The following is a 288,358-nucleotide window of genomic DNA, read 5'->3' on the forward strand; positions in this document are numbered from 1 at the left end:
GGGCACACCCCATATCCTGTATCCATCTGTCCTTTTGTTCTTCACCTTATTGTCTTCATCATTTTTTCCTTATCCAGACCTTCTTTTCTCCCTTTATAAATTGTAAACCTGTTTAAACCTTTTATATTAGTTGATCATGATTGGAGAACTGTAGTAATTACCTGTTCCTTAGAAACTATTACTTGCATTGGATAGATGATCATTTTCAGCTTTAAGAGCAGACAAACAATATTTGTCTGGACCTTCATATTTTGTTGTACTCAATGGATTTTCATTTTGAGAATACCATCCTTCATAAATTATGCATACAAGCCTGAATATTTTGCCCACCAGGCCATCTATGGTTGCCTCCATATAACTTTTCAAGTTAGTTAACAACCACCCCTCCAAGATTTACCGTATGCCAGACACTGTGACAGATGCCTCCGATTAAATAAGACTTGGTTCCCTCCCTCAAGGAACACGTAGTGCATCTGAAGAAGCAGCCCATAAAACTCACAAGATACAATGGAAATAATGGTCCAAAACATATATAAATTCCCTGTGGCTTTTTCTCTTAAAGGGTTTGAAAGGTACATGCTCAGGCACAGGTAAGCATATAAGTAAATTGCCCCTGATTTCTGAGTAGCTGTCTAAATTCTAGTGAAAGACATCTCATAATGCTTTTCAGAAGAAAGGCAGCAGTAAAATCATTGGTGATACTTCTCTGAATCCCATTAAAAAGCAATATTTTCTATGTTTTGAAGATTATTATAGTGCATTTTTGTCCCATATTCTAGATTCACTATATGACACTTATTCAAAATAGAGTAGTATCACTTTGAAGCAAAGCACTCCTTCCCTGATAATGATGACTAATGTTTCATTTAAAATGTCATTTCAGATGTAAGAGTCAAATTCCTGGACTCAAAGAGGCAAAGGTAACAGGACTTTCTGTAAAAGCACATGAGTGCAGAAAAATGAGAATTCCCTGTTTTTTTGTTTTTCCTATGAAGGAGGAGACAATTTCTTGGGTTTCTCACTGGTAGCCTGGCAAGATAAATAGATTATATGGCCTTGAGAGGTCCTTAGTCCTTCCCCAGAAGAATAAAGCACCCTTTGTTATTGTAACCTTGGAAATGTGTGAAAGAAGGTGACCTCCTTTGCCCTCAAGAATATCTATCCCTATACTTGAAATATTCACATATCCTGTAACCTCAGCTAAGATCACATGTTAGTGTGGAGAAAGCACGTAAGGATTGAAAAAGGTTTCATATTATTTTTATATCTATTTGCATTTTAACTTATTCAGAAATATCAATTTCCTTCTACGTGGAAAAGCAGATGCAAGAGCAGAATATAGGGGGAAAGTCATTGTTCGTATATGACCTGCAGGGTCTCTGAAACTGTGCTTCTCTGACTTGTTGACAAAAGCAGCTTCCCAGAGCCTGTGAACAACTTTGAGGATAAGACAAGAGGAGGTAAAGTGGGGATGTGATGTGTAGCAAGCAGAGGACTACGAGCATTTGCCATGTTGATAATAATGGGGGTGCTGAGGGGGAATGACCTGTAGAAGAGAATACTGACTTGACAGGATGGGAAATGACTGAGAAATTGGAGACCCATGTCATAGAAGAGAGTTAGGTCAATGAAAATGCTTGAAATTAATAGACCTCTTAGGTTTTTTTTTAAAACAAATTTCTAGTCTTTAATGTATGTGTTTAAATAAAAAATATATTTGTGTTTCAAGTGTTTAAAAGGCTCATAAAGACACAGCATGAAAATGTTCCTTCCATCACTGTTCTCAACCACTTAACCACAATCCCAGGAACAGCTGATGTCACAAGTTCTTGAGTATTCTTCCAGATATATTTTAAGCATATAATATGTCTATATGCTCTCTTTCTTTAACTATATGGAGGAGTTCTCAAGCCTGTGTTAACATGTTATCATTAAGCCAACTGACAATGCCACACTTTCCCAGTGCAGGTAGCTCAGACCATGAGAGTTGGTCAAAATGTCAATGTCCTTTTCTGAAAGATGGAAAGGAAAATAGATCAATGCATGCAGTTGCTCAGATAAAGGTCATTACTGTTATTTGTATTGTATAAATGTTCCACAATTGCCCCCATCTCAAATTACTGGTCATACATTAAAATAATGGAGGCATACTGAATAAGAGGGTAAAAATTCAGTAGCAATATGATCTCAGTAAAGAATATCCCTTAGAGATACATTAGTTTTACACTTTATTACATAGAGTTGTTGCATTATTGGATGATATTCAATTTTGAACTTTCAGGAAATTATTTTCAAAGTTGATTTCTTATTACTAAGTCTATGGCATAGCCTGTCCCTCATTTACATTATAATGTGTCAAGGTGAAAAACTGCTTATTTATCTGTTTAATGCTTAGAATATAATACTCTATAGATATGTGCTGAACAAATGAATTCTCTTATAAATAAATCACCCAGCTCATCAATTATTGGTTTAATTCTCCTATCTCACAACAGTAACTATTTCCATTTGAGCTCTGATTAAAATAAAGAGCTGGCATAATAATTCAGGTCCTAGAATTGTTGTCTCAACAGTGCATGACTCTGAGGTGGCAGTCTTAGGTGGGTTTCGTTAGGCTAAAGTTTAATGCAAACAAGTCATGAGTTAAAGTTTTTTTCTACATTTAATTGCCCTACCTTCATTTTACAGAACAAACATCTACATATCCAGAAAAGAAAAAAAAATGAAACAAGAGATTCACCAATTTAAGCCATTTTAAGACACAATGCTTTAACTCCATAGAGGTGGCATCTCCAATGTGCTTGTATTACAGGGTTTGAGATGTATTAATTGACCTTAAACGATGAGTCAATAAGCATAGCTCACATACTAAGCAAACAATGTGAGCATTTACAAATTAAAACAAGCTTCCGAAGAATTGTTCCTTAAGCACTATGGTTTCTGGGTTATGGAAAAGAGAACAACATGCCTTGCTTTGTTATCAGGAGACTTTTATATTTGACATTATGAAGCAAGAGAAGCAAATGGCTTAAAAGGGTGAAAAGCCAATTTACCATGATGGATGACATTTGGAAGCTGATGTTATCATTTGCAATTTAAAATTCAGAAATGATAAAGCACAATCAAAGGGTCTTATTGAAATGTATGCATTTATCTGGGAAAACTAGACAGAGGGCTTTGAATTTGTAAGATTATTCCGGCCCATTTCCACTCGTATTTTATAAAATGTTTCTACATTCTGCACACACAAAATGTATGTCCACTTTAAGAATATAAACAAGATTGCACACCTCTAGCCCACCCAAACAAAAGAGAGGGGGGGGCAAATTAACAGAATCAGAAGCAAACAGGAAACATTACAAAAGATACCAAAAAAAATCAGAATACTGTAATGAATTCTCTAAAAACATGTATTCCATTAAGGTGGAAAATCTGAAAGAAGTAGATGACTTTCTAGATTCAGCCAAGCCACCAAAATTAAACCAAAAAAATATTAATACCTAAAGAGACCCATAATAAATTGAAATAGTAATAGAAAGTCTTCTAGTTAAAAAAGAATTTAGGACCAAATGGATTGACAGCAGAATTTTACCACTTTCAAAGAAGATCTACAGCCAGTCCTTCTTTAACTATTCAAAAGAAAGAAAGGAAGGAAGAAGGAAGGAAGGAAGGGGGAGGGAGGGGAGGAGGGGGAGGGGAAAAGGAGGGAGGGAAGGAGAGAAGCACTCCAAAGCTCTTTCTATGAAGCCAGTATCCCTGTAATACCAAAACAAGGTAAAGATACACAGAAAAGAAAACTACAAGCTAATATCCTTGATGAATATAGATTTTAAAATGCTCAAGAAAATACTTGCAAACAGAATACAGACATACATAAAAAAAGATTTACACCATGACCAAGTTGGCTTTATCCCTAAAATGCAGGGATGGTTCAACATACACCAGTCAACAAACTCAATAAACCACAAAATGGACTTAAAAACAAAAATCACATGATCATTTCAATAGATATCAAAAAAGCCTTTGGGGGAAAAAAAACCAATGTCTTCATGATAACTGTTCTAGAGAAAGTGAGACTAGAGGGAACATGCTTCAACATAATAAAAGCTATAAATGAGAAACCCACAGCTAACATCATCCTATAGAAGAACTTAAAGCAATTCCCCCGAAGTCAGGAATGAGACAGAAAAATCTATTAATCTCACTCATTTCCAATACTGCACTCAAAGCACTAGCTAGAGCAATAAAGCAAGAGAAGATTAAAAGGATACAAAGAAGGAGGAAGAAATCACACTATCCTTCTTTTCAGATGACATAACTATACATTAGAGATCCCCAAAATTCTACCAGAAAGCATCTAGAAATGATGAACAATTTTAGCACCATAGAAGGATAAAATATCAGCTATCAAAAATCGATAGGTTTTCTACACACCAACAAAAACATATAGAGAAGGAGGACATGGATACACTTTCTTTATTCAGTGTCCTCAAAGAAAATAAAATCTCTAGGAATAAAGTTAAGCAAGGAAGTGAATGACCTCTACAATGAAACTTTAAACTTCTAAGGAAATGGAGAAAGATGTTAGAAAATGGAATGGCATCCCATGCTTAATGTTGATGGAATTAATACTGTGAAAATAATTATTTTACTGAAAGCTATTTATAGATTCAATGCAATCCCGATAAAATCCCCATCTCATTCTTCACAAAATAGAAGAAAAAAACCTATTCTAGTATTCGTGTAGAAACACAAAAGGTTCCGGATACAACAAACAATCCTGGGAGAAAGAAACAATGTTGGAGGGCTTGCCATTCTAGACCTTAAGCTATATTGGGTAGAGTAACAACAAAGTGAGTAAGATAACAAGGATGTCTGAAACAGTTCTAAGGAGTCACACTATTAACTAAGTACCTAAAAACACCTATAATGTATGTACATCTATTAATATACATATTATATGCATACATGCTATAAAGTATACATATAGTAAATGAAATATGTATATTAATATACATATATTAAATGATAGTTTTCTAACAGGGTGACAGTGTTCTCACTAAGAGTCAAAGACCATCTAATAAGAACCCAAACAGCAGGCATGAGAATTCTTTTGAGTCGTTGGTCAGGATGGTTCAAGAAAGTATCAAAGCCATTTTCTGACCTTTCTACCATGGTTGAGATTTCTTGAGCATGTGTCATGTGATTCTCTCTGTTGGTCATTTGGTTGCTCTCTTTCTAATTAAAAATTGAGAAAAGTGAAAGAGGGGAGAAGTTGACGAATGGACACTAAGTGCTAATGTGCTATTGCCTAGTAGAATAACTTTTTAATAAGTATTGTACTTAAAAAAGCTAGACAAAAGTATATTTGATATTGTCACCATGAAATAGTGATAGATATGGCTATTTACTCTGATGTGACTATTACACAACATGTACACTTATTTAAATACAAGATGCTGCCCATTAATATACATAATTTTGTTTTAACCCATCAGCTAAAAATCAAAATAACATCAAAAATTAAATAAAAAGCAGAACATCAGAAGGCCTTGTTCTCCTGGTGTCCTCCATTCCTTCTGGCTCTTATAATGTGTCTGCCTCCTTTTCTTATGGGCTCCATGAGCTCTGAAGGGAGGGATTTTATGGAGACATCATGTCTGGCTGTGGGTCTCTGCAGGAGGAAGCTGCCTGATGATGGCTGAGCAAGGTACTGATCAATGAGTATAGCAGATTGTCATTAGAAATCCTTTTATTGCTGTATTGTTTTTGGTTTTGATTTTTAGAACAATAGTGTTTGGGTTTACCCTAGGTCCCTGGGATACACAGTCTCAGGTTCTTGGTCACCTAAGCAGTATTGGTTATGAGTTCCATTTCATGGAGTGGGCCTTAACTCAAATTAGATATTGGTTGATTACTCCCACAAATTTCGTGCCACCTTTGTCCTAGCATATCTTGCAGGCAGAACACCAGTGTAAATTAAAGGTTCTGTAGCTGGATTGATGTTTATGTTTCTCTTATTGTAGCCTTCAGAGTATTTTTCAAAACCAAAGAGACTAGAATATAGAGGTGAATGTTCTATGTAGGCAGAAGCTCTGCCTACCCATGTTCAATGAATTGTGTAGATGTTGTCTTCAGCCATGGGGCACCACTGTCAATTTTTAGAGAGCAATGTATTGTCTTGGCAACATCCTGGGTTGTTTGTGAATTTCCATGGGACCCCTTTTGTCAACAGCTCAATTGGATATAACCCAGTACCAGTACTGGAAACTTTGTTTGGTGACAAGAGATGGCCACTTGGGACTCCAAATCCCCCATTATTTGGTGACTTCATTAGGATCATTTTTATATATTTTTTTTAAAGTAGGACTCATCTTTATTCCATTTCGACATTATCTTGAAAACATTTTCTCTGTATAGAATGACAGAAATTCTGTGTACCTTTTTGAAGACTTTAGCTGTAATTTTATTTACTTACAGATTTTTATTCCTAGTTGTCACTTAGAAGATACATTGTTTCTATACCAATTGAATTTTCTAAGAATAAAAGTTAAGAGAAAACAATAAGACAATAATAAAAACATATGAAAACTTCTGAATGATTTTTTATAGTATAATTCTAGAAAATATTTTAAGGGTTATTTTGCCTTCAAAATGAAGAAAATACTTATATAAAATAGTAAATGTAACTGCTGTTGGGAAACCTACACATAAAATTCCCTCCTAAAATGTTAACGTCAGTTGTTTGTTAGCATATATTCATTACACAAAAAAAGTTCATTACATCAGTTGTTAAAGATAGATTCCGTATTTTATGTTGATAGCAATATTTCATTAGATTTTAAATTATAGACTATTTGCAGAAGATTTGCCTTCACCAAAATGTTAATGGTGTTACTTGGGAATTCTTGTTCAGTTGAGACTCATTAATTTCTTTGGTTTATTGAAAAGTTAATTTTTTTTTAATTTTTTTTTTAATTTTTATTTTGCAATACAATTCAGTTCTACATATCAGCCACGGATTCCCTTGTTCTCCCCCCTCCCGCCCCCCTCACCTTCCCCCCAGCCTACCCCCCATTCCCACCTCTTCCAGGGCAAAGCCTCCCCCACGGTCTGAGATCAACTGGTAGACTCAGTCCAGGTAGGTCCAGTCCCCTCCTCCCAGGCCAAGCCAAGTGATCCTGCATAGGCCCCAGGTTTTAAACAGCCAACTCATGCAATGAGCACAGGACCTGGTCCCACTGCCTGGATGCCTTCCAAACAGATCAAGCCAATCAACTGTCTCACCCATTCAGAGGGCCTGATTCAGTTGGGGACCCCTCAGCCATTGGTTCATAGTTCATGTGTTTCCATTCGTTTGGCTATTTGTCCCTGTGCTTTATCCAACCTTGGTCTCAACAATTCTCGCTCATATAAACCCTCCTCATTCTCGCTAATTGGACTCCCAGAGATCCACCCGGGGCCTAGCCATGGATCTCTGCATCCAGATCCCTCAGTAGTTGGATGGGGTTTCTAGCACGACAATTAGGGTGTTTGGCCATCCCATCACCAGAGTAGGTCAGTTCGGGCTGTATCTCGACCATTGCCAGCAGTATATTGTGGGGGTATCTTTGTGGATTTCTGTGGGCCTCTCTAGCACTTTGCTTCTTCCTATTCTCATGTGGTCTTCATTTACCATGGTCTCCTATTCCTTGTTCTCCCTCTCTGTTGTTGATCCAGCTGGGATCTCCCGCTCCCCCAAGCTCTCTTTCCCTCGACCCTCGCCCTTCACTACCCCCACTCATGTCCAGGCTGTTCATATAGATCTCATTCCATTTCTCTGTCATTGGGCAATCCCCGTGTCTTTCTTAGGGTCCTGTTTTCCAGGTAGCCTCCCTGGTGATGTGAGTAGCAGTCCAGTCATCCTTGTTTCATGTCTAGTATCCTGCTATGAGTGAGTACATACCATGTTTGTCTTTCTGAGTCTGGGTTACCTCACTCAGGATGATTTTTTCTAGGTCCATCCATTTGTCTGCAAACCTCATGATGTCATTGTTTTTCTCTGCTGAGTAGTATTCCATTGTGTATATGTACCACATTTTGTTTATCCATTCTTCAGTTGAAGGGCATCTAGGTTGTTTCCATGTTCTGGCTATTACAAACAATGCTGATATGAACATAGCTGAACAAGTGCTCTTGTGGTGTGGTTGAGCATTCCTTGGGTATATGCCCAAGAGTGGTATAGCTGGATCTTGGGGGAGATGGTTCCCAATTTTCTAAGAAAGCGCCATATTGATTTCCAAAGTGGTTGTACAAGCTTGCATTCCCACCAGCAGTGGAGGAGAGTTCCCCTAGCTCCACATCCTCTCCAGCATAAAGTGTCTTCAGTGTTTTTGATCTTAGTCATTCTGACAGGCATAAGGTGGTATCTCAGAGTTGTTTTGATTTGCATTTCCCTGATGATTAGGGATGTTGAGCAATTCCTTAAATGTCTTTCAGCCATTTGAGTTTCCTCTGTTGAGAATTCTCTGTTTAGTTCTATAGCCCATTTCTTAATTGGACTGTTGGGCATTTTGATGTCTAATTTCTTGTGTTCCTTATATATTCTGGATATCAGTCCTCTGTCAGATGTGGGGTTGGTGAAGATCTTTTCCCATTCTGTTGGCTGTCGCTTTGCCTTGTTGACTGTATCCTTTGCTCTACAAACCCTTCTCAGTTTCAAGAGGTCCCATTGATTGATTGTTTCTCTCAGTGTCTGTGCTACTGGTGTTCTATTTAGGAAGTGATCTCCTATGCCAATGCGTTCAAGACTACTTCCTACTTTCTCTTCTAGCAGGTTCAGAGTAGCTGGATTTATGTTGAGGTCCTTGATCCACTTGGACTTAAGTTTTGTGCACGGTGATAGATATGGATCTATTTACAGCCTTCTACATGTTGATATCCAGTTATGCCAGCACCATTTGTGGAAGATGCTTTCTTTTTTCCATTGTGCACTTTTGGCTTCTTTGTCAAAAATTATATGTTCATAGGTGTGTGGATTAATGTCAGGGTCTTCAATTTGATTCCATTGGTCCACATGTCAGTTTTTATGCCAGTACCAAGCTGTTTTTATTACTGTAGCTCTATAGTAGAGCTTGAAGTCAGGGATCGTGATGTCTCCAGAGGTTGTGTTATTGTACAGGATTCTTTTGGCTATCCTGGGTTTTTTGTTTTTCCATATGAAGTTGAGTATTATTCTTTCCAGGTCTGTGAAGAACTGTGTTGGTATTTTGATGGGGATTGCATTGAATCTGTAGATTGCTTTTGGTAAGATTGCCATTTTTACTATGTTAGTCCTGCCTATCCATGAGCATGGGAGATCTTTCCACTTTCTGACATCTTCTTCAATTTCTTTTTTCAGGGACTTAAGGTTCTTGTCATATAGGTCCTTCACTTGCTTGGTTAGTGTTACCCCAAGGTATTTTATGTCATTTGTGGCTATAGTAAAGGGTGATGTATCTCTGATTTCCTTCTCCACTTCTTTGTCCATTGTATATAGGAGGGCTACTGATTTTTTTGAGTTGATCTTGTATCCTGCTATGCTGCTGAAGGTGTTTATAAGCTGTATCAGTTCCTTGGTGGAATCTTTGGGGTCACTCAAGTATACTATCATGTCATCTGCAGATAGGGAAAACTTGACTTCTTCCTTTCCAATTTGCATCCCCTTAATCTCCTTATGTTGTCTTATTGCTCTGGCTAGAACTTCAAGTATTATATTGAATAAGTATGGGGAGAGCGGACAGCCTTGCCTCGTTCCTGATTTTAGTGGAATTGCTTTGAGTTTCTCTCCATTTAATTTGATGTTGGCTGTTGGCTTGCTGCAAATTGCCTTTATTATGTTTAGGTATGTTCCCTGTATTCCTGATTGCTCCAAGACCTTTATCATGAAGGGGTGTTGGAGTTTGTCAAATTCCTTTTCTGTGTCTAGTGAGATGATCATGTGGTTTTTTTTCTTTGAGTTTGTTTATATGGTGTATTACATTGATGGACTTTCATATGTTGAACCACCCTTGCATCCCTGGAATGAAGCCTACTTGATCATGGTGGATAATTGTTTTGATGTGTTCTTGGAGTCTGTTTGCCAGTATTTTATTGAGTATTTTTGCATCAATGTTCATGAGGGAGATCGGTCTGTAGTTCTCTTTCTTTGTTGTATCCTTGTTTGGTTTAGGAATCAGGGTAATTGTAGCCTCATAGTAGGAGTTTGGTAATGTTCCTTCTGTTTCTGTTGTGTGGAACAATTTAGAGAGTATTGGTATTAACTCTTCTTTGAAGATCTGGTAGAATTCTGTGCTGAAACCATCTGGTCCTGGGCTTTTTTTGGTTGGGAGACTTTTAATGACTGTTTCTATTTCATTAGGGGTTATTGGACTATTTAAATAGTTCATCTGGTCTTGATTTAACTTAGGTATGTGGTACCTATCCAGAAAGTTATCCATTTCTTTTAGGTTTTCCAGTTTTGTGGAATAGAGGTTTTTGAAGTATGACCTGATGATTCTCTGGATTTCCTCAATGTCTGTTGTTATGTCCCCCTTTTCATTTCTGATTTTGTTGATTTGGATGCTCTGTCTCTGTCTTTTGGTTAGTTTGGATAAGGGCTTGTCTATCTTGTTGATTTTCTCAAAGAACCAACTCTTGGTTTCATTAATTTTTTTGTATTGTTCTCTTTGTTTCTATTTTATTGATTTCAGCTCTCACTTTGATAATTTCCTGGCGTCTATTTTTCCTGGGAGACTTTGCTTCTTCTTGTTCTAGAGCTTTCAGGTGTGCTGTTAAGTCACTAGTGTGAGATTTCTCCAACTTATTTATGTGGGCATTTAGTGCTATGAATTTCCCTCTTAGTACTGCTTTCATAGTGTCCCATAGGTTTGGATATGTGGTGTCTTCATTTTCGTTGATCTCTAGGAAGTCTTTAATTTCTTTCTTTATTTCTTCCTTAACCCATTGGTGATTCAGTTGAGTATTATTCAGTTTCCATGAGATTGCAGGTTTTCTGTAGTTTTTGTTGTTGTTGAAATCCAACTTTAGACCATGGTGGTCTGATAGAACACAGGAGGTTATTCCAATTGTTTTGTATCTATTGAGATTTGTTTTGTGGCCAAGTATGTGGTCGATTTTAGAGGAGGTTCCATGGGGTGCTGAGAAGAAGGTATATTCTTTTTTGTTAGGATGGAATGTTCTGTAGATATCGATTAAGTCCATTTGAGTCATGACATCAGTTAAGTCCTTTATTTCTCTGTTAAGTTTCGATTTGGGAGATCTGTCCAGTGGTGAAAGTGGGGTGTTGAGGTCTCCCACTATTAATGTGTGGGGTTTTATATGTGATTTAAGCTTTAGTAATGTTTCTTTTACATATGTGGGTGCCCTTGTGTTTGGGGCATAAATGTTCAGAATTGAGACTTCGTCTTGGTGGATCTTTCCTGTGATGAGTATGTAATGCCCTTCTTGATCTCTTTGGATTGATTTTAGTTTGAAGTCTATTTTGCTGAATATCAGGATGGCTACACCTGCTTGTTTCTTAAGACCGTTTGATTGGAAAGTCTTTTCCCAGCCTTTTATTTTTAGGTAGTGTCTATCTTTGAGTTTGAGATGTGTTTCTTGTATGCAGCAGAATGATGGGTCCTGCTTTCGTATCCATTCTGTAAGCCTATGACTTTTTATAGGTGAATTAAGTCCGTTGATATTGAGGGATATTAATGACCAGTGATTGTTCATTCCTGTTATTTTTTGGTGGTGATGTGTGTGTACTTCTCTTCGTTGGGGTTTACTGCTGTGGCTTTATCTATTGCCTGTGTTTTTGAGGGTGTATCTGACTTCCTTAGGTTGGAATTTTCCTTCTAGTGCTTTCTGTAGGGCTGGGTTTGTGGATAAGTATTGTTTAAATCTGGCTTTGTCATGGAATGTCTTGTTCACTCCATCTATGATGATTGAAAGTTTTGCTGGGTATATTAGTCTAGGCTGGCATCCATGGTCTCTTAGTGTCTGCATTACATCTGTCCAGGTCCTTCTGGCTTTCAAAGTCTCCATTGAGAAATCTGGTGTTATTCTGATGGGTTTGCCTTTATACGTCACTTGGCCTTTTTCCTTTGCTGCTCTTAATATTCTTTCTTTATTCTGTACGTTTAGTTGTTTATTATGTGGCAAGGGGACTTTTTTGGGGGTTCTAGTCTGTTTGGTGTTCTATAGGCTTCTTGTATCTTCATAGGCATTTCCTTCTTTAAGTTGGGAAAGTTTTCTTCTATGATCTTGTTGAATATATTTTCTGTGCCCTTGAGTTGGTATTCTTCTCCTTCTTCTACCCCTATTATTCATAGGTTTGGTCTTTTCATGGTGTCCCAAATTTCTTGGACATTTTGGTTCATGACTTTGTTGGCTTTAGTGTTTTCTTTGACTGATGAATCTATTTCTTCTACTGTATCTCCAACGCCAGAGATCCTGTCTTCCATCTCTTGCATTCTGTTGATTATACTTGCATCTGAAGTTCCCGATTGTTTACTCAGATTTTCTATTTCCAGCATTCCCTCTGTTTGTGTCTTCTTCATTTTTTCTATTTCCCTTTTCAGGTCTTGGACTGTTTCCTTCATTTGTTTCATTGATTTTTCTTGATTTTCTTTCAATACTTTATTGTTTGCTTCCAGGACTTAATTGATTTCTTCTAATTTGTTTGCCCTTTCCTCTAGTTGTTTTTTTTTGTCTTTTCCTCTACACAAGCCTCTAGCTTCTTCAGGATGTCATTCATAAGGCTGTTTTCTTCTGCTTCTTCCAATTTCTGATGTTCAGGTCTAGGTGTTGGAGGAGGGCTAGGTCCTGGTGATGCTATATTGCTATTCATTTTGTTGTATGTGTTTCTGCCTTGACGTCTGCCCATCTCCTTGTGGTTCGTTCTTGGCCTTATCCTCACTCTTGGTTCAGACAGAGCTGACAGATTCAGGAAGTCTCTCTCTCTTGTCCAGATGGGAGCTCTCTTGTCCAAATTGGAAGTCCGGACCAAGATGGGAGCTCTTGTCCAGAAAGGAAGTCCGGGGCAGGATGGGAGCTCTTCTCTCTTTCCCCTCTCCCCCATCTCCCCCCTCTCCCCCTCTCCCCCCTCTCCCCCCTCTCCCCCCTCTCTCCCTCTCCCCCTTCTCCGCCTTTCCCCCCCTTCCTCCAGAAGGGAAGTCCAGGGCCAGATGGGAGCTGGGGGCCGGCTTCTAAGTCTCAGGAAGAGGCTTGGGGCTCGGGCGGATGGGCGTGGAGGCAGGGCATGGAGATTGCAGGGTCCGCCAGGGGTCTTGGAGAAGGGGATCCTTCCTGGTGGGGCTAGAAGGGAACCTGCCCGGTGGCCAGAACCTGGCAGGTCCATTTTTATATTTTTTAAGAAGGTTTCACTGCACTAGATTTCCATACCACCTCTCAAATGCCCCTCTATTCTAGCTGTCTCTACCCACATTCCAGTCCCCTCCACTCCAATCCACCTATAAAATCTATTTTCCCCTTTCACAGAGATCCGTGTGACCCACTAGTCCAGTGTTTCTCAACCTTCCTAATACTGAGGCCTTTTAATACAGTTCTCATGTTACGGTGATTCCCCAACCATAAAATTATTTTTGTTGCTCCTTCATAACTGCAATTTTGCTCTTGTTAATGTGGTGGTCTTAAAAGGTATGGCTCCATTAGATTCATATGCTTGAATGCTTGGCCCATAGGGAATGGTACTATAAGGTATGGCCTTGTTGGAGTAGGTGTGGCCTTATTGGAGGAAGCCTGTCACTGTAGGGGTGGGCTTTGAGTTCTTATATGTTCAACCTAGGCCTAGTGTTTCAGTCTCTTGCTGCCTGTGGTTCACGATGTAGCACTCTCAGCTCCTTCTCCAGCATCCTGCCTGTCTGCATGCTGTCGTGCTTCTTGCCATGATGAAAACGGGCTAAACTTCTGACATTGTAAGCCAGCCCTAATGAAATGTTTTCCCCTATAAGAGTTGCCATGGTCATAATGTCTCTTCATAGCAATAAAATCCTAACTAAGACAATTATGAATAACAACGTAAATATTTTTGGAGATAGAAGTTTGACAAAGGGATAGGAATGCACAGCTTGAGAACCACTGCCTTATTTCCTTCCTCTGTACCTAACCTCTCGAGGTCTATGAATTATTGTTTGGTTGTCCTTTGCTTAATGACTAATGTCCACCTATGAGAGAATACACATGGTATTTATCTTCATGGTTTTGGGTTACCTCATTCAGGATGATTTTTTTCCTAGTCCCATCCATTTGACTGCAAATTTCATGATGTCATCTGAATAGTTGAGTAATACTCCATTGTGTAAATGGACCACACTTTCTTTATTCATTCTTTTGTTGAGGGACATCTAAGTTGTTCCGATTTCTGGCTATTGTGAATAGAGCAGCATGAACTCTCAGAGACTGAAGCAGCAAGGACAGGGCCTGCACACTGCACCAGGTCTTCTGTGTGTATATTATGGCATTCGGCTTAGTGTTTTTTTTTTTTTTTTTTTTTTTTTTTTTGGTTTTGTTTTGTTTTTTTTTTTTTTTTTTTGGTTTTTCGAGACAGGGTTTCTCTGTGTAGCTTTGCGCCTTTCCTGGGACTCACTTGGTAGCTCAGGCTGGCCTCGAACTCACAGAGATCCGCCTGGCTCTGCCTCCCGAGTGCTGGGATTAAAGGCTTAGTGTTTTTAATGGGGCTCCTGAGTGTGTGAACGAGTTGGTCTCTGATTCTTAGTCTTTCTCTTAGGCTCTTTTCCTTCTGTTTGTTTGCCTTGTCTAACATCAATGTGATGGTTTTTGTTTTACATTATTACACTTGTTTTGTTTTGTTGTCATCTAGTAGAAGCCTGTTCTTTTCTAACAGAGGATAGAAAGAGCAGATCTGGATGGGAAGGAAGGTGGAAAAGAACTGAGAGGAGCAGAAAGAGATAAAACTAATCAGTATATATTATGAGAGAAGACTCTATTTTCAATAAAAGGGGAAAATAAAAATTTAAAAGTATAACATTAATCACATGAAAGTAAATGAAAATATGCTCAGTGTATACTGGGGATTCTGCTGTGGGTCAGTAAGTATCTCATGCTATGTGGTTATACATAAGTCTTCTGGAAAGGGACCCTATCTGGTGATGCCAAGAGATATTTCAGTAAAATTTTATCAGAATATACCCAGTTTTATTTCTTCATAAATAAACTCTTTGCCTACTTCTGATCATTCTCTTCACTTTTTGTGAAGGAATCCAGGATTGTTCAGGGAAACAGAATAGGCATCAGTTATTGGGGGATTTAAAAGACAACTCCATGTAGTTAAAAGGGAGGTTTATTTTGGGGTAACTTACAAGTAAGGGGATAGAATACAGGATATGGGAGAGGTGAAGTGCAGTCCAGAGGTGTTCTCTGGATAACTCTGCTCCGTTTACCATCTAGCATCCAGGATTACCAGGAACCAAGAGAGCCGGCACATCCAGATCTCAGGTTTTAAGGGCTCCTGTCTCTGCCCCGCCTCAGGGGAGGTCATAGGCATGACAGTTACCAGAAGCCTCACTGTGGGTAGTACTTCCAGGTCAAAGCTGGAACAGCTACCCACTACAATCAGCAGTGTTGGGTTTATGTCTTTCCTGGTCTGGATTTGACAAATTGAAAATTCTAGTCTTTTGTGAAAGATTGGATTGCACTGTGCTCTTTGTTCAGCTTTCTTGTAGTTACTCTCAGATGAACAGAGCAAAATATTCTTTTTCTTCCTTCTTTACAAATGCTGCAAGAAAAAGTACCCAGTGATTTGTACGATTGGCAACTGCAACCATTGCTCTGGGCAGATTGAAAAAAAATATGAACAAAGAAAAAAAATCCTCTTGTTCTCCTTAACATAATCCAGAAGTGGTTGTTCACCTGTCTTACGGTCAGGGCATGGATTTCTCTGCTACTCTGTGATCTAATTCAGAACAGAAACAGCTGCTGTATTTCAATTGATTTATAAAAAATAACTGATTGCAGTAGATACCATCTGACATCAGTGGAATCATCAATAAGCAGTGACCAGTCTACTCAGTTAAAGACATTTCACCTCAATGTACAGATACATAAATCCTTAATTCCTTCCTCCTTCCTTCTTTCCTCCTTCCTTCTTTCCTTCTTTCCTTCCTTCCTTCTTTCCTTCCTTCCTTCCTTTTCAGAAACTGCCATCATTCCCTATTGGGCAGTAATTGTCAACAGTCATTTAGCAAACACATGGATGTGGCCAATGTTTAAATTCTTCTGACTAATCCCTGATAAATAATCCTGTGCAAGAGACTAGCTATCTTTTAAAAAAGGTTCCTATTCTGTGGCTATGGTAGACAAGAACTTTTGAAGACCTCATGAACATTCTCAGGAGAATCTTGTAGAATTTCCCAACCCACAGACTAGCTCTTACTCTATTGGTTTCCAATGACAGGCTTTTGCTTTGAAATTTCTAGAAATGATTGATGCAGGAAGCTACAAGTCTGAATAGTAAGCAACATGAGGCTGAATCTTCTTTAAAATTTGTTCAAGAAATTGGAGCTCATTTATAGAGGCAGATATGAACATTAAACTATCAGATGGGGGACTTGAGGGTATAGTTCAGTTGACAGAATGTTTACACAGTGTCCTACTTAGGATTTCTATTGCTAGGAAGAGACACTATGACCACAGCAGCTCTCATAGAGAAAAACATCTAAATGTGGTGGCTTGCTTACAATTCAGAGCTTTAGTCCATTACTGTCATGGCGGGAAGCAAGGCAGCATGTAGGCAAACATGGTGCTGGAGCTGAAAGTCCTTACATCTTGATCTTAAGGCAACAAGAAGTGAACTGTCTCACTGAGCATGGCTTGAGAATATATGAGACATCAAAGCCCACCTCCACAGTGGAACACTTTCTCCAACAAGACCACACCTACTCCAACAAGGCCACACTTTCTAATAGTGCTACTCCCTTGTGGGCCATTATCTCTCAAACCACCACACCTAGCATGTGCAAAATCCTGGATTCAATCCCTAGGACCACATAAAACAGAGCATAGTGGTAAATACCAGTAATTCTAGCATTGGTGAGGCAGAGACAGGATGATCAAGAAACTCAAGGTAATCCTTAGCACATGACAAGTTACAGCTCAGGTTGGACTATATGAAACATGGTCATCTATCTTTCATCTATCTATCTATTTATCTATCTATCTTTCTATCTATCTATTCTCTATAATCAATCAATCAATCTATCTTCTATTTCTCTATAATCTATCAATCTATCTTTCATCTATCTTCTATTTCTCTATACTCTATCTATCTATCTATCTATCTATCTATCTATCTATCTATCTATCTATCTATCACCTATCTGCTTATCTATCTACCTATCATTTATCTATCTATCATTTATCTATATATCTATCTGTATTTTAGAAGTCATTCAAGGCCTGAATTGCAAGTCTTCAAAGTCTACTATCACATTCTTATAAAATGTTCCTGGCCCTTTCCTCCAGATAGAGTATCATTTCCATTCCTCAGGATCATACTGAGCTTTGCCATTCTGCCCATAACTTTGAAGGAATCTTACTGCATCACTTTGGTATCAGACTCCTTTCCTTTCTATTCAGACTATAGGTTTTTTCACCTTAACAAAAGAATGCCTTCTTGACTGTTGTTCACAAGTGTCCACTCCATATTTCATTATACCTGGTTTTAATCCTAATAAAATAAAAATCTGGTTGTGTGAGCCTCTTGCCTGACAATCACCAATGTCTTGCTATGCAAGAAGTCTCCCATCCCATGTTCCTTAACCAAGTTAGCTCATCTATATCCTAGCAAGAGGCCAATTGACAAGTATGCATATCTTGTTTATATCTGCATTTACAGGATACAGTACAGAATCTGATAAATAGTGGCACTAAATCAAATATTAATTCAACAAATGAATAATAGTCTAGTTATTAATTGAGACTTATTTTTTTTTTTAGGCACGAGTGAATAATGAAAATCTTCATGCCTAATGCTGACAGCAAGTGAAGCATTGAGCAGCACATCACTCTTTTTAGTATAATTTCTTTTTTTTTTTTAAACTTCTCTTCACAGTAGGAAGCCATGTGTATACGGCAAGATAAACTCTGCTGCTGGCCACTTAAGATAAGAGGAGATCTTGTGATGCTGAACTTGTGTTAGTTAATTGCCCAGGAGAAGTTGGACTTTGTTCTTTTGTTTAAGTGAGTCAATAGATTTGTGTATACTGTGGTGAAGATACACATTTGTAGTTAATCACTGAAAGCTATCATCAAGCAACTGCCAATGGAAAACAGAGCAATCAGATTAAATCAATAAAGGATGACTAAGAGCAATTGCAGGAAGAGGCGACATTGACTTCATGTTGCGTGACCTGTTTCAGGCCACTGTATCTTTGGTTTAAATATATTTGCTGTAACCATGCTGTGATTGGTACTTTGGGACTCCTATAAATAGAATAGCTTTCCATGCTCCATCCATCCTTTCCCTCCTTATTTCGTTCCTCCCTTTAACTTTTTCTTTTAATGCAAAGACCATGAGCTTTGAAGTCACGTGGTTGGTCCTGGGTTTTAGTCTTACATACAATGAATTGATAAAACTAGGCTTTCATCACGTCTTGGCAGGGCTTGCTCAGTCTCCTGCAATGCTGTCAAGTTGGATGAGTATTAGTATCTTTCTTATGTGTCATACCATCATTTTCCTTTTACCTACCTCCTGGATTCTTTTGTCCTGGTTTTCTGATCTATAAGACCTGTAGAGGCTTACTTTAATTTCTAGTTTATCAAACAGATAGAATATTAAATTGCATGTTATCCAGAATTATATCATTCAGGGAAATGTAAATATTTCTTAAATATCTCAGTGATTAGTAAAATACCAATGTTTCTAATTTTATTATGAAGAGTCTATTTCCATTGACTGGAGTATAGAATCTTTCTTTACTATGTCACATGTGTACAGCTAATTATTTTCTAGTTAGATATTGTGTTCTTAAATTAGCAGAGTTCATCTAGAATTATGCTGAGCCAAAATAGAGATGTAATTGTGGTTGGAAAGGAGGCAAAAGGCAAAGATAATAAAGCCATTGATAATGTAATCTAATGAGAAGATGTGTACTCAAAGATCCTGGGTGAATAACACTTTTCTGATTAGTTATATGTAAGGTTTATAACTTATAATTCCTGATCCTCAATTTTTCGACTTATACTATTGGATACATGTCAAGCCAGATATTTTTATTCAAATGAGGTAATGCATGTGTAAAGTTTCTTCTAAGAGAGAAAAGCATTCTAGATAAATAAATAAAATTTCATTTTTGTAATTTACTTTATTGATCTGGCTCACTAAGTCTTAATGGAAGTAATTACAAGGACTGTCAACAAGCTCACACTTGGTTCTGATCTCTTCCAGATGTTGACAGTAGAGCTCCTGTGAGTTAGACAGTGACAAGAGAAAAAGCTCCTGACACAAGGTTCACAGTGAAATGGAATGCGGAAACAGTCAGGTGTAGGGAAAAATAATTGTATAAATAAATAAAAACTTTTATATATAAATATTTGACAAATGACTATGACATAAAGAAAACAGAAGAACATGAAAGGTATTCACTATAGGTTAGATTCTTCTTGTCTTATTATTTATCAGAAACAGAAGACATAAAAATAAATGGCAAACAAGCGTATGATTAGAGAAAGATAATTTAAGTAAACATATTATGAATAAGGTTTTGATTAAAATAATTTTATATAGCGATGTTTTCAATCCTATTTAAAGATTAAAAAACTTTTAAGTAGGATAAACACTGAAGATCATTATTATTGCTCAGGTGGGTCAATGAGACACAAAAAGTGGTTCTGTCTAGGTGTATTGTAACACAGAGCTCATCTTTTGTTTCTCTTAAAGTATAACATTTGAGAAAGTGGCAAAAAAGAGAAAGGGATATCAATTGCGTGCCCATTCTAGTCGAGAAGTCTATACAGAAGCATAATAAAGCAGTTGCAAAGAAAAGGCTGTTTGAGAAGAGTAAGCTAATCACATTGTCTAATAGTTGCACAAAACTGTGAATGTTTTTTTATGTTGTTCAGTTCTTGTATTTGTTACATTGTCAGCATTATGAGAGCAGTATGCTCCAAATGGGTGCTTGCACAGTAGTAATTTGAAATACAGTTTTCATTGTCCTAGCTTTAAGTCATAGAACAACTAGCACACTGAATGGTAGATGTACTCATCAAAAGGATGAATGAGGATATATTATTATTTTGATTTTGTATACTTTCGTCTCTCCTAATCCATGTCTACCTTGAGTCCCAGAGTGTGACCTAGTGTGCAAGCAGGGTCTTTGCAGGTGTAGTTAGTTAAGATGAAGTCACCCTCCATAAGAATAGACCAATGATGTCTACGAAAGAGAGAGGACACAGATATAAATATGGAGAAAGATGAGTTAAAGATGCAACAGAGGACCACTGTTACGTCAAGAAGCCATGGGATGCTGGGAATTGCATGGGACAGGTTCTTCTTCAGAGCCTACTCAGGGAATCAACCCTGCCAAAACCTTACATATTCATCATATTTTATCATGGGACAAACACCTACGAGAATCAATTTAGAAGGGAGAGGCTTGTTTTGGATAACTGGTTCAGAAGTTAGTCAGTCCACAGTCAGACAGTTCATTGGGCACTTGTGATAAGGGAGAGAATCATGGAGGAGGGAGTTGCACAACATAACTACTTACCTCATGGAGGTCTGATGGAGAAAGGGGAAAGTTAGGAGTGAGGGAGAGGGAAGAGAGGAAAGGGAGGGAGGGAGGAGGGGAGAGAGAAAGAGAGACAGACACACAGAGAGACAGGCATAAGATTTATCCTTCCATGATATTTTTTAATGACATATTTCCTCCAAATAGGCTCAGATTCTAAATTTCACATTTCTCTCCCTCAAATTGTGCTAATAACTCAGAAACAAGACTTTTGCACATGAACCCATGGAGGACACTTCTGCACAAGCTATAAGATCTGGATTTCAGACTTACAGTATCCAGATCTGTGAGATGGTAGATGGATGGCTTTCAGCTGCTGAGCTACTTGCAGAAGCACAGGAAGTCAATGAGCAGTTGCTAAACCACATCCAGGAATCTCATGGTTAATAGGACACAAATCACTCCTATGTTCATTATCTACTGTTACATCTTATGTTTTTTAGGGTTAGTTTTAAAACTCACATTTGGGTGCTACAATCTCATTTGGAAGACCCTTTCTGTATTATTTCATAAATTGCACTTGCTGAAGTGGAAGCCAAAATGGAAATGTAGTCAGGGGTGGACCTTTTAAATTGATAACACCTAACCTATGTTTAAAAAAATATTTTAAAGAAGATATCCTACCGAATATCTTAGAGCATACCTGAGCATAAATACTCACACCCCACTTTATCCACCTTGTAAGTTAGATACGCTTCATATCAGGTAACAACTATATTTGGCTCAGTTAATGATTTCAACAGTGACCTAAGAAGTTGGCCAGTGACGTTGGGATGTTTTGCTATTACCATTAATGAAGGAGACATGATTTGTTGCTATCATAGCTTTACTATTTTCTTTTTTTTTTTTTTTTTTTTTTTTTTTTTTTTGGTTTTTCGAGACAGGGTTTCTCTGTGTAGCTTTGCGCCTTTCCTGGTACTCGCTTTGGAGACCAGGCTGGCCTCGAACTCACAGAGATCCACCTGGCTCTGCCTCCCGAGTGCTGGGATTAAAGGCGTGCGCCACCACCGCCCGGCGCTTTACTATTTTCTTTGTGTAAAACCATTAATTTGGCATTATTAGCCTCTTCTGGAAATAGTTTTTCTGAATTGTCTATCCCTTCCAGCAGATCCAGTGCAGTGGAGGCTGGAGGAAGTACCTGCCTCTCTGCAAGCTCAGTTTTTAAAGGCAAAAATCACAAGGTTGCATCATTTAGGGGTGCTAGTATGGGTACAATTCTGATTGGCTCGCTTCTAGGGACTTTCTAGAAATCATGGCTTAATCTTACTTTTAAGGGGGTGGTTACCCACCACCATTTTTCATTGGCTGCCCCCAGGTGGGGACATTTCTATGGTCAGTTACCCTGGAAACCAGGGTTGGAACATTCTTTGGTCAAATAGTTACCTAGGGAACCAGGGAGAGGACATTCCATAGTCCGGCAGTCATTACCTTGTGACTACCTTGTGACTCTGTACTTTTACACTCTCTGGTTTCTGGAATCTGGACTGACTGGTTTCAGTAACTCACGGCCTGTTTCAGTAACTCATGGCCTGTATCTAAAAGGAGAAATCTTAGGCCTTAGTTTTAGGGTGAAAGCATTTTGGTCTTATTTCTTTTTTTTTTTTTTTTTTTTTTTTTTGGTTTTTCGAGACAGGGTTTCTCTGTGTAGCTTTGCGCCTTTCCTGGAACTCGCTTTGGAGACCAGGCTGGCCTCGAACTCACAGAGATCCGCCTGGCTCTGCCTCCCGAGTGCTGGGATTAAAGGCGTGCGCCACCACCGCCCGGCTTTGGTCTTATTTCTAAGATGGCTCATTTTCGTCTCACACTGAGAATTTGGTATCTGAATACATCCTGTACCAACTCCTGGGGGACTGCTCTCCCTTACGCTGTCTCTGCCCTGTACCTAATACAATGTAAAATCTACACCAATAAGTATTACATAATCCTGTCTAGAGAATTACGACAAGAGAAAAAAGGTCTGCCTAGATGTATTTTTTTTTTTTTAATATTTTTATTCTGCGGGTGTTTTAACCCAAGAATGCCTGAATGCCTGAACCCACTGATGGCAGAACTACAGGTACTGGAACTAGCAGCTGTGGCAGGCTGGCTGTTCTTATACGCTGTACAAGTTTGGAAAATTAGATTTGGGCCCCAATGAGACCAATGATACTCCATTCTGTTTTTAAGATGAAACCATCAGAGGGAAATTTCGTCATTCATGATGACTCTGTATGAAAAGATTTTCTATCCGTACAGCCGGGGTTGAGGGAAAAACGGACAGGAAAAAAAAAAATCAAGTCTCCATGATACCATCCGAGGCTTCAGCTGCAGGTACAGCCAAAACGGCCTCTCTTTTTAGTTCCAATTAGCTTGAAAAGCAACCCCTCACTCTCTCTAGCCTAAATTAGTCTGAGTTGAGTTGTCTCACTTGGAAACAGAACAGGTTAAAATCAGCCCAGACTGAGAAAATAAAATCTTAATGGCCATTCATGGGGCTGGAATAGCAAACAGATGCGGATAAAGCCGGCTCTGGAAAGTCGGGAGAATATAATCACAGGGCACACTAGGGCATCAGTGTGTCATAGTAACCCCTTCTTTTGTGAGAGTGGCTGTCTGAAATCCTATCAGCATGAATAAACAGCTCCTCTTCTTACAGGAGGATTTAAGTCACTTTGACCTAGCAAAGGAGCTCAATTCACAGCCCAGGAGCCAAGCTTGCAATGTAGACATTATGCATGCAACATCCCACAGCTGCCTTCTTTGTGATGTGGCCAGAAGCAGGTATAGGCCCCCTTGACCTGGTCCTTCTTTGCTTTGATTCTACTTTGTTTCATTTATTCTGCAATCTCCTTTTATAACAGCTCCTCTTTTCATTTGACGAGATGACTCAGGCTTCACTTTCTGTGTTCTCTCTCTCTACAGAATGGGTGCATTTGATTTCACCCAAGTTCAAGTTGTTACTAGTTGTATCTGGTTGACTAGCATGGGAAACCAAAGGGGTATAATGATTATATTCCTCTTCCCCATTTTAATTTCTCCATTCAAATTCATTTCATAATTAGTGGTCTGGCCATTTATTCATCTCAAAGTTTATCTGATGGGGAATTTGAACTTTAAAGCAAGTGTAAAGCTAGGCTCCATAGCATAGTTACCCAGAGATGGATGTCTGGAAAAATTGGTTGCCACAGCTGGTATCTTCTGTATCGGTGGGAGCTTTTTAGAATTGGAGTCTAAGAATGAATTACTAGCTTGGCTAATTGAAATTTACATTTAATTAAGATCACTAGGGAAGCACATGTACAACAAAATTTGAGCTGCATTTTCTGGCTCATCCCCGAGGTTTCCATGGGGCTTCTTGGAGAACTTAGAGGGCAGGCCCATTAGCCCTTCCCTTGTGAAAGCCAGCCTTCAGTATACTGTGTTTTATTCCACTTTCCTGTAATTCTCCCTTTAAAGTAAAATATACCACGTGAATAACTGCTACATTAAATAAAATAATACTTCATTGTGAATGAGCTTATCAAACTTTGCATAGGATATTGAGTTGTTTTTGAGTGAGACTGAACAAAGAAGAATCTCACTAAGGAAAAGATAGGAAGTGGAACAGAGTTCCCTACTCAATGTTGTCTTTTGCTCATCTTTGCTGAGAAAGGTTCTGTCAGGAGCCATTGCTTGGTGACACACATCTAGAGTCCTAAAATACGTCTAAACATTAGAATCAAGAAGTAGGCTTCTTGGAGGTCAGCTTGTATAAGAACCAAGGGGCTCAACAAAATAATGCCTTGAGAGGAGGAAAAGCCAAGCTGATAATTTTCATGAAGAAAAGAATGTTTTCACACACACAAAAATAGTGTTTTGGTGCACAAAGGGTGATGGCAATAGAACAGCATGGTGGCTGCTATTAGAATTCATTTTTTACTACATTGGCATGTGTGTGTGTGTGTGTGTGTGTGTGTGTGTGTGTGTGTGTGTGTGTGTGTGTGTATGTGGGCACAGGGGTGCCATGATGTATATGTGGAAATCAGAGGATGACTTGGGGGAGCTGTCTTTCTCTTTTCCCTCTCCCATTTGGGTCCTGGAGATCAAATGCATGTCCTCCACTTTGGTGACATTCACCTTTGTTAGCCATCTCGCTTGCCCATGTCCTGTAGAGAGAAAGACAAAAACATAAAGAAATAACTATCTAAAAACAAAATGTGCTGTCTCTCTAGTCTTGGATAATTATTAAGATGTAAGGGTCCTGAAGCCCCTTCATTATGGTATCATATAAAAGGGGTAGAGTCTCATCTGGCCACAGACTACCCACCCACGTGACAAATGTTCTCCTGTACTTTCCTGTTGATGCCTCGCTGGGTATAGGTAATGTCCACTAACAAGTTTCTGGGCCTTGGTGTGAAGGTGTGGAGATAGGAGGCTTGAGAGGTCATCAAGACATAAAAATCACCAGCAGCCAGTAGTCTACAGTGGCCATGAGGCTTCTATTAAATACAAAGGAAATACCATGAACTCCTAGGGTAAGAACAGGGAGTTTTGTGTAGAAGCAGGTGTTGGTAGGATTGTAGTTTACATATCAATGCAGCCTCATTTGTATCCACAGGAAAGTGAGGGACAGAGAATTTTTAACAAGAAATTTTCTTGTAATTCAAAATTATGATCTCCTCCCCATCCTTTCTTACTGTTTCCAATATAGATGCATTGTAAGTCAAGTAAACTTGGATAGGTAATCTTCACAAAGGTTTATAATGAATGTCACAGTTAAGAAATGGGGTTTTTGTACACTTCGAACAGTACCATTCAATAAATATATTTCATCTGAAATTACCCCTAAATTCTCAGTATTCCTAAAAAGGAACAAGACAAGAAGGCAACTGCCTTCCTCTTTTTCAATCCCCACTGCCACCCAAGAGCTCTTAGCTCATGTGTGGTCTTTATATGGCACTTGTCTGGGTTTGATTAAGTCACAACTAAACAATTTCATTTTAATTGTTATCAAAGGTATTTAATGCCTTTGTGTCCTGGGAATATAAACATAGTGAAGTTGTGATTTTAATTTGCAATGCTTACATCAAAGAAATTTTTTTGTTGTTCTTGCTTAACATGAAAGATCATTATTTAATAATATTTAAACAGTTACGTTGAAGCAAAGGTTTTGTAAATTGTTTCTTAATGAAACTCCAGGTGCTCAGACTCCATGTTCCAATGAGGAAAATTTCCTTATTTTATAGAGTCCAAAAATTCTACAAGGGTTCATAAAAAAATTCAACATCAGGTTTCTTAACCACCTCTCTCTGCCTCTTACTTAGAGCACTAAGTCATACTTTCTGGAATTCAATCATTTTATTGTGAGCCACTTTTGCCTAATAAATCCATATATCACCAGGAAAACTTTTAACCATGGGATTGAAAACCAGAAGTGATAGCAGATATCCCATTGCACTAGGCATGTCTTGTTATCTAATTCTCCTGTGGCTATTATTAGAGATCCTTCAAAGGGCATACTTGAACTTCAAGTTCAAAGCTAATGTTAAAATCTGCTACCGTTCTATAACACATCTTTCCATCTAAAAGAAAGTACCAGCCCTGACTCCAGATGATGTTTTTATTGCTTTGACCCCAGTCAGCACCTTATTTTGAGCCTTGAGAAGAAGTAGGTACGGTTCTTATTTGATGGGTATGCCGACAAAAGTATAGAAGTCCAATTGGTATCATATTGGTAATGGACCAGGTCCTGTGCATTGAAAGAAGCTTCACTTGAAGTTGAAAAGTGAGGAGGAAGGAAGGGCCAAGTGCAGAGGGAGGACAGGGGTAAAGGAGTGTAAGGGGAAGAGGAGGACAAGGGTAGAGGAGGACAAGGTAGAGGAGGACAAGGGTAGAGGAGGACAAGGTGGAGGAGTGTAAGGGGTAGAGGAAGACAAGGTAGAGGAGGACAAGGTAGAGGAGCACAAGGTAGATGAGGGGAATGATAGAGAAAGGAAAGTTGTAGAGGGGACCAGGGGAAGGGGATGCACTAGGCTAGGGGAAGGAAGTGGTGCAGAGGAAGAAGAAGGGATAAGGGAGAACCTGGGTTATTGGACAGAAAAGGAGTAGAGGAAGGATGATGGGCAGAGGAAGGCAAAGGCACGGGAGGGCAGAGTAGAGGACAAAGGGTCATTGAGGGCAAGGTGTGGAGCACATTCTGCTTCTCCTTTAGAGTTCCCAAGCCTGGCTGTCACAGCGGCTGAGCTTGTACCGTTGTGATCAGGAGCTGCTCTTATTTCCTGTTGCCACAACTGACTTATTCCTATTATATTTATTTTGGAAATGAATAATAAAAATTAAGAATCAAGAAAAATAGCCTCTTTCTGGGTTCTCAGGAATATAAACCTATGTTTAACATTTTACTCTTTAGAAATACTACTTAGAAAAGGTCATTGAGCATGTCTGTTTATTTGCTTCTTTAGGAAGCAAAATCATGTCACTTGTTAGATCTTGTGAGAATCTATCAAATATGCACTTTGTCAAGTTCTCTAAGGAACATTTTAGAAATGTTTTTGCTTTGCTTAGTGGGAGCCTGTCACATGGTAGGATAAATATGCACCGAACAAAGCTGTTGAAATGTTCTGCCGAGGAAGCATAGCTGTAATCATGGTCAAAGACTATTTATAGAACACTGATACTTCCTAAACACAGAGATCACTACAACTTCATAAGTAGAGATTTTCTGATGTCATGAACCTATGACATATATAACATACAGTCATGGGTGCTGCCCTGGGTGGGTTTTGTTAACTTGACATAAACCAGAGTTATCTAAGAAGAGAAACATTAATTAAGAACCTGTCTCTAGAATCTAGTGTAGTGTCGCACGCCTTTAATCTCAGCCCTCTGGGAGGCAGAGACAGGCAAACCTCTATGAGTTTGAGGCTAATCTGGTCTTCATAGTGAGTTCCAGGCCAACCAAGCCTACACAGTGAGACCTTGTCTCAAAGATAACAACCACAACAAGAAAACAAACAAACACAAGAAAATGCCTCTGTCAGATTTGTTTGTAGTCATATCTATGGGGCATTTTCTTGATTGATGATTGACATGGAAAAGCCCATCTCACTCTATGAGGTGACACCTTTGGCCAGTCTCCTAGGTGGTATAAAAAAAGCAAGCTGAGCAAGCCATAGAGAGAAAGCTAGTAAGTATCTTTTCTCCATGGTTTCAGCCTTGACGTCAATTTCTGCCTCCCGGTTCCTATCTTGAGTTCCTGCCCTGACTTCATTCAGCTGTGAATTGTGACCTGGGAGTTATAAGACGAAGGAAATTCTTTCCTCTCCAAGTTCCTTTTGGTCATGGTGCTTTTCACAGCAATAGAAATCGAACTAAAACCAGTGGATTTATAAAGTTAATTTTCAACTACATTTGTTTGTCAGATGCCTTTATAGAACTATTATAGCATTCAGATTTTTCTTAGTAAAGCATGATTTGAACCTCCCAATAATTAGGAATATTTGGTGAAACACAAAGGTAGCTCCATTTCTCAAACAAATGTCTCATGGACCATATAGAGTGGGAGCTCATACGGTTATTTCCCTCACCTTAAGTTTTTAGTTTGAGATGCTTTGTAATATCAACAAGTTACATTAATATATTATGTGTTGATATTTACTGTACAAGGGATGATATCTAAAGATAGTTACATTCAACATTAAGACCTTTAGCATAATCAAAGCGTGTGATGCTTTTCCTTTATTAGCACAGAAACAATTTTTTTGGTTAAGGAGATCCTGTTGTGATGATGCTTGGGTTGTTTTTTTTTTTCTAAGATGTTCTGAATCATATTTAACTTGAGAGATCTATTTGGTTGCTTATAATGAAGCATGGATGAATATAAATTGGAAAAAAATAAACAAAACTGGTACCAGGACTTTATTAAGCAACTTCACTAGCTACAAATAAACTTTTTTTTTTTTACATTAAGAACACAATTTTATATATAAAAATCACATCTTCTATACAGACTATAGGCATGGATTTTCATAACAACACATTTACTAAAGTATTAATGAACAGATCCTAAAAAGAGAAGGCACAGGTCTGACTCCCTCTGGTGAATTCCTGGGATCCATGAAGGAAACATCACCAGCTCTACACATTCTCTTTCTCCAAAAATGAAGCAAATCAACACAAATACATACAGGCAGCAATCATGATATGGAAACATATTATGGAATTTGGTTTTCCTATTTTTCTCATCGGAATTTCAAGAGAGGAGGTAGCTATCAGGAATTTTCCAGAACTCCATCCATGCTCAGACTATGACGGACTCTGTGTTGGAAACACTGGGTATTTATTTAGGAATACCGGAGTGGTTGTAGTCTTTGAAAGCTGATTTGGGAACCACACTTAGATCTCATAGCTCATATTCTGGGTTTTTCAGTTTCAGTTCCTGAAAACCAACTTCTCAATACAATTTGCTTCAGCAACTGTCTCTGGCAAGGGCTTTACCCCAGAGACCACTTTCTGTCCCCAGCATCATCCTCCAATATGGGAAGAAGCCCTCAGGACTAGATGGTATTTACCTTACATTCTTTTCTCCCTCACTAAAGAGTTCCTTTCATCAAATATTCTACAGTGACATAGATGGCTACTTGTAGTTCATAAAATAATTTTAAGGTGTTAATGATAGGTAGTGGGATGATGGGTTTATTTGATTCCTCTTTTAAAGGAAAACACACTGAATTTTAGAACAGCTCTGGTCTTGAGTTAGAAGGCACTCCCACTTTCCAAGATAAGTTTTTAAGGTGTGCCATGTTTTTAGTTGTCTCAATAACTGGGTGATACTATTTCCAGAAATAATCAGTAGAATCTAGTCCTCCAGCATGCTATTATAGGAAAAAATTGAATTTGGTATCATTCATCTAATGAAGATATTTGTTTGATTTTTCAAATGACCTTTGGGATGCTTCTTGAAAAGCATCTGTAGACTTAGTGTGAAACAGTATTTTCTTCATAAAGGGACCTAAACTACAGATTTTATAAGTAGTCTTAGTATAGGACAGTGATCTCAGAGCTCACAGCAGCCCAACTGAAAAAGATTGGGAAGAATTATGTATAATGTTGCCAGAATAAATGAAGCAATGTAGAACATATCCATTTAAAGTTTAAAATCCTTAGGTAAATAAGAATTTTAGTGTAAGCATTTCTGATAAACTATATAGGAAACTCAACATATTATGTATCTGAGATATGAATTTCACTGCTATTCTATATTTTACTTGGCAACTGTAATCATTAAAAAGAAATAATCAAGAATGGAAGAAATTAGGAAACAATGTTCATAAACAGAGTCTAATCCTAAAATAGATTATAGTTTTGTTTCTGATCTGACCACCTTTATAGACTGGTTGGAAGTTTCCTGTAGCACATGGGGAAGAGAGAAAGACGAGTGTTGTTACTGGTTTTGTTGAGAAGCAAACCATATTGGAATCACCTTGTGTCAATGGAGCTTCTGTGATTCTTATAGATCCAGGCAGTCCATCTTATTTCATATGATCTAAACTTCAAAAGCAGTGGGTTAGAGAAATAACTTTCCATAGAAATCTTACCATTAAAGTAGAAATGACCTACCATTACAAAATACTGTGTTGGAATTTCAGCGCTGAAAATAGTGAGTGGAAATAATAAATGTGAATTTAGTCTTCCAGTGAATAATGGAGTTGGTAAACTAGGTGATATCTGATACTTTCAAATAGTATAACCGATGAACAAGCTGGGAAGTAGAGTTGTGAGAACTCAGTGACTTTCTAAAAGCATATACTCCATAAGATTGCTTAAGTGACATTTTTAGAAGAAATATGATTTCCACTAAAAATTTAAATCCAAATTGCAGCAACTAAATCATGCTAAAACAAAACAAAGCAAAAAAAAATGACAATGAGTTAAGGCTAGTCATGATGTGCCCTTTTTCTTTAGGATAAGTTTGATGTTTAAGAAGATACGATATAATTACATGTACCACTGACAATTTTGACTCATACAGATGTATGATCAGAACTAAGAACTACAAAATTGTATCACAATTAAAATAAAAGTTACACAATTTGCAATAAACACCTGTTACAAATTCTATATAATATTTTATTATCATAATTGGGAAAACAAACAATTTGGAACGTTATTTTAAACTGTACATTACACAGGAACCACCAATAAGTTATGACAAATAGAGCATTCACACCATGGTTTCACTGAAAACTAGTGTAAAAGACTAAAATATAGCAAAATAAAATGCTTTAGAGATTTTATTTAGCGTCTCCTGAGGGACAGATACTGTGTGTTATTTTCTCTTAGCTGTTCAGGATGTGAGCACTTGACCTACTCATCTCCTCTTTGGTTGACCAACCAAAGAAAAGTTCGAAGATTGTGTTGCTAAATATTTGTAAAATGGAACTAAAAACTAACAAAAACATGCATTTCCTGAGACTTCCAATTCTCTAGTCTGTAATTCTAACAGGTAGGAACATGGACAGGTGGCATCGCCAAAAAACACCTCAGAACTTTAGAAGACTCAAACAGCTTTGAGTGAAGATGGGTATGCGTTCAAACATCTATATTCAAATTCATATTTGATCATGTCTCTTGAGGGTAACTGACAGTATAAATAGAGAGCACTAGTGCTGGGTGGTTCTAGTTTCTGCTGGTCTCACTTCTTATTGGTTTTATAATGATTTTTCTCCCCTTAAACATTCAAATACTTGATCTATATTCAAACCTAATAACAGAGGAAAGATTGATTTCAAGAGTTTAAAACTGCAATAAAACCAGTTTGGCTGATGGGTTGCAACTTCAACAGTGTGTGTGTGTGTGTGTGTGAGAGAGAGAGAGAGAGAGAGAGAGAGAGAGAGAGAGAGAGAGAGAGAGAGAGAGAGAGAGAAGAGAAGAGAAGAGAAGAGAGAGAGAGAGAGAGACTCTGTGTGTATGTGTCTTGCCACATATTTTACACTCGGATACATTCTTTGTTAGGTGGTGTTCTGTGAAATGTGAGTTTTCCCTATATGGTAACATTGAGGTTACCATATAGAATTTCCTAAGGCTTTTAAAGGATGCCTCCTCATTCTCTGTGCTCCCATGACTGTGTAGTAAGAAGGAGACATAACTGGTAATGGCAGAAGTATTTGCTGTATTGGTCCTTCAGAGTAACTTACAAGAAAACAAATGTAAAAATGATTTTATTGAGTATTTTCTCTCATTCCTCTCACTCGTTGGATTTACTGCCATGGGTTGAGTAAGACTTGGATTTTAGATTTTTTTTTTTTTTGCTTTGTGGGACTTGTAACATAAAGTTGTCTTAAAGTGCCAGTGAAACAAAAAGTACAGCAAGACATAGCTACACTGGAAGCCTGTGTGTAGCCCTTGTGCTCCCTGGTCTCTAGAAAGACAAAGCAGAACTAAAAGACTGATTGGATTGCATACCATCACTTATCTATGAAAGACCCACAGTCTGCTCCATGAATGTGCTTGATAGCAGGGCCAATGACCAGAAGACATCCAAAGGCACCTTATCTCTACTTCTCTTTCCCAGAAATCCCTTCTAGTGACCTCTCTCATGGTTTATTTCTATCTTAGTCCTTCTTTAGAAGTTAAGGCAAGCCCATTTATCTCAGTGCCTACTACCTAGGAACTAACTGTATATCTACATGGAAATCCTAAGTTCAGATTGAAAGTACCTTTTCTCTAACCAAGTTCTGTGTTGATATCATTAATGGCAAAATCCACAAAACAAACAAACAAACAAACAAAACCCTCTTTCCTAGTTAAGAAATTTCAGTCTAATGCTTCATTATGTTAATTCTTCCCAGTACCCACATAACAAATATCACAAAGTTGGCTATGTGCGTACACTGTAGGAAAGCATCCAAATTTAAGAAAATACAATACAGTTAGTTCTACATTGCATCCATTTTTTTGTTAACAGATTAAGATTCTCTTTTTGTCATATTATAAGCTAAACAATTGTGTCAACGCAACTGTGCTTGGTTATAGATGCTCACGAGGCATCAAAATTGGGGAGTCAGAGAACGAACTGACTCCAAAAGCAGTTTTATAGAGTACAATGTCAATAATCGACTAGAAAGAGTTCCTATTTATCTGCACAAGAAGATCAAGTGAAATAGATAATAGACTTGCAAAGGACAGGTAAACAAAGGGGGAAGTATACTTTGTGAATATTAAGTCCTAAGCTGTAACGTTTTTATAAAAATATTTTATATGATGAACTACTTCGTTTTCAAATGTTTTGTTACATTTCCCATACATTGCTAAAGGATGTTATTTTTATTTTATTGTTCTGATTTTTGAGATAGGATCTCACTGTGTAGCCCAGGATAACCACGAGCTCAAAGTATAGCCCAGACTACTCTTGAAGAAGTATTGATTCTCCTGCTTCTCAAGTTCTGGGATTATGGGCATGTACTACCATACCTGGCTCTTGGATTCATTTTTAAATTAAATTATTTACTAATATCAGTGCTTTTATTTGAAGACAATTATCCTATGTTTTCATATAATGTGTGTATTTGTGTATATCAGTATCAGCTTGCTTGAACCAGAGTATGTGTGACAAAATACACACACAACTGAAATTATAAACATATCTGCTGTACACATAGGCATGTTACTTATTCTAAAAAGAGACCACATTTTTCACAAACATTCTATTGAGTGTAGACTTTTTTTTCACTCTGTAGTTGTTAGAAAGTGCTGTTTTCTGATAAAGAGTAATTATTCTCTAAATCAACTCTTGGTTATTTACAATATTGAGAAATAAACTTTAAATTAACTCCTTATCTATGTCAAAGAGACTAACTCATTTGTCTTCCGTTCAAATGAATTAAAAGCCAAGGGAGTGCTTTCATTTCTCCAGGAGTTTGATATGCATGGAAATGCATTGTCCCAGGAAACTATTAAGGTTTGATTATTTCTATATGTGAAGATAATATAATTCATAATTTTAGGAACTTAAGAAATTGTATAGATTTTTGCAAATCCCTCACATTATTCCTGTGAAACAAAGAGAAGGGGGAATTGTGCCCTTTGAAGATTGTTTTTGGAGTTGTCAAATACTACTAGACACAGGAGGATACAACAAGTGTGTTAACATTGTTATTACCAAAAGTGATACCGCAGAAACTTTGTACGAGACTTCAGCCCATTGGCCTTTTTCTCACCTCAAGCAGGATGGAACTTGGACTGCTGACGGTAGATGAGTCTGTAGAGATCATACATATTGAAAGAATTTGTAAAGGAACTTTAGGGATTATGGATACAGTCTCAAAAACATTATTTGTACTCCCTCTGCATTCCTTCATTTTCTTCTAAGGTATAAACACAAATAAAGCTTCCTTAAAACTTTTTTCATAATCTGGGTTTTAGAATTATGCATTGGAATCCCAATTTTATAGGGGAGTCTCATGTTCTTTCTTTTGGTTTTTTAAGAAAAATTAAAATTATTAAGAGAAGTTTTTATAGATTTAAAGTTTTTTCAGATTAACACACAACTGTAGCTTGACATTTGCAGGGCATTATTATTACAGACTGTTGAATTAAAATAGTAGCTGTTTCTGCATACAGTCTTCTTCTTCTTTTCTTCTTCTTTTTAAAATATAGAGTTGATGCTCATAGTCCTTCCAAAAATCTTTTTGCACGATCATCCTAGCTGCCTCACACAGAAATACTCTGAAACATCATTGTTTCCATTGAACACAAAAATCACTAATGACTGCCAATATTACTGATACAGGGAAACTGATTTGATGCATATTTTCTATGACAAGAATTAGCTATGATCGCTCAATTGCAGATGACTATGGAATATTTTATCAAGTCTCACAAAACAAACACATTTCAGTACAACAATGTAATACACATTATGTCGGGCATTCAATTGCTTTGAGACCCGTATAGCATCTATTAGAAAGAGCGAGCAAGAGAGAGGGAGTGGAAAGGGTAGAGGGTATAAATAGTACAGGAGCCCGAGGTTGAAACTAGAAAATGCAATCAAGTAAACACTCATGAGTCACATATCACAAACATTAATTCTGAAAAACAAAATTCACTGTTCTTTTCTATTCCTAACACTAGTAGTAGATTTTGCTCACCAAATGGGAAATGACATATTTATAGTAATGCAGAATATGGTTACAATCACTGAAGACATGGTTTACCCTCTTTTCCCACTCACTACCAGCCCTAATTCCTTCAGAGGCTCAGCAGAATAGGAAAATCAGAGGGTGTATTTGATAATACATCTAATACAATGAGGCTTCTCTATCTTACTCATGGACACACCAAAGAGTAATATCAAGTGTTGGCTTCTCCTTCATCAAAGACATAGTTGAGTTTGATGACAGTGCTGATAAAATCACCAAGTTCTACAAAATCAGCAGTGACAATATTGATGCCACTCTCCCCTGGCTTCTGGGTGCGGACCCACTGCATCATGGCAGGAAGCGCTCTGAGAAAGGAAACAAAAAGAGAAGTTAAATAAGGCATGGCGCATCATTCACGGTTGATGGCTGTCCAATTTACTAACTTAAATATCTCAAATACTAGCACAGGTGGTAGAAAATGATCAAATCAACTACAGTGAATTCTTGAGTCCTTTAAAATTTTGTTCGTGTGTGTGTGTGTGTGTGTGTGTGTGTGTGTGTGTGTGTGTGTGTGTGCACATGCATATGCATACATCACAGTGTACTTGTGGAGGTCAGAGGATAACTTGTAGGAATTAGCTCCCTCCTTCCACAGTGGAAGTGCCAAGGATGAGACACAGGTTGCTTGATAGCAAGTGCTTTTACCTGTTGTGCCATTTTCCTGACCCTGAGTTCTTTTTTGTTGTTGTTGTTGTTGTTTTGGTTTTCGTTTTTTTCCAGACAGAGTTTCTCTGTGTAGTTTTGGTGCCTGTCCTGGATCTCGCTCTGTAGACCAGGCTGGCCTCTAATTCGCCTGGCTCTGCCTCCTGAGTGCTAAGATTCAAGGCGTGTGCCGCCACCGCCACCACCACCTGGCAACCCTGAGTTCTTAACTTGTGTATGTAATTTGAATAAGAGATCTTTACCATATTGGTCTATATTGGACTCTTTAGCTTTGGAGCTCTAAGAAACTGTTCTAGTTTACAATGGATCTTGAATTTCTCCTCCGGTTTTACACGCTATAATTTCCTACCTTACAGAGCTGTGGGATGATGAGGTGAGAAATGAACACTTGTACTTAGCAAATATTTATTATATATCCATTGTTTTTGGGAAATGCATTAAGTTGTTGTAAATATTCACAAAACAAATGTCTCTGCCTTTAAAAAGTTCATGGTGTGGTGATAAGCAGGTGAGCAAGAAGAAATTTCCAATATACAGCATATAGTATAATCAATATATAGTATAATCATTGCCCTTCCAACCCATTCACTGAGCACTTAGTACTTGCAAGTTCCCATTGTAAGCACTTGAAACATTCAAGAGAACAAAAGAGAAAAATCTTAGCTTAGATAGGGTCAACTAGTTGGCTCAGCAGTTGAGAGTGCTTGTAGCCAAGTCTGATGAGCAAGGTTTGGTCCTTGGGACCCACATGGGGGAAGGCAAGAACTGACTCCTGAATATTGTTCTCTGACATGTGCACTGTGGTGTACATATCATCTCTTGAACACATATGTAACAAATAAACAAATTAATGAAGGAAAATGTAAGCTTATATTCTAATAAACAAAGACATAAAATAAATGATAAACTTATGTAAATTATTACATCGTTTGATGAGAGGAAACAGATGCTATAAAATAAAAAAGCAATGAAGATACAGTATAAAGCTGAGAAAGGGCAATTTATTAGACCTCACTGGTGAGGGGATGGATATTTGTGAAAAGAATTTCTTTAAACAAAAGTTAGTCACATGGCTATATAGAAAAAGCATCCTAGCTACTGACCTGGCCAGAAAGGAGCAGGCTAACTAAACTTGGAAAGGAAATAGGAGAATGGTTAAAGATAAAGTGAGGATTGTGAGAGAAGAGTGGTGTTTCCTGCAAGGAATGTGTATCAGTTACTTCACATAACACTGTGACAAAAAACTTTCCCAGTAGAGAAGACAAGACAGTGGGGGAGTGGAAAGCTGGTCACGTTGGGTCCGCAGTCAGGAAGCAGAGACAGGTAAGTGCTGGTGCTCATTGGGATATCCTGCTCGTTTCATCCTTTTTGTCCCTGCTAGATACCCAGGAACATATTTTGGGTGAGTCTTTCTTCCTCAGTTAAACTTCTCCGGAAAAGTCACACAGAAATACCCAAAGGTTTGACTCCTAGGTTGTTCTAAAATCCAGTCAAATTGACAATGAGGAATGACTATCAAAAGTCCACCCTTGTCAACCTGATACCAAAATACAATAGTTTTCTTTAAATTATTTTTTTATTTTTTCGTGATTATAATATAATTACAACAACTACAACCAATCAAAATGTGACATTGTAGAGCTCAGTCCCAGTGGATACATCTACAAAACAACTCTGGTACCCAAGGCTCAGGGATCTTTGTGGAAGTAGGGGCAGGAAGAATGTAAAAGGCTGAAGATCAGTGGGTTAGCTGTGAGATTGTTCATCTTAGGACTATCAGAAACCACACCCATAAAGTCTCACCAACATGACTGCCCAAACATGAGCTGAACAATGATAATAGGCATGCTAAAGGAGATGGGAGAAAGCCCACAAGGCCTCAACACTACACTAAGAACTACATCATTTTTAAATTACTAAATTCCACCCCTCTTCTCTATGGGCTCAGAGACATTTCATAGTTTTAAACATGTTCAATCTAACTTCAAAATTCCCATATTTTTAACAGGCAGGATCAATACCACTCAAAGCCAAATGTCTCTTCTGGGATTCAAAACCATCTCTTAACTGAGCACTCTGGAAAAAAATGTAAACAAGTAAGTTATATTCTTCCAATATTCAATGTCACAAAGTAAGCATTCCTATTAAAAATGGATGGACAGGAGAATAACAAAGAAAGACCTGCCCAAAGCAAACCCAAAATCCAGCAGAGCAAACACCAAATCTAGCTACTCTGTCAAACATCTGAAGTGTGCGGTGTCACCAAAGGTCTTGCAGACTAACCTGTCTGGCACCTGGAATACATGTAGCCTTCCCTGGACCCTGTTCCACTCCGTGATTTCCTTGGCAGATATCCTACAGTCCTGGCATCTCCAACATCAGGAGTTATCCATTGTGACTTAGACTTCAAACAGCTTCTTCCAACAAACTCTCAAGACCTCTTTGTGGAAAATCTAATTTTGTCACAAACTTTTGGAGCCTTAGCAGCTTCCTGGAGCTTCCTTTCAAACCTACATTACCCGTACTTTTTGCATTTTGAATGCTTGTAAAATCATCACTCCATGCTGCCAGATTCTACTGCCGGGTCAAGATGTAGTCTGGCCCCTTTACCATAGTTGTAATGGTCTCTGGACACTTTAGTGGCTGAACTTTGGGGAAAACAAATTCCTAAATGGTTGTTTTGGAGCAGAGAATCCCTTTGTTGGTGTGGCTAATTGAGTCTCTCTCTTGCCAAATGAAGTTTGTTTTCTTTCTTACATTTGTTTGTTTGAAATCTGAGGCCTTTGTTGGTTGGTATCTTGCTCTCAAGGCAACTCTCCATTCTCCTATTCAAAACTCAAGTTTTCTCTTTAATTGCTTCCCTTCTTACTGTAAAACTAGGTAAGCTCAGTGAGCAATAGCCACACTACAGCCTGAAAGCCATGTTGTTAGGAAACATCTCCCTCGGTGGTGGTAAAATGAAAAGCACACAGATGCACATACCAGAAGTCAACTTGTGCCTCTGCAGCAACTGACCTTCAAAAAATGGCATGAAGAACATGAGTTGGAGAAAAGATGGACTTTAAAATAAGTGGTTCTAGAAACTGGGTCTTTATAAAGAGAAGAATGAAGTCAGATCTCTATCTCTCCACAGTTATATAAAAATTAGGATGAGCTAGATTAAAAATGAAACTTGTAACTATGAGACTACTAGAATAAAATATAGTTGGAGCACATCGAGACATTAGAATACAGGGCTTTCAGAAATGAGATCATATCTTTCCTTTTTTACAAGTGAAAATAGAAAAATGAGACTAAACAAAACTTAAAAGCTCTTCACAGCTAAGAAAACAGTCAACAGAGCAAAGACAACCTGCAGAACAGGAGAATATGCTTGTGCAGTGTATAATTAACGGTTGATTAATATCCAAATTACATAAAGAACTGAGACTACTCAGTAGAAAAAGCAAATAAAGTATCACTCAACAAATAATCTGATCTAAAAGTGGACATTTTCTCAAAAGAAAATGTAAACAGCTGGCTTATGTATATGAACTTTGCAGTATCATCTGCTGTTAAGAAGATGCAGATCATAACAAAAATAAAATCACTTTAGTTAGATTAGCTGTTATCAAAACGAGGGGGCTTAGGGATGACCTCTGTGGTAGTATGTTTAGAATATGTGAAACCCTGTGATCAGTGTACACACACACACACACACACACACACACACACACGAAGATAAAAAATGATTGTGAGGATACAGGTACAAGAAAATCCTTGCACATTTTGGATCATAAATTAACAGAGCCATTGTAGAAACCAATAGATACTTTCCTAAAAAATTAGAAATAGAATAAAAAAATATATGGTTGTATAGCCAAGGCAATAAAATAAGTGTGTCAAAATAACATCTGTACTTACATGTTAAAACTCCACCATTAAGAAAAGCCAACAAGTGGTAACAACCTAATGTCCATCCACAGATGAATAGATGTACTTAAAGGAATACTATCCAGCCATAAAATGAATAAAGTGCTGATATTTGCAACAACATGGATGGAACTGGAGATCACTACATTAGATGAGCCAGAAACAAAAAAAAAGAAGACAAATATCATGTGAATTCACTTACATGTGGAATCTAAAAAGGTTTGCCTCTTAGAAGTTGGGAGTAGACTGGTGGTTACAATGCCTAGGAAAAATTCAAAACTGAGGTTATGAAGAAAGGTTAGTAAACAGGTTGGCAGTGAGATAGAAGTCCTGTGTTCCTTGAACACACAGAGAAAAGAAAGACAAAAACTTGTCTTCAAACAAATGGTGATGCTAACATACTATATATTTGTAGAATAAGCTGGAATAAATTATGTTGAATGTTTTTCCCTACAAAAGAAGGATCAATGTTTGAGGAGATCAATGTATTTGCCCTGGTTTGAACATTACACACTATGCCTATAATGAAATATCAGATGGTGGTCCATAATTATGTATAAGCATGCATCAGTTAAGAAAAAAATGATGAGCTCTTAGGATAATCAAGACAGAAACAATGTATCCTGCTTTGGAATAGCAGCAATGTGTCTTTGAACTAGTGACAAATGACAGTTTGTGTGGGATTAGATGTAGACAGGAGAAAGAGGTCATGGATTATACTAGATTCCTAACAAAATTTGGATGTGTAGATGCTATTTACTATCTTGAAAGATCAGGATGATGTCTTTCTGTCACAAGAGGTAAGTTCAGAGTCAGATACCAATGTGAATGCAGAATGCCTGAATTGAGACCTCAAGTGGTCATTAACAAAAGCTCTGATAATGGGCGCAGACACCAGACTGAGCATCATTTGGTGAGGATGCCATGTGTTGATACTTCTCCAGATACTGGAAAACATATCCATACAACTGAATCCATTGGAGCAAACTTCAATGAATAGCCTTTGGCTACACTAAGGCTTTGGACCATACCTTAAAATTCTGATTCATATTCCTTATATCTCTGCATTATCCCATTAGAAACCCATCGAGATGGATACAGTTGCTTCTCAAAGGCTCTCAGAGGCTCACTGCCTCCAAAAACAGACCAGTAGGTGGGGAAATTTGCTTCTCACAACAACAGTTACAAAAGATTTTCACCTTAACCACTCTGGATCTCTGGAACAAAGACATATGAGCATTTTTGCTCATTGGAAAGGCACTGTGCTGATGTGTGTGTGGCCCCTCAGATTTGGACCCCATCAGTCTCTTTTGGATTTCTTGAAGCAGATGAAGTGTCCCTGCTGTGAATACAGCATCACCCTTGCATTTTACAAAAGGCAAACACACACACACACACACACACACACATACACACACACACACACACACACACACACACACACACACACACACACACATGTTTATGTGTATATATCTGGGGAAGGATGTCATGAGCAGAGTCTATTTCTCAGGAGAATCCTTTCTCAACAGCTAGCTCACCTACAGAGGAGAGAGGAAGAGTAAGCAACCAATGCCAAAGCCAGTGTTGACTGTATTTACCTAACCATGGAGATTGTTCCCCAGATGTCTTGGGTACCAGGTCACCAAAGGCTAATGAGCACCCAACTATCCATCTTGGAACCATGACCATTGCAGACAGCCTCAGATGCCCTCACTACTCTCTGATTAACTTCTTAGTGCCTGAATTTAGACCTAATTGTTACCCCTATGGAGAAAGGCCAGGAGAACACAAGACAGCTCTTTTCCTTTTTTGTAAATGTATAATAGATCGCTCTGTGGATTAATGGAACATTTTTTTGGAATAGCTTGTAGTCCTCAAATGAAATACAAGTATTACATTGGAAATACTATTTTGCCAAGTTATGAGCATATTTCTGTTTTCTATGCATACATACTTTCTAACAGTCAATATGATACCAAAACCAAAACAAACAATTATGCTAAGTTGACTCTCAAATAGACAGTTATGAGTAGCTATGTTAAGGCCCAGTACACTTGATTAAACTGGCAAATAGCACTGAACATTTATATGGAGTGGTGTTTCTCTTATGATTGCTCTTCTAGGTCCTAACTGATTAACTTTTCCTGTTTCCTTCCTCCTTGGTGACATTTTAATACCACAGAAAGAATGTCTATTTATTTATCTGTCTGTATTCATACTATTTATATATAAATATATAAAAGTAAAAAAAGTTGTAATTTGCTTCATCAGGAATCAATTTTTGCCCCTTGAAGGTAATATTGCCATAGAGAATGTACAATGCACAGCTAAGTGATAAGTAGACAGGTTTACTTAACATCAAAGAGGTAGTTAGAATGAACCAACAAGTCTCTTCTGGCAGAAATAAAACAGCAACAGTTGAATAGCATTGGGTTTTGTTAGTTAAGAGATGTAGTAAGAAGCCAGTCCAGGCTCTTAAACAACTGAAATTTGTTTCTCATAGTCTGGGGTCTGGAAGGGTGTGCTGGCAGTTTTGGTGGCTACCAGGGACTCACTCCTTCAGAGAACTTTCTGGCTTCTGTTTAATTTTTTTTTTTTTTTGTTACGAAAAATTCTTACATTCTTTGCCTCACTACTTAGTCAATTCACTCAACTTTTAGATGAAAGTTTAGATGACATTTCTTCAAAACAGTAGTCAGAAGTGAATGTGTTTACACATTTAATCGGCGACAAGTGCCTGCCCCCGTAACGAAACTGCAAGCAATCTGAGCCATGAGGATTGTTTTCACACTGCAGCATTCCTGGGACCTGGCATAGGGTCTGGCATGAACTGGGCAGTCAATAAGTATTTGATAAACTCGCAAACAGGTTTTAGTTTTAAGAACAAAAGATCTGCTTCTGAAGTGTAGGCAGAACACAGCCCATGAAGTCACCGTTCAGTTCTCTAGCGGCTACTGTCACGAGTACTAGTTCTGATTCATTGCTCCTTTGGGGGAATAAAAGTATTGCTGAGAAAATTATTGAATAATTTTGCAGTTTCTCTTCTTAGCAAGTCTTGCATGTGGATTTTCTAACTGACCAATCAACTTTAAGTGCCTTCCCCCATCTACAGGAGGTGCCAAGTGATTCTGGGTGACAGCGAAGGCTGTAGTCATCACCTTCCCTTTAAGAATGATGCATATTAATTGCACCTGCCAATTTTTCAAATTTATTTAACATACTCATTATACTTACTAGTTATCAGCCTTTCTGTTTAACTAGAATTTAGTTCATTAGAAATGTACTAGGAGTCCACATTGAACTCATATTCAAGGATGCATGCATGTGTGTATGGTACACTTTCACAACTGTATTTTATACATGGTACTTCCATTATTCCTCTAAACTACTGCATTTTGTGACTATGAATAAATAACGATATCATTATAGCTAATAAAGCAATTGTGCCTTTTGTAAATTTTATTTGAATGTTTCAGCAACGTTTCCTTTACTGGATGACAACAGTTCCCCAAGACAATGCATTGATTTTTATAGGAATCTTCAGTGCTCTTGAGATATGATTTGCTGAGAACACTGAACATGTCAGAGACTTGTTGCTATCTGCTGTCATCAGCCTCTCCTGATAGCTGGAGGCCTTGCCCATCAGCAGAGTTCAAAACAATGCCAGGTTTCCTTCTCTTCATTAAAATTAAGTCTAAAAAATTTTAAATGTGATTTCCTGTCAATTTGGCCAGTTCTAAAGGTTTGGCGATTTCATTTCAAACATAAAGAACAAAAAGATAAAGCAAAAGAGACTCTTGGCCTGAAGGCTGGCACTTTGTGCATGGAAGCACATGGTGGTCCCCACAGGGGCTTTATGTCTCAGGTTACACAAGGGTGGGCCTTCAAAATAACTCCAGGTAAACAGGTAAATCTGATAAATCATAAAATACACAAACTCAGCCTGATGCGCATGCGCGCGCACACACACACACACACACACACACACACACACACAGATGCACACACATGCGTACAGATGGCCAGAAGCAGCATATCTGATTAAAGCTTGATAAAAATAACTGATTTAAATTATTTCCCTAAAATTGCACGCTGAGAAAAATTGTATAGTATAAGCATGGCTCTTTCCTTCCAATCCATTCACTGAACACCTAGTACTTACATGTTCCCATGGTAAGTAAGCACATGAAACATTCACGATAACAAGTGTCAGCTAATGGACTCCACAGTTACAAGTGCTTGTGGCCATCTGATGACCTAAGTTTGATCCTTGTCCTGTTAAAGACTATCATCTCAACTGGAGAGACAGAGAAAGGAGAGATAGGGGAGAAAGCGGTGAGTACTACAATTGTATTTCTGGTCCCAACTAACCTCAGTTGTAAAATAGAAGTGATAGTACCCTGAGCTTTGCATACACTCATACCCTCAGGGGATGAGGCCCTTGACAGAGCACCTCAGATGCAGTTCAGGGTTGTTAACACTGCTTAGCCACAACAGATGTGTTCTGAGCCCTGCAAGATACAGGCAAAAAGCTGCAGCCACACTAGAGATGGGGGACACAGGAATTAACCAAGTGTCAACCTTCTCCAAAAGGTATGAGCAGCTTAAGATTTCCAAGGGGAACTCTCCAAGTATTCGGAAATTTAAGAACTATTTCTAAACTCATCCCCATGCTCAGAAAGTAGCTAGCTTAGTTCTGTGTTTGTGTTGTTTGTTTAACAGAAAGCAACGAAATCGAAGCAACGTAAGATATGCCATCCATTTCCCTTGACGATGGCAACAGCAGCCCATTTTGTTGTAGCTAGGAAGACTGTTAAAAATCCATTTTCAATTAAAATAAGATCACATAAAGTACAAGAAAAATGAGAGTTCAGAAAATGTACTGTGTCCTCAGGCTCATCGCTCGCTCCCAGGCAGCGTTTCAGAATGAGTCACAGCCCGGAGAGGAGATAGAATGTGAGCACAGCCAGCCCTCTGATGGGGCCTCCTGGTGTGCAAGAACTCTTCTGTCTGTTAATTTTTCAAGGGAATGAAGCAAGCAAGAAAGCTTTCCCAATTCTAAACAAAGAGCCCTTTCACTATATTAATAAGATTAGATGGCCAGAAGACAGACAATAGTTTTTCTTTCAATTATAGAACCTCAATATAATGAACAGTTCTGCATGGGATCAAGTGTTCTCAATTCACACCCTCTTCTTCGATACCAGCAGCCCCCAACTCAATGCCACTGCGCTGCACCAGGAATTTGAACTCTCAGTCTGTCTCTAAACACTCCAGTCCAATCTGCCCAGAGGTAGTGAGTGGAATTGATCACCTTATCACAGTGTTTTGTGCATTATACTCTGTACATCTCAATGTTGCTGGCATACCCTTTTAAAGATGAGCATGATTACTAAATCCATATCAGGTGTTCAACTGAAAAAAAGCTATACATATCCCTTAATTGTACCTATTACTAGAAACCTACCCAAGGCTACTGAAGTCATAGATCTTGAAGGAGCACCTGTAACTGCCACTTTGCTAAGCCAGCAGAATCCATAAATACACTCTGAATATTTGTCCTTATACCCATAGATGTCTGTAGTCCTCATCCCCTCATCAAGGAAACTTTTCTTTGCAAATCCACTGTAGCTAAAGTTTTCCTGCCTGGCCCACAGTCAGGACAAATCTCTCTCACCTGCCAGTCCCACAGCCGCTCAGACCCAACCAAGTAAACACAGAGACTTATATTGCTTACAAACTGTATGGCCGTGGCAGGCTTCTTGCTAACTGTTCTTACAGCTTAAATTAATCCATTTCTATAAATCTATACCTTGCCACATGGCTCGTGGCTTACCGGCATCTTCACATACTGTTTGTCATTGTGGCGGCTGGCAGTGTCTCTGACTCAGCCTTCTACTTCCCAGCTTTATTCTCCTCCTTGTCCCACCTATACTTCCTGCCTAGCCACTGGCCAATCAGTGTTTTATTTATTGACCAATCAGAGCAACACATTTGACATACAGACCATCCCACAGCAATCCACAACAAATCAAAATGGACTGTTGAGGAGCCCAGTCCCAGTGGATACATCTACGACACAACTTCTGTCCCTCAGGCTCAGGGATCATTGCAGAAGAGAGTGCAGAAAAACATGTAAGAGCCAGAGGATCAGGGGAGTTTGCTGTGAGACTGTGTTCTAGTAATCAGCTTGACTGCTAAACAGGAGGTGAACAAGTACAACAACAGTAGACACACTGATGTGGATGGAGGAAAGCCCAGGATGGCTCAGCCCTAGACAAAGAACTATGGGTAACAAAGAGATGCTGAGAGTGGGAGAAAAAAGTCTTCCTCAGGGAGGAGGGCACCAACTGCTTGTTCAATACCAAATGGACCGTCCTGAGAACACACCTACAAGTGACATTCTAGAGACTGGACAGGTAATATATAAGAATTTACAAGTATATACATCTACATACATGCATGTAACAACAAATAATGGAAAATGAGGCCATGAATTTGGAAGAGAGCAAAGAGGGACTTGTGGGAGGGTTGGGAAGGAGGCAGGGGGAGGGGAAAATGATGTAATTATATAGTCTCAAAAAATTAAAAAGTAACAAAAAAATCAACTTTCTAAAATTTCACATTCCTCAGAGAAAATGCTAACAGGCAGAAATGAACACAAGCCAAATTTAATTTGATCATAGTAACCCAGGTGCTAATGAGTTAGTGTGTCTGGGGGCCCATGCAGTCATGGAAGATCCTAAAAGTGATTTCCTTAGCCTTCTCTCTTCTAGTAAGTGACACCTGTAGATGAAAAGGATTGAATGATGTCATCTTTTCTGCAAGAAAATAATATCCACCAAGTGTTTATTTATAATTTCCTCTTGACAACAGTCTTAGAAAATTGCCCTTAGAAAACAGTCCAGGAGATAAAATTTTAACTCAGTTTAAGTTAGGAAACTGTTTTATGTTGTGTGATTTGTTGTCTATATATTAGGAAATTATGCTGCCAGACACTTCTTAAATTGACCAATTTTTTATTTTCAACAACACAGACATTCTTAAGGTCTATAATAATATGTGACAAGTATGTTAAACCATAGAGGTGCCATATTTGTACCTTATTTAGTAACACATTCCCCTTCTTCCTGTATATTACCTCATTACCACATTTGGAAATATGATAAAGACTGCCATGTTTAAAAGTGCCTTAATGCAGTTATAATCGCTGACTACAATCTCTACAAAATTTTTTCCTAAGATTACTTCAGTGGGGGAAATGCCTCATGAGAAATGAGAAGATATTCCCAAGACAAAAAGTTTCACTGGTCAAATTTTCATTAGTTTAGGAAGTGTTGAAGCCCCTTTAATATTTGAAACACACACAACAATGCATGAAGCCTATTATTATATTAGAGATATTTAGATATTATGTAGAACTTATTTTCATGTCTTAATATAGTGTTCCCCAAACTTATATGATCCAAGAGCATTCTTCCATCTTCCACTTCTAACACATCACTAACACGCTTGTACATATGTACACAGACACACAGACACACACACACACTCATAAGCCAGCACTAGGCACCTATACAATACTGTATTTTTGTATTCCTGATCAGCATTATTTTCAAGGGCTTGAGATCACCATATATTTCAGGATCTTTGGATCTGTACAGCTGATTGAGTCTGGCCTTCCTACCTTTGGATCACTCCTACTCTTGGAAGGTTCTTTTTGACAATTAAATAATTCAACATGGGTTTACACAGAACAAGTCTATTCTTCTTTAACATGGTATTCTTTTAAATTCTGAAATGTAGTATCGCTTATTTCTATCAAATATAACTTCCCTATACTGTCCTAAAACCCCCAATGTCCTTTCCATAAGTAAATCTGAGAATGTGCTCTGTCCATCCTTCTGACTATTCCACTTTATCTATAGTTCCTCAAAATGGTACATAAGCTGATGCAGTTGTCTCCCAGGGATGTAGAAAGTAGCAAGGTGTTTCCATCTTCACTCTGTCCTCTTATTACTTACAATGGGAAATTTAACTTCCAAATATATACCTAAGGCAGAAAGTTGTTTGGTGTGTACTCTGTTCAGTATAAATTAGTCTTACTCTTTTGAAACATGGCTTGTCAGACTTTTTTAACATTAAAATTGCACTTGAACAGTTCCATAGTGTACATTCTATATGATGATTACCCAAGTTTCTTATTTCTCTGTAGTGTTCATGGTTCTCAATGTCCTAAAAATAAAGATTCAAGGCCCCCATTACCTTAATTTAACTCTCAACATTTCTCAATCATTCCATCGCTATTTTTCTCCTGTCAGTATAATTTCTCATGAGCACCCAAGGCTGGTTTTAGCTGCAATGAGAGGGAAGCATAGAAAGTAAGCAACTCCACTCTTTGGAGAGTCAACATAAGCCTTCTCCCTTATGACTTCTTCTAGCTCATCCAAGCAGAACTGGAAGAAAAGCCATCAGTGGGAGCCTAAGGCTATGAGTGCTTAAAAACTGGAGAACAGTAATGGATTAGGAATACAGAAATTGTAACCCATGGACAGCATTTCCAGCTGTTAGTAGTGATGGTGTGTCAGAGGGTGACAGCCACCCAGCTAAGCATCTCTTGGCTGCTTTTGAGTGTTGATGCCAGTGAACAAAGAGAAATGGTGTAATTATCATTTTTTTCTACAAAAACTGGAATCACATGTTTATTTGAATATTTGGTTATAGAACTATCCAGTTGCTTGGTTGAGTCTATACTTATCAAATACAGAAACCGGGTTTACAAGGTGGTGTAAAGACCATAATGTTGTCTTTCTTCAGGCTGCTGCTCACTTCAGCCTTAAATTGTTAATTAAGAATCTATTGATTCCATTTTTTTCTACATAGATTATGCTATGAAATGGAAACATTTGGACAATGTGAGTGTGTTTCAGGGAAGTGTTTGACATTGTGGTCCTAAAAGAACTTTTGATTAATTAATTTCATTTAATTTTACTTCCTAAATTAAGTCTTTTCCCCTAAAACTGATGTATAATGCTATGGAAATGACTGTAAAAGGTAAAGTAAATTATGTTGCATAACAAACCATACTCAATCCTAGGTAATTTCAGAGAAGATTTTCAGGGAAAGGTCTTTAGACATTGTTGGATTGATTGTGGACAGAAGAGAAGGAAGACACTGGCTACAGATAGAACCAGAGGAATTTAGGAGGAGTCCATGGCAATTCCAGGACACACATTCCTAACAAGACTAACAATATAGTTATTTAGGTTTCTCCTGCTCTTTTTCTAAAATAATTTTTTATTTAAAAAAATATTTTCTTTCCTTTTACATACCAACCCCTGTTCCCCTCCCTCCCCTTCTTCCATTCCCCCTCTACCTCCCACTATCCCACCCCCATCTCCTCTGCATAGAGGGTGAAGTCTCCCTTGGTAGTCAACACAGGCTGGCATACCAAGTTGGGGACAGACCTACCCCCTCTCCACTGCATCAAGGCTGAGTAAGGCATAGTTCCATAGGGAATAGGCTCTAAAAAGCCAGTTTGTGTACACAGGATAAGTTGTGGTCCTATTGCCAGGGGACCCACAAACACATCAAACCACACAATCACTCATTTTCAGAGGGCTTAGTGTGGTCCCATGAAAGCTCCCCAGCTGCCAGTCCAGAGCCCATGAGCTTCCACTAGCTTGGGTCAGCTATTTCTGTGGTTTTTCCCATCATGATTCTGACCTCCTTGCTCCTATAATCCTTCTTCCCTCACTTCAACTGAACTCCAGGATCTTGGCCAAGTGTTTGGTTGTGGGTCTCTGCATCTGCTTCCATCAGTCACTGGATGGAGGTTCTATGATGGCAGTTAGGGTAGATACCAATCTCAGTGCAGGGGAAGGCTAGTTCAAGAACCCTCTCCACCATTGCTATGAGTCTTAGCTGGGGACAGTCTTGTGATTCCCTGGGGTTTTATCTAGCTGCAAATTTCTCCCCATTCCCTTAATGGTATTTTCTGTCAATATATCTCTTTTATTGCTCCCCCTCTCCATCTCTCTCCCCAACTTGGCCATCTGGAGCCCTCATGTTCCCACCTCCCATCCCCTCTCCTCTATTCCTCACTCCCAGTTTACCCAGGAGATCTTAACCCTTTCTTCTTTCTAGGACGATCCATATGTGTCCCTCTTAGTGTCCTCTTTACCTAGCTTCTCTGGGGTTGTGGATTATAGCCTGGTTATCCTTTGCTTTGCATCTAATATTCACTTATGAGTGAGTACATACCATTTTTGCCTTTCTGAGTCTGTGTTACCTCACTCAGGATGATTTTTTTCTAGTTCCGTCCATTTGCCTACAAATTTCATGATGACTATTTTTTTTTTTTACTTTTGCGTAATACTTCATTGTATAAATGTACCGCATTTTCTTTATTCATTCTTCAGTTGAAGGGCATCTAGGTTGTTCTCATGTTCTTGCTATTATGAATAATTCTGCTGTGAACATCGTTGAGCAAATGTCCTTGTGGTGTGGCTGAGCATCTTTTGAGTATATGCCCAGGAGTAGTACTGCTGGGTCTTGAGGTGGGTTGATTTTCAATTTTCTGAGATAACGCCATACTGATTTCCAGAGTGGCTGTACAAGACTGCATTCTCACCAGCAGTGGAGAAGTGCTCTCCTTTCTCCACATCCTCTCTAATATAAGCTGTCATCAATGTTTTTGATCTTAGCCATTCTGACAGGTGTAAAATGATATCTCAGAGGCCAGGCAGTGGTGGGGCACACATCTTTAATCCTAGCACTTGGGAGGCAGAGCCAGGCAGGCAGATTTCTGTGAGTTTGAGGCCAGTCTGGTTTATAGAGCGAGATCCAGGAAAGGCACCAAAACTTCAAGGAGAAACCCTGTCTCAAAAAACAAAAAACAAACAAACAAAAAGATCATATCTCAGAGTCATGATGATAAATATCAATCTATTTCCATTGTTCTACATGTAAATATCCAGTTACGCCAGCACCATTTATTGAAGATGCTTTCTTTTTTCCATTATATAATTTTGGCTTCTTTGTCAAAAATCAGGTGTCTGTAGGTATGTGGATTAATGCCAGGGTCTTTGATTTGACTGCATTGATCAACATGTCTGTTTTTATGCCAATATCAAGCTGTTTTTTATTACTATAGCTCTATAGGAGAGCTTGAAGTCAGGTATAGTGATGCATCTGGAAGTCCCTTTATTGTATAGGACTATTTTGGCTATCCTGGGTCTTTTGTTTTTCCATATTAAGTTGAGTATTGTTCTTTCAAGGTCTGTGAAGAATTGCATGGGGCTTTTGATGGGGATTGCATTGAACCTGTAGATTGCTTTTGGTAAGATTGCCATTTTTGCCATGTTGATCCTACCTATCTAAGAACATGGGGGAACTTTCCGTTTTCTGATATCTTCTTCAATTTCTTTCTTCAAAGACTTAAAATTCTTGTCATACAGGTCCTTCACTTTTACTTATTTGTGGCTATTGTAAAGGATGATGTTTCTCAGATTTTTTTTTCTCAGCCTATTTGTCACTTGTATATAGGAGGGCTACTGATTTTTTTTAGTTAATCTTGTATCATGCCACATTACTGAAAGTGTTTATTAGCTGTAGGAGTTCCTTGGTAGAATTATTGAGGTGACTTATGTATACTATCATATTGTCTGCAAATAGTGAAAGTTTGACTTTTTCCTTGCCAATTTGTATCCCTTTGATCTCCTTTTGTTGTCTTATTGCTCTAGCTAGAACTTTGAGTACTATATTGAATAGATATGGGGAGAGTGGACTTGTTCCTGATTTTAGTGGAATCGCCTTGAGTTTTTCCCCGTTTAGTTTGATGTTGGCTGTTGGCTTGCTGTATATTACCTTTATTATGTTTAGGTATCCCTGATCTCTCCAAGACCTTTATCATGAAGGGGTGCTGGATTTTGTTAAAGGCTTTTATAGCATCTAATGAGATAATGATGTTTTTTTCTTTTAGTTTATTTATATGGTGGATTACATTCAAAGATTTTCATATGTTGTTCATATGGTCAAAGAACCATCCCTGCATCTCTGGGATGAAGCCTTCTTGATCATGGTGGATGATTGTTTTTGATGTATTCTTGGATTCGGTTTGCTAGTATTTTATTGAGAATTTTTGCATCAATGTTCTTGAGGGAAATTGTTCTGTAATTCCTTTTCCTAGTTGCATATTTATGTGGTTTGGGTATCATGGTAACTATAGCCACGTAAAAAAGAGGTTGGCAATGTTCCTTCTGTTTCTATTGTTTGGAACAATTTCAGGAGTATTGATATTAGCTATTCTTTTAAATTCTGGTAGAATTCTGTGCTGAAACCATCTGGCCCTGGGCTTTTTTTTTGGTTGGGAGACTTTTGATGACTGCTTTAATTTCCTTAGGGGTTATAGGTCTATTTAAATTGTTTATCTTGTCTGGGTTTAATTTTGGCATGTGTCACCTATTCAAAAAATTGTCCATTTCTTTTACATTTTCAAATTTTGTGGAGTATAGGTTTTCAAAGTATTACCTATTGATTCTCTGAATTTCCTCAGTGTCTGTTATGTCCCCCTTTTCATTTCTGATTTTGTTAATTTGTATATCCTCTCTCTACTTTTTGGTTAGTTTGGATAAGAGTTTGTCTATCTTGTTGATTTTCTTAAAGAACCAGCTCTTTGTTTCATTGATTCTTTGTATTGTTCTCTTTGTTTCTATTTCATTGATTTCAGCCCTCAGTTTGATTATTTCCTGTCGTCTACTCCTCCTGGGTGAGTTTGCTTCTTTTTGTTCTAGAGCTTTCAGTTGTGCTGTTAAGTCACTAATGTGAGATTTCTCCAACTACTTTATGTGGGCATTTAGTGCTATGAATTTTCCTCTTAGCACTGCTTTCATAGCATCCCATAAGTTTGGGTATGTGGTGTATTCATTTGCATTGATCTCTAGGAAGTCTTTAATTTCTTTCTTTATTTCTTCTTTGACCCAGTGGTGATTCAATTGAGCATTATTCAGTTTCCACGAGTTTGTAGGCTTTCTGAATTTTGTGTTGTTGTTGAATTCTAACTTTAAGCCATGGTGGTCCAATAAGATACAGAGGGTTGTTCCTATTTTTTTTTAATCTGTTGAGATTTGTTTTGTTACTGAGTATGTGATCAATTTTGGAGAAGGTTCCATGGAGTGCTGAAAAGAATGTATATTCTTTTGTGTTTGGGTGAAATATTCTATAGATATCTGTTAGGTCCATTCGAGTCATAACATCTATTAGTTCCCTTATTTCTCTGTTAAGTTTCTGTCTGGTAGTCTTGTCCAGTGGTGAGAGAGGGGTGTTGAAGTCTCCCACTATAAATGTGTGGGTTTGATGTATGATTTGAGCTTTAGTAATGACTCTTTTACAAATGTAGGTGCCCTTGTATTTGGGGAATAAATGTTCAGAGTTGAGATTGCCTCTTGATGGATTTTTCCTGTGATGAATATGAAATGCCCTTCTTCATCTCTTTTGATTGATTTTAGTTTGAAGTCTATTTTGTTAGATATTAGGATAGCTACACCAGCTTGTTTCTTAGGTCTATTTGATTGGAAAGTTTTTCCCATCCCTTTACTCTGAGGTAGTGTCTGTCTTTGAGGTAGAGGTGTGTTTTTTGTATGTAGCAGAAGGATGGATCCTGTTTTTGTATCCATTGCGTCTTTTTATAGGCAAATCGAGTCCATTGATATTAAGGGATATTAATGACGAGTGATTGTTAATTCCTGTCATTTTTTGGTAGTAGCGTGTATGTGTGTGTGTGTGTGTGTGTGTGTGTGTGTGTGTGTGTGTGTGTGTGTGTGTGTGGTGTGGTGTGTGTGTGTGTGTGTGTGTGTGTGTGTGTGTGGTGTGGTGTGGTGTGTGGTGTGTGTGTGTGTGTGTGTGTGTGTGTGTGTGTGTGTGTGTGTATGTGTGTGTGTGTTTTCCCTTCTTTGGGGTTTGCCTGTGTTTTTGTGGATGCAGCCAACTTCCTTGGGTTGGCATTGTCTTTACAGTACTTCTGTAGGGCTGGATTTGTGGATATGTGATGTTTAAATCTAGTTTTGTCATGGAATATTTTGTTTTCTCCATCTATGGTGATTGAAAGCTTTGCTCGATGTAGTGGTCTGGGCTGGGTCTGGGCTCGATCCGTGGTCTCTTAGTATCTGCAGCACATCTGTCTAGGACCTTCTGGCTTTCAGAGTTTCCACTGAGAAGCCAGGTATAATTCTAATAAGTCTGCCTGTATATGTTACTGTACTTTTTCCTTTGCTGCTCTTAATATTCTTTCTTTATTCTGTATGTTTAGTGTTTTGACTATTATGTGGCAAGGGGACTTTTTTTGTGGTTCAGTCTATTTGGTGTTCTGTATGCTTCTTGTACCTTCATAGGCATGTCTTTCTTTAGGTTGGGAAAGTTTTCTTCTATAATTTTGTTGAATATATTTTCTGTGCCTTTGAGATGGAATTATTCTTCTTCTATCCCTACTATTCTTAGGTTTGGTTTTTTCATGGTGTCCCAGATTTCCTGGAAGTTTTGTGTTAAGAATTTGCTGGACTTAATATTTTCTTTGACTGATGAATCTATTTCCTCTATCTTATCCTCAATGCCTGAGATTCTCTCTTCCATCTCTTGTATCTGTTGGTTATGCTTGCCTCTGTGGTTTCTGTTCGTTTACTCAGATTTTTCCTTTTCCTGAATTCCCTCAGTTTGTGTTTTCTCAATTGCCTCTATTTCAATTATGAAATCTTGAACTATTTCCTTCGCCTGTTTGATTGTTTTTTTCTTGGGTTTCTTGACTTTCTTTAAGAGATTTCTTGATTTTGTCCAATTTTTTGTTTGTCCTTTCCTTCATTTCTTTAAGGGAATTTTCATTTCCTCTTTTAGGGCCTCTATCATCTTCATAAAGTTGTTTTTAAGGTCATTTTCTTCTTGGTCATCTGCTTTGGGATGCTCAGGTCTTGCTGTTGTTGGATCAATAGGTTCTGGTGGTACCACGTTGCTCTTTATGTTGTTTAATGTGTTCTTACACTGCCATCTACCCATTTCTTCCTTTAATCCGAACACATTGGCCTCCAGGTCACTCTTTCTCCAATTGGTGCAGGTGGGGCCTCTGGCTCCTGTGGTTGCTCTTCTTCCCAATCAGTCCAGGAGGGGGCAGATGGCTCCAGTGGTCGCTGTTGCCAATCAGTGCAGGGTGGGTATATGGCTCTGGTCTCCTGCTCTTTTTCAACTTTTAGTTTGAAAATACAGTAAAGTATTTCTGGTTGTGTGTTTATGCATGGTATGTGTGCATTACGGACATGGTGTACAGGTTTGGGAGCCTTAACTTCCAAAATTCTGAGAGTCACACCCTGAATTGCATCAACTGCATTCACTTTTTTAGGTTCTATTCTCAAGGTCCTGCTTCCAGCAATACCATTCTGAGACAATCAGGAGCTTTCTTACTGAAGGAATGAGGAGAAAGAATAGAATTCAACATTATTCACCTTATAACACGTAAATTTTAAACACGTGTTTACTTAGCATTGTTAGATCAGTTAACATGATATTATGAAAGGATCTAGTTAAATAACTTATGATGAAATTGCAAAACTATCTTAGGAAAAAAATCACCATATACTGGTTTCATTCATTAACATGAATTGTAAAAAATAGCTTACGTTTCCCCTGTTTTGTTTTAGACTAAAAAAACCACGCTTAAAACTCCAGTTTAGACTAGAAGATTTTCTTTCAAGAGTCGGTGTTCACGTTTGAAAAGCACTCACCAACGGAGGTGGGTAAGATAACAGTACTGGTGGCCACCACTGTCTTTGTAGGCTTCTCAGAATCAGTTGCTCATCACCTGATCAGATCTGCCCTTGGAAAGGCCAGACCAGGGGGCTCTTCTTCCAAGGCATTAGGTTTCTCTGACAGGACACTGTTTTAGAGAGATTCTGCTATTTTCAAGGGAAGGGATTAATTAATACTTTCAAAGTAAAAGTTGAAGCCAGCGTGATGGAACCTAAATAATTGTGTTGCTAATTTTATTAGGAACTCCTAACCCACTGGACACCATTAAGTAGAAATCATTTGAAAATACCCTCAAGTGTGTGGCTTTTTTAGATACTAATTATAGAATGTATTTTATAGCTGGTCTTATTCCTGGCATTCAGTTCCATTTTCGGAGATAAAAGGCTTTGAAACAATAATAAAAAGACAAGAAATCTTTATTAATGCTATGCTAAAATAAAGTGCTCTAAATAAATATAAAATATGTTGCTGACAAAACCTCTAGCTGGTTCTTACTGTTTCAGATGACAAATGATGCTTCATAATGCTGATTTACTTGTCTTAGCCACATTAATGCCTTTGGAGCTAGCTAAATTAGGAAAAAACAGAAACAAAAGCCACCATCAGTAGGATATACAAAATTGACTTAAGAATTCTGAATACTTGACTTGAAACTTGGCTGTTCATTATCAGGCTACTCAAGTAATACAAAACCACCAATATCTGAAAGGGAACATGGTTGTTCTTGACGAGGCAAAGACAGGTTTGAAACCAAGACTGTGAGTCTGCTTGAATTGTGTCTGCAGCTCATGGAAACCTTTCTGTGCAACATACAGAATGGAAATTCTTCACTCTACCCTAGTGTTACGAGGAAGTGAAGACTTAATTGTGATGGTTAACTCACTTGAAAATTGTAAAGCACCTACAAATTTGATACACATAGTTTTATTACCTGGGATTATAAAAATTGGAAAATGCTTCTGCCTGTAAACTGTCTCTTTCACTTATAAATGGGTTGGATTGCAATTGGATTTTGTTATTGATTTCACTCACTCTGTTTGATTATGCATTAAGAGGCCATGAAAGATGGTAGAGGAAATAGTCAAGGTCATAGTTAAGGTCATAGTTAGAAAGTTTTCATTATTCTTTTTGTATTTGGTGGATTCTCCCTCATGTTGTTAAAAATATAAATGAAGATAGGACCATCTAGTTCATATTTCACCTATAGGCTGTAAACTAGTTCAGTACATGCTAAGGTGCCAAATAACTACTGGGTTGCAAAGGTATTGTTAGGCATAGTCATGTTCTCTCTCTCTCTCTCTCTCTCTCTCTCTCTCTCTCTCTCTCTCTCTCTCTCTCTCATTATTTTGCTGTTTCTCTTTTGTTTGTGAACACAGGGTCTCACTATGTAGCCCTAGCTGGCCTAGAACTTGATACTGCAGGTAGACCAGGCAAACCTCAAACTTTTGGAGTTCCTCCTATGCTCCCGCCCAGGTACCCAGTGCTAAGATTACAGGCATGTGATGTGCCACTAAATCTGGCTCCACCATATGTTTTTGTTCAAGATACGGGTTCACAAATGCTCTTCAATGTGGAGTTTCCGCCATCCACAAGAACACCTTATTTCAGCTCCTGAAGTAAGTCTAGTGCACACTTGCCATTTCATCTGTCTCTTCAAACAGAAATCCAGGGGAGCTGGATAAGGATTTCCTTCTGGAGTGAGTGCATGGACAGCATGCACTATTCCACATAGTCTTCCACTGACTGAGCTAGAGTCATAATGGCTCAGGTAGATTAGCACACTTTAGAATCCTTTTAGCTCCCAATGCCACAATTTCCATTCAATCCTGGTGGGAGAAATGAGCTATGTTAGTTAGTAGGGACTCTGCTACAGGTGCTGCAGTTTGAGGCTAGAAGAGAATGTGGAATGAAATACTAAAGTTTCTAGTTTCAATTTGAAAGACTGAATGCTTCTCAGGAAAATAGTGTTGGTTACAGTATTTAAAAAGAAACTACTCTTTTAAAACTCTATTCAATAGACGTACTAAAAATGGTACAGGAAATTTGGGCCCCACAGCTGTTGGAGTGAAAAGGTAGGTTGATGGAGATGAATGTTCACAAACTATGTTTTCTTGGATTTGTAATCAGTAAATATCTTTCAAACTAAAATGAGATGTCTAGAATGCTTTGTAAATTTAATGTGGATACTCTATTGCAAGCTTCAAGATCTCATTATTTATCTTGGTTTATTATTACAATATGTTCAATCAATAAAACTATTAGAGAAAGAAATTTCAAATAGAAACAAAACCTCCAAATGCAGCATAAATATGAATGCAAGTCAATAAGATGATTCATTCCAAATACAGTCATGTAAGAATTTTTAATGTACTTTTTTATTTTGATAATCTGAAATTTTTTACTTATATTAAGAATATTAACCAATGGTATTTCCTTTTATTTTCATTTTTAAAATGATGTAGGAAGGATAATGTTTAGACAAAAGGAAAGGTAATCAATGAGTATCCTGGAAACCTATATGTTCTCAAAACTGGGAAACCAGCAACTTCAAATTTCAGTTCTTACCTGAATATAAGCATAGAATAACCACACTTTCTGTTTACTAGAAGAATGTGGTAGTTTGATGATAACTACCACACCATGCCTGTCAAAGGTGTTACAATGTCACATGAGCTACAGTATTCTCAGAACTCACTGCAGCTACCTTCATTCTTGCTTGTTTTGGGACCATACTCATTTTCTAGGCTGCTAAATATACAGTGACATGAAGAAAATTCTATATATCACAATGAGAACAGAAAGTTGGACTAGAAACATTAAAATCATGCCTCTTCCTTTAAATGAAAGCACTGTCCTTTTTCAGACAGCTTGAAGATTTTATGATTATTTGAAATCTAGTTGTTTTGCTTCAAAAATGTCTGTTACATAAACAGAAAAAAATCAATCCAAGCACAAACCAAATATCTCCATGTACCCGACAAATATTTTGAAAATGATGGCCAAAGGAAAATCAGTTGTTTATATACAAAGTAAGTGTCTCTCTTTGGGGGTAAAATAAATGGCCAACTCAATTCTAAAGTTAAGTCAAGGTTTATAGTCCCAACAGGAGGTTTCATGATGTACCATCACAAAAATTACTAAACTCAGTTTGAATCCGCATCCTAAGTTTTGGATTGAAATAATTTAAAACTGTCACATAGTGTCTAGACGGAGAACATTTTTAGTTGCAATGAAAATTCAATATGCTTTAACCTGGAGAAAATAAAACACAGTGTCAGCTAACGGTGAATGCTGACATTTTTCTGATCCTAATGAAAATGTTGTTATGTTTCTATGTCAAGACACAGCCATATTAAAACATTTCTCCCTAAAGCTCAACCATTATATTTGCTATTCACAGGGCAAATGTTTTCATGAATTGTGTGATTTACTTAAGCTAAATTCAACAATCTGTTTGTTGAAGAGACTATGTTTTCCATCTTAGGCATCTACTTCACTTTTAGATAAGCAAGCAAACTATATTACCGTGGTTATAATACATAATGTAGTTTGCCTTCTTGTATTTGCTGTAGGTTTTAAATGCAATCAGTGATTCTTCATTTGGTGTAAAACATTATCTTAAACCTAAGAAATAATCTTCGTAAACTGATCTCCAGAATTAATGGGAATGTTTTAAAGGAATGATTTCAGATGGACTTCTAAAACATGGATGATAAATTGTCTAGTAACCATAGACAGACACAAAAGGGAAAGAGGTAACCTGCCCAATATTGTATTGGCATAGTTGATCAAAAGACTAAGTGCCAAGTCAACCAGAAGAAATACAATGTATTTCTAGAAAAAAGAAAAACATGCTCAATAATTAAAGTTTCTGATTTTGTGAACTCTTATTCAAATAAAAGAAAGACATTTTACAAGTTTCTGTCACTTTTTCTACAGCAAAGCAAAAATTTAAATTCCAAATGACCAAGTCATCAATTAAAGAAATATTAGATTCCAGAATGAAAATTCATTTTCATCTATCACTTAGGGAAGCAGATATTCTACAGGTTTTATATATAGAATAATTGTTAACTTAGGATTGTAATTTTAACTCACTGCTGTGCCTAGAAATTATTTTAGATATGAAACAAGAAAAAGCAACTGATGCCTGTGACTGTCATCAATTGACAACATATCATTTATATACATGGAATTCAACAGTGATGGCTAAAAAGATAAAATTTATAAATTTCTACTGGAAAAGATATACGAAGTAAGCCATGCTTTTAAAAATCTTAATTCTCTTTTTCTTCAGATAATTAATTACTGTATCTATACTGCATTACATTAATATAGTGAATTCATTGGTTCAATACATGCAAAGTGCCCACCTGCTTTGGCACTGACTATAAGGAGTTAAAGGTGCATCCAAGTAGACTGTTGTCTGTCCTTGTATATAACCCACAATCTGGTGGCCTCTGTGTGCAGCACTCACAAAATATTCAGACACTTAAGGTAGTCATTATGAATTGCAGTTGTAGGCACAGAAGAAGGCTAAATAGCTTGGTGAGATCTTACATCAGAGTGATTTTTAAACCAGTGAGTTCAAAAAGGCTACTGATTTGGGAGTATTTTCCTTTCTATGTTTGAAGAGCAGAGGCAAGTCAACACTGGATTTTTTTTTTTTTCTCAAAATGAGATAATTTGTGTATGTGGACGCTTTCCTTGAGAGCCTCTAATTTGCATCATTGACTAGATCTGTTTATTGGTATGATGGTGGAACTTGAGAGCGAGGCTGTTTAGAGAGCATCTGTCCAGACTTTTACATGTGGAAACTGATCACAGGGTTGAATTAGAAGCTTCCCGCTGTATGGTTTTCACCCAGCCATAGAGTTACAATCCTGCCCGGAAGGCATTCTTCTTGACTGTGTCGCACGGGGGCCATTTTGCCTAATGCTAGCTACTGCAATGCAATAAAGCAGTAGCTGAAAGGGCAACATGACAGGAAGTCCTACAGAATATTCATGCAGTCACAGCTGCACTCTGAATGCAATCTCTTATTCTGCTCAAGCCACTGGCATCATTATGCGTTTGGCCAAATGAGTTTTCACTATGTTATGCAAACATACATACTTACATATATACATACACGCATAGTTTTTTTTCCAAATTAGTAAAGCTGCAAACTTTTAAAGATTTTTACTTAAATCCCACTAACACCCATATTTATTTTTTTTCTTTGTATTTATTTTACTCAATATAAACAAATGGATATTTTAATAAGCCATTTTTAAGCTAATTTTAAGTGTAAAGAAAAATTATATGGCATAGAGAGTGTCCATATATCCCTTCATTGGTTTTTCTAGAAGTACCATCTTCCATTAATATGGTACATTTCATACTTTAATAAGTCCATCACTATTCATTATCTTTAACTGAAGTCCATGATTTACATCAGATTCCATTCTGTGTTAAACAATTCTATGGGTTTTGTCAAATACACCGTGCCCTGAATCTATTATTATTTTATCATTGTTTCACTGTCCTCAAAATGCTTTGTTCTCCCCTGCTCATCTCTCATGCCTTGAACCACTGCCAACCACCAGTCTTTTGCTGTCTCTATAACTTATAATATGTGTTCTAAGTGATAGACATGTGCATAATATGAAATTTATCGTATTATTTTTAAGTGATGAGCCCAGCAGCATTAAGCATATTCAAGTTTTTCTGTGGCTAGTGCCACTGTCTATAGTAGTTGTTTTTTTTTAATATTTAAAAATTAAATTTTTTTAATTAAAAATAATACGGAGGAGATGGCTTAAGATTAAAGTGTTTATCACACAGCACGAAGATTGGAGTTTGATCCTAAATTCTGGGTGGCTGTGGTGGCACACATTTAATGCCAGCACTTGGAAGAAGGAGATATGGAAGTCTCAGAGCATGCTAACTGGTTGAACTAGCCCTAGCAGTGAGTTCTGGGTTCATTTGGGAAACCCTGCCTAATAAGTAAGGTGGAGAGTGATTGAAGACATCTCCTATTGTCAACTTCCACACATGTACACATACATGTGCATGTATGCCCCACACATTTTACCACACATGGAAAACACACACACACATGCATGCACACAAATACACAAGAACAATAAATAATAAAATTTGAATGCGATATAATGAGAAGTATATACTATGTAACCTTTTTAGCATGGCTTGCTTCACTTATAAATGTGCATTTAAAATTTCTTAGTGCCTGTTTGTAGCACATTAATGTTCATCATCAAGTAATCTTCCATTATGTGGATGTAATAGTTTATCCACAAGCCCCAGAAGGATGCCCTGTCGATCTGTTTGCTTTTATGTTTTGGCAGTTAAGAATAAACCTTCCATTAGACAAATTCACATAGATTCTGCATGGACTTATACTTTCTCTTATTTTGGTAAATATTCGAAGTGTATCTGGTAAGTCGAATATCAAAATGACTGTTCTATTTTACATCTCTGGCAGGAGAGAATAAGGGTTTTTGGTAGAACATTTAGTTTCGTCCAAGTTTTGGACTTTAGCCATTCTGACCTAGTATATCTTGTTTTAATAAATATTTTATAACTCTCCAGATTAAAATGCTGGAGAGACAGAACAACAAAAATGGCTTAGAAAAAGACACCTTTTCATCTAGTAAGATGATCTTTAGCTCATCACTGAAAATGCTTGTTGTCTGCTAGAATTGTTCTGCTCTGGAAATGGGCTAAATCAGCTCATAGTTCTGCAGAAACTTCTGGCTCCCAGGCAAAGGACGGCTTTTCTAACGTCTAAAGTCTTACAGCCTCCTACCACCTTGTGTATTCCTCTTCCCTCCTTCCCTTCCCTTCCTTTCCTTCCTTCCTTTCTCCCTTCCCTTTCTTTGTTTCATTTTTCTTCCCTGGTATCTTCACATCTTATGTCACAGAAATGACAAAAAATGTGTTTAAGTAGGAAACCATAAAGTAAATGCTTGTAGTTATGGTGATATTTTATTTGTATTAAAATGTTATTTGTATGTTAATAAATAAAGTTGCCCGGGGGTCAGAGCTATTAGCAAGCCATAGGAAACCAGGGCAGTGGTAGCGTACGCTTGTAATTCCAGCACTTGGTAGGCAGAGCTGGGTAAGTCTCTGTGTGTTCAGGGATACAGCCATTATTGGATACACATGCCTTTAATCTTAATACCAATCATGGAAAACCTGGAGGCCTATACAGACAGGCTGTGAGGAGGCGGTCATGTGGTTGGGTTTACAACCAATGAGAAGGCAGGACAGGAACTCTATATAAAGACTTTAACACAGGGGTGGTTCTGGTTCGGAGAGGTAGGACCACCGCAGGAGGAAGGGTAAGGTTTTAGCTCTTAGCTCTGACCTCTTGGCTTTCTTCTTTGCATTGGTTCTGTGTTTATTATTTAATAAGAAGGTTGGATACATCTACATGTAGTTGTTTACAGAACTTGATGTGTGGTTCTGTAGTTAATTTACAAGATAGCATGCTTTCTGCACCTATGATGACAAAGGAGTTTTCAGCTATGACAACATGTATTTTCTAGAAAATGTATCACCACCCCCAGTCGATGCAATGCGGTATATACTAGGTGACTGATAGTCTCTAAAATGCACGTGAATTGAGTAAAAAGGCACAGAGAAATCTATAGTTGACCTATGAATGGCAAAGAAGAGAGTCTTCCCTTGAAATGGATGAGAACAAGCCATGTCTTTTAGAGAAAACATGGAAATACCAAGCTACAGAAAACCTGCCAAGGGTCATGAAAAGTTAGAGGACCTAAGAATATAAGATAATGGCCATGTATCCAAAAATTAGCTCTGCTCATTCAGTATCAGGATCTGAAATACATCAAAATTACCAGCTGGCTATGATGAGACTTACTCATTTGACAAGCTCTGCCAGCCAACAGGAGGTACCAGAAGTTTACACCATTATGTTATGTTATTGTTATGTTGCAATATATTATTATCTGGATACAGCTCCCTCTTGATCAAGCTTTAAAAACCACCAACCAGGTATTGGCTCTCCTCTCCTGTCTTGATGACCCTGATTCTTTCATTTCTTTAGTCTGTGCTTTATGCTTATTCACTGAAAATTAAAGGTATGTATTTAATTTCAGCCTAGTGATTATCAGAATTAAGGTATGTATAAGAGAGCTCTGCTTATTGGAACACCCCCAACTTCTGTTTATGGAATCACCCCACTCATCCAAGGTTATGTACATTTCTGGTATTTGTTTGACCATCTTTCCTCCACCTGTGCTTCTTCCGATTTTATTTATTTATTTATTTATTTATTTATTTATTTATTTATTTATTTATTTATTTACTTATTCATTCATTAATTCATTTGTTCATTCATTCATTCATTTTTTTCATGATACAAAGATATAAAAGCAGGGAACATAATTGTAAAATATCGAACCCTAGATCCGTCTTGCTAAGGATTCTACACATTTTCATGGGATTCTTTCTTCTTAGAGCTTGAGATGAATTCTCAGAAAAAAGAAGTTTTTAAGATATAGAGGAATTAGGCAGCTTAAAATATTGTAAAACCATGCTTTAGAGAATAAAATGGGGGGTGATATAGGCATATAACATGAATTAGAGAACTCAGGTTGTTTCTATCCATAAATAGGGTTAAGGACATTTTCCTGGGGGTACTACTCATCCTGGAACAGTTGGTGTGAACAAGGGCCCAAAGAGCTCCATGAAGCAGAATATTTGTCTTCCTAGAAAACTGATCTGCATATCTTGCACAATTATAAACATGGTACCAAATCTTTCACTTTGTGAATTCCTTTATAGAGCTTTGTTGCTATTTATTTGGTTTGTTTGCATAATTTGGGACTGATAATATAATATGGTTTTTTGTCTATTTTTTTAGGTACAAAGCTCTATTAAAAATAAAAAAATTACAATGAACAAAATTCAGTAAACTATATTTTAAAATATTACTTGTGCCAAGGATTTGGAAATACATTAAATGGGCTTATGGTATGTTTTATAACTATCAAAGAAGTCCCAAATCCTTAGAACAGATTTTTTTTGGAATAAATCTTGTTCTAAACCATTAGATTTCTTTAATTTTTCTAGGAATAAATCAGTGAAAGGTACTCAACATGAGGAATCACATGACACATGCTGGAAGTTGCAAATGCAAGGAAGGTTCTGGAGATGACTTGGGGTACAGTGCCAGAGGCACAGATTTCACAACACAGGGCAGAAGCTGTAGAGCCAGTGGAAGCTGCAGAACCCAGTAGAAGCTGAAGAACTTATACCGGTTAAGGCATCCAGACGCCAGGAGTTCTACAGTACTCAGATGAAGCTGTGGACTCAAGGAAGATGTCAGTGCTAACACAGGGTAAGATGCCCAGGCATATGGTTTCTACAAGTGGCAGAAGCTGAAAACCCCCAAGCAGCGGGTGGTGGTGCTGGAGCTGACCTAGGGTAGGGTGTCCAGATACACAGAATCCCAGAACAAGGTAGGAAGGCTGTCAAAACAGGTATTGGGGTAGAGCTAAACAGTAGGGTGTTTGGATACAGATAGCCACACCAACTGTATGTAGTACAAGTAAGGAAAAGCCAGGAGTGTGCTGACCCTTGGATGGTGCATGTTACTACAGATGACAGTGAAATCTCAGAGGGGCATGATAAAACTTGCAGCATTGAACACACGTCCTACAGAACAAATGACAGTTCAGTACTACACCAACTTAATCCTCTCCTAAACACTGGAAACACCTTCACCAAAAGAAGAAAGGTGACTTAAATAGAAAGAAGGAAAGAAAGAAAGAAAGAAAGAAAGAAAGAAAGAAAGAAAGAAAGAAAGAAAGAAAGAAAAACTCAGCCAATAAACTACAAATACACAAATCCCAGCAAAGAAACAAACCAACACAGAAAACCAGGACAACATGTCTAATTCCAAAATTGCTAATCTTGTAGTAATAGATGTGGACGAGAACAACTTGGAAGAGCCTCCAAACAAATAATTCAGTATATGTTTTGTTCTAGTGGTGTTCAAACACCTCAGAGAAGTCATGGTGTACAAGAGTACAAGAGCAAAGAGTCTAATAGAATTCAAGAGATGAAATAGAATCCAATAAAGACACTGAGTTGAAAAAGAAAATCCAAACTGAAAAGATGTTGGAAATGAAAGACTCAATAAGCTAAAAACGAAGCTCAGCGGAAGTTCTCACCAATGGAATGGAGCATGTGGAGAACTGGTTTCAGGCCTCAAAGAAATTTGATCATCTGGAGAAAGAAGGTCAATGACAATTATTTTTTTTTAAAGAACAGAATAGAGGCCAACTTTGGAACACCATGACAATAAGAAGTTTGTATGTGTTTGTACACTTGGTTGCATTTTTTAAATTTTAATTATGTGTATGTGTGCATATTTATATGTTTATTTTTTAATTGTGTGTGTGTGTGTGTGTGTGTGTGTGTGTGTGTGTGTATGTTTGGGTATGTGTATGTGTGTGTGAATGCAGGTATCTGCTGAGGCCAGAGGTCAGATACCCCTCCCTGGAGCTGGAGTTTCAGGTAACTGGGTCCTCCAGAAGAGTAGTCTTAAATATGTATGTACTTAAATAGATACATATATACATTTATATGTACTTAAATAGATACATATATATATTTAAAAATATATTTTAAATGTCAGACTAAAAGGTGTTTCAGTGGTGCATATACCTTTCCTGGTTACTGCTCCCCACATGTTGCCATTCTGTAGCCATGTGATTTTATTAGCACCACACTGCCCATTCCACTGGGCAGTGTTTATTTTTTCATTGCAGGAACAAAACATCTGACAAAACCAACTTAAGGAGAGAAGGTTCAGTTTTGTCTCACAGTTACAGGGGGGTAGAGTCCATCCGGGAAGGTATGGTGACAGGGGCAGAAGGCCACTTGTCACATTGTGTCCAGTCAGAAGACAGAGAGTGAAAAGTGCAATGCTCTGCTAACTTCTTCCAAGCTCAGGCACAAGCTCAGGACCAGGCTCAGGCTCCAAACACAATGGATTTAACTGCTTTCTCACATTCCCCTGTGAGACTGTTGGCTCTTTGGCTTCTCCCTTCTACCAGTGGGTCATGGCTTTCTCTGGGCCCCTCCTCAGGCTTTTGACACATTATCATCTGAATCGTCACTGTCAGCAGATTTGGTGAGTCAATTGGGATTTCTTTTCTTTTTTTTTTTTTTCCGAGACAGGGTTTCCCTGTGTAGCTTTGCGCCTTTCCTGGAACTCACTTGGTAGCCCAGGCTGGCCTCGAACTCACAGAGATCCACCTGGCTCTGCCTCCCAAGTGCTGGGATTAAAGGCATGCGCCACCACCGCCCGGATTTCTTAAAGGGAGAAATTAGTTAAAAGAGAGTTTTTCCCCCCACATTAAAAAATAATGGGAAACATTATTACAATGGAAGGAGTTTGGTCTCTGGTTGATAATATAATTGATGGTCTGAAAATGGAACAATTAGTGAAAGGATAATTAACTTGAATAGAATTGATGTAATGTCAATTATAAACATTATTGATTTGATCATTTTTATTTTATCTCTAAAAAAAGTTGATTTGTGTGAGTGCCAAGTTGGTTGATATGAGTGCCAAGATACAAGTCTTAGAAAAACTTATTAAAACAGATCATAGAGATATTCAGACCCAGACAGAGGAATTTAAAGGAGAACCAATCTCAGCATTGTATTATAAGGTTACATAGAAACAGCCTGAGGCTTTCAAATAGTCAACCTTAACTTATCCAGTAACCTTACACAAACTTGCAAATGATAGATATCTACAAGACTGTAAGAGCTGAAAGGACTCCTGTGCAAATGTTAGATTTAAGGAAATTCAAAGAAGTAATAGTCTCATATGGTTTGCATTCACCTTTTGTGAAGAAGATGTTAAACTCATGATCAACTTGTAATAGAATTATCCCTCAAGACTGGAGAGATTTGGTTACAGCAGTCTTAGAGGCTAGAACCTAATTACAATGGAGGACCTGGTTGAAGAATGAGGCTAAGACCATTTAACAACAAAGTAGGGCTAGAGGTATGGAAATTTCCCTAGATCAACTTCTTGGAGTGGGTGATTTATGCTGATACACAAAGACAATCTTTATAAGGATGACCATACCCTAGCTTTATGCTGCAAAGCAGCATTAAATGCTTGGGACAGAATGAAGAAGTAGGAAAGAAAATTGAATCATTTACTAAAGTTATACAGGGCCCAAAAGAAACCTTCACTGATTTCTTACAAAGACTGACTTCAGCAGTAAATCAATTGATACCAAATTCTGAAGCTAGACAAGTAATAATTGAATCTTTGGCTTTTGAAAATGCTAATACACAATGCAAAAGGCCAGTTAGGCCATTAAAGGCAAGATCAGCACCCTTGGAGGAATGGATCTGAGATACAGTCAATATTGAATCTCATGACCATGATGATGCTTGGATAGGAGAGGTGATTTCCAGAGGCTTGAAGAAAAATAGTAATGTCAAATATTTCAATTTTTGTAAACAATGTCACCAAAAAGGGACTGTAAACAGGACATTCCTAGAGACAATGTTTTTTCAAAGAATGATTCCAATAGAACACCCCTCCCTTCTGGATTATGCAGAAGATGTGGCAAAGGCAAACATTGAACTAATGAATGTAGGTCAACAAGGGATAGACAAGGTAATCCCTTGCCTTTGCCTTTGGAAAAATGCTGTGAGGGACCTCTCACAGGCCCCCATGTCAAATTCCCTTCAGTCCTTTTCTGTCATCATGGAAGAAACTCCTTCCCAGAGAAATTAAAGAACATAATGCCTATTGTAAAAAACCATACTGCTCTGGATGATAAAACAGCTATAGAAGAGAATAAAAAGGAGAAACCATGAATCAAAATTGATAAAGATTAGATTTGAAAACTCCCCAAAATCAGGGTTGTGGAAGGGTTTTGTTTTTGTCTTTTCAGGAAAGTAAACCATCTTGAGGAATTTAAAGAATTTAAAGACCTTTGGACAAATAAGCATTCAAAGAAGAAGGGAGAACTACCTGGAAATAATTACCAATATAAGAAATATCTGACTTAATGCAATATCTGAAGTTTCCAAAAAGATGATGGTATCTTACAATGATGATTCCACATAGACTATGATAATGCCACTAAGCTGACAAACACTACCTAAAGATCAGCTTTGAACTACAAATTGATCAGAACAATTTCAAGATGACTAGCTGAGATGATCTAGCCTCACAGACTACTCTATCCATCACTTGAGACAAGCCCTGCACTTTCCCATTATACAGAGACTGAACAACAAATGATACAGCTCTCTCTCACAGGACTTGACAACCCAATTTTTTTTCAGGATCCTCTAAAGATGCTGTCACCCCCAGACAGTAGGAAGTAATTTTAAGAACATGACACTCACATTCCCAGAGGTGGGGTGGGTGGTTTTTGGTCATTAAATGAATTATAGACATGTCATTGTTTTGGTTGGTTGATTACAAGTTGTTATTGGTAATGGTCAGGAAAAAAAACTAAACAAAGGAGATTAGATTCAGGGCTCTTGTTTGAAAAAAAAGAAAAAGATAAAAAAAAGATAAGATATGATAAGGTAAAAGTTAGATTATTGAATCTACTCTGAAAAGAAAAAGGAAGAATATGGATATGATAAGATAAAAAGATAGATTATTGAAATTACTTTAAAAAGCAACTACTGATTTTAATTATATTATATTGGATTGGATTTTTGTATATTGTATACAAATTGTGTACACTGATACAAAGTTGAGATTATTTTTGTTGGAACACACTGTATAAACATTTCTACTCTTGTTCAAGGTATTGTACCTATACAGTTCATTTAACAATGTAATAAAAATTGCTAGTTCTTGAAAGTTATTATTACAAACTATTTAGGATAAAAAAATGCAGGTTACTAGTTAGTCATCTATTACAATCAAACTTGTAGTAATGTTAGTTATGTTTTCAAGGTAAAACAGATATATTAGATAGACAGGTTATCTTCAAACACTTCAGAGATCTACAGAATTTAATAACATAGTTTTTTTTTTTTATGACAATGAGACATGTCTGCTCTTGGCAGCACCAATCTACTTCATAGAAGATGATGGGTACTGAAGAAACTCCATATAGAGTTTACTTTCTTTGTGGCAAAAGTTAGCTACTGGGCAAGAAACCACCCTTACCTCAACAGCTGATAGCATGCTGTCCAAAGTGGACAAGCATGACACAAAAGAAAGGACCACCAAACTTTGCCATGACACAGTAGGACAGCCCTTCAGAAAATCCTGCTTCACAGATTATAGAATATGCAACAGTAGGGTTCAATGCGTTTCCAAGTCTCAGCTATGCCCTATTGTAGACTTGATAAAATAAGAGAGTTCAGACTCAGTCACAAGAGGAGTCACATAGTGAAAGGAACCATGAGCCTGAGAAGCTAAGGGCCTCAATTCTAGGTCTAGTTCTACAGAACTACTTTCTGGTTTCTGATCCTCAAATTTTATATTTCATAATGAAATTATTCTATTAGTGTGATTATGATCCTTTGCAGCTCTTAAGACCCATGGTTCTCCTAGTACTGGACTTGTAGATTGTTTCTTTTCCCACCTAATGCATGACATTTCTTATTTATTATTCTGATGAGCAAGAAATATTAAATGATAATAACAGTACCAACTATATACTTTAATGACAAATGGACTTAACTAAGATGCTAAGTAGTAGTTTGTATTATTTGTCAGTTAATTTATGCCACTCAACTTCTATGCTTTATTTTTGTGCTTTGAAATATACAATACATGTTGTGTATTCATTTTTTGAGGAAATGTTTGAAAAAAGATACAAAATTAATTACAATATTCATGGTGATCATTTAATTTAAGATCTAGGTCATTGGAGCTTACTCATGTACTGTAGCTTTAACACATGTGGTAACATGGCCTGTTGTTACCTGCTGCTTTTCATGGCTCTGAATTATCTCCTAAAACCCCATTCTCCAGCTTGGCAGCATTAGGAGGTTGAAGGTGATATAACAATTCAAAGTAAGGTTTGTAAAAGGAAGTTAAGCAAATGGGGGCATATTGAGACCCCCTGTGTGTACATGTGTGTTTATGTGTAAAGATGTGTGTGAGCATGTGTGTGCATGCATGCATGTATGCAGAGGGTGGCTATGTGTGCATGTGTGTGAGTGTGTGTGTGTGTGTGTGTGTGTGTGTGTGTGTGTGTGTGCCTGTGAGTGTGCTTCCTAACTGTCATTAAGTGAGCAGCTTTGCTTTACCATGTGCCCTATGCCATGATGTTATGTTTCAACTTCAGTCCAAGATCAATGGACCCAAACTTCCTTATATATTGATCGTCCCAGGTGTATTATTACAGTTCACAGAGAACTGACACACCAACACTGGCCAGATCCAAAAATTTTCATGAGCTTTGCTTATAATAAAACTACTCATAATATGGACAATATCTTTCCCTGTGGCCATGAATTACTGAAATTATGAAATAAAGGTTTGCATCTCCTTTCATGGGCTTCAGCATGCCAGGGATTATATTATCTGATTTTTATTAAGGCTTTTTATTTTATCTGTAAATTCCCTGCATAAATCTGGGTTTAAGATCCATTATACACCTTGGACATGCATTAAATACCCTTTTCTATGTCACATATTCTATAAATTACAGATAATATTTCTTTGACCTCAAAGCTTCTTTTCATTCAACTAGAAAATTTCTACTCACTTCAATTCTCAATTTAAGAACTACTTCTCTGTGAGATGTTCCCGAAAGTCCTAATTCACAGGAACAGGAACAGTTTCTTACTTAACCTTAATTCACTCAGCAACATGTGGCAGTTTCTGAAGGGCAGATGCTCTCACGGAGAAATGAGTGAGAGAGAATCATCCTGAATTACATCTTGGCCATTTTTCTCTATGTACTTGGAATAAAGGTAGCAACACAAGCAACTTTTCCCTATCCAGAATTCTTCATAGTAAATTCTGAATACTTTAAAGCCCAATTTCCCCCTGGGTTATCGAAGTCAAAAGAAAGCATGCATGTTGAACTACTGGCAGCTCAAGATTCTTGTTTAGAGACATTTAAATGAGACAGATGTTGAAACAATTTTTAAAACAAATCATTCTCTCTGAAGTAAAGAATTACTTTTTTATGTTTCAGGCATTTTTTAAGAAGATGGAGTTAATTAGAAGAAAGTCCTTCATCTCATCACTAGCCATAGACTGTTTCCCAAAATTGGATTTATTTGATGTCAAATCCCCAGATGAAAAACTTTGGAGTAAAAGAAAGCATGATTCAGGGACAATGCACATCACAGCTGAGGAGATATAAGAGAAGTTTAGAATAATCCTCACAATACAATGAACTTTTATTTAATTACATTTTTGCATTAAAAAACCTCTCAGACAAAATCAGTATCTTGAACACTCAGCTTTTAAGACAAACACAAGAAAATAAGAAAATTTCTATCATGATTTCTAAATAAGCTTTCCTGAGAATGGTGTAAGATCAATAGTTTTATTATTAGCATTTTTATTCATGCAACAAATAGTTAATGAATACTGACTCTATGCCAGGAATTGTTGTAGGCATTAGGAATACGTGAGTCAGCAAAAGGGATACACTGACTTCAGTGGTTTTGTTTTGTTTGTTTTTGGTAGAGTTTGAGTTTTATTTAAGGAAAACAAATAATAAACAAATTGCCAGGTGATGACATAAAGCTGTGTTATAAAAAGCGCTCTTTGGGTCAGCAGTGGCTGAATATGCTTCTACTTCTAACTTTGTTCTAGCTTTGGACTCACAAGTAGAAAGATTGATAGAGAAATCTTTCCTCTGGGCCGAAGCACTACATCATGTCTCTCTACATCTGAGTTATTACTGAATTGTCTTCCCTTGCCCCAGAACTTGAATTTCTCTAGAGACAGATTGTATTTCTTTTATCTTTGTATCTTCAGTGCCGGTGATATATGTTTCTTCTTCAAATAGCCTACGTTGGCTTGTGAAAAATCATACTCCTTCCATCTTTTCTATTTTCTTTCAAATTTGGCAGTTTCTGTTTTTTTTCTTACCACTTTCCTTCTGCGCAAACTTAAAATGACTATTGTCACAAATCCATACACTTCTTTTTGAATCCTAATTTCTCCCCTAAGCTTTTTGATGTTTCAACTCACCTTTGCAGTCTATTCCATTCTGCACTGTAGGGAACAGGACCGATATATCCAGGGGGTTTTATGATCACTCTGGCCTGAATGTCCCACTAACTTCTCAAAATCCCTATGTTTCCATTGATGTATTATTCTCTCCTTCACCAAATATTTATGATCTCAGTGAATGGTGTCATTGTGACTGAGGTAGGAACCTATATTTATTTTGACTCTTTTAACTTATCTCCCTGGACTCTGTAAAACATGAATTAAATTTCTGTATGTTCTACACCACCGATCTATTTATAGTTTCTAGCTACCTCTTCAAATCCTTATGACTAACACTCACTTCTGTTCACCATCCTGTGACTTCTCAGTGGGTACTACAGTCTTTCAGTGGTAATCATGCATGAACCACCTGCTATCTATCTACATCCTTGAGACAAAGATATAGGACGTTTTTGTTTCACTGGAGATCTGGGTCTCCAAAATCTTCTCTGGCCTCTTTGCATGTGGTATAATCCCATTTGAAATTATTCATTCTACTGCAGGGTGATGTGTCCAAATCCAAATATGATTTATTGTATTCTTAAGTTTAACCTTCCATTCATTTGCCACTCCTCTCAATAATGCTGCTGCTCTTTTAATGGGAAATACAAGGAAGAGTTTTTTTTTTTTTTTATTATATGCACTCCCTTTCTGTTTCTAGAATAAACTCTTGCTCTAATCTCAAAAGCTAAATTTCAGTAGCAGAAAGACTTACAATTTTCTGAATAAACTGTATAACTTCTTACCTCCAGGCACTTGAATTTCTCTGGAATTGAAGAAGTATCATTAAAATACATATAAACATGTGCCATGCTTCCGATATCCCAAACACGTCCGTGAAAAGTCCTAGACAAAATTCACTATACCATAATTTCTTCCCTCTTATGATGGGGGGGATGTCTTTCTGTATGCTGTGAAAATGTGTTGCTCTGATTGGTTGATAAATAAAATGCTGGTTGGCCAGTAGACAGGCAGGAAGTATAGGCAGGATAAGCAGACAAGGAGAATTCTGGGAAGAGGAAGGCTGAGTCAGGAGAGGCCAGCCAGCTGTCCAGGGAGCAACATGTAATGGCACACAGGTAAAGCCACAGAAAACATGGCAACATATTAACAGGAATGGATTGAATTTAAGATATAAGAGCTAGCTAGCAAAAAACTTGAGCCATGGCCATGCAGTTATAATTAATATAAACCTCTGTGTGTTTACTTGGGGGACACGAGTGGGAGAGATTTGTCCCGACCTCCCACGGGCCAGGACACAGGAAAACTCCAGCTACACTCTTGTAACACTGGACTGCCACCAGGCCTCATTCTACTAAGAGAGTCTCTCAGATCTATGACAGGGAGAAAAGAATGCCCATGGAGTCTTATGTATCATTTCTCCTAACCCAAAATCAGACTATGTAATGTAGATAATTCTCATGTCTTTAGGCATCAGATTTTAAAATGAACAGAGTTACAAAGAATGACATGCCACCTGGAATGACACCTTTTTTAACAGAAAGGGGATGATACATTCTAGAACACATTTGCTTTGCTTGATTATCTTTGCAACTATAGACTTTTCTGAAATGGTGAGATTATAGTTCGTATCTACTCCAAGCTTTCTGTTTAATGTTCCAACATTTACTTGAACCCTGTCTGTCTGGAGTTATCATATTCTACTCAAATCCCTTTCCAGTAGAGACTCTCAGTACTAGCTGTGGGAACTAAAAGACTGTTCTAGGGATTTTTTTTTCTCTAGTGCATTGAACTAGAACACATTCAAAGGAGAGAAGCACTGCTTCATTCATCTAATAATGTTTTGTTTTCTGTCCTATCCGAGAGGCTTAGTTACAACAGTGGGTTCCACATAAAACAAAACTGGTTCAACATGTGTGGGCACCGGAGAATGCTGCTTATGCTGAGATTTGGTACACATAACATCAGAAGAAGAAAACACTTCCCAAAAAATATCAGAGACTGCTTATTTCCATTTCATGTGTCTTTTTTGGCTTCATTTTTAATTTATATGACACTGTTACATAACCAGACCATTTGTCTTTGCTATTCAATCTCTTCTTCAAAAGAATATGGGCATCTTGGACCAGTGAAATGGCTCAGTAGGTAAACACACTTAACATCTTGAGCATGAGTCCTAGAACCTGTACTAGAAAGAGAGAAACAGGGGGCTGGAGGGATCACTCAGAGGTTAAGAGCACTGGCTGCTCTTCCAGAGGTTCTGATTTCAATACCCAGCAACCACATGGTGACTCACAACCATCTGTAATGAGATCTGCTGCCTTCTTCTGGCCTGCAGGCATACTGTATACATAATAAATAAATAAATAAATTAATTAATTAATAAATAAATAAATAAATATTTTTTTAAAAAAAAGAAAGAAAGAGAGAAACAGCACACAAATGTTGTCCACTAATCCCCACATGCCTGCTGTGACCTACAGGCACTCTAACATCCATGTGCCCTCATTTAGACACATACCGTATATGCACATACAGCATATATCCACAATGATGATGCTAAATAATGATAAATACCTGAGAAACTTGTCCCTCAGTAATTTACATCAATAATGGATGTTGCTGCTAACAGGTGGTTTTATGCCAGTGGCATAAATGGTTGTGATCCTAGGACACCTTGGTTCGAGGGAAAATTTTACAATGTGATTTTGGAATAATATTTTGCATGTGTAGATGGAGGAATATGGATACTGCTAGCTGCCAGGTGCAGTTACTATTGTCTTTGGGGGTATCTCTTTTCCTTATTATTTAATTAACACAAAAAAATAAGATTATCATCAAAAGTAATATCTCAAGTTATGTGTGTGGATTTATTTTATAAAAATGAGAACAAATGACCCTATAGAGCATCATGTTTAACATCAAAGCCTTCTTACCAGTCACTCTCAGAGACAGGAGACACAGCTCTGTCTATGTCTCTGTTGATGTGTTGAAGTGGTAAGGACTCACTAAACCATGATCCGCAGGGTCCATAGAGGGATGTGGAGAAGTCACGCATGCCAAAGCCCTCCATTAGCTGCTGTAATTAGCTACACAATTACACCAGTCACACCAAATTGTCACCCACAGTGACAGGGATCTTACTAGTGACTTAATGACATGTTTTTAGTTTTGCTATGACAACCATGCTTATTCAAACAAGCTCGCCCTAACCCTGAGATGCTGTGATGGTTGATGTAGTTAAACACTAGAAATACAATTAATGAAGAAAGTGTATTTCTCATAAAAGTTATTTGTCAGCATTATCCAGTTACAACTTCTCAACAGTTTCTTGAAGTACAAGTATCTAAACCATTTTTTAAATTGTGGTTAGTCTTTTCCTCTTAAAATACTGCAATACAGTTATCAGAAAAACACTAGAGAGTGAATTTCAGAAAAATGTTTTCAACTAAAATTATTATTATTATTTAGGGGATCACCAGCCAAATATGAATTTTGCCAGATTCTAATTTTAATTCTCACTTCTTAAGACTTGTAAGTCTTGGAGTTTGTAACTTACTAATTTTATTAGTGTCTGTAATAGATGGTCTGCACACCAAAAAAGAAAAGCCTTAATAACTCTTAGAGCCATTATAGAGGATAATAACTGAGATGCCACTCTTGTTTTCCAGTATCAGGCTATAGCCCATCCACAGTTCTCAGATCTGACCTGCCATTTAAGCTCATATTGGACTCCAGATCAACTGTAGAACCCCCACAGAGGGAGCTTGAATGTGTGTAGGTTGTAAAGTCTCCTTGACAATTCAAATATACAGAATCACTATGATAGACTTGCTTATATCTCTAAGAATAATAACAATCAAAAAAATAATAAATAAAATTGAAATCTGTAATATTGGGGTTAGAGAGAAACAAAAGCCTGAGACACCTATTATTATATCCATATAATATCTGACAGTATAATTGTTCTGTATGCTATCTATTGAAAATGTTAAATATGCTAGATTAAAGTAGGGTTCTATTCTATATAAACTTTATTATACCCAATAATAAAAACATTTTCTAGGAAAGTGTGTTTTCAAAAACCATTTTTTTCTCCTTTAATTGGTAGAGCACTGTTCAGTGTTCAACAGAAATATGTTGTTAATGGTAATAATAGTTAATATTTACCAAGTCTTAACTCTGTAGTTACAGAATGAAACACCTGTGTGAGAATTCCTTTATACCTCACAATAGTCATGTGATTAGTGTAGTTTATCTCTATGTCAAAGGGGAAGAGTTGAGAATTGGGGAGAGTAAGAAATCTTCCTAAGGTTACACTCTGTGATAGCTGAATGCTCTGGGATAGTTTATACCATACTGGAACATAAACTTATGACACAAGATGAATACAAGACAAATGGCCTCCTTTACTTACGAGAAGGTAAACAAAGGGATATTTTCCCCTCTCTTCCAGAAGCTACATTTCAGGGTTGTCAGTTAATACATACCTCTGTAGTTCACTTAAAATTTAAAATTCTGAATGTCATGTAAGTAATGACATCAATGGGCATTACACTTAATGTATTGTGTTGGTATTGAAATAACTGTCATAAATTTAGTAGGCTATTCTTGAATCACCAGAATTTTCACAGACAAAAGCTGCAAGTAGAGATGGAGATAGCTGCTGTTTGGATAAGCCACCCAAACCACACGTAGTTTTATGCCAGCGACATTTAGCAAAGATAACTGAAGGTGAGAATCTGAAAATTGAATGGTCTTTTCCCTTATCTTTGAAACACTGGACATTTTGGATAAAAATCAATGAACAGCCTCAGAGTTGTTTCACCTATTGTGGAATGCTATTCATAGGCCAGGACTTTCAAGTTTTGTTTGTTTGTTTTTCATTTAAAACATTCAAATTTGGAAGTAAGTGCAAATATGTTCCTTTCTTTCATTTTGCATTTGTTATCAAATATGTGAGACTTTCATATTCCTGCTTTGGTTGCCTTTAGGAAAGAATCATATAATTTCACATCTTTGTCATAAGCAAAACAACGCAAGAGCAAAACAAAAACAAGAGTATTCTATGGGGGATAAGAAACTACGGGCTCTAGACACTGCCAGCCGCCACTGTGAGAAACAAGGTGTGAAGGCAGAAATGGGAAAAAGTACCAAGCCACTTGGCTAAACATAAATAAGAATTATGAGTTAGTTTAAATGTAAGAGCTAGTCAGTAATAAGCTTGAACTAATGGCCATACAGTTCGTAAGTAATATAAGCCTCTGTGTGTTTACTTGGGTCTGAGTGGCTGTGGGACTGGTGGGTGAGAGAGATTTGTCCTGACCACAGGCAGACTGGGACACAGGAAAACTTCAGTTATAAATGGTGCCAGAACATGGTGCATGAATTTCAACCTAAAACCTGACTGAGAAAGAAGATTCTAAAATGGAGCTAAAAACAGCTTCCTGGTTGTCTCTCTCAAGTTAGTGGCAGCCTGTGGGCCTGAGCTACTCTATGGCGGGTTCATGGCATGCAGGCTTGACCTATGCCACGTTACACAGAGGTGTCTCCAAGCTGTGCACTATGCTGCGTAGTGGATATAGTTCTTGCTAGTTAAAAAAAAAAACAAAAAAACAAAAAAACAAAAAAACAAAACAAAAAAAAAAAAAACAAAAACAAAGGTTTCTGGGCTACACGCTGCTTTGATAGAGGCATAGACCCATTGCCTCCCAGAGTCTGGCAGTGAGCATGGTTCCCCCAAAGCTGCTGGTAAATGTTCCACCATGTTGAAAAGCTGAGGTGAGTGGAGCCAGCAGCTCATCTTAGAGTGCTGCAGTTTAAAGCAATAGATTCGCAATAAGACAGATTCAGATGGGACAAACCTCTAAATAGTTTACAATGTGTGTAAAAATGTACGTAGGCTTGGAAGAGAAAAAAAAGTAATGTATACAGTTATATAAAGAAATAGTTTAAAAAAATAAAGTCTTTAAAGAGAAAGTAAAAGTAATATAAAAAATAAGCCATGTAAAGATGGATATCACACAGAAAATCTGGATTGTGTTGTCTTTGAGATTTTTAACTGCAGAAAGACATTTGATTGTAAAGGCAGCTCAGTTAAACCAATATGTATATTTTAAAGGTACCTTGACTTCAAAATTTGGATCTAAGGGTATGTTGCTTTGGAAAGGAGGCTCTGCTTTTGTTTCCACAGGAAGCAAGAGGCTATGGATTTGTTCCAGATTAAGATACATGAGGTTTGACCAGTCAAGATCCCCTGAAAGATCTCCAATGACATTATGGCCCAGATGATCCAACATCCAGAACCGTTTCAAGGCAACTGGCTCAGAAAATATAGCCTCACAGACTACTCCATAATCTTAAAATTTTCTTTGTGTCCCCATAAAAATACAGTGCCCTCATCCAGCGGGAAGTATTATGAGAAGCTATGCCCAAATTCCTAAATATACCAAGCTGGCTTTGGAGATGGAATTGGCTCACTCCTTCTCTAAACCCAAGCATATTGCTAAAAAAAAAAAAAAAAAAAAAAAAAAAAGGTTGAGAGATTCTTCTGTCCCATATCAGAAGAGCCCTCTGGTGTGGGACAGAGAAAAAACAATATTTTTATTTAAAGCAGGTTGATTATAAATGTGATCTCTTTCTAAAGAAGAAAAGGGGATATGATACAGATATGATAGGATGAAAGAGTAGATTAATGAACCTACTTTTAAAGAGCAACAACTTGTTTAAAAATGTTTTACATTGCTATAGATTTTAGTTTATTGATACAAATTTAGAGCTGATTTTGTTATACTATATATATATATATATATATATATATATATATATATATATATATTTCTACTCTCATTTGAGGTATTATGTTTATGTAACTCATTTAGATTGTAATGGATAATTAAGAAATACAGATTAACAATTAGTCTTCTATGATAGTCAAACTTATAGTCATGTTAAGTTTTCTAGGTATACATAGATATATTTTAGATAGATAGGTAATCTTCAAACACTTCAAAGTCCTACAGAATATGGCATTTAAAATGTTCTAAAAATTGAGACTTTCTGGACAGTGAGACATGTCTGCTCCTGGCAGCACCAATTTACTTCTGAGAGAAGGATGGGCATCGAAGACACTCTATATGTAGTTTATCTTCTTCTTGGCAAAAATAGTCATTTATTTATAAATAAAATGCTGATTGGCTAGTAGCCAGGCAGGAAGTATAGTATAGACAGGCTATAGAACAGTTTCTTGCCTGGACTGCTTGATTAACTGGACATGCAGGACCCATAGGAAGGTGACCACTGAACTTTGAGAGGCAAAATGGTCCTTAGGTTCCTGCTTCACAGAGGAAACTGCCAGACATTCTACAGGACACAGAAAGAAGTGACTGAGAGACTCTAGGACTGTGGGCTGAAGACAGATGCCCCAATTTTACAGGGGCACTTTGGATGACTGTCCAGGCTGCCAGCTGTCTCTGTCTACTCTCACAAGACTCCTGAAAGTTGTTTGCATCCTTCTCCCATTTCTCAGGAAATATATCCTTCTGAGGTCTTTGATGTAGTTGAAGACTAGATAGTCATAATTTCCTTAGTTATGATAAAAGATAAATTAGACATGAAACCTTAAACTCACAAATATAGGATAGATAGGATAACTTCTTTAATTTTGCCAAATACAAATAGACTAGATATTATAACTATAATTCTTGCTTGATAATTGTTTTGTTATCTGTAATTTTACTATGTTAAAGTTAAAACCTTCCTTTTTGAAAAAAAGAAAAGGGGAAGTGCTGGGGATGTCTTTCTGTATGTTGTGAATGTGTTGCTCTGATTGATTTATAAAAAAAAATGCTGATTGGCTAGTAGCCAGGCAGGAAGTATAGTATAGACAGGCTAAGGAGAGATGAGAATTCTGGAAAGTGGAAGGCTGAGTCAGGAGACGCTGCCAGCTGCCGCCGCTGTGAGAAGCAAGATGTGAAGGCAGAACTGGGAAAAGGTACCAAGCCATGTGGCTAAACAAAAATAAAAATTATGGGTTAATTTAACTGTAAGAGCTAGTCAGTAATAATCTTGAGCTAATGGCCATACAGTTCGTAAATAAAAACAACAACAAACAATAACAACAACAACAACAACAAACTACAGGCTGTCAAGTCAGATGGGCATATGTTTGAATTCTACTTCTTCTGTCTGAGATGCTGTGTGAGATTGGGTGAGTTGGATTAATTCATTTTCCACATGTAAAATAAAAATGAAAGTATTTGAATCATGAGTTGTTTGGTGGACTATGATGGGATAATATGTAATGTATTACTTCTATTAATTCTAAATGTGTTATTTTCAATCCCAGTCATTTCATCATACAGTTAAGAATATTTTCTGAAAGCTGTACTAATTTAATCTTGGGTTTATGAATGTCATCTTTTATTTTTACAGCAATGCAGTAATTTAAATTAAGAAATATTTCTAAGTTAGGTTGTAAATGGAGGCATTTCATTTCCCCTTCTGCCTCCATTTTCCTAGAATCTGAAGTTGCTGGTCAACCAAGGCTACATGTAAATTATTATAACCATCATAGCTCAAGGAGAGAAAGAAGGAAAACTTATTTTTTGTTCATTATTAATCAGTAATGAAGTGCCAGTAACATATCCTATCTACTGAAACATTGTTGTTCATACATGTTTAATTGGTTGTATCTTCTTCTTTGGGTAAAGATTCAAAAGAGAGTAATGATTAATGTTTAGATACATGAGTAGAATTCTGTTATGAACTGTGTCATTCATATTTTCAAATAAACCACTATTTTCTAATCAAGTTATGAAATCAGCCCAGGGGCCTGCTAATGGAGGAATGGATGAAGAAAATGTTCTAAATACATACAAAGATGTGTTATTCTTCCACAGAGAAGAATGAAATTATTCCATGTACAGGAAAATGAATAGGACTAGAAACCATTGTGTTGATGGAATAAGACAGTCTTTATAAAGAAAAATATTGTTTGTTTGCTTCTCAGATATGGAATCTAGACTTAAAGAAAAATGACCTGAAAGTAGAGAACCATAGTGACCAGCAGAGAGTTGAGAGTTGGTACAAGAGCGGGGAATTAGGGGTTAGTGAATATGTTCAAAGTATTTTATATGCATGAAAAATGTAATGTTTTCATAGAGATGCATATTCCAACAATAAAATAATGAATGGACTTTATGTAAAAATGAAATTTAAAACAAAATTGCTGTTGTTACCACTGACTCTGAGTACTGATATGAAAAGAGAGGGCAACACTTGGTTGATACCTTTAAGTGCATGAATTAAGAAATCGAGAGCTCATAAAACGAGGTGCCTCTTCCAGCCTGCATAGTTAGAGGGTCTATACTAACACTGTATTGAAAACCTCAGTAACTGCCTGATTGTGCTTTACTATAGCACAAACTGTAGTAGGCTGAAAGGAACCTTCAGGAGTCTGTGCTCTCACTAGAGGGAAGGCTCTCAGATGACAGCAACTATGTCTTAGTCCTTTGCAAGCAAGGAACATTGCATTGTATAGTAAAACTCTATGCCTCTGTGAGGAGTGAATGGGGGGTGGGGTGGGGGAGGTGGGATGGAGCAGAAGGAGGGGAGGGAGGGAGAACTGCAGTTGGTATGTAAAATGAAAAAGAGTTAAATGCAAAACGGAGAAATTGATTCAAGTTATACAAATAATGTCATAAACAAAGAGAGACATTTATAAGAATCTAGACTTTTTTTCTTGTTTTTTATTCTATGAAGTATTGCTCTAAAGTAAGTATTTTTTTTAGATAGTTTATCCCACAAACTTACAAGCTGAAAGTGAGCTATCATTCAGACTGTTGCTCATGAAGACGATTGCTCATTTATCCTTTCCGTGTCAGGATGACTCAAAATCTTTCCATGACTCCTCTACTAAAATCAACATCACGGGCTGTTCATGAGTCTCACAAGAAAAAAACAAAACAAAACAAAACCTGATCTCGTTATTGTTCCCTTGGATTTTTCTCTCCCTCATCCACTTGCTCACCCACCTTATTTATTGAACTTGACTCTGAATGAGTTTAGGTTGTTTCAAAAACCAATTCTAAAGAAGGCCTCCACCCCCAGTAGAATTATTCCAGAATTGCTACAGCACCACTTATATAGATGAGTAAATTCCAAAGATGACTAATTCGAGGGTGTCAGTAGACTCTAAAAATGTGTAAGTTCTGTCATACTTGTTTAGGCAGAAAGCAAGCCATACAGATAATTCTGTTGTTTCTCTACCCCCTGAGCTGCTGGCTCCATCTACTTCACATGCAAAGGAAGTAGACTTTTGGGATAGAGTAAGTGAAGCTGACTGATCTTTTGCTCAGAGGCAATGTTCTGTGAGTCTGCCTTCCTCTGGGCAGGAGGCATTTGGAACCTCAGAAGATGTTTTCCACCATCATGATTTGGAAAGAGTCTTCTAGAATCTACTGCTTTTATGCCACAGATGCTTTAGAACTTCCTGCCATCCACAAGACACCTCCCACAAGAAATTACGATGTCCAAAATAAATCTGCTAAAGCTGAGAGACTGTTCTAGCCTGAGAATCCTGCTGCCCAATCTCGTAATACTACAGTCAATACATAAATATATATACAGATTTTTCTCTCTTATTGAAAGAGGAGCCTTTTTTTTCTTCTCGTTACTCTTTGGCCACTTAGAATGTCTCCTTGCCTTAGGCTCCTTTACCAATGAATACTAAATTATCAAAGAGGTTGCCTGGAGATGCACTTGACATCTTAAATGTCTAATTGGCAAGGAAATTAAAGCAACTTAAAATGTGTGTGTTTCTCAGAGAGAGGTGGTATTCCCACCCTGTGTTATTAGATCTCACAGACAGTCGGGGCCAGAAGGACAGGGACTTCCAGCATTACTGGTTTTGTCAAGTTTTTGTAAAATTATCCCTTCTCACCACGAAACTGGAAAACAGGGAGAGAAAACTGGTACAGAGGCCAGCCACATTTGTCAAAAGTTGTTTCTCAGCTGTTTTTCAGAGGTCCCAACAGTGACTCCCTTGTTGTCAAGTTAATTCAATAAGAGCATTTACTCCATTTGCTGTGTGCTGTTAGCCAAAGAACACATTTTAGCAGAGAAACTACGTAAAAAGACTGGCAGGTCTAAAAGTGTATTATTTTCCCATCTCAGATTACTACACCAAAATATGCACCACAATGTCATCAGATTTTCAAGGAATTTACTGAATTTTGTGGTTGAAAATCTTTTTACAGAATGGCTTTGCTTTTGCCTCCCTTACGTAGACTATCACCAATAAGCACAAGAAGTGCTGGATGGAGCTTTTAGACATTCACAGACATCCCACTTGTTGGTACAGCTTGAAACATTTTATTTGGAAATGTTTTCAAAACCAGGCTCAGTTTTTGTTGTTTTAAGTACAGGGAGAAGTGTGTGTGTGTGTGTGTGTGTGTGTGTGTGTGTGTGTGTGTGTGTGTGTGTGTGTGTGTGTGTGTATGTGTGATGCATGTTTGTGTATCTGTGCAAATGTGTGCACACATGTGTGTACATACATGAATCTATATGTGGCTAGCCAGAGGTTTACATTGGGTGTCTTTCTTTATCACCCTCCAACTTATATTTTGAGATCATGTCTGTCGTGGAGCATAGTCCTCCAGCCTGGCCTGTCAGCAAAGTTGCCAGTACCCTCCTAGGTTTGCCTGCCAAACAGTGGAGTTACAGCGGTGTGCCACCACACCATACCTGGGTTTTTATGTGAGCTCTGGGACCTGCATTTAAGAACTCTATCCTGTGAACCATTTCAATAGCCCATAAAAGGACGTTTTAAAATACCATTTCTAGTGGCCAATAATTGGATAAGAACATTTAAGAAGAGAAATACTTCATATTAAATATTGAAATATTTGAGAGCAAAACCCAAGAAGTTTTAAAGAAAGAAAAATGCAGGAAAGGTCAAAATGTAATTGTCCTAAGATATGGAGAAAATACTCTTGTCATCTGGCCTTTCAGTCCCTACAGAATATTTCATCCACAGGTTACAGTTTTAGTACTTAGCTGCAAACTATGTCTTGTACAGTTCTATAATTATGTATCTTATATAAACTCACATGTTGAAGAGATTGTCCTATAAAACAAGGACAAAGATTCCGAGGCAAAATTTTATAAGGATAATACATCATTCCTCTCTTGTCCTTACTACAAGTGCCTAGCACATCCTCAGCACTGTCCTGTTGGCTGAGTAGTCAGTTTAATACGTGAATAGATTCTCCTTTCTGTCCTTAGATATTCTGAGGCATCCAGGGGAACCTCTCTGGGCTACTCTGAAATAGAGACATCTGAATTCTCAAAGTCGTAGCTTGAATGCTATCTTAGTCACCAAGTGACTGCACCCCCTTGTCCCCCATAAATGAGTTCTGTCTAGATTTTTAACAGGAGTCATAGACAAATAAGATGCTGAAAGTATCAGAGAGATAAACTACACAGCGTCTGAAGCAAAATGTAACTTTCATAATTACTTCCTCCTATTCCCAATGAAATACCTCTGGGAAACTTACTAAAAGAAAAGTTAATATCCAGAGTAAGATAAAAGAGTATGAATGCATCTTCTAGGGCATGAATATAGTAGGAGAGAAAGTACAGGCACACTTTTAGGAGCTAGTTATCTCTGTCTTCAACTGATTAGCAGGGACACAGTTCTGGGAAATTCGTCTTCTCTTCATGAGCAGCAAGAAAAAAATGTAACTGTATATGTATTGAAAGGCCAGTTTAATGCTTATTTCCATTACTTCTCTCACCCCTTCTAGTATGCTTTCACACACACACACACACACACACACACACACACACACACACACACACACACACACTGTGTATATATATATATATATATATATATATATATATATATATATATATATATATATATATTTTTTTTTTTTCTTTTCAGTCTCCAGATGACTACCCTGTATGAGTACGAGTAGAGAATGGTATACCATTGAGACAGGTTTTTTTTTTTTCTCTCCACATACTTTGTGCAGTGGAAACATCAAAACATTACTGCCCATGGCTCATAGCATTAAAGAACCACTCATGGTTCTTCAGCTAGAAGAGATAGGAGTTCTTGGCTCTATCTTATTTGGGGGCTACTTGCCTGTGGGAATGTGGATGAAGTGTTGAAGAGTAAGTATACAACTACAGTGAATTGTGTGTGTGCCTGCATATCAAAGCTTCCTGTCAAATATAGCAAGACAGAAACGCCTGTGGCAGTCAGTTGTTCCTGAATGGCAACAGAGTCAAATTCCTTACACCAACCTTTAATGGCCAACCAGTAAGTGTGGGACAAGAAGAGAATGAATTCATCAGGCCACTGAGAAACAGTGTCATCATATCTCTTAAATATCCATATGGTTTCTACAGACAGTGAGTGTATATTGAACTATGAACTACCATCAGGTTGCTATGATTCTGTTCATTATAAGCTACATATTATAAGTGTTTTATTTGAATAAAAAAAAACAACCTGAAGAAAACACTGAGAAAACAAACCACAAAATGGAAAGGTCTGTGTTCATAAATAACACTTGATAGTATTATATGTCATTTATTTTTTTGCCTGGGTTATAGTCAAGCCTATGTTAAATAATATAGGCAATGTCTTTCCTGTTTGGCATTCGGACAAGTCGACACAGTGAACCCAGTAGCATACTGTCTGGATCTCACACTCATTTCCAAAGGGCAGCTCGTGCTTTTAGCATTTGCTAATGAAATCACACATTACAGTCTTGTTGCCGCCCACCTCTCCTCTCAGACAGGATGTCACAGCCTCTGTGACAACCTGTAAGCTGTTCTGCTTTTAACAGCCGATACCACAGGGAAGTAAGTGATGAGGGGGTAGGAGGAAAAATACTTTAAGGCAAAAATTCAAGCTCTGCTTATGATTTTTTTTAAATCAATTACAACAAGTAACTCCCCAGCTATTCTTCTCTAATTATTTTTAGTACTTTAAAGTAAGTTAATCAATAAGAGGCTATAGTCACAGACAGAACAAAAGCTAGAGAACCTGTGTTTTGATCAATAAAGCCAAATATTAAAGCCTGTAGATAACTCCTGTGGTATTTTCTTCTAAAAATCCTCCCAGCTCTGATATGTTGGAAAATTGTTCTTATTCCCAGCTTTTGATTATTGGTGTTATATTGAAGTTATTGCAGAAGATAACATGTTCTCAGCTGCATGGGTGCATTAAAAGCTGAGCTGTCCTTGCCTGGAGTGCTATTAGCAAGTTCTAGGCTTCTGTGATGCTTCGCCATGTGGGGATGCTGAGAGCAGCTCTTAATTGTCTCGTCTTTTGGCAGCAAGGATTTGGCTCACTTCACCTCACACAACTGAACACTTACATTTTAAAAAGTAGATCAGTCACTCAGAGTTGTGTGTGATAACACTCAACGTATCTGAATAGAGCAAGGCATCCATTTACCTCCTAACATTTACTCGTCTCTGGTATGAAGGATGGCAAAATAATTGGGGTTAGATTATGACAGTATGTAGGTGCCTCATTAGCATAAATCACCCCAGTCTCATAAAAACTTGATACATTTCCCTTCCACCTTCTGCCTCTTTGTGCCCTGAGAGAGTTGGAAAACCTTGAAGAAAAGTTGGAATACTCCTGAGCTCCAAAAGGTCAGAGAGGTATCTTACAAAGAGCCATGCTTTCACATTCTTCCCCTATATTCAGTTTCCAATCTCCACTACCCAAGAATCTTTATGCTTCTTCAAAATCAATTCCCACAGTTGTCCAATGAGTAGGGATAGACTTTAGATCACAGAGGAGGTGAAATTATCCTCAGTATGGCTCAAATGGAAGAGCTTTCATTTTGAGTAGGTCATCTGTAGTCCACAGTATAATTAACTCTGATTTCTCTCATTATTAGAGTGGTCTAGGCCTTTGGGATAGACATAGGCCCAGTTGCTTCAAGAAGGAAAAGTGTAGCAAAGACAAAGGTTTGCAGGAAACCTCCCTAAATGGATGGATCTAGAAAAAATCATCCTGGGTGAGGTAACCCAGACTCAGAAAGACAAACATGGTATGTACTCACTCATAGGAGGATACTAGATGTAAAACAAAGATGACTGGACTGCTACTCACAACTCCAGGGAGGCTGCCTAGAAAATAGGACCCCAAGAAAGACACAGAGATCGCCCAATGACAGAGAAATGGATGAGATCTACATGAGCAACCTGGACATGAGTGGGGGTAATGAAGGGCAAGGGTCGAGGGAAAGAGAGCTTGGGGGAGCGGGAGATCCCAGCTGGATCAACAACAGAGAGGAAGAACAAGGAATAAGAGACCATGGTAAATGAAGACCACATGAGAATAGGAAGAAGCAAAGTGCTAGAGAGGTCCACAGAAATCCACAAAGATACCCCCACAATAGACTGCTGGCAATGGTCGAGAGACTGCCCGAACTGACCTCCTCTGGTAATGGGATGGCCAAACACCCTAACTGTCATCCTAGAAACCTTATCCAATGACTGAGGGAACCAGATGCAGAAATCCATGGCCAGGCTCTAGGTGGAGCTCCAGGAGTCCAATTGGCGAGAAAGTAGGAGGGTTTGTATGAGCTAGAATTGTTGAGACCAAGGTTAAAAAAAAGCACAGGGACAAATAGCCAAACGAATGGAAACACATAAACTATGAACCAATGACTGAGGAGCCCCCAACTGCATCAGGCCCTCTGGATAAGTGAGACAGTTGATTGGCTTGATCTGTTTGGGAGGCCTCCAGGCAGTGGGACTGGGACCTGTCCTTAGTGCATGAGCTGGCTGTTTGGAACCTGGGGCTTATACAGGGACACTTGGCTCAGCCTGGGAGGAGGGGACTGGACCTGCCTGGACTGAGTCTATCAAGCTGAACTCAATCCTCAGGGGAGTCTTTGCCCTGGAGGAAATGGGAATGGGGGGTGGGCTGGAGGGAAGGTGGGAGGGGCTGAAGGGGGGAGAACAAGGAATCCGTGGCTGATATGTAAAATTAAATTAAATTATAAAATAAAATTAAAAAAAAAACCAAAATAAAATAAAACTTCCAGGCCAAATGAAAATGGCAGAAGTAACAAAGCAGCAGCCCTGGCAGCTGGATGGTGACTTGCATAGGTCCCTTTACTCTCTTCTTGTACACAAACAATCTCTCAGAATACCATCCTCAGACAAGGTCACTCTGGGGTCATGATAAAGAAAGACTTTTCAAGCCTATTTCACGTAAGAACAAAAACAAGGCCTGTGTGCCATAAGCGAATAACTAAATTATTCAGCTCTCTTGACCAAAATGAGTGACTGTGATTTTTGTTACCAATCAGTTTCATTTTATTCTGGTTTACAGATAAGGCTTATCGAGATGGCCAGCTGTGGAACTGTCCTTGCTTTCTAACAACACTGATCTAGACAGAGCCTTCCCCAGCATTGCCCACCCCATCTTGTAAGTCCTTTGTAGCATCCTCTTAGTGGACGTTTCGTGGTCCCTCTTGTGGCATGCCCCCCCCACTGCAACAGGTAATAACTCCAGCGTGCCTAGCTATACATTGAAATGGAGAAATCTTCTCTAAAGGGTAATGACAGAACCCTTTTGCTCTTTCACACTCCAGCTTAAATTTTACTTCTTGCTAGAATGAATTTGTCACACCTTGGATGAATTTTCAATTGAATGGGCTTGTGACCCACTTTAGGAGCTCTGTCTACACAAAGTAGAGAGGAAGAGATGTTCTGAAGACCTGAAGGCCTCTTCTTCATGGCTCAGAATGTGACCCGAGAGGTCCAGAGATCTGGTTCTCTTCAATCAGACGTATCTTGCTTTTCTACCAGTAATAAATCACAAATAAATAAAATAAAAGCCCAAATAAATCTCCCTAACACCATACTTTCAGAGTGAAGTGCACAACAGCTGTATTAAAACTTACTTGATGAAATATCTGTGCTCCCTTGGACACTTATCTTCTTTATTCTCTCTGTACCCCCATCAATCTACTTCCTCTCAGTCTTTTGTGATATCTATATATATCTCTATAGCCAACCTATCTATATCTATATACAGAGAGAATTATAGTTGTATACTAGGCTAGTTCTTTTTCTATGTTGAACTCAATTGCCCCCAGAAATTCCACATGAGAAAAATGGGATCTGGCAAGGGTTATTAAAGCAGGTAGCAACTCTCTATCACATGCCATATTCTCTGTTTCCACCTCCTTCTCTCATATCCACAAATACACTTAATGTAAATTGAATGGATCCGACTTCCCAATAGCTTGGAATCCCTTCCAGTCTTTGGCTTTGCTGACATGGACAATGAAAGGTGTCTATGTCTGCTTGCATATCATTGGCTGAATGGAAGAGAAAGAGATTTTATACATACTCTGCTTTCAGAATTTCTTAGGTTAAGGTTGTTAAATTGAAGAGATTTGGAGATAACTCTTCCTTCCTTCCTTCCATACCACAGCAAGATTCATGCTGAAGTCACTCTATGTCACAGAGTCTTAAGGTGAGATATTTTCCAACAACAACAACAGCAGCAGCAGCAGCAGCAACAACAACAATTTCTTTCTCCCTTTTCTCCTTCTCTTCCCACTTGCTCCTCTTCATATTGCTTGAAATCATCTTAGGGGACAAGTGGGATGCAAAGAATCATAATATTAATTGATGTGGTGGAAATATTGAGCTTGAAAATTACTAAGCTCCTGGAATGAGAATAAATGTGATTTCTAGCAGAGGGGAACAAGGATAGCTCAGAGGAATCATTTTCTTGTGCTTATATCTTCATAACAACTCTGGGATTTATGCATAAAGGTCCCACTTTTCAGTGGCATAAGAGAGCTAGTGCCGATAGGAATAGCTAAATTTTGGAGATCACTTACAGGTGTTTCATCTGAGTGACAGACCCAACAAACAGGAACTTAAATTTGGATCTTCTGAGTAAAGGGATTATGATCAGTTTATGGGAGAACTACCTGAGTCTACAGAGGAGGACCCTTGTGGATCCAGAGATTGGCTCTTTCCAGATTAGTGGCTTGCTAAAGTACAGCCATGAGCAACACTACTCAAAGTGAATACATTTTGTGGGCTCACCAGAGTCTTAAAAATGACAAACTTTGAGTCACAGACTATTGAATCGGTCTCTGAGGGAGGCATCCAGAAATTTGCATTTTAACAATGTCACTATAAACATGTTCCAGACTGCCAAGCTCTGAGCTGGGGAAGGATTGCTTTCTGGAACTTCTTTTTGATTTCTACACTAGACTCCTTTCACTGGTTCAGAAAAGCTAACATCTGAACTGAACACAGCACTGGCTTCAGTACCAACGTACATTATCTCATTTTTTCTGACCTTCAATTTCTTAACATATATTTGGGACTAGTAATTTGATACTAACCATATTTCATATGTGAAATGAATCTTTGATGCCTTTCTACAGTGCCACTAATGTTCTTGTTCCTCAGACATAAGTAACCGAAGAGACACCATTGTCCTTCTGCTAAATAGAAAATCTATTACTAGTTGCTCTACTAGTCTGCTGACCTATCTGATGGCAAGTCCGAGGGGAGGGAAGACAATAAGCTGCTTTTCATGTGGTTAATGCTGCTCATGTCACTTTGCAGCTAACTTGGAAACATTCTCAGACTCAGCCTCTTGGTAAGGCTTTTCTTGGCTCCCAAATGCTGCTATGATGTCTGATATTGGAGCTGAATAGCTTCCAGACAGTAAACTGTAAATAGAACAGCAGGAGGCTCACAAGCTTGTTTGTATTCCCACCGGACAAGAAAGATGAGTTGACTGGCTTCCTAGCACAGAACCAGAGAGCTCAGAGAAGATAAGCTCAGCAAACATTGATGCCCGGGTCATCAGGCTCCACGTTGGGTCTAACACCACAGGCATCACTGGTCCAGGACACTACATTATGTGCAGATCGACAACCAGCTTATCCATCCCTGGTGGTTTCTGCACCATGATGCTTTCTGGCCTTCCCTGGACTTCTTATTCCTCCTCTGCCTATCATACTTCCATGGGGGGCGTTGAAGGACTCTGTTCTGGAACCTAGACACTTGGGTTTTAATCTCACTGTTGCTGCCTGGTGGTTCTACGACCTTGAGCAACCACTTTAGGGTTCATTTCAGTCTCAACTTTCTTACTAGATCAGAAGAGGCCAAATTGGAAATGGATACAAGGCAAGGAGGATTGAACTAGTCATCTCTGAGTTCCCCTCCTGCTCGGTTCTTCATCAGCCCTTTCCAGTGGCCCTGTGTCAGAATCCTATGTCACTCACCTCAGGCCTCCTTTCCCCATGGCTTTGCCCATCCCATCTTTTGAATGCCCTTTCTTCCCCAGCATTTGATTCCCAGTCTAAACACATACTCTACTAACACACATCTAGTGCTAAGCTGTACAGATTTACTAGAATAAGCATGGAAATGAGGGTGAAATAGACCCACACAATAATCCTCATTTATTAATTATGGCATTTTTAAAGACTTGCTTATTTTTGTTTTATATTTATGGAGGTGGTCTGCCTGTGTATACATATATGTGTACCACATGCATGCAGTGCTCGAAGTCAGGACAGGATAGCAGGATCCTCTGGAACTGAAGTTACAGATGGTTGTGAGTTGCTGTGGAAGCTGAGTATCAAACTCAAGTGCTCCGAAAGAGCAGCTAGTTCTTTTTATAACTGAGTCCTCTCTCACATCTTAATTATGGGAAATTTGTTATGAAAATTTTTGAGTTAAGTACTAGAAATCTAGTCTCAAATTTTCATCACTAATAGATTCACTATTACCTACTTTCTATTTCCTTTATTTCCCTTCTTCTTTCTTTTGCCTTTTATTTTCTTTGTTTTTTTTTTTTTTTTTTTTTTTTTTTTTTTTTTTTTTTTTTTTTTTTTTTTTTTTTTTTTTTTTAGATTGAGCTCTCAATATTTAGCCCACATTGGCCACAGATTAATGACATCCTTCCTCTACCTTCCAATTGCTGTGGTTATGAATATGTATCACGGTATCCAGCTACTAGTACCTGGGTTGGTAGGCTGTGAAAAGTATCCACAGTCCCTGGCACATTACAAGAGCTCGGTAACTGCGGGTGCCTTCCCCGTGTTTGCCCAGTTGGGTAATATGGTACATACAACTGCAACCTGGATCTTCTACTTCACAGTCAGGGAAGTGACTGTCGACTGGGATTTGGTGAACAGAGATGCCCGCCCATGTTATGCTTCTAAGGCATACTGTTCACCTAGAATGATGCTAGAGTGTTTCTCGGGATTCCAATGGGCAGCACGGCCAGTAGAACTGAAGTCACTCTAGGCTAACATCTCTTACTCAGATTTCTCTTGCCAGCACTTGCTGTTTCCACCTTTGAATAAGTGGAGATGAGTGTAGCATCAATTTTTCCCTTTTTCAGACAACCTACATATCTGAGTTATTTTCATCCCCGAGGTTCAGTTATTATCTGACCACTCAATTTCCTTTTAATACAACATTGATTAAACTTAATTATAAAATCTTCCCTTCAGTTTCCTGAGACCCGTCTTTCATGTTCTTTGTTTTCCACCTTATTATGGGTCCATTTTTCTCATAAATTTTATTGATGTATAAAGCATAATTAACACATTTTATTTTATCTGTAAAGTTATTCCAAGACAACCTTAGTGCTCTTCTCAGTGTGACTAAATTTTGGAGAGTTTTTTTTTTTTTTTGACAATTGATCTTTGACTTCCTAACTCCTAGAGAATTAGAAAATTTGCAATTTGAAAAATATTTCTCTCCATTCTTAAGATGTATTTTTCTCTTAGTCTCCTACCAGTTGTATAATCTCAAACTTCATTTCTCAAGTACCTGAGCCATCTTCTTGAAATGCAATACTCAAGCACCCTTACCTCCTCCATCTGTATGGAGATATAAGAATCTAATTTCCCTAAGCACCAATTAGCAAATTTAGATGGCCCAATAATAGTAGGTAACCTAATTCCCTTATGTTTCACGGTCCATTGAAATCACTCTATAGTGATCAACTCTATTTTACCCAAGATGTTCTATGTCTGTGCTCTGTGCTTTCTATTTCCTCAGCTTGGGTATCCACCCCCTAAATGTCTTTGCCTGTCACAATGACATTCTGTCTTTAAAGCCAATCAAAACATTTACAGGCACTAGGCATTATTCCTGTAAATCTATAGATTTTGACTCTAATTCTCTTACTATTATGCAATTTGTATTTAGGTCATGCATATTCTTCTATTTCAAATGTATTTGATATGTGACAGCAACAATAGTATCTTACCTTACCGATTTTAATACACCTCACACTACTTAATATATTTCATTCCTCGGAGCCTTCAATAAATAAATACTAAATGGAACCTAGTCACTTGAATATACTGCCTAATTTGGTTTGGATATTACCAGTTAATGAAATCTGAACAGAATTGCAGTCGTGTTTTAGAGCTTCACAATAGCAGGGAGATAATGCAGTGTGGTTACTTTAAGACTCTCTCCTGCCACATACTTGAACTACAGTGTTCAGAGCAGAATAAGATTGCAAACAGGAACTAATAGACACAGCAGCTTGGGCTTAAGTCTTGGATACACACTTTCTTAGTTGTGCTATGAAGGGAAGTTGTCTAACACTTCTAATACTCAGTTCTTGCATTTTAAAGATGGAATAGCAATAGTGCCTACATCTGAGAGATTTTATGAATGTCAAATCAAATGATACATGTTAAACAGTTTAGTATAACACCCTATAGAGGTCTCCTTAAGATAACTGACAATAACATGGTATGATTACTATAATCATACAGTGTGTTTGACAATATGAATTTACTTACAAAGATATATTGTCTCCTAAAAATCTGACAAGTGGTATTTGCTTTTAAAAAAAGCAGGAGTTTAATAAACTTCCATATATTAGGAAAGGAATTGACTCAAATGCACACCTTCTTTTTAAGAATGTGTGAATTCCGTGGGGGTGAGGTGTAAAAGCTGGTGTTTGGGAAATAGATTAAAAATAGGTTTTTAAGAAATGAAAACCTGTGTCTTTTGGCATTGCTGAAGTGGCAGAAAACACATCTGTAGTTTTTAGAATTGATGGTCAGATTGAAAGTTGAAGTCCTTAGGTCCAGGCTGGGTTTAGTTTCCCTGAATACCAACCACAATTTCAAACACTGGCTTCTCTGGTCAGGTGCTTGGGGTTTCATTAACCAAAAATATTAGAAAGGATTACTATAGAAGAAAAAAAAGTTAGTCAAATGCAGGATTCAGTGCAAACTTCAAAATTATCAGATGTGGATTCTTAAGTCCCACCACTGATGATTGCCTGGTGAATTTTTCTTTGATCACAGAAATTTTCATTGAGTCTTTTGGTTCTAACATGGAACTTTTGGGATGAATAGTGTTGGCACAATAGAATAGTTGACAAAAATCAGTCTATTTTTATGCTTCTTCACTTGATCTGAAGAAAAGGCAACAAAGCTGTCCCTTCACTAACTCTTTTAGAGGGAGGCAAATTGCCTTTGGTAGCCCGTAGTCAAGGCCAGAAAGTCACTTTTTCCCTCTCAGTCTCTGTCCAGAAAGTTAGAATGTTGCCCTCCTACCCCAAAGGTAACAAAGCAGAAATCCAGATTTCACATTAACACCACATTCAGTCCAGCAACGCAAATGTAAAATGCAGGTGACTCTAGTATGTGGAAGATGAAGCTCTGCTGGAGAAAGCTCCTAAGACTGGTATGGTGGCCAGGTTACAAGGCAGATGGATTTGTAAACTATTGTCAAGTCGTTAGTGTGACCTTAGGGGGCAAAATTTGGTTCTACTATAGGATCCTCTTTTTTTAAATCCTTTTTTAAAAATTTCTTTCTTTTTTTTTTTTGAAGTGAAATTAGAATTCACCATGGTTATAATTTCGATTTAAGTAAGGGTGTTAGAGGTGGGGAAGGGCTTCAGCAAATGATACTCAAGGCTGGGTAAAGAGATCAAAAAGAACGAGTCACAACTCTAGGGTCTTCCTATCTAGTTTTAAAACTCGCTTCCTGCCTTTTCCCGTGCTTATATTTCTCTTTTGGGCGATCACTCTACTATTCCAGATATATAAGTCTCAAGCAAGTGAGAGGTACTGAGTTAGAACAGATGGCTGAAGACAGTTCTTCACAATCAATTTCATGGGCTTTTAACAAGTATTATCTCAAAAAAAGTATGTAGAAAACACATTAGTTAAATTTAAATAGGATTCTTCAAGATATTTGCAAATGTCTTTTATATGGTAATATACATTGTGACTCTGGGGAGAGCTGTGTAAAATATAATTTTCAGTACTTTCCTAACATTTTTTTTAACCTCCCCAAGCCCTCCTTTACAGTATCATACTAGAGCAGAAATAGCCAGAAAGCGGTTTAAATGTGACTTAGAAGCATCCAAAGTACATAAAATGCTATAAAAAGGTAAATGAAAGCCATTCACTCTGTGAGTGTGTTCTTCTTCATGGGTTTTTCAACATGGAAAACCATGGAATGGCTCCTGGCCAAAAGGCAAAACACTCTTGTAATATAGGTAAATGTTTATGTAAATAGAGCATTGTATATTGAAATGGGTATGCTCTTGTGAACTTGAAGAAATCATAGGAAGACTTGTGCCATGCCTAGAATATAAAAGTTAAAGATACAGTTTCTTCCTTTCAAGATGGAGCCAGAATGGCAAGAAATGGGATCAGTTCATGCTGGAGATTGCTATGTTTCTTCACCATTTCCAGTGGGATCCTTGGATTTCTTCAAAACATGGAGACTTTATGGGATACAATTACCAAAATAGCACATTTCTTACATGTACATAAGTCCCTTGCTTGCTAATTTGGTGAGAGGTCAAGTAGTCATTTATCAGATCACTTAGTGTTGGTGGAAAGTAGGGCTATTAGATAAAAATCTTTCTTGATTTGGTGATATTTTGATGGAACTCAGTGGGTTTAGCTTTAGTCATCTAGAGAAGAATGTGGACTTTCACGAGCAGTTAGAATGTAAGGGAAGGAAAGCGGTGAGAACAAGAGGGAGGGGAGGAAGAGTAGATCCCACCAGAGGGTGCTTGACTGAGATACAGAGTCATGTACATGTCATCAGGGGAGATATCTCAGAGGAAGACTTAAAATTAATGACAAAATATCACTTTTTCAATTATGTATACCACAGTGATTATGCGATTTCTCCTATATCCATAGATCTTCAGTAATATCCAAGAATTCTGTAGAAACTGAGCCTGGAGCAATGGGACACATGGACAGATCATGTGAGATCACTGACGTATCGAATAATGCAGCAGTAATGAGGTCTCAAGTCTTAAGAGAAGAGGAAACAATACAGGAAACAACATGAAAGGGCATGCAGTGCTGTAGGTATGAAATGGAAGTTTTGCAATTGCATTTAAATCTCAAAGTACATGGAGATCCAAGCTAGTACATGAACAACAGAAGAAAGTTATGGTTCTGTAAGGAAGACTGCTTCCACTCTGGTGATCTGTGGCTCTCACTGTCTGTAAGGGCCAAGAGCTCCAAATCAGTTGGCTTGTAATTTTAATGCTCAATTGCTGCATCTATTTGCATGCTTTAAATGGCTTTTAAACTTTAACTGCATAGTCTCCTTCTCCTACTCAAGACTTTTTAGTTTCTGCCTTGGTGAATGGTCCTCCATTCTGCTTGTCAATCAAAACCCTCATCCTTTCTTCTCTCATTCTTAGCACAGAGCTAACCAGTCGCTCTATGATCCTGTCCTTTATTGCACATCATCCTCTTCCAACTTTTCCTTACGTCCTCACTTTGTGTGGACTAGCTTACTAAAACTGGTCTAAACCACTTACCTTATCTTGCAGTCTGCATCAATTATTATCTAAATGAAATTTCTGATCACTTAACTGTCAGACACCAACAGCTAGCTCTCTCCCATTGACTTGATAAAGTTCTCTGCAGCTTACGTACAATATCTGTTTCAACTATCTCCTTGTCTTCTAAAGATTCTCCCACTGTCATTGTCCACACGACATGATATTCCACAGGGTCACCTACACTATTATTGCTTCAAAGATTTTTCTCCTCATTTTTTTTTTCCACACAAGACTTTGACTCTAACCAAATCAGCCATCCCCTGTCTCATTAGCAAAATTTGAACTATTAATTAAAAGATTAAAATACATTGTTTAAAAAGAATGTGGGTACTCTCTTCTTATGTTAACATTATTTAATATGTTAACTAAAATAAAAAAAAACATGCATGGTTCTGGATGCTGTTATTCACATTAGAGGAAGTTACAGAGATCTTTGGCGATGTCTCAAATTATACCTTACCAGTGATCATGACTGTACATTGCTAGCCAGTCTTGACCAATGGCATGTTCTCTCATGGAAGAACAATCCTTCTTAAAAAGGCAGAATATGTAATGTATAGGGCATAAGATGTGGCTTGAGAATGGGGTCTTAGTATGTGTTTCATCATTCACTGGTGAAGCCTAAGGGAAAGAATTATATTTTCCTAGACCTATTTTTTCTAATCTTTAAGATAATATCTACTTCTTGTAGTTGGCATATATCAAATGGCATTCAGTATACAAAAAGGCTGCAAACAGCAAACAAAGCAAGAGCTTTCTAATGTAGGGAATGCTATACAGATACATAAAGAAGTGTTATAATCAGGGACTAGACTTGTCGCTGGATTCAGAATATATATTGTTATACATAGATATGTAGTACAGAAAATATGTTAAAGTTCTATGGATATGACCTTCTTTGGGAAAGATGTACTTGCTGAACTTACCAAGTTAAGATGAATTAATCCAGGCAGACCCTAATTCAGTACCGTTTTATCCATATTAGAAAAGAGGCACACAGGGAAAGACCATGAAAAGAAGAAGGTGCAGTTGGTGATATTTCTATAAACCGAGGAACAAGAACTGTCAGCCATCAGCAGAATCTTGGGAAGCCTGTTGTCTTGAGTCACTCAGTTGTGGTACTGTGTTACCCTAGCAAACTAATATCATTGCTAGAATTTTAGTTCCATCACTTTGGCTTTCCATAAGTTGAGTTTAGACTACTAGATAATTCTTCTTACTTTCTAAAGGGCACTTACCTTTCTGTGATGGTTTCTCTGAGGCCACTTGCCACACCCTTGACCACAGTGCTTGCTTTGGGCGTCAGCACCACCTGAGATATAAAAAACGAACCCTTCTTTCTTCTCTCTGTGATGGATGCCTGAAGAAACTGGATCAATTTCTCAGGGTCTGTTGTGTTTGCCCAGGGTGCTGGCATCATCTGCCCAGGCCAGAGGAAGGGCACTTCCAACGCCACTGGACTGTGGTAGAAGACCAATACTTGATAGTCCTTCTCCCATAGGTACTTTAGACTCACTTCCTGGGCAAAAATAGCTGGGCACATTTTGTTTCCGTAGATGTCTTTCAGCATTTGGACCAGTTTTTCATGGTGATATTTCTGCATCCCATAAAAATGGTTGAAGTCCAAGAATATTACCTCTTTGTGGTGGTCTGTGAGAAATGCATTGATCTCTTCAAGACCCTCATTGACTTTGGCACTGAATAAGCCATGAGCAAAGTACAGTTCATTGTCTGGGTCTCTGGGCTTGGTGGAAATTCGCAGGTCAAAGTAGCGGATTCCAGCTCCTAGCTGACCAGTGAAGTTCATCGTTTGAGTGGCTAACCATTTCCTCATCAGCTTCTTGGCCACAGTTCCAAACACGGAAACAAAGTTCTGGACAGTTTCTGGCTGCTCAGGGCCTACTGGAGAAGCTTCATCAATGTAGAAGCTGAAGGAATCATGGGACCCTGGGAGAACAAGAAGGCATAATGTGGTTAATTTCCAGTCTTTAAGGTGCTTTTATACGGTGGTTTGTCATTGTAGCAAGAGAACCAATACACCAGTTCCTTTTGTTCTAAGCCTATAGGGATTGTCTCACTGAACAAAGTCCTGTGTACAGGTGGACAATCCGAGTGTGAATTCTCACCCCACACATTTGGGAGAGCAGAGGAGAGGTGATGAGATGAAGGAAGGAGAAGTAAGAAGATAGTACCATTAACTTCACTCCCGATCTTGTGCTTGGCCAGTTCTGGACTAAGATGAGAGCAAATGCTTTTTTTCATACTGAATAAACAATGGGACTTCTTGGACATCAATACAACTTACACTTACTGTGCTTAAAAATTAACCCATAGACCCATTCCTCAAAGATATTTTCTCTCAACAGAAAAGCCTTTCCGTGGAATTGATTTTCAAATTTTTAAGAATTCCTTCCATCAGAAAACAAGAGGTATTTGTTTAGTTATTTATCTGGGGAAGTTATAAGTGTCAAGCAATCATATGCAATGACATGTTTATTATTTGCTTATAAGTGCAAAGTAGTATTGGCATGTGATCAGGACCTATAAAGAAAATGACCTCAAGGTTGAGTTTTATCCTTCTCATCTTCCTTGTAGATTTTGGTCATGATTATTGAATGATTGAAATGGAATTCATGCATCCTGAATACTTCACACACCAGAAAAGGCAGATGGGCTTCCAATTGTGACACGCTTTCTTTCACCTTGTCCCTGAGCCATTGTTCCCCATCTGTCACTTAGCTTTCTCTTGATTCATTTTGTTGCCTTGATTCTGACATAGACCTCACAAAGAACTGATTGTTTTTGTAGATCTTTGAATTCTCCAACCTAAAACTTAGACACACAAACACACAGGCATGCATGCATGCATGCATGCTCTCTATGGTATCTATTCTCTCTCTCTCTAATTTAATCTAATCTAATCTAATCTAATTTTATGGAGGCAACATCTCAGGGCATTTGTCAAATAGTATACTTGGCACATTTTTCCAGGGATGCAATATTAATCCTGCCTGAATTCTATACCTGTACCTGTGTGTGCTCAGTCTCCATGCATGTGTATAACCATTAATCTTTGCAGAGCTGAAACTGTACATAGACAGAAGTCAGAGCATATCAACTTTGGATACTGTAGAACATTCTGTGATAAAATAATTTGTAAATTTACTTTAATATTCAGAAAATTGTGACCTTTAAGGTTTAGAACAGAGAACATTTCAGAGTTTTTAGACTTTTTAAACAATAAAAGGTAATTCAAACAAACTGAAATGCCGTGTTGAATTTAATCTCAAGCTGTGTGATCTATTTATCTTTAGTTGATGGTATGGGAAGAAAATGTCAGCCATTTCTGAGTAAATAATATTGGAAGTTTGGATATGTCACTAGCATATTTTAATAGGTATTTAAGTTTCAGAATATTAATTTATTAGTAGCTGTTTATCTGATTCCTGATCTAAGTGAAGAAGCTGAACAAACTGTACTATAGATCAATATATACAGAGAAATGTAAGAAGAATTATAATTGAATGATGTAAGATCAAAATAGTTAAATAATCATGTCCATCCTAGAAAAGTCAGAAAAGGTTCCTCAAGAAACAAGGTGGAAATATTGGATACTTCTCCAAGACTAGGAAAGATATTAATTAGAATCAGGCAGAATGAAAAGCCAATATAGCTAGATTTCTTATTCTATAAATGAGCTTTTTGGGTGGGTTTTTTTTTTGCTATTTTTAAATTTTCATTAGTATATATTAGTTATACATAGTAATGAGTTTCATTTTATTTTGACATTTTTGTACACATATGTAGTGTATTGATCATATCCATTTTCCCTGCTTGCCCCCCTACTCTTGCATATGTCTCCTTCTTCACTACTAGCCTTCAAATGTCATGACCTCCTTCTTTCCTCTCTTTTATATATTTTTAATATACATGTGTCCCACTGCATTTATTACAGCTGCTTATAGCATTATAAATAAATATCATTCACACCTAACTAGAGGCTACAGGATGGAAAAAATGCCTCTACATTCCCCAACAAACATTAATTGCATTTCTATCCTCAGGGAAGGGTAGCCCCATTATCTCATTCTTCTTCATGACTTTTCATTATGACTTTAGTTACACCTTTCCATCATGAACTACATAGTAAATATATTTTATATGAAAACAATCAATTTTGAAAATCATGTGAAAATTTAAAAAATGGTTTTAATATTATGTTGTTTGTTGATTTTCAAGGAAAGTATGTCATTGAGGTCAAAAGAAGAGAACATTAACAATTAAAAAACAGTTAAAATTACACTGAAAGAAACAACTGATATCCTTGCCAATGTTACTTTTAAGCTAGGTGGCTCCATGGCATATAAAGAGCAACCATTGGGGGTGGTATACTAGGACTGCTTCATTCTGCAGGTATCTTTGGGAAAAGAGTTAAATCAGTTCATACAAAGGACAGTCCATGCATTGGTGTGTAGGTAAATAACCTAAACTGGGTTTTCTCCAAAGGAAATAGCTTAATGACTTTAAATTCTATTTAGAATGATCTTTCCAATGCCAATGTTTTCACTGAGCTCTTTTCTATTGGTTTGACCTTAAAAATAGAAGCCATACTTTATGACCACTGAAAAAGAGACAGAAAAAAGTTGCTACCCTTGTCTTTTTAAAACAGGAAGAGCTCTCCTCCTTTGTCGATCATCTGTAGTCTGTGATCTAATCTTTTGTTCTGTGCTGTCTTTGTGTTCCCGGACTCCTGACATCTGTCGTACTCGACCTCAGACTAACAACCTGAACCTAAAGCAACTCTTGCTGTTTGGGGCTGGCTCTGTCCTGTCTTCTCAGCATAGGGCTGACACCCCCTCTACAAATGCAGACTTCTCCACATACCTAGGTTTGCTCTGGCCCTTAGGAATTCACCTCTAAGAGGCTGTTCTCTCACATCTTTCAAAATCGACAATTTGATTAATTTCTCCTCCATTTGACAACTTCTTTCCTCAGTCGAGCAGCATGGTCGTAACACTTCTTAGGTAGCCCTTAAGGCACTTGCCCTAATTTTTAGGCTTTGTTACCTTTGAATGTAGCCGTTTAATGTCCTATCTTTTTCTTGAAGCATTGCTTTAGCAACATTCTCCAAATTTTGCTTTGTGGTATAGTCTTTGCTATATTCTGGGTAATTTATTTTATGTTTTATTTTCTGGATACTTATATATAATCAAGTAGATATTCATTCTTATTTTTATTTTATCTTAATTTAAATCAGAGAACATTCATACCATGTATAATTATTTTATTTGAGACAGGATCATGTAACCCAGGATATCCTGGAGCTCTGTATGTCTCTCACGCTGACATCGAACTCAGCTTCCTGAGTTCTGGGATTACAGGAGTTCACCATTATACCCATATTATAATTTCCATCTTTTATTTTATTATTATTTATTTTTATTTTTATTTTTATTTGGTTTTTTTGAGACAAGGTTTCTCTGTGTAGCTTTGGAGCCTGTCCTGGAGCTCGTTTTGTAGACCAGGCTGACCTTAAACTCACAGAGATCTGCCTGCCCCAGCCTACCAAGTGCTGGGATTAAAGGCTTGTGCTACTACTGTCTGGCTCCATCTTTTAATATGTAGTCACCTTTATTTTATTTGGTGACTTTCCATGTGCAGTTGGGAAGAATGTTTATTCTGTTGCTACTGAGTGTACTCTAAATGTTTATCAGGTTGATTTGGTGGATAATTTTGCTCAAATCTTTCATATTCCTATTAATTTTCTATTTTGTTAATTACTAAGAAAAGTGTTTTAAAATCAATCATAATAATTTATTATTATTATTATTATTATTATTATTATTATTATTGTCAGTAAGAATGGTCCTCATAGGATCACATATTTGAATACTTAGACAACAGGGAGTGGCATAACTTGAGAAGGATTAGGAGGTGTGACTTCGTTGGAGTAGGTATGGCCTTGTTGGAGGTAGTATGCCGCTAGGGATGGGCTTTGCAGTTTCAGAAGCCCAAGCCAGTCCCAACGGCTCACTGTTCTTCCTGCTGTTTGTGGATGCTGATGTAGAACTCTCAGCTCCTCCAGCAGCATGTCTGCCTGTATGTTGCCATGTTCCCTACCATGACAATAATGGACTAAACCTCTGAAACTGCAAGCCAGCCCCAATTAAATGCTTTCTTTTATAAGAATTGCCACGGTCATGGCGTCTCTTCACAGCAATAGAACATTGACTAAGACAGTCTTTTTTTTTTTCTTTCTAGGTTTTGAAACTTTGTTAATAAGCATTTATAAATATTGTACCTTCTGAATGCATTAATCTTTCCAACATGCCTCCTCTCCCTTGATTATATCCTTAGTGCTAGATGTTAGGTCAGCATCACATTTTTGCTTTTTCCTTTTAGCATCCTCCTGTCTTTATATGGAAGGGGGGTTCTTGCATATAACACAATCCTTGGAGTTGGCTCTATATCTACTCCAACAGTGTCTGCTCTTGAATGGGATTGCCTCAGTGAGACAAATGAGTTATTTTGCTACAATTTTACTATTGACTCATCTGTTCCTCATCCCTGTTTTTTTATCTGTTCCTTTCTTCCTTTGAATTAATTAAGATTCCTAATATTCCATCTTATTTCCTGGCTTACTAAACTTTACTATTCGTATTTATTAAAGTTTTTAATTTCTGGTATGATAAGCAACATATCCATATGATGATTAAAAAATATCACTTAAAAAGTTCTTTTCACAGAGATCCACCAGGCTCTGCCTCCTGAGTACCAAAACTACACAGAGAAACCCTATCTCGAGAAGCCAAAAAATAAAGTTCTTTTCATATTTGAAACAAACATTAAAAGAAAAAACTAAGTAACTATTCCATAAGCCTAAGTCAAATAGCTTTCTGTAGTTTAACTGTACTGGATGATTATGAAGGTTTATATGTGGTTGTTTGACAAATAAAAGTGATGTGTAAAATCTGGCATCAAAATATACTAGTTTCTAAGCTGGATACTCTAAGAAATTCATTCATTTAAATAAGTCTTTGATTAAAATACACTAGGCAATGTAATGCACCATAGGCAACATTGAAGGAGATGTTGGAAGAGTAGGGCTAAGATTCATGGTTTAACACTGGAGAGTTATCAGGTCATTAGTCATTGGTATGGCTTTTATTTTCTATGTTAATTAAAATACTTAACACAAGATTATTATAAGGAGTGGGTTACTACCATAATAGGACTATAAATAAATACTATATAGTACCATAAAGATAACAGTAATTGAAGTTTAAATTGCTGCTTGTTTTTATACTGTTATAATTAGTGAAATATCCATCCACTTAAGACCAAGCACATGTCTGTGCAAGTGTACACAGGGTGGCTGTACAAGCTCATAGGGATGGAGGGATGGGAAATACTGAATTTTCAGAATTCAAGTTTGGCAATATTTATTGGAAATTAGAGTCCTAGACAACATGTGTCCAAGATTCACAAGTGTAAAACAAAAGAAAAAAATTACCTCATTTATTGTTGTTTTGAACATTTGACGACTCACATCCATTATATTAATAAAATTGGTGTATGATATAGACTAATTTCTAGTGCTCTTCCTTCAATATACATCCAGTATTATTTATGCAAAATCTTCCAGATGAACTTTTGGTTGCTATCTGTGTTTGACCATAGCTTCATTTCAAACAAAATTATGAGTTCAATATGCATTGAAGATGTATCAAGTCAACTTCAGCAAGTCAAAGTCTGAAAGGTGTGTAACCATTCAGTTCCAATAGTCACAGCTTTACCATTAAATCCAGGCTCTGACAGTGTCACAGTAAAAATACCATCCATCTTTACCCTTGCAGAACACTGAGCTTGTTTGCAACTGCCCAGGACATAAGACTCCATCTTCACTTCCGTTCCTCCAAGAATCCTGCTTCTGGCAGCAATTTTCCTGGGTACTTGATAACCTGATTGTTATATAATCACAGAAGCAACACTACAGTGACAGGGAAGCATGAGTGTCATCTTCCTCTATGAACCAAACATGACTCCTGGGTGAAGACATCAAAAGGTGGACTTTTGTGATCATTTTCTGGGACAGAACAAAGGTGATTGCTTCCATGCTCCATGAGAAAGGCAATCTGGAATGAAGTTTTCCCTTTTGTCTTGCCAAAATGTAAGTCGAAATCCTAACTTCATTTCTTCCTGTGTGAGGAAGCCCTTTTAGCAATCATGGTGGACTTTCCTTCCCTCAGCTTCACAGCTCATCTGTCTACAACAATTTCTAATTGTCACTGGGTGTTGGATGTCACTACTGGAACCTGATTATCACCTTTTCCTCTATCTTACTCTCCACCTTAAACTTTCCACGGATACACACTTGATTTTATACCAGGCTGAAAGCTTTGCAAAAATAAAACAAAACGTATTAAAAAGGTACCTTTTAAATCTCTGGGCTCATTCCAGCATCCAGCGATATAAGCACAAAAGTATTTTATCTGTATCAATTGGTCAAAAGGGTTTGCAAAGGAAACACTACAGAAGTGAAATAACTACATCTATTAATAATCACTTTTACATGTTAGGCCAGGCTGGGCCACTTTGCACAGCATCATCAGGACTTCTTCCTCTTACTGAATTTGACTGGACCATCTCAGGTGACCAATTGGTGAAGACTAGTGTGGCTTTCTCTTTATCAACTCTGGTCCCTTCTCTTACTGAGATAAGGATAATGAGTACTGTAGCCTATGTGAAACCTTAAGAACATTGCAGATGACTGTGAAGGATAACCTGCCTGTCACCTCTGTGACACATAGAGGTGTGTGTCACATACCTCTGGTCACAGAGCCTGATAGGCACATGGCTAATGCCACAAAAAAAAAAGATCAGCATATTCTGTTCAGCCATTCTGAGGCACTTGATGCTGGTATACATCTTAGAATAGTTAACTTTTCACTAGTATATGTAGTAAGACAGGCCCATAGGGTGGAGGAAATTGGCTCAGACCAGTTGCCAAGGCAGGCACATAACATACTTCCTTATGGCCCAACCTGGAGTCTGCCTGAGGGCCTAGCAACAGGCGCTGTCAGAGGTCCTGATCAGGCCCAGCCACTGTGGGATGACCACGTAATGTCACCAGATCTGACACAGCCTGGGTGCTGGGAGGAGGGTATATAAGGCTTTCCCCATTACTGAATAAATGAGTCTACTGTTTGCCTTTCACCTGACTCCTGGTGTCTGTGCCATTGACGCTGAGCTGCCTTCTCACCCCCTCCCCTGAAAGACCTGTTAGGACACAGAAACACCTAGTTTCTTCTTCTTTCTTTGCCGTTGTCCCCTCTCAATCTCCCTCATTTTCTCTTGTTCTTCCAGATCCAAATTAAAAGTGTATTTAAGCTATGACCTTAAGTTTCTCAATTCCTTTTGGTGATCTCATCCAAGTTTTAGTTTCTTTGTCTTTCTATGGATGAGTTAAAAATTAACACCATTTACTTTGGTCTGAAGTCCAGAGGCCCCATCTTTTTAGGAAAGTAAATTTTTATTGTTTTATTTATATCTTGAATTTAAATGTCCCAAACAGAGCTCAGTGTGCTTCTAGACCTGTCCTTTCCTGTTTCTACCAGCAATATGTAATTATCACACCAACTTCTGGTTTTTCCTTGAGTTTGTCTTCAACTTTTGTTTACTGTCTCTCAAGCCACACAGTCTTCAAGTTGCATTGTGTTGAAGTAATTACTGTTTTAAAATAAATATCCTCTCTCAGAACTGTTTCTTTCTTTTCATCCCAGTACAAGCAGCCTGGTGTCTCGTGTAGATCACTAAAACAGCTCTCAAGTACCACTTTGACCAAGATTAGCAGGTTCCCAATCATCCCTGCTGTCACAGTTCAGACTTCCTCCTCAAATGTTAGCCTGCCTCAGTCTCCAGACTGGATTTAATCTGAGAGAAAAAGGTATATGCTTCCAGCCCTTCATTCATCAGCAAGTTCCCCCTGCTTTCCATCTTTCCACTAATAGACTTTGTGACCCAGTAATTTACCTTGTATCCAGCTCCCCTAATGAAACTGTTTACTTTTATAATGCCCTGCTCCCTGAGGATTCGGACATGCCATCACTGAAGGCTAAACTGATCACTAGACCCTGGTCTGTTGAGCTACTGTTCCTCGGTGCTCCTTCAATACCAGTCTCTGGAGTGCTAAACAACTGCTTCAGTCCCTGATTCCTTCTCCTAAATCCCTAAAGACCACCCTCTCTGATGCTGCCCACCTGACTGAGAGCACAGAGGACTCTGACCTCAATGCACTGCCCTCTCAACAGGTAACATGCCTGAAAACACTATCTAATTTACTTCTTTTATCAATGTAAGGATGGGGAGAAAGTAAACATATTACAAAATAATATTCATACTCAAATTACTTTTCTTCAGTGTAGAAGGTAATTGAGACTCTCTATTTGTGACTATGTGTGTTCAACCCCACAGGAAAAAAAATTAAAATCTTTCAAAAGCAATCACTTTTTTCTCACCTGACAGTCTACAATTAATCTCATTAATTTTTGTTTATCGCACTTATTAAATCAATCAGTTGTTTGTGTTTTTGGAAGACTGTGACTAAAACCTTAAATGGGAAGGATTATTTCTCATTTCTGACACACGCTCTTAACTTAATCTTCCAGCCTATGACTGGGTCTTGGATTTTAAAAAAAGATATTTTTTTTTTGTCAACAAAGATAATGAACATGTATCACATATCAAATACTTGTAGAATCAAACAAATAATTAATAGACAGAGTTGTAATTTAATGTGCACACTTCATTTGAAAGAGCAGGTGCATGGAAAATGAATTTTTAAATATTAAACCTGACATATCTGGTAAGGCACTGAGGTGAATCCTTTTGCAATGGAAAAGCCAACATTAGCATGCTTCATCTTTAATGTTTCTTTGGGCAAGTCTGTAAGTTCATTTGTTTGAATCCTCCTTCTTTAGCCCACCTCAGAGACCATAAGTGAAAGAGGTAGATTGTCTTACTTTGGTATTTTGGCCCAGGGTTCCAGATGCTAAATTTGGAAGTCCTCTTACACTGATGCCTCCCAGGAGTAAGGATGCTCAATGTTCATTGAGAAGGCGATACACTTCCTGAATCCTTTTGCTAAGCCAATAGATGAGCTCATGGCAAATCATTTAAGAGCAATGGCTCCCAGTCAAGGGGCAGAAAACGGCTATCCTTACTGCCACCTATCAGTTCCCCCATGCATTTGAATTTCTCTTTCAAAATTTCAACAGATCTATAAGAAAAGCCATAGAAAGACTCCAAGAAATAGAACATTACTAAGTTACTTCCAACTTCCTGCAAAGCAGCCATTGCAGACCTCTCCCTTTCCAGTGCAATATGCTCCCCCCTGGCATTGCTCGGCGTTAACTCAAATGGACTCATGCCCTGAAGCTTTGCTCTGCAGTGCACTGCTAACCTGATAATAACACATCACAACCCTCTAACCCAGAATCGCAACACTGGGAAAAAGACCTTTTACAAAGGGAAGATACTGGGACTTGGAGAAAATCTATATTGAATTACTAAAACCTAATAGCACCATTTGCCAGATAGTGCAAAGTAGGAACAGACCTCCGCACTTGAGCCCCCTGCAGCAGTGATATTTAGCCAAGGGTGATTTTGATTCAGGGGTATTTGAACACCTAAGGAGACATTCTGGTTGTCACAACACAAAGGGGCTACTGTTAGCATATGATGAGTAAAGGAGGCCAATAGACATCACATAATACCTTAGGAGCCTCTATAATAAAGAATTATATGGTTTAAGACATCAGTAGTAACCAAGTAAAGACAGCTTGCCCTAGTGAAAAACCTTACAGGCAGATAATTTCCAGAGTCCACCAGTACTCTGAATTAGTCCTCTCTGCCTGCAATGCCCATCTTTCCCTCCACATAGCTTATCTCACACATGCTTTCCACCATGCTGTTCTACACTGAAGCTGTTCCATGGGCACACAGCAACAGGACTCTGACATGCGAGGGATCGCTTTTGACTCTGATTGAAAATCAGTAGAATGCATAGTTTGGGGACTTAGTTCACCCAACTACTTGTGTGTTGTTGTTGTTGTTGTTGTTTTTGCTTCTGAATGTCTTTTGATCGTTCTGGCTCATTTCCAAGTGAATAAATCTTCCAGGCTAAAAATAAAGTCATTGATCTCTCTATTTCTACTCCAGAAGCTCCTGTGTAGCACAAGTTTTGCTGGAGAATATTCATCTAACTCTTTTAAAAATCATTAAATAAATTGAGCATCTAGTGGACACATAATACTGTAGTGAGTATCGTGTCTGTGGCTATGCATAGGCAGGGATTGGGAGAAAGATTAACAAAACAAAGGTGGGTAGGAAGGGGAAGGGGCGGTAGCGCACGCCTTTAATCCCAGCACTCAGCAGGCAGAGGCAGATGGATCTCTGTGAGTTTGAGGCCAGCCTGGTCTGCAGAGCAAGATCCAGGACAGGCACCAAAACTACATGGAGAAACCCTGTCTTGAAAAAAAAAAAAAAGAAAGAAAAAGAGAAGGGGGAGGGTTGTTAATCCTATCAAGTGTTTCCAGTGACTCACTTGCTCCCTCCTCTGAAGAACTGAGCATTTGATAGGTAATTACTGAACATCTGTTATATATCACGCATTAGGAAGTAAAATAGTATACAAGCATTATCTGGATCTTTCCTTATGGCGTTTATATTACAGTGAGGAGAAACAGGCAGGGAAATCACTATTACCACAAAATATGATAAATCCTATGATAAACTGCACATGACACCTTCAGATAAAACAGTAGTTCAGTCCTGAGTGGAATGTCACCTTCTAGAGGAAATTACTAGCAAATGTGAAGGGTGAGAACAAAAATTCAAATAAATGCAACCATTTAGACAATACTTCACCAATGTTAATGCATATCTGATTCACGTGGGAGCTTGTTAAAATCTGACTAATTGGTCTTGGGTGAGGCATGAGATTCTACACTTCTAAAAGCTCCCATATATTGTGAATACCATGCCGCAGCCACCACTCTTGGAATAGTGAGCTATCAAGATATTTCTTTGCTAATCAGCTGCCTGTGAAATGGTCATTTCTCCTGAATCCTGTCTCTTGTGCATTCTAATTTTCAGTATCTATAGTGTCAGGGACAGATATATGCAAGCATACATGGACACACATCAACTCAGATAATTACATGTATACAGATACCTGCACACACACACACACACACACACACACACACACACACACACATGAATAGAAATACCAGCATGCATACACAAACATGCATACATGTTAATATACATATTTTTGCATATGTGACCTGAGTTACATCTATATGAGAGACTTCCAAGTTTGGATGGTATTATAATGTTCATGATGTGGGTTATTTATTAAATACTATATCAAAAATGAGAACTGGGCTGATTATTTTAAATTAATGAAACATTAGTATGTTTCTATAATCAACTTTTATTTTGGTAAACTTTATGAAACCATTTTTTGATACTCACAAGAGTTCTGGTAGTTGATTCTATATCTCCTAACGGAGCATCTAAACTCAGGGCCATAAACCTCAGAACAAGGTGTAGTGCATATCCCTCTCACTCTTGAGACCATCAAACTGCATTATCTTTCAAGAATTTTTATTTCCAGATTCAGAAAGATCCCCCTTCCAGATGCAGTGAGTCAGGGAGAAGGATGAGTCAATGATGACTAAATAATAAAATGCAGGGTGAAGATTTGTCTGCGAAAGAAATCTAACAAACAGAGAGGAAAATGGCACATTTTATCAATAATTGGTCTTGACAATTTTGGCATAGCTCAAAGGGGAATTCAAAAGGGACCTGACTCCAAGGGAATGATTTGGAAGAGAACCACCTGGTTCCTTGTGGCATTCTGCTCTACCTCAGCCTCCAAGGTCCTCGCAGCTTAAGAAGGGTGGAATGTCTGAACCTAAAAGAGATGCCTGCTTTATTTATAATAAAACCCATAGAAATCTGTTTGTCACAGAAGGTGTCTGGTTCTGCCCCAGAATTGTTCAATAAAATTAAAAGAAAAGGTATTTTCTGTCGTTTTTGGTAGTGATTATCCAGGGTGGACCTCTCTCCTCAGCACCAGTCACACTTGACTTCTTTCTCCATCTTGAACACACTAAGTTCATTCTCACTTAGTCTTGCCCTTGGGATCCCCATTGCCTCTTAACCTTCGTATTCAAGTCTCAACTTAGACCCTGTGTCTTTAAATAAACCACTGTCTCCAAAGCATCTAACTTATGCAGCCCTTTGTTCTTTGTCTGTAAGACATGACTGAGTCATGTTTTCTTCCCAGCATTTATAGCTAACTCAAAGCTTAATTTTTGATTGCTTGTTTTCTGTCACCCACATAGATACTGAATTCCTTGAGAAGAAGAATGGATCTGTCTTGCTTATTATTGCATTTCCCAACAAAGCCCAGTGATTGGCATGTGAGAGACATTTAATGACTATTTATTAATAGATACATAATAACTATTACATGAAATAGTATCTTTCTCTGTAACAGTATCATCTATAATAGTATCATCTCTGTTCATCTCAATTTCCTCATCTGTCAATGGGCCTGATAAAACCATTTATGATGATTATAAAATAAATCAACTGGTAAATACAAAAGATGATTCCCTAAGAAAATAATTGAGAAGCATTAGCTTTACTATCACTCTGGGTCAGTGTTTCTACCTTTAACATGGAGCCCTGAGATCTTGGCACATAAGTGGCTTTCACCAAATATTAGCTAAATGGAGGAAAGAATGCATCTGCAGTGCACTGAAAGGCTGTAAATGCCCATGGCTACAATAAAATTTTAGAATTATGCAAAGAAAACATTGGTACTGGTTCCAGGGTGGTATGGATAGATAATTTGTTGCACGCTCTTCTTCCTTTTCATTCCTTAGAGCACAAGCTGCTTTTTTCTGTGCTAGGTGTCACAGTACCAAACCTCTCTATCTGGGAAAGGCTCTCCCTGTGCTCATGCACTCCAGGTTCTCACAGTGAGTGCTGGCTCCTCTAATGTCCAGAGCTGTCACCAACAGCTTCTCCTCCACTCAAGACTCTGAAGGGTCCTCAAGTACAGGGCAGCCTAACACAGAACACCTCTTCCCCAAACACTGCGTTCTTGTGACAGGGAGCACCAACTGCACACCATTCGGTGGCCATTGAAGGAGAAGCAGAGAAGGTTCAGCTTCCCGATTGGTGAACACACACGCTAAGAGAAAGAGTTGTAGGGTTGTGTACTTGCCAGGAAGTCAGCCCAGGCTTCCTCATTCTTCCTTAGTAGCTGATTTTATAAGATGCTGATTAAAAAAAAAAGTCTTTCACTATTAATACAGAGTTTGGGGTAACCTTGGTATCTATGGCTAAAAGAGCAGCTCTGATTGCCTAGGCATAGAATGAATGCTCTAGAGGAAGGAGGGAGAAATGTTCACTAAAGCTAAACCCATATCACTAAAACCACCTGTTCTGAAATGAAGCAAAACAAAGCATCCTATTGAGTTTTTCCCCATAAGATGAAAACAACTCTGGAAACATGTAAATAATCCAGTTATTAAATTCTTAGATTTGAGAGCCAGAAGGCCTCTGAAGTCCAGCTATTTATTTATTTTTGTCTTGCGTGTCCGGCACTATTTATTTTTCTTTTATGAATAATGAAACCCTAAAATAACACACATTACCCTTAATCATGTTTGTGCTACAGAAAAGAAGAAAGTCTCCTTGAAATACAAGCCTTTGATTCTCTCATGAGCTCACAAAATGCCACTTCTTGCCAACGGCTGGGTCTTTTTCCTTATCGAAGAAGTGTTTGGGGTTTGGGGATTTTTCCTTTGCTTTCCTTCCTGTCTTCCATTCTCTTCCCATCCTTGAGATTTGAGATGTAGCTGTGCAGAGAACGTCGTGTCTTTGACTGTCTTTTTCTCCTACACCCCTCACACTTTCCAAATTTGCAGCAGGATAATGACCAACATTTGTCAGACGACTGCACACATATAGAATGCTTTCTAAATCCCGAAACATGGGAACCACACCTGGGTCTATCACAAGTTGATTCTGCACAGCGTTGCCTTGATGCTAGATGATGCTTCATCTCATCAATCTGATAGAACATGCATATATTCTCAAAATATTCTCAAACGTATATGTTATAAGTTGCTGGGTAATTATTGCACTGGGTGCTCATGTATATTATTAATCATGGATGTAAATGCACAGAAACACAGCAAATGCATTAGATGACATCTTCAGTGCTTTCCCGTAGTGTTGCATTGTCTTCAAACAGTCTAAATGACTGCCCTCTGTAACACACACTGATAATGGAAGTTTTTTCCTTCCTCCCTCCCTCCCTCCCTCCCTCTCTCTCTCTCTTTCTTTCTTTCAACACTCATTCATTCACTTTCATGTACATGTGGAGGTCAAAGAACATTTTGCTAGAGTCAGTTTTCTTCTTGTCCCATGAGGGTTCTGGGGCTCAAACTCCAGTATTCAGGCTTGGCACCAAGCACCTTACCCACTGGGGTGTCTCTCTGGTCTGCCCACCCATGTCTCTCTCTTCTGTGTCCCTTCCCTCCCTTTCTCTTTATCTCTTTCTTCCTCTGTCTCTCTGTTTTTCTGTCTCTTTAGTTCTATTTTTCCCTCTCTCTAAGACTTTTTATTTTATAAGAGTATCTATTCTATACTGTCCTCTGGTAGAGTTTATCCAGACTGGATTTAAAAATGTGGTCAAATATATGTAGCATGTTCTAACTCTTCTGTGGAATATTTAGGAAAAAAAGGAAAAAGGAAACAATGTGTGTTGCATGAATCTCCCATGAAATGTATTTTTTTCTAATGATACAAGGTTCAGATGGAAGCAAAGCAAAACAAAAATATAATAAGAGAGAACCATGCCAATTTGTTGGACCACGCTGGTTAGTTTATGGTTAATTTGGGAGTTAGCACTCAGCCATACAATATTGCAAATAATTAAAGCCTGTTTCCTGGTTATGAGTTATTTATTTTATACTTACACAATACAGATTGCAAGTGAATGAGCCTGAGAATAGATTAGAAGTCCCAAATTTTGTGAGACATAAGGAAGGCATTGCTGTGAGTGGACTCATTTTCAGGCACAGGGCAAGCAAAGTAAAAGGAAACATTTGTGGGGTTTTGTTTTGCTTTTTTTTTTTTTTATCTTGAGACAGATTTGTGCTATGTAGTCCAGGATGCCCTGGAGCTCACTATGTAGACTAAACCTTAAACTCACAGAAATCCTCCTGCCTCTGCCTACTGAGTTTTTGGATTACAGCTGTGCATTGCCAGACCTGGTCCAGGAAATAATAGCAGCAAGTGTTTTTGTTTTCATACTGAACTTCGACAAATTAGTTCAAATCAAGTGAATAAATATATATTTAACACTTGCAGGGTGAAAAAAGATACACTAAAAAGATATGCCGAAAGTCTCTGGCCCCAGTAAACTCATGCCCAATAAACCTTTGAATATTTTTAAAAGCATAGATGTATCTTTATAAGGAACTTGAAATAAGAAGTTATGATAAATTCTGGTGGGAGACAATCACTTCTTTTTTCTGTTATTCCTGTCTAACAGTCAATGGATTTTGGCTGTTGAAGGTTTAAGCTAACTGGATTAGCTTCTTGCTGAAATTTTTTTCCATTTCTATAATTAATTCAGGCAATAGTTGTCATGACTATGTGTTGAAAGGGCTTTCAAACTCCTAGTATAATTTTCAATTCTCCACATGCTGAAAAGTATTGATTTTTTTGTACTTTACAACATGAAAAGTCATATTTATTTTTTAAAAGTCTCTTGCTTCGAGAGAAATGCATGAAAACATTTTAAAGTATTTATTTTAGAAATACACAGCTGGGCTACTCAAGAAATAAAGAAAAATCTCATGTTTTGTTTGGTTAAACCAAATCCAGAATTTACTAGGGTAAGCTGTTCTTGAAGTTGAATGTCCTAAGGACATTTATTGATTTAAGAACAATGGGTTTTGTATTTTTCTAGGCATAGAGGAGCAAGGCCTTGGATGGAGTACAGTATTCACATGAAGTCATGACCCTCTGAGGTCCAGACAATAGCCTCATGCTTCATTACAGCTCAGTGACAGTGTGGTTTGCCTGTCACAAAGGGAGTTTTAAAAGCTGTTTGTCTATTTTGGTCATGGCTTTGCATTCATGTGATCCAGGAAGAGAGTGAAAAAAAAAGGAAAGTGATCTGACTCCAGAGGCTATGCTATTCACTCGAATTGCATTGGGGATATTTTATTTCTTAACTTGCATGGTGATGATGAGTATGATTATTACATGATTCTTACATTATTGTATATGTTTCTAAAATCTTCATGTCAAAGGAAAGAGAGGTAGTCTATAACAAGCAAAAGCAAAAGTGGTCATTATTTTTAAAATTTAAAAATATTTAGAATATTGGTAAGAGGTTACACATGACTGAAATGGAAGTCCCCAACTCCAAGCATTTTCTATGATTTTCAAAAAGAATGTTTCAATCTAAGAAATCTAAGAAGTTCTATATTTCATGGAAAGATGCTTTAAATCCAGTCATGAACTGTAGACATTGTATGTGCTGAGCCCATTAGTGATTCATTTCCAGAAGACCTTGACTAAACTTGACCAATACCATAACAACTCTTTAGAATACCACTGTAGGGCCATGTGCTTTGGTACAGCTTCTAATATAACATCTATCACAGGTCCAGGTTAGAAAATTCATACATAGTTCTTTGGTGTTGATGGGACTTACTAGCTTATTGATGAGTTTCATTTGACAATTCCAGTCACACTGACTTTGATCATGTCTGGATTCTTAGAGCATTCATCAAGCATCTTAATCAATTAGATACTTAGTTCCATGTTCCATTTCATGGTCACATAAATTGCTTCCTCAATGCTAATCAACATTCCCAAAGAAGAAATTCATCTTCAGTCACTGCCAAGCAAATTTAGAACCAGGAAGGATGTTGTTATCTTCTTGAAATCTCACTTCTCAAATTTTAAGTATCCAGTCCTATGAAGTGTATCCAAAGTATCAGCAAAAACCAGACTGTTCGACCCAGTTAGGGTAAATGAAATAAGGATATTTATAACACAACCATGTGCATGGGGTATAAGCAACACAGATTGTGGGGTACCTCAAAGCTACTTACAGTTAAATCATTAACCCCTCCGCAGTCACAAAGCATAAGAATAAGTAAGGAATATAACCAGGAACTGGAAGGAACACATTGCAGTGGAGGGGCTATGAGGGCAATGAGGACTCAGTAAGGAGACTGAGATGTTAGAGAGAGGGCTCAGAGAGAATTAATACTCAATGTCTCTTTACTGTATTCATCTGGGGACTCTCCACTGCTAAAAACCCATTGCTGGACCTGAGAACAATAAAAGCCCATTAGAAACTCCAGAACACTTTGATGGGAGCAATGGGCAAGTGAAAGCAAAGAGAGTTGGGAGAGCAGCAAGCAGGTGACAGATAAAACAAAGAGCTTGTGCTGGAATCCAGATTTCCTAACTCAACAACCACTTTAAACCCAAACGTAATCCCTCTACTGCTCAGAAAAGATACCTGATGGCTTAAGCTTGACTGAATGAAAACTTCCCAATAAGAATAAAGGCATGGGCAGCATCTACTGTTGAGTCAGAGCCCAGTGAGGGTGGATCTCGGACCACCTTCTACTTGCAGAATTGGAATCAGGTCCAAAAGCTGTACTCAGGAGCAGATGGAAGCCAGCGCCGTTCCCAGGGCCAAGTAAGTGAAATGTTCCAAACACCCAGACCTACTCAGTATCCTCTTGCTAAACAGTGACACAACTCAGCATATGGTATGCTGGACACTGTGTGAAGCAGAGGACCATAGCCAAAGACAGATTTGGTCTGGTTTAAAAGAAATGGGCTAGTTTTAAGAATTTAGGAAGTAGTTTTGTGAAGTATCTTTCCATGGAAGAGATTCAGCAGGTTGAAAGAGCTACAGAGTCCTAGCTACCTTTTCCCTAAAGGATAAGATCCCTGGTCTTGTTAGGTGTGCAGTGGAGCTCTGAAAGGCAGAGGTGGATCCACAACACTTTCTGTGCTTGAGGTAAATCCCCTACATCTCCACTACTATGAGCCCCAAGGTGTATAAAGTGAGGAGTTTTCCTATTGTGGGGATGAACAGCTCATGACAAAAGGGGAGATACCATATCAATTAATCTAGCATGAAGAATGATACTTACTTCCAAGGACCAGTCATGGACATGACAAGCACAACGGTGGGTATGTTCCACCATAACCTGATAGATGTCATCTGCTCCCCTACCAAGTCTACGGCTAATACTAATGTAATTATTTTTCCTCTGGTGAACATATCTCAGTAGGATGTGATAATCAAATGAAAATAGCACTTTAATAATGTATAGCTCCTGGGAATGCTCTTCCATTGCTGGTGGGAGTGCAAACTTGTACAGCCTCTTTGGAAATCAATATGGAGGTTTCTCAGAAAATTAGGAATCATTTTGCCTTAAGACCCAACTATTCCATTCTTGGGCATATACTCAAAGGATGTTCAATCATGCCACAAGGACACTTGCTCAACTATGTTCATAGCAGTGCTATTTGTAATAACCAGAACCTGGAAACAACCTAGATGCCCCTCAACTGAAGAATGGAAAAAGAAAATGTGGTACATTTATACAGCAGAGTATTTAACTCAGCTGTTAAAAACAATGACTTCAGGAAATTTGAAAGTAAATGGACTGAACTAGAAAAAACATCATCCTGAGTGAGGTAACCTAGACCCAGAAAGACAAACATGGCATGTACTCATTCATAAGTGGATATTAGCTGTAACGTAAAGAATAACAATCCACAGTGCCAGGATGGCCCAAGGGAAACAGGGACACATGGAATTCCTTGGGAAGGGGAAATAGAAAAGATCTCCTGGGTAGACTGGGGAAACATGAGGGTTTGAGTTGGGAGTGGGTGAGTGGAAGGGGAGAGTAATGAAAGAGACATCTTGATGGGGGTGCATTTTGGGGTCAGGTAGAAACTGGGTGCAAGGGAAAGTCCCATGAATCTACAAGGATGACCCCAGCTAAGACTCCTAGCAGTAGTGGAGAGGATGCCTGAACTGGCCATCTCCTGTAATCAGATTTGTAACTACCCCAATTGTCATCAGAGAGCCTTCATCCAGTGACTGATGGAAACAGGTATGGAGATCCACAGCCAAACATTGGGCCAAGCTCAGGGAACCCTGTTGAAGAGAGGGAGGAAGGATTGTATGAACCTGGGGGATCAAGGTCATTACAAGGAAACCCACAGAAACAACTAACCTGGGCTCATAGGAGCTTACAGACTCTGGACTGACAGCCAGCCAGGGATCCTGCATCAGACCTACCTAGGCTCTCTACATATGTGTGATAGTTGTGTAACTTGATCTACTTGTGGGACTCCTAGTGATGGGAGCTGTAACTGGCTTCCAGGAACCTATTCCTCATACTGAGCTGCTTTGCTCAGCCTTAATACAAGGGGAGGAGTGTAGTCCTACCTCAACTTGATAGGCCATACTTGGTTGACACCCGTGGGAGGCCTGCCTCTTTCTGAAAAGAAACAGAGGAGGAATGGATTGGGGAAGGAGCAGGAGGGTTAGGTAGGGGAGGAAATAAGAGGAGAGGAGGGAGGGGAAACTGGTTGGAATGTAAAAATCAGTGAATAAATTTAATTAATAAAAAAATACTTAACCTTAAAAAATATATGTCTTCTGTATGTGACAACTACTATTTTATCCATTCTGGACTAAGAGTTCCAAGAGTGCACACCTATGTCTCCCCTTAGGAAGGTGATTCTCTGGGAGTCCCCTACTGAAGCCAGGATTACAGTTTCCCCACTGTAGCTTGGTAGAAAAGGCGAAGAGCTTTGACTTCAGAGAAGTCCCTGCATAGTTTCTGGATCAGCTTTCTCTTCCCCACCTCAAGAATTAGAAGCTGGACACAGATAACAGCACTTGACACATACCAAGAGAGCAGAGAGGGTTCTGTATGATCAGACAAAGGAAAAGAACTCCCTTGACTTTTTTTTTCACTCAGCTGAGCAGGAAGATAGAATTGGTGACTGAAGAATAGTCAGGTAACCATTCCTCTGAGAAGTCACAGGAGAATTTTTAAAGGAGGAAAATAAACTGGTGGAATAGAACACCTTCATATCAACTGCTCTTTGATTAGCAGGTAATTGTTGTGTTGTGTGGTATTTTGTTTGTGTTCTGACAAATAAAGTTTGCCAGGAGATTGGAAGGTAGAGCTAGCCACTAGTTAACCATAGAGGTCTGGAAGTCTGTATAGAGAGGAGACAGGAAGTGACAAGGCAGGGCAGAGACAGGATCTCGGCCCTTTTTGTGGGAGGATTCTGAGAGGTAGGAAGTGACTGTGGCTGTTCTTCTGCTTCTCTGATCTTTCGGCTTTCACCCCGATATCTGACTCCTGGTTTTTATTGGTAAGACTAATTAGGACCACACTTCATTGTTGCAAATAAATCTGTTGACCTTTTCCCTGACAATCAAGATGGCATTGCTGTGACAAAGCTAAGCCATGGCATAGGCCTATCTTGCACAAACCTGTGAGTATGGGACTTTTCCAAGGTAACCGAGATACAAGATGTATGAGTGACTTTTCTATTCCTGTGATGAACGCCATGACCTAGGCATCCTATAAAAGAAAGTTTATTCAGGCTTACAATTCCAGAGGTTTGTATCCATGATGGCAGAGCAGAGGCACAACAGCTGGAGCCAGGGGCTAAGAATTTACATCTTGAACCACAAGCAACAAGCAGAGAGAGTGAACTGGAAATGCTGCCCATCTTTAAATTATCATTCCTCCAAGAAGGTCGCTCCTCCTAAACCTTCCAAACAACACTAGCAATAGGGGATCAACTATTTAGACTCCTGAGTCTACAGAAGACATTCTCATTCAAACCATCCCACATTAATAAGGAAACCATGGATGTCTTCAGAGAAGAAGATTGTCAACAGTGGGGGCTGGTGTGGTATGTGTTTAGGATTGGCTTAGTACACTAAGTTTGATTTCTGAGGCTTAGAAACATGGGCTAGAGGAAAGGAAACATCAGGTATTGTTTCACTCACTGCCCACAGAATAGAATTATCTATGTATTTGTTCTAATAATTCAGCTGGCATATTGAAGCATTTGAAATCAAAATCCAGCAACAAATCCCACAAAATGTAACTTTATTAGCAGGGAGAAAAATTGTTCAAGGTAATGGATATCTATTCCTTTCAAACCACAATACCAAAAGTAGCAGCATTATGTTCTAGAATTCAATGCAAGTTGCATAGCATATACCCTTAGGGAATCCTAATTTTATTGAGTATTTGAAAGAAGGAAATCTATTTTTTATCTAAAACCCTTCCTTTCTGTTGGAGGATATTTGATTGTACTGTGACACTCCTAGACAGTGCTAATAAAGTTAACTTTGATCTGGGGGTGGGGCCAGGTAGTAGCTGACTGGAATTAGCCACATGAAAGCCTGGAATATGGATAGGGAAGATGAAGAGGAAGAAGAAGAGAGGGACTTGGAATTCACGTCCTCTCTTAGGCACTGGCTGAGTCTCTGGTAAGAAAAGAAAGGTCAGCTGGTCGCTCCTCCTCTGCCTCTTTGATCTATAAGGTTTTCACCCCAATATGTGACTCTGGAGTTTTTATTGGTAAAACAACAATTTAGCAAAGCACAACATTTTGGTCTAACATAGTGAAACTATACTTTCATACACAAACACAGTTATGTTAAGGAAAATAGGACAAATTTTGTTTTTTCTTTTGTTTGTAATATGAAACAGAACAAGATACTATGGATGACGTGCCAATCCACTGGGCTCTGATCTTCATATGTAGCCACTAGAATTACTTGAGTTGAGAAATCTAAGAAATTAGGGTGAAATCAACCTCATCTAAAAGCAGAAATAAAGTTAGTAGAATGAGCCTGTAAAGTGTTTTTAAAAACTTAGAAATCACACACAAAAATAAATGAAAACATATAAGACTCAAATTAATTTGGGGGACAGACTTTACTCAATATTGAATAACTTTCCAGCAACATAGTAAGTACTGAGCTCAGTGTAAAGCCGAATAGTGTCTTATCTCCCTGCAAGTCCTCAGATTACTAATTAAACTAGGTTAAAAGTTGCTAAAGTAGAAGTCATATCTGGCCGATGATTTATCTGTTTATACTTCCACACTGCATTCCACACCACACCCTGGCTCATAACTGAACTTGCTCATGAATTGTCCTAATCATTTGCTGTCCCATTGGGGACACTGAATTGTTTATCATGTCTTGAAAGCACACAACCCAAAATATTTTGTCATTTCCTATGACTCACAACCAAAGTGTGATCAAGTACACCTCAAAGGTGGCACTATGTGTCTTGTATGTAGTGAGAAGTTGGAGGCTAAAGAAAGACTACGGGTATGTAACAGCCAATAAAGAGATAGTCATGGAGGACACAGCTATTGGTTGGTGGTCTGTGGAGTTTTTTGTTATTTAATTCCCTCTTTTCATTCTGTGTAGATTAGACATATGGAATTTGAGATGTTTTTGTAGAGTCAGTGGATAGAAAGAATTAACCATTTTTTAAAGGAGAATACCTTTCAAATGATGGGGTTTTAAATCACAATAAATTGTGATTTAAAATCGTAAGTACTTGAAATACTAGAATCACAAACTGAATAGATAATTTGAGAGGTTTCATAGAGCATAGTATTTTCTTTCCTGAGAAATAGCATATCAAGCTATGCTCTCAGGCAAATCTCCACAATGTCAGGAGAGTTGAGGTTTTGGGAAAACAGAGAATTTCTGATCCATGCTTATTATAAATTTATTTTAAAAGTTTTAAATTATATTTATTTACTTGTTTGTGTGTGTATGCTTACCTGTGCATACAAATGAAGGCTAGAGGTTGAGTTGAGATATCTTTCTCTTATGTTATCCACCTTACTTTTTGAGACTGTCAATCGCTCAACCTGAAGCTCATCCTTTTATCGCTTCAGATAGGTCTCCTAGCCATCAAGTCCTAGTGTGTGCCTCTGCACTCCCCTCCCCCACCAGTGCTGAAGTCGCAACTATGTACTGCCATACCCAGCTTTAATATGGATACCGGAGAACCAAAATTAGGTCTTCAGGCTTGGGCAGCAAGCCCATCACCCAATGATCTGTCATCTTCCCAGGCCTATCATGAAATAATTTTTAAGAAATACTGAAACTGTCCAATATAGCAGTGAAAATCCTATTTCCTAAAATAGCATAATCTTATCATCCATCGATAATTCTGTTTGAACAACCATATGGGAAAAATAACATGGGATTTAGAAACTAATTGTCTCCTTCCATTACTCTGAATATTGGTGACAAGGTAGATTGATTAACCTCAGTGCCTTGGTTTCTTTAGGCGAAATGGTATACCCTACTTAGTAGGCTTAAAAGAGGATCAGATGAGGCAATACATGGAAGTTACTTAGCACAGTGCTTAAGTACCAAATAATTAACTGTCGTGATTATGACTGCTTGGATGTTTTTTCTCTGTATTGTTGCACCAAGCTTCCCAAATAAACATTGTGTCACAGTTATGTGATGGTTTCACTTTTTCTTTTCCACGATAAACTCTTTCATTTTTTAATTTGAATTATTCTGTCACATATGTTTTATTGCTACAATATGTCTCAAACCTTTAAAAATATATGAGGTATAAATTTTTAAAAGACTGCAACTGGGGCTGGAGAGATGGCTCAGAGGTTAAGAGCACTGACTGCTCTTCCAGAGGTTCTGAGTTCAATTCCCAGCAACCACATGGTGGCTCACAACCATCTGTAATGAGATCTGGCGCCCTCTTCTGGCCTGCAGGCATACATGCAGACATTACACTATATACATTAATAAATAAATAATTTTCTTTTAAAAAAGACTGCAACTGTACTTGTATTACATGAGCGTTTTAAAAACATACATTTGTATATTCATTTATTTATGTGTGTGTGTGTGTGTGTGTGTGTGTGTGTGTGTGTGTGTGTGTGTGTGTAAAACATATGAGAGTCAGTTTTCTCCTTCCTCTACGTGAGTCCCAAGAAATTTACTGACTCAGACTTGATGGCTGACCTCTTCATTGGCTAAGCCATCTCCCTAGCCTCAATATGAGTTTTAAATGGATTATTTTCTATAGTCATTCTACGAGAATTAACATTGATTACAAGACCTAGAACTGAAGGATTAGAGAACTCACCCATGTCCCCAAAATTCAACTTCTACTAGTTGGATCTATTAGGTTTAGTAAACTCTTTCTTATTCCCAAATACCTTATCCCATCTTTTAGAATCACTTGGCCATTATAAAATCCTAGTGGATGTAGACAGTGATTCAAACGATCCCTCAGTGAAAATCCAGTGTTCCTCACCCTTCTGAAGCAGCCACCATCAGAAGTCACAGGAAGCAAGATTGTAACAATAAGGAAAGCATAGGGTAAAAAGGAGTTTCTAAGGAACTAAGCTCCCTCCCCTGCTCCTTGCCCTGGCAACAAGCAGTCAGGCTATACCTTCTATGCTAGACTTCTGCCCACCTGCCATTATTAGCAAATGAACCCCTCTGCTTACCAGCGACTGGCCACACTTCAAATTCTTAGAAGAAATTATCCTTAGGACAGTATAATATTAGCAAACAATAAGCAGGGACATAGGACCCAGATATAAAACGACAAGATTTCTTCATTTTTAGTCTTTCTCCACTCCTTATTCTCTTCCAAGTGTTTCTACATTGTCCTCATGAGAATGTCTTTCAGGGAGCTTATCTTTGCAACCAGATATGGCCAGAACACTCCATTGTACGAAGCTAAAGGCAACAGAATCCTACAGTTCATGATGCTGGCAGATTGGGACTCTTCCCCACTGTGATCCCTCTGTTCTTTCCACCAAATCTAGCCCACCAGCAGACCTTTGGTACCCGTCTGCTCTCCCACTATGAGCAGAACACACTGCCAGCAACAGTGTCTGATCTCCAAATTTGTAAGATTTTTTTTCCCCCTGGTACACATAAATGGAAAAATATGCTTAATGGAAGGTCTCCAAATGCTATTCAGAATGTGACAAATTCTTTCCCACTTATACTGTTATTTGTTTATTCTTTTTATGCAATTTATTCTCAGTCCCATCTTGCTCAATTCTTAATTGCTTTTTAAAAATTGTGTTCTGGACCATGTCTGACTAATTAAAAAGTAAGGAATTTGAGGATAGGTAGGGTCAAGTAATTACATTTGTTACAATAATCTGAGTAGTCTGTAGAATATTATAGTGTTTAGTAGCTGCTTAAAAATACTACTTCATAGCTGTGCGGTGGTGGCGCACGCCTTTAATCCCAGCACTCGGGAGGCAGAGGCAGGCAGATTTCCGTGAGTTCGAGGTCAGCCTGGTCTACAAAGCAAGTTCCAGGAAAGGCACAAAGCTACACAGAGAAATCCTGTCTCAACCCCCCCCCCCCAAAAAAAAATGCTACTTCATAGGAAACAAATGAGTAGAAATTTTAAATGTATTCACAATCTGGTTCCAGTTGATTGCAAATAAAATATTCAAGCTCAAGTGAATCAGGTGCCTTTAAAAATGTTTTTAGAAGGTAAACCATTGAGATCACGTGCTCTAATTACTCATTAATGAAACAACTTTGATATATCAGCATACTGTTCCTTCAAGTATTTGCTATTATTTCTGATATCAATTACAAAAGGATAAACAATATAGATTCTCCTAGATATAGATATTTTTCTAATAAATAGAAGGGTACTACTTCAATCTTGATTTTAGTGTTGCTTCTCTATGTGATCACTGATATATACATATTGTAGTTTTTAATCTGTTAGAGCGAACAGAAAAATATACATAGCTGTTTAGCTGTATTTAGGATTTCAGTTCTAAATAAACACCAACAGCCATTTGATCAGCCTGCCCCTTTATCACAACTTCCTTCTCCCCATCCATTCATGCCCATGTACCTTCTTTTTCTCAGTCCTGGAAACATCTCTGAAGTATGAGTTACATCTCCATGATGAACATGGCAGTGAAGAGGTAGACCTGGCAGCAGTAGGAACCAGCTGACTCCTAGCTTCCCTGTGTGCCACACTCTTTGGCCTTGGGAAGTTCATTTACATACCTCTATAGGATAGGTTCCTTTTTCTTTTCTTTCCCCTTCTGTTAAAATGCCCTTGGTTAATCCTGGAGTTTCTCTCTTCCATAGGGTATGTCTTGGAATATATTTTTCCAATATATTGTTGAGGGTTTTCTTCAGATTTTGTTGACTGATGCAATAATTTGGGGCAAATTTTGCACTTCTCTGCACTGACTCTTCTGCTTCCCAATGACTGAGTTCTCTTTGTTCATTTCAGGCCTTCTTTTTTGTCCTTTAAAGTTTACACTTTCATTCATAAAGGTCTTTTCATGGATATACTTCCAGATATTTTCTAGCTTTGTTTGCTATGAAATATGGCATTTTTATTTCTGTCTCTCTAATGTGTGTGCTCCTTTTTCCAACTATGCTAGCTGATCCTGTTACACCTGCTGACAGCAGTCTCTTTGTCTTACTTCTAAGCTTAGATAGAAGCCTTTTTGATTGCTAAATACAGTGCAAGAATTAGGCATGCTATAGATATATCTTATCTGCTCAAGGAATCTACCTGCTTTTCTTAGTTTGCTAAATGATGATGGTTTTTCTTTAATTATGAATGAGAGTTGAATTTTATTAGTTGTTTTCCTGTATCTGGGAGATGATTAATTTCATCTTTTACTGCTGTATATCTTAGTGTGGTGAATGGCACTAACACAATTTCTAATTTTAAATTATTCTCACATTTTTGTCGTGAGTCCTATCTGATTCTGATTTATTATATTAATTTCTTTCCATTCTCTCAGAACATTTATATTAAGTATGGGTTATGTGTTTCTTGATAGATTGGTGGAGTATGATTAGAAGTAGTCTGGTTTAAATGGATTTTTCAGTTAGTGCTGATTTTCAAAGACTTGGGTTTTGTGCTTAATCATTAAGGTTTCTGGGATTTTCTATTTCTAATTGAGTCATTTTCAGTAATTTCTGTTTTTCAAACATATTGATATAAAGCAGTTCTTGGAATTCTAAAAATCTACTGCATCAGTAGTTATGATTCTGCATTCCTGGAATTATCTTGATCATTTCTCTTTCCATTCCATTTCATTTCCATTCCATATTAGTATGCTTAGTAATAAATTGATTTTCAATATTTAGCTTTCTGTATTCTGTTGATAGTTCACCAATTTTCCTTTCCTCTTTTTTGTTTGGATTTTACTTTTCTCCATACTTATTAAGGCATTATTAACAAATAAAATTGCATATATTTAAAATATATAATCGGATACTTTGGCATGCATGTACCATATTGTGAAATGATACTATAATAGGGTAATTAGCATATACCTTACACCACAGGCTCTCCCACTCTTTCTTATCCCTTCCTTCCTTCCTTCCTTCCTTCCTTCCTTCCTTCCTTCCTTCATCTCTCTCTTTCTTCTTTCTGCTGTGTGTGTGTGTGTGTGTGTGTGTGTGTGTGTGTGTGTGTGTGTGTGTGTGCTGAGAATACTTGGGATCTACACTTTTAGCTAACATCCTTCATACAACACAGTTGTCTAACCAACACTAACTTTTCCCCTCATTTAGTCCTAAGAACTCACCTTGCAAAACTCAGAATTTTTGTTCTCTGTACCTACCTCCTCCCTTTCTCCTCCCCTGTCCTTTAGCAGTAAATTCATAATATTCAAGATATACTTCACTTTCTTTTTATATTTCTAACTTTATGGGTTAACTGGTTTTCTTATAAATTCTTATTTTTCCTTTCTATTATGTGCATAAGGGACTGAGTTTCATTCTTAAAGATCAATTTTGCTTAATATTATGAGATTTGATATCTGTCTACTCTTACAGACCATTACTTTTTGTTTTACTGAGAAAATATTGTAGATGTTTATTTTCTTAAATTAAAACTAGTTACTTTTCTCTATTTCCATATTCCCGTTTTCGGCACTGTAAATAGTATTTTTTTTAATGTGTGAAACACTATTAGAGAAATATAATCCAGAACACATTGTAAAAGAAATTAAAGATCTAACAGTATGGAACTGAGAATAAGTTTCATAAAAGAGCTTCACAAACTAAATATATATAATTAATAGATACAAATAATTAACATTTAAGTGTATTCCAAGTAAGCATGAGAACAATGAATATCCTTTTGTTGTTGGAAAGACATACCTATCAAAAACTTTTATTGCCATAAATTCTTATGTTTTTATAATTTTCTAACTGCATGATCTAACACATGAGAATTATGATAACAATACAAAATATATCATAACTAAAATTATAAATTCTGATATTAAAATGTAATAAGCCTTTATTTTCTGCATTTTGGGGCAATTTTCATAGGTACATGTAGCTTTGGGGTAATAAGATATATATATATATCTTTCCATATTGTCCTTGACATCTGGTACTTTCCCCTTTCTTTTCAGCATCTAAACTTTATTTTCATTTAGTAATTTTATATTTTGTAAATTTCTCTTTCAGATGATTTGTATTCTAACTCAATATTTATGAAAGATAATTCTGTAATCAGACTTGTTTTTGCCGTGTCATAATTGTGGGAGATGATGTTTAGGTGAATTTTGGAGCTTTTTTATTAGGGAGTCATTTTGTGTAAGCATTATTCTTCCTAAGAAAACTTTGACCGCCTTTCCTAAGGTGGGGTTTTAAGATATCCTGAAATAGTTTGGCATTTCTTCATTTATCCATCCATCCCAATAACATCATACACATTTTTTAAAAAAGTGTTGCTAAGTTATCAGCCTAGGTTTGACGTGCCACTTAGCAAGCACAATCTCTGACTATATTGAAGGCATGTGAGAAGCATTAACAGTAACAACAAAAATACATTAAAACTCAAAGCATAAGAGCTAAATCTGTGAGTCAGTGGTAGAGCTTAAGGCTAAGCTTCAACCCTAAGCCTCACCAAAGCAAACATAAATCAACATCTTGCCCTTTCCCCAAGTTACATCGTGAATATTACTTCTCTTTCTTAGGGAAGCACTCATTCAAGGTTGGGTTAGGGTTCTAAATTCTTCTTCTCCACCTTCCTTAGTACCTCTTTGCATCAGCGAGCTAGTAAATTATCATTATGACTATATTAAAAACCTAAGTTTTATCCTTCTCCCTATACTTGTTTCACAAAATACACTGGCTTAAGCAGAGGCCTCTTCTGGCTTTCAAATCTTTTTCTGCCTCTAGAAGAAAAGAATTTCTGTATCTTTAACCATAGAACTATTGGCTATTGATAAACTCTGAGAACGAGGGAATCACTCCTTTTACATATGTAAAGTCCACTGCTGAGCCTACCAGACTCTAACAGGTAGCACCAAATCCATAAACACACAAATAGCCTTGTTTAATCTCAGTTGATTAACAAAAGAATAATATGGAAAGTGAAGGAGAGATTTATGGGAAGGTGGGAATATTGACCAGGATGATAGGAAAGTGGTAGGCTGTGGCAGTACTTTCCTATTGGCACCGCTGGTCCACAAATAATGACATAGAGACTTATTATCCATTATGAATGCTCAGACTTATATTTTTAATCTACTCATATTTTTTACTCTACATTCTGACACATGGCTCATTCCCTCATCTCTGTACTGCACATCCTGCTTTCTCCACCTCCACGTCTGGCTGGTGACTTCACCTTTCTTCTTCCCAGAGTTCTCTTTCTACCTATACCCTCTGCCTAGCTATTGGCCATTCACCTTTTTTTCTTATACCAATCACAGCAGTGCCATCTTCACACAGTATACAAATATCCCACAGCAGTAGGTGAGAGCAGATAATGTGCATTGTATATGTATGTGAAATGTTTAAAAATAAATGTAATTAATTTGAAGAACTTACAGCACTCAGAGGAGCCCTCACTTGTCCCCTGACAAGTGAACTTTCAAGGAGGTCAGAAATAGATGAAGCTGAAAGCTAGTAGAAGAGGACAAAAGTTGCATTGCTATAAGGAGGGAGATAATTCCTTCAGCACTTAGAAGTAATTTATTGTAGATGAGTGCATGGAGGGAGGAAGAGTTGAAAGGAGGAGAGAAGGAGAGACAGAGGGAAGGGAGAAGGGTGAGAAAAAGGGGAAGAAAAGAGAAGGAACTAACGAAATTCTCTCACATTGCTTTTGCAATGTGCCTGGCCTGATGGAATTGGAAAGATCTGTTAAACAGGGTATGGACCAAGTGACTTAAGGAACCCCCTTGTGGCTTTGTATTTTGCAGGTCTTAGATTTCCATATTATATAATTTGGGCTCCAAATCAATGGTTATATGTTAATATGATTTCAAGTAATAAATGAAGGCACAAGTCAGTTTGGGAATGAATGCTATGGATATGCGGGGGGCGGGTTGGGGAAATAAATGTCCTTTTACCACCACCACCACCAAAACAAACAAAAATAAAAACCAAGGAAATGACATAAGGAAGTAGGATGAGATAGAAGTGAATGGATAGACTTTGTATCTGAGACTGTAAGAGAGCATCTGTTCACATGCAAACAGCCGAAAACATATAAAATTATTTGAAGATTTGTGATGTTATACTTTTATTTTTCATATTCTCATATATTTCAGTGGTAGAGCACTTGCCAGGCATTTGCAAAGTTCTGGGTTCAACTCTATAAGTACCCAGGAAAATATTATTATCCAGAAAGAGTTATTCATGAATATAATAGCAAACACTGACAAAGTATTTCGCTTCCCACCATTGTTTATGATCTTGACAACATTCATGTATATATATATATATATATATATACATATATACATATATATACATATACATATATATGTGAAAGGAAAAAATATATGAAAACAAAGGAAAGCAAACGTCACAGATGTGCTTAATGTCAAGTCGATAACACATTTTCCTATGATCTAAAACATATAGGCAAACTACAGAATCATTACTGTATAGATTTGAATATCTATTTTTCTACTTGTTGAAGTGCAAGCTTGAGCAAATTGCTTACTGTCTCTGTTCTCTACTTCCTTCACATGGTGACCATACAACTACTTATCTCCCAGAATTCTTAATATAAAAAAGAGTTGTATTTTTAAGACACTGTTAACAATTTTTTGTATATAACAAATGCCTTTTAAATAAATCTAAATACATAGTAAAGTTTCTTAATTTGCTTTCATGGGAGAATAAATCCCACAAACATGGACAATATGAGATTATAAACCAAAGAAATATAATTAGAAATAGTTGCTGTGTCTGTAGTTTTCCAGGGTAAAGTATATAAACAGTATTAATTCCATTTAGAAATAGATGCTGTTGAAATATCAAAAATAAATAAACAAACAAATAAATATATACTTGCATATTTTCAAAATTCCTGGCTTATAGGAGAGAAGATTCAGGTAAAAAAACACCCAAAGCCTCCGCTGTGTGGTTGAATTTTGCTTTTGTTTTTTTGATATATAGTTTTCTGTCTGCATGTGTGTCTTAATGACACATGTGTATCTAGTGTCCTTTGAAACCAGAAGAAGGCATTGGTTCCACTAGAACTGGAGGCACAGACCATTGAGAGCTGCCATGTGGGTGCTGGGAACTGCCAGGCCCTCAGGAAGAGCAGCCAGAGCTCTTAACTGCTGAGCCATTTCTCCAGTCCCTGGTTAAATTTTCATTTGCATCTTTGTCTGAGTCTTTCCCAGAGCAGATTTAACATAAAAAAGGTGAAGAGAGAATTCCTTGATGCAATGTGTGCTGACTGAAGAGGGAAATTACTAACTGAGCTGTTCCTTCCTTCATTTCTCTCCTGGACACTTTCAAGAGAAATAGAGTAGGACTTCCCAAATTGAGAACATAAATTACTGAAGTAATTTTTAAGAAATGAAGTATTTAACATAAAATCATCTTTACAAATGTATTACTAAGTCTGGAGACTTGGCTCAGCTATTTAAAATGCTTGTTCCACAATCACAAGAACTGGAATTCAGCCCCTAGTATCTGTTAATCAGGAATCTGGCAAACAGACACCTGTAACCCAGTGCTGAAGTATCCAATGCTTTTCTCTGGCCTTCATGCACACAACAGCAAATGCAATGCACACACACACACACACACACACACACACACACACACACACACACACTAAAACAAATCTTTTAAGAAATTATTGCCATATGAAAAAGAGATGAGTTACAATACTAGGTAAAATATTGATACTTTAGTCATTTGCTCCCCCATTTCTGCTTATCAAACTGATTTTAGGACCACCTTTTCTCTCAACTTCATGATGACCATCAGATAATCAAAAGGTCTTCTCCTGCTAACATGTAAGGAGTGTTCTCTGCTGAGAAGCTCATTAGAAAATGATCAAGAGACACCTGTCCAGTACACAGAATTCCAGTATTAGAGAGGAGGTAACCAATGCCAACTTCCTTGGTTGCAGCCATCCGTCTATATCCATGTAGAAGTTTCATCCCTTAATGGTAATGTTTTGTACTAGGTTTGGTTTTCTTGTTAAAGTTTGTATTTAATTGTAAGTAAAATGGTTATAGGTAGAAATGTTGGCCTAGTCTCTGATTTGAAAGGGAACGAGGAAAACTGATGTTTATTTATGCACCCTTCTCTAAGTATGTGTTAGAGAGTGCGTTCAGAGTTTGTAGAGATAGAACACATACTTTGCACACACACACACACACACACACACACACACACACACACACACACACTCCTGATACAAGACTTTAAAATTCTTATATTGTACATAGTTGTGACTTTGTCATTAACTTACAAGTTTATTCAAACCACACAGTTACTGTCATGATGAATTTATCTTAAATTTCATGCCACAGTGGATCACTTTATAGAGTTCTAGAAATTACACAACATGCATTGTGAGGAAAAATATTCCCTAGATGTTACAGTAACTGGCTTCCTCTCTGTCTATATATTATACCTCTTTGTTCTTCACTCAAACAGAAAAACAGCAGAACAAAATCAATTTGTTTTGTTTCATTTTTTCCAGGACAAATGTGGACTACTTCATATTAAAACCCACAGAGGGAAGCCTCATGGACCAAGCTGTCTTGCTGTCCTGTTCCACGTAAATCTCTAATAGAGACATTTGAGCGTAAAAAGCCTTTAACTTCAGAATGCAGATGGCATTGTGTTTAGACATATAGGAAGGCAATAACACTATGATCACATCCAGATTCATCTTATACTCTCACAACTGGTCCATGAGGAGCAGCAGAAGCCAGGCAAGGGGAAAGAGGACAGGTAAGGAGAGATGACAGAAGTGAGCATCTTCTTATCTTGTAGATACATTGTCCTTTCCAACTACTGTGTCCACTGATCAGGAGCCCAGATTTGTGTGATTCTCTAACTCTAGTTGAGGCAAATTATTTGCCCTACAGTACAAAGCAGATTAAGTTTGTTTAGGAGGTCACCAGGCTAAGTAATAGTATAGACATCCTCTTCCTACGATGTAATTCAAAATAAAATGTTTTAATACATAAATCATCATTCTTATACTTATGCTAAAAGTAGAGGACTATTTTCTAAATGAGTCAATTATGAAACTCCAGTGAGTGCGCAGAGCTAGGGAGTTCTGACTTCTTTAGATGAGGCTGTGTTCTGATGACCAGCATGGATTTGCTCTAAAAGATTAAAAAAAGCAAGAAGGGAATAGACAGGAGAGGGCAGGAAAGGAAAGGGAGAGAAAAGATGTATCAAGTAGAGGCTGGTTGTTCTTTATTTATTTGATAGAGTGCTAAAGTTTTATTATAGACTGATCCTCAAGAAACAGCACTGAAACTCCTCCTTTCCCAAGTCAAATCTCCCAGGGAAGAACGAGTAAGAGGGCCATGTCTGTGGTGGTTTGAAAGAAAATGGCCTCCAAAGGGAGTGGCACTATTAGGAGGTGTGGTCTTGTTGGAGGAAGTGTGTCACTATGGGGATAGGTTTGAGGCCTCTTTTGCTCAAGCTTGCCTCAGTGTGACTGTCAATCGACTTCCTGTTGGCTGCAAGATGTAGGCTCTCAGCTTCAGCACTATGTCTGCCTGCACACGGCCATTCTCCCTGTCATGATGATAATGAACTGAACCACTGAAACTGTAAGCCAGCCCCACCTAAATGTTTTCTTTATAAGAGTTGCTGGGGTTATGGGGTTTCTTCACAGCAATAAAAACCCTAGACTAAGACAATGTCCCAAGAGGGAAAGTCCCATGTCCCAAGAAGGAAGGTGCCATATCGCAAAAGGAAATTCCACATCCCCAAAGGGAAGGAACTGTCTCCTAAGAGGGAAGGCTCTATGTCCCAAGAGAGAAGGCTCCAAGTCTGTGATGCCTAGGTGCCCAGTAAAATCCCTCAGTGTGTAACAGATAGTTGCCAAATAAATGAAAAGGAACGTGAAGAATCTAAATGTTTTTCAGATAATGCAACCACCAGATGAGAATAAAAAAATACTGAGTGAATTGTTTCACCTCAACAAATAGCCAAGCTCTACTGCTTTTAATAATTCACTCAGCTGACCTGTTTGCAGGTTGAACGAACACTGAGTTTTCTCTTCCGGTGAAGACACACAAGGCCACCTGCTCTGTCACTCTGACTCGCCTTGTTTCTCAGCCCAGACCATTCCGGAATGTCACAGGGAGCTTGACCTTATTTTCAAGGTCCTGGACAGTGAGTTGGTGCTGAATGTGTGTGTGTGTGTGTGTGTGTGTGTGTGTGTGTGTGTGTGTGTGTGTGTGTGTATTGGGGGGTCAGCTAACCTTCAGAGAGTCCAGTTTTCTGTACTATAAGGTGGCATGTAAGGTGTGTCTTCTTTGCCTTTATGGCTGTTTCTCTACTGGAATCAGACCAGGATGCATACTGGACTCTACTGTTTGTCAGGCAGAAAACCTTGGACAAATCTTAATTCCTAGTAACCTCAAAGCCTCTATCTCAAGTGAAAATAATCACAGGAACCTCATCCCTTATACAAGGATTATTTGACTGTAAATTCCCAATGATCATCCCTGGAATATGTTAAGTGTCCATTTAAAGATCTTCATTCTTCTAACCATTAGGCACCCAAATACTACTGAAGGAAAAGCCAGAAAAACACTGACAACGGCTTCTCTAAAGCCCTCAGTGTCCCACTCAGTCATTGCCAAAATATCCCTTAGCCCAGTCTCCAATATGAGAGTGTCCAGATTAGTTTCTCAGTAACCTCTGAGAGCTTTATAGATTTTTCCATGTTTGTACTGGCACAGGAGAAAAAAAAAAAAAAGACCTGAGCTCTCTTGCTCTTTCTTCTGTTACTGACTCACAAAGATGACACTAGAAATCGGGACATGAAGTACGAATCCCAAGAACAAACACAGGGGCATGAATCCAACCCCACTCGTCTCAGCTGATCTAATCAGCACCTTCACAGTTGGGAGAGCAAATTGTTGCATTGCCTATCCAGTTATACATTAAAACCTCATGAATCAGTTCTTGAAATGCACAGAAACAAAACCATGCAATGACTCTTCTCCCTTGAGCTAATCCGATTTTCCCTCATCTTCTAATCTCTGTCTCTTAAATGCTCCAGGGAGGGAAGTCAAAAGAAGAATGGGTTGGTCGTGCAGCTGTGATGTGGTAGGAGCTTATGAGAGTCAAAGTATCAGAGCATTTTGGCAGGAGTGGGCAGGCATCCTAGTCGTGTTCAGCAGCAGAGCCACAACCATTGCCTCCCAGTGGGATGCTCAGGGGAACTGGGAAATGTGCAGGTAGCAGATGATAAAGATCCTGGAGGTTTCATGATCAAAGCTGTGAAACTTGATGATTCTCGACTTTTCCTTGCTCATTTCCATTGCCCTTGTTGGCTTTTACTCATGATGTTATATTTCATACATAGATTTGAGTTCTGCATAAGATTTCAAGCAAATTAATTTATTACTGTACTCATCAAATGTTGATTTAAATGATCTATGTGTCATACATTGTACTAGGTGGTGGTAAGATGGCTATCAGAGGAAGACATGCTCCTTCTTAGTGAAAAATAAGATGAGCATTGATTATGGATAACTGTTTCCAGCAGAAGGATCAAATCTAGGCTTGAGGAGGGGGCAGGGACCTGGACTTGTGACAGACAGCAGCCTGAATTCTCTCTACATTTTCTTCCCTCAATTGCATTTCTTTGCCCAGAGCACAATAAACACAGAAGTCAGACAGCCAATGTTGTTGTTTGAAATCTTTAGAATATGAACATGATCAGTGTGGTGACTTACAGGCTCTCAAGTATCTGAGGTTCTCCAGGGAAAATTTTGATCTGGACTTGAGAAGGTTGATAGTTGGTAATAGTATGATGGAAAGTAAGGGGCAGGCATTGCACTGGAAAGCAGGGCATAGGTTAATAAGCACTTGCATAGAAGTAAACCTTGTGCAAATATGGGCTGTAAGGAATGGCTCCAGAGAACTGCTGCCTGGAGCTGCTATTAGCGTGGACAGGAGAAGAGCAGTAAAAACAAGGGCGTGTTGAAAATGTTGCTGGGCCTGAGGATCAAGATTTAAGTTCAAGTCTCTGTTATTGGCTTGAATAAGCATTAAAAGCCTTCCTTGATCTCTATGACTCTGATTTGTGTGGGACAAGACATTTTAGATTAGGTAGAACTTCCAAAAGCACTAATTCTCAGAAAGGAGGAAATAATAATTGGCAAAAATGAGCTCTATTGTGAAAATCTTTAGAATGCTGGATACAGTTTGGAAATTGAGATTCATAAAGACTAAAGATGCTGGGGTTCTGATGAGAAATAAGCAGAAAAGGAAACTCTCCTATGAAGAAGCAAGACCCAATACTCAACATCAAAATGAAATGGAACTTTCAAGTGTCATGTGCCCCCTGCTGGATGGTGTCTCTGCACCTGACAACCTGTCAAGCCTGTGGATACAGGTGAGGAGAACGTGTCATGTCTGTTCTGCATGGGCACCATCTATTCTGAATAGATGACATACACATATTTTGAATTCTACACTTGCTTAGATTCGTAAATGTCAACCCTGAAAGATACCTTGGCAATTAACATAGCAGTTCCTATGATATGTGTCAGTGAATGCCATCCTTGTAAACACTCACTAATGCCAAGCAATGTAATACTGTTTAAAGCAATAGATTCCTTTTTATAAAATCCAGTTAAGTTCAGAACCTGTCTGTTCCTCTTATTATGTGATCTTAATGTCTAAGGCACTTAATGTCTATGCCTGGGTTACCTCATCTCAAAGCAGTCACTTCTGAGATAAAATACACCCACAAGGTTACTGCAGAGTTTACACCTTAATATGCACCACAAATGCTATCCTTACAGCATTTACTGCTACTGCTCTCCTTACAGAGTCTGGAAAGTTCTTAGCACTTCTGTATGAAGGCATCAGCAGATATTCCAGTAAAATAAACCCCACAATTACACCCTTCCAATATAACCCACCAGGATGCAAAACCGCAATCCTGCACCACTACTACTCACTAAACACTAGGCATGTGCAAAGCAGAAGAGCACTGAGCACCCGAAGCTTGAAAAAAAATTAAATATCCTAAAACAGCTCTGTGTGTCCACGGGCTTCTTCAGCACTGATTTTTCAAGAATCCTGCAGGCAGGTGCCTCAGCAAGCCTGACAAACGGAGTTCAATCACTCGAACTAGCTTTAAAAAACTGGGTTGCACGCTTGCAATCCTAGAGCCCCGATAGTGAGATCGGAGATGAGCAAAGGCCAGCTAACCTGGGGTATGCAGTGCAGCATAAACAACCAAAGTCCTGACTCACAAGGGTGGAGAACAATAAAAGACTCCTGAAAGTTGTTCCCCGACCTTGATTTAAAAAAGAAAAAGAAGCCGGGCGGTGGTGGCGCACGCCTTTAATCCCAGCACTCGGGAGGCAGAGCCAGGCGGATCTCTGTGAGTTCGAGGCCAGCCTGGTCTCCAAAGCGAGTTCCAGGAAAGGCGCAAAGCTACACAGAGAAACCCTGTCTCGAAAAACCAAAAAAAAAAAAAAAAAAAAAAAGAAAAAGAAAAAGAAAGTCCACTAAAGGTCTGTTTTTGTTGCTTAAATTTCATGTATTCTGTATTTTCAAATACTTCACATAACCTAAAGAAAGTATCGATTCAATAGAAAATGCCCCCTTAATTACTTACACAATTTTATTCACTTATGTATAATATGAATTAACCCATTCACAGGATCCTGGGGAATAATGCAAAATCTGAACTCTTGTCTCAAACATTAGCCCTCACCCTTTCCAAGTTTCAAAATTCTGTTTCTCCCCTTATCTTTCACTTCATAAACTTATACTAGTGGAAAATTTAAAAGACAATTAAAATGGGAGGCATCACCCTTTAGGGAGACATTTCATTGTCTGGACACCATGTAATAGACTACTATACATGAAAATATAGAGTATGGGATACTGAGACATCAGGTCTGCTGAAACCCACAGCTCCAGAGAAGCTAGCTAACAAGAAGGACCCTAAGAGGGATGCATAGATCGCCCTACAAAGGAGAAATAGATAAGATCTACATGAGCAAACTGGGGCTGAGGGGTGGCAATGGAGGATAAGGGATGGGGGATGAGAACATAAGGGAACGGGAGGTTCGAGCTCAGAGTGGGAGAGCAAGGAAAGAGATATTATGATAAATGGAGACATTTTGGGAACAGGGAGGAACAGGATATTAGGAAAGTTCCCAGGAACCCACAAGGATGACCCCCACCTTAGTAGCAGTAGTCGAGAGGGTGCCTGAACTGGCCTACTCTGGTAATCAGATTGGTGAATACCCTCACTGTCATCATAGAGCCTTCATCCAGTAACTGATGGAAGCAGATGCAGAGATCCACTGCTGGGTGTTAGGCCAAGCTCCAGGAGTCCAGTTGATGAGAGAGAGGAGGGATTCTATGAGTAAGGGACATCAAGATCATGATGGGGAAATGTACAAAGATGGCCAGGCCAAACTAGTGGAAACTCATGAACTATGGACCAATAGCCATGGAGCCACCATGGGACAGGACAAGGTCCTCTGGATAGGTGAGACAGTTGTTTAGCTTGAACTGTTTAGGGGGCCCTCTGGCAGTGGGATCAGGATATGTCCTTGGTGCATGAGCAGGCCTTTTGGAGCCCAGTGCCTATGGTGAGACACCTTGCATAGCTTTGGTGTAGTGGGGGAGGGCTTTGAACCTGCCTCAACTGAATGTACCAGGCTCTGCTGACTCCCCATGGGAGGCCTTGTCTTGGAGGAGGTGGGAATGGGGGATGGGTTGGGGAGGGAAGAGTGGGGGTGGGAGGAGGGTGGAGAGGGGGATATGTGGTTGGTATGTAAAATAAATAGAAAATATCTTAATAATAAAAAAAGAAAAAATAAATAAAAAATAAAATAATAGAGTATGAGATACTGAGACATCAGGTCTGCTGAAATGGTTGTGGATTTGCATAAACTAATGGACAAGCAGAGAGAGGCTATGGTTACAACAGTCTCTCAGGTAAGTTGTGTTTGGGATGGAGCAAGTAAATATTATAAATAAATTAGTCCACTATAGATATAATTTCAGTTATAAAATATTAAATATTTGAGAATTCCAGTGTGATAGAGTCTCAGGGGTAATGTGGAATCATTTGAAGAAGACATCCATGCAGCGGTGACGCCTAAGAACCAATTGGACCGTTGAGAGGAAATCACGAACGCACACACAGCAAACTCATGGGCCTTGGAATAAGAAGGAGTTTAGCAAGTCCAAGAAATGAAAGGAAGCCAATGTGGCCAAATCCACATGGTGAGAGAGTCATCAGAGGGCAGACCGAAGTCCTGTCTGGTTTTTAAAACAAGGTGACGTTATTTGAGAGTTAGGCACCAAGACTTGGGAGTTTATTCAAGAATTAGAGATAAGTATCAGAGATCTTGGATCAAAAGAATGGCCTAGTCTAGTTTGTCTTTTCAAAAATATACCTTTTCTACATCTGGTAGAAGGTATTTTATGGAATGCACAGAACGGATGAGAAGATTAACTTTTGCTTTGTGTTGAATCCAGACTTGTCTTCCACCTGGACACAGGTTGTCCAGTCTACTTTCTGACCTCACTCGTAGTTATGGATAGTACTTGTCATGAGAATGTGAGGAAAGTAATGTATGCAATCTCTTTTTCATTTTTTTTTTTTTTTTGGAAAGAAATAACTCACCCAGATGTGTGATTTTTTTTCTTTATTCCTGAAGTTGGCTGGAAAGGTAGTCTCTACAGAAATTGTTACTAAAATCCAGTTTGTGTGGAACACAGCTGCTACCAGTTTAGAATATTTGTATCACACTTTTATGTTAGAGGGAAATTAAATTGGTTACTTTTAAGAATGGTTGACTTTTTTTATTTCAGCAATGTAGTTAGTTTATCTTAATTATAACAATGCAATGAAAGGAGCATATTAATACAGTATTTCTACTAGACAAGCCCAAAGTTGTTAACGCAGGCAATGTCTTAGTCATTGTTCTACTGCTGTGAAGAGACACCATGACCAAGGCAACTTCTGATGAGATAAAGTATTTAATTGGGGGATTTCTTACAATTTTGGAACGTTAGTCCATTATAATCATGGTAGGAAGCATGTTAGTAGGGAGGTGTGGGACTGAGAGCTACATCCTGAGCCATAGCAGGCCGAGAGGAGAGAAAGGGAGAGAGAGACAGAGAGAGACACAGACAGAGAGAGAGACAGAGACAGAGACAGAGAGAGACTGGGCCTGATGTGAGCTTTTGAAATCTCAATGCCTACTCCCAGTGACACACCTCCTCCAACAAGGCCAAACCTTCTAATTCTTCCCAAATAGTTCTACTAAATGGTGACTAAGCATCCAAATACATGAGCCTATGGGAGCCATTCTCATTGAAACTACCACTTTTAGTATTTAATCTATGATAAAGACAGTATCATCACAACTTATCTATGTCATTTACAATTACAATGTAAGCACAACCAAATGTTTGCCTTTCAAATCAAAGGTTGACATTAATCCCTCCACTTATCAAAATCTGCTTATTAAGGTCAATTGGGAGGTTGTGAATTTTCACGTTTTACTTCAGGAGAGGGCCTGTGTTTACCAAGCTCAGCAGAGGAAAGCAGCACAGTTGGTGGTGTGAAGTAGTTGTTAGGGAACTTTCCTGATGTTCTATTTTTAGACAAGAGAGACAGGTGTTCTGGACCTCCTGTGAGCTCTACAAAGCACACTCGCATTTCTTATTGCATGAATCAAGAGTGAATATTTGCTCACAAGAAATCAAACATTGCTAGAGAGTAACTCATCAAAGGTTGCTCCTATTTTTCTCTGGAGCAAAGGCTACTACTTTCCTATCTAATGTTAATTTTCTTTGCAAATTAGTATAAGAGCTTCATTTTCTAAGGTGGATTATACTAGATAAAAGACTAAGCATTGCTTTCAGGTAGGGACCTCCGTGTGAAAAGTTCTGTCCAATGAGATGTAAGTTACATGTTGTCTGAATTTTAGGAGACATCAATCTAAATGCCTCAGGAAGTTATCTGATGGAAGAAAACCTTCCCTTTAATTGTTGTTTGGAATGCAACTGTAGTGTCTGATGAAGTAACTTTGACGTGAATGCCATGCACTAACAATTCCAAATTATCAAGAAAGAATTTCAGCACCTGAAGATACCACAGCGATAGCATTCAAGACTATTCTCTGTGCATCTTTTAGGTGTGAGGAATAAAATATGTTATTTAAGCTATTATAATTTAGATTTTTATCCCCTGGTAATATGTAATGAAACTTAATCCCAAAATGACAATCTCTTGTACCAATATCTCAAGATCCTACTAGGGTTTTTTTTTTTCCCTAAACTGGTCATTTGTCAAATACTAGCTTTTCCAGAGACAACTCCATTAGGTCATTTCTTTTCATGAATTCACTCAAGCTAACCAGGAAGGCAAAATCTGGAAAATAAAAAGTAAAAACTAGACTAGCAGGAGGGCCCAGTGGGTAGAAATATTTGATGACCTGAATTTGATCCCAGAGGTTCCCATATTGGAAGAAGATAACGTCCTGCAAATTGTTATCTGACCCCCATACATGTTCCACGGCAAAAGTGTGCACATAGACACACATGTACACATATGTGCACATACACAACACATACATCTCTACTCCTGGATATTTATCTGAATGATTCCAGTTTAACACATAACAGATGCTTACAATCAAAGTTTATTGGAACACTTTTCACAATAGCTAAGCTACGGAACCAACCTAGGTGTCCAACAGCAGAGAAAAAATGGTTAGGAAAATGTGGTCCATTTAAACAATGGATTGATTTTTCAGCCATAAAGATGGATGAAATCATGTAGTTTTCATGGAAATGGGTGAAGTTGGAGACAATCAAACTAAGCAAATTAAGCCAGTCTTGGAAAGAAAACCATAGTATAGCTTCTTTCATTTGTGGTTCCTAGATTTTAAATAGTCATACAGAATCCTGTGTGAGTAGAAGTAGAAGTGTCTAGGAGAACAGAGGGACTAAAAGGTGGAGGAACCTGAAAAGGAGTGTAGGAAGGTCTGAGGAGATATGCTCAATGCATAGTATATATCTACAAGTTTAAAATTGCAGTAAAATACCTTATCTTGTAGTGTTAAAGAGTTGAAAAGTGTTGATATTAAATTGTTTTCCAATATATAAATGTTAAAACATGAGGACACTAATCCTGATAATGAGTTAGGCAAAATCTACGTCAACCTACAATGAAGAATTTGAACTCAAGTAAATGAAGAGGATTAATTCCATGTAAGAACTTCCAGCAAAGAGAGGGATTCAAGGAATTTGTGATTTTCAAAGAACACATTACTTATGTTATGAATGAAGCAAATCATAGTTGTTCTTGACACACTGAGCAGTTCATTGAAAACTGAATGTGTATTGAAGTAAAATCACATCAACATATGTTTACTTATAATTTTGTTTATGGTGGGCAGAGAACATATTGGGCCCTAATAATACAATAATTATAAATAATGATCTTGGAAGCTGTGACAAGAAAATGCCTCACTTCTGTTAAAGTTATACAGACATATTGTTTATACTACATGTATTATATATTGCTGTACATGTCCTATGTTTATATTTTGATACAAATAACATTCCTACTATATTAATGTACATAATATTATTTCAGTAATTGTCTGAAATGATTGGGGTCAAAGTATTTCCAGTTTTACATTTTTCAAATTTTGGCTATGTGACAATATATCTGTCAACAATAGTTGATACACAGTGTGTGACCTTGTCAGACTACAGTGAAACTGAAAACCTCCTTTTACTGCATGACGCCAGATATTTCAAAATATCACCATAGCACAAATTGTTACTATTGTGGCTGTGGTGTTGCCAGTTTAAACAAACACAATGCTGCAAGTTCCAAAACAGAATAGCACACACAACTATGTATGATACCTAATATTTGATAATGATATTGACCATACTACTGCATTAGACATGTGCTATTCTGAAATGTATTATTCTAGGAGCACTCTTACTTATTAAACTGGAAAAGAATTTTCAGTGTTAAGTGCCTCATACATCATAGGTTTCTTGAGTATCTCTAAAACATCGAAGGCCATATCAAGTGATAGATCCATGCAGGTGTGTGAGCACACTATGATATGCACAGTGATGACAGTGACTAATGACTCATCTTTCTGAACGTATCAATATCTCATCATTAGTGATGCGGGACTACAGTGAGATATCTTGGAGATGATAACTTATGCTTCATATGCACTTGTCTGAAAGTAATTTCATGAAGCATTTTTAATGATTTTTATGCATGGAATGTCTCATGGTGTGGAATTTCCCACTTGTGATGTCAACTTGGTGTTTGAAACACTTCAGATTTTATAATACATTGGGCATCATATCTTCAGACTAGGGATGCTCAACATACAGTTGACATATACAATCAGTTACCTCAGAACATGGAAGTTAGTAAGTGTTTACTTGTAGTCACTGTACAGCATGGAAGGTGGAACTACTATGCAGACACTTGGCTAGAAAGCTGGAAAGGATGAGCAATCTGAGAGAGGAAATCTGAACTAGGTCTCCTCCTCAAAGACATGAAATATATTGATAAAACCAACTGATTGTCCTTTTTGACAAGCGCTTTAGAGCAAGTTGGGTGAAGTACAGACAGAACAGAACCAGACAGAGGTATCAGGACAATCTGCAACTGTGCTAAAAAGGAAACCCACATTTGTCTGAGAACTCATGGTTATTATTTAGCATCATTTAGCTTTATTCTTAACCCTATTCTGGTTGGCTACTTTTCCCAAACTGTGTTGACATCTCATGAGTACGTTTTATCTTTTCATTCCATTAGTTGGAATACTCTTGAAATGTAAAAAAAAAAAAAATCAATAAAGTGAAAAAAATGGTTTGGGGGTATAGTTGCTTCTTGAGTTATTTTAGTTGTGCCTGGATCATGTTTTGTACTTAAGTTTTACCCAATAAATGGTGACTTTAATTGGAGGTGAACAGTGATGGCAATAATTGTGTAGTATTTCTTACATAATATTTAATAGGTTATTGTTTTTTATTTTAAATGTGGCTCCTTTCTGAGCACAGGTGTCTCCCTCAGATTAGAGTTTATTCACATGTCTCCAAATGTACTAAATGTTTTTCTTATAATTTTAACACTATACATATATATGTATGTGTGTATATATATATATATATATATATATTATCTCTGTGTGTGTATGTGTGTGTGTGTGTGTGTGTGTGTGTGTGTGTGTGTGTGTGTGTGTGTGTGCATATAGGGGCACTCATCCATGCCACAGCTATTCATGTTGAGGTCAGAGGACTGCTTGCAGGAGTGGATTCTCTCCTTCCACCCTGTGGGCTCTGTGGCCCAATGCCAGGCTTGGCCTCAAGCACCTTCAGCCATATTGCCAACTCCTTAATCTTTCTTAGGAATAATGGAACAGTGGTATGATAGCCAATTGTGTCTCAGAATGGAAGAGTCAGGTCAAAAGAAGAATTTCTAATTTTACCTTAACTTGGAATATCAAGAGACACTGAATCAAAATTTAGTTTAGATTGGAGAGATTCATTTAGAGAATCTTGGATAGTACCAGCCCACGTTTTCTAGCTGGTAGTACATCAACTTTGTCTTCTAAGAATGACCCGTTTATCTGTAATTGAGCTAAATTCTTGGTGAACTACAAGCCTATGGTGGTTGTACAACAATGTCCCCCATTGGTTCAAGTATTTAAATACTTGGTCCCCAGTTGGTCCCACTGTCTGAGGAGATGATGTGGCCTTGCTGGGGGAAGTGTGTCACTGGAGGTGGGCTTTGAGGGTCTATAGCCTCACCCCACTACCAGTTCACTCTCTCTACTTCATATTTGTAGTTCTTAAGATGTGACCTCTCTTTCTGCTCTTCCTGCTCTTGCCCCCGGGTCCATGCATCCCCTCCATGGTGGACTCTTACCCCTCCAGAGCTGTAATTCCCAAATAAACTCTTTCTCCTGTAAGTTACTCTTGGGTCATGGCATTTAATCACAGGCAAAGAAAAGCAACTGACAGAGAGCCCATTTCTTACTTTGTTCTTGTTACTTCTACAAATGTCCCATGTAATGCAATACCAGTGAGGCCATGACATGTGCTGCAAACTAATAAGACATGCGCTAATACAGGAAAGCACACCTCAGGCAGCAGTTCTGTAGCTATAGATAATAATGCAAATTATCAAATGGCCAGTTCCATTTTAAATAGCTACCATGGACTGAAGTCCATTAACTGTGTGTAAAAGCAAATTACTCCTTGCGAAGTTGTGCCAAAGTTATTTACGAGCTTTTAGATTAGGGTGGCATACAGTAAGCTCCTTAGAAGGATTTGCTCTTAGTATGAATTTTTATTTTGGCGAACTTTAGAGTACTTTATGGTGTTGCTCTGTTTTAAAGAAGAAAAATCGAGGAAGAATAATAATTGGCTCATGCTCTCGAGGTGAAAGAGAGAGCTTATTTGATGAACTTCTGTCAATACAGACAGCTGGAAACAATGTGTAAATATGTAAATATGGTCTCTGGAAGTATCTCCAGAAAAATTCTTCACTAATGAGAATCTAAATCCACTGCCCTGAGCAGAATATGCTTTTTATATGAAAACGCTGAACAGAGTCAACAAGGGGGAAGGTTGATTTTGATTTGTGGCTTTGAAAATCCTGCCGACTGAATTTATAACAAAGCCTGTTTATTGCATTGCAGGGAGTAATTCCTGGTGACATACTATTTTCAAGTACTAATTTATTATATGCAGTGTGGAGGTTCTCTCATTATGAAGGGCACATAAGTCAGACCATTTTGGCTCCCACAACAGGAATTATACTGATAGGGATGTGTGTATGCCACTGTCACACATGGCGAGACAAAGAAAACTCAACAACACCTTACAGGTATGACAGCAAGCAAAACATTCAGAGGTAAAGGAGTATGCACGCCTTCTAGACTTCTATGGGAACACAGCAATCTGCCACCCAGTCTCCTCACTTGGAAACAGATTCTAAAATGTCTAAATTGGGCCATCATAGTCTTCTCTGAGGGAGAGAACAGTGATGTAAAATTACCAAAAAAGTGCCAGGTAGTGGCAGGTGTAGTGGATAGGAGGAATAAGAAGGTGAAATTAAATCCAGACCAATCCCAGCATTAATGTCTTGATGAGTGGACAGGGAGTGCCTCTGCTTGGTCCCTTCCCATCTGAGAATAGACATCTAGAGGCCATTGCAAGGTCTCTTTGGCTTTGGAAGACAGATTGGTTGTCAATCATATTCATACCAAAGTATTTAGCAGGTAATGGAAGATATGGCTTTGATCCAGCTGGATGTTCACTTAAAAATTGATTGGGTGGTTGTATAACTCAACTACTTACCTCCAAGAAAAGTACCTTCACATGGATGTTTCCTACCAACAAATGGAGCCTGTGTAAAAATCCCCATGGAATGACTAAGCACTAGTTTCAACTGAATAAGCTTTTTCATTTGGAAGCTAATCTTCTGTAAAAATGCTAAATTAACTATATAATTTCTTTATTGTGAATGTAGTTGGGGCTACATTGTAGGGGTTCTGAAATAATTGTTCAATACTTGAAAAAGCTATTAATGTTTAGAAGTAACTTCCACCTACATGCCACCCATGCCCAAAGTTCTTATGTAATGGTTGTATATCTGGGGGTGGAGGTCAGAAAACTTCATGCAGGGTGGTTTGAAAATTAGGCTGGAGAATGGTTCTATTAACCTTTAGTACTTGTAAAACTCTTACCCAGTTCCTGGTTCATGTCTGATTATGAATCAATTTGGTTGTGTTAATAGAGCTGTTGCCCTTTTCTTCTCTTTGCTAAGCATTACAAGTTACCAGAAAAGCAGGCTATGAAAGAGATGGTCATTAGCCAGTGTTAAAGATTCGATGGTAATTGAAGTGAATGAAGAAAAATAATTTGGGCAAAAAGGACAAGGACAAAATATCTTTAAAAGCTAAGGGCAAGCCTCCAGGCAATGTTTTCTTTGGGAGACATTGGCTACCTGTATTCTATCATTTTCAGGGTCCTAAAACCAGCTGGATTCAGTGAAAGGATGGAAGGAAAGAAGGGCATAAGGTCTGGTACTGAGAAACAGGGCCAATACACTTAGAGACCTTGTTTAATAACTGCACATTAGAATTAAGATTCAGAACCATGGAATACTTATGATTAAAATAGCCTCTTATTCTAAACCACATGGGTGGACCTGCTTGAGGGGTTATTGCAAACCACCACTAAAGGGGGATGGCGTATCTAAATGGCCCAAAGACCACAGCAGGGGGAGAAGGAGGCCATAACATTTTTCTCTGCAAATGGACCTGAAAATATGTCAGCACAAAGCTGTAATTTCTTCTTGTATCTGCTGAGGTAAGGCTGACAAATACAGCTAGCATAAACCTCCAAACCTGGGAGGCGAACAGTTATCTCATTAAAGCAAAGCCCATTAACTTTCCATCATCATCTGGCCACATGCTGGGCTATGAATAAATTAAGTGCAGAATCAGAAGCGTTCTTCCTGTTGTAGGTGGACGTGCATGCTGCCAGTGAAAATGCCAGCAATCATTCATACACCCAAGCTGTAGAAGACAAAGAAGGAGAAAGAGAGATGCTTGTCCTCGGGCCCCAGTGCAGCTGTAACCAAGGCCATAAAGGGTGGAACATGGTGTTCATGGATCACGTTTTTCGACAGTTCCAGGCTCATAACAGACATCAAGGATTCTGTGGGATCAATGCGTCTAGCAAGGTGCTCTTGACTGGCACACAAAGCCCATTTTCCCTGACAGATTCAAGTCAGGAAAACTGCTAAAAAGGAGAAAACCTGCCCTTGAACAGACTGAGGCTACAGACAAGCTCGGGGCATACTGACTTTGTAGAGCCTTCTAATTCTCCATATCCCAAACAAGCTACACACACACACACACACACACACACACACACACACACACACACAGAGCTATTATTATTTGACAATTTTCTGGGAATTGATGATGATAGGCTTCCAAAAATAGAGAAAATAGGATTTGAGAGTCAGACAAAGACATACAACTTCTCATGTTATAAACTATACAGAGCTGGTATATAGGCTCGGGTTAGCCTGCACTGAGCCTCCCAGGAAAAGTTAACAAGTTGGTAAGTGTAATATCTCTCCAAATTTAAGTCCCATCCTTATTTCCTTAACTTCTCAATCATCCAAGTCTGGAGTCATGCTTTTATGCTTTTATCATTTTTTTTTTTTTTTGGTTTTTCGAAAAAAGGGTTTCTCTGAGTAGCTTTGTGCCTTTCCTGGAACTCACTCTGTAGCCCAGGCTGGCCTCGAACTCACAGTGATCCGTTTGCCTCTGCCTCCCAAGTGCTGGGATTAAAGGCGTGCGCCACCACTGCCCGGCTGCATTTATCATTTTTATTTGCCAAGAAACAAAAACTAGCATATGACTTTTAAAAGAGCTAGTTAGTAATGGATGGATGAATAAGAAAGTGAATGAATGTTTCTACCTTGCTTTCAATGAGAGAAGAAAAATAAAAACATCCACCTTCCAAATACTTTAGTTTGAAAGTGTTCAAAAGCTAAGAGTATGCCTGAAGGTGTGGCACTTGCCCAACATGTTCAAAGTCATGGATTTGTTTCTTAGCGCTGTAAAAATAAATAAATGAGTAGATAGATGTTAAAATAGCATAGTAGCTTGTTTTCTATTGCTCTCAAAAAGACTATGACCTAAAGCAGCATGGGAAGGAGGTGTTATTAGTTTATATGTCCCTATAACTGGCCCTCATTGAGAGAAGCCAAGACAAGAACTAATGACAGAAACCTGGAGACAGGAAATGAAGCAGAGGCCATTAAGTAATTCTGCTCACTGACTTGCTATCCATGGCTTGCTCAGTCTGCTTTCTTATACAACCTAGGACGACTTGCCAAAGGATGTACTGATCATCATGGCACTGGGACCTCTCAATTAAATACAAAATGTCCCACAGATCTACCGACAGGTCAATGGTGATGTAGGTGTTTTCTAAAGTGAGTTTATTACTTCCCAGATGACCGTATCTTGTGTCACGTTGGAAACAGACTAACCAGCACAGACTGGCAGACGATAAGTAGATAGCGAAAGCTAGGGATGCTGTTATACATGGTTATTAATGCAGTGCTCCCCTAAAAGGATTCTTCATTTCAGTTAGACCCGAATTCACTCCTACTTTCTATACCTGTAAAGTTTTCTTTCCATTAAAACCATCATAGTTCCTCACTCAGGGAATTTTTAGGACATTTTTTCCCTTATCCATGTCTTACCCTCTAAACTCCTGTTGTGTGTATTGTCTTCATTTTCATGCTGCATTTTTTCATGTATCCTCATTGTTTTTATGCATTACATTATTGATTATCACTTAACTCCTTATGAATAATTTCACTCCTATCAATAATATAATCTAGTTCATCCGGGCGGTGGTGGCGCACGCCTTTAATCCCAATACTCGGAGGCAGAGGCAGGCGGATCTCTGTGAGTTCGAGGCCAGCCTGGGCTACCAAGTGAGTTCCAGGAAAGGTGCAAAGCTACACAGAGAAACCCTGTCTCAAAAAACCAAAAAAAAAATACATATATATATATATATATATATATATATATATATATATATAAAGTCTAGTTCTTATAAATAGGAAAAAGATTACATTCATGGATAGCTTCATAGCAATCTTCATGAATGCTTTTTATATCATATATCAGAAAAAAATTAAATGAATGATTAAAGACTGATGGTACTGATATTAAGAAGCAGAAATCTTTGAGGGTAGGCACACTGGTAAAGTTTTAGGAGACTTTCCAGGTGTCTAAACCAATCACAAATTCTTTTACTGTTTGTTATCAGTACTATCAAATAGTTTTATGTTCACACGTGAAAATAAATTCTTACTGAGTGATGCTTTTCAGTGGTCTTATTGAAGACCCAGAGGGGACTGAGATTTTGTGCAAGTAGTTTATTTTAGAGATGATCCCAATAGCACAAGTAAGGAGGTATGCAAATAAAGCTGGGAGAGAAATGAAACCAATACAAGGTTCTCTAATGAACAGGGTTTAAGACAGAGTCCGACTGTTACATATTAAGGACACATGTGATGTGCAATAGATCATCCCCACAGCTGTCTCATTTGGGAATTAAAGAGGTTGTAATATTTACCTCAGTTTCATTTTGTCATTGGTTAAGGCTAACTTCCTATCCCTGTTCAATCACAGAGTCTTATACTGAAAAGTCTGCTGGGCCATGCATGGTAAACGTTAAGTGTTGAGGGCATTGAGTAATCCTTCCTCTTCCAGAGGAAGGGTGCTTACATGGACTTCTTTCATCATTTCAATTCTAAAGAATCGGTCCATGATTGTCTTGGGAGAAGTAAAAACGAGAGCAAAAATATGCAGATACTTCCACATATAGATGCTGAAGGGAAAAACATGACTGTACAACTGTGAAACATCATCTTCTTTCATTCTTCAAACCTGCCCTTGCTTTCAGCTTGAGTTTTTCCAGAACCAAGACCCTGAGAAATCTGGCGAAAGTAAGGATGGAGGTCAAGCTTAGATGATGCTGTTTTAAAAGACTGACATAAAGAGCAGAAAACCCGCTGGGTTTCTGACAAGGTAGAATGGGTAGCAAATTAACATTTATAGCATCCCAGACACTAGAGCTTCCAGCTGGGCAGCTGTTATATCATCTCCAAACAAGCATCTACACTCTGTATTTCAAAGGTCTCCAAAAGAAAGGACTTGAAGTTTTAATTAGCAAGTTTCAATCAACTGAGAATTAAAATGTAACCTAACATCCATCAATAACTTCAAGATGGAGTTCCACGGGTAGAAGCTGAAGAAAGTGTCTTTAGGGGAGTCGCTCAAAGTTTACATATCTTTTGCAAGCCCAACATGAAAAAAGCAGGCTAGAAGTTTCTCCCAAAGGCACACCTAACTTCAGGTCTCCAGTGGAAAAGAGAAACGATTTCCTTGTTTCCCCATTTTTCTGTCACTTTCCCAGAACATACTGCTGGTTAGAAATTTTGATCCATCTGGATACAGGCTTCCCTGGTCCTTGGGTGGTCTCTGATGACTATATGAAGATCCTTCTGCATAAGGCACAGGGAGAGGGGTTGAAGATACCCAGCTATTCTCCTCTCCCTAGTCAGGAGATCCACAGACAGAGATGAACAAACAGGGGTGTGAGAAGAACAGAGAGGATTTGGGTTGTGGCACAGACACTGAAAAGGATGGAAACAGGAAAAAGAATCACGAGGAACAAAAGGCTGTCTAACAAAGTGGGCTGTGGGGAGCTCTTGCTTCTCTCTATTATGAACTAATGACCCAAGAGTATGAGCCTGCACCTTCATCTCTGGTCTGGAGATGACCTCACAGTGTTCACATCAGATGGAGTTTAGAAACAAAATGTTCTTTTGGTACATGGCAAATGCCTGATTTTATCCTAGAGTACATTCACCGTAAGGTACTAAAGGCCCCCCAAGGCTTTCACACACTATTATATAGCAAGTGACATCTCAGTTAAAAGGATAGATAGATAAACAGACAGATGATAGATAGATAGATAGATAGATAGATAGATAGATGATAGATAGACAGACAGACAGATAGATGATAGATAGATACAGACAGATAGATGATAGTCAGACAGGTGATAGATAGATAGATGATAGATAGATAGATAGATAGATAGATAGATAGATAGACAGATAGATAGATAGATAGACAGATAGATAGACAGATAGATAGACAGATAGATTAAAAGATAGAAAGATAGAAAGATAGAAAAGAAAATGTATATATGTGTGGAATAGGGGCTTGGGAGATGTCTTAGAGGTTAAGAGCATGTAATGCTCTTGTGGAGAATCCAAGGTCCATTCCCAGAACACTTGTCAGGAATCTCTCAACCACTTGCAACTCTACCTCCAATGGATCAATATCCTCTTCTAGCCTCCATGGCACCTGTGCCCACACCCAGACACACATGCATACCACAATTCAAAATAAAATAAATCTTAAAAAAAAAGAAATATGCAAAATAAATATCATATGGCAGTTGCCTGCCAGTGTGATACAAAGCTATCTATTTGAGTAGGAGGTCATAATTCGTGATGACAGGTGGTTAAGTTCCTATTATTGCAAAACAAATACAAAATTGTCCCTGATGTCCACAATGTCATTCAAAGCAGGAAGGATGGGTACAAACAACTGTGACAACCAAGTTAAACTGGTCAAAGGCTTATGCAAAAAGAAAAAAGCCCTGTAGTGTTGGGGACATTTGATGAACATTTCAAAATATAAGTAACGTGCTTGTTTCATCTAGTAGAGAGGAGATCTTTTTATTTTACGTTGGGTATCTTCCTCTAATTTGGGGATCAGCAGATGACCTGATAACTCACCTAATTGGGCATAGCAGTGGGGAATTCACCTCAAGAACTAGCTCTCCTGGGCTTCTTTGGCTTGCAGCTCTTGGTGCTTTATTCTAGAGCATTCCAATAGCAATTTTCCTTAATATAATCAACTGACTCAGTGAACAGTAAGATAAAATGTCATTTTTCTTGTTGGTACTTATATATCTCAAAGGCTTTCCTGACCCTCAGAGTATATTTACCCAACTCTCAGTTGAGGCCAGTTTCATGACCATGTTGAGAAGCACTGAGATTCTGTGTGCTATACTGTCAGCCAAGTATTGCTTCTCAAGGGAATCACTTTCCTAATTGAAACAAAACCAAGAACCCTATCTTAATTTATTTTCTTGTTGCCATGATAAAATATCCTAACACAGCACCTTAAAAGAGAAAGTGTCAGTTCTTGCTTGAACTTCACATTGCAGTCCATCATGGTGCAGAAGTCTAAGAGAAAAGACCTTGAAGCTGTTGTTTGCTTGCTAGTGCTCAGATCATGTTCTCCATTTTGCATAGTCTGGAACTCCCTGCCTAGGGAATGGTACCACTCACAAATATTATGGGCATTCCCAAATCAATTAACCAATATTTAACCTGTAGGCATGGCTGAGGCCATTTGCTGGATGTTTCTAGAATTCTGTCAAGCTGACCATTAACACTAAACGTAAACCTGAGCCTGGAAGAAGAGGTGCTGGGGGCTAGGGGTGGTGGTGAGGGGAGAGGAGGACGAGTGAGCTCTGTTTTCCCTTGCCAATCCATCTTCCTAAATTTTGATAGATTGATTCCTGCTACGTGGCTTGTACAAACTTTGTACCACCTTCCCTTCCTTCTCTTTAGTTCAGTAGTGTCAGGATTTCAAAAGCATTGACGCTTACTAAATACTACAGAAGTGCAAAAAAGTGATTTTCAAGCAGTTTACATAAAATCCACAATGGAGAGCTGTTTAACTTTTGACCAAATTTAGAAGATACATTGAAATGATCTAGACTTTACAGGTATTATTAGGGCTTTCATCTCAGGCAAACCAAACACCCCACACACCAACCCTCACAACACGCACAGGCATGTGCTATAGTGTAAAGGGCTTATGTATCTGCTGTTAAGGTGATGGGCCACAGCCTCCAGAAAAAAAAAACATCCAGTATAAATTCAGATTCTCTCCGTACATTTCAAAACCATACAAGCATACACAAAGGCAGCGTTGCACACCCAAGCTTCCCCACCACTCAAGAACCCTTCTGTACTTCAAGGTCAGTGTGGGCAGAGACATATTTATTTGAACAATGGTGACTGATTTTCTTGAAGATTGCTGGCATTCTCAGCTATTACCAGGAATGTAAAAGCATTTATAATTACAGGAACAAAATTCTGAAGAGATGGCTCAGCGGGTAAAACTGCATGTGAATCCCAAAGCTCTGTGTTGTATCCCCTCGTGAATGGAATTTGATCACCAGGACACACAGTGAAAGCACAGGACCAATGCCTACAAGTTGTGCTGTGCCATCCACACTTGTGCCATGGCATATGCATGCACACATTCACATGCACAAATAACATACACTCATGCACACAAGCACACACACCACCACCACCACCACCACCAACATCAACAAGCTAGTAAAACAAGAGCACAATTCTAAAGCATGCATAGCTACCTCCAAACTCAAAAACTCTGGACAATTCAATCTTCTTCCTTTTTGTGTTCTTTTTCTTTAGCATTAAGTAAGCGCATACAGTCTATTTATGGTGCACAACGCACCTTTCAAAGCCTGCATGTATTGTAGGATGTCTAAATCAAACAAAGTACCATGCATTATGTTACTTACCACTTTTTTATGGTGAGAACAACTGAAGTCTATTATCTAAGCATTTTCTTTGTAGGTGTTCCTCTCTTTACAAAGGGATTATGTACTGATAAATTAATCTAAGTTGAAAACATTATAAATTAAAAACATTAATTACTTTTGCTTTTTAAATGTTTAATTAAAGTATAATTAACATATAATTCAGTGCATATATTTGGAAAAGTATAGAATTAAGTGAAATTTTACTTGTACACATGGGCACATATACATACTTATGGACTTATTGAGATAGTCAGGATAACGAACCTAGCTATCATCTTCAAAGGTTTCTTGTGCTCTCTTGTAAGACCTCCTTTCCTCTGACAGCCATAAAAAATGAAGAGTGAGCACAGACCTGAGTAAAGTCCTGATTTTTGGTCACAGATTCCACCTTCCAGTTGTGTGTTCGCATGATGGAAAGAAATATATCTCTCTAGATTCTCCTTATTAGAGCACAATTACCATTTGTGTGGGCTGAGTTTTAGTGACCTGATTAGCTCTCAAGTGCACTACCTTCTAAGACTGTCATCTTGGAGATTATTTTTCCACATATCAACAGAACAGGGGGAGTCACAAACACCCAGACATAGCATTTAACATTTATTTATGTATTTGGAGAGGACTATGCATGTTCTGTGGCACATGCGTAGTGGTCAGAGGACAACTTGTTGTTATGTAGAGTTGGATAAATGTGGTCAGAAATGCTGAGGGAGTGGCTCAGTTTTAAATTGAATAGTCAAGGTAGACATGGTAATTAAAGTTACATTAAGCAAAGATCTGAAGGGATGTAAGATGTGCCTGTGTAAATAGGTAATGAGTAATTGCTTATCACATTCAAGACTCATAGAATTCTGGTATCATAAATACCGTCTGCTTCTGTGGAAGCTATTGGAATTCTGTTTAAAATCTTAGTACAACCCACTTGGCAAATGGAAACATAATTCTCAACTGTATTTCATTAAATCCTGTTGCTCCAAACATCCTATGTTATGAAATATGTATGTGAAATGGCTAATATTCTAAAAGGGACAAGAACAGGATGGAAAACTATTTATGAGTGAAGAATAAAATAAACATACACACTGGTAAACACACACACACACACACACACACACACACACACACACACACGCACACACACACACACATTTTCCAACTCTGGAATTGCCTTTTGCCTTTTGATTTGATCCTATCAACTGAATGTTATTGTGCCCTCAAAAAATATGCGGAAGCCCAATCCTTGAAGAGAGAGCATTTGAAGGAAAGTCACTGGGGCAGTTGCTTAGTGTTTGAGATCAGAACCCTCTTGAGCAAGGTTTGCATCCTTGGGAAAGGTATGCTTGTCCTGGACAGAGCAAAAAGGTGCCCATGAGCTAGGAAGCAATGGCCATGAGCTAGGAATCAGACTCTTATCAAACACCAAATCTACCAGTGCCATAATCTTGAAATTGGAAGCCTCCAGAACTGTAGGAAACTAAAATTTATCATATATAAGATATTCTGTTTATGGTATTTTGTTATACCAGAATGGATTTAGGTAGTTAATGAAGATTACTTTCCTACTGTTTTCTTTCTCAGAGAAATGCTGGTACATGACAGTACATTAACTCTGGTGGGAAAACACAATTACTTAGCCCAGATGAATCCATGCGGCATAAGTGTGTTCTGTAAAATTATATATTTGGGGATTCTTTTAAACCGTTTTTAAAAACTAACAAAAACCTCAAGTCAATGTAAACATTTATAATTCAATTTATTAGGTAATCAAATTAACAAACTGTTGACATCTCTGTGACCTGGAATCTGTTCCTGTCCAAGAGAATAACCTAATCGCATTAGAGGGAAACATGCATTTCAATGATTGAAATAGGTATAGAGTGCAATATGATGCTTCTGTACCTTGGAGATGGCAAGTTACTCAAAGAAACCAATAATATATCTTGATCAAGAAAGTTTCCAGTGTCTGATTAGAACCATATCATCCCTGGAATGGCCAACCTGTGAAAGAATGTATTCCCAGGAAGCCATGACTCACATTGATTACTGGGGGACCATTCCTACTCAACGTGGTTGCACGTCCTAGAACTCCATTCTTTGAAAAATGAGGCAATATCCAAAATTTTGCCCTTTAAATTATTCCACATGAATTCCTTTTCACTTGTTTTTGACTTGAAAATTTCCTATAAGGTCTGGCCTTTTAAGCCTGGAATGTGCAGGAAAGCTCCCAACATAGCATCTCACGTTCTAGAACAGGGCTCTGGAGGAAGGACACTGAAGATACACAAGACTAGGTCTTTCCATTTCATACACTAAGATGTTTCAGCTCATTCTCCCTACCACCACCAAAACATTTTTATAGTTGTGAGAAAACAGTTATAAACCATAACAATACCATGCTGCTGTCAGTGCAAAGGGAAACTGTATAGATATGTAGGGGAAAGAAAAAACCAAACAAACAGCAACAACAAAAACAGCCTGTTCAGCTCAGGGGAATCAACTATCACTGTGCAAAATGTGTTTGAGACACAACAGAAATTTAAACGAGCTACATGGGAGTTGTCACTGATGTAATGTTTAACTGCCGTGTGAAGATCATTTTTCCTCTTCCTCTTGACAATGTCAATAACGATGAAGATTGGTTAGGTTAGAGAGAGTTAGGAGGTGACCAGTATAATGCCAATAAAACAAATCAAGATGACTCACATACCTGAAGAGTCAACAATTCAATAATTAAAGAACTAAATGTAGATGGAATAAAAGACACAAGGAACAGCTTGAGAAATAAACAAGTAGATAAAAACGGAAAAGCTGAAAATAAAATCAGAATTACTGAAAATACCATTGTAGTGTAATAGCAAGAAGAAACGAAACTAGAGCATGAAAGATGTGACATATCATCTACAATGATGACCAGACATTCGTCAGTAGCAAAGAAAGTGGATTAAAAATAAAGAAGCTTAATGATTTTCATTCCACAAATGTTAATTGAATGCCAATCCTATACCAGGAATTCTATCATGTGTTGAAATCAAGATCTGGATGAAACAGTGATTTATAGTGAGCAGCTAGGGAGAGGGCTGTATCATTTCACACTAATGGCAAACACCCCTGGAAATCTTTTGTTAACACTATGAAGGAAAGCCAAAGCAGAAAGAATAGACTAGAATTTTTTTAAGTGGGGAGAGGATTTCAGAAGGAAAGCCTAAAGGCATCTGTTTTAAATAAATGGCATTTATTTTTAGGAGCTACAAAAATGTTTAAAAGAAAATTGTCTCTATCAGACAAATACTTTATATAGAAATTGGACAGAGTTAGCTACAGACATGTAATACACACTACAATTTAGCTGTATATTTCTATGTTAATAGATATATTAATATTTAGAGCATATACTCCTATAATTTATTTCCTTAAGGCAAAAGCAACTATGTTTTCAAATGGCTAAACAGAAGAAGAATAAAAAGCTGTAAATTTCCCTTTCACTTTTGAGGGGTGAGGGGGCTCTTCACCCAGGTCCAAGGCTGCACCAAGCATCTGGCAGAGAAGGACAAATGGCAGCCAGTGGATCTCCAGCAACTGCAGTGTTTGAACAGGTTAGAAGGACTCATGTCCTGACTCTTTCCAATGTAAGTGGCAATAGGCCAGACAAGAGTGAAAACAAACCAGTCTTTAGAATTTCAGAGACGCTACCAAAATGTCATCCACAGAAAAGTGGTGGAGTCACACTACAGTTAGATTTAGATCCCACTGCTGTAAACAGAGATGGCAGATCAATGACAAAACATAGAACCACAAATAATGCCACAACAGTGAAAGCCACAGTAAAAGTCCCATCCAATCTTGCTAATTCTGCAAGAATGCTAAATTCATATGGAAAATATGTGTGGGTCTAGTCAAATCCTGTCTGTTTACCAATATCTAGGTAATGCTTCTAAAACTTCGTGTTTGTGAGTCTGATAACAAGTTTTCATAGACCTGGCTTCAAGACTGCCAACTAGCCATATCTCTAACCACTTTAGAAAGTTCTACTCCATTCCATCAGAGACATTGCCATACAATAATTTCTCAGTTTATCTACAGATTCTGTCAACGTCATCAATCAACACTGGTGAGGTACCTATTAAAGTCACACCTCTTCCCACCAGCTTCTTTTGTACCCAAGCAAATTGTATGTATTTATTGAATGTGTATTCTGTGCCTGCCATTGAGCCCAAGTATCATGAAAGAGAAGAAAAAGAGGAATTCTGCATGACAAACACTAACCTAGCAAGAAACCAATTACAAAGTCCAACATATTGCACCAGGAACAGCCTCAGATCAAGGTCACATGCAACAAAATACTTACCTGTGCATTACAAACTGAAAACAAACTTATTTCATTTTCAACAAAACACGTGCAATACAGAACATAAAATAATTATCCCCAGTCTCCACTAAGATGCTCTTCTGTGAACGCCTTGTTTCTGCTCTGCATTGTAAACATTTTGGAGACAAAGAATTTCTAACACTTACCACACTGGTGTCCACATTGTGAATTTTCAAAAGCATTGGCTGAGTTTTGTGTCCAACCTTTTTTCTGCTTTAACTGTATATAAACTGTTCAAAGCACAAATGAACAGGTGCTCAGATGTTCAGCTGGTTTTGATGAGTAACACTACAAATGTGCTCCTAACCTGAAGGCATATGAGCACCATTAGATCTCCTGCTTTTAAAGTGGAGGGAACTTTAGTGTGAGAAAGGGAGATGCTAACATGAAAATCCCAGGTTCTATTACCAACACTAGTGCTTAGAGCAGAGTGTTGACACTGATGAAAACCAATGTATCACTTCTGCACTGGTACCATTGTGACCTTGGTGAGCAGAAAAATAGTGCCTTTCCACAAACATAATTGTATCTAGTAAGCCATTGGTACTCTGAAAGAATGGAGAGACTCATTGCCATATTGTGACAGAGTTGCTACATAGTTATAAAACATAGTTTTATCTGAAGTAGTAATAATTGGTTTTCCTGTATTGTTATCAAGTGGGTTACAGTTTGCCCTTTGTTAAGTGTTTTATTTTTAATTCTTGTTAAGGTGCAGGGTTTTGATTGTTTGGGGATCATCTTTTTCTTCTTGTTGCTGTTATTGGTAAATATTTCCTGTCTCAGATCAAAGAGTTTATAGCATGTTTTGTTATCCAAACCAATATAAGGTAAGTTTTTATATGTATATTTCATCAGCAAATGCTAATATTGTCAGTAGTGTTGAATCTCTGGCCTATAAAATATGTTGTTGGAGCTGGAGAGATGGACCAGAGATTAGGAGCACTTTGGACTTTTCTTTCAAAGGATCTGAGTTCAATTCTCAGCACCCACATGGCAGCTCACAGTTGTCTGTAACTCTAGTCTCAGGGAATTTTACAACCTCTTCTGGCTTATCTGGGCAGTAGACACACATGTAGCACACAGACATGAATGCAGGTAAAACACCTAGACATATAAAAAATAAATAATACATGTTGTTTTCCAAAATTTATCTGGCCTAGCTCCCAAGAATGAAATGAATAATAAAATTAAAGAATACATTTTGGTATTACATTAGTTTAAAATATTTTCTCTAGATATTGGGATGGACTTAGTAGACAAAATTTAAAGTGAATATTAGTATAGTATCAGTGGGGATGGAGGAAGGAGAATCTTGAACTACAAATTATATTAGTGTATATATGAAAATGTCATAACAAAATTCATATTTTGTTCTATTACTATCTGCTAATGAAAAATAAGTCACCAAGAAGAACGTAACACATAATTGAAATAATTCTTCTTCCCCTCTCTCTTCCTCTCTCTCTCTCTCTCTCTCTTATATCCTATTAAAAGTCAGGAAATTGTCTCTCCCACTCAAAATAACATGCAAAATGGGAGGAAGACCAATAACTTGTGAGGTAGTAATACCTCACTGAGTCTCTGTGCTGTTTCATGCACATTTGGAGTTTTGTTTTTTCTCCCCTGTTACGTGGGCTACAAAGTTACAGGATTTCTTTCTTTCCCAGGGCCAAGGTTTGTAGAAGCACTTGCTGTCACTCCTTGACTTGTTAACCTCCATAGACATTTCTAAGTTTCCCCTTACTTTGCAACATGTCAGAGGTCTCTGATCATCTTTCAAATGATTCAGTGAGAAGACAACCCCAAGAGACCCAGAGAAACAGTGACACCTGCAAAAGGGCCAGTAGGGTGACTTGAACTTTGGCAGGAGAAGTAGCTTCTCCCATTCCCCATCATATGGGTCAGTCCAGTGCTGAGGTGGAAATCCATCATATTCCACAGCCATTTTAGTTCCTCTCACAACGGGGACTCATTAGAAATTGAGCTGTGGTGATTAGGTCCTAGACATCTATGCTTTCGAGTAACAAAGTCAATTTTAATTTAGGTATTAAATCTACTCAAGAAGCAGGTGTGTTGTCACAGATAGCTTTGTTCTATCCAAAGTCTTGAGGAATGCATGCCATTAACCTGTTTCTGTAGCCTGAGAGAGCCTCAAGAACACATAGGCACTCAGGCTAACTTTACCACATGATATCCAATCCAGGCACATCCCGGTAAGACAGCAACTACTAGAGTCGTCAAACTCAAGAAAGCCCAAAATAAAATGTTTGCATACATCAACAATATAGAGTTGCTTTCAGTCTGGTTCAGCAAAAAGTCCAGAATCACATTCTTATAATCCATTCTGTCTAAAGATGTCTTTGACATTTCATCTCTTTCCAGTTACAAGGGGAACAGAAAGAGTGCAAAAATCAAAAGTCAGATTGTAAGGTAGGTAGGGAGACAGGTAATGGTCAGAGGAACAGTTGAAATGTAATTGTGATACCTGTAGGATGCTACAACAAGCCACGACATGAGCAGCTGGGCAGTTCTGTGGTTGCTGGTTTAGCCAAGCTAGAGTTTTTGTGGCTTTGAAAGAATATTTTTAGTAGAATGAGAAAGTACTAACAACATTTATTTCAGTAGGAAAATTAATGGAAACTAAATTGGAAACAATGCATCAAAACTCTAAGCAAAATTATCTTTGAGAAACATTTATATGAAATGCTTATCCAACATCTTTTATAACCAGTTGTAAAGGACCATCCATCCACTCATCCATTCATCTCACTTATCTTTGTCAGTTATGACTGCTATAACCAAGTGCCACACAGTAACATAAAATGACAAAAATGTTATTTCTGATAGTCCAGAGGCTGGAAGCCTGAGATTAGAGTGCCAGCAAGGTTAGGTTCCCAGGAGGTCCTTCTGCTTGCAGACCACCAGTTTACCTTGTTCGTGTGGCCTAAAGGAGGCAAGAGAGCTCTTGGAATCCTTTTTAAAAAGGACACAAATCTCATGTAAGAATTTCACTCTCATGAGCTGAGGCTTTCCCAAAGGTCTCTTCCCTTGATGTCATCACATCAAGGGTTCATGTTTCATCATGTTCATGGGGGGAAACATAAATATGTTATCCATAATACCACATCAAAAGAATATGCTGTAGTCTATTGTATCTATTGGAAACAGTTTGAGGTTCTGGTGTTTCTGCACTTTCCATCTCTAATCCAGTTTGTGTGTTCTTAAGCATCTGCACACACAAGACTCTACATTTCCCTTGGTGCCAAACACTGTAACACAAAAGGCTTGCATTCCTGACCAGCAGGTATCTGACTCATTTGCTAATATCTTCTCTATGCTTTCTTGGGCTGTGCATTGGCATTGATCACTACTAATGTAGTATATATATATTATAATGTTCACAATATATAAGGCAGTAGTGCATGTAATTTGGTTTTCTATTGAAAGTGGTGTACAGCTTTAACAATGTTCAGAACTCACTGAATTCATTTAATAGGAGTATAATCTTAAGAGGTTTTTAATATTATAAGGAAGTACTATTTTCTGAACATGACACGCCAGTTGCACGCACACACTCACAGCACTTGTAACAGCATGAAGACTTGTGCAAGATTAAGTCAGACAAGATCCAAGCATGGATGGAAGAGGGAAGTCTGAAATCCCACCCCTATCTACGGAGCTATTGGTAACTGATAGCTGCCTGGAGAGGGAGAGTTAGTTCTTTTTAATGACGTTACCTCTGAAAGGTGGGCCATGCTCCCATGGATGACTGCATACCCAAGAGTATACAAGGAGCACAAACTGTATTCAATGGGTTTAAAATAATGAGAACACGGAGTTGGGTGGATATGGAATAGACATGAGTTGAATGAATATGATCAAAAGGTAATGTATGAGAGTCTCAAACAACTAATATAAAAACATTTACAAGTTGTATTTATTTATAGTCTTTACTTTCAAAAGCTTCAGCCTCTACTGGTCATTGTTTCTTACTTCAGTAGTCTGAAGGTATTCCAAACCAGAGGATTTTCATCTTATGCTATGGGGAGTTCTCTAATATTATCCCTTTAAATGTCATTTCTCTACATTTCTCTATGCATTCTTCCTCGTGAGTCAGTAGCATGAATGTTGGATTTTCTGGATCCATTTTTTCTTTTTTTTTAAATAAATGTTTTTATTTCATAATTACTTTATTTTTGCATATCAGCCATGGATTCCCCCGTCCTCCCTCCTCCCACCCCCCAGCCTTTCCCCCCAATCTACCCCCCATTCCCACCTCCTCCAAGGCAAGGTCTACCCCTGGGGAGTCAGCAGAGCCTGGTAGATTCAGTTGAGGCAGGTCTAGTCCCCTCCTCCCTACACCAAAGCTGAGGAAAGTGTCTCAGCATAGGCCCTAGGAATGGATTCATTTTTTCATGTCTCCCCATCTTTCCTTCATAGTTTGAATTTCCACATCTTTGTACTACATTATTCTAGTTTGTCATTCTCTCCTTAGCTGTTTTTTTCCTTTCTAATCAATGTGTGTCCTTTTGTTTTCTTTTTAATACCATAGTCATGTCACTAAATCCTACAAGTCGTAATGGTAATTTTCAAATTTTCTTTTGATTCATTATTATTGGTTTATGTTACATTGTATTATCCACCATATTTATTTTAGTGTCCCCGTATCCCATTCCTTATCTCTGAAACAATTTTAAAAGTGTTTAAAGCGTTTCTGATTATTCAGTTATTCATATTTTGTGGGACATGGGTAGCACAGCTTGATCTAGCTGGATCATGTTTCTCACCATTTTAACTTTTCCAAAGCGTGGAGTCGTCTCCTGTGCCAACCTGAAGCAATCCACGCAGGCTCAGCACCAGCTGTGCAGTGCTCAGCTGTGAAGGAAACTCAGCTTCGGAAGACAGCTCAGTCCCCACTTCTCAGATTCCCCTCTCATTTTTAGCATCTCTACTGGCAATCATTTTCAGACTCCATTTAAATAATTACATGGGGTTTTCATGATTTCGAAACAGAGGCTCAACACGTGTTAAATTTTCAGTCCATTCTCTTGAATAAAAAACAGCTCACTGGCCTTTCTCTTGGCCTTGTTTTCAATCAAGGGATGAACCAGAGGAATAATTTTTTTTAATATGGCTGAGTAAGGAAGTGACAGAGACAGCCAGTCATTGCATTTTCTGAGATGATGTTCCAGGCAGGCATGGGGACAAGGAGCATGTGCCTGTGGGAAGAGCCCTGCACTGACCATTGCCAACATCTATTTTTAGCCCTGTTCTGACTTTTGAAATTGCTTGAGGAAAAAGCTGCCATCTCCTTTCGCTTATTGATGCTCCTCACTAATCTTCCCCTTCAAATCAATTTGGAAATACACTTCTGTTATGAAATTGGCCAGGAGATCGTAAGCCCTACGTATTCTGAACTTATAAAATAGGCTCTCAAATAAAAGAATTGGCCAATTATGCTTTTTTTTTTCATTTCTCACCTTATCCTTGTGCAAACACAAAAGGAAACCCATTTCTTTCATCTCTGTCCCTAGATCTCATTAAGCACACTAAAGAAAGTATTGCTGACTTTCCTATGTACCTTTTCAACTTCCTGAAATGTTGTCATCAGCAAATAAATTAAAATCTTACAAAATTTTGAACTTAGCATTCTAGGTAAATGTCTCATAAAACATGATAAAAGTGTGAAATTATTTCTGGAAGATTTCATAAAACTATGCATCAATGTGTGAAAAGTGAGGGTAAAAATACTTAAAATGTGCAGAAAATTAACAAATGACTCTACCAGTATTAGAAGAAAAAAACACGTGTAACACAAAATGTATCATAATTACAGTTTCATAAAACAGTGGTTTTAAAATGCCATCAATGAAATAATAGGTGAGAAAAAATATTAGTATATGCCTTCATCCGTGCCATCCTTATTTGTGCTGATGACATTCTCACTAGTTGTCTCAGGAATATGAGTCACAAACTTGCCTCTTGCATTCTTTTATCCAAATGAGGTGTCTTAGGCTCTTCAGAGCTTATCCACAGTATCCCCTGCTTAAATGTCTTGTTTCTTTGCGGGGGAGGGGGAGGCTGGGAATAACAGAACAAATGGTGAAAACGGGCCAATTAAAAATTACTTTGGAAAGAACCAAGGAGCCAGATGGTGGTGGCACACACCTTTAATCCCAGCACTCCAGAGGCAGAAGCAGACGGATCTCTGTGAGTTTGAGGCCAGCCTGGTCTACAGAGAGAGAGTTCCAGGACAGCCAGAGCTACAGAGAGAAACTCTGTCTCAAAAAACCCAAAAAAGAAAAAGAAAAAAGCAAGAACCAAGGAGGTTCTTTCCTTTCTAAAATACCTAGTTAAAGAAAATGGGTCATGAAACAAAACCAGAAGTCATAAATCTGAGGCAAAGGAATGTAGGGATGGGTGTGGGATTGACAGAAATGGAAGGGAGACCTAAGAAGATAGGCATGTTACATACACATGTGTGAAACTATCAAAGAACAAAATTAATAAACAAAAACTGTAGGGAATCGGTGGGCTCCTGTTTATTGGTTTTATATGTGACACTACCACCAGCTTTGTCCTGATGCTTCTGGCAGTTCAGGTGCCATGTAACAACACATGCTGTCATGCAAGTTTAAGAAATATGGCAGATTAAATATGCAAGTTTTTCTCTATCTCCTTCCCAAGGAGAGAGAGAGAGAAGTGATAAACATTTTTAAAAAGTGTGCAAGGATCCCAGGAGGCTTAGCTTTGGAAAACAGGAAGGGGATAACAAGAGAGTGGTAGTGATGGAAAACAAAACCCTGAAGTTGAATATACAGGTGGAAAAAAATGACAATCAGTTCATGAATCCTAGAAAAGTCTCAAATTTGGACCCACCATGAAGATCAGCTTTAGAAGTATGAAGATGCAATGAAGTGAACAGGGAGCTAGAACTATGATTTAGAATAGGGAGCTACAACTATGACCTAGAACAGGGAGCCTGAGCCTGACAGGGAGCAGCCACACCCACTGGACTCTCCCTCCACCCCACATAATCAAGAAGGAGCTCCTGCACCAAAAACAGAGAACCAAGATTTGTCTGGAAACTTGATTCAGGAGGCACACATATAATCTGAAAAAATTGGAGGTGGTAAATGTCACTAAATAGTAAAGATGCTCTTCTCCTGGCCATGTTTTAAAACTTGAACAACCAAAAGACTAGAGTATTCTTTTACTTACCAGGAGAGGCATATGTCTCAGTATAAACAGATAAATCTGCCACCCGACCCCAAGAGTTAATAAGCTACATCCACAAGGAATCCTTACTCAGGTAAAGCAGAGATGGACGGTAGTTAAAACAACAAACAGATTTTGCTAGGTAACCACTCCAGCTGAGGACCAGAGACCTCACTGCAGAGCTGGACTCCATCCCAATGTGGGCAGTAAGGAATCAAGAGTCAAGGAGAAGGGACTCAGTATACGGGACAGCAAAGGGAGGAGGGGCTGATTAGACATTAAAGGAAAGAGTCTTTCCCAAACTGACTTAAGAGCATTCTTACTAAAGTTGTGCCATGTAGGCTTGACAGCAATGGACACTGGTGGTCAAAGCTTAGAGACCTCAGAATTGCCTGACCAGAGTTGAATCCAGGAGAAACAGAGAGCTATTTATCATTTCTATCAAATAGACACATAATTATAATCAAGCTGCAAAATCAATAGGAATGGTCATCCCGTAATCACAGGACACGTGAATGAAACCTCCAACATGAAAGAAAGGGATCACAGAATGCAAGAAAAAGAATCTCCAAGAACACAGATAAATAAAATTTTTACAAAGAAACAGAAAGACCAAAGAAAATTCACAAGGAAGTAATATAAAATAATTTGAGTGTCAAAAGCATAAATTTATAGATTAAAAGAACCACCAATTATACATCAAAGCAAGTAAATGAAATGATTGCCAGAGATCAAAACACTAGCTATAAACAGAAGATCTTGAGATTTCACAGAAGCCATTCACAAATAAGCCAGATGCTGGGAGCCAAGGAAAAATGACATTTTTTTAAAAATTTCTTAAAGGTAAACACTAGTGATATAACACAATGTCTCAAGGCCTCCAAAATTTGAAAGTCAGGTCACTTACAACTTAGAAATCTTTTTCTAGCTAATAAAGCAAACTATCCTAAACATAAAAGTGTTTTTCGATATGCAAACCTTCAAAATTTTAAATCCCCAATGAACCTTCATCTCTACTAAGGACATATCTTGAGAATAAGAAGTAATAGATTAGAATGGATGGTGTGGATATTAGAATGGGGATCCTGGGTTCGAATCCAGATTCCTCATCTAGTTGGCTGTATACTGCTGCAGGAGCTTTAACCTGGAGGACTTGATTTCCCCATTGGCTCTGTGGAACGCTAGTAGTACCTATCTTGGGACCAAATGGCTCACTGAATACACACTTGTGAATAATGTCGACAAAATATGTCCATTAAGACCATCATTTTCTTTGCTAGTCCACAGAAGCTACAGATTTATTACCTGGCATGAAAGAAACTCTACATACTATCGGATAAAGTCGCCTAGGTAACAGCTTCAGACCTAGAGAGCAACCTGTACCAGAACAGTATATTGAAGGGTTCAGGAATGAGGCATACAGAGAAAATGGGCCTGCTGCTCTGTTTGAAGCCATGAACATTTGGATAAATTGTAACAGGTGAGTGACAAATTATTGTGAACATTTGGAACATCATGACCATATGCATAAAGAAAATTGTTTTAGAGTCAGTTCTTAAGATTTAGAACTTTAGACACAACTGAATAAATATAATCATAGTGTATTAGTTGGTGCAATGATTAAAAATAATGACCTCATCATAGGAATGTAAACAATGACTAATTTAATTTAGTTATTTTAATTATGCTAAGGAAATGATGGAGGGTAAGAGGGAGAGCTAAGACTTCAAGTTGTATGTCAAGAAGTCAACAGGCACGTCCTAAAGCTGACAAATCAGGAAGCATCAACATGAGATTATTACTTAGAGACATGGAAATTTATGTCAGGAGAAGTTGCTAAAAGTAATATCCAGAGAGTTTCCCTATAGGAAGGAATGGAAACAGGGACATCTGTTTTCCACAGCAAGCCTTTGAACAATAAAGTTTTTGGCTATGATTTTTTAAAATAAATTAATTATAATGAATAAAGTAAAAACAAAAAACCACAGTTATCAAAGTGAGTCCTGGTAATTAAAAATGCACTCATTACTGAACCATTATCATGTGCCAAACATGTTAGATCCCAAGTGTGTTAAAATGCAAAAATAGTCCTACACCTAACAAATTTGCAAAACAGAGAGATAAGTCAATGGAAAACTCCTAACCATATACAGTTTGATAACTGTTACCATAGAAGTATGAATAATGCATAAAAATCTGAACAGATGACAAATTGATTTGCTCTTCCTAGGCAAGTGACTAGATGATATAAATATGCATTGTAAAAGAGCACAAGGAAGAACATAAAGCATGGCTTGTGAACCGGCAAACAATTGTACTCTTCATTCTGTGATTACAGTTTTTTCCATGACATTTGGTTTCTTGATAATAAAATTCTTCAGGAAATTTAAGACGATAATGAGTCATATACATTAAATTGTATGTGATGGACTGGGAAACAATTGTGTTATTTCAACTAACTTTCTTTGAAGGCCCTGAACACGTAAAGCAGGCCCTTAAAAAAAAAAACTGTTTTAGTATCGTTTCTATATAAAAAAAGGACCTGAAATCTCACTTGAAGCTAGCCACATTCTGTTTCAGGGGAGACATTGAGTGGTTTAAAGATGGTTTTTGAAATAATCAAAGATAGTTCTAGAAGATGTAGTATTTGCCAGAAATGTGTATGGTAGTTTGAAAGAAAATGGCACCATAGGGAGTGGTACTATTAGAAGGTGTGGCTTTGTTTGAGTATGTGTGGCCTTATTGGAGGAAGTATGTCACTGTGGGGGTGGACTTTGAGGTCTCCTGTGCTCAAGCTACACCCAGTGACAGAATTCACTTCTTGTTGCCTGTAAATCAAGATGTAGAACTCTCAGCTCCTTCTCCAGCACCATGTCTGTCTGCATGCTGCCATGTCCTGCTATCATGATAATGGACTGAGCCTCTGAAACTGTAAGCCAATGAAATGTTTTCCTTTATAAGAGTTGCTGACGTCATGGTGTCTCTTCACAGCAATAGAAACCCTGACTAAGACAGTGTGATGGTGTTAGAGAGCTGATTGCTTTGAGCTTGGTCTCATGTGTCAGTACTTGGTGGATTCATTAGCTGACCAGCAAAGGAAAACCACCATTGCAGAAGCTAATATAAATCTTATTTACATGCTTACTACAAAAGGATGATTGTTTCTCGCTATAAACAAAACAGAATATTTCTACTATCAGTTTTTGTTTTAAAGAAAAGAGAAAACCTTTCAGGATTTACTCAAATATTCACATCAAGTTAGTAAATACTATGAAGAGGCTATTGAGATGATGAGCTTCCCTACCTATCTCCTTAACATTCCATATGATATTTTATGCAACTACTTTTAGATGTTTTAATTCCTAAAGCATTTTGTTTTATTGCCTAGAGAAATCTACACATGACCCAAAATTCTGAATTGCTAGGAAGATCCTGTCTGGCATTAAAGATTAACATGGAAATTATCCACGAAGAGGAAAATCCATTGCCAGATAATTGAGGATTAGCAGTGTCTCAAAGAGAATAAAGGAGGGACTCTGACTTCTCAGGCTTTAATGAATCAATTACAACTGCTGGGATTTTTAAAGCACAACATAAAGTAACAACCAGCTCCCTCATGCAAATTGATAGCACGTTTACCCTCCTTTCTTGGTGACAAACCTGACAATATGATGCCTGAACTGATAGAAACATTCAGCAATTAAGTTTACTTAATGGCAAATAAGTTATGTAGTAGATATTACAGACAAATTCACAGAAATAGCCTTGTCAGTTACGATTACAAGAGTTGGGTTGCGTCTTTCTCCTGTATTTAAGAGGAGTATTTTAAGTGTTCTCTTTCTCTTGTTGATTTTAAACAAATGTGTGCAGCTTTCCTCCTCTTTTATGGGAATTGTGAAGCCCAGGATGACATTGTTACTTGGGCATGGACTTCTCTGTGTGTGCCATTAAGGCACAGTATTTAACAGATAACCAGGTAGGTCTTTTATATCTATCTATCTATCTATCTATCTATCTATCTATCTATCTATCTATCAAATCTATAGCCTGATAAGTAAAATTATTATAATATAAGTATTTTCTATGTAGTGACACATGTTGAATAATGATTCATAGCATACAACATATCCTCATAGGAGGATGCCATATTTAAGAGGCTGTGGAATATTTATTTATGTTCGTCTTGCCTCCTGGTTCATTTACTGAGATTGAAGTGTACAATTTTTTTCTCATTAAGATGTAGGGTTTGTTTTTCTTTGGGAAGCATCACTGAAGTAAATATCATATTTACTTCTTACCACTTCAGAAAAAAATGTGCAGTAAAAAGTTTAAATAATGTCTTTGGACATTATCCTGAGAAAGGTCTATCAACACAATGTCCCCAAGGCTAGTTTCTAAGAACTTGAATTCCATCCAGGTAGATTTCCATCATTTTAGAATGATTGTTGCTTTTCTCCAATGATTTGTATAATGGTATGGCTTATGTTGAATATCTGCTTACTTTGTAGATGCTGGGAATTTTATATGTGCAAAGTTCAACTACACACATCCGAATAAAATTCCGTAAGTGCTGAGAGTCTAAGGGGATTTCCCACAGTGGAACATCTTACTTATGTTGCCATAACTTGTTGCTGAGAGAATTAAACACATCCTGTGTGACTCCATTGGGAACAGCCCACTGAAAGTTTGCATGTGGTTCCCCAGACTTTCCCTGGGTGTCTAATTTGCTCTGTATCCCTTCACGGTAGGAAAGCAAAGCTATGTGACTGATGTTGAGCCCTCTGGTCCTTCTGAGAACATCAGTGATATGGTTCCTGGAGACCACATGTTCTTATTATTCACATTCTACACAGGAGAAAAGTGAAGTACAGAGAGGTTAAGGGCACACAAAATTTCTCATCAAGGCTTTCCACAAAGATCAAAAATTATTCTGCAGAATCATGGTATTAACACCTTCTTTCACTCTTCTTCAGTTATCAATAAGTCAGAGTCAATATTATACATTTCTGACATGAATTTGTAGATAAGTCACTTCCTTTCCAAGGACCCGAGTTCCTTATCTGCAAAGGTACCTGCATTATCTTAATACTGTCATTATTAAAATTAAATGAAACATGATTTAAATAATTTAGTTTAAAGCAAGGACTTCAGAAATGGTAGTTGCTACTGGTATTACCCAGGAATTTTTTTCTTTATGTGAAATAGAGTTTAATCTAGATAGTAAATAAGAATTAAAAACACAAAAAAAAAAATTACCAGTTTTTGTCACTGCTACAAAATGTCTGAGAAAGACAATTTAAAGAAAGAAAGGTTTCTTTTGGCCCTCAGCTTCAGAAGTTTCTGTCCCTGGTTGGCTGGCTCTATTGCTGTGAGCCTGAGGTGAAACAGGACATTATAATGAGAAGTGTGTGGTGATGCCGCAGGACTGTGAACTCACAGTGGCCAGAAGGTAGAGAGAAGAAAAGATCCAAGCACAAGAGATTTTCTTTGAGGACTAGCAAGAGGAAGCCTTCAGAACGTACCCCCATCCTAGTGACTATTTCTGCCAGCTAGCCCCCCCCCTCCGTCCCGCCACCTGTTGGTTTCTGCCACTTCCCAACAATGCCATCAGATTATTATTCTATCAGTGGAATAAACTGATGATGTCAGAGCCTTCATGATTCAGTCACTTCCAAAAAAGATGACCAGCTGAATACCAGGGCTTTTTTTTTTTTTAAATAAAATTTCATAACTACAAACTCATTCTGTAATTGATCTATCAGATGAAAAGTCTATGAGCAACTTAAAGGATATAATTATAAGCATAGAAAATTTCCACCCCTGAACAGCTCTTGCTACATTATACAATACACCAACCATAGAGGCCAAACCATTTTTAACGCCATGGGTTGCTAGGGGATCTATCAAACCCATCAGCCTGGTACTACAGAAAATAAGCAGGATTCTGGATGTAGACTTACAACCAATTCCTATACCTGTTGAGAGAATTTGGGTCCACCTATAACCATTTCTGTGAGTCAGAGTCCTCATTGTGCTAACAGGCCAATCACATTTTCCTGGCTTCACTTTCCAGGATGCTGCAAAGATTTAGGAACATGTTTTTCTCAGTTTCTTCATCTGCAGGGTACAGATCAAGATGCCTCTTCATGATTCCTAAGATTGCACCTTGCTATTACACCTGTATTCTGGGCTTTTTTTTATTTTAATTTTTTTCCCATTGTAGTTGCTTTAAAGCAATACACATGTAGACATCAGCAATCCTTTTGTAGAGGCTCCCCTGTATCTCACTTCAAGTTCTTATCCACTGTAGCTTATCCTCTGCTTTTATCAAACTGCAACTTATCTAATTTATGAAGATGACAACAAAAGAAACACTAATTAAAAACCTTTTATCTCTTAGCAGCCTGCCTGCCTTTCTTCCTCCTCATGACCTAAGTCAGTATGGCCCCACACAAATAGCTGGGAAAATTACAGGCTCACTCACAAACCTTCTGAAGAGAGAGCTTGAACAGAGTAGACACTCGAAGGCTGAGAAGCAGAAGCAATGACATGTACTGTCTAAGGCCGAGGTTGGTAGCACTCGCAGCAATAAAGGGGCCTCAGAAATGCCTAACAAAATATAGTAATGACTACTATTCCAGCTTCCCACACAAAACAGTTTCGGGAGCCTCCTGTCACTAGTCTTCCAATGGATAATAACTGAAAACAGGAAATATGTTATTTGACCACTGGATTTCATGCAAAAACAGATAAAATAAAAGCAATTCTCAATAATAGAACCATTTAATCAGAATTTATGAAGCCTACCATATATAGAGACTATATCCATTTCATAATCCCACAAAAATGCTCTGCACCAACTTCAAAGCTTCATTAAGCTCACTTACTGATCACAGCTTTTAGAATTATTGTTATTGTGAGTGTACATGCACATGCACGATCTCACGTGTGCACACACAGGTCTGTGTTGGCATGAGAGGCTAACATTAGGAATTTGGTTTCACTCCTTCCACTTCAGGTTCTAGAGAGTAAACTCAGATCATCAGGATTGTCTTGCAAGCCCTTTTACCCATTAGCTGTCTTGACGTCCCCTTGTTCATAGTTTTGACATGGCTGGGACTGGGAGGACCCAGTTTCAGATGGCGATTTTCAAGGTGGCTTGTGCTGCACATCCCTTCTCCTTCCCTTGGAACAGGCAGGCTGTCCAAGCAAATCTACTATAACAGTGACAAAAGGCATCTTTAATGTTTAGACTCTGAATGGCGCAATGAATGAGCCAATGCCAAGCAGGAGAGTGTAAGTGTGGATAATTTGGGTCAATATTTCAATCCACAACCCAGCCATGAGACAAGACAGTCACTCAGAGGCTTTTTCATATCCCAGGGAATGCTCAAGTTTTAAAGAAAAGAAATTGGGTACCAGAAGAGTTAAATAATAGCTTCAATACTATATCACATGTACCATGACCAATAGGATCCTCCTAAGGATTAGAAGGCTAAAAAGACTGAGTGACATGACCCATCATAAACAATGCTTGAGTGTTCAGCTTAATTGACAAATCAAATAATGGAGATGATTTGCATATATTATGGATAAAACCTAATGTTTAATAATCATAGAAAACTGATTATCAAGTTCTTTATCCATATAACTTTACTGATGCTTTGAACTTATTTTTAGTAAAATTCTGGGCAATTACTAAAGACAGTTGTGCCACCAGCAAGTTATGTTGTGTTTTGTTTCTCGGCAGGTGTACAGAGCTTCTGTGTGAGTTTAATAGCCTATATTTAGACCCACTCTGTATTGACACACACTAATACAACCTGCACTTAAGGCCCAACAGAAATACACAATAAATGTCCCCCTAACAAATAATTTATAAGTCTTTAAAGAAGAAGGCACTGCTATGGATGTTACCTAGCATTTGATCTGTCATTAAAACATAAAGTCACACAGCTGGCACCTAGGTTATGTATTCTTAATACAAATACCTACAGTATTCTTCTTTTCTGTATGTCACCACTCCTTACAGTACTCACTGTTTAAAACACAATTAAGGCATTCAAAGCATATAAAATAGGAAGACCTTCACTGATTAGGATAGATTATCATGACATGTATTTACTGGGGCTAGATATCTTTCACTTAAACATCTCTCAGAGCCTATTTTTCTCCATATAACCAATAACATATAAGAAAGCATAACTAGACAAAGAGATATTGCTGATGCTAAACACATTAACAATAAAGAACAATGACAAGGAAAGGAAGATCAAAATTATAACTATTAGGTGACTTTAAAAATTATAAAGAATTATCCTGGGATTCAGTAATTTTGCTCTTAGGAATATGCTCAAAAGGAAAGCAATGACTCAGCCTATATATATATATATATATATATATATATATATATATATATATATATATATATATATATATATAATTTGAACATCATGATCACAGCAGCATTAGTTTAAAAAGCCAAAAGATAGACATGATTGAAGTGTTTACTGACAGATGAACTGATAAACAAAATGTGGCATGGGTATATGACACAGCACTGTTAGTGTTGAAGGAAACGCAGATGCAGGCTACAGTGTGACAGTGCAGTATTAGTAGGTTGAAGGAAACTGGGACACAGGATTCAGTGTGGATAAAACTTCCAGACATGTTGTTGTGAGAAACAAGCCCCTCACAAAACAGCCAATGCAACGATTCCAATAATTTGAGGATTCTAAAGTAGCCTCATTCATACGGGAAGAAAGAATTGTGGTTGAGATATAGAGAACAAGGGGCAGTTGATTTTCAGTAGGTACAAAATCACATTTGCAACGATTAGAAAGTACTTGAGATAGATAATAGCTGCACAAAAACGTGACAAATAACAGTACACTTAAAATGTCCTAGAATGTAAGATTTATTTGACCATAGTAAAATCACATAACACTTAAATAATGCTGATATGTACAGTAGTAAGTACATGCATAAACTCCTATCTACTTGCCAATTGCTCCTTCAAAATACCTCATTATGATATATGATACAATATTCTAAATAACAGTCCTATATCACAAAAAGGTATTCAGTTGTGATGGTCCTAGCCATCTGGGAGAGAGAGAGAGAGAGAGAGAGAGAGAGAGAGAGAGAGAGAGAGAGAGAGAGAGAGAGAGAAACAGAGAGAGAGACAGAGAGAGAGAGACAGAGAGAGAGAGAGAGAGAGAGAGAATGGGAGTAGAAGAGGGAGAACCAGAGTAAAAGGTAACTTTTAAAAATCATGTGAAACAGTTGAAATCAATATTGGTGTCATCTAAAGAAGGCAAATTCTGTGATAGAACTCTCATCCAATGACTGAGGGAACCGGATGCAGACATCCACAGCCAGGCCCCAGGTGGAGCTCTGGGAGTCCAATGGGCGAAAGAGAGGAGGGATTGTATGAGCGAGAAAAAGCACAGGAACAAATAGCCAAACTAGTGGAAACACATGAACTATAAACCAATAGCTGAGGAGCCCCCATGGAACTGGATCAGGCCCTCTGGATAAGTGAGACAGTCGATTAGCTTGAACTGTTTGGGAGGCCCCCAGGCAGTGGGACTGGGACCTGTCCTTAGTGCATGAGCTGGCTTTTTGAAGCCTGGGGCCTATGCTGGGACACTTTGCTCAGCCTGGGTGAAGAGAGGAGGGGACTGGACCTGCCTCAACTGAATCTACCAGGATGAGCTGAATCCCCAGGGAAGTCCTTGCCCTGGAGAAGGTGGGAATGGGAGGTGGATTGGGGGGAGAGGGGAGGGCGGGAGGAGGGAGGACAGGGGAATCCGTGGCTGATATGTAAAATTAAATTAATTATAAAAAAAATTATCTCATAGGACCCTTGCACATCAGTGCCAGCCAGTATTTGCTGAATGATGTAGCACACTATCTAGAATATAGGAAACAAAAATTCAATGCTAGTTCTATTTAATACTTTTTTTAATTGGGGAAAACAATTTAATGAAATTTCTTGCACTTAATTTTCTATAAAAGCATTTATTCACAAGGTGCAATGCCATGCTTCTTATGATTCTTGGCAAGTGTTATGGTGAAAGCAAACTGGTTTAGGGAGACCTGAGCTGAAGCTTCGTCATATTATGGTCTGAGTATAGTAAAAAATATCCCTTTCTGTGGGAAAAAAATGTAGTTTTGCCCAAATATTAGCCAAGAAAAATTATCTGAAAGCAGTGTTTGGGGGAAGGTTCCAGCTCTCCATAAAAGAGCAATCAATTCCAGTCATCTCTTTGACACTCTCTGAATGGACAGGAAGCAGAGGCTAGACAGCCCAGAGACCTAGGATAGAACCAAACACTACTGACCAAGAAAACATTATTCCTAACAATATTCTGCTATATTTTTATATCAATGCCTCACCCAGTCATCATCAGAGAGGTTTCCTCCAGCAACTTATCTGAGCAGATACACAGACCCACAACCAAGCATTAGGCAGAACTCAGAGAACCCCATCAAAGAGATCGAAGAAGAATTGGAGGAGCCAGAGGGGCAAAGATACCACAAGAAAACAGTCCACAAAATCAACTAACCAGGGCCCATAGGGACTCACAGAGACTGAACTGATGATCACTGATCCTGTATGGGTCTGAGCAAGGTCCTCTGCATATATGCATATATGTTACAGTTGTGTAGCTTGGTGTTCTTGTGGGACTCCTAACAGTAGGATTGGGAGCCACCTCTGACTCTTTTGCCTGCTCTTGGGACCCTTTTCCTCCTACTGGATTGCCTCATCCAGCCTTGATATGAAGGTCTGTTCCTAGTCTTACTGTAACTTTGTATCCCTTGTGACGTTGATATCCCTGGGAAGCCTGCTCTTTTCTGAAGCGAAACTGGGGAAGAGTGGATCTGGGGGAGGGGGAGGGGAGAGAGGAGGGAGGGACTAGGAAGAGAAGAGGGAGGAAAAACTGTGGTTGGTATGTAATGGATGAGAGGAGAATAAATTTAAAAAAAAAAAAACTAAAATCAACACAGTTTTATTAAAGACAAAAAAAAAAGCAATCAAAATGAAAACGTTATCTTCCAAGGTCAAGGACTAATATGTCTCCACTGAAAGATTCTCCAAGCTTCACGTCACAACAGAGTCATTTTGATGAACATGGGACTTGATGCTTTACTGGGGGGATTTGTGAGGCTAAAGTAGCTGCCCCAAGTTTTAGGGGGGTTTTGTTTTGTTTTTCATTTATAACATTTGTTTTTTTCTCGTCTAATAACAAATGGTATAATGCCATTTTGCAGCAGTGATGGGACACAAAGGAAAACACACTTCCTGGCTTAAAACATAAAGCAAATTTTTAATCTCACTCTCGCTGGAATTCAGTAGTCATGTTCGATTTGTTCCTTGTAAGAAGAATTTGAGGAAACAACTAGGTCCATTTTAAAAGGTAAGGTAAAACATTAAACTATAGTAATAGTGTTTCTAAAAGAGGTTTTATCCACTTGAATGAGAACTATGCAAAAAAATGTAATCTATAATTGTTAGTGGAAAGAATTCTGAAAACAAAACAAAAAGCTAACAAGACCTAAATTTTAAAATTGGGTCTTGGAAACTTGATAGCTCTCTGTTTTCACCACAGAACATGTCTATGAGCCTGCGCACTTATTCAGTTTTCACACCTGCAAAATGAGAACGATACTGACTCACAGGGTTGTGATAAAGACTAGACAATAAATACATCTGTTGAATTGAAAATAAATATGTCTATTGGAATGTAAACCCTTGTTTTTTAATTATCTTATTTGTTAAGATCATATTATAATTATATTTTTCCCCTTCCCTCTTAATCCTCCCATATACCTCTCCTTGCTGTCTTTCAAAATCATGGCCTCTTGTTTTATTAATTACTGTTACATACACACACACACACACATACACACACACACACACACACACACACACACATATGTACATACACATACATACACACATATATATGTACATACACATACACACACACACACACACACACACACACACACACACACACATATATATATATATGTATAAATTGCTCATTCTGTATAGAGGTATTTGTGTATATATGTTTTCAGAGCTGACCACAGGTCTCTGTTAAATCGTATCACAGATTTATGATCACAGTGCTATGATGCATTAGCAATATCTCTGAAAGACTTTTATCTACACAAAGATGAAGACATGACAGCAGGTAATCACACCTATGGAGCAAAACTAATTGTTGAGAGCCAGACCCATCCAAGGCTTTCTTAGAGGCTCAGAGGAACCTCGTTCTGTGTCCTAGTCCAAGACAAGACTCGGTAAGAACTTGTCTCAGACTGGGGAGAGAGCTTTGTAGAAGTTAAGGTTTTGGTTCCTGGTAACTTGGCTTTCCCCCATGAAGAGACTGGATCCCAAGGCTGCTGTGTGCTTAGTCTCTGACATTCTTGAAATATTCTGTGTTCCTCTTATACAACATTGTTTGATTATCTTTCTGCTGACTTTGTTCCCATTTCTCCCCTAAAACTGTATAAGATGGTACACTTCTTAATGAACTTGCTTGGCATAGGCATAGCTTGTGCAAGACCTCCCGACTGCAAACTTTTCTGTTTTCTTGCTGTCTCCTGGTCATTGCTCTGTCAGGAACCTGTGACTGAAGAACAACGTCCTGGGTCCAGGTCAACTCTTGACAGCTTCCATCAGCTCCTATAGAGTCACTGTACATAGTTTAGCAAGGTCTCCCACCTACACCAATAGCTTCTGAAAGAGCCAGTACAAAACAGAGATGTTCTTCTCCAGTATTGCCCTCTTGGGAAGCTAAAATTAAAGATGAAGACACATAAAAAGTACAATAAAATTCTAAGCAACTGTCATCAGGCCTGGAAGGAAGCCATGAACGGAAGTGAAGTTGTGTAAGACATGTGAAAGTCAGCGGGGGAGGCTCCCGAGCAAAGCACTAATTCAGGTTGAACCCCTCAGCCACAGGTTCCTCCTTTTCTCTACCCTTCTGGGACAAAAATAGAAAATGATCCCATAAAACTATCAAGTCGAAGGTAAAATGGTCCAGCTTTAGCTAAATATTTGGAACTGTGAAAAAAAATACTGACCTTCTCTAATATTTAATTGGATATCAGAGCTCATCTGACATGGACAGTGAATGTCTGAGAGGCAGAAGACCTGTAGGTGGGAATCCTCAACCATTATGACCATGTTCTATATTTCAATATACAAATGAGATACAAAAGTAGAGCTCTAAAAGAGAGCTTTTACTTGTACTGATAATTCATATATTTCTATGGAAATTTACATAATGTCTCTGGTTTATTCTTTCAGGGGGTCTTTTTCTCCACAGATTTTTTTAAACTATCTCTTCCAGTCAGTAGAAGGGAAATGCCTAATCTATCTTATTCACTTCCATTTTCAGCCTTTATCTCCAGCTGAGATATATTTAATTATTAATATATAAGTTACATATGAATGAATTCTGAATCCAAGTGATATTATGGGATTACTGTCTCTATCCAAGTTGATAAATTGCCCACGGAATTCTATGCAGTGGGAATCCTCAGAAAGTCACAAACTCCAGAAGATGTTTTTGACAAGAGTTCAAAAGTTTTCCTATATTTTCCCCTCAGCCCTTCGCAGCAAGACACTTGAAGATGACAAAGTATTTTAGTGTAATATCACACGAAAGAAACTCACCTAAGAAGGTAATGTGATTTGGCCATGTTCAGTCAGTAAGACTGTGAGTGAACTAAGATGACAAATAAGATTGTTATCCTTATAGCTGGAAGCAAAGTTAAAGCTTTTCTAGCATTAGATACGGAAAGAATTATGGACACCAGAAACAAAACAGAACAAAACCCTACAGGACAAACCTGTAAGCTGTTAGAGCAACGCTTAACTTAATCTAACTGGGCAGGGTCTTTCATTTACTGTTGTTTCTTCTTCTTCTTCTTCTTCTTCTTCTTCTTCTTCTTCTTCTTCTTCTTCTTCTTCTTCTTCTTCTTCTTCTTCTTCCTTCTTCTTCTTCTTCTTCTTCTTCTTCTTCTTCTTCTTCTTCTTCTTCTTCTTCTTCTTCTCCTCCTCCTCCTCCTCCTCCTCCTCCTCCTCCTCCTCCTCCTCCTCTTCTTCTTCTTCTTCTTCTTCTTCTTCTTCTTCTTCTTCTTCTTCTTCTTCTTCTTTGTCTTCTTTTGGTTTTCAAATGTGTTTAACAATGACACAAAATTTAAAGTGTCAAATATATTCACATTATCATAAATGGAATGCAAAACTTTTTCTTTCTTTCTTTCTTTCTTTTTTTGGTTTTTGGAGACAAGGTTTCTCTGTGTAGCTTTGCGCCTTTCCTGGATCTCGCTCTGTAGACCAGGCTGGCCTCGAACTCACAGAGATCCGCCTGGCTCTGCCTCCCGGGTGCTGGGATTAAAGCAAAACTTTTTCATTACAAAAACACCTCAAACTATACCCATTAAATAGCTCCCCATACCCCATACCTTCCAGACCTTGGCAAGCATTTTTTTGTTTCTACAAATTTAATTATTTCATATTTATGGAAGCATACAGTGTGCATATTTTTGTGAATAGTGAAGTCACTTAGCACAATGTTCTCAAGGTTCATTTATTGGGCAGGTTCATTTCAAGGTCAGTTTCTAAGTATACAATATAAAGCATTAATGATCTCAATTAAGTGAACATGATTTGATTTCAGAGAAACCTGCTGCCCCCCCCCACCCGCGCGCGCGCACACACACACTCAGAGCTCAAATACTTAGGCTTAAAAGAGAACACCTGTGAAGCAACTCCAAACCTTGAAGTAGTTCATTATAAAGTTAAACAAGCTGTCACTTAGATCATATGAGAGGGACAATGGGTTAGGGTGGCATTACGTATGGAAAAAAGCAGCAAAGATCACAATCACTACAGAGGGTGACAGTTGACGTGTTTTGGGGTGCTGGTTCTCTCATCCAGTCAACAGCTTTGTGGGCGTCTCTGAACTTTTAGCTTCTAGATTCCATAAAAGAATGTTGACCCACAAGTAAAACACCTGCTGCTAAATGATTTTAAGGTAAATTTCAGAAGTTTATTTAAAATATGCAGAGCCTCAGTTTTGCGAGATGGAAAAACATTCTGTGCATAGATGGAGTGATGCTTGCAGAAATGTGACTGAACAGGATGTTATGGAGCTACACATGTAAGTGGGTTAAAATGTAGAACTTAAAAAAAAACAAAAAAAAATGTAGAACTTTAGGTTACAGTTCTACTTTGCCATAATTATCAAAATAGAAGACTGTATTTATACACAAACTTGTATTCAAGTCTTGAAAAGTGATTGCTGACTTAGAGGATATATTTTAGATGTGCAAGCTCACATTATTTTCCCTTTCATATTAATAGTACTGTGTATATATTTATATTTGCATGTGTGATTATATCTTTGCACATGTATGTGCACAGGTGTTTGTGCATCTAAATGCCATAGGTTGATGTTGGATGTCTTCCTTGCTTTGACAACTCTTTTCCATATTTTTTGAAGCAGAGTTGTTGTTGAATATTATTTTAAGATGTGTTACATTTGTTTATGCTGTGGAACATTTATTTTAATGAGGCAAAGATGTGTTGCATTCCTTTATGTTGCATTCGTTTAACTCTGTGAAGCTGCATTACTGTGACTATCTAAAACACCCAATTGGTCTAATAAAGAGCTGAACAGCCAATAGTAAGGCAAGAGAAATGACAGGAGGGGCTGTCAGGCAGAGAAAATAAATACAAGGAGAAAAAGAGGGAATCAAGAGAGATCAAGGAGCGAGAAAAGAGGGGAGCAGCTACCCAGCCACAGAGCCAGCCATGGAATAAGAGTGGAAGTAAGATTACAGGAGTAAGAAAGGCAAAAAGCCCAGAGGGAAAAGGTAGATGGGATAATTTAAGTTAAGAAAAGCTGGCTAGACATAAGCCAAGCTAAGGCCGGGCATTCATAAGAAAGAACAAGCCTCTGTGTATATTTATTTGGGAGCTGGGTGGTGGGCCCCCCCAAAGAATGAAGAGTAATAAAAGAAACAACTACAGAGTCTCTCACTGAGCCTGGAGTTTACTGGTTTGACTAGGCTGACTAGCAGATGAGCTCTGAGTGTCTCCCAAACCCCTATAGCTAGAGTCACAGATATATGCAGCTGTGTCCTGCTTTTACATGAATAATGGGAATCCTAACTTGGATATCCATGATTGTGATGAGCACAGTGCTAACTGAACTATGTCTACAGCCCCCTTTATTAAAAATCATTATATAGATTTTTGAATAGCCATTTTACCTCCCCTGTGCAAAAGTGCTATACTAGAGCACACACAAAATTATTTTACTAGTTTCAACATTACATATTTTATATATTTCAATATATATGTATTTTGAATATCCAAGTGCATTAGTGTATGATTCCTTTTGAAGAAAACAATTACTGATGTTATCCTCTAACAGGAAGAAAAACAGAAGAAGACACAGGTGTTAAAAGACTGTAAGTCATGTCCTCCCCTCAAAAAATATGATGCTTATTGTAACATATATATGAGGAGATTCAGAGTTTATTCTGTGTGTGTGATTTTCAGTTCAATTTATTGACTTATAAAATTTTGATACTTTTAAATTGTTTAACATAACAGTTAATGCACACAAACACACACACACACAGATCAATGTTCTGAGGTACATACATGCACATTTATGAATAGTTAAGAGAAAAATAAATCAGTTATGTTTAAGTGACTGTCTGCATGAGTCACATGCCTCTATTTTTGAGCAATTCTCTGGAAAATGTTTGTTCTTACACCTTTAAGTGTCTCTCTCCCATCTTTTAGTATATCAGCCTATAATAAGCAAATACTATTGCCAAATACTATGCCCTGTCACTCAATTGTTTAAACATTTCTTCATAATTTTTATTGGCATAAAGTTTGTAATAGGTAAGTTGACTTGGGGGAGAAACACTATTCATGTAATTTCAAATTCTCCTTCAAAAAGTCAGTTTTCTCCTTCAAGAACTTGGCTCAAGGCATTTGCATTAAGAGTATTTTCATCAGCATATTGACTTCAGAAGGCAACCTGTGAATAGGTAATAGAATGATGGTAGCCTGGAGTCTGCATACCTCTTATCGCAGGAGATCAGTCTCAAAAATTATATTGGCATAGAGAACAAAAAACTCCTGCTACTAACATGCCAAAATGTTCTTAATCAAATAGCTTTGGAAATAACATTCAGGCCCTAGACTGAAATTTGTTTCTGCTGTATTTAATTTTCAGTGCACCTCTGACTGCTTAGAAATTGTTAAATGATTCTAGGTAGTTAAATACTAGTGAGACCTCATAAGAAATTAAAAGACCTAAGTTATAAATAGTGATGGGTAAATTCAATTTATCCAGTCTGCCAAGAATTTACATCACACATAACTCATTCATTGAGGCCTTATTAGGTCCCAAGCACTAGGCTAAATATATCATACTAATTACTCCAGGTCATTCACAGAAATAATCTTTTAAAAATAGATTCTTACCTCAATTCTGATAAAGAAATTGATGTTCAAAGAGGTTAAGTAGCATGCCATAGACTACACAGTATGTGTGAGCCAAGGAACAGCCTCAAAGGATCTGGTTCAAATTTTATGGGAATTCAGAGTTGAAAGGTGAGCATTCAGGCTCTCTGTAGCTATTTCTGCTGCAGAAGATAGCTTTTCTAGTTATGAGCCACATTAATAAAAGTTTCTTTTCTTAATTTTGATTTATGAAAATCTTCATTCTTTTAACCTTTATCATTTAGATGCTTTAATTTAGAACTGCAGGATCCTGATGCTTTGTGTATCTAAAAAGAGATGGTTACATTCATATCTGATATAAACTTTTAACCTTAAGAGTTAGTCATCTGGTTTTAAACCCCCTTTCATAGCCTTGGGACTACAGCTGTATATTAACTTATGCAGAGCACAGGACATGTCCAGTGTCTTTGCAGAAAGAGAAGAGAACACATCCAACATTTCAGTCTTTTGATTGGTTATTCCAGCCAGCAAGAAACAAACAAACAAACAAACAAAAAACAACTAGTTTCTATTGAGTCCAATATGAGGTGCATGTAGAAGCTACCAACCTAACATATTCTCAGAGGGTTCTCGGAGATTTAAAAAAAAAAAATAAAGCATGCAGGGGGCATGATCCTACTTCAGAGAATCTGTGGCATATTAGAGAGACACCAGAGGAAGGTAAGAGAGATTACAAGCTTCTAGATAAAATTCCAGCTAGACTTCTAGTTAGAAATCTACACAAAAATGCCCAGAGAAGAACAAACACACAAGGCTTGAGAGGCCCCAGGACCCATAACCTTGCTGGTAAGCACTTTTCCTTGTATGAATGTGGTATATGAAGATGGTGAGGAATACTTGTTTTCAGACACATTGATCAGCTCCAGTGCACAAGGGATGTGAAGAAACTAGAATACAGTCGCATGAGGAACTGAAATAAAACTCTAGAAACTAGTTTTGACAACACTATCTTACAAGAAATGTTGAAAGGCACTCTTCAAATTCACATAAAAACCACAGCACAGAAACATTAACTGTACAAGCATGTAGCTCAGTGGTAAATATCAAAAAACACAGATGATTATAATAATCTAATGTTGGTAATGAGAGTTAAAGGGGAAAATGTAAGAATCATAGTTATTAAATACATTAGTGGTCAAATACATTAGTGGATACAAAATATAAGAATATGTGGGGTGAGAAAAATTAAAAAATTGTTTTTACATGGGATTGAAATTAGGTTACTACCATCTTTTTTTTTTAAATCTGAAACAGGGTTTCTTTCTGTAGCCTTGACTGTCTTGGAACTCACTCTGTAGACCAGGCTGGCTTTCAACTCAAAGAGATCCACCTGCCTATGCCTCCCAAGTGCTGAAATTAAAGGCGTTCACCACCACCACTGGCAAGTTACTATCATCTTAAAACAGAGTGCTAAAACTGTGAACTGCTTCATATAATTCTTCTGATATCAACAAGTAAAGTACCTAGAAAAGGTCCACATGAAGGGAAAAAAGAATAGGTCTAGCATAAAAGTTATAAATAAGTAATTGTGGTGGTTTGAAGTAAAATGTCCCTCAAAGTAAGTGGCATTATTAGGAGGTGTGGCCTTGTTGGAGTAGGTGTGGTCTTGTTGGAGGAAGTATGTCACTGTGGAGGTGGCCTTTGAGGTCTTATATATGCTCAAGCCATGCTCAGTAATACAGACCACTTCCTGTTGCCTGCACTCCAAGATGTAGGACACTCAGCTACTTCTCCAGCACCATGTCTACCTGCACGCCACCATGTCACACCATGGATTAAACCTCTGAAAATCTAAGCCACCCAAGTTAAATGTTTTTCCTTTATAAGAGTTGCTGTGGTCATGGTGTCTCTCCACAACAATAGAAACCCTAACTAAGATAATAATATATGATACATAATAACAGTACAAATTAAATATCTCCAACCTAAAATACTTGAAACTAAGACCCTAACAACTGTGTGGTTTTGAGTATTTTTGGAAATATTTGCATATATTTTACTGGCTGAATATCAATAATCTGAAATCTAAAATATTACAGCTTTTTGAACATCAGGTTGGCATCCAAAAAGTTTCAAATATTTTTATAGTATTTCTAATTGTAGATTCTCAGACTAAGAATGCTCATTTTAAAAGTGATTTCATATTTCACATCAAAAAGCAAATACATCAAATAACTAGAAAATGAATTTTCAAACAATGAATCTGAACTATACTGTAATGCCTGAAACACCTTTTTAGGAAGAAAACTTAAGTCACTTAATTATATACCTCAAGAAACTAAAACAAGACCAAAATTAGTATTAGGAAGGAAATAGTAAATAACGAAGCAAAAATAAATAAAAGAAAGAATAGAAAAAAGGCAACAAAACTGTTTTTTAAGGATAAAATTGCCGAACATTTCTCTCAGCCAAGAATAAATACAAAGACTCAATTAGAAATGAAAGAAAGGACATTACAACTGAAGCCACAAAAATAGAAAGGATGATGAGAGACCACCATGAAAATGTGTACACCAACAAGCACAAAAGGAATAAACAAAAATTGTAACGCGTTATCTGCCAAGATGGAGTGATGAAGAAATATAATATCTGACTGTCCCTGTAATACAATGAAATGACAGCATCTTCAACAAATCGTATTTGGAAAGCCAGATATCCACATGCAGAAAAACAAAATTAGAGTTTTGTTTCACTCTGAACACAAAGATGAACTCAAAATGGGTTAAAGATTTAACATAAGAGCTAACACTATAAAAAGTAAAAGAAAACACAAGAGCTAACACTATAAAGACTAAAAGGAAACTTTCATGTTCCTGGGCTTGGTGATAAACTTTTGGATACAACACCAAAAAAATACGAACATTAAAATGAAAAATATTCAAATTGGCCTGTGGCATATCTAGCTTTGGGTTCCAGGTGAAAATCTACTATTATTCTAACTGAATACAGCAGTAAAACAACTCCCAATGGCATATGTCCTCATCAGAGAAGCTTCTTCCTGAAGGAGATGGTATTTGACCCAGAGACCCACATCGGTACAGTGTTTAGAGAGAGACTGGGGAGTGCCCAGCCCTGAACGGGGAGTGTTTATCACACCTCTCCCTTCAAGGCTCTGGGATCTATGTAGAAGAGACAGAAAAGGGTTGCAAGATCCAGAGGTGGTGGGAGATTTTAAGGAAACAGCATTTTCCATACACAACAGGATAGATGCACATCTGGACCTACAGAGGCTGTGGCAGCATGGACAAGACCTACCTGAGCTCAAGGCAGAGAAAAATACCAGCATGAAGGAAGCGAAGTGAGCCCAAAGTCTCACCACTCCACCAGAAAGCTACTCACAAGTGATAACTGCTGGGAGAGGGGAAATCAGTTTCCTTCAATTACGTGACACTGGATATATCATCCACACACCAGGGCAGGGTCTTTGCTCAGAAGTCCCAAAATTTGTGTGCAACACAAATCAGACTTCCTGTTTTTAGTGTTTTTTTTTCTTTTCTTTTGTGTTTTCTATTTGTTGTGAGAGAAAAAGAACATGAAGCTAGTGAGGGAGGGGGGAGGATCTGGGAGAAGTTAGGGGATGAGAAAGAATATGATGACCAAGTCCATTAAATTATCAAATAATAAATGAAATACTCAAATTGCACTATCCATAAACTTCAGTGCGACAAAGAAAATGTCCAAAAGAGTAATAGGCAGCTTATGGAATAGGAAAACACTTAGAAATATCGTATCTGATGAGTTGTTAATATCCAGAATATGTGATGAAGTCCTACAGATGGATAACAAAGATAAAGAAGCAGCCAATTAAAAATCAGGCTAGGAGCTAGAATATACATTTTTCTAAGGAAAACAGAACAGCTAAGAGGAAAAAAAAACATTCTATGATCCAGAAGACCCACCTTTGGATATTTTCTACCAAGCAACTGAAATCAAAATCTTGAAATATATGTGTGTTTACTGGAGTATTGTTTACAACCTGAAAGCCCATCAGTGGATAAATGCATAAGAAAAAGTGGAAGAATGATGTAAGTGTTCTATTTATTAGACTCTCAATAATAAGAAAATCCTGACATGGTTTTCAGTAAGTGAACCTTGAGGACACTGCACTCAGTAAAATTGACCACTTACACAAAGACAGACATGACATGACCCCACTTATTGGATGTATGCGTAACCAGACCCCTAAAAGCAGATAATCTAAAGGTGTTTGCCAAGGTGATAGAGAAGGACACCTGGGAAAATGCTGAAGCAAGCCTTGTGTTACGTAGTGCAGCAGTATTTTAAAAAAAAAAAATAGTGCCTTACACATCTAGAAAGACGTTTCAAGAAGTGGAGTCTCGTGGGCCACACCAAATGCTACCGGAAGATCAAATGAGGCTATGGGGACTGGGCAGTCAGAATGGGGAAACGTAAGTTTTGAACAATCATAAAAGGAACAATTTTATTGTGGTGATGGGAGACAGTGAGATGAATACGGGCTAGAGGAATCGTCACAGCCTAAGTATGAAGAGGTTATGTCTATGAGTACAATTCGGTAGATAGAGGCGGGTGTGGTGTTAAGTGGACTTTCTAAAAGGTGTGCTACTAATGTAATGCTCTGTGCTAACGGGAGTGATTGTGAACTACAACCTGCCTGTTCGCAGTTACTCCACACTGTGTAAGAGAGCAGTTTTTAGGGTGTGCTTTGTCCTGAGGGACTCCATTTTAAAAGTAGCGTTTGACTCCACTTTGAGTGAAAATGCAGAGAAAGGATGACTGTGTTATAGACACCACTACCGATCCAGTACCACCCATGAGACACAGACTGGTAAATAACTTACCGCCAAAAATTAAAATGCGCCACTTAGAAGCTTGTTAAAGCAGACCGGGAACCTGTGAGCAGATGGACATACTAAAACTGTAACGGAAGCATCAGTCTGAGAACTCATTAAATGCACTAGACTAACAAAAGGTACAGAACCTTCCTGTTGACCCCATAAAGAGGAGAAAAAACTGACACTACCATTGCAATTCCCCCACTGACCCATAAGCTCATCACCCAGGGTGGACACCAAAGGAACTGCAGGCAGAAATTGTTCAACTGTCTCCTGGTAGTGACTCGATTCAGTCCCCATCAGTCCTATGCCATGCCTTGTAGCATGAATTGTTAGAAGGTCTTATTAATAAAAACAAACCCTGAGCCAGATATGGGGGTGATGCTGAAAGATCAGAGAGACAGAGCACACCACAGCTAACCTCACCTTGCCAACTTCTCAGCCGATCCTGTTTCCTCAGACTGAATGCCTCTGAATCCTCATCCGAATGGATCTCAGCTGAAATCCTGAAATCAGCTAAAAGCCTGAAAGCTTAACCAGGCTCTAGTTCATGATCCTCACGCCTTATATACCTTTCTGCTTCTTGCCATCACTTCCTGGGATTAAAGGCATGTGTCACCATGCCTGGCTGTTTCTAGTGTGGCTTTGAACTCACAGAGATCCAGCTGGATCTCCACCTCCAGAATGCTAGGATTAAAGGTGTGTGTGCCACCATTTTCTGGACTCTATGTCTATCTAGTGGCTGTTCTGTCCTCTGACCCCAGATAAGTTTATTAGGATGCACAATATATTGGGGAACAAAATATATCACCACAGTACCTCATCTTCCATGGTCCTTAACTTCTGTAGCTTGAATCATCCCTGAGAACAGAACTGGGCCTGCCACTCTGCATCTTCCCTGTACCTCCAAACAGTTCTTTAACTGGATTTTTTAAAAGTCTGAAGCCTTCCCATCTAACAGGATCTTGACATCACCTTGATTAAATTTTTCCTGGGAAAGGCCCAGGCTAGGTCATGGAAGGACTGTGTTTAAAGCTAACTTTGTACTGAGGCAGTTCTGGCCACCTTCTTGCTCCATATGACAACACAACTCAACATGGTTTGAATCATGCATCGATTCAAGGATATATCATGCACATCTTTTCCTTCACCAGCAAGCATGGAGGCCACCAGGAAAGTTGAGTAGACAACTAGTCATCATAGCTCACTCTCCTCCTCAAAATAAAAAGTCTTCCATTGAATTGAGAAACTGAACTATCATTATATTGACCAAGGATGTTAAACATAATTGCTTCCTAAAAGTTATTTCACGGGAAGAATTACCCTGTGCAAAGCCCAATAAGAGCTAGCATTTTATATAGAGCATTGTAAGGTTTGTCCACTCCCAGAATCTGTAATGAGTACAAGAACATAGCAAGAGCGTATCTAACAAAATCCGTGGGCCATCTGTTTCAGAACCTGACCTCTAGAGGTGACTAATCCTGGAAGCTTCTTGAGAAGGTTTAATCACCCTCCCCTGCCCCTCTGCCTGGCCTATCTTCCTCTCTTAATAGAGCATAATAAAAGCATATGGTGCCATAGAAAGCTTTTGGCAGTAGAATTCTATCTGAAATGTGTTAGGATTTATTTTCCTTTTTCACTCTTTCTCCTTCTTAGGGAGCATGTGGTTTAGATGCTTTTCTGGTCATTAACCTACTGAGGCTAATCATAACCCTACATAGACCAGAAAAGATAAGATGATGTAGCATTTTTAATACATTAAATACTGCATAATTATATCAAGGACTTTGTGGTATTTCTAACATGGTAGAAAGCTCTTGGCTTTCCAAAAACGAATGTTTATTGGTAAGAAGCATTCTCTTTAGCAGTAGCAGGGAAATTTGTTTCAAGAAACAGTTTCTTCTCTTACGTACCAATAATTAGATTGTGTGTGTGTGTGTGTGTGTGTGTGTGTGTGTGTGTGTGTGTGTGTGTGTGTAATTTCTTTGAAGGGCAAGACTACATTATTACTCTGCATTTCAATACAGTGGTGCATTTAGGGATTATTTCAGCTCTATCAGATTATTTGGTTCTATTTACACTCACTTAGACTACTTGGTGAGAAAAATTCAGATCACACTTTTATTTTTACTCTGGACCTAGATGTAAGAATGATTGCACAGCACCATCCAGAGGTGTCCCTACAGGAAAAATCATGTATTTTTCTTTAAAAAGAAAGTGATATACACTCATACACATATACACATATGCAAATGTGCCTACGTATACATGTGCACACAGAAAGGAACTGAGCTAACAAAAAGACTAAAGGAGAGGAAAGAGTTCTATTCAACATGTTGTTCTCTGCCATCCCCCCTAAACTCATACTTGAATCATGGGACCAAATGCTAATAACTACAGATTAATAAATACGAGTTAGCCCAAAATATGGGCAGGTTTGGGCAATGCCGGCCCCTGTGGCATCAGCAGTGATGCAGAATCAGCAGTGATGCCAGCATCAGCAGCTTCCACATAAGGATCTCAGCTCTCAGAACGTTTGATCCTTGTTAGACATTAACATTCTCAAATTTCAGCCTCTCAAGACACAAAAAAAAATGACCACTCCCTAAATACTCCTCAAGAGAGGAAAGTAGAAAAGCCTCGACTGTATGGTAGCCAGACTTTTGTGATTCCTGTGCAGTATGTTTAGAATCAATCCTAGGATGGTTACAACTAGTCAGAAATCCACTTAGGATGAATGGAAGTGGATTATTATCTCTCTGATTCTACTTTGGAGCTAACAGTACTTGAAAAGCACCCTCTTTTGTGTCAGTATGTATTCATATGTTTGTGTTTCTTTGCAAATAAGGGTTGTGAAATTATGCAATTTTCATATGCATATAGTGCATGACCTTCAACATTTATTTACTGTAATATTGGTTTTAGCATTTGAGAAGTGTGTGTATATGTGTGTGTGCACGCATGCGTGTGCACGTGCATGTGGATTATAAATGTTATCTATTTTAGAACATTTCAATTGTTAAGCAACTGATATTCAAACAAGGGAATTATATACACATTAATACACGTTTCTATCCCATGGAAACTGTGCTTTAAGTAAATGAGGTGTGCCTTGCAAATATAAACAAAATTGACCATTTTATTTCTATCATACATCAATTTACTGTTCACCCATGCTTTTTATAGTTTCCTGATGATGGCCATTTAGGAAATTTTATGTTTATAAAGTAAATTTTACTTAAGAGAAATATTGAAAATCCTACATCGTAGATAAAGTAAATAAACCTTCACCTCATAAATATTACACAAGTCCTTATTTCTGTGAACAATAAGGAATGAGAACAAATAGATGCAGAACCAGTATAGGGGTGTTCCTTTCCTTAAGCTGGCACTAGTATCCACCTGCATCACCAGATGGGCTGATCGTAAGTGCCGTTGATAGTCAATATCAATGAGCAGCAGGGCTTAAAGAAATGAGGGGGAAGGTTTTACATTTATCACAGTGGCCTAATCTGAACACTTAAATAGCAATTAAATAACATTTATTGCTCAAGGTTCGTGATGAACTATAATGTCAGTTATCAGAAGTGTTCCCAGACTGAGCAATTAGCCTTGAATCAAATATGGAGCTCTGGCTTTAAGCTTGATTGAAAACTTGAACACTCATGGATAGTTCAACAAAAAGCCTACTAGAAAGATGTATACTTAGGTTTGACTCTGCCACTCACATAATAAAGCTCCCTTTTAGCGGTGTACTAAAGTGTTTCTTAGACTGTAAATGTGTATGTGAATATGCTGGCTATCTTATTAAATTGTAGATTATGATTAAATAAGTTGGAAGAGTGGAATATAGATGCTGTATTTCTACCATGAGTCTATGTATGATGATGCCGGCGGTCCTGCCTGGACAGCCTTGAGTGACAAGGTCCTAGAAGATCATTGATGGAACACATTAAAATCACATGTGTATATGAGAAAACACTGTAAACAATAAAGTATAATATACAAAACTTTGTGTTGGTTAATAATATTTGAGAATTCAATTCAAATCATCATGAAAAAGTTGTAGTAGAACAGATTAGTGCAGCTTTTATGTGCCAATTTCAAAACTAACTTTTGAAATGCTCAATCCTCCAGATTCTCTTCGGTTTTTCTTAGAAAAATCAAGTCAAATGGGGAATTGGCAGGATAACACAGAGATATTCATTCTGAACAGTCGTATTGTGTGTTTGGCTGATGAAAGATTTACTTCATATGACCATTCTGACCAAACATACACGTGTTTTTAGAGATGTGTTCAAGTAGATTCTATGCGTGATTGACCCTATAGGTAGTTTCATTCAATTAAAATAGAAATAGAAAATTGCAAAGAGGAGAAAGGGGGCTGGAGAAAGGACTCTGAGGTGAAGAGTATGTACTGCTCTTGCAGAGGGCCCAAGTTCAGTTCCCAGCGCCTACGTTAGGAGACTCACAACTGCCTGTAACTCCAGTTCTGGGGGAATTCATCACTCTGGCTTTCAAGGGCATCTGTATTCACGTGCACATACCCCTCCCCAGGAAAACACATGGGTGATTAAAAATAAAATAAAAGTCTGAAAAAAGTAAAGAAGATGTAAATTAACTCTAAGAGTGTTGGCAACATGAAAGGATTACCATGAGGCAAAAAAGTTAAAACTGAACAGAGCCTTAAAGAGGTAGAGTACTTGCTATCACATGTGAGGCACCAGGTTCAGAACACACACACACACACACACACACACACACACACACACACACACTCACATACACTAACAAAGCAAACAACAACATGAATACAAGCTAAAGTTCTTGGACAAGAAATCAATTATACAAGTGCTTAGTTTCCATAAAACTGTTCTTTTGTGCTGGCATTCCAGTTTTCTAAGGGAAATAAAATTTACCCACATAATCACTGATTTATAAAACATTCTTCTCTTTATCTAAACATAATCAACTACTCCCTGTTCAAGAGTACACACATTCTTTCTGACACTCCAGTCCTACATTTTGATCATTTCTTCCTTATTGGGTGATCAGTTTGACTACGGGTAAATGATTTTCATTATATATTGGACTTGTATAGCAGATCCCTCCCATAAGCCAAATCCTTCTCAGTATCTTATGCTTTGAACCAAAAAGGCACTTTATCGCAGACCCTGATTATCAACACACTACACACTGCCATGACAAATCTCTTTTTAATGGTTGTAGAGGCACTGTGATTAGAATTAGAACTCTGCATCAAAGATGCCAAATCATTATCAGATTCACCTTCTCCTGAATTTTATGCTCTGTCTTCCTGCTTCCTTGATATTTTATCGTCTCTGACCTGCTTGTGGTGAGAGCCAGCACCATTCACATTCCAAATGCCAAAGTTTGGTTTCATCAGAGAGAAAAGAAAGGAGAAGACTGAAATTTGAACAATTGCGTGTTCTGCCAATATTTTGTCTTTGAATAATAAATTAGAAATAATTCACTAATACCAGTTACGAACAATCAATTATCCCAGTCCACACCAAATCATGAAAATTTTAAATACAGAACAGCACTGAGAGACTCGGTTCTGAAAGCATTCACGACACACCTGTTTGAGAAACATTCAAGGACACTAGAACTGCACACATGGTGGGGACTAGAGCACACACACACACACACACACACGAGAGAGAGAGAGAGAGAGAGAGAGAGAGAGAGAGAGAGAGAGAGAGAGAGAGAGAGAGAGAGAGAGAGAGAGAGACTGTTCTTTGCTATGGTCTTAGGTAAGTGAGATAGCTGCCCCAAGTAGGTGGCCTCATAATTAGTTGGCTCTTCACCCTCTATAGGTTTCACCTAAGAAAACCTGAGGCTGTAGGACAACTGAGCAGCAGTTCCTCTCCACAGAAACACTTGCGTTGTGCACCAGACGTGGTTTTAAATGGTGGAGATAATTGCTTAATTCAAGCTGGAGCAACTGGCCAAGTAAACATGTAGCAGCCAGGAAGCTATTAGCATGATTTTAAGGCAATTATTCCATTAGTGTGTAATAGTCTCCAATTAGTCTGCTCTATCAAAATTTGAATGTCTTCTTTTTCTCCAGAAATTCCGTGTTATATGATGCAGAAAGGTACCAGACTCATTTTAATCCCAGTTTTATAGTTAAGAATTTTGCAAAACCTATTTTTGTACAACTATATGGGTATTGGGGAAATATATATTTGGTGGCATGGGATGTGTGTGTGTGTGTGTGTGTGTGTGTGTGTGTGTGTGTGTGTGTGTTTCACAGAAATGTTGGTGTGAAAGTGCAAGGCTTTGTGGGCCATTTACTTTAAATCTTATACTAAAAGGGCTTAGGAATACAACAGAAAGACAGTTATCTTCCAAATTTCATCATCTTTATGTCTCTACCAGAGACAGCAGAAAATTGAAGTCTCTGACTTCAAAGTTCCAGTTAGTCCCATGAAATAGAAAAGGAAAATCACCCTGTTTCTACAGATGCCTTACTTCTCACCTCAGTGAAAACTTGTTGCTTCTCAGTTATGCTCACATACATTGCAAAGTCCTTACCCCTGCATCGCTAAGAAATAGTCCATAACATTTCTTTTAGGGATCAGATCACTAAACAGGTTTTAGGTCATTTGCCCGCACTGAGTTTCTGGGTCTTGTTTTGTTTGGTTCTGAGGGGGAGGTTGCTTGTTTTTAGTCTATGAAGTGGGGATTGTAATTCCAGCACTGCCTACTTTGCAGAGTTTTTGGAAAAATGTGAGGTAGCAGACATACATTGGCTTTGAAAATTGAAGCGTTACAGACATTTATGGTGAGTCTCAAATGTGGCATCACACCATTCCTCAGAGGTGGTGCTACCTCAGGCATTTAACCTCCTTCCATCTCTAGAGACTCTCTTCCCAGAGACTTAGCATCTCGGTCCTTGCCCTTATTACCAGCTCAGTGCCGGAAGCAGGTGGAACCACGTGAAATAACTGTCTAAGAAAACAAATAAAAAGCAAGAGAAGATGAGGATGCCGGTGGAAGTGAAAGTAGAATTTCACTGACAAAGTAGTTTGCTTTCTACTCCTTCAAAAGAGCAATCCCCTGTCTCAACCAGGAGAATGGAACTGATGCAGAGGGAAGCTGGGTTGTGCTTTCCCAAAGAGACACCTAGGCCCCTGAGAAGTCCTTTGGAGAGGAAGGACAAAGGGAGAGACAACCTTTTTCTGAGGACAGAGCTCTGCTCAGCCTGTGTCTGTCATTGCCACCAAACATCCACTCCAATTGAGTTACGTTGCTGGTGAGTCCCAGCGCTTGTTGGTTGGGCACTTGGTATTTTTCCAGAAACCCATTTTATTTCTTGCTCCTCTCCTTGTTTCTTAGGTTTCACTCCGTTCCTCCCAACTCATCGTGCTTCCGTTGGGGGTTGTGGGGTGAGGGGAGGGCAGATCGGAGGAAACAGACCGACCAGAAGGTTGAACTTAATAACTCAGCTCTCCTCTGGGCAGGGGGTTGATTATCCATGAGTAATTTGCCCTCCAGCCTAGTCTTATAAGAATCAGATGTGCATACCCTCAACTCATGTGCATAACCGAATTGCTAAAGAAATAGAGGCATTTCCCCAGCTGCCGCGCTTGTAAACTGTCCAGAAACAATCTTCCCTCTTAGACACCTAAGTTAGGGACTCCTGTGTGCTCCGACCCAGAAAGCTGGCCAGTGCTCTGGCCCAAACCATGCATACCATGCTAACGCCTCTTGACGCCCCACACAACTGCACCTGGCTGGTCCTAAGCTTCCTTTCTAGGCCACCAGCTCTGTCACCTTTTCGGGGGCAATCTGCTCATTATTGCCATCTCTACCTCTACGCTGTTGCTCACGTGGATTTCACTGCCTGGCTTCTGTCTGGAGCAGCAAATGTGTGGTCTGCAAGGGTTTGCTCTCCTCACCTAGGAGCTCCACCTTAAGCAGCTCTGTGACCAGACTCCCTCCTCGCCCAAGCCAATTAGGAAATGCTTGCTTTCTGCTTCTTGCCCCCTTCAGCTCTGTGTCAAGGACAGCGATTATGCCGCCGCCGCCGCCGCCGCCGCCACTGGTCCTTGAACTTTCATCACTCTTCAGAGAGCGCTTTGTCTCTTTAAAGAAGACTGGGGACGAATACTAATTCTAGATTCTAGATTCTAACAGTGAAACTACCAAATCCTCCTAAGTCCACGCTGAGGAGGGACTCAGTGATGTTCAGGAGCCGAACTCCTAAGACAGCCAGCTTCTTCCCGTAGCGCACCCTGGAGCCACCGACTCAGAATCCTGATCTGCCTGGCCTCCAAGCCCCTTGAATCTTCCGGGAAAACCATAGAAGGGGGCCCAGGGCGCGATCCTGGAACCACCTTCTCCCCTGCCCCAGCCCTGCGAATCCAGCCTTCTTCTGAAGCTCAGGAGAAGCAGTCACCTTGACTCCCGGTGCCAGGGTCCTCCAAGGTTTGGAGAACCCGGGTACCCGCGCCCCCGCCCCCCCCCCCCCCCCCCCCCCCCCCGGCCAGCTTCCCTCCTGTGGGCAAGAAGCAAGTTAGCACTGAGTGTTAAGGTGAAGCAGGGCGGGGCAGGTGCAGCGGGTACCTACCTGGGATGGCTAAATTGGTGAGGGGGATGCTGTGGATGCTCTCAGGCAGAGTTGCCATCCAGTCGGCGAATTTCAGCTCGTTTTTCCCCTGAGACGAGGCCATGGTGTCGGTCTGCTTGCCGCTGCGCTGGTCCCCACACTCCTAGGCACAGACTGGCAGCTGCTGCCGCTAAGCCAATGTTTGCTTCGGCCCCGCTAGAGTTTACACTCCGCTCTGCGCCACACCCACAGGATGGCGCAGACACATGCTCATTTTAATAATTATTCAAAAACACCCCATGCTCTCTCCTTGCCTTCGCCAGACTCCACTGCCTGGGCTTTTGTTCCTGACGTCCGTGCTCAGCTCTCTGCTCTCTCCCCCTCCCTGCAAACTCCCTCCTCCCGTCTCACCCCTCCTAGGTGGCTCTGCCTTTCCTTGCCATCCTGCAGCTCCCCACGGCTTTTTATTATTAGTCTTTTATCTTTTTAAAAACTTGGTTTTCCACGCTGCTTTGTCCCTGGTCTTTCTCTGTCCTTTGGTATGACTTTCTGGTCTTGTTAGCATGAAAGGCAGTCTTGCAGTTGAATCTAAAAATACTGGTAGACTTTGGGATGTTCTTGCCTCCTGAAGAGCAGACTCATCTTTGGCTCTCAGGACTTTCCATTCTTCCCAAAGAGTGTTCTTTTTCCTAAGCCACAACAGGTCACGCCTTCCCTCAGCCCTATTTGTACAAAATGGTGGTCTTTATTTAACATTTTGCCTAATTTTCGGAGAAGCTGATACTTGTGGTGAGCAGGCAAGGGCAGTATATTCTACAGCAATGTTCTTAATTCCTGGTTCCAGACATTTCACGGTCAAGAAGCACGGCTGCAGGTTGTGAGGATTCCACTATTTCTGTGGAGTGATGTCCTTCGTTTCTTGGTTTCATGGCATTCAAGACAACATGAAAGTCTAATGTTGGAAGAAAACCACATCTCCCAATGACGTGCTGTAATGACTGCCAGTAGCATTTGGTGGAATGTATTTGGCACCATTTGAAGTGATCTATGTAATTGTTTGGATTTTCATTCCTTGGCAGACTAGAGAGATGTGTCTCTCCAGAGAGAAATCACTCACGTGGCTCCAAAGAACTGTCTGGGTCCACCTGCTCCCAAGTGAGAAAGAGAGGGGAGATGAAGCCTTACGGATGTGATGAATCTGGCATTAGCCTGAATAGGACTACGTGAGTCGGGCTGAACATGTGTGGGGCCTTTGCCACTCAAACTACGGATGGGCCAAAAGGGGCTTGCTTTCCGGTGGAGGGGTGCGTAAATTCTTTCCCCAGAGGAAATGCTATATTAAGTTGAAGAAACAAAAATCAAGGTAGGAGAGACAACACTATGAAACATGAGAATAACCATTTCAGTCCGGTAAACCCATTTAGCATTTTAAAAGCCAGAGAGCCTTCTTATTTTGTGCAAGGATGCTGGGACCAAAGCAAATTCCCATCTATTCGAAATCACTGTCGGGGAGATAGAGGAGAGATACCGATCAATTCTTTTGATCAAATTTTCTTTTTCTCCCCAGGGAAACTGTTCCCAGTGTCATGAGGACATGATAGGTCTATCTTTAGGGATGAGAATGAGATGTACTAGAACTTCTGCTCTGGGGATTCTTAATGTTCTCACTGACATAACAGATCCTCATATCCTTTTAGTTAGAATGAGAATCATCTCACTTTGAGCTTGTTGGCCAAAAGAGCTCTAAGCACCAGTTTTCTGGCTAATGCCAGTATTCTCAAGGCAGTGCTTCGGGGCAGCAAGTACATTCAGAATGCAGAGATAGCTGCACTGTCTCTGAGAAAAGTCCATCACTCCCTGTTAGCCCAGGTTCCTCCATTATACAGTCATGATAACTGAGAGATTTGTGGGGACACTTCTAGGAGAGAGTGTAGATGTTTGCTGAATAGCAGGATCTGTATATTCACTTTTCTTTGTCTTTTTGAGGCTGTTCTAGCCTTTTAACATAGTCTTTCCAGGGTGGTAGATTAATTATGCAACCTGGGAAATATTGTTGTGTAAGATGTATTTGAAAAATACCCTCTATCCAAATGCATTGTGAGGATGTGTCCTGAAAACTTTAGGAAACAGTTTTTAAGAGATGATTGTTCTAATGTAGAATTGTCTCTTCCTCAGGAAACTTCAGTGTTTGCTCTTAAGGCCTTCAACTGATTGGATGAAGTCAATACATATGACAGCAGGTAATATGCTCCATTCAAATGATTAAAAACATTACCTCGTCTACAAACATCTGTATATCCAACATCTACTGTAGTATTGGAGCAAATAGCTAGTCATCATATCTTAGCCAAGTTGTGATGTACAAAGAAAGCCATCGCACTCACTGGAAAATTAACACAGAGTTTGCTATCAATCCCCAGGTCTCTTTGGGATTCTATTCCCAAATTATTCTCTAATTCTGATGCTGTTAAGAACTATCACATGCATGGTAGCTAGAAATAAAAAGAGAAAAAGCATAGATACTTGTCTTGGATTTTTAATCATGCAAGCAAGTCAAGGTATGTATCTGTATACTTATACCCACAATATGGGGGATACCATTGAAGTTTCATTGTAGAGTTTCATAGTAATTTATTATTCTAGTTTCATTCTGTTGCTGTGATGAAGCACGATGACCAAACACAACTTGGGGTGGGGAGGGTTTCTGTCATCTTATACTTCCATGTCATGTTTATCTTTGAGGGAAGTCAAGGCAGGGAATCAGGGCAGAAACCTGAAGGTCACACTGCTTGCTCTTGTATGCAGTATTACCTCCGACCAGGGAGCGCACAGCCAAGAGAGCACAGTAACAACCATGTGGGCTGCTGCTTGTTCTCTGGCTTGCTTTGCTTATAGACCTATGGTTAGGCAGCTTTCGTAGACAACCAGGACTACCTGCCTGTGGGTGGTTCCACTCACAGTGGGCTAGGCTCTTCTTCATCAACATTTTTTTTAAATCCACCATAGACGTGCCTACAGGCCTATATGATTTAGCTAATTCCTCAACCAAGATTTTTTTCCTCTCCGATGACTCTAGAGCTGTATGAAACTCACAGTTAAAGCTACCTAGGACATCTATCCACCTCTAAAAACCAAAGTCTTTTAAGCACAAGTGAAAAGAGTAAAGTGAGGTGAAGTAGCACCTTAAAGCACCCTTAAACCTCTTCATGCAATCAGCTGTCCATCAAACTCACATTATGCAGAGGACCTAAAAATCACTACTCCTCTCAACCATCTCCTTACTTCCTGTTCCTTTTACCCATAAAAATACAGTAGCCACTTGCCTTATCTATACATTCAGTTCACAATCTCCCTTAATTGCTAAAATAAAGTTTTTTTTTTTTTAAAGCTAAACCAATTTTGAATTGAGTTAGGAAAAATAAGAATTCTTAGAAATCAGGAAACACTACAATACATTTCAGTCAGATAATGCCTCAGAAGAGAACATCTGCTTCAGGCAATTCAATCAAACTGTTTTTAAGACAGTGTTTGCAAATTAATATTTTTAGAGTCAAGCTTTAGAAATACATACACCAAAGGCAATAGTCTTTGTAAAATTAATAATAATGAACATGACTTTCTTTCTATTCTCTATAACATCTAACTAAATATTCTATCCAAAGAAACTTACTGTGTCTGAGTTACAAAATAATTGTTTATATTTGAAGCTGAAACACAGTTTTTGCTCCACTATTTTAATACTACAGAGTTTTCTCTTTCTTTCTGGATCTACAGTTCATATGTTATCCAGAAAAACTAACTAAATCTCATAGGTTAGTTTAGTGACTGGAGTGATAAGCTATGAGATCTGGAGGCCTAGATTTTTAGTTAGGCTTTCACACGTAGCTGCTGTCTGCCACTTGGTTTCCTGTAGTGAAGCATAAGGAAAGATGATTTGTCCCTAGAGATGGGAAAATATGATTTCTATGAAGTTGAAATTAAGAAAGGAAATTAAAGCCGGGCGGTGGTGGCGCACGCCTTTAATCCCAGCACTCGGGAGGCAGAGCCAGGCGGATCTCTGTGAGTTCGAGGCCAGCCTGGGCTACCAAGTAAGTCCCAGGAAAGGCGCAAAGCTACACAGAGAAACCCTGTCTCGAAAAACCAAAAAAAAAAAAAAAAAAAAAAAAGAAAGGAAATTAAAATTTTCTGGAATAGAATGAGAGCTCAAAATACTGGAGTACCTTGTTACGCTTCTCATCCTTGTGTTTTTCTTCCTGCTCATGGTATACATGCTCTTCAGGCTTTTACCTGTCAAGATTCTTCCTATAAAACCAACTCCTCTTTGCAAATGTCCTTATCATGCATAAGTGGAAGTAATCTCTCCTTCCTCCTCACAGCCATCGGTGTGTGTTTATGGCTGTGATGTATCATCTTTCTGACTCCCTAGTTGGTCTTAAAGCATGATTAGGGCAGACATGGTGTTATTTAGTATTCTATAATGCCTGTCACAATGACTAAGATATAAGAGTCCATTCTAATAATTAATTTTACTCACTAATTTCATAAATATTTATTGACTATTTCATATGTGCTCTGTCCTAGAGAAAGAAAATGGAGCATGAAGTCCCTGAACTCTTTGAAGTTTTTGAATACATGTTCGAAGGGAAAGGTGTTAAATGATACCTCAGTAGATGAATAAATAAGTGATGTAGATGTGTCTCTCACACTGCAAGGAAAATCTCCTTTAATATCTCTATTTTTATCCCTTCACCAAAGAGAAAAATATTATCAAAGTTTAGACCCTATTGTTGAAAATACATCTTGAAAGAAAGATTAGTAGAGAAAAACACTTGGTTACTTTGACTCTATATGTTCTTTTCCCCTATTTCTTCTCCTCATTGTTATCTTAATAAGTTAGTAGCTGCATTTGGAAATTACATTTGGTACTCTTCTAGATCTCCCAAGGACAATTATTACAAAATACATGGTTTTTCAAAGCACAGAGATTGGTGGAGCAAGGGATAGCCTGGAAAGGAAGAGAAAAATTGCTTCAGGTCAATGAACTAAATCAGCACAACATGAATCAGAAAAAGCTATTCTTGTCATTGACAAAAACTTACAATATCTGTATCAATGATATTTGTATCTTCCGCAAGTCAAGAGCAACTCAAATAACCACATAGCAATAAATAGATCAACAAATGTAGATAATTGGTATATTATTCAGCTTTAAAAAGTCCAAGTATCTGCTATAAAACAGAGGAAATTTAAAGAAAATATGCCAAAAAATAAATATTGTATGATTCCACAAATCTGAGGTTTCTGATTAGTCAAATGTAGAGAGATAGAAATAAGAATACTGGCTATCGAAGATAGGGGCAACAAGGAATGAAGATTTATTGCTTGGTGGATAGAACCTCACTTCAAGGTTCTTAAAAGATTCTGGAGATGATGTATAGTGCAGTGGAAGCACATTGTGGTGAATGTATTTGGAGCCATTCAAGTGTACACTTAAAATGTCTAGGATGCTGTTGACTGTTGGACAAAGCAATATGCTAATTTAATTGATTCTAAGAGACTCCATTGCTTGATGGCTCATCTTCCAGGAAATAGCTAGAAAGAGCTGTAGTGGGTAGCCATTCCAGCTTTGATCTGGAAGTTCCAACCCCCATTGAGACTTCGGCAACTGTCACGCCTACAAGGCAGGGCCAAGGGGGGCACCGGGGGACCCGAGATCTGGATCGGCGGGCGCTCTCTCTGTTGCGGGACCCTGGACTGGAGAGGTGGACTGAGCAGAGCTCCAGAGAACACCGCTGGACTGTGATACACCTTCCCCAGACTCCGCGACCTACCTATTCCTTAATTTGTAAGTTACGCCATTAAATAAATCTCCTTTTAACTACGTGGAGTGGCCTTAATAATTTCACCAATATCTCCTGCCTGGCTCGCCAGCCCGGCTAGCTCAGTCGGTAGAGCATGAGACTCTTAATCTCAGGGTCGTGGGTTCGTGCCCCACGTTGGGCGCCAGATATTGGTGAAATTATTAAGGCCACTCCACGTAGTTAAAAGGAGATTTATTTAATGGCGTAACTTACAAATTAAGGAATAGGTAGGTCGCGGAGTCTGGGGAAGGTGTATCACAGTCCAGCGGTGTTCTCTGGAGCTCTGCTCAGTCCACCTCTCCAGTCCAGGGTCCCGCAACAGAGAGAGCGCCCGCCGATCCAGATCTCGGGTCCCCCGGCGCCCCCCTTGGCCCCGCCTTGTAGGCGTGACAGTTGCCGAAGTCTCAATGGGGGTTGGAACTTCCAGATCAAAGCTGGAATGGCTACCCACTACAAAGAGCATACTTAAAGTTGAGCAAATCCCATTTACTACCTGCTGCAGTGAGGCAGCATACCATCACAATAACCCAGAACAAAGCTACAGGGTGCACCTACATGCTGTATATGTTCCATAAAATGTTTGTGTTTCACAGAAGAACTCCAAGGCCTTGCTGATAGTACTGGCACAATTCCTGATGCCAAGGAATATTTTCCTCTTTTCCTTAATAAGTAGGACACAGAGTAGTATAATTTATCTAGGGTTCCTCCATACTGACAGTGCTGAATTTCATTGTTAATGTTGACCTGTGCTTCCTATCGGTGACATTTTCACTTACACTTTATGGAAAGAAGAAGTTGATGCAATAATTTTTTTATTATAAGTCATGGATACTCTTGCACAGGTATGACAGCAAAACCTTTTGTATGTTCTTGACATTCTCAAACAGTCTCACAGCTACAAGGAAGTGAAGATAATCCCTGCTTCAGAGTAACTCAGTCATTTTTCATTTCCAGTCTCTTCTGGCACCCCTACTTCCAAAGCAGACATCTATGTCTAGAGCTGCCTGGCAGACATAGTCTGTGTTTTGGGACACTTACTCACACCTTAGAGAAATACTATGAGAAGAAGAGTCTGATGATGAGATTTCAGTTTAGCCCTAGTCCCAGAACTACATATCAGCCCATGGAAGATGGTGTCAGAAATTTGGATGTGATGTGAAGACATAAGCAGCCGGCTCTTCAGGGAACTCTGGGCAATGTTGGCAAAGGCTGAATTAGAGACTTGGACATTTTGTGCTTCTTCAATTTTCTAACTACTGCTCTTCCATTACTTATGATCACAGCTTTCTTTTTAAGTTCCATTTTTGTTTTAGATTTTTTTTTTGAGACAGCATCTTATGTAGTTCAGACTGGCCCCAACTTTGCTTGGTGACTGAGGCTGGACTTGAACTCCTGATCCTACTCCTTCCCCCTCCCAAGCGCTGATCCTTAGGTATGATCCACCATATGACTAAGACCATAGCACTGACTAATAAAGATTTATTTAAACATTGGATGTTCATCTTGATTTGGTCATAATCTTTTCTTTAAAACTCTGTGTGGTGCTTCTCTTCATTGCTTTTCTTGTTGCTGTGAACAGACACCCTACAGGAAGGAACTGAAGGGAGGGAAGATTTATTTTGGCTCATGAGTTAAGAATACAATCCAACATGGTATGAGAGGCATGCTGATGGAAGTGTGAGGGTATGGTGATGTCACATCTGTAGTTAGGAAGCATAGACATATATGGGGACGTAGAGCTCACTTTCTTCATTGTTTCCTTTTGGTTTGATTCATGAGCCTAGACCATGGACGACGCCACCTACTTTCAGGATAAATCTTCCCTATTCAATATTTAGTCTCTTGAGAATTGAACTCCAAGCATTCCCAGAGATGTATCTCATGGGTGATTCTAAACCCAGTCAAGTTGGTAATGAAGATTGCCATCAAAGCCCTTACTCTTCAAATATGATTTTGAACCTGTTGCTTTCATAATATAATTAACAATATAAATATTAAAGATATTCCTTCTTATACCTGGGCTCAAATACTAAATATAACTATGCTTTACAGAAATCTTACTATGTGCTCTTTAAGAAAGTCAATATCATGTTATTTATAGCATCTACAATAGGTGACTATAGTATACCTGACAAACAGGTTTTAAGAATGAGAATAGAGAAAAATGCTTCATTCTGTTTTATAAAATTATTTATAGTTTCAAAAAATTGAGAATAAAAGAGAGTAAAATGTCTAGCTGGAACAGGGACAGTGTGGGGGAGCAATGAAAGAGATACCTTGATAGAGGGAGACGTCATGGGGATAGGAAGAACCCTGGTGCTAGGGAAATTCCCAGGAATCCACAGGAGGACCCCAGCTTAGTCTACTGGCAATAGTGGAGTGGGTACCTGAACTGGCTTACCCCAATAATCAGATCAGTGAATTCCCTACCTGTCATCATAGAGCCTTCATCCAGTAACTGATAGAAGCAGATGCAGAGATTCACAGCCAAGCACCAGGCTGAGCTCCAGGAGTCCAGTCTAAGAGCGAGAAGAAGGATTCTGTGAGCAAGAGGCGTCAAGATCATCATGGGGAAACCTACAGAGACAACCAAACTAAGCTAGTAGGAACTCATGAACTTTAGACCAACAGCTGTGGGGCCTCCATGGGACTGGACTAAGCCCTCTGCATAAGCAAGACAGTTGTGTAGCTTGATCTGCTTAAGGGGCCCCTTGGCAGTAGGATCAGGATCCATCCCTGGTGCATGAGCTGACTTTTTAGAGCCCATTACCTATGATGGGACACCTCACACAGCGTTGATGTAGTAGGAGGGGCTTGGACCTGCCTCAACTGAATGTACCAGGCTCTGCTGACTCCCCATGGGAGACCTTACATTTTGAAAGGAGGGAATGGAGGATGGATTTAAGGGGGAGAATAGTAGGGGACAGGAGGAGGGAAGAGAGGGGAATCTGTGTTTGGTACATAAAATGAATAAAAAATTTCTTAATAAAAATATAGTTGGCATTTAGTATTGTTATTTTAAAGTATTTTCATCACAGAAATTTTAAACAGCAAAGTGGAAATAGTAGTTAAAATACCACTACAAGTTCACCACTCAGTTTCAAAAATAGCAGCTCATGAGCAAGTCTTCTATTTTCACATACTTGCCTTCCAAACTAGATTATTTACAATTCATATGGTATAGCATTAATGCCTAAAGTTTTTGTATTAATTATCGTTTAATTTAATAATAAATCCAATTCAGAATTTCAAAATAAATAAAACAATAATTTATTAAATTAACTCACCAATTTTTCTAGTATGGGAAATTAATTACCTAAATACAATCAGTGTGAAGTTTCAAATATTTTTACTTAACTTAGGCTAAATATAGACTAAATACATGCAATTGTATTATAAGGAAATTATAAATAGTAAATTAAACTTCACAAATATAGACTACCCTACATTTACACCCTTCAGTTACACTCCGGTGTGAATTATTAAAACTCACACTATCTTCTGTGCATCTAAGAATCCTAATAATCATATGCATTCTGAATCATCAAAACCATTCTCTTTTAAAATGATTGAATTATCTGTATGCTTATCACATTTAGTGTTATTTAAATATTAAAACATGTTTATTTTCTTTCTTTATTAAGAAACTTTTTATTCATTTTACATACCACCCACATTCTTCCACTCCCACCCAGCCTTCTCCCCCAATCCACCCCCTGTTCCTAATAAGCAAAGCTAAGATGTGAACTTCATTCTTCATATAACACACCAAAGAAATATGACTGTTAAATCATTTTATTACATAGCACATCTATATGATGTAATATTTCTTTTTATATTCCATGTAAGAAATAATATAATTTCATCTAATTATTGAAGTCAGGTAGAAAACATCTGATAAAAACATAAAGAGTACATTTGCAGATGTCTTCATAAATATAGCTAAAGACAAATGGCATGTTTCTAAGAATTAGGTATGTGTTGGAATAATAATCTTAATATTTTTACTGAGTGTTAAATGGCTGTATTTGGAAACAAAGTGTCTTTTAAAGCATCTAAAGAAGAGCTTGTGTAGAAATGTGCCTTTAGACACACTGCAGAAGTTATTACAACGTTTATACCATATCAAAGAAGAAAGTATTATTGATATAAGGTGACTTAGGAGCTGATTTTCTGGCTGAAGCAAAGACAATTGTAGCTCTAAAGAGATAAATGTCAAAATTTATCATAAGTCACAGAGCCACCGACAGAAAGCCCAAAAGGAGACTGTAATGACTCAGTACCTCACTTCCCTGGCTGGGATGTTAGAATCATTCAAACACAGTGGAAGACAATAGGAAAATGAGAAAATGAACCTAGACGTTTCCTCTCACACATATTCTTATGAAATGAGGAAGTTATGGAGTTGCCTCCCTGAAATACAAAATTAGGAAGCATGTAGACAACAAGTTAGTCAGGAAAACACACACATGGTGAAGGATATGGGACTGGAACATTACTCCAAGTGAGTAATGATGATTTGCAAACATGAGAGTCACAACACTAATGATTTTTTAAGAAATTTAACCATGAAATACTTAAACTTATGGTTAAGTAAGGTAGACATCTGTTAAGGGACAGCATATGTCAGTATATAACTAACGAAGAAGGAAATTTTAAATAATTTATAGCAGCTGAGCATGATGGCACACACAGTTCAATGAGATAGTGTTTTCCTGGAATCCCCAAGCCCTAGATTTGATCCTTAGCTCTGAAACACATACATATGTGCATAAAATTTTTATATCCCAAACTTACACCCCACCATTGTGATAAATTGTGCAGAATTACAAGACTTAATTCTTCCAACATTATCACTGATGCTATCATTATCCAAGAGATATTACTCTTGTTACCTGGTTAGTAACTGATTAGTGCAGCTGAAAAAAGATACATCTGCTATTGTGTGTATTCATACTGCTCTCTGTGTTATTCACAAGCATGAAAAAAATCTAAGCTGCCTCTCAGAGAAGAAGTTAATGGGTCTGCATCGACTGAAGCTCATTATTATGGGTATAAAGGAGATAGACTGACCTTCACATAGGCAAAAACTATTTAAAATTAAATTATATTAAATAACTGTTGGAAATATAAACAATGAGATGTTAAGGATGCACATTTCCACAGACAACATTCTTAATGAGATTATTCGACAGGTAGATACATTAAAATGATTATAAAATGAAATAAATACATAATAACCAATTTAAAGTTATACATACAGATTTTATATGAACATTGTAAGGTAACATTAAGGTAATATTAGGTTTGAGACTAAGGATAAATTTAAGCATCTAACACTAACAACAGTTAATCTCTTTTAATTAGCTTATAAACAATGTCCTAAAACCTGTACTACAAGCCAAGAACTTGAAAAGGAAAGAGATATGACAATAGAAACAGTATTATATTGTCATAAAAATAGACCCATTGATCAATGGAATAGTTGAGGGTTCACATATAAACTCACTGCAGCCTCCTGATTTTTGACAAAGAAGCCAAAAATACATATTGGAGAAAAGGCAACTAGCAAAGCCGCATCTAAATGGAATGGCAGAAGTCACAAAGCCAGCACAGCTGCTTGACAAAGATCCAGCAAAGCTGAGCTGCATGATGGCTGCCATGCCACCTTTGGTTTTCATCTCCACCTTTTGCATACTTGAGAGACTTTTAATATTTGTACATTTGGGGATATTGGACTGATGGAAAATTTCATATGAATCATTTATGCCTTCTCCCAGGATTATTGCTTCTAAGCTTCCTCAATTGCTATTCAGGACAGTCCTGAACATAATATTCCCCCACTTTTAGGGAGATACCCTTATCTACTTGGAGGTCTTCCTTATGACTTGGAGGTTGTGACACATAAAGAAGCCAGAGGTCTCTTCATGAGGCTATGGGACATTCTTGAAACATCTGTTCCTGTACTTACACAGGAACAAGACATTCAAAACAAAGTAAACTCAAAAAGATCAACAAGATTTGGTGGGCTAGAGGAGTTGGCCACAGTTCAGATTATAAGCCTCTTCCCATTGTACACTCAAACAATTACATGGCATACAACTCTGTCCTACATAGAGACATATTGATGAGCAAAGTATGGAGTGAAACATGATAAAAATATTAGACATCAGGACCTCCCTTTCTTAGAAAAGTTAACTCATGTAGAGCCACTATGGTGACATATGACCAAGGAACAGCAGAATGCCAAGATTAGACATATAGGCAAATTCTATAAAGCTATAAAATATAAATATTGTATTATGCCAGAATTTGAATAAAAACTGCAGCAGCTTTTGGCCTGAATTTTCTTGGGCACTTTGACCATTAAGAGTTAATAATACACTGTTTGGGACACAGCAAAATGCCCAGGGTGGCTTGACGATTTTGTTTTGGTCTAGTGTCCTTGAAGCAACCAAAGCTACTAGCCTGAGAACAGGTTGTCATATTCCTCTAGATTCTTAAAAACTGGGTTTTGGGTTAATGAGTAAGAATGATAACTCTGTTTATTAATGATGTCAAAACTTGAGGAAAAAATATTGGAAATGATAACTCTGTTCTGTCATAGTTTATTAATGATGACTAAAAGATGAGCAAAAAGAAGTGAAACATGTCCAAAAACAAAAATGATGTGATCTGTGTTTTGGAATATCATGAATGTATCCCTGCTTACTAAATTCTGTATAAATAAGGAACTACTCTGTCTGATAGTCAGGCTGCAAGATTCTCCCAACCACTATGGCCTGGCTCACTTCCTTCCCTGCTGACTCCTTATATCCTCTGCTGGGACCTGTCCCACCAGGGACAGTTCCTGTCAGGGTACGACAAGCTGTACCAAGATGTGCTTCCTCTCTGTCCATCTCTCCTAAAACAAAACTAAGAAGTGTCCCATATTTGATTCCTCCTGTCACCTCTCTTGCATCCACCCATCTTCAGACCCTGCCCTCATCCAGAACCAGACCCTGGCAGGCAGCATCCTCAACAAATGGTGCTAGTCCAGCTGGATAGCTACTTGTAAAACAAGTAAAGCCAGATCCTTGTTTCTCACCCTAAATAAAACTCAACTCCAAATGGATTGAGGACCTTAACAAAAGATCTGATTGTCTGAATTTGACAGATGAGAGAGTAATGAATATGGTCACAAAATAGGCACAGTAAGACTTTCAAAATGGGACCCCCAGAACAAAGGCATTAAGATCAACAATGGACAATGGGAACTTACAAAACTAAAAATCTTCTTTATAGCACAGGACACCATCATTTGATTGAAGAAGCAATATACAGAACGGTAAAAAAAATACTACCTATAATGAATTGAATGAGAACAGACCCCACAGGCTCATACATATAAATACTTGGTCCTTAGCTGGTAGAACTGTTTGGGAAGGATTAAGATATAGCTGTGATGGAGTAGGCATGTCATTCTGTTGTAGAATATTTGTACAGTGTGTGAAGATATATTGCTGTGACTGGTATAATAAAAAGCTGAACAGCCAATAGCTAGGTAAGAGATATAGGTGGGACTTCCTGGAAAGAGAGAGAGAGAGAGAGAGAGAGAGAGAGAGAGAGAGAGAGAGAGAGAGAGAACGAACTCTGGGAAGAAGAGAGGCAGGGATGCCAGGGAACTTTGAAGAAGTTGGACATATGTTTATGGAGCAGAGATAACTGAGCCACATGACAGAATATAAATTAACAGAGACAGATTCATTTAAGTTATAGGAGCTAGGTGGGGAAAAGCCTAAGCTAAGGCCAAACTTTCATAATTAATAGTAAGTCTCTGTGTCATTATTTGTGGGCTGGTGAACCCAATAAGAAAGTACTACTACATTACTCATTTCCATTTATCTCTCTCTGTATATGCCTCTCTCTGCCTTATGTTTGTAGGTCAAGATTAAGCTCTTAGCTACTGCTCCAGAGCTATGCCTGCCTGCCTGCTGCCATGCTCCCCTCCATGATGGTCGTAGACTCTAGTCATCAGAAATTATAAGATCCAAATAAACTCTTCCATGAGTTGTCCTGGCCATGGTGTAACATCACAGCAATGGAAAAGTAACTAAGATACCATCTATACATCAGACAGAGGGTTAGTTTCTAGAATAATCAAAGAATAAAAAGATAACCAAACCAAACCAAACAAAAATAAACAAACAGAAAAACTAAATATCAAGAAAGCAACCCAGTTATAATCGGGGGCATGAAATTAAATAGTTCTGAAAAGAAGAAATACAAATAAATGCCTAAGAATTTTTTTGAATATTCAACACCCTTAGCTATCAGGAAAATCCAATGAAAACATTTTTGAGAATTCATCATATTCCAATCAGAATAGCTAATATAAAAATTATGTCAAAAATTTGGCATGGATGTGGGGAAATGGGAACTTATTCACTGCTGGAAAGAGTAAAAACTGGTACAACCATTATGAAAATCAATGTTGAAGTTCTTTAAAAAGCTAGAAATACACTTAACATATTATGTACCTATACCACACCTTACCACATTACCAAAGGACAATATATATAATATAGATGGTGATTAATACAAAAACTGGTCAGCATGCATAAAATAAGAGATGGCAGAGTGTTCAGCTCCAGGTGGAGTATCTGTATCACACGCCTTCTGCCCACGGTTCAGGCATCATTGTAGAAGAGTCAGAAGTAGTAGACATCTACAATAAAACTGTATTTGTCAGACACATCAAGACCATTGCACAGCTCATTCACAGCGGCTGTGACTGAAGGAATGCACAAGACCTGCACAAAACCAAGCCAGTCGAAATACCAGCCTGGATGGGGGAGAATCTCGTGAAATCCCACTCCTATCAGCGGGGCTGTTATGTATCGATGACTGTTGATGGATTGCAGCCCCTGAGAGGCTACCCATGCTCTTGCAGATGGTTCTCCATCCATGCAAACACAAGCAGCACTATGTGAACTCAGTGGGTTTAAAAACAGGAGAGAGAGAGAGAGAGTACAAGAAGTTGGGAGATGGAAGTGGGGGTGGGGGGGTGCGCAGGGGAGGAAGTGGAGCAGAGGGAAAAGGGGACGGATTTTATCAAAATAAATTATATGAGATTCTCAAACAAATTTTTAACTTTAATTTTTATTTTTTAAGATTATAGTATAACTACATCATTTTTAAAAATAAAAAGAAATATGACAAAGATTACTATGAAATAAATTATTAATTTCTTTTTGACCAATCAAAATAACAACAAAAAATAGAAATTTGGAGATTATTCAGTTAACTCAACATTATTTAAAATTGATTAATTTGAGGTGATAAATTTAGCACGTCCAGACTTTTATTTGGTGCAATTGAGTAGTAGCCTGTTCCTCTTTGTGTTCTGCCGTTTGGAAACTTCAAACCTACTCACTGACAAAACACTCAAGTTCAACAGCCTGATTCATTCAGTTGTACAGATGTTTCTGCCCACGTTAGTAAGGCCCGGGTCTTTCTTCTTCCATTCAGATATTTTGAGCATATGTAACATTTTAAATCAAATCCAAGTTGTAAATTTTTGTGCCACCTGGGCCATATGGCAGGCTACAAAAGGGTGGAGAGTAATGCTTTAAAAATAATGTTTAGCTAGAATCTAGGAGGGGAAGTCAGAAGGAGGCAGGTTCCAGATGCAAACTTTCCAGCATCTCTTGGGCCTCTCAGCAGCTGTGCTGGTAATGCCAGATGAACGAGTTCCCCTGAAAATGTCTGCCGTTTTAGAATGTTCCCAAAGGAGGCGAGGCTCCTCCAATCCAGTCTGCAGGTGACCCCTTCAGGAATGAGAGGAACAGTTTGTGAAGAAAATCTGGGATATTTCTTTCCTTCAAGGTGGCAGATGACCCTGAGGGAAAAGAAGCCACCTGGATGGGGAACATGAGGTCTCGAAGCTTCCTAGTTCAGATGAAAAGCATGATGGAGCAATCATGACGGCTAGCCTGTACAGACGGTCCGCAGTGGCTGGGAAAATGAATCCTCTGTCAGGCAGCGTTCAAAGCCAATTGAAATCACTGGTGACATGGATCTGGCTAAAAAGTTGTTAAGACTTCCGTTTAGCAACAGTGACCTTTGAAAATGGAAATGAGATACATACAAAGAGTCAGGTGTGAATGCACAAGCCTGTAACCTCGGCACGCAAGTAGCTGAGATAGAGGGACTCAAGTTAGAAGCCAGACTGGACTACCTAGAAAGACCTTGTCTCAAAACAAACAAATGAACAAAAAAACCTTTTAAAAAAGATGAGCTATGTAGGCATATACCCACATATTTCACTGTCAGAGCTTGGATTGAACCTACACACTGACAAATTATGCTAGAGTTGTCTTCCATGGTGAGACACAACCCTGCTTCCTGTAAGCTCTGGGTGAACAGAGCCCTTTGGAGCACTACTGTTTTCCAAACTGCACACCACTGTGCATTAGAAAGTGGTGATGGCATTTGTGGTTTGAAAGCACTTTGGGTTTTGTAATGAAATTCAGAACAGTGAAATCTAAAGCTTGTGTGAGCTAATGCTCTCGTTCTGCTTAGAAAGTACATTTAAGGATCATTTTCCTAAAGATTTGACCTAAGGGATTTGCCTAGGAAAATTAATAAAGAAACAGTAAGTTATTAGCGTCATACACCTCATGATATTAATCTTTTTCTCCTTACAAATCTTTGCAATTCTATGTATACCAGAGTTTACAAAATAAAGAACACACAAACAACTCATGTTTTCAGCAAAAAAAAAAAAATATATTTCCAAAAAAGTGCTAGGAATATATATGATCCAAACTTGGTGATAGAGTGATCTAAACCAGAACACAGGCCCATGACTACAACTGAAATAGTTTTTAAATAACTCTTCCTCAAAACTCAAAGGACTAGTCTTAATACCTTTGTGTTAGAAATAATTGAACAAATTAAGTTTTCTCAGAGATATGTAGGTTTAAAATTACAATCTTGTGACTTTAAATTTATAAAGTTCTTTGCAATCATTTCTTTTTTTATACATTCATTTTATTTCTTTATCCTCCTCATTTGTCTGTGTCTAATATCATTCTGTGTAATAGTGGCATATGGAGAAAATAATGACTGTGGAAGGATGCTTTTCTCTTCTTGAGAAAATTAAATACTTGAAAAAATACTGTAAGAAAATTCACCTTCACTGACATAATAATTAAAGTAGAAATAATCAACCACATTTCACTCAGAGGCATAGACTGCTGGCCCACAAATATCATTGTGTAACAGTTACTGGATCCATAATATATACTATGGGAGCTAACATATGCAACATATTGTGTAATTGATTATTGTATAGTTTCACGTGGGAATTAAGATATACTAACCAACTGAGGGAGTAAGCCTGTGCTGTGCTTAAACATATAGTTCAATTCAGAGAGCAATACAAAGGTCAGTTATTAAATACAGACCCACACAAATTCACTTACCATTTGTTTGACTGTAGCTGTGTTCTAAGTATTTTTTCTGTTGTACTAAATCTCCCCATCCCTTCCTTATGCAATTAGATCCCGTTAGCAACCTCTAATACATGGTTTTCTAATAATTTAACTTTTGTTGTGGTCTCTACTCTTGATGTCAGGAGAAGGGATATGTAGGAGTCTGGAAATAGCATCAAGCTTCGAGTTAGACATTTTCCCAGAGTTTTACAGCATGGTTTACTGCAGGGTACCGTAGGTTCAATCCCCAATAATGAAAAAAATTAAAATTAACTTATAGTAAGATGTACTCTTCACTAAATCTGATTCTTCATTCCAATTTTGATATCTTTTCAGATAATAATTTTTCTATAGTAATTAAATTCCCAGCATATAGCCCGGGTATATAAATTTCATCTTTATATTTTCAAATAAGCCTTGTTTTCCCCTAGAACCTGCCGTTTCTTTTCTAACTGACAAGCATTGTGAATCTCTTGAACTATGTAAACGCAGATTGTTAAGGCCATTTCTGTGGTGGGTTAACATATTAAACAAAAAGTAAGTAACTTCATCATAAGCCCTATCACATTCTCTGTAAAGAAGCCTCCCCCATGGTATAGAAAGCTCCGTGAAAAGGCTGGGTCTCTGCTCTTTGATAGAGGTAAAGCAGATGGGCAGAGCAGGGCAAAGAGAAGTAACAAGTAGGAAAAGGTGTGGTTGCATTCCAGTTCTTTCAACATACCTGAACTTGTGTCATTTTGAGTTCTGTATCATTACAGTAACTTAACATTGAAACATGATAATACCATTCATGACCTTTTGTACAAGCACTCATATGTGCATGTACAAAAAAAGTAGTTCAATATTTCTCCTTTTCCTATTGAGGATTGTATTTTCCTTTACATCGCCATTTTTTATTTTCTCATCTTTAGACCCATGGTAAAATTCAGTATGTCTGTGCCCTCACCTCTCACACAACTTTTAATCACTTCTCACCCTACCTTTAAGGTATCATGTTTTTAAAGCATCATCCCTTCATTTCCAGAATTGAATAACCTTAAGGAGCTCTAGTTAGCACTGAAGTTTTACGGATCAGGAGAGAGTCAAGGATGAAATCCAACTTTAAAATAATATTGTTAAGTCTGTCAATAGAAGGAGAGTAACTCTAGAGAAGCATCATTTCTGTCTGATGAATACCTCTGCACAGACTCTGGCCTCCAAAAAAAATGCAAAAGTATAGAAAGCAGAACTAATTATAATTAATTTTATACTTCCATGCTTGAATCATGATTGTTTTATGTCAAGTGCGTTGGTCCTCAGCAAGAGGTATCAAAACAAAGCAGTAGCAAACATCTAGGATATTCAAATGGATATGTATTTTTGACACTAAATTTAAAGACTTGACAGCAAAACTATATAATTAATAAACATTTCTCTTATACATTCCCTCTCTTTCCACGTAAAAACCATGCATGAAAATTTAGCAAGCTCTCCATTGAGATGGGCTAGTAATATTTAAAAGAGCACAAACATTAAATTTGGCCAGTCAAAATATGTTTTCAGTATAGATTTTAGGTGATCTGGATTTTCTAAAATCAATATAGTAATTTCTTTAAATGATTTTTTTTCTGTTTCAAAAGAGTAGCAAAACCAATACGAATGATTTTCAGTTTTGAATGCTCTATACTGGGAAAAAGTGACCTCATAATATTTTCAAATGGTTTGGTTGGGAAAATAGGTCTCTTTCTGTTCCATCATTCTAATTTCTTTTCCTGTTGCTGTGATAAAGAACCCTGACAAAATTCGCTCACTGGGAAGAAGGGCTCATTGCTGCTCACAGTTCCAGGATACAGTCTGCCATGGCAGAGAACTAAAGGCGGCAAGAGTTTGAAGCATCCTGTCACATTGCATCCACAGCCAGGAAGCAGAGAGCAATAAATGCTTCTACTCAGTAAGATTTCTTCTTTTTATTCACTCCAGAACCCTAATCTTAGCAGCGGTGCCACCCAATTTTAGTGTGGATATTACCATCTTAACCTAATCAAGACAATTCCTCTCAGCCATTTCCAGACTCTCACAGGTATATCTGGAGGTTGACTTGTGATTCTAAGTCCTGTCAAGCTGGCAACTAATATTAGATCTAATGCTCGCTCATGGTGGCTCCTGAAGAAGAATTGTTACCAATCAAGTTTGAGATAACTTCTCTTCTTTCAACCTATTCACAACCACCTCTTCTGAAGCTACTGCCTCTTTAATTTTGTGTACACATATTGGGGAAGTTGAATAACTAATCATAGCCCTAAAGTCTTAGAAAATAAAATGCACTAGGTTATAATTACATCATTTCCACCCTTCCTTTTCTTCCCTGCAACCCTCCAATGTACTTCTCCTTGCTTGGTTTCAAATTCACAGCCTCCTTTTCTTTAACTGTTACATATATATGTATATAGTATATGCATATTTATAAATGTATAAACACATGCTGTTCAGTCTACACAATGTACTTGTATGTGTAAGTTTTCAGGATTGACCATTTGGTGTTGGAAAACCAATCAGTGAATGCGTGTTCTTCCCTAGAGACTATTTCTCCTGATCCCAGCATTCCTTAGTCGCCTGTAGTTTTGTTTTGTTTTGTTTTTCCTGTGTAGGGCTGAGGTCTTATGAACTTTCCCCCATCTGCTTTAGTATGTCTACTGATATCATCATTTTCCAGCTTGTGTTTAGCCAGGTATGTGGAGTAGGGGGTCCAGTTCTTTGAGCATATGTGAAGGAGTAGTATAGCTGGATCATACAGTGGATTTATTTTTAGCATTTTGAGAGTTATCCACACTGATTTCCATAGTAGCTTCTCCAGTTTGATATCCCACCAAAAGTGGATGGAGGCTCCCTTTCTCCCACACTCTCTCCAGCGTTTGCTGTTGGCTGTATTGTTGATCTTTGCAGTTCTGACTGGGGTAAGATGAAATCTCAAAGTTGTTTCCATTTGCATTTCTAGGGACAACAAATGTCTATGAAGATATGTCTTAGTCATGTTGCTTTTGGGGGCGGGGAGGTGGACTCTCTGTTCAGGTCCTAGGCTCATTTTTTAAATGGATCATTTGATTTTTTGATTCTTTATTAACCACAAACTTCTAGTTGTGTAAGTGACAAGCTTAGATAAAATTTAGGATCGAAAACAATTTGCATTTAGTTTGATATTATAGCCTAGACTTATTACTTATTCCAAGTAATTAGTATAATGAGACAATTCATTGGGCACCTAAAATTCCAAAGGAGCTTGTCATATAAGTGCTATTTATAGCAGCTTACCCTTGGACTTCCAATATCACAAAACACTGACAATGAAATAACATGTTATGAAAAAAAAACATAGAAAAATGTGATCCACTTCAGGACAACAGACATTGGCCTATTAATCTAGCTACTGAGCTCAACCTCCATCATTGATTATAACTACTTTGGAACTCACTTTTCTGCACCTGAATAATCAAAACTTGAAGTGATTGTTTCAGAGTTCTTCATTAACTATAATTGAGTCTCTTCTCCAGTGGTATCCCATTCTTTCAGTTTCCATAATTTCTTTTTCAAGGAACAGGATTTTATTATTCTATTTTTACAGAAAAAAAAACATGATGTTGAGAAATTTCACTGTGATTTTCTTAAATCCTAGGATAGAAAATTTCCTTTTGGTTAAAAGAACTAGTTTTAAATTACCAGAAGAGTCTCCTTACACATTATCCAAAGAATTAAGTGTAATACTAGGTAGCAACAGTGCTAGCCTTTCAGTATACACTTCTGAGTAGTAATGTTTTATTCTCTTACAGGCATGTATTCTCTACTCACAATTTCTCTAATGCCTGTGTTATCCATCACGGCCTTAATGCAAGACAATTTCCAAGATGAACACTTTCACTTTGTTCTTCAAAGACAGATAAGAATGAAGTGCAGAGCAAATTGTACAGACACTATGCTCTGGTCATTAAGTACTCAATAAATATCAGCAACTAGGAAGCACTTCCTTCTCCATCTCTAGAAGAAGGTAGTACTATTTTAAAAAACATGTTTAAGTGACATATACACAAAGAAAAATTGTGTGTATTAATGGGGGTGTGATGTTTTGCTGTCCCATACACATTGTATAATGTTTAAGTCACGTTAAACATACCTGCTTTATCACATTTTTAACTTTTATGTATGGAGAAAACACTCAGAATCACTTGTTCTAGCTTTTTAACACAGGCATCATGTTGCTGTTATTTGTAGTCATCCTGCTGAACAACAGCATGCCCCAGCCTCCTGCCTCTGCTTGGTGTCTTTGAACTCATTGAGCATTTTTTTCCTCCTTCCATAACTTGACCTCTAGTAACCTTCAGTCTACTTTCTGCTTCTAGGAGGTCAATATTTTTAGATTCCATATATTAGTGAAATCTAAATTATCCTTCTTTACCTGGCTCATTTCCTAAGTTTCAGTCAACTGTTCCATTCATGTTGTTACAAATGACAGAACTTTGTCCTTTGGTATGACTGAGTTGTGTTCTATTTTGTGTGTGTACCAAATTTTCTTAGCCATTCATCATTTGGTAACAATTGTGTTAGATTCTCTATGAAGAGTATTTTGCCCTTTAAAGTCAACTGTGGTTTTTTTTTGTTTTTTGTTTTTTTTTTTTTTTTTGCTGTTAAGATTGCATAGGCATTCCAATAATAACCCTAATTATATGGTGAACATAGGCTGACTTTTGGGGTGAACTCATGAGTGGAGTGAGTTCTTATACAAGTATAGATAAAGACCTGATACGGCTTTTAATTTTTTTTTTTATGGTTTTTTGAGACAGGGTTTCTCTGTGTAGCTTTGCATCTTTCCTGGAACTCGCTTTGGAGACCAGGCTGGCCTCAAACTCACAGAGATCTGCCTGGCTCTGCCTCCCAAGTGCTGGGATTAAAGGCGTGCGCCACCACCGCCCGGCTTAAATTTTAAAAGAAACAATAAAAACAGTAACTGGAGCGCTGAGATGGTTTAGTAAGTAAAGGTACTTTCCACAAAGCCTAACGGCCAGAGCTCGATTCCTATGATGCACATAGTGGAAGAGGAATATGGACTCCAGCAAGCTTTCCTCCGACTACCACATCAGTGTTATGACACTTGTATGTTCACAAACATACATATGAATACTCACACATCCCCCCCCCAACACACACACACTCATACACTTAATGCAGTTTTAAAACTCAAAAAAGCGGCTGGACGGTGGTGGCAAATGCCTTTAATCCCAGCACTCGGGAGGCAGAGCCAGGCAGATCTTTGTGAGTTCGAAGCCAGCCTGGTCGACGGAGTGAGATTCAGGACAGGCACCAAAGATACACAGAGAAACCCTGTCTTGAAAAACAAAAACAAACAAACAAAAAACTCAAAAAAAGCATCAGTGTAGTTAGTGGAGGGAATGAGATGAATTTTTAATACATATTAAGGAAATATCTGGTTCACTTCTTTCAAAGAATAAGGCATTTCCTGTTGTGAGGTCTATAGTGCTTTCAGCCAAAACTGAAAACCAAGCACGGTATGGTATACTCTTTAGATTACACTCGACTGGTCACCAGCACCAGCACCACCACAACCAGTGAAACCAGAGAGATGCTTCATCTCCCTCTTCTGCACCCATGGCCCCCACTAGTGGCTCCTGAGTAAAGCTACCTCTGGATGTTGTGTCCATTTTGCAACCTGCTAGGGCTGTTTGGGATCTAAGAAAGAATGGGCTTCACAACATTCACTTATATTACATTTAATATTTTAAATCAGTTTTATAATTACTAATATAAATATTATATTCACAGAGTATCAACAGTGGATCTCCCCCTATGGAGTTAATTAAATAACTATAAATTAACTCAGCTGATCTTCCCTGACTGGGTAACCTTGTAACTTAAATATTCACTTTAATTGCTAATGGGATGAGTTTTAATTCCTTAGAGTTATATTTTTATTATGAATCTCTCTATCTCTTCTTCCTCTTGATATAGAGTGTATAACTATAATTTTTCACTTAATTATGTTTATTATGCCAATCTACTGCAGACTTGATGAAAAGCGTTAAATAATGTATGGCATCAAGTGGGGAAAAACACATGATATTGAATGTAATTTTCAAAGAACTCTGCATTTTTAATGGAGAAGGGCTTACCTTTTGGTACTTCGTAGCCCTTTATTGTACAATCTATTTTTCTGACTTCTTGGCATGTCTCCTCAGTTTCTGGAAATCAGACCAGACCCCACAGCAGCAATCCTTTAAAAGAAAATTTTTATTGACTATCATTCAATCAAGATAACTCTTCCCAGCATGCTAAAATATAATAATGCTTGCTGTATACACAGCTGGATGATGCTATAAGAAGTGAATTTTCCCTCGTCTGATTAAACATCCTGTCTTCCTCTGTGGGGTTTCAATTCAGTATCTCTTGCCCATTGATAAAACTAAGCATCCTTTGCTTTATGACCAAATTGGGCCTTGAATCATATAATAGTAGAATTAATCATTTCAACAAGTATGGCACAATTCAGTTCTGCAAATTTGTTCTTTAACAAATTTCTGCTGTAAAGTAGGAGCATTAATATAGGAGAGAAAAGCTTCTCACTGAGCTAAGTGATTGATAATGAAGAGCTTTGTTGCTAAAGGAAAGGGGGAGTAATGCTTTCATTGAATAATAAAAAAGCCAGGGCCCATTTTCAGGAAGATCTTTTCCCTGAGTTACAAGACTTCCTTGGTTTCATGTACATATATGAGGCATCATGTACATATGCAGATCTCGTCATTGTGTGTATTAGATTTAAAAAAAAAAAAAAGCAATGGTAAACTCTGGGGAGTCTGACAGACATTCTATCCTAAGATCCAAAATGTAGGCAATTTATCTCTCCCTAACCCCATAATGGCTCCCTCTACCAGGTTATCTCTTTCATTGCTCTCTCTCTCCGTCCCTCCCCCAACTTGGCCATCTTGATCCCTCATGTTCCCATCCCCCAACCTCTCCCTTCTACCCTCTCTCCTAGTTTACCCAGGAGATCTTAACTATTTCCCCTTCCTGGGACCCTCCATTTGTGTCTCTCTTAGGGTCTTCTTTTTTACCTAGCTCTTCTGAGGTTGTGGATTGTAGCCTGATTATCCTTTGCTTTGCATCTAATATCCACTTATGAGCAGGCACATACAGTGTTTGTCTTTCTGGGTCTGTGTTACCTCACTCAGGATGATAGTATTTCCTTATAAGACAAAAGGAAAGGAGAAATTCTTGGAAGCCTCTTTTAGTGGGCACTAATCCTGTTCATAAGGACTCTGTTCTTGTGTCTTAATTCCACAAAGCCCCATTCCCAAATGACATGAAATTAGAGATGTGAACTTGGAGAGAACACCAGCATTCAGAATATACCAACCCCTCTCTGTCTGTAATTTCCAATTGATATTTTAGGGCAAATAATGCACAAATACACACAGTTAATATATATTACTGGTCTCTTGTATTTGAGGCTGCTGCAATTTGTAAACATACTATGTATTTGTAAAAAGTAAAGTCATGAACATGGTATAGAATAGGGGCAGTGACAAGACTATTCTGTTTCTTGATTATTTTTGGTAGTTATTTAACTGTTCGTATTGTCTAAAATGTGCATAACTGAACCAAATGAAAGAGGACCATCCCTGAATGTAAATAGTGTCTTCATAGGGCAGTGGAGAAAAATAATGAGTACAGAAAACAGTAAAGTTTATTAATTGTATCTATTGTGAATCATTTCAGATGCTGAATACTTTAAGAAAGATTTGTTTCAATTCATTTCTTTCTCAAAATTAGCTCTTGTGTTTTATATTATATATAGAAAATTACCATCACTTCTTGGGCATTTGAGATGGTCGCTATGATTTAATGAGGTTTCCTGGCACTTCCTCAGCCTCAAGCAAAATGTGAACCATCTTGACTTGCTTTCTTTGGGCTCCTAATTTTGATCACCATATAGCAAGAGCTCCAAGAGATCCACAGTCCTTGAATGGCAAGCCTCATGCAGCCATATGCAAACACTCTTGTAAGATGCAGGGAGTTCCAACCATGAAGAGACAGAAGAGGAAAAGGACACTTGCTTGTTCCAATGTCCCACATTTGCAAACTCAACAGTAGCAGATTTTCCTTGGGTAATCCCAGCCCCAACAGCCAGAGCAACCAAAGTGTACTAACCAAAACATCCGAATGTTAGTCCCCACTCCTTCATTCTCTGGATGACCTTGAATGGATTTCAACCACGTATGTTACCCACTATCTGGAAATTTCTGAATATCAAATGAGACCAAATCATCAGAAGCATGCTGCCACTGAAGTATGGATGTGTGCCAAGAAAAGAATGTGCAGTTAGAGCTTCCTGCCGCTTTTTGCAGTGTGTCAACTCTAAACATCACTTTCTGCCCTGCTATTGAAAGCGGTCTGTGAGATTTTAACAAGTCTATGTGTGACCACAAACACTCAGGTCCCTCCTTCTATAACGACATCCTAGAGCTTCCTCCATGTTTACAACACCAAGGACTAGATGTTTATCATGATGTTCTTGATTCAGCTCAACTTCCGGACTCGCACGCGCACTGAGCCAGCTTAGGGGAAACAGCAACAATTATTTGAGCCGGGCTTATTTATTGTTAATTTCATCTATCTTAGATAGCATTGACTGAGGATGCGATTTTCCAAGCAGAAGAGATTTCAAGTAGTTTTCCAATGTCCTTCAAAGAATTTTACCTAGCGTTAGTTTGTGGGCCATGCCCTGAAAACCTCTCAACAGAGAGAAGGCCTACACTGACTGGAAATGCTTCTCTGTGAACAACAGACAAAATGCCAGCCTCCTGTGCCAGTCCATGCCAAGGGCATCATCCTCCAGACGTCTGCTGGCAGAGCAAAAGGAAAGCTGAGTGCCCAGAACTGGTTTCTGTTTGCTGGAGGCTACCGGACTTCAGAGTTCAGATGGACTGCCCAAGGCTGCTCTCCCCTCTAGCCTTTGAAGTATTAATGCCCCTTTGGTATCGGCAGAGCCTTCTGTGGGAGCTGAAGGGCTATTGCTTCTAGTGCCAGTTGCTCAGGCTGTTTAGCTGAACCTAAATGCTGCATGTACCATTATAGTCACATAACCTGTCATTTCCGCACACCTCTGCAACCCGGTTACTGCACGGGGTGTAAGAACTGAGACTCTGCATCCTTTCATTATCATCTTTCTTCCTGACTGATCATGGAATTTTATTAACGGATACTATTTGCTTTCATTGAAAAATACACACACACACACACACACACACACACACACACACACACACACACACACACACATATATTTGCTTACTCACAAAATGAAGGAGAAAGATGGCTCAGCAGTCATGAGCACTTGCTGTTCATCCAGAGGATCCAAGTTTAGTTCCCATCCCCCACACTGAATGACTCACAGTGACCTGAAACTCCAGAACCAGTAGTCCCGACTCTTCTGGACTCTGTGGGCACCTGCACATGCATTTAACACAAGTAATTAACAAAACAATCATTTTAAAAGTTAACTGGGCTTACTGCCTTAGCTGAAGTGAAATGTACATCCACTAAGCTCCACAGAATGTATGAGTCTTCACTGTGCAGCTGGTGTGTTTTAGAAATGTATATTCCTCTGCGGACACCATCTGATTTAGGGTACAGAATACATGACATGTGTCTTTGCACATTTCTATTTTTCTCTTCTTGTCCATGAATAAAAGTTCTGAATGACAGGGAATGTTAGTTTTTCAGATACTTTGGATTTTCTAAAGTGCTTGTAACAGCTTACACTCCCACCAACAGTGTATCCAAATAAGCTTTGATGCAGTAAATCCTTTCATTTGTTGCCAATTTAGTTAGTGTATTATCTTATTGTGGTGCTAATTTATATTATCTTGATGGCTGACAATATTATCTTCTTATTTGCTTATTGGTTATTCGGGTATATTTATGAAACATCTAAATGTTTAATTCATGTGGCTTATTTCGGTCATATTAATTTTCTCTTTCTTCCTTTTTTATTTCTCCTTTGAGAATTTTGTACCCTGTCTTTTGATCAGTCATTCCTACTCAGCTCCCCCGAGACCCGCTCTGTTGTCTTCCCTACCCACACCACGTTGTCCTTTGTTATTCAGCATTAAAATTATTTCTTTTATTTTTGAAATTATAGTAGATATATTATTTCCCCTTTTCCATTACTCCCTGCAGACCCTTGAATCTACCCCTCCTTTCTCTCTTTCAATTTCGTGTCCTCTCCTTTCATGAATTGTTATGACGTCATGTGTCCTCTTACCTATTGGAGTTCCCAGTCTTTTACCACATATGTAAATGACAAATATCTCCTTCCGGTGTGTGCAGGCCACTTTGTTCTCCTAATGACCAGCTGTTGTTGTTGTGACTCGAAAGTACTTAATTCACTATCTAGTTTATCTGGACTTTGTTTTTTATGCCAGTATTTACACCCTGTTCCCTAAGATCATAAGATATACTTCTGATTCTTCCCTGAGATGATATCTTTCTCTTTTCTCAGTATAACTGTATTCCACTTGTTGATCTCAAATGAATGTATTCTGTAAGACAGAGATAATGTCTTCAATGTAAACATATAGTGCTGAATGACAGTTTAATGACAGCTTTGCCTATTCATCCGCTTACACACACACACACACACACACACACACACACACACACACACACACACTCACTCATAGATAGATAGATAGATACATACATACATACATACATACACACATATACACACATATATATGAGTCTACCCCTGAACTCTTCATTCTATGCCATTGGTTCTTCTGTCTTTTCACACATAATACCATGTTGTCTTATGGGCCTTAATTTGACATTTGGTAGTATGAACTTATACCTTTATTCCTCAAAATGTATAAGCTATTTTAGATTTTTTTCATTTCCATAGATTTTAATAACAATTCTAGCTAGAAGTGTGATTGAGGTTTATTAAGTTTATTGCCCATTTTGGGTAAAATGATGTCTTACAAAAGCCTCAAGCCCAGGCATGGTGGCTCATTCCTGTAATCTCAGTATTCAAGAGATTGAGGAAGGAAGATCATCAGGCCCTATTGGGCTAAAATAATGAGACACAGCATCAAATCAACTGTATCTTACAAATCACAAATATAGCACCACTGTCTACCTCTTTACTTTTATTTTAACTTCTTCCCAAAACATCTTGTAACCTTTATTGCAGACATCTTAAACAGCTTTTATTAAGTTTAGTGTACAAGAACATGGATTTCAGTGTAGGTAATGTTTTATTTCAATTTTTTTTACTGTATTTCTTTTTTATTTTGGTTGACACATATAAATAAAGTACTTTTTCTGGGATGATACTAATACATAAAATTTGCTGATTTATTAATTGTAATAGTTTCTAACATCTTTAGAGTTCTTATGCACAGAATCACATAATCTTTAAATAAAATCAGCTTCATTTCCTTCATTCTTTGATGTCTTGTTCATTTTCATACGTTTTTTCTTCTACTGAGTAGAATCTTTGAAACTATGTTAAATAGAAACACTAATAGTGAACATTTATGCTCCCATATTTAAGGTAAAGAGTGTAATAATACACTCTTAAGAATATGTCAAATTTAGGCTTTTGTACATGCTATCTATTACAATATGAAATCTGTCTTCTATTCCTAATTCCCTCACATGTGTATGTGTGTGTGTTATAAAATCATGACTTCTGTGAAATGCCTTTTTATATCTATGAAAGTGATGATATGTCTTCTGTATATTTTATTATGAAATAAATAATGATGACTTGCTTTTTGAGTATTAAGCTGTCAAAGCATTTCTGAAAAAAAAGTGATACTCAAGAGGTATTGTTACTTTTGTATTGCTGTATTCCTTTTTCCTGTTTTTATTTAAACATTTTACTGTCCTGATAATTTCATACACAACAGTGTACTTCCATCATTTTCATTTCTCCACCCCCTCCAACATCTCCTGTGTGCCCCAACACCCTTTCATCCAAACTTAAAGCTTGAGGAAATTACATCATACATGTGCAAACTGGGGTTGAACACCCTAATTCACTTATTCTCTGCAGGTTAGCTACTTACATGTTTCTGTAATTGTTGCTAGAGTTTTTCTGCCTGGCCCACAGTCAGGGCAAATCTCTCACCCGCCAGTCCCAAGCCGCTCAAACCCGATAAGTAAACACAGAGACTTATTTTGGTTACAAACTGTATGGCCGTGGCAGGCTTCTTGTTAACTGTTCTTACAGCTTAAATTAATCCATTTCTATTAATCTATACCTTGCCACGTGGCTTGTGGCTTACCGGTACTTTACATCTTCCTTGTCCTGATGGCGGCTGGCAGTGTCTCTGCCTCAGCCTTCCACTTCCCCGCTCTATTCTCCGCCTTGTCCCGCCTATACTTCCTGCCTAGCCAATGGCCAATCAGTGATTTATTTATTGACCAATCAGCAACACATTTGACATACAGACCATCCCACAGTACTTCCCCTTTTCTTTTCTTAAAAAGGAAGGTTTTAACCTTTACATATCTCCAAAGTCAGCTTGGTATATTTGGGAATTTGGGCGTAGCTTCTCTTACTATTTCCTGCTGGAGGGGGGCGCTGTATCTTCTGGGGAAACAAAGAAAATTTTAGGATCATGGAGTAGTCCGTGAAGCTGTATCATCTGAGCCAGTTGTCTTGAAACGGTTCTGGATGTTGGATCATCTGGGCCATGGTGTCATCGGAGACCTTTCAGGGGGTCTTGGCTGGTCAAACCTGATGTATCTTACTCTGGAACAAATCCATAGCCTCTTGCTTTCTGTGGAAACAAAAGAGACTCTTTTCCAAAGCAACATATCCTTACATCCAAATTTTGAAGTCAAAGTATCTTTAAAATATACATACTGGTTTAACTCAGCTTCCTTTATAATCAAATATCTCTCTGTAGTTAAGAATCCCAAAGACAACACAATCCAGACTCTCTGTGTAATAGTCATCTCTACGTGGCTTATTTTTTATATTAATTTTACTGTCTCTTTAAAGACTTTATTTTTTAAAACCATGTATTTGTTTCTATACTGTATATATCACCTTTTTTTGTCTCTTTTAAGCCTACGTATATTTTACACACATTTTAAACTATTACATCTGAATCTGTCTTATTGTGAATCTGTTGCTTTAAGCTGCAGCTGCTGTGGCTGCTGGCTCCGCCCACCTCAGCTTCCCAACATGGCGGCAGTATGCTTACCGCCAGCTCTGGGAGCCATCGTGGGTCTATGCTTTTATCCAAGCAGCGTGTAGCCCAGAAACCTCTTTTTTTGTTTTGTACTAGCAAAGGCTAAATCCACAATGTAGCTTAATGTGCCACTTGTTGAGGCCTCATTCCCACCATACTGCAGGTCGAGCGCGCACGCCAGCAACCCGCCAGTAGCTCAAACCGGCAGCTGCCGCTCATTTGAGAGAGACAATTAGGAACTGTTTTTAGCTCCGTTTTAGAATCTTTTTTTTTCAGGTTTTAGGTGGAAACTCTTGCCACCACGTTGGACGCCATTTGTTGCTAGAGTTTTTCTGCCTGGCCCACAGTCAGGGCAAATCTCTCACCCGCCAGTCCCAAGCCGCTCAAACCCGATAAGTAAACACAGAGACTTATTTTGGTTACAAACTGTATGGCCGTGGCAGGCTTCTTGTTAACTGTTCTTACAGCTTAAATTAATCCATTTCTATTAATCTATACCTTGCCACGTGGCTTGTGGCTTACCGGTACTTTACATCTTCCTTGTCCTGATGGCGGCTGGCAGTGTCTCTGCCTCAGCCTTCCACTTCCCCGCTCTATTCTCCGCCTTGTCCCGCCTATACTTCCTGCCTAGCCAATGGCCAATCAGTGATTTATTTATTGACCAATCAGCAACACATTTGACATACAGACCATCCCACAGTAGTAATAGTCTCCATCCATGACAGAGATAAGCTTGTTGGATGAAGGTTGAGAGCTTCACTTAACTGTGAGTATAAGGATGTCTTTGAAATGCAGTTAGGAATTGCATTGGTTTGGGAAGATGGAAATACTAGATTCTCTGTCAGGGTCTCTTACCTCTCCAGCCATGGATACTTGACTAGGTCGACAGAACCAGGTATGAATTCCCTCCTATTGAGTAGGCCTTAAGTCCAACTAGAGATCTTTTGCTTATCCCTGACTGAAAACTCTCACTATTACACCATTGGGGATAACTTTCAGGACCTGCCATTTTTGTGAGCCATAGGCTTTACAGCTAGATAGGGCTATTGTTTGCTTTTCTCCTTTGGGAGCTTACATAGTACCTTCAGATACTGTGAAAGCTAGTCTCCAGGGAAGAGGCGTCCTTACTGGTTTGAACCTGATTTCTCCAATTCCTGTGTAAAAAGGTGCAATGTCTTCAGTAGTAGGATCCTCCTTTCAAGTTCTGGAAGGAAACCAAGGGCAATGCAATAGCTTATGTTGTTTTACAGTCTTTTGGACACCCTTGACCTACAACTCAATGAGAGATTTCTTTCCTGACACTAATGATACTACATTTAGGAATTTTGAATCTATATTGATGAAAGATAAAGAAATGGTATTTTTCCTATAATATAATTTTCATCATCATGATTCTGCTGATTCCACAAAGTGAAGTGCAAAGCATTTGGATTTTTGTTTGTTTGTTTGGTTGGTTGGGGTTTTTTTTGGCTAGGAAATTTCCTCTGTGGAAACAAAATAAATTGGAGAAATTAGCCATTACAGCTGTTTAACTGAAGTTTTCTTTATGGGAAGTTTTATTACAGATTCAGTTTCTTTGGCAAAAAAAAAAGCCTATTCCAATCTTTACTTTGTATCAGTTTGGGTTAGTTGTATTTTTTTTTCTCTTTCATCTAAGTTTTCTTATTTGTATACAATGATATTGTTGTTATCACTTTGCTGTATGTAGGAAAAATCTGCAGGACTAGATATGAATATGGTTTTGCCTTGCTTTGGGGATATAGCCTTTACAAAAGACCAGTTGTACAAAGCAAGTAAAACTCCCTGAAAATGGTAGGAGAGATGGATGGTGCTGAGATTTGGTTTTTACATGTTCTTCTTCAGTGTTTGTATGTTGAAATCTTGGTCTCCACCTGAGGTGAATAGACCATAAAGTTGGTTACAAACTTTAGTAGCAGCATAATTTGATGCTTTTATGAAGTAGTGGAAACCCTGAGAGAGGGTTTAGTTGGAGGAAATAGCTCACCTGAGTGGGAATTTGCAAGGGAGTTGACCCGGAGGGTCTAGGTCCCTAGTCTCTTCCCCTTCTGCCTCCTGTCCTCTGTGAGTTGAATGGGTCTGCATGGTGGAGCTCTGCCTCTAGGTGCACAAACCCAGAAGCAATGGAGCAGAGGGACTATGGACTAAAAACTGAACCAAAGCAAATATTTCTTGACTTAAGTTATTTTCTCAGGTATTTGCCACAGCAAAGGAAAATGATCAGCACAGAGGAAGAAAAAGCTAACAGAAAGCAAACCACGAAAAGGAATGTAGCAACTTTACAGAAGGTCAACAAACATTTACTGAAACAAATGTTGACTTGGTAAACACAGGTTCCCTGATACTTGTCATAGAGGGATATATAGGTCCTCATTTAGACCTATTTGGAATGGTTCTACATGAAAACATTCCATGCTCTTACCCCATAAAATTTGGAATATTGTATCTTCTGGTTCTGGATAGATTACCCAGAATTGTATCTCGGGTGTGATTAAATCCCAAATTCTCTTGTCCATGCTCTTGTTACATATAATCAAACTGATGTCCACTTACATTAATAACTTTCTCAACATCATAGAGTTAGCGAAGAATGGCTTTTAAAAAGATTAATCTAAAAATACACTTTCTCTTCCAAGAATTTGATCACATGATGACCCTTGTTTGTTTTAAATAGCATTTAAAATTTATCTCTAGCCCTTAACTCTACTATGTGAACAGTTCAAAATGTTTTTGCCATCTATGTATCAGAGGACTCTTCCTATACTTGTGCCTGAACAATTGTCTCCCCTTGTATTTATTATGACAAAAATTCAAGCAAAAAAATTGATTTCAAATTCACACTATTCCACAGTCCTTAAAATGGCTACTAACCGTTCTAATTGGTGAAAGATGAAATCTCAAAGTTGTTTTAATTTGCATTTCCATAATTTATAGAGATAATGGATTCTTTATTTCTTACTTTTACTTTTTAATTTGAGAATGCTTTGTTCATATCCATAGTCCATTCTTCGATAATAGTTTAGAAAGCAACCCAATTAGCATCCCACAGCTTCTTAATATATAGGCCATTTTTAAACCAGGTCATTTGTTTTCTTGACTCTTTGTTTTTTGACTTCTTTATATATTCTGGATATTAATGCTCTGTCAGATGTATGGCTAGCAAAGATTCCCTCCCTTTCTTAGTTGTTCCCTTAGTTGTACAAAAGCGTTTTAATATTATGATGTCCCACTTGTCAATGATTGGCCTTAATTCCTGGGAAAATGAAGTCCTGTTCAGAACATCCTTTCCTACACCTATATCTTATAGAGAACTGCCTATATTTTCTCCTAGAAGTTTCAATGTTTCAGGTTTCACATTGAAGCCCCTGATCCATTTGGAGTTCATTTTTGTGCGAAGTGACAAATGTGGGCTTGATTTCATTCTTCTACATGTGGACATCCTGCTTTCCCAGAACTCTTTGTTAAAGATGCTATTTGATCTTCAGTGTTTGTTTTGGGCATCTGTCCAGTGTAAGATGGCTACAGCAACATGTACTCACATTGTTTTTGTGTCTACATGTCTGCTTTTGTGCTAGTACATTACTATTTTTTATCATTTTAGTTCTGTAAGTATCATTAAATATCTATTGCTACTAACTTTCAAGAAGTTACTATTCACTAATAACTATGCTAAGCCCTGAGGTCATGTTCTATTTCAGTAAGGGTATTTAGAGTAAGCCTCACTAGGAAGCATATAAGACTTTGAAGCTTTGAAGTTTTGAAGGTGATAAAGGGTGAGCTATGCAGATCTGTGGTAAAGACTGTCCCAGGGAGGGGATTTCTGGCACACTGAAGACAGTGCTGCCCATGGGAAGGAAAGAAGGGGGAACACTAAGAGAGAATGGTGATGAAGGAGCAGGCAAATCACACAGGCCACTTTACGGACTTTGACTTTTGTTTTCAGAGAAATGGAGAGCTACCCTGCTGCTTTTTATACCATATCCAAGTGTCCTGGATAGTGTCGTGTCAACTTGACACAAGCTAGAAATACATGAAAGAAGGAAACCTCACTTGAGAAAAATATCTTCATAAGATCCATCTATAGGGCATTTTCTTAATTAGTGATCAATGGGGAAGGGCCCAGAAGTGCCCATTGTGGGTGTGCCATCCTAGGGATGGTGGTCCTGAGTTATGTAAGAAAGCAAGGTGAGCAAGCCATGATAAGCAAACTAGTAAGCAGTACTCCTCCATGGCCTCTGCATCAGCTCCTGTCTCTAGGTTCCTACCCTGCTTGAGTTACTGTCCTGACTTCCTTCAGTGATGAACAGTGATGTAGAAGTGTAAGCTGAATAAACCCTTTCCTCTCCAACTTGCTTTTGATCATGATGTTTCATCACAGCAATAGAAACCCTAAGTAATCATGGTGTCTCTTCACAGCGATAGGACACTGAGTAAGACACCAAGAAATCATCACCAAACCCAATACTATTATTTCCTCTAAGAGTTTTGTCATTTACCTCTTCACTTAGATCTTAGATCCAACATTATTTTTTGTATGTAGTATGGATTAAAGGTCTAACTTCATTCTTTTACATATGAATATCTCCATCAGAGCCCAGTCCACCTAAACCAGCTTTTCTGTGTGCCCATGTGTTTGTTATTTTTCACTTTCTTGCAGTCCCAGTTGAAGCCAGGAAGAGCGCAGCAAGTGTCATACTCCTTTTAAAAGGATTCTTAGGATTATTTAGACTTTCAAGATTTCATACACGTTTTAGGTTGATTTTTCTAGTCCAAACACACCATTGTGATCTTGATATGGATTGAACTGAATCTGTGTAACACTTTGGGTTGAATAGACATTTTAACAATATTAAAACTAATACAAAAACATAGGGTTTCCTTTATTTATACTCAATATAATTACACTCCAGAAATGTTTAATAATTTTCAATATGTAAGTCTTTGTCACTTTGGTAAAAATCTAATCCTAAATGTTTTGTTCTTCTTGAAATTATACATGGAAGAGTTCTCTTAATTGATATTTAATTGGTCATTGTTAGTTATATAGGTAATACAACTAAGTTTTCAGCCTACAACTTTAGCGAATTACTGTGTCATTGGTCATAACATGATGTGTGTCTGTGAGAGAGAGAAAGAGAAAGAGTGTGTGTGTCTGTACACGCGTGTTTCTCTGTGTGTGTTTTAGGATTTTTTACATAGAAGATCATGTAACATGTGAACAAAGGTTGCTTTGTTTCTTCTCTCCCGACCTGGCTGGTCTGTTGTTTCACTTTCAGTTGTCATATTTTAATTGTCTAGTTGCTATGACTATCACTTTATTCTTCATCCTAAAGGATGAAAAACTTTCAGGACTTTCTTATTGAGTGTGATATAATTGGGGGTTTTAATAAATAGCATTTATTATTTCGAGGAAGTTTCTTCCTATTTCCAGATTGTAGAATTTTATTTTAACCATGGGATAGTAGTGAATTTTTCAAATGCTTTTCTGCATCAATTGAGATAATCATATACTTCTATTCTTTATACCACTAAAAGCATATATTGCGATCATAATTTTCATGCTAGGCAATTTTCTTGCACTTAATTTCAGTTTTCTTACCTGTAAAATGGATCTAATACTAATATTTACCTTCACTGTTGATAATGTTAAATAAATCGTATATATATAGCATGTATAGCTGAGCCTTGAGCATTCAGGATCAAAACTGGCAGCTATCATCAAAATATCAGAACAGGGTGATTCTTTAAAGCAGGAACTAATGATAAACAATTGTTATTGAAAGCAAGCAGAGACAGCAAAACGTACCTTTAAAATGCATTCAGACCTCCTTCTGTATTTATTATTCCCAAAACCAAACAAAAATGCCAAACCCTTAGTGAATGATCTTGGGAGTCTCAGTCAATATCTGTGAGAACATCATATCTTTGCTTCCTTGTCCCATGGCTCCTAACCCAATGCTATTGCTTCTGCCAGAAGGAGTGTGAGTTATCTGCTGTCTCGTTCATGAATGCAGCATAGAAATAGGGGCAGTGAAAGAAGGATGCTCCACTAAGGTTTGGAAGTGAGAATGAAGGGTAGATATTGTAAAACTCAGGAGGAATATTCACTTGCCAATGTATCAGGCTGTTGCCAGCTATAGTCAAAGGGAAGAAAAGTCCCCACACTTACCATTCATCACAAGCCCCCTGCATCCCAACATATTCAGTCTCCATCATTCCTTTCCTCCCTCATGCTCACCTGTCTCGAATCTTCTCTGTCATGCCTTCGTGAGACAGAAACAGTGCAGACAATAGGATGTAGCTCTGCTGTGGGAGAGACTTTAAACTGTTGGCCAAGTTCAAGACCTCAGGGCCATTTATTCCTGCTTTGCATTACCACAATGGAAGAAAGTGAATTTTTTAAGAATCAGAGTTTTTTCAAATTCTTTGAAACTAGGCTCAGTCATTCCAAGACTCAGTAGACTTAACTCTTTTATTATTTTATACCGTCTGCTATTCATCCTGCCTTCTTAGCATCTCCTTCAAAGGTATTCAACTTTCACTCAATAAGCATGGACTAGGGATAGTGCAGTCACCATTTCAAGTGTCTCCTCTCATAGAATTCATGTCCCAATGGGATATGCAGACAACAAATACTCTAAAATTATATGAAATACAGTAAGAAGGTTATGGTGTGTACCACAAAGGACAGACATTTAAAGTAACATTTGTATTTGTGACATGTTACATTGTCATAGGGTGTAGATTTCCTGCAGAGGGAAATGGGCATTCTGAAGAAAATACACCTACACACACACACACACACACACACACACACACACACACACACACAAAATTTTCACAGCTCCAAAGAAGTCACTTTGTTAGCTACTGTGCATGTCAAAGTAGTACATTTTCTTTCTCATCATCTTCCATAATGACAAAGGAAATTCAGGTTTGAGCCTCACACCAGAATCTACCAGCACAGTCTCCAGAGCTATGTTGTCACTCTGTCATGCCTTCACGAAAGTCCCTTAGTGTTTGCTAACAGCCAATCTTCCTGTTCAGCCTGTAGACTAAATCTTAGATCTAATCAAGTTTCTGTTTCATTGACAAGTTGGTGTTTTCCTTTAAAAAGGTAGTTTTAATAGCCAGCCCTTCAGACTTAAAAAGAAAACTAAATGCTCAGCTGGATAACTGCATCATGGTATGACATATAAAATGAAAGTAGTTCTGGAGAAAGAATTCATGATACATTAGAGAGGAAGATAATTAACCTTCTAAGAGGGTTCAATTGCCATGCCAGAGTCTTGGCCATTCAAGCATTCCTTGAAAGTATTTTTAAAGGGAACTTTCAAAGAAACAGATTAAGAAAAGCAACAGTAATAAGTTTAATGCCAAGAAAATCATTTTCCAGCCTCCATAAGATCCATCAAAATTTTGAGGCTACCCCTCAGTCTTCTCTAGAAAATTACTGTTTCAGTAGAAGATTTTTTTTATTTACCCCAACTATTGAAGATCTCAGTGATTGGCTCTAGAAAAATGGGTGAATCCGCCTAATTATTGAATGACTAAGAAGCACTTTGAAAATCCCATCATCAAAGATGCTATTTTAGAGAAAGGATCATTAGATTATATACAGTTGTGTAAGATGAAAGGATAATAATGAGAAGTGATGCAGCTGTTAATCAGGAAGGCTGTGAATGAATCCTTTCCCACAGTAATAGCTACTGTCAACAGGCATACTCACATATTTTTTGGAAAGAGACTGAGCAGCTGAGCAGCCCTGAGCTTAACCTTTCTCTTACTGGATGTTCTTGACACCAGGTCAAAGTATATCTCTCTTAGAGGTAACAATTGCTTCTGGAGACATATCAATAATGGCAATCATTTGCAGATCTTTGGGCTATTTTTCAAGTGTATCTCATTTACATAAGTAACAACACTTGGAGGTATTCATTATTGCTAGAAACTTCAGGATTTCTGGTTAGTGACCATTCATACCTGCAGAGTCTTGGAACTATGTACATATCTCCAGTCAACACAGTATGTTGCCTGAGGAGTTCTTATTTTGTTATTGTTTTGTTTCCCTACATTTTTATCCCTCTAACATTTTGCACTTACATTTATAGGCTAGAAACAAGATAGAAAGCATCTCCAGGGTGATGGACATTTCCTTCTGTGTCATTTCAAATGCTCTAAAGCATTCTAGGGAACATTTTGTACATTGCTTTTTCTAACATGGTTAGCTTCAGAATTCAATAATACATAGAATATTGTGTTTCAAAGATAATACATTTTTATCTTTGGGGCATAGTGTTATTGAGTCATTTTGAAAGCTGGGAAGTAATTAAAAGCTATTTAAGTTGACAGTATGGGAAAGAAATAAAAGTAAGTAAATTTTGACAGAAATATCTTCATAATAGTCCTGATTTCTCTATACTGAGTATATTTCTTCTTTTTCCAATTGGTCCACCAGTATTTTCTTCATATAATATTCAGGTTTGTTCTTAATATTTTCACCACATGGCCATAGTGTATCATCAGAATTACATGGAGCCCAAGTGACTATGTCTTGTTCAATAGTACTACAGTCCACACAGTCCCCAGGGATTGTTGATTGACCTAATCCCAATATACTCATCAATTATCTTTGGAAAAGAGCAAATTGGATTGCCTCCCCCAGCTCTGATATGAAGGTTTATGCCTGGTCTTATTGTAACTTGTTATGTCATGCTCGGTTGATATCCCTGGGAGAGCTGCACTTCTCTGAAGGGAAGCAGAGAAAGAGTTGATCTGGGAGAGAAGCAAGGTGGGTGAGGCACTAGGAGGAGTGTGGGGAGGAACTACAGTCGGGATGTATTGCATGCAAGAAGAATAAAAAATAAATTTACAAACAGAGCAAAATTCACACATCTGGTGTAGTTAGAGTTTTCCTGCCTGGCCCACAGTCAGGACAAATCTCTGTCACCCGCCAGTCCCACAGCCGTCAGACCTAACCAAGTAAACACAGAGACTTATATTGGTTACAAACTGTATGGCTGTGGCAGGCTTCTTGCTAACTGTTCTTACAGCTTAAATTAATCCATTTCCATTAATCTATACCTTGCCACGTGGCTCGTGGCTTACCGGCATCTTCACATGCTGTTTCTCATCATGGCGGCTGGCAGTGTCTCTCTGACTCAGCCTTCCACTTCCCAGCTTTAATCTCCTCCTTGTCCCGCCTACACTTCCTGCCTAGCCAATGGCCAATCAGTGTTTTATTTATTGACTAATCAGCAACACATTTGCCATACAGAACATCCCACAGCACTTCCCCCCCTTTTTTTTATTAGAATAGAAAAGGGGAAATATGGTGATATTTTATTTGTATTAAAATGTTATTTGTATGTTAATAAATAAAATTGCCCGGGGGTCAGAGCTATTAGCAAGCCATAGGAAAGCAGGGCAGTGGTGGCGTACGCTTGTAATTCCAGCACTTGGTAGGCAGAGCTGGGTGAGTCTCTGTGTGTTCAGGGATACAGCCATTATTGGATACACATGCCTTTAATCTCAATATCAATCATGGAAAACCTGGAGGCCTATACAGACAGGCAGTGACGAGGCAGTCATGTGGTTGGGTTTACAACCAATGAGAAGGCAGAACAGGAACTCTATATAAAGACTTTAACACAGGGGTAGCTCTGGTTCGGAGAGGTAGGACCACTGCAGGAGGAAGGGTAAGGTTTTAGCTCTTAGCTCTGACCTCTTGGCTTTCTTCTTTGCATTGGTTCTGTGTTTCTTGTTTAATAAGAAGGTTTTGTTCAGTCCTGATATTCTAGAGACTAGTTTGCAAGACTTAAGACCAATTAACCTGCAGACACAAGTCAGAATACATAGAACACAGCAGAGTTCAAAACAGTGTGGCATGAAGAAGCAGAACTACTGAGTACCCTCTTGGGTTTTCATTACAATGTTGGGGAGACAAACAATAGATACAGGTAATAAATAAAAATACTGTGGGATAGCAGGTAGTAAGATTAGTCTCGTAAGTCTCCATGACAAACACTACACACTCAGTAGGTTAAAATAACAAAGAGTTATTCTTTCTTCATGTGTAGGCTGGAAGTCCAAGATAAAGTGTCAAAGGCTCCTGCTTCCTCTTGAAGTCTTAATGGGAATCCACCTCTTGTTCTCAAAGCTTCCAGTGGTTTATGAATTCCTCAGTGGCCCTAGTTTTGCAACTAGAATACTCCAGCCTTGATTTCTGCTTTCATATAATAATCTTTTTGTGTGTTTTGCTTCCACCTTATTTTTTTCTCCTATTTCAAAATGCAATTTTGGATTAGAGCCCACCATAATAACCTCAAGTCAACTTGATTAGATCTAAGAAAAAATCCCCTATTTTCAAATAATATCACATTTATAGGTACTACAGGCTTAAGATGTCAACAACCCTTTATGAGGAAGTAACCCAACCCATAATAAACTCCACAAGAAAATGAAGCAGAGAATGGATGCAGATAGAAAGTGGAGAGGTCATATTTGGCATAAAAGTAGCCATGTCATCCTGATTGAAAAGGAGACATTCATGCTAGGATCTGAATACAAGCAAACCGCTTGTGGATGCGGGACAAGAGCGGGTTCAAAGGCTCTGTGGAACATACCATAGATATTCAGAGAACTTCAAAGATATTCCAATGACAGAGGCAGAGCAAACAAGGAGTGAAGTAGCAGGAGACGAATTCTAAGAAGTAAAAGAAGGATGAGATTATGAAGAGTTTGCCTTCTACTCCATATGAAATGGGAAGCTTTTGGAAGTGCTGCTCAGAGGATGTCATAACCTGACTTGTATTTTATTTTAATTTAAGAAATAATTTTTATTCATTTTGCATACCAACCACAGATCCCTCTCTCAGCCCTCCTCCCGCTCCTCCTCTACTTGCCCTGCCTGAGCTATCCCACCATCCTCTCCTCCAAAAGGGTAAGCCCTCCCATGGGGAGTCAGCAAAGTCTGGCACATTCAGTTGAGGCAGGACCAAGCCCATCTCCCCCACATCAAGGGTCAGCAAGGTGTCCCACTATAGGTAATGGGCTCCAGAAAGCCAGCTCATGCACCAGGGATATATCCTGATTACATTGCCAGAGGCCCCTCAAACAGACCCAGCTACAGAACTGTTTCCCATATGCAGAGGGTCTACTCCAATCCCAGGCAGGTTCCGCAGCTGTCGGTCTAAAGTTCGTGAGTTCCTGCAAACTTGGTTCAGTTGTCCCTGCAGATTTCCCCTTCATGGATCTTGACCACCCTTGATCAGACAACCCCTCTTCCCTCTCTCCAACTGGAGTCTGATACTTTCGGCCTGGTGCCTGGCTGTGGATCTCTGCATCTGTTCCATCAGTTACTGGATGAAGGCTCTATGATAACAGGATATTCACCAATCTGATTACCGGGGTAGGCCAGTTCAGGCACTCTCTCCACTATCGATAATAGTCTAATCTGGAGTCATCTTTGTGGATTCCTGGGAATTTCCCTAGCACCAGGCTTCTCTCTAACCCCATAATGTCTCCCTCTATCAAGATACCTCTTTCATGGCTCTCCCACTCTGTCCCTCTCCTAGCTCTACCATCCCATTCCCTTATGTTCTCATCCCCCATCTCTTCCCCTCGATTGCCCCTCTTGTCCCCAATTTACTCATGGAGATCTCACCTATTTTCCCTTCCCAAGGCAATCCACGGGTCCCTCTTAGGGTCCTCTTTGTTACCAAGCTTCTCTGGAGCTGTGGGTTGTGGTCTGGTTATCCTTTGCTTTACATCTAGTATCCACTTATGAGTGAGTATTGCAGAGGCATCACCATCTCTGACCCCAAGCTCTACTGTAGAGCTATAGTAACAAAAACATCTTGGTTTTGGCATAAAAACAGACACATAAATCAATGAAATCAAATTGAAGACTCTGACATTAATCCAAACACCTGTGAACACCTGATTTTTGACAAAGAACTTGGCTTATATTTTTAACAAGACCTTTTTGCAAACTGCTGTAAACAGACTATAAAGTACCAGGGAAGTAGTGGTCCAGCTTAAAAACCTACTGGAATCATCCAGGTGAGAGACAATGAGGGTAACAAGCTATTTCTAGTTAGTTTTTGAAGGTAGAGTTCCTTGATTTGTTGACAGGTTGGTTTTGAGGTGTCAAAGCAATAGGAAGTATCAGGGGTGAGAGAAGGTTTTGATGAGAGCAATTGAAAATAAATATCCAGAAGCCAAGATGTGCAGAATATGGAATTAGGTGTGCTAGACGGATGGTACAGACATCATTAAGTGTGAAGCTTTAGGTGGTTTACATCAAGACATCTGCTGGAGATGCCTGAACAAGAAAAAAACAGCCTTGCTCTGCATCTCACCTTGGCAGGTACTGCTGTAAAACTGGCTTGTGTTGTACCGTCACCAGAACCCTGCATAAAAGTTTAAGTGTTTGGCTTAGAAAAATATCCTACAGAAAAAGTGTCAGCATTACAATGCTTGCTCCTGATGCAATCTCAGGTTTCACCTATTTGTTAGTAAGTGGATATTTATTGTATAGTTTAGCATTTTACAGAACACAGCAGTCCTGATGTGGGAGAGGAAACTAGTTTGGGACAAAGTGTATTATGTTGAGTTTGACCAGGGCTCAAGGAATGGCAGCCATCAACATGAAGGCCTGTGCTTATCAGTGTTCTATAGCAAGAGTGGTTGTTCTATAATCAACAGTAATAATCCCCTCCTCATGGGGAAGGGAATAAAGCAGAATATGTGTATGGGACTTTGCTGTGGAGCTGAATTCAAGCATGAACTGCAAGGGGAAAATGATTTAGTTAGTTTACAGATTTCTCTCCATATGTTTTTATAGACTCATACAATCTGTTAATTCTATGATACTGCCATAGAAAGTTCTTGGGATCTTGGTTAGGGTACAGAATCTGTCTCCATCATTGATTCCTGTGGCCTTCCCTCTAGTCAACCTGCAGTCTACCAGAGAAACTCTATTGTCATTTAGAGATGGATATCCATCTGAATTACGTACACCTGGGTTGTTAGTGAATGCTGTAAAGCTTCAAGTGGCATTGCAAAATCAAACATCTTATGCAAAGCTCAACTTTTCCATGATAAAATTAAATATATACTTTTTACTCCTCCTCAAAAGTAGTCAGAAAATTTGTAAAAAAATTCAATGGATTTTTGCAGGGCTTAGGGGAACAAATTGGTTCATGATTTTCTCACAATGTTACACTTTTCAGCCACTGAAATAAGGGTAGAATGCACATCCCGTGGCTTCCCAACCACTGTTTTGTATGTCCTAACCAATTAGCTGCCAGTTTGATGCTTGCCAATATTTTCAATATTTGCCATACTTTCTGTATCACTTTATAGCTTTGAAAAGAGCATCACTGGGTGATTTATAATACAGTTATCTAAGATCTTGAAGTAGTCCGGTAGCCATGCAAACACAGACAATCATGATATGATGTAAGGACCACAAATTTCAAAGTCAGGAAGATGCTTAAGAATCTAGTCTAGCCCAGGCTGGCCTCGAACTCGTGATCTTCTTGCCTCTGCCTCCTTCAGCAAATTCTACCAGCGTGTGCCACCACAACCGGCAGTGAAACCGGGACCTGTCCTTAGTGCATGAACTGGCTTTCTGGAGCCTGGGGCCTATGCTGGGACACTTTGCTCAGCCTGGGTGAAGGGAGGAGGGGACTGAACCTGCCTTGACTGAATCTACCAGGATGAACTGAATTCCCAGGGGAGTCCTTGCCCTGGAGGAGATGGGAATGGGGGGTGGATTGGAGGGAGGTGGGGGGGGGAGGAGGGAGGACAGGGGAATCCATGGCTGGTATGTAAAATTAAATTAATTACAAAATTTAAAAAAATAAAAATAAAGGAATCTAGTCTAGGGTGTTATATGACTTGGAGCTTCTAGTAGTTCCAGTTTCCTCATTTATAAAATGTGAATAGTAATGCACCAAAGACTTAGATTTCAGTTCATGCCATTTTAAGTTGGGAAGTGGTTCAATACAATTATAGGAAACAATGTCATGTTTAATATCTACATATATGATATAGAATGATTGAGTTAGACTAGTTAATTCATCAGCACTTTGCTTACCTACCATTTTTGCATTGAAATATTTTAAAGTTACACTAGTATGCATTTGGGTATATACAATTCATTGCTATTAACTATAGTTACTCTACTGTATATAAGTTTTAAAAACAAGTTATTCCTGACTATTTGTTGTGGGGCTACATTTTCCAAACTGAAGCATCCACATTTTCCCTTGAAGGTATGAGCAATGTTCATAAAACTCAGAAAGTAGATAAATCTTACAAAATTCAGGAAGCTCCTGAAACTTAAAAGATGCACAGGGTCCCTCCAGTAAGCTACATATGAATAAATAAATACTGGGAGAAGGAACTCTCCCATTCACTGTGTTGCATGCATGTTATGTAAGGATATTCTTTGAAGCAAATTTCATTAGTATCCCCTTATTCTGGGGGGCTTTTTAGTGGTGTGCCTACATTTGAGTCACCTGTGCTTCTGTAAGCAACCTTTTACCTTATGACAAGGAAATAAGAGCCTGGCTCAAGAGACTGTGGAACATGGTAGTCAACAAAATCAATCTGTGTGCTCTAGAAACAGATAAAGTTAAATAGTTACCTATCCCTCCTTGAAACAAAGGCCACATAGACAATATGAGGGAAATTAGTTTCTGATAGACTGGCTCATATGAGCCACTAGTGACCCTTGGTCATCACTGACTGAGGTTCTTATGAATATCAGAAACAGCAAGAAAAAAGAGGGAGGAACCCGACTGTGTAAGTGAGGAATTGGGGATGAGTGGTGATGTTTGATGTCCACTTCACTTGTCCAGATAGGGATGTGTGTGTAGCCAGAAGTTTTCTCCAGTCCTGTGGAATCTCTCCCACCTGCATCTCCTCTGTTCTGCCTTTCTCCTTCCTCTCTCTTGTTGGAATGTCCCGCCTAACCTTTTTCTGCCTCACCATTGGCCAAACAGCTTTATTAATCAACCAATCAGAGCAACACATTCACAGCATACAGAACGACATTGCTCATCAGATGTGTTTGCAAGAAATTTTTTAAAAAGCATGATTCAGCAGGGACCTCTGGACTGGCATGGGGCCTCTAGTGGCTTTGCTGAGCCTGATGTAAGGATGAGATTTTTATGAAGTAGAAGAGGCTGATCTGAATGACTGGACCCACCATGTAAGTCATGAAGTACAAAAGTAACTAAAAGACAATGGGAGTAGGGAAGGACAGACAAAGGAGTCCATCTGGACTCATTCAATGGCAAATGACACAAAACTTATGCTAAACTGAAGTTCCTACTGGGGGGAAAATGATAGAAATCCAAACACTGTGCTAGTGCATTTCTGCTTTGAAGTTTGAGTCATAGTTCACAGAAGACATAAATGATGAAACCGTGCAGGTAAAAAAAAAATACTGTGTCCTCAGACATTTGGAGTCTCGGAATCTCTACATATCTATCCTAAATGAAAGTATACTGTGGGTGGAGATTGTTCATCCAACCCAGGACTCTTTCAACCTGACATGTCCAATGGGAAGTCAAAGGCCACAGTTCTAGGCCAGAGTATGTTAAAGCTGGGTGGCTAGCTTCAATGGCAGGTACAGTTGCCTAGAGTCACACAATACAACCGAAAATTTTACATTCCCAACTTTCTACTCCCAGGTGGTGCTGGTGCTAGTGTAGCTGATGGTGATGCTGCTGATGTGGCTGCTTCTTCTTGTTCTTCTTGTTCTTGTTCTTGTTCTTGTTCTTGTTCTTGTTCTTGTTCTTGTTCTTCTTGTTCTTGTTCTTGTTCTTCTTGTTCTTCTTTTTCTTCTTCTTCTTCTTCTTCTTCTTCTTCTTCTTCTTCCTCCTCCTCCTCCTCCTCCTCCTCCTCCTCCTCTTCTTCTTCTTGTTCTTGTTCTTCTTCTTGTTCTTGTTCTTGTTCTTCTTCTTGTTCTTCTTGTTCTTGTTCTTGTTCTTGTTCTTCTTGTTCTTCTTCTTGTTCTTCTTCTTTTTCTTCTTCTTCTTCCTCTTCTTCTTCTTCCTCTTCTTCTTCTTCTTCCTCTTCCTCTTCTTCTTCTTCTTCTTCTTCTTCTTCTTCTTCTTCTTCTTCTTCTTCTTCTTCTTCTTGTTCTTCTTCTTCTTCTTGTTCTTGTTCTTCTTCTTGTTCTTCTTGTTCTTGTTCTTCTTCTTGTTCTTGTTCTTGTTTTTCTTCTTCTTCTTCTTCTTCTTCTTCTTCTTCTTCTTCTTCTTCTTCTTCTTCTTCTTCTTCTTCTTCTTATCATTATCTTTTTGAGAAAGTATCACTGAGTAAGAGTAATAATCAAGGTGGCCTGGAACTCCCATCTTCCCACTTTAACCTTCACGGTACCACAATTAGAGATGAGCACAGCTGTACCTGGTTTTCTACTGATGTCAACCATGAGTGTAACTACTGAGTTCTACAAATCCAAATGCCCTTAGAATCCACATACAGATAACGACGTATGGTATTTGTATTTCTGTGCCTGGCTTATGTAATTTAACACAGTATCCTCTTGTTCAAGTAGATATCAGGATTTCCTTGTCTGTTTAGGTTCAAAACATTGTTGATGTATGTTACATTCTGTTTTATATATGCTTTCAATGATGGACACTTACGCCAATTAACTATTATAAAGATATTGGAATGAATATACATGTCACAGACATACTCTCAACATATTGACTACAAATTTTAGATACATATTAGAAATATAATTATTAGAGTATATGGTACTGCTATATAATTTTTTTTTTTTTTTTGGTTTTTCGAAACAGGGCTTCTCTGTGTAGCTTTGCGCCTTTCCTGGAACTCACTTGGTAGCCCAGGCTGGCTTCGAACTCACAGAGAACTGCCTGGCTCTGCCTCCCAAGTGCTGGTATTAAAGGTGTGTACCACCACCACCTGGCTTTGCTATATAATTTTTGATAACCCTCTATACTGTTTTTATAATGGTTGTGCTGATTTACAGTGTCATCAACAGGAGACAAGCATTTCTTTCCTTCTGAGTATTTGTCAGTAAATATTCTTTTATCTTTTGCCTTTCTAATGAAAGCTGTTCTAATAGGTGTGACATGATATCTAATTATGAATTTAATCCTCATTTCCCCAAAGACTAAGGAAGCTTAGCATTTTTTTCATGTAGCATTTTCAAGTAATTGTTGACTGTTTGTATGTCTTCATTTGAGAAATATCTGTTTGGTTCCTTGTAGCACAAATCTTAAAAGGTCTTATTAATAAAATTAAACCTGGGAACCAGGTATTAGGGTAAATCCTGGACGATCAGAGAAGCAGAACAAGCCATAGCCACCTCACCTTGCCAATTCCTCAGCTGATCCTGTTTCCTCAGAATGGAAGCCTCTGAGTCCTCATCCAGAATGAATCTCAGCTGAACTGCTGCTCAAAAGCCTAAAAGCTTAATCAGGATCTAGTTCCTCATCATCATGCCTTAAATACCTTTCTGCTTCCTGCCATCACTTCCTGGGATTAAAGGCTCTTGTTACCACGCCTAGCTGTTTCCAGTGTGGCTTTGAACTCACAGAGATCCAGAGGGATCTCTGTCTCTAGAATGCTAGGATTAAAGGCATGTGTGCCACCATTTTCTGGCTTCTATATATAGTGGCTATTCTGTTCTCTGACCTCAGATAAGTTTATTAGGGTGCACAATATTTTGGGGAACACAATATCACCACAAATCCTTTTCTCATTTTTAAATTCAGTTACTTGATTTTTTTTGTTTTGTCATCAAGGCATTTGTTTTCTTTACATATTTGAATTTTTAACTCCTTATGAAATGTATAGATGTGTCTTAGTTACTTTTCTATTGCTTGATAAAATAGCCCAATGAAAGTGACTTAAGGATGAAAATATTTATTTGGGTTATAATTCCTAGAGAGAATACAGTCTGTTGTAGTAGTAAAGACACAGCAAAGGGAGCAGGAATAGGACATGGGGCTCGACTATGAAGCCTCAAGGTCCACCTCCAGTGATGTACTTCCTCCATCACAGCTCCACCTCCTAAAGGTTTTATAGCCTTCCCAAACAGTGCCACCAGTTAGGGACCTAGTGTTGAAATACAGGAGCTAATGGGAGACATTTCATATTCAAACTACCATAGTATGTAAACATTTCCTCATATTCCAGGGATTGTCTTTTCACTCTGTCAATTATTTCTTATTTTAATTTGGTATTTGTTTGTTTGTTTGTTTTAGTTTGATGAAGTCCTTTGTGTCTATTTTGGCCTCTTTTTTGGGGTAAGGTTGTATTTTTAAAAATCATTGCATAATTATATACCAACAGTATACAATTTTCTTCTTTTAGATGTGTTGCAGTTTCAAGGTTTACATGTAACTCTTTAATTTACTTTTAGTTTCTTTTAATCTGTGGTATGAGATAATAATCAAATTTTATTCTGTTGCATGTTGAAATCCTATTTTCCCTACATCATTTGTTGAAGATACTTTCTTTTCCCTGTTATGTGCTCTTAACATCTTGGTCAAAGCTAATTAACCATTAATTATCTTATATACAAAAAAACCTTAAACATTCCACTGCAAACATGATAAGATGAACAAGTTGACTCAGTAAAACTGCAAAATACTATATCAACATACAAAGTTCAATAGCATTTATATTAATAATGAACTATCCAGATAGAAAATTAAGAAAGTCATCCAAGTTACAACAAAAACAAAATTAAATTATGTGAAGGACTGAAAAAGCCATACTCTGAAAATTATTTTTTAAAAACTTATAGATAAAAAGATTAAAATACAAATAGATATCTGATGTTCATGAATTAGAAGATTTAATCTTGTGAAAATTCCCAAAGCAATCTACAGATTTAGTATATCTCTAAAAACTTCAATGTTATTTTTAATGGAAATTGAAAACACAACCCTTTAATTGACACAGAACTACAAATACCCCAAGTTTATATAGCAAAAACAGTAATGTAAAACACCATAAAGATATTTTAATGAAAGCAATGAATTAGTGGCATTAGGACAAACATATTGAGCAATGGAAAAGGACAGAAAGGTCAGAACAAGTCAAATACTTTGGGTAACTAATTGCAATGAAATATTTAAAGTGTAAAGTACGTTCAGAATAAATAGCAACTGCCTGTTAATAATAATTGATATTATTATCAAAGGAAAACTGTAAAATGAAGCAGCTTTCAAGCTGACAGAGAGATTAGATGTAGTTATAAAAATGATTTTTTAAGCTGAAAATACAAATAAGTAAGTAATAATGAATACAGGTAGATGGAGGCTCTTGTGTATAAAATAATTGGCAAAAATAAGAATACTATGCAATATTCAATATTTTCATAACTTATTTCAGTTGGCATATCACAGAAGAACACTGTCTGGGTAGTGTTCATAAAATCACTCTTGGATTTGAAAAAAGAAAAGTCTACATTACCACAACCAATAAAAATGTAAAGTTTTGGAGCCCAGTCTCAAATGATACATATACAATACAACTCTTATACCTAAAGTTCAGAGACCTTTAAGAAGGAAGAGGGGATGTTAATCCCAAAGATTTGAGAAGACCACCAACCCAAATCATCATGGCTAAATTAATTAAAGCAAGCAATTAATTAAAGCAAGCTCTTTTATTCGTGAACACAGGCTGACTCTCCCTATGGCAGAGTTCAAGAGGTCAGCATTTAATATGAGGAAGACAATGTTTTTATAGCTCAAGGGTAGGGAGTTTCCAAATAAGGCATTTGACAGGCAAAACAGGTGGGGTTATAGGAGCAGAATATAGTCATTGCAAGTTAGTCATAATGACATCCTGAAAAAAAAGACATGATTGCAAGTGGTCATAACAAGACAGTCATAACAACAGGTAGTAATAGCAACCCTTTGAAACAAAGACATGGTTGCTGTTTCCTGGAACAAAAAATACAAAACCATTTGAAGTTGAGGTCACAGGTGGAGCATAGCCCAATCCTTGAGAAACAGATTGAGTCTAATTTGTCTTTGCTCTAAGATGGAAGCAGGCTGCTTCATCAGAGGCAGAAAGATTGTGAGAGTCAGAGGAACAAGGTGCTTGCTGTAAGACTGTGTCTCCTAGTACGCTAGAAGCTACACCCATAAAGTCTCACCAACACAACTACCTAAATTTGAGTTGAAAAAGGATGACAGACATGATAATATTGATGTGATGTCAGCGGAGGAGCCCAAAAAGCTTCAATCCTTAAACACAAAGAACTACAGGCAACTAAGGAATTCTGAGAGTAGGAGAAATAGACTTCCTCAGGGAAGAGCACACCAATTGGCTGTCCAACAGCAAATAGCCAGCACTGAAAACATACATACAATTAGCATTATATAAACTGAGCAGGTTATACTTTGTGTGTGGGGGGGTCTGTCCATCTGTCTGTCTGTCTGTCTGTCTGTGTAAAACAATAATCATTAAAAAAAAAAAGAGGCCGTGAATTTGAAATAAAGCAAAGATGAGTATATGGGAGAATTAGGAATGAGAAAAGGGAAGGAGAAATGATGTAATTATATTATAATCCCACAAAATAAAATAAATTTAAAAATATCTGCAAACCATTGCCTTCTCATGAAGGAATAGGCGGATTGTAGGTGATCCTTCAGAACATGAAATCCAGACAAACTTTCAACATTCAAGTGTAATCCTCATTCTCATCATGGAAAACCTGAGCAAAGAATGGCCTCCCACCACCTCATTGTCCATGGGGAGGACTAGACAAAGAATCTTCAGGTCCTATATGGCCAATGCTCTACTTGCAACATTCGATCTAAGTCAACATTCAAAAACTCTGCAGTATTATTTCCAAACAAACAAAGATATTTTGTGGCCCTAGAGAGGTGGCTCAGCTTTCCAGACCATTTATTGTTATTGTAGTGGACCAGGGTTTGGTTCCCATCACCCACACTGTGTCAAGCTTCTGTAACTCCAGTTCCAGAGGATCTCACACCTTAGGGCCTCCAAGGATACTGCATGCACAGGGTGCACAGGCATACATGCAGGCAAGAGATCCACAAATGAAATTTTTTTGAAATATATTTTTATAAAAGATACTTTTGGGAATGGGGGCCCCTGTTCAATTCTTTTCATTCCAGCTTTTTTTTTTGTACAGTTTTTCTTTCCAGTTTAAAATTCTTCCAGCTAAGGAAAACCTAGGGTTCACCCTGATTTCCTCTCTCAAGTAGGCGGTACTGTTTTCCTTTACAGTAGCACAATTGGCCAAGTTAATGAGGCCCTTGGGGGAGAGTTCATGGTTGCCATTGCCTCTCTCACTCTGGTTGCTGATTACAACACAGCATCAAAGCTTCAGAGAATCTATTACCATATGTTCCATTTCCCTTTTTAGCACTGTTTGGGCTCTGTGTACAGAGGTAAGAGACAAGGTACTTCCTACAGCTAGGCTGCAGCAGTTTTTAGAAGAGGATGAGCTATAACAAGAACACTGAGCTTTGTTAAAGACAACGTCTGAAGAGAACATTTGCACTCTTATTAGTGGCTATGTTTCAGCACACAATGATATATTCCTGTTACAAAGTTCAATCAGCTAGGCTAGGCAGGCAGAGTTCTTCTTGGTGAATTAAACTTGCCACTCACTCTGTCAGCCTCCATAATGTTAAGTATGCCTGTCAGGGTGTAGTTTTAAGGAAATCTCATGCAGGTATAATGTTTTCATGGAGTTGGAGAAACAAAATAGATTGTACAAGTTCACTTCCTGTGTTTTTCTGGAGATGATTTTTCCAGTAGAGTTCACATGAACAAAGAATTTTCCCCCCTGCAAGTCCCGTGCTCTGATGATGAAAGGAAGGTTTGTAGAATTAAATTCTTTTACATGTTATCCCTTAAAGCACTAAAGAATTTATTTATAGCGTGCCATAAGAAATGCTTTACAAGTGTAGCCTGTGTTTATATTTCAATATGCTGGCCACCCCCACATGCCTTGTAATATGATCAACTTACTGAAAAAGACGCATAAAGCAATATTTATCCCACAAGCAGGAGACTACAGATGCTTATAAATATTAACATCTCACTGCAGAAATATAATTAGTCCATGTCTTTTAAGTTTTTCTTCTTCTAAAAACTCTTAATACATTTTTTTCCAGTTTTTGGTTCTGATTCCCAAAGGAAAATTCCTAAAGCTTCCCCAGTTTCCTTAGCAACAGAATGAGGTATAAATTGTGCTCCTATATTTCCTAACGTCTGTATCCAAGCAACATATTAAAGTGTCAAGTGATGAATGTTTAGTCTGCAGGTAAGTTTGACTTTACAGAAAGGCATTAAGAGAAGGAACGTAGAAAGGTTGAAAAAGCAAAAGTAAAATAAAATCACAGGAGAGAAGGACAATTTTCCACATAAGTTTTCTCTGTTCAATCAGAAATAAAAAGATAGTTAAGCCCTGAAGATCATGTTGAGGATGATGATAACGATGCTGAAGTCATGTTATGATAATTAATTGGAGTGGTTATAGTTAGGGTTAACTATACTATACTATTGATACACTTTATTAGATTGCCCTGTCGAAGTTCTAGGCCAAAGATAATATATCAAAGTTTCCAGTGGTTTTCAAGTGTCAATAATTATTCTTTGACAAATGAAAGAGAAATCATAAATGCTAAAGCACTGATCCAGTGTGAGGAAGACGGTAGAACAGAGAATTCACTAGTCATGCCTGCAAACATAATACCTCAACTTTCTAGAAGGGATGTCACATTACAGACTGTTTTATAATCCCAGTAAAATCCTTCTTCAGTGGGTCCAGTAACTTAGAGCATAGAGTAGAATTCCTGCCTGAAGATCTGTATTGAGTTCAAGTTAAACACTTCCCTTTGTCCCTGGAAAACATATTTTTACTTTCTTTAAGCCTTATCAGCTTTATCTTTAAGTTAGAGACAAAAGGGGTCATTGTTCAATAGATAAATTTTCAGTTCAAGAAGATAAAAGTATTCTATAAAGATGATGGTGATGTCTGCACAATGATGTTAATATGTTCTCTAGTTATACTTTTGTTGTGATAAAATATCCTGACAGAAAGCAACAGGAGAGAAAAGGGTTCATTTGGGCTACAATTCAGATTTAGAGCCCTTCATTTGGGGGAGGTAAAGGTGGTATCTCAAGCAAATAGTCATATTAAATCCATAATAAATTTATCATTGATTCCCTGTTTAATTGTTCTCAGCTAGCTTTCTCCTCCCTTAAACTGTTTCAGGACCCCCTGCCTAAGGAATGATGCTGTCCACAATGGGCTGGGTCTCCCTACGTCAATCAACAATCAAGACAATTGACCACAGGCATGTTAACAGACCAACATGATCTATACAATTCCTCTGTGAGACTCACAGATGATTCTAGGTTGTGTCAAGTTTACAAAGACAATCATAACAATGTACTTGATGACACATAAAATGATTAAAATTGCAAGATATATATACATATACATTAAACATATACACATACACACACACACACACACACACACACACACACACACACACACACACATATATATATATATATATATATATATATATATATATATATATATATATATATATATATATATATATATATATATATATATACTGATCATCTTCTCCCAGCCTCTTTATCCTTTCCTCTGCGTTGGCTTCCTTTCGTGTCTTAGACCCTAGTATCTCTTTTCACTGTTTTTGTATGTGTGTATTCTTTCTAATATCTTTATATTAGGCAAAGTCATCATAGAAATAAGAAATGAAAGTCTAAGCATGCCAAAGCCTTTTCCTAAAGTTTCATATAGGTACAGTGCTAAAAGGAAAAACTTTTTAATTTAACCAACAGTAGAAACAAATCTACAAAGTCACTAACTCTTTGACAGTTGAAATGACCAGCTGTTGGTAAAATGCAAAAAGAAGTGTGATTTCTCTATTTTCCTGTCATGCTCAGATGCAACTGGTACCCAGCAGCACCTCAGGACTTAGGCTAGCTTTCACTGGGGTCCTGTCATTCATTTCAGCTCTGTGTAGGTGATGACCCAGGAGCACTGTCTGCTCAAAAACATCATTCCTGACCTTGTACTGTATTGTTCTGTGTGATCTTTGTACACTCTGGATACCTACCTGGATCCTTCTTCCAGCCCCATTCACTGCCTCTAGGCACTAAGCAATATAAATGTCTAGAACCAAAAGGAACCTTGGAAATCCTTCAGTCTGTAACCCCATTTCACCAATAAAAACATGAAGCATAACATAGATAATTATCTGTAGTCACTCTCTTTGGCTCCAATTTTCTCTTTTTACAATTATTCAGCATCTCACTTTCCCATCTGCTTCTATTTTCTCACTATTTAATAGCCTCCTTCTGTCCCCAAACCCTTCCCTTTCAAGCTTAGAATCCCGGACCTCCCCACCTTTTCCAAGGCCTTCAACTCTATACCATGTATCCTGCTGTGAAGAACCTCACGCTAGATTGAACCCCACCATCTGCTGTCTCTGTACCTCACCCACACGAGTGGAATAAAGCCATTCCAGAGCAAAATGGTGATGGGACTTGTGGTCTCCCATCTCATTAGATTTTTATCACGGTTCAAAAATTCTTCTATTCTTCTAATCAGCTCATTCTCCCTTCTGCATTTACTGATTATTTCACACTTTTCATGCTCAGCATAAACCCTGACTTCTTCAAATTTCTCCCCTCTTTTTAGGAAATTCCCTTGCCTCCTACAGTGGGCTAGAGACAGTAAAGCCATTTGTGATGGTTAATTGCCAAGTAGATGGGATTTGGAGTCACCAAAGAGACATATACCTGAGCATGTCTGTGAGGGCATTTCCAGAGAGGTTTATCTGAGATGGGAAGACCCACCATGGCTGTAGGCAGTGTAGTCCCTTGGGCTGGGATCCTGGACTAAATAAAAGGAAGAACGTGAACTGATCACCAATCTCCCTCCCCTGTCTCTCATTCCTGAATGCAGATGCAACATGACCCTCTGCTTCATGGTCCACCAAAGCTGGAGTCACTTTTCACCATGCCTCCTTTTTCTTATGGGCTGTACCCAAAAGTGTGAGCCAAAACTATTTTTTTTTCTTCCCTGAGTTACTTTGTCAGGTATTCATCACAGCAACAAGAACAGTGAGCAACACGTCATCAGTCAAAAGCCTTTTTTGCCCGGTGGTGGTGGTGGCGCACGCCTTTAATCCCAGCACTTAGGAGGCAGAGCCAAGCGGATCTTTGTGAATTTGAGTCCAGCCTGGTCTACAGAGCAAGTTCCAGGACAGGCACCAAAACTGCATGGAGAAACCCTGTCTCAAAAAACAAAAAAAAACAAAAAATAAACAAACATAAACAAGCCTTTTTCTGCTCTAAGACTCACATAACAAACATGATTCTGTAATTGCATTCCACTTCTTTTGTGCCACAGAGAAGGGTCTCTTTTCCATGCCTCTGCTTCACATCTCAAGACCTGTAGTGTGCCTAGAAATCTTACACTATCTTCCGCTGGAACTGTGTCTTCTTATAATTTGCATATAAAATCAAATGTCTACCACATTGAAGAATGAATCTCTTCCTCTATCTATAATTTCTTCCCAGTCCCAACCTGTGTCTCTTTTCTCACAGTGCTACTCCTTGAAGGAGCTACCTATTGTTCCCCGTTCCTAACTTGCTCTCAGTCTCCTGTGTCTACACGTAGGTGCTTAGCCTCTCCAATCCACACAGTTACTTTTATATTGCTGTAGTCACATTCCTGACAGGAACAGTTTAGGAAGGGAAGCTTTATTTTGACTCGTGATTTCAGAGGGTCCCATCCATGGTCACGTGTTTCCATGAGCTCCAAGAGAGCATCATGGTGGGAGGGACTTGTGACAGAGAAGCACATTCCCTTCTTGGTGAAGACAAAGCAGATAACAAGACTAGAGGAAGAGGCCAGGGCAAGATGTAGACCCTAGGAACTAATTCCCAGTAACTCCCTTGCTCCAATTCAGCCCATCTCCCTCCCAGTACTACCATGATACTGATTCCATTGTAGGATTAATCCACTCATTATACCAGAACGTCATCACCCAGTCATATGTGGAGATGTTCTCACAGTACACCCAAAGGGGGCTGCTATGGGTCTGTATTTCCTTTTCTTCACTTCTACCGTGCTTGGTATTTCGATTGCACATGAGATTCTTCACTACTGCCTCTTCTAAAATGCCCTCCCTTCAACTTCCTTATTGCTATTCTCTCCATTCTTCTCCAACTCTCTGCTAAGTCTTCTTACATAACTCCCCTGTTCTGCCCATGCACCAAAAGTATTAGTGTTGCAGGGCTTTATCCTTATTAAATTCTTTCTTGACACTTTTATGCTCTGAAAGCTATAATTACTTTATTGGCCAACTCTGAAATCATTTCTACCTGAGCTCTCTACGTAACTGCCAACCTGATGCTTCTGACTTGATGATTCATAAGACACTTCCACCTCAGCCTATTCATATAAGTTTTCTTCTAAAATATAATCGTTCTACTTTGCTTTAATTAATGGTCTTACCACAATTCTAACTGCTAAAGTAAGAATCTTGATTGCATTTTCCTCATCTTTCTTCTTTAATCTTGGGTTATCTGCTCACACTTTTATTTTTCAAGGTAACTGATTACCCTCAGAACTCCTGTCCAATGTTGAACTCACTAACTATACATCCAAAGTTTGTACATCATTAGGTCTTACTTGATCAAGGGCAATAATACACGATCGATTTACCCACTTTCACTCTTGCTTTCATAATTTCTCTTTATTCTACAGTATTCATCTTCCCTATTACTTCTAATTATGAAAATCTTCAAAATTGTTTTACTATGTATATGCATTTACTTTGCACTCAGGTCCTATAAAGATGGCATTTACTTTACTACATCACACATATATGTTTGTATACTCTATATTCTGATATTTCTATTTTTTTCTGTTTGAAAGCAAATTGTTTGTATACAGTCATTCGTCTCTGTCTATGGATTCTGAAACTATGTATTCAATAAATCTCAGGTAACAAATGCTTGGAGAAGTTTAATCTGCACTGAGTATGTCTAGTTTTTTGTTGTTCTTTAAACAATATAGCAACTATTTACATAGGACTTATAAGCAGTTATCTAGAAGCAATTAAAATATACAGAAGAATGTGTGTGGTATATATGCAAATAGGAAACTATTTTATATAAGGGACGTGAGCTTCTGCAGATTTAGGTATCTGAAGGGATTGACGGCGTGTGGGTGTACAAATTTTTAAGGACATAGTTGACAAGTCCATGGACGATAGCACGTTTGAAAGCTGTAGGGATATCCAGCAGTTTAAAATTTAGGTAATATTGTGATGTTGACTCCAGGCTCTGAAAGACAGTGTGCTGAGAATGACAACATTTTTTTTTCTGTTGCAATCTTGAAAATTCCCTCTTTGAGAAACATCAATCATTGCTCCTAAACCCTTTAATGCACTGAGTGAGATTTATTAATATTGTGGGAGATAATTTACCTGAACTGTATTATTTATTTGTGGGAGGGCGGTGGAAGAAAGAGTTTATTTCATCTTCCAGTTTACAGTTCTTCATGAAGGAAACCAAGACAGGAACTCAGCCAGGCCAGGAACTGAAACAAAGACAGAGAGAGAGAGAGAGAGAGAGAGAGAGAGAGAGAGAGAGAGAGAGAGAGAGAGAGAGAATGTTCATTGTCTTGCTCTCTGTGGCTTGCTCAGCCTACTTTCTTATATAATTCAAAAACACCTGCCCAGAGGTGATACCATCCACAGTGGGCTGGGTCTATACCAGTTGTCAATCAAGAGAACGTTCCATAGACTTGCCCATAGGCCAGTCTGCAGAACAGAGCATTTTCTGAGCCTAGGTTTCTTCTTTCCAGACGACCCTGGCTTGTATCAAGTTGCCAGCATGCTAACAAATTCAAAAAGCAACCTGGACTTGTAAACTTGTACTATTTCAAGTATTATCTCTTCAAATTTTTTCAATTTCTGGACTGACATTTGACCACAGTCTAGCTGAGTAGAAAAATAAAACCATCACAGCACCCACTTTTGATCACTGATGGTACCGATTATTAAATTAGAATGATCTTTCCAATAGGCAAATTTGACCAAAATTTTCACATGCAAAATCCTTCAGCCATTTTCCATTACAACGAAGCAAGGTGCAAGATGCTTAGAATGTTCTCAAAGTCCCTTCAAAGTCAACTTACCTCTCAACCTTTTTCTCATTTCTCTCATCCTTACTCCCTAAGTCGGTTTTCTGTATTAGTTTGTCTGTGTGCATAATGACACATTTCTCTCTCTCTCTCTCTCTCTCTCTCTCTCTCTCTCTCTCTCTCTCTCTCTCTCTCTTAGAGTCCTTGGTTCATGCTCATCATGCATGTCTCTTCCTCCTCCTTCCGTCTTCCTTCTTCTCTTCTCTTATTCTGTCTCATAAGGGAAGTTTTGTCTGAACCAGAACAGCTTCCTCCATGTCCCATTGCATCCCATCTTCCTGATAACTCATCTCTGCCAAAACTCCCATTCAATGTCGAATCACCTAACTATACTACAAATGGAGAAGGTTGTTCTATCCTACTTTTAATAATTCATTTGACCCTCTAACTATCTGCCTTTATGTCTTTTGTGTTTACTTTTGGAATGGAAAAAAAACATGACTTGAAGCAAAGCAGAAAGTCTCTGCAAGGCTAGATAATAGTGTTTTCTTTTAAGCTAATCTTTTCTGCAAAGCTGTGGAGTCTGAAGGTTCTTAGTGGGGAATGGAGTGCCTGCTTCTTTGAAAGGATAAAATATCCAAAATAGCTTTACCCTGATTTCTGGCTCATAGGAAAAGGAGGGAAGTCATTTAACTGGTCCCGATTTAAAAAAAAAAAGTTTCCCCTGAAGTTTCTGCTCCTTAGCTTCTAAAAAGGAAACAAATAATAGTGTGCTCAATTTTCCTTCCAGCAACTTTAGCTGTTACTAATCATTATTTTTTATAAATAAAATCAGCCTCAGTCTCCTAGACTTTTGTAGTCCCTATAAACAGAAACAATAATTTCTATTATCATTATGACTGTTAATGTGTCAGTTGTATTTTTTGCTGTCATCAAGAGAACACTAAAACTTTTGCAACCTATTAGTATCTATTTTTTTCAGGTGAAAGAACACAGCTGGACATTCAGCTATCATGGGGACTGACAGAATCTGTGCTTCAGAAGCAATAGTTTGTGCTATTGGGTGGGTAACCACCATTTAAGTCAGTAACAGAGTGACAGGCGACTTAGGAAGCATTGCTAAAGAAGATAATCGAATTTAAATCAAACTTACAAGTTTCCAATAAGACATTTAGTCACACCCATAGTGTAGATGTCAGGAAGCCATTTGGTCAGCAATCAGACAGAACCTTCTTCTTCTATTCGTGTTTAAATTTTCAGTTTCCAATGTGCACCAAAGATTATTTGCCAGTCTCAAAGTTATCTTAACTTTCCATTTTGTCACATTCACAAAAAGGAGTTTTTCACTTCCCATTACCTCTCTGTTTCAGAGCTTCCCTGTGCCTCAGTTTCTAGAAAAAAAATCACAGCCAATTTTGTCATAGTCTTTACAAAAGGAAAACATATGTATGAAAGAAACCTCTGGAAGCCAAACAAAAGAAACTCTTGGTCCACAGAGGACTGTTTTAAGCCTAGACAAGCACAGTCCTTAAGAAAACAACAAAGTAAAGGCTTCCTAGATAGGGACCAGGGTAGGTGTCTTTCCCTAAGAGCCACATTCAGGTTTATTCTTCTGGTCTTGCTGAATGTACTGTTTCCATTCTGCTCTTGTCTGAACCCACCTTCTAAAAAGTAGCAATTCGTTTATAGGGAGCCACTCAATTGGTAAGACAGCCTAGTAAATAAGGATGGCCAACAGTCACACAAAGGACATTTCCTCAATCATTTATTTACTCAAAGGGCACATGTCAATACTCAATGAAGTCAAAAGTTATGGATCATTGGATTAGGTCAGTACCCTTCCTTAGTGGAAACACATCTGCCCAATTGTTTGGTTATAAAAAGCTGGAAATACATGGAAAGTGTAGATAGATCATTGTAGTTGAAATGTACAAGTAGTCAAGGTGCATTCAACATTTACAGAATAATATCTAGGCATGTTCTAGATCATAATGATAGAAATCCTCACTAGCAAAAGACCAACACAGAGACACATACAATTTACAAAGTATCAGTAAAGAATTAACTATGTAGTAAGTAATCTGGTGATATGGTGCAAAGCATTATCCCCAAAGGAGGTAGAAAGAAAGGTTATGATGAAGGAGAAGGTTTGAAGAATTCACGGACTTGACTAGAACACCATATTTTCAGGGCATGGGGAAATCTCACAATATTTCCATTTTCTCTCTGTGATTTTTTCCAGAATGTTTTTTATCTTAGTTTTGTTCTCCCATCCATAGCATATCACAGCTAATATTTACTCGTAAGTAATTGGGCTAATTGATTATACATGAAGGTTCACTTCCTTTAAATGATATATGGATTTATTAGATGGCATGCAGTTGAACAAAAATGTTTAATGTGGAGACATTTGTACCTGTACTTTTCTCTGATCCTTTTTACCTGAGCTTTCTATCTTATTTCCTTTTTCAAAAGTATTAAAAGGATGACATTCCATGTTCCTTGAGAAAAGAGTACAAAAGGAAATGCTACAGTGCCCAGGGGCATGACCATACTGCGGACCTTGAAATACTGGAAGTGTGCATGAAGCTAGATAGCAGTGACCGAAGAGTTGGCCTTAGAACCAAGGCAGTGGTGACTCAATTGCAGGAATGGCAAAGTTCCTTGAAGTGGGTGAATGATAGACTCTCAACTTGGAGAGCAGAGGAACAGAATTGGGAGATTTTTCAAAGAGATGCTATGATATATATATATATATATATTTGAATCTTCTTTAAGTGGATAACGAAAAGTAAAGATCAGAATTTGAACTTGACTTGTTTAGATATGGCACTGCTCTGAAAGTATTTAATACATAAAGCACATAAATCTACAGACTCAACTCATCCTTAGCAACAGGGGAACAGAACCAGCTTGTGAATTCCCATCATTAAATATCCATCATAGCATATTTCATCCATTTGTCTGACATACTTAATTACAAAAACCCAGTTGGAATTTTTGCACCTTACTTTCGAAAGGCCATCTCTTGAGAGCCTCTAGTGCCATGAATTCTTTCTGACATACCACGTTAGGCTATAAAAGCAACACATATATTATTGTATTTTTCCTCTTATTTAGTACGTGGACAATCAGGAATAACTTGCATTTTTTTTAAATATATGCCAGATCCCTGTGGAGCCAGTTATCTGCTGGTAAATTGACACTCAATTCATGTTTGAATGTTTTCCCATCTGCTATTCTCCACATACATACAATTTCTAAAAATGAGACAGTGTCTAATGAGTTTTTCACATGACTAAGTTCATGCCTCTCATGCAGTGACTATCTGCTCTGGATCTTGCTCTCCTGACAAACGAGGTGTTGTCAATGAATCCAAGGAAGTCTTTCTACATACAGTCAGATGCTGTGGCTACTAGGAACTTGCCACTGTCACGGGCAAGTTCAAGGAGTTGCTCATATTTGGTTTCAGTTTTCTAGATCTGTAGTAGCAGATTACTAAAAACTTTAATGGCTTAACAGTACATAAATTCATTGTCTTCCAGTCTGGAGGCTAGAAGCCTGAACCCAAGGTATCAGAAGGACCACACTTGTTTTGAAGACTCTAGGGAAGAGGGCATCCTTGTCTCTTCTAGTGACTCCTAGGACTGATTTCTGACAGTCTAACTTCCATCTCTGCCTGGAATTTCATATATGCATCCTTCCTGTATCTGTGTGTTATTGTTTTGTTAATCAGGATGCTAAGCATTTCATTTGAAGCCCACAGTTAATTTAGGATTTTTTGTTTCAAAGTCTTTGATTACATCTGTCAAGATGCTATCTCTTAAGTAAAACAACATTCTTAGATTCCGGTTGGACATGAAACCTGGTGATGGCAGACATTATTCCCGTGTTCTTTAAAAAGTAAAACCAGGGACGAAGACATCCAAGGAGGATGGAAGCCGTTTGTACCTTGCTGAAGTGTTGATCTGGTTTCCCTGTCTGCTTTTCTCCTGAGATAGCTTTGTATCACAGCAGGTAGATCTCACCAGCTGCTGTCCTTTGTCAGCCCAGGGAGAGCTGCCCTCTCAGAGGCAGCTCAAACAAATGGCCTTCTTGTTGCTTTTTAACAGCCATTTCTGAGTCTGTTTTAAGAGTTGTGCATCTCTAGCACATTCAGGGATATCGTAAATTACTTTTCAACCTGTGTCTCCTTCAGGGTTACTGATTTGTGAGTCCCCCATACACACACTGAGAATTGCCTTTTGCAATGATTTTTCTTTGGTCCAATCTGCATCCTAATAAGCTGAATTCTAGATGTGGCCCAGGAACTCACTGCTGTGTCCATTTTAACCACGTGCCTCATGTTCTTTAAGTTACTTTTCGCAGTGTGACCGTTTTCTCGTCTCAGCCAATTTGCCCTAAGCTTTCCAAGTGAAAATTGGAAAATTGGTAAAATCTATATAGCCCTTGTTATCTGTGTAATGCCTGTGTTTTCTGAACATTAAGCCCAGACATATGCTCTAACCCAGCACACTTAAGGGAACTAAACTTCTTTGAAAATGCAATTTTTCATAAATATGGGGATACTCAGTCAACACCAGGCCACATTCTTGTGAGCAGCTTCTAACCATTCTAACTTCTGATTTCTATTAAGATTAAAAAAAAAAACCTACACAAAAATAAAATTATTTTAATTTCAAATTTCAACCATTTTTATACAATTTAGAATCAAAATCAAAGAAAAGAACAGATAAGGTAAACCAGTTAAGAAATACTTGCTGCAAATTGAAGTTCAGTCTAATAAATTCTAAAGTTTAATAAGTGATTCCTAAAATCAATTTTCTAATCATTGAAGACTCTTATATTTTAATCAGTAGAGAGGCTAGGACATACAAGATAATTAATTTAGTAATGCAATATGCAAATTGTCTAGTAAAGTATATAGTCTTACAAATTGTTAAAATGGCAGTATCTTTTCCTTATTTGTTATGACTGTATTTTAAAACTTGTCAACTCCTAATTAAACCAAATGTGTTCATTTCATTTTATAAGTTTAAAAATAATTTTAAATTATTACCACTGATTCAAAATATTTCATTGATTTCTTCCAAGAGGAGGAGAAATTTCAACCTGTGATTCTTCTTTATGTCACAATATAAAAAACAAAACAAAAAAAATCACCTCTTTAGCTATTTTTGGCAGGAAAAAAAATTCATTCAGCTCTATGTACAGATATTTTATTTCAGAGCAGATCTCTCCCTTCTGAGTTCACAAACAGCTCAGATGAAGTATAACTATTACCTTTGGGGTACACTACCAGTAAAATATTGTCGTTAAAATCCATAGAACCAATTGAGGATGTAGTTGTAGTACCAGCCACCACAGCTCACCTCCACATTCCAGTTTTAAATGCTTAATTTTTATGTTTCTGTTTCAACGAACTGCTCTATTCATGGCCATAGGGCTATGTTAATTCATTTGTTTGAGTTGGTATTACAAAATGTCATAGACTATTTGCCTTATAAACAATAGAATTTTGCTTCTCATAGTTTTAGTGGCCAAGAAGTCAGAGATCACGATTTTGAGAGCTCATGTCTGGGAAAGGCCCACTGTTTTGTTCATAGACAGTATCATCTCACTGTGACTTCACATGGCAAGAGAGACATGTGTTCATTAGGTCCCACCATATAAAAGACTAAGGATGGAGCCTAATTACTCTTCAAAGTCTCTACCTCCTAACACCATCATTTTCAGGGTGGGGGTTGCAAATTCAAATGATAGCAGTGTGTAAGACTTTATCCTCTTTAGCAGAGTCCACACTACTCTTCACCTTTGCTTCCTTTGCTCTAGGCTCAGCCACTTGCTCAGAGGCATCCTCCTCTTCTATGGTGCTCTACCTAGCACTCAGTTTCATCTCCTAGCATTGCTACTTCTTCCTAACACTCCCAGACGGTTCAGCCCATTTGACACAGATAACACGCAAAACTGCAGGTGCAAAAAAAGGCAGGTTGTTTGCCTTGTGTTCCTCTCAGGCCTTGTTCATGTGCAGCCAGCTTGGTAGCAGACACAGCCATACCTGATTACAGGCCTGACCTTGAGACTGGGGCAGCCTTCATGGTTTATGCTACAGTAATTGCTTCCATTAGAGCACATAAAATTGGGCTAGCCTTGGTCTGTGCTACTATGTTTCCTTACCAATTTATAGCAAAAGAGAATAAGAGAAGCACATACCAGAGACCAGGAGTCCAGGTATTACACCTCAGAAGCAGTTACCCTAGAGAGCAGCCCCATTCCAGACACAGGTGATGAGATGCTCGATTCTCATAGTTAAAATCTTCTACATTCCTTTCTTCATCTTACTGGGGTCTGTTCTTTTCAAGCCCCTATTATGATCTGTCTCATTTTGTTTCTAACTGAATATATATATATATATTCTTTCATTTCCACAGCTCCATTAGTATAGGCTGCCTGTTTTTGTATGTAGACCAATGTTAAGTTTATAGGGTAGGAGGATCCGTATTCTTCAGTCTCAGAGTCCACAAAGAATCTTGAGACGTTTCAGCCACTGGCTTTTCTCTTCCTTCTAACTCTGGCTGCACTTTCACGTGTTCCTTTAAGGAGCTTTTAGATTTTTTTTACCTCTTGTAGAAGAGTAATTGACCCTTACTTATCAGCTGGGTATTGGCCGAGCCGTGTGTTCGGACAGGTAGATCTTGCTCAGGATTTGCGCTCTCTGCTTTTCCTCCTGTTATGTCCCAGACATTCAATTCCCTGTAGAGTGGAAGCAGAGCAGACAGTAGAAACATCTGTGCCTTGTAATGCCATAGCATCTGGCAGATGGGACCTTACGACTTGGGAGGAAGGCATTCTTTCTTGCACTTGGCAGGAAAGAGGGCATTATCTTTCTGGTTCACAAAGTTGTCCTTTCATAAACACTGTAATTTTGGTTTCTGGTCCATTCTTAGTTTTCCATGCGAAAGGGAAATTAACCCAGTGTACATTGTACTCAACATACTAGATAATTTGGGAGCCTATCTATTACAAAAGGCAAAATTTAAATAGATAAGTTTATTTTTCCATCTGTGTGTTTTCTTGACTGGTATTAAATAAACACCCAGCCACTGCAAGCCATTTTATGAAGAACAAGACGGCAATGAGCAAAATCCAGGTGTCTTAGTTGGGTTTCTATTGCTGTGATTAAAACACCATGACCAAATCAATCTGTGAGGGAAGAGTTTATTTCCTCTTACAGCTTGTAATCCATCATGCAGAGAAGTCAGGACAGGAACTCAAGGGAGGAACTGGGAGACAGGAACTGATACAGACGCCATGGAGGGGTGCTGCTTACTGGTTTGCTCCTCATGGCTTCCTCATGCCTGCTTTCTTATAGAACCCAGGACCACCTGCATAGGTGTGGTAAAACTCACAGTGAGCTGGACCCTCCCACCACAGATCATCAGTTTAAAAGAAGGTACCAAAGGCTTGCCCACAAACCGATTTGGCAGAGGCATTTTTTTTAATTGACATTCTCTTTTCCGAAATGATGGTACCCTAGGTCAAGCTGACATAAAACTAGCAAGAACACCAGGGTATGATTTTTAAACTAGGTGGTAAAAATTCATGTATAGCTTATAAAGTGCTGATTGTGCTTTGGATACAAGAACACTTTAAAGTAATCTAATGAAAGCGTAATTCAGCATGTGTCAAATATTTCTAAAGAATGAGTAACAGCCTAAAAGAGGGATGCTTCAAAGGTATCACCTAAACTGGAATCTGCGATTAGTTAGAATTATTTTTAAACTTTAAAAAAAAAATGGCAATGAAGTTTGTGTTTTTGACTTGAATTTACTTTTTAAGAAGCTCGAAGTAGTCATTGTGTTGAAAAGTTAATCTAGGTCACTACTCTGCTAATCATCCCTAGCATGCCCCAGCTCTTGAGTCCTTACAGTGGCCTTGTGTTTCTGCGTGTTGCCCATGAACAGTGACCCAGTTTACCAGCTGGTTTGCAACTCAATAGGAGATGATGAGGACCCCTAAAATGACTAGTTTCCAGAAGGAGCCCAGGGGTCATTCTTTAAGCCCTCACGACTTGCATTTAAAATGAAGATGTTATCATGGCTTTGTTTGTATGGCTTCAGCCATCCTGCACAAATTGATGATGATACTGACTTGGAATCAAACAGAATTAAATGACCTTCATTTGGCCTGGAACATGGTCTACAGTATGGTACATATAATGCATAATGTTGTGAAATAATAGAGCTTCATACAAAATGAAGCTAAATACATTAAGTACAATAAGATAAAATACAGCTGTGAAAAAAAGGAAGAAAGGCCGGGCGGTGGTGGCGCACGCCTTTAATCCCAGCACTCGAGAGGCAGAGACAGGCGGATCTCTGTGAGTTCGAGGCCAGCCTGGGCTACCAAGTGAGTTCCAGGAGAGGCGCAAAGCTACACGGAGAAACCCTGTCTCGAAAAACAAAACAAAACAAAACAAAAAAAAAAGGAAGAAAGGAGGGAAGGAAAGAAAGAAAGAAAGAAAGAAAGGAAGAAAGAAAGAAAGAAAGAAAGAAAGAAAGAAAGAAAGAAAGAAAGAAAGAAAGAAAGAAAGGAAACCAGGATCTCTTTCATCATACAAGCTAACTTAAAATTTTGAATTCATAAATCAGAATGAAATTGTGTGAAATACACTAGAGTAAAGACCTCCCAAAAGTATTGCTGGTATATTTTCTTCGTATGCTGCTGAGAAGAAAACTATAACACATTTCAGAGAAGCTCTTTCTTATGCCAAACCCTCCACCAGTATTGTGACTTTCAATAGCATCTAACTCATTGGTTCTCAACCTTCCTAATGCTGCGATCCTTTAATACGGTTCTTCAAGTTGCAGTGACCCCCCCCCCCCAGCCATAAAACTATTTTGTTCCAAGGCAAGGTCTCCCCTGGGATTCAGCTCAGCCTGGTAGATTTAGTTGCTGGGAATGGGGGGGTGGATTGCTGGGGAAGCCTGGGGGGTGGGAGGAGGGAGGACAGGGGAATCTGTGACTGATATGTAAAATTAAATTAATTATAAAATAAAAGTATAAAAAACTATTTCATTGTTACTTCATAACCGCAATTTTGCTACCATTACAAATTGTAATATAGAAATCTGATATGCAGAATATTTGATATGCGACCCTGTGAAAGGGTCATTCAACACCACCCCCAAGGGCCGTCACTCACAGGTTGAGATATATTGATCTGCTTCCACTTAACACTCATATTACATCTTAAGTCTTGGTTCAAAACAGCCCATCCTCAGACCTGTCATTTTACATTGCACTTCAATGGTGTTCTAGCTTTTTACAGACAGTGTCAATTATTAACCTAATAAAATTTAAAACATTTATGTCTTTTACACCTGTTGTTTCTTGAGTTCAAGGAAACAGAACACTGATGAGGTGAATTTCAATACAGACAAAATTGACTAAGAAATCTCATACATTCAATGACTTACTGACTTTGGGTAATTCTTCTTACCTCTTCAAGATCCAATATCTTCATCAGTAAATTGGGATCAATATCTGTTTCATGTACTTAATATAAGTTTCTCATGTCAACAAGACAGTGGTTCTTAAATGTTAATGTGCTTAAAAATCACTTATTCCTTTTAATGAATTCCATTTCCCTTTCGAGTAAACTATTCCTTAGGAAGTATAGGGATTGTGTCTTGAGTTCAGATATTGTCCCTAATCTGCAGGGGCCTTAAACCATCATCAACAATCTCAAGCACTAAGTCAAATCAACATCTGCCCCACACAGTTAAAAGAAAATAGAGATCATCCAAAAGGAACTGTGTAGACCCTCCAAATCCAATCCTGTTTCCTTCATCTATTAAACACATACTTATTTTATCCCTTGTATGTAGTTGGCATCTAAGGCATCTGAATGAAAATTTTCTGGAAACTTCTACAATGATGATTAACTGGTGAGAATGCCAATAATTATGAAGAAATTAGGATGTTGCAGGTCCATAGCCTAAGTACAATTTACCTCAGGCTGCAGACAAATTACAATTTACATAAGGCTATCTCTTAACATTGTTATGCATTTTTATTTATTTTGTGTGTGTGTGTGTGTGTGTATGTGTGTGTGTGTGTGTGTGTGTGTGTGTGTGTGTGTGTGTGTGTTTTCCCTGCATGTCTGAATGTGTACTGTGTGCATGCCTAGTATCCACAGAGGCTAGAAAAAGGTGTTGAATCCCCTGGAACTAGAGTTAAAGACCATTGTAAGCTGCAATGTGGGTTCTGGACACTAAACCCAGGTCCTCTGAAAGTGCTCTTAATCTCTGAGTCATCTCCCCAGACCCTTGGGCTATCTTTAGCCCCCTTAATAGTCATCCCTTGCCTACCTCTGTGTCAATTCTAAAATAGTTGTGACAAATAGATGAAGCCTTTTGCATTGTATTAACTTAACAAATCATTACCTCCCCCTGCACACCCACACCACCACCAACAGCAACAAAAAACCCAAGAATGTCATCAGATAGCATCTGAGACCTATAATGGGATCCCCTGCTTTTTAGTAACCTATCTACCTGACATTTTCAACAATGTATTTGAAACATGTCTTCATTTATGGTTTTCTTGGTTGTATCACTATGAATACTTCATGAAACTGTTGCCACATTGGAAAGTAGAATTTGGGGTAACTCATATTTGGTTCCAGGATAGACTGGCTCCATCTTTTTTGAGGTGAGAACTGTGATCTGGCATCTGTCAGCAAATTAAAGCCATGGGACAATCCTATCTACTGTCTTATTAGTACATAGTCTTATGGAAAGAGATTAGTTCATATTGTCTCTAAGTGATAATATACTACAATGTCCAGAGATGAAGAATTATGACTAAGATTGGCTTTGTGACCTGGGATACTGTTCCAAAAATACTATAAACTGGTTGATTCATAAACAGTAAGGTTTTATTTGTCCATAGTTATGAAGGCCAAGAAGTCCAAGATCAGAAAAGCAGTTGATTCTGTATATGGTAAGGACATGCCCCAATAGATGTTCCTTTTGATCAATCTATGTGCTGTCATGAGACAAGCAGACAGCCAAGCTCTTTCGGACATCACCTATAGGATCACTAATCCCAGAGTTAATCAGAAGGTTCATGATCTAATTGCCTTCCAAAAGCTTCAACCCTTAGCACTGTGACTGGGGACTTAGCACTCAAGATATGAATTGGGAGAGGGAACACATCAACATTGAAAACATGATTTCTTCAAAGCCTGAAGAGGGTTTGTTTTGTTTTGTTCTGTATTTGTTGTTGTTTTTATCCTTCAGGACCAGTTTGCTGATCCCTTACCTTGTACTCCTAAATATCTACCTTTCCCTCTTGACTTCAAGAAGACCTCAGAGATTCTCTTCTATTTTAGAAGCCAACCAAATGAATGTTGAAAAAAACAAACAAACAAACAAACAAAACCAAAAACATGGCAGGGGAACTTTGAAATGTCACTATGTATTTCATTAGATAATGACTTAAGTCATTGAATCCAGAGCTAGGCTAGTGACCAACAAGTCCCATAATCTTGTTTCTGGCCCACACAGCACTAGGGTTGCACTGTGTACAACTAACTGCATGTGGCTTTTTTTTTAAATTGAGCTAGGATCTCAACTCAAGTCTTCATGCTCATATAGCAAATGTTGTTACCCATGGAGTCATTTCTTCAGCTCCATACCCCACTTCTTCATCCTGAATGGGCCCCAGAAGGCATGGGAAACATAAATACTGATGTATATCATTAGCTATTTTTCTCCTCATTCACCAATTGACTAATATAAAATCACTAACTGAGGACAATGAAAGAAATCTGAATTTGCTTTTAATTTTTTAATATAATAAGTTGTGAATAAAAACTCCTGAAAAGAAAGTGCTTGCTGATTAGAATTTCAGTACTGTAAAGAGAAGAGAATGTTGCCTTTCTAGAGGCTAATTTACTTTATCCTGAGCTAGTTTTGGTCCTCTGAAAGAGCCATTCATGCCCACCTCTATGTCTGAACTAACATTACCTTAGCAGACCACTAGCTTCCACCAACCCAAAAGCTAAAAATATCATCAGATAGCATCTTGGGTCTATAGAAAAACTTCCTGAATCTTGTTAAAACCACTTCTCTGATGTATTTTAAACTTGCCTTGAGGTAGATCAATTGCCATCTTCCTGAAGAACCACCACACTTATTTCTATAGTGGATGTGCAAGTTTGCAGTCCCATAAGCAATGGATCGATTTACCTCAAGATCCAGATATATCATTCTTGGGCATATATCCAAAGGATGCTTCATCCTACCACAGATACTTGCTCAACCATGTTCATTGCTGCTCTATTCATGATAGCCAGAAATTAGAACCTAGATGTCCCTGAACAGAAGAATAGGTAAAGAAAATATGGAACATTTACAAAATCAGCTGTTTAAAAAATTGAAGTCATGAAATTTCCAGGTAAATGGATGGAACTAGACAAAAACCATCATCCTGAGTGAGGTGTCCCAGATCCAGTAAGACAAACATTGTGTGTATTCACTTTTATGTGTATATTAGATATTAAGTCAGTGATAAGCAAGCTAAAGTCTGTAGAACCAAAGAGACTATTTTGAGTTTCTTAAAAAGTAAATTCAAGTCAAAAGCACAAACTTTATTGCCAATTTTAAAGTTTAAAAATAATTCTAACTACATGCAGATCCAAGTTTATTTGATACCTTTGGAGCAGTTCTCCTCTATACTGTAACTCTATACATATTTCACATGTGCTAGGTTACACTTTAATTAGATTACTTTATTCCCTTTACGATGAAAGTTGTGGTTTTTTGAATCAACAAAGAAGTCAATTCTTTAATGTGTCTCAAGCATAGTCCTAAGCCCTTTGAACTCCTTAGAAATATTATTCCATTATAACAACACTGAGAATAAAGTAACTCATTTTGTAGATGGAGAGATTGAGTATATAAAATATAAAGTAACTCAACTTCCTCAAAGTCATAAAGGTAGCAAGTGACATAGCCAGTATTTTAATTTATGCACTCTAGCTCCAATGTTCTTCTTAGCCACAAACATTGTTCCTCAAATATTGTAAAGTTATCTGAGCCATAAAGGAACTGGAGATGTGGCATTGGCCTTATTAGAAAAGATCCATTAATCTGATAATTTAATTCTCTAGAGTTTAGTTTTGTGTAATTTCAAATTCTCAAGTACACTATACAAAAAATAATCATGTGATTACCAATATCTACCTATGCTTGATTCAACTAAGTAGGCCTCTTTATTCTTGTTTCCACAAGCACATACAGAATCTATGCTCAAGCATCTCTCAAGATATGGGGCTAGGTTTATGCTATGAAGTATTCCAGAATTTAAATGATAAGTGGGAGGCTCTTAGAAGAGGCCTATAGACTCCATAGAAGCTAGGTGGATAGAGAAGAGCTTAGGGACTAAGGGAAAGTGGTGTCCTCCCTTACTCCATTGGACTTCTGGCACCTCCTCCTCAGGGCAATGACATCACCCTTCCCTAACTCTCCTTATATCCATCATAGCTGCTCATCATCGAGACCAAGCTCTCAAAGGATAGAGACCATGCTATTATTTGCCCAGTGACTGCTTTAGAGTTCCTTTACAAGGGCCGTGTTGCAAATATCTATACAATGAGTGGGTGACTGTTTTAGATAATTCACTGGCAGTGGAATGGAAAATAAATGGGGGCAGTGTTAGGGTAGTAAGGCATGAAGCTGAGAGTCATTTGGAGAGAATTACCATATTCCAGATGAGCTATGACTCTGATCCAAGAAAGGGAAAGTGGAAATTAGTTTGATGAGATGAGTGCAACTGTTAGAATCAGTTTTTTAAAAAAAAAAAAAAAATGGAGCCAGCAACAATTGCTGCATATGCATCTAGGCATAATTTAGAATACTTGACCATGTGCCATTTTCTCCCTCTTGAATAGTTGTATTCCCTTCTTTCTGTTCCTTCAACATCCAACAGTTCATTGACTTTGATTCACAGTTCTTTGGTCATTCTTATTTCCACTTTAATGGATGCATTCCTCAAGTGCTTAAGGCCATTAGCCACAGGGATCCTGAGTGAGAAGTATGTAGCAGCCTTTTTTAATCTGCAGGCTACGGATTGATTTTTCTGCAGAAAAAGAGAGTGAAACTCAGCAGGAAGCTGTTTGCCCAAAAGCAGGGCCCCTGACCAACTCAGGGGCTTGCCTTTCTGGGGATGTCATTTCTCTAAAGAGAAAGAAAGAAGTCTTGAAAAAGTTAGCCTCTGAAGCTACTTCCTCAACTGCTTGAAATCCAGCACAGTGTGGCAGCCTTAATGGAATAAAGCCATTTATAGTTATGAAAACATAAAGTTCTAAAACATATCACTAGTTTGACTCTGCTTCATTGTGTGGGATCTACATGAAGTTCATATCAAGCATCCCACTCACTACAGTCCCATGGCGGTCACAGGTGAACCAATCTTCAGATTTGTCACACTGACCTCTATCACCCTTGGACTATTTCATGTATTTGTCTATCTGAATTTACCACCCTGAAGGGATCAAGAAGGTACATAGTTATCCTTTAAAGTTAAATTTAATTGTTTTGTTTTCTTCAGAAAATTCCCCAATTACCCAACTTTTCCTATAGTGGGCTGGGTAGCCATTCTCCAAAACAGTCCTAGGGATACTCTAACCTGTTTGAAATTCACTTCTTATGTTGAATCTTCTGCTGTAGCCAATCCAGCCTTTTCGAATTCTCCAGCACTCCCTAGTGTGATAGCTACAAATGTACCTCATTTGTTCCTCCATAGTTTCTGTCCCTCTCTTAAAATGGAGCTTCTTCAGAAACCTCATCAACAAGCCATGACAAGATTGTCTAGGGTAGTCTGGTTTCCAAAAGCAGGATCTAAGATGGAGAACCCCCCTTAAAACTTTTTTTTATTAGTACACATTGATTACGTATATTAATGGACTTCATTTTTACCTTTTCATACATATACATAATGGATTTCAACCATATTAATGCCGCATTACCCTTTTATCCATCTCTCACATCAGATAATCCCTTTCCTCTGCCCACTCCTGGCACTAGGATTCTTATTTAATAATCCATGGTTTATTGGATGAGTTTTATTCTTCTATGCAGGGTACCTCTGGTTCTAACTCTTTTAATTTAATTTGATTTCATTTTTATTAGCTTACCAATGATCAGATTCCCTTATGCCTTTTTATATATCATTAGTCTTGCTTGAACACCACCAGCAGCACCCTACATCCACCAATGCCCTCTAAAATATCTGTTGAGGATGTGCTCTCTAAAAAAGAGGAGTTAGGGAAGCAGAAAGGAAAGGTAAGTAAAGATATAATCTAGGCTAGAGATTAGTGTCTTCATTGTCTGGGGTGTAGGGGGTGCTCTACAGTGCAAATTCCCTCACAAAGTTGGTGTCTTTTGAGAGGGATTGAAGATTAGCCTTTTAAACTTGGCTATCAATAAGTCATCAGTCAGCCATTGACTTTGTTGGAAATCATGGGATAAAATCTCCTTTATGGAGCCGGGCGGTGGTGGCGCACGCCTTTAATCCCAGCACTCGGGAGGCAGAGGCAGGCGGATCTCTGTGAGTTCGAGGCCAGCCTGGGCTACCAAGTGAGTTCCAGGAGAGGCGCAAAGCTACACAGAGAAACCCTGTCTCGAAAAACCAAAAAAAAAAAAAAAAAAAAAAATCTCCTTTATGGATAGGTTCTTTTCACCTATGGTCATTTTCCAGAGATTTACCTTAGAGAAATTCTCAGAACCAGAGTTGTATCACTAATAATGAGGAGGCCACAGAGACAACAATAAAGCATGGGAATAAGTGTAAACATTTGGTCTTAGGAAGCTCCAGGAATAGTTTTTGGGAATTGTCACCTATGCAGAAGTGGGATTCTCAGTTATACAACTGCTATTGAGTCACCCATGTTCCTATAAGTATTCTCTCTGTTATCTTCCTGTAACTCTAGTAAATTCATTGGTTTCTTAAGCTTAACAAAATGGTCCTGAAAGCCAAGAGAGGTAAAACCTTAGACATTATACTGTGGCTTTCATAAGGTTGTAGTATACAAACATGTACAGTATTCCTATGCTGTTGGTATTTCATGGGAGGAAGAAATACTCAGAGGAAAATGTATTTCTGAAGAAAAAAAGTGATTAAACACTATAGTACAAAATGTCTATTTATTTGCTCTCTGAAGTCACTAATGCATTTTTTGATCGCTGCAACATTTAATTATACATATGTTCATACTTGCCTTTAGTGTTCGTCACTGCATAGCATAACTGCATATAATAGTAGTTGTACACTAATTTTGGAATTTACACAGTGATACAGGGTCAGTAGCAGCAGCTCCAGTTTATGAAGAAAATTTCCACCTGAGACATTTAGTTCCTCCTTAATTAGAAGGTGTTGTTTGCTTCCAAGTCTTCACCTGGAAGTGAGAGCTTTCAATTCAGAGGTTCAAAATATTTGATGTTGGGGGGGCGGTAATTAGCCAACTTAATCCTCTCCTGTCACTTCCTGGTTTGGGGGAGCGGTCCAGTCTTCCTCTGTCGTTTCTTCCATACATTTCTCTCCAGTATCCACAACATGTCCTTCTCCACCACCCCTACCTTCTTCCTGTCTCCAGGGTTAATTCATCTTTCAAACCTGAAAATCTGGCTCTGTCAATCTGTGTCTGCAGATTAAGCCACCCCTCTGTTCCAACTCCACTTCCCCACACTCTGTTTCCTACGGTTGGGATTCTTCAACCACACGCCCCCTGTGCTAGATGGCTGCTGGACATGTTCCTCCTCTGAGGCACACTGATAAGGTGCTCGTGGCAGATGGAGGGGGAAGAGGCAGATGTCTGTCCTGTTTGACATTCTCAGCATCATTTCAACAGCAGCTCTTTTCCTGGGCTGGGACCCTTGTTCCGGATTCTAGATTTTCCCATAGTCACAGAACTTTGTCACTGGACCCTCCAGAGAAGCCAGCACTAGATGTTCAGTGTCACCTTCAGTAGAGCCTGGGTTCAAAGCCTGGGAAGCCATTTGTTAGCAGTTCCTACAACCACTTGACCTGGTTCCTCCTGCCCTGGCTGTATCTGTATCACCTCGGTTTTTTTTTGTCTTTTCAGTTTCCAGTTTCTCATCGGAAATCTTGTGATGTTTCTGTTTTCCTAAGTAGATGCCAGGCTCTGAATGCTAACATACCTTTGATTTTTTTTTAATTCCTTCTTTTTTTCTTTGTTAAAAACTGAATGAGTAATACCTTCAGGGTACCTCAGGGAAACTGACGAGAAGGAAATACAGAAAGAAGCAGACTCATAGTTTGAGACCCAGTCCACAGTATTGCTCACACCACTAATTGTACAACATTTCTGACTAACTTCTATTCTATTATGAACTGAGCATTCCCCTCCCCAATTTGTTCTGACCCAAACTCTTGATACCTGTGACTATTAAACTATTTAGAAATGTGGTGTTTGCAGTTCATATTGGGACAGAGCTGGCTCTGATGTAATGACCAATATCATTATATGAAAAAGACATTTTTGAAATAAAGACAGAGATACATAGAGAAGAGATGACCACGTGACAACGAAGGTTAATAAGTATGTGGGTGTTACACCTAAAAGCCAAGAAACATTGACAATGGTTGTAGTGACCACCAGAAGCTAAGACATGGACAGTGACTATCCTCCTTTACATTCTCTATAGAAAGCCTGGCTCTGTCAACTTCTTGATTTCAGGCCTTTAGTCTTCAAAACTATCAGAATAAATTTGCAATTTAAGCTACCAAGTTTATAGTAATATAATACAACAGCCCTAGAAAGCTTATACAAACTCCATTTTAGAAAATCCATTAAAGTATTTATTTCTTACTTTTATGTGCATGGCTTCAGCATTGTCTCTGGAAATAAGCCTCTTTGTTTAAGAAACAATTTTCATTTCCAGAGAAATGACAATGAAACTAATATTAACGCCTACCTATCTCTTGGTTCTGAATGAATGATTCCTAATCATTATAAAATTTAAACATGGGCCTTTTGGCTCAAGCTTTTACAGCTTGGCACCAGGCTCTTATGTAATTCCTTAAGCATTAATACTGAAAATGCATTTATCTATTTCTTTATTCAGAGTGCTCAAAGACAATACAATATATTATTCACACAGACAGAGAGACACATTTTTTACTTTACCATTCACTTATATTTCATTTTTAATGAATTACTAGAGAATCATCAGTACTATGTCAGTGACCTTTTGTTAGCTTTGTTATTCTTCCTTACCAAATAGATCCTTTGGGCAATAATAAGGCAAAATGAATTTTGACCTTAAAAAACAGAGAAACAAGTCCCCAAAGTACTTTGTCATGTTAATTAATGGCAAAACTTTGGTAATGTTCTTCCTTTTTAGTTTAACCAAACTTCAGAAAACAGAGAGTTAATCCCTGAAGTCAGATCCTCAATTACTACAGGACAAAAATGGATTCCACTCAGAATATTGAGACTGTTGCAAGATTAACTGAACCTCAAAGTCCACATCCTCTCAGCTACAAATCCATGAAGTATACTCTCTGATCCTTGTCATGATGACTTCTTGGAGCCCTAATGACTGGTCTGTTGGCATGGTAGAGACTAAACAGCCTTGTTCATGAAGGCTATGACAAAAAATTTTCCCCTGGGCATGATTTTCTTTGAAGGGCTATTACTTACTATTTCCTCCTTATCATTTTAATCAAGGCTATGGCTAAAGCCTACAAAACATTTAAGTAGAGGTGAAAAGTGTATCAGCATTTTGTCATCTCAGCCCATTTCTATCCATCTGCTCTAACCCTGGATGCTCACCAGGGCTTCTGGAAGAGAAAGAAACTGCTTTCTTCATGGTTCATTGTGAAACTCCTTGATTTTATTCTTTCCTTCACATGAAACAGGAAGTAATAACTAAGGGCTCTGAAACAAAATGAAAAGACTTGGATTTAAATTCTGACCTTGGTCACACACCTACTATGATGAAACAATACAAAAAGTACTTAATCTTCTTAATATAATGTCACATAAGATTGAGTACTGGCTTATTTTGCTTGATACTTATCCATAGGTATATTTATATTTAGACTGACTAAAATTCTGGAATGTCTTGTATTCCTAAATTCTAACTCTCAGGACAAATGAAAATCCCAATTTTGTTCTATTGATTATAGTATGTCTACATAAGGACACTGACATTTCCCAGGAGAGGGGAAATGAATAATCGTTTATGCCTCAAACAGTGAGTGAGTATAGTAGGCTAAATACCAGCTTTCAAAATGTACTGTATCTATACAAAAGACAGATGAGAGGGGGGAATTAAAGTAAAATATTCAGTGAGAACTGCAGTCGTCCTCTGCTCATCTTAGTTGACTGTGCTTTTGCTTTGGGTTTTATTTTCCCTGCACAGCATTAAAGATGTTGAGTTTTGATCCAGAAATTGAACTAAGAGGGGTATAATTTGTTCTTTTTCCTCTGGAAAATATTACATATCACTGTATTCCCTGAACAGTGTGATTAACAATCCAAGGTGTTGAGTTTTTCAAACTGTGGATGGACCAGTCATCAAAAGCTTTGTTCTTGGCATTTTTTTTAGACCCAGGTATCATTGTCCCTCACAGTGGCCAATACTTACATGTTCTCAAAGTCAATTTCTCTCAAGTACCTCGGACTAACTTCCGCTGACAGAGGCTACCTATTTTAGAGTGTACCTTTCATCCAGCTTTTCTGTCCCTACCACACTTATTGCAAGAGCGGCAGGCATTCGGAATTACAGGAGCTGTGCCCTAAAAGCACAGGGAGGCAGGGAGCTACTGTTCCAAATGTCTCCCCTGAACACAACCTTCTAAGACTTCCTGTGATGTGTTGCAATGAGAATGGTTCTTCCTCCATCTACACACATCTTCCATTTTCCTTTCCCTCCTCACCTCCCCTTTGCAATGATCAGAGAAAAATAATGGACTCAAGCATGACTCTAGGAGTTTGAACCTAAGTTAGCTAAGCCATCTCCTATTGCCCCGCCGCAGGCCATTGCTGTGGATATCGCTCTGTATAAATAAGATGCTGATTGGCCAGTAGCCAGGCAGAAAATGTAGGTGGGACAAACAGAGAAGAGAATTGTGGGAACAGGAAGGCTGAGTGAGGAGACCCTGCCAGCCGCCACCATGAGAAGCGAGATGTAAGGTACCAGTAAGCCATAAGCCACGTGGCAACTTATAGATTAATAGAAATGGGTTAATTTAAGATATAAGAACTAGATAACAAGAAGCCTGAGCCATTAGGCCAAACAGTTTAAATGATATAAGTGTCTGTGTGTTTATTTGTGTCTGAGTGGCTGCGGGTCTGAGTGAGACTGGAGAAAACTCCAACTACAGGCCATGCCTTCTCTAAAAAGTATGCTTACTCCATTGAAATGGACTTTATCCTTTTGAACTATGAACCAGAGTAAATCCTTTCTCTGTTTAGTTGCTTCTTTAGATATTTTGTCATGGTGATGGGAAAGATGGCTAAAATAGGCAAATCAGAACTTCTTAAACTTTTTATACTAACAATGTCTTTTTGTCCAAGACATTTTTATACTATCTTAGATAAGGAGGTATATAATTCACACATTCACTGATAGTAGTTAATACAAATTTATTTAGAACAATTACTTCTTGTTTTTTATTTTTACATAATTTCTTTATTGATTCTTTGGGAATTTCACATCATGTACCTCATTTTTGCTCATTTGCCAACCCCTCCATATCTGCTCTTAATGCTTGCAGCATCCTTCTCCCCCAAAAAATTATTTTTAAATTCAAACCAAGTGAACAAAAACTCACTTTACTCCCCTGTCTTCCTTGCCTCTCCAACACCTCTTCATTCATCTTAGTGGCATTGGGACCCATGGTATGTCACGCCCTACAACCTTTTGTCCTATCAGCTTTACTTGCAAATGTTCATTGCAAAGAGTCATTGGTCTGGTTTCTGGTACATCATCATCCCTAGCCCCGCCCCAAAACTTCTCTCAGATATCCCTAGGCTGCCCTAAGTTATGGAGATACTGCAGGTATCATTCCTCAGGACCAGTCCTTTCACATGTTCCAGTAGGTCATAGATGGGGTAGATGTTAAGGTGGACCAGCCCAAGGCCCTGGATGTGGGCTTGTGTGGTAGCTGAGCTGGTCATACCTGGCTGCTGAGACTACACCTTTCAGGGATGGAGTGGAGCCAAGAACAGTTACTTCTGAACATAAAATTTTTCCATTTATTAAAGACAAAAGAAAATTCCCACAATGATGAGGTGGGTTGGTTTGTTGAATTTTGCATAATGATTTAAATCTTGTCTGAATATTTCATGTTACAATGTGCAGAGCATTTTCAGTGTTTTTCAGAACTTATCAATATTCTGAGAATGCCACTTTGCATAAATATTTTGTACAAAAGGGCTCGAGTGTGTTTAAGGATATTTCAGAAATAATTGCAAGTTCTCTACTGGTATTAAGCCAAATTTTATTTAATATTTTTTTGTTAAACTTAAATCAGCAACACAAACAGTAACTTTTAAAATCAAATTTTATAACATAATATAATCCAGATATATGCTAAACTGTTACACACTGAGGAATCCTGATAGGAAAATAATTAAAAGTCTTCATTTTCTATAATTAATCATTATTAATCAAAATTAAGCACTTCTATAGAGGCAAAAATCTTTGCATGTGCAGGAAAGAAACAACTCAGTGTTTACATAGCATAAAGCAGTCTTCAATCTGAGGCAAGGATTTTTAGTCAGTGTCCTTAGCATCACATGGTGTGACAGCATGTGCAATTCAAAGTGTGCAGTGTGTTTGCAGAACCACAGCTAGCTGCAGTGAAGTCACATGACACCACATAGTCAAACACTACTAAAAATACCCGATTCGCTATGCATTTGATTTTTGAATTAATTTTGTCATCATTCATTTAGAAACCTTTTACTATCACCACATATCAAAAACCGATCAACTCCAAAAAACATTGAAAAGTCTCTGCATACTGCTTCATGGAAAATTCAGATTTAAATATTTATATAAAAGCAGGAAAACCAATACATCTCATTATCAATGGAAATTTACTTTTGCCTTTGCAGAGAGGACGTTGACCTGTAATTTATGAACCTGTAGGGAGATAGACAGATGAGAGATAGATGAATGAGATACATAGGTATATATGATACATAGATATAAGTAATATAGATATAGATGATAGATGATAAATGAGAGATAGGCAGATAGATGATAGAAGACAGATACATAGATAGATGATAGATAGATAGGTAGATAGACAGATGATAGATTGATGCATGTGTACGTACATACATACGTAGTACATGCATACGCACATACTAGGGAAGACTTAGAAGCTCCTTGATAAGTCATCTGTAATCAGGAGGCCTGGAACCTCCATTAGTGTGGCTTAAGTCAAGTCTGAAACTCTCAGAACCAGAGGAGCTGATGCTGTTGGTATGAGTCTTAGTCTGAGGCCAAACACCTAAAATCAGCGATTTCTAATGTGCAAAGACAAATAAAAAGCAATGTCCCAGTCCCAGGAGAGAAGGAGTGTTGGGGGTGGGTCAGGAGAAAGGAACTGACTGAGGTGATTATGGAAGCTGAGACCCTCCCGTAGCAGAGAATGGGTCAGGAAAGTGTGAAGTTCTTGTCCCAAAGCCTGATGGTCTGAGACCCAGGAGAGCTGATGTTTCCATCCAGGAACACAAGCATGAAACCAGCAAGTGCTTGACTGCAGTGTACAAGAGGAGTTTGTTCTCCCTTGGGTACCGTTAGTATTTTTGTTCTAGACAGACCTTCAGCTGGTTGGACTAGACCCACTCTCACTAGAAAAGACAATCTTCGTTGCCCACTTTACCAGTTTAATATTAATAGCATACAAAAACACTTTCTTAGAAGCAGACAGAATGTTTGAACAACTGAACATTCCTGGCTCAGTCAAGTTGACATAAAATTTTCTGTCCAGGGAGGAAAATCATGCCTGGTACTAGAAAGCTAGCCAAGGGCTGGGGAAGGCATGAATCTTTGGGGAGAACCAGAATAATGCTTAACTGCACTCTGAAATATATCTTTAGACCCACAGACAGGTGTGGCTGTCACTCCTCATCAGATAGTCTTCTCTTTGTAGCTAATGGAGAGCATTACAAAAACTCGCAACTGGACACAACGCAGAGATAAATGTGTGGTAGGAAGCTCAGTCTCAACAGATACATCTTCACCACAACTCCTGAGCCTAAAGCTCAGGAAGCATCATGGACGAGGAGGTGGAAAGATTGTAGAGGAACGGGAAGTCTGCTGTGAGCTCTGTCTCCTAGAAATGGCTACCTAAACAAAACCTGAACAAGGAAAATTATTAATAAACATGTTAATATGGAAGGGGCAAATTTTTACAGCATCTCACTCTTAGACAAAGAGCTACAGGTAATGATGACTGCTGAGAGAGGGAGAATCAGCCTCTCAGTGACAAATCCCTAAGTGGTTATCTATCCAACACAAGCAGTCAGCCCGAAAATCGTATCCACACAAAGAACAAAACACACTCAGAGGGCTGCGCTTATACTGTATTTATAGATGTGTGCATATATATGTGTTACATAGCACACACACACACACACACACAAGGAAAAGAGACCATCAATTTGAGAAGGTGATAGGAGGGGTTTGAGGGAGGAAAAGAATGCATTAAAAACAAATTTTGCGCCGGGCGGTGGTGGCGCACGCCTTTAATCCCAGCACTCGGGAGGCAGAGGCAGGCGGATCTCTGTGAGTTCGAGGCCAGCCTGGTCTACAGTGCGAGATCCAGGAAAGACGCAAAGCTACACAGAGAAACCCTGTCTCGAAAAACCAAAAAAAAAAAAAAAAATTTTGCAAAATTCTGGCAAACAGAAATAATTGAATAAAGTATAACCAAAGAGAATTTGTAAAATGCCTTGAAGGTACAGTACACCAGGTTATCCCTATTCAAGTGTTAGCCAGGCCTGACCCCACTTCATTTCTGAAAACTGTTAAGACACCCATCCAGACAAACTCAGGCCAGTGTGTAGTACTGTGACCACAAATAAGAAGTCAAGAATTACTGATTTTTGTGTAAGTTCCTTACAGTAAATTTTCCATTTTCATATTTCAACGATGTATGTGTATAAATTGTTATATATGTAAAGTGGATAAAGTTATCTATTTTTAAGAAAATGAGCCAGTTAAATCAAGCCTGTTCTACCTCTCATTCATTTTTTGCTTGTTTTGTTTTGTTTCATTGTAGGGTGTGTTTTAAACTCAGTTATGAAACAAAGAGTTCATAACTTAGAATTCTATACATATTTATTAATAATATATGTACTATATATTCATATGATATGAATATATACTTAGAGATTTGTTGAATATATACAAAATGATATATCAGTAAATAAAAATGAAAGTACTCATTTTGCATTGAATATAAAATTCCTCTTTAAAGTCAATTAACAGCTAAAAATCAGGTCAAATTGCTGAAGACTCCTGTCGAATACATTGTTTATAATTGTTAAAAAGAAATCATATTGTTAAAATATAAAATTTAACTGAGAAAACATTGAATAAACCATAGATTGTATTTTATAGTAACAACGTGAAATGGATGCAGAGATTCCCAAATGAAGAAAACTCAGAGCAGGAAAGAGTCCCTTGCCGGGCTATAGCCCAGAAACTTCTTTCATCCCAGGGGTGAAAGGAGAGCTGACAACACACAACACCCCGAAAAAAAAAACAGCTAAAATGGAACCTGCTAAAATAAAACTGACCCTGTGGGACAATGTTGAAAGTCTGGATTACCAGAAACCATGAACAATGAGCTCCCGGTGCCTACTGTTTCCAGCGAGGGATTTGACACAGTGGATGGCTGCCTGCAGGAACGTCCAGTGGTTGATGAGGTCTGCCCAAACCATTGCTGGAGAACTCATTATGCATTCTTCTTCCCAGGTTGGAATTCAACAAAATGTCAGTAGCTCAAAATTGCCCACTGTGGGAGCATTTATACTGTGAAAATCAGCAAATGCTCCCAATCAGACATTCATTTTTGTTCAATCTGTTAAGTACCATCAAGATGTTATCAGCTATATCCCATGGCCAGAATACTCTTTCAGCCTGGCAGATAACCTGAAGAAGGATAGGACTTGTGCTTTTAAAGAGTGGTGTATGGGTGTCCTGTCTGCACATATGTATATGCAGCATGTATGCCTAGTGCCCACAGAGGCCAGAAGAAGGATCTTTGAAACTGGAATTGTCTTATGGGTGAATGGAACTGAGCCTGGGTCCTCCACAAGAACAGCAAGTGTTACACACCGCTGAACCGTCTCTCCAGCCTCGGGAAGGATAGTCCTGAAGCACTTAAGACCTTCTAGAAAGAAGAACCTTAATGATCACTGAAATCAGTTGTCACCAACCTAAAATTCAACAGAGCTGCAGCCCAGACCAAATTAATTCATGATTAGAAAACAAAACAAAACAAAACAAAAAACAAAAACAGCTCTTAACACCTCACAGAGGAAGTTGTGTATACTTTCTAAAATGAGACACTAATTATTTTAACTCTAACCTTTTAATAGACAATACTTGAAATACCATAGAAATTAGTATATTAACAATATGCTTCTATACATTCTCATAAAAAGAAATAATGTTCGCTGAAGTGAGCTCCCATAGGATACGGAAATATAAAAGTAAGTATTTAAAATCCCGAGATAATAAGGGAAAGATGAAGTGTTAATTTGGTGGGATCAACAAGACACAGGGCAGAGTAGAAGAGAAACTAACAAATGCAAAGATCAGTCAGTGGAAACTGCAAAAGAACCACCCAAACATGTTTGGATATATTTACACACACCATACCCATGTATAAATATGTATGTATATTATATAAAATGTGTGAATAGAGTATGCTAGTAAAATTTTTAGTGTTGGTAAGACATCAGCTCACAGATTCAAAAGAGGAAGTGTATCTAAGAGGGTCAAAATGAACCAACTAGAAAACTCAAGGTGAAAACATAGGTTCCTAAACTGAACTGGTGGCACATGCTGTTAATCCCAGCACATGGGAGGCAGAGGCAGGTGAATCTCTGAGTTCAAGGCCAGCCTGGTCTACAGAGTGAGTTTCAAGACAGCCAGGGCTACATAGAGAAACCCTGTCTCAAAGAATGGGTGGGGGGAGGGAAGGAGGAAGGGAGGAAGGAAGAAAGGAAGAAAAGAAGGAAGGAAAGAGAAGGAAGGAAGGGAGGGAGGGAGGAAGGAAGGGAGGAAAGAAGGAAGGAAGGAAAGAAGAAAATTTCTTAATTTGAGCTTTGGTAGACTGTGTAGTAGTTGTCGAAATAACTCTAAGATGACTCACGTATTAAACTGAAGAGATTTTAAAAGCACATATTTTTAAACAATAAGAATTGTAACCCCACATTGGCTAGAACATCACTGTGGTCTTTTGAAGATACCCTTCCACTTAGGAATTAACATTAATTCAAGGTAGAGGGAAAGTTAAATATTTGGAGACATATTAAACATATGTATGTTTATATATACGTTCTTATAAAATATCACTAAATATTTAAGGAAAACTATTATTTATTTTATAACATTTACAGAAGTATGATATGTAACAATAATAGCAAAAAGAGCAGCAGAGGAGAGAATGGAACTGCAGTGATTAAGGTTTCTCCTTGTGAAGACATAATTTGCTGTGGACTATTACAAACTAAGGATGTATAGTGTGGGGATTTTGTAGGGAGTAACCAAAGGAATTCAATTAAAAGACTAAGATAAGAAATGAAGATGGGACAGAGATCCAAAGACTGAAAGACAAAGCATCATATGTGTGCTAATAGATTAATAGACTAGATACTCAACCCTTGTTATCTTCTAAGCCTATCTACTCTATTATTTCTTTTCCTCATTCCTTTAATCCATTAGAAATCTTTTCATTGTTTTCATAAAGTTGGAAGCACCAAACAGAATTACAAAGGATGTTTTCAAGAAAATAAATAATATGCTGATAATTTAAAGAATTCTGATCTAAACTTGGGCTATAGTTTAATAGGAACCCTAAACCAGTGTTTCTCAACCTGTGGGTCGCAACCCCTTTGGGAGGTCACATATCAGATATCCTGGATATCAGACATTTACATTATGATTCACAACAGTAGCAAAATTACAGTGATGAAGTAGCAATGAAATAATTTTATGGTTGGGAGTCACCACAACATAAAGAACTGTACTAAGGGGTTGAGGCATCAGGCAGGTTGAGAACCACCACACCAAACCCTTTCAGTTTAAAGGGAGAAGGCTATCCATCTGCATCAAACAGAAATTGAGAGCTCTCTGGAAAGATGTCCTAACAAAATTTCTAGCATCTCATATCGGTGTTGTTACAAAGATTGAGCACTTATTTCGTACAGTATATTTATTGACATGTACGTAAGAAGTTCTATTGGCTCATTTGTCACTCTACAAATTTTGGGATGGGGCTCAAGTTATGCTCTGAAATACAGAAAGGTGTTTCCTGTGTAGTCTTAGACATGAGCGAGAAAAGGTGTGTGTGTGTGTGTGTGTGTGTGTGTGTGTGTGTGTGTGTGTATTGTGTGTGTGTGTGTTCATCATTTTTATTTCCATAACAAATGTTTTCAGTTTCACCTAAGAGCTCACTAGCTTCCAACTTCCACACTCCTTTCTTGTGAGTGACTATGGTGGCTGTCAGGAGCACAGGGATCCTCACTCTCCTCAAGAGATATGGTAGCGGGGAGGAGGGGATGCCTCTCCAATTGTGTTCTTTTTGGGTGTTTTTTGTTTTTTGTTTTTTGGGTTTTTTTTTTTTTTTTGAGACAGGGTTTCTCTGTGTAGCCCTGGCTGTTCTGGAACTCGCCCTGTAGACCAGGCTGGCCTCAAATAACAGAGATCTGCCTGCCTCTGCCTCCTGAGTGCTGGGATTAAAGGCATTTGCCACCACTGCCTGGCTGACAACCGTGGTCTTGTTATTCTAAATAACTACAGAGTTAATCTTTTTTAAAGTAAAGAAACAGTTAGAAATAAAAAGTTAGCTTTATTTCCTGGGTGCTTTCAGCTATGGGGCTATGAGACAAGCAGGTACATAGTTGGAGTCATAGACAATGTGTGGCTTTATCGGTTGAATTCCCTCAACTATTTCTTGGCACTCTGATAAAATCCATTTTGGATAATCAGATTATTACATATACATACGCAACCTACCGTTTTTCTTCCTCACATCTCACCAAGATTACAACATTGATGTCCTAAAGAAGAGGTAGTGTTCTGCTTCTTCCTTTCACATGCCTCTGTTTCAGTTTCTAATTCTGTGATCTCTATGCTACCACTTAATAACCAACAGCAGCACCCTAAGCAAAATCTCCTTCCCCAGCTGGGCTAAATTCTTAGCATAAGCTATCAAGTAATTCTGCCATGGGTTTATTATCTTCTGATAACCCATAAAAAATGACTATAAAGTATCTGTTTTTTTATTTTCAACTCAAACTCTCCTACATTTTAAGACTGAAGACTGTGAACCCTTTGGAGGTGAGAGGTTTGGGGTGAGACAACAATTATGATGGGAGATGCTGTGGTGTACTCAAATCACTTCTTCCACAAACCCTGAGATCTTGTCCTTACTTATATATAATCATTTGAGTCTCTATCCCTTTCCTAGGTGTCCTGGTATCCTTTACACAGATGGGTACATGACAAACCTTTTCTGCCTTTGATCTCCAGATGAGGTCATTCATGCCTAACGTCCAGTGAGAAGACTGGTTAGGCTCAAGTCCAGGTAGTAACTGTATATAGATAAGTTGTGTCTTAATTTGTTTGTTTAAATAATATCAAAGAGTGTCTATGTGTGTTTAAGGTCTTTTCTGTATTTACTTTGTTGTTAGTTTGAAAGTAAATATCCTTCAAAAGTTCCATGTGCTTGGTGTCTAGTGGTAAGTCCAATCGTTGAGAGATCATGAGATTATGAGGGCTCTGACATAATATATGCATTAACCTCTTGATGGATGCATACATAATCTGATGGCTTCATTTGAATATTGGTGAAAATGGGAGGTGAGTCCTAGTTGAAGAAGGCAGGTCACCTGGGCATGCCCTAGATGGGTTTATCTTACCCTTTCTGTCTCATTTCTACTTTTTGGCCACCATCAGGTAAAGCATCACTGCTCCACCACAGCCCTTTGGCATGATGCTGAGTCATACCACATTTCCACAAATAATAGACTCACATGGCCATGTACTAAAACCTCTTGAAACATGAGCCAAAATATAACTTCCCTTGTTTGAGTTTCCTCAGGTATCTTTCAGGGTGATGAAAAGTTTAGCACACTAAGAACTTAGGAACTGAGATTTCTAAATATTACATAGTTAGAAGAACTTTTGTACTCTACATGTTGAATTACCTTCATTCTTTTCCCTGAACTGGAGTTTAAATGAAAGACATAACCTTGAGTTTTCAGTTGGGAGCAAATCATTGCTCCCAAAGGAACAGCTCTCATCATGCTGAGAGAAAATTGTGGAATCCACTCCAGTTCTGTGTGACTATTCACAGTGACAAATGGAAAGGGTCTCCACATCCCAATGCGCCATCATAACTGGGGTATCCATAACACCAAATAATAGAATAAGTGTCGATTAGCAAATTTTTAGTGTTGTTTATACTTTAAACCCACAAATGGTAACAAAGAAGGGAATGAGAAGAGCACAGAATTTAGCTTATATTTTCTGGATGCGAGTGCCAGCCTTCCTTGCTATTTCGTTCTCCTAAATTTGTGTTTAATGTTAAAATTAAAGAAAGGTAGACACATTGGCTCAGGGGGAGTTTCAGGTTACCAGAGATAATTGTTTCATGGAAGAAAACTGCCAAAATGGCATTTATTCAGTATTCCAAAATGAGTGTGACATTTGAGAAAAGTAGTTAAGCTTGGCTACACAATTTTCAAGAGAAATAAAAGGACATTAATTATATCAAAACCTTTTGCGCTACATTTTCAAACTGTGCCTACTGACTACATTTGAATTTATGAGATAGTTGGATTTGGTGCTATGAAACATTAGTGTTGTGTCCACGGAGATATCATTAGCACTGTTTCTTCTACAGACACTAAAATGGGAACAGCTGACAGCCCAAGGAAATGAAAAGCTATTTGCCTGATGAATTGCAAAACAATAGGTGAGTAGAACCCTAACCCCACTTTCCTACCACACCACCCTTACCCTTGGCATGCACCATAGAAAACTGTCTTAAACACCCAAACTGCCTTCTCATCAGAGCCTGCAAAACATTCAAGAAAACACTATAATTAGGGAGCTCATTATGGCAGCTGAAACTCTAACAGATTTTGATATCTATTAAAGCACACTTTACCTCTTCAAAGTTTCTCTAAGAAATGATTTCTCATCTTATGTCTGTGTGGAGTTTTTAGCATCTTCATTCAGAAGCACTGCTGACCTTTAGAAATTGGACATCCATTAGGGAAAGGCCACCTAAGAAGCACAACAGAAAAATGTTTACATTAATGCATCTGGCTGATGATATATTCTGAAGCTGAGTTTGGAAATAATAGTCTAGTCACTTCCAGCTTCTTGGATTCCAGGTAGTTATTTTTGACTGAAGCCATTTGCTCCTTGATCCCTTGGACATTAACCAGTCATAAAGAGAATGGGAGCCTCGCCACTCCAACTCCTTCCGAGTGCGTTGAGAACTTGCCAGACACCATAATCTCATAGAGGACCAATTCTCATCTCAGCTCTATCTGATTCTATTTCCTTGTCTCCCTACGAAGGAAGCCAGATTCTGACAATGTGAATTTCCTGTCAATGTGGCTGAAAAACCAAGCTGCCTGAGAGGATGAAGGGACATGAACTGGCAGGACAGAAGGATTTGAAATAGGCTGAGTCAGCCCCACTGTAGATACCACTGTTCCATATCATTTCTTCAGGTGGAAGTGACAGAAAGCCCAGTTCAAATTCCTTAAGCCAGCGGGGAGCGTTAGTCACATGGTCAGCAGTCAAGCGTATCTGAATGCATTTGAACAAGCGTAGGAACAGGACAGTAATCTGCCTCTGTTGCCTGTGCTCATACCTTTGTTGTTCCCTTCTAGGCTTGCTTCCACGCAAAGCCCAGAAAAAAACAAGATTGACCCAGTCTCATGGAACAAAGATCTTAGGATTGATTTGCAATGGGAAAAAAAAGCAAAAATTAATACAGAGTTTGATGTCGATCCTACGCTATCACTAAATTAATCTCCATAGAGAGAGAGAGAGAAGTGATTTTTTTTAATCATTCAATAACTTGGCATTCTAGGAGTCAAGTGCAACATCAGTTCTATTGAAATCACTAAATGCTATACCAGGGTCAGGTCACCCTGACCACACACACACACACACACACACACACACACACACACACACACACACACACACTTAAGTAAATAAAAGTATTTAAAGCCTTTGGGAAGGGTAAATACTGTAACTGTTGTACCCAGAGACCCCCAAAGACCATCAAGAGACCAAATCCGATGCAAAAGCAAAGAGTCTTTTTACTGTTGCAAGTTAACCCAAGCCTGTCTGTCTGTCTGTCTGTCTGACGCAGCAGCAGAGCAGGAGAGACCCTGAGTAGCAAGGAGGCAGGGTATTTATAGGGAGTAAAGCATGGGGTGGGCGTCTTGGGGTCTACAAACTACATAGGAACAGACTCAGGATTGGTATATGCAAGTGGCAATCATGTTAGTAACTTCTAATTGGCTAGGGTTAGTTGGGAGTTACCATTATTCATTTTGGGGCAGGCCTGGATGAGTTCCAGGCTTTGTCCTTGAGCTGCCATGGAGGCTGGCTGGCCTAGCACATACTGATTGTGGGGGCTGGCTCAATGGCCAAGTCTTGGTGCATCCTATCTCCCTGTCCCTGCTGGCAGGGGCATCAGTGATTAATTGTCTTTTGTTCATGGCCCTCTCAGAAACTGCTCAGTCTCAGGAAACTGAAATTGAGGCCTGATCTCTGAGAGAAGACTGAGCAGCCTGTTAGGGCGTCTGCTTGGTCCTTTCAGTAACTAACTACTAAACACTACTTCAAAGGTCCTTCAACCTAGCTATACATGATCCCAGAAACTTTATGTAAACATATAAATATATAAACAAAACCAGAGCTTCATCCCTTTAAAATTCTGACAGATCAGATCCAAGGCTATGAACTGGAGGTTTGAACTCTGCAAAGGCTCTTTAGATGATTCACTCAGGTATGGCTCATCTAGTAGTGTCAATGAATTCATTTATTAAACAAGTGTGATAAAATAATTTAGCAATTCTCTATCTATTCCAGCTGTGAACCACTTAACACCAAGAACCCTAGAGCCCACATACTGTGCCCACTCACACTTCACCTGCACCAGACATTGATGTTCCAGCAGGAGGCCACTCAAGAGAATCGTCTCTTTAAAAAATTCTAGCTAGGACTCTGAGTTCTGCCCTACTTACAGCAATGTGTTTGCCAAGGTTACCAGTGTTTCTTAGAATTCATTTTTCAAGTTTATGATTAATGGAAAAATTGAGCTTAGCTGTATATTAAAATATAA

The 288,358-nt window shown here is 38.3% G+C and overlaps 1 protein-coding gene, 1 long non-coding RNA gene and 1 other non-coding gene across 7 annotated transcripts; 2 read left to right on the top strand and 1 right to left on the bottom strand.

Annotated features, from left to right (window-relative positions):
• Positions 1–28,620: 28,620 nt before the first annotated feature.
• Plcxd3 (phosphatidylinositol specific phospholipase C X domain containing 3) lies at positions 28,621–197,209 on the bottom strand. Its single transcript, XM_052743217.1, has 3 exons — positions 196,915–197,209; positions 98,607–99,315; positions 28,621–35,229 (listed from the first exon to the last, which is right to left on the bottom strand). Exons 1-3 carry the CDS (start codon positions 197,015–197,017, stop codon positions 35,076–35,078), a joined length of 966 nt encoding a protein of 321 aa, XP_052599177.1. The 5' UTR covers positions 197,018–197,209; the 3' UTR covers positions 28,621–35,075.
• On the top strand, positions 194,021–204,203 carry LOC128113472 (uncharacterized). Of its 5 annotated transcripts, XR_008219487.1 has the most exons (4): positions 194,021–195,597; positions 197,973–198,256; positions 199,069–199,133; positions 203,709–204,203. It is a non-coding gene; the product is annotated as an uncharacterized LOC128113472 (long non-coding RNA). The 5 variants fall into 5 exon arrangements; XR_008219483.1 differs by lacking the exon at positions 194,021–195,597 and having other exon boundaries at positions 197,387–198,256; XR_008219486.1 differs by lacking the exon at positions 194,021–195,597 and having other exon boundaries at positions 197,387–198,116.
• On the top strand, positions 202,824–202,896 carry Trnak-cuu (transfer RNA lysine (anticodon CUU)). The gene has a single exon. It is a non-coding gene; the product is annotated as a tRNA-Lys (tRNA).
• Positions 204,204–288,358: the final 84,155 nt, after the last annotated feature.

The sequence above is a fragment of the Peromyscus californicus genome, unplaced genomic scaffold, assembly GCF_007827085.1.
Source record: "Peromyscus californicus insignis strain IS unplaced genomic scaffold, ASM782708v3 Scaffold_18__1_contigs__length_77618521, whole genome shotgun sequence".
NCBI classification, from domain to species: Eukaryota; Metazoa; Chordata; class Mammalia; order Rodentia; family Cricetidae; genus Peromyscus; species Peromyscus californicus.

What these genes read in the sequence shown, in the direction of transcription:
- Plcxd3 (XM_052743217.1), bottom strand. Translation starts at nt 197,017, where the DNA reads ATGGCCTCGTCTCAGGGGAAAAACGAGCTGAAATTCGCCGACTGGATG. An exon ending in CACCAATTTAGCCATCCCAG is followed by an intron (nt 99,316 to 196,914) that starts GTAGGTACCCGC and finishes TTGTTCTCCCAG; the next exon opens with GGTCCCATGATTCCTTCAGC. An exon ending in AGAGAAACCATCACAGAAAG is followed by an intron (nt 35,230 to 98,606) that starts GTAAGTGCCCTT and finishes TTCCTTTCTCAG; the next exon opens with AGCGCTTCCTGCCATGATGC.